At 41.3% G+C, this 227779-nt stretch overlaps 2 protein-coding genes and 1 pseudogene across 5 annotated transcripts; 1 reads left to right on the top strand and 2 right to left on the bottom strand.

Annotated features, from left to right (window-relative positions):
• The first annotated feature begins 8910 nt into the window (after positions 1 to 8910).
• On the top strand, positions 8911 to 20844 carry LOC103182712 (annotated as a pseudogene).
• Positions 20845 to 22305: 1461 nt separating this feature from the next.
• On the bottom strand, positions 22306 to 81117 carry LOC103182679 (xanthine dehydrogenase). Its single transcript, XM_042334557.1, has 30 exons — positions 81044 to 81117; positions 72182 to 72316; positions 70543 to 70709; positions 68679 to 68848; positions 63253 to 63329; positions 61759 to 61841; positions 59685 to 59901; positions 57834 to 58051; positions 56001 to 56168; positions 54034 to 54111; positions 51499 to 51676; positions 50647 to 50750; positions 47179 to 47337; positions 46234 to 46377; positions 45124 to 45247; positions 43951 to 44180; positions 42739 to 42848; positions 41932 to 42036; positions 41698 to 41776; positions 41084 to 41198; positions 39824 to 39904; positions 38588 to 38752; positions 37742 to 37879; positions 36084 to 36166; positions 33981 to 34109; positions 30065 to 30198; positions 28832 to 28969; positions 27126 to 27273; positions 25769 to 25949; positions 22306 to 22874 (listed from the first exon to the last, which is right to left on the bottom strand). Exons 1-30 carry the CDS (start codon positions 81099 to 81101, stop codon positions 22807 to 22809), a joined length of 3984 nt encoding a protein of 1327 aa, XP_042190491.1. The 5' UTR covers positions 81102 to 81117; the 3' UTR covers positions 22306 to 22806.
• A 13836-nt stretch (positions 81118 to 94953) lies between these two features.
• On the bottom strand, positions 94954 to 219904 carry atg10 (ATG10 autophagy related 10 homolog (S. cerevisiae)). Of its 4 annotated transcripts, none has more exons than XM_007899760.2 (9): positions 219845 to 219904; positions 217921 to 217990; positions 190926 to 191057; positions 187568 to 187696; positions 124473 to 124602; positions 122616 to 122713; positions 111242 to 111339; positions 97118 to 97233; positions 94954 to 95939 (listed from the first exon to the last, which is right to left on the bottom strand). In XM_007899760.2, exons 3-8 carry the CDS (start codon positions 191046 to 191048, stop codon positions 97134 to 97136), a joined length of 678 nt encoding a protein of 225 aa, XP_007897951.1. In that variant the 5' UTR covers positions 191049 to 191057; positions 217921 to 217990; positions 219845 to 219904; the 3' UTR covers positions 94954 to 95939; positions 97118 to 97133. The 4 variants fall into 4 exon arrangements, with proteins under 4 accessions (XP_007897951.1, XP_042190484.1, XP_007897949.1 ...); XM_042334550.1 differs by lacking the exon at positions 219845 to 219904 and adding an exon at positions 219422 to 219466; XM_007899758.2 differs by lacking the exon at positions 219845 to 219904 and adding an exon at positions 218874 to 218977.
• Positions 219905 to 227779: the final 7875 nt, after the last annotated feature.

The following is a 227779-nucleotide window of genomic DNA, read 5'->3' as shown; positions in this document are numbered from 1 at the left end:
CCTCTCAGCTGGACTATTCAAACACCCTCCTCGCCGGCCTCCCCTCCACTACCATCCATAAAATCCAGATCATTCAAAACTCTGCCGCCTGCATTCTCACCCGCACCAAACTCCGCTCCCCGATCACCCCAGTCTTTGCCAGACTGCACTGGCTGCCTGTCCCAGAGAGGATCGACTTCAAGATCCTCACCCTTCTATTCAAATCCCTCCACTCCTCTGCACCCCCCTACCTCTCTGACCTCCTCTCTCCTCAAAACAGTACCCGTTGCCGTCGTTCCACTGGGTCTAGCCTCCTTCTTGTCCCCCGAATCCTCTACTCCACCCTTGGCGGCCGTGCCTTCAGCCACTATGCCCCGAGGCTCTGGAATTCCTTTCCTCACTCCCTTCGCCTCGCCCCCTCTCTTCCTATTTTCAGGTCCCTGCTGAAGATCTTTCTCTTCGACCGCATCTTTGGTCACCTTCCTCCCCCTCCCCCCGGCTCAGCCCCGGGATCCATTACTGTGAAGTGCTCTGAGACGCCGTCCGGCGTGGAGGACACTATATAAATCCAAGTGGTTGTTACCAAGTTGGTCATTTTGGAGCCAGCTTAGTGCCCCCTGGGAGATATTCATGGATGGTGGGGACGTACTGATGTAACGTGATGTTTCAGATTTGACCTGCTGCTATCTTTTTTGCACCATTGTGCAATAGCAGAAAACCCCAGTTTAACAAACAGGGTCACTTTTAATGCATTAATATTATCCTCTTGTGGATCTGTTTATCTGCCTAACAGATAGCTGATAGAGAAATGCTTCAGTGGACTTAAGAGCATAATTCCTCTCTTCAATGGCAGGTGAAAATTCTTTGTGGACATTTTATATATTGCCTCAAGACTTCTTTGCCTATGACTGGATTTTAAGTCATGGATGAAATGGCTCACAGAGCTGAGGAAGGAAACCAGAGAGATCCCCAATTAATTTTATAAAAGCCAGTGTACCAAGGCACTTTTGTCACACGGTATATGGTTTGCAGTTTACAGACCATGCTGCTGTTACACTCTCTTGCTGTTATGGTAATGAGGTCCTGTCTTTCAGTATTTCTCACAACCGGACGATCCATGTATGTAATGTGCTCTCTCAATATGTTCTATCTATTATGCTCTTTCCTCTTTATTGCTGATGGTTCCAGCAAGAACAAATGTCTGTGTCCTGATTAAGCTTACCTATGCTTTTCACAAAATGTCTCTCAGTTACACTCTAAGCACCCACAACATTTGTATGCTACATATTGCTCTCTGAGCAAAATAAATTTATATTTTGCAAGCTTTCTCCTCCAGATGGCACTATACTATAAGATATGACGAGCAGAATAGAACAATATTGGTGTCTATTGTCGCATGTAGGGTTATGTCTTGTTGGAATGTTATGTTAATTATAGTCACTAAGAATATTCCCTCAATTAAAGATGGATAGAATAATGAGTTAGGGTAAAATAGAGAATTTTGCACAAATAAGGGTGAACCAGCCACAGTCAGGAGGAGCTGGGCTGTGTCATACATTGTCACAAATAATTACATGATCTTATGTTTCTAGCTGTGGTGTGTCATTTGTAAAAGTGAATAACATAAACCAGTTTTAATTGCATTAAATTGTTATTGATAAAGATTGAAAAATGAAGAAAGGTGGGATGATGGACAAAAACGATAATGTGAAAAGGTTGATTTCTTCCAAAATATATCAAGGTTATCAAATTGCAATAATGCAGTCAGCCTGTGCTGTAGCTGAACATTGACAATTCATTAAAAAATGAGACAAGTTCTGCCATGAGGCAAGGTCACTGCTTAAACTGTAGCGTAGTGCTTGTTTGTGCAATTTAATAACCTCTAAATACATAGTCTGAGATAATAATATTATTAAAGCAAAAAATATATTGAATCAAAACCTGGAAAGAAAGTGGAAACAACCAGGAAACAATTTTCTTATTTAAAAAAACTAATGTTTTCTTCTATTTATAAAGATAGAAGGCAAGTCATTAAGGTGATAGCCTAGGTCTCTAACACATCTCATTAAGATTAGGAAGTCAGTGGTTTAACCCTTATTAAGTTTATGCATCAGGCATATGCTGATATCTGGTCTATATGCTCTATCTACTCAATGTGGACATACACGAGAATATGACCTTGTTTGCTGGGAAATATATAGATCATGGTCACTCTGGAACTCATCGGTGGAATGTACCTTTACCAATAGGTGATCCTCGGGGAACCAAAGGTTTTAAAAGGGTGGGATACACATGGAACTGTGATTGGCTTAACATGATTTGTGGTTCTTAACCTGTGCTTTTGTACACTTGTCCACATGTGTGGGAAATATTAGGATTCTAAATTGCTTCTTTTCAAAAAGTGTTTCCATCACTGGGCTGAGCATTAAATGGTGTTTAAAACAATCGACACATCCCTGAAAACAACACAGACCCAGGCATCACTGGTACCCAAGCTTGTTTTGACCTCACAAGTGTGAGTGACTGCATGATGCTTGAGCACCACAGCCACAGGTAAGCTGGTGGGGTTTTCAGAGTACTGTGAGCCACTCAACCACTGACTGGGCAGACATGTAGTGTAACTCTCCACATCGCTACCAAGAATTAGATTGGTGATGCATTTAGATCTGCAGCCAAAAGTCCAACCCAAAGAGTATTCATTGACTACGCGCTGACTTATACTGTTCATCTCTGGCTGCTTAACCTTGTTCTCATCCAAGGACAGATTTGCTAAACATATGCTTTCAGTACTATATGTGGAAATAGGATTGCTCTGCCCAGTCACCTGCAATCCTGTCCTTTTAAAACTATTTTATCACTGCACACAATCTGTGTCTTTTCACAGTGGATGAGCAACATAGTTGACTCAGCTTCAGCTCCGAGGTCAGAAAGTTACCCCAATGCTCTACTAAACATCAGTTTTTGCAAAACCTGCGACAGTTAGAGGATCAGTTATGCTGTTTTAATGTAACTACAGTATAGTCACAGAACTATGGCATGTTAATTTAGTTTATCAGAGAGGTGCATAATTGGAATGAATTTGCTGCACAATGTTCTCATAAGAAAAATAATTTTGTCTGTGGAATCATTCAGGGAATTTGTAGGAAACAGCGAATTTGTTGGTGAACCTGTAGTTCAATCAACGTTTCAAAGGCTCTTGTAACATGGCATTTTTCTTTCCAATATATAGTTAGAAATCGCACCAAGGTCTATATTTACTCTATTGGAGTCCTGTAGCTCAGTGATTATAGCACTCGCCTTGCAAGCGAGACACCTGGGTTCGATTCCCACTTGGGTAAATTTCCTTACTCTCCACATACCTGATAATAATCCCTCCAAAACAAACAAAAAAAAATTGGTCATTTTCAATCCAGGACTGTTTGTGGGACACTGCTGTGCGCAATTGGCTGCCGCGTTTCGCCCACAAATATACAGTCAATTCACCTTACAGTATATTCTGTGAAGCGCTTTGAGACGTCTAGAAGACGTGAAAAACACTATATCAAATGCAAGGATCGTTATTATTAATGTAGCATTTCAGAGCATCAATAATTTGACAGATGTTGAGTTCAGTCTTAACTTATGAATTCAGCTTCCTATAGTTAGGTTCAAAATTAAAGACTGCATTGTTTTTCTGTGACAAATGCTGCACACTCTGAAACGTTACATTAATAGAATAAATATAGATCCTGGTGGAATTTCCACCCGTTAGCACAAGTATCTACAACAACAACAACAACAAGATTCCATTTTTAGAGCGCCGTTCACGCCGGAAGGCGTCCCAAGGCGCTGTACAGTTGGGTCAGGACCCGAGCAGGGGGGAAATGGTCAGGGTGAGGGGAGGGAAGGGAGGGAGCGAGGAGGGGTTAGAGAGTCGAGAGGGGAGCTGAAGGCTCGGTCAAAGAGAAAGGTCTTGAGACCGGCCTTGAAGGAGGAAAGGGAGGAGGCAAGGCGAAGGCACTGGGGGATAGAGTTCCAGAGCCTCGGGGCTGAGAGGCTGAAGGCCCGGCCACCGATGGTAGGGCGGTTGGGACGGGGGATGTGGAGCAGACCGGAGCCAGAGGAACGGAGGGTACGGGCGGGTAGGTAGGGGAATAGTAGGTCGGAGAGGTAGGAGGGAGCAAGGCCGTGAATGGCCTTGTAGGTGAGGATGAGGATCGATCCTCTGGGGGATGGGGAGCCAGTGGAGGCGAGCGAGGGTGGGAGTGATGTGGTCCCGAAGCCTGGTGCGGGACAGTACACGAGCTGCAGAGTTCTGAATGACCTGCAGCTTGTGGAGGGAGGTGCCGGGAAGGCCGACGAGGAGAGAGTTCCCATAGTCCAGCCTTGAGGTGATAAAGGCGTGGACCAGAGTTTCAGCAGCGTGAGGGGTGAGGTAATGCCGTAGTCTGGCGACATTCCGGAGGTGATGGAAGGCGGTGCCAGTTGTGGCGCGGATATGAGGGAGAAAGGACAGCTCAGGGTCGAACAGAACCCCGAGGTTCCTGACTGGCTTTGAGAGGTGGAGAGTGCAGCTTTGGATGCTGATGCTGTCGGTGGTCGTGGAGGTGAGGGTAGAGGAGGAAAGGTAGAGTTGGGTGTCATCCGCATACATGTGGAAGTTAACCCCATGTCTGCGGATGATGTCACCAAGGGGGAGCATATAGAGGGTGAAGAGGAGGGGACCGAGGACAGAGCCTTGTTAGAAATGTGATCTAGTTAGAAATCTAGTTAGAAATGTGAGAAATAATGAACAACCACTGTGATAAAGTTATAAATTTTATGATGCAATTTCTTTTTAACCAATACTTAACATGCACAGACAGGAGCTGTCATTGCAATCCATAAGACAGACCTTTGTTGTGAAACAGAAGTATGCTCTTGAGCTGAATTTCACTGGCGCCTGACTGAGTGTATATTCAAACCCATAGTATTAACATTACAGAAGGCAAAACATAGCATGTGTGCATTAAATTATGTACATACTGACCAAATATAGTAACAATAATAGTGCCTTATCAACAACAACAACTTGCATTTATATCGTGCCCTTCAGGCGGGGTAGCTTCTCAGAGTGCTTATCACGTTGTTTAGACGTCTCAAAAAACACAGAATATATATTGTAAAGTGGATTGACTGGGTATTTGTGGGTGAAATGCAGAAACCAATTGCACATGGCATTGTCCCACAAACAGTCATGGATTGAGTAACCAATGTTTGGGGGGAGGGATGATTACTCCAGAAAACGATTAAATATAATCACATATAATTTTGAATATGAAATTTTAAATTATAGGCTTCTAACTATTATAAATGACAACCTCACATTTTCAATAACATTGTAGCATTTTGTTTTGAAGTATACATAATATTTGAATTAACGTTCTTTGCAACAATATCTAGGATTCCATCAAGTTCCTCAACCAGAAACCCTGGGATTTGTGATTAATTCCCTGCCTGCAGACTAGATCCTTAAGCAAGCTGTAAAGCATGTTTTAGATCATTTTCTTTGCAAAAGCAATGGGGAGGTGGGGGGTTATATAAAACAACAGTTGACTCAAAAGGACAGTATCTTCGCCATATGGACAATATATTGATCAACAACAACTTAAAAATATATTTTTTTCCATGTATCACCCATTCTCAATGTTACTGCTCCACGACCATTTTTTAAAATATCAGTCAAGATCATACAGTAAATAAATTACTAGGAGATGAGCCCAGGCAAGGACACCAAATCCAGCATTATATCTATTAAGTCCTTTCTTGGCTAGCCTAACATTTTTGCATTGTCATTGTCACCTTGACAAAATTAAAATGCCTAACCACAAAGATATTTCTTGATTCACTTTGTCCAGATTATTTATATATTCTTATAAAGTTTCCTTGCAACAATATCAACTGCCTCCAGTCATTTCAGCAGGGACTGTTTTTTTTGTTAGAACAAGGCTTGTTTAAAGAAAAAAAAGTTTTGCAAATCAGTTGTAAATTCTGTGCTACGTTTTGGAAAGTTGGCATATCTTTGTTCCTTAGGATATATAAGCTTGATTATTCCTTGAAATCAAATTATTCATAGGATCAAAATGAAGACATATTTAGCTAATTTCAAAATCATGAGAGGTTCAGAAGAAGAAGGCCCTTCAAACTCTCTAAGAAGTGATTTGAGATCTCTCAGTGGTAACACCAAAGGTTGTTAAATATCTAAAATCTTGTGACTATCAAGATATACACAGTACCTGGATGTTTAAAATACAATGAACAATATCTGGAATTATTTCCAGATATTGTTAATTGTAGCAAACACTGTGTCTGAGGAAGGTAAAAAATCTAAAAATATGGTAAAATTGCAAATAGCAGTTTTATTTTAATATTATAATTAATTCTTAAGCATGTTAGCTGTTAGATGATGTTAATCTAAAAATGGCAGGATGTTGCAGACCTCTGCTCACAAGAGGATTTCTCAAAGTCAATGAGACAATTAAATGCCTTCATTAGACCCCAGGGAACGGAAGATCCAAACGTATTCCATGTCTAATAATACCACTAGACATATAGCAACGTTTCAGCCTAATGTAGCACAGTCCCAGTCGGTAACTGCAATAACTTTTGATAAAGTGAAGTACATTGTTTGTGCTGCAGAGCAGAAACTGTATACCACATCCCTCCTCTATGCTCCAGCTGATGTGTTGATGTGTGCTGATAGAATGAGCGTTCCAAAACAGAGGGGTCAAAAATGCTAATAGTGATATTAAACTTTATTTTATGGAAACATCTCAAAATCCTTCACAGAATCCTTTTTTTTGTGATGTGTAGTGACTGTGCGGCAGCAAATTTGCCCACAGTAACGTTCAAGCAAACAGCCATGGAGTGAATGATTATTTTTTATTCTGTGTGATTGTTGGCCAGTACACAGAGAGAAATTCTCTTTTTTCAATAGTGCCATGGGATCTTTAACATCCACCTGTCCACAGGCAGACAGGATTTCAGTTTAACGTCACATTTAAAAGCAGCACCTCCGACAATGCAACACATCCCAGCACTGCAGCTGGAGTGTCAGCCTAGTTTATGATCTAGCACCAATGAAAATAATGACAAGTGGATTCTATACACTATTTCACTGGTCAGGTCTTTCTTCAGTTTGACCTGTGTTTTCCAGCAGACCTCAATCTCAGCAAACACCAGCCTACATCCTGTCCCATGCCCTATCCACCCCACCATCAGATAGCGGGCTTTCAGACATTTTGTTCCTCTTCTCTGAAACTCCATCCTGGAGTCTCTTTGACCCTTCCTCCGCTTGTTCAAGGCTTTCTCAAAACCTATCTTTTAGACCACACTTTTGGTTATTTTCTCCTCCCCACCCCCTGGGCTCCTACTCCTAGCTCGAGTGCCCATCCAGCATTGTCAATCACTTTGAGATATCATCCCAATATGAAAGGAGCTATATAAATGTAAATTGTATTGTATTGTAAAAATGGCGTCTGCTAGATCAGTCATGAAAATACCCAGTTCTGTGCTGAGATGAAACGATTGTCAATAATGTGTTTTTTTCTACGCTCCGGCCTTGGTTGCAGGCTTCAGAGCAGTTAATAAATTGTGTGCAAATGGAGCAGAGCTCTAACGAGCTTAAGGATGAATGACCGACATCGGTTTGTGGAACTACTCGTGAACCGAAAGAAGGATATCACAAATGCCACAGCAATGCCATTGAAGTGAAATCCGCTGTTACTTTTAGCAGCCCCTGCAATGACTGATAGCACTAAGCTGGTTTGAAAAGACAGCACAGGGGGAAGAGATATTACCGATTGCCCAGCTGTGGAATCTGCTTCGCAGTCAGTGAGTTAAGTTAAGAAGGAAGTCAAATACAACCACCATCCCTTGTAATCCTAAACATTTATTTAAAATAAATATATACTGCAAATCCTCAATGTAAAATTATATTTGGATCATATTTTTGGACACTGCTATGCGTAATTGGCTGCCGCATTTTGCCCACAAACTACACAGTCACTACACTTTACAGTATATTCTGTGAAGTGCTTTGGGATGTCTTGAAGACGTGATAAGGCGCTATATTAAATGCAAGGATTATTATTATTATATACAGTATATGGATTTTATTTGTTGGATAAGTAATGATAAAATAATAAATAATTTGGGGAGAAATTACATCTGGATCTAGATTTACTCAATTTTCCTAGTATTTCAGAGCATCTCAAATTTCTGTAGTTCTTAAAAGAGCTTAGACAAAACCAGTTTCAAAATTAAGGCTGAATTTCAGAATCTGTCAAATTCTGGACTCAACAACAACAACAACAACAAAATTACATTTATAGAGCACCTTTCAGGTTGGGAGGATGTCCAAAAGCGCTGAGTAAACCTGTAGATCCAGGTGGAATTTTTATGTGGCAATGTATCAAGTTAGGCTTAATCTTAATTCTTTGCCTTTCCATCTCCTCGCCAGGAAGGAGATTTTTTCACCAAGGCAACATCTTCCCTGCTGGGGAGGGCGGACTTGATTACTTTTAACCCCATCACCGGACTCAAGGTCTACCACGGGTTTGTATCACCAGAATCACAAGCCAGTATGATTAGAACTGAAATACTCTGACTGATTCATTTCAGTACGGGAGCTTGGTAGAACATTCTGCTTTTGAAATGAATGCCTCGTCTCTGCCAGGAAATGGCAATTGACACCAATATATTTCAACACCTTCAGGAGAGTCGAGAAAACTAGAGTGGGAAATATAACAACAATTAAGAATGAAATGTTAGAAATAAATCTAAGCTTTTCTACCTTAAGTAGATCCAGCTACGGATAGGATGGAAGCACATTCTGTCAGATACTGAGCAGCCGTAAGACCACAATGCTGCTAGCAGCAGTGGGGACTGGGGTACTAACCACTGGCTAATGTCATGGAGAGATTTCAGTGTGACAACCTTTCAGAGGTAGATGATGTATCCTCCAAGGTATCCAACACCAGAGCATAATGCCTAACCCAGAGCTGTGTGGTGCTTTGCGTTACATCTAGTTTACAAAGGGCAGGGATCACAAGACTCAAAAATCAATTGACACTGTCACAATTCACAGCAGTTCTGGTCATGAGTATTTGGATAGCATAATAATAAGCCATCCAAATACTCACAAGACATTATAATCCTCATGTACTTAATCGTGTATCTGTCTAAAATAAATAGTTTTCTAATAATAATCCTTACATTTGATATAATATTCTTCGGGAGCACCTCTGAAAGCACTTCACAGGATTTTACTGTACAGTATGTATTTGTATGGATGAATGAGACAGACAAATTTCACATAGAAATATAGCTTTACAGTTGTATGTGGCATTCTCTGTGAATGCTTGATAAATATGCATTTTAGTTTAAAATAGAGATTGAGGGAAGTAACCTCTCCTAATCTTGCTAACTGTTATAAGTCATCCAACGTGATCAAAATTGGAGTTGAGGTACAGATCAGCCATGATCTAGTAGAATGGCAGAACAGGCTCGAGGAGCTGAATGGCCTACTCCTGTTCTGATGTTCCTACATGTAGGTGCAGTTAGGGTGGATGAATAGGAAGGGGGAAATTAGTGAGAAAATAGGAGGACTCTTGTAATAAACTGATTATGGATACTGATTACGTTAAATTCAAATTTCTTGAACCTTTTTGCTCTCTTTTGTAATTAGGCCAGTGGAGTGCAGATGCAGTTCAATGTTGATATGTATATATATATATAATTAGCACAGGAACAAAGAACCAAAATGTGTTGAATGGAACAGTCGTACATTGTGTTTATCAGAAAATATCTTATAGATATAATATAGATGTGTTTCTATTATTATAGATTTTAATAGATAGATCTTAGGATATTCTATATAGATATAGATCATTTACTCAGTACTTTGGTGCAATAAAGAAAACCAATGGAAGTAAAATACTGGTTTGCTTCAGCAGAAGGATAGAGTATAAATCAAAGATTTGGGAGTAGTGTCTGGTGTCACCACCAACAATCTCTCAAATATAATTGACCATTCACTTCACGGCAGTTTGTGAGACATTGCTGTGTGCAAATGGACTGCCTTGTTTGCCTACAAGTATACATTAGTTACACTTTATAGTACATCCTGCGAAGCACTTTTACAACTCAGACCAGCATCAGAGTGTTCTGCCTCTGGCACATTTAATTGATAAATAACACACAAACTGCAAATATCACCCCTTATGCTATGTTGGAGGGATATAACATATGTTATACATGATTAATATAAGGGATTACAGTTAAATGAATGAACAATGTTCACTAACAATTTAATAAAAAAATTAAAATATATTTTCATTGGAATGCAGGTTTTTGCTGAGCTTTTCAACAAGGTTACTAAGGAGAGGCACAATGGCTATATCCCAAATGTCACGTGGCTTTACACAAATCTGGAAACCTCAAAGGTAGGTCTAAGCTAAGTAAAAAGAACAGATCAAGCTGGGGAAGAAGAGAGAGATTTAAGCCTTTATGGTGGTTCTGATGTTAAATCACATAACGTTATAGTATGTATTTTCTTTTTCGAATTTCACCAACAACATGTACTCTATTTCCTGTTTGCATTTTTCAGAAAGTTTCATTAATTGACTCGAAACCTTTGCTAAGTATCAATATCTTTTTGAATTGGGATAAATATGGTTCAATACTGACTGCATTTTTTTCTTTTTCTTTCCATTGCTGATTTAATCTGGATCAGTATTGAATTTGTGACTTTTAGTAAAAATGTCACCCTTCCTTTGGCCAAGAGACTGTGGAGTTCTGCATGATTACGAGCAATGATTCTCTACGAGCATAGGAAAAGGAACTTTTGAGTCAAGTTGACCTGACAGTTCATCATTATCTCTTGCCATTGGAAACTTTTTTTTTGAAAAATCAAAGATATTAAGATGTGTTTTATTCTCACAAACTTCCTCCTGTGTTTAACCTGTGTATTTCACTCCAGCTGTATTAAGACCCACCATTCCTCTTGTGCTGTCTGTAGTTCAGTTCAGGTTCCAAGTCACAATTCTATTTTATGACTTTCACAGATCACACAGGGGAACTTTGATGAACGTAATGTCCTATCAACCCTTGTCCATACTGGATGGAACTGGCAATTATTGTTTGTGGCTAATATTCTCTCTGTGACGACTATCTATATTTCCCGGAAACAACTATTCATATCTTCTTAGATGTTTGGTGTTGACACTGTTGACACTATTAATGACGTGGTAATGAAAAAGCCATGGTGACAATGAACACAAGGACCTTATATTGTGTACCAGTGTATGGTTAACGTTTTGCCCTTTCCTAATACTGCGAGTTAGGACCACTTTCTGTTTAATAAACCAATCTCTCGTCTGCTAGTTTCTTTTGGTTTGGTCAGAGATTGACCAGATGCTTGTGGAATTTGGTTCTCAGTTCTCATTAAAATAGAAAAAATGCACTGCCTATGTACATCCTTTCATTCTGAATGTCAGCCACTATTGTCTCAATGTTCAACGAGGTGCGAAATGGATTTTTTGGGGTCAGTCGGGTGTCTGACACATGCAGAAAATCCATCACCATGCTTAAGGGTATCCAAACCAAACTGAGAGCTCCATGCATCCCAGAAATATTTGCTGGAATGGAAGCTGAGTTCTCTCCCTGCAGGGGCATGTTCTGCTTACCTAATTCCAGAGAGCATTAGGCGCAGGTTGACAAGAGCCAAGTTTGGGGACTCCAGAGTGTGCATTGGAGTATTGCTGGAGTCTAACCAGCTTTTTCACTGATTATCCAGCTAGGACCAACGTACCCATTAAGGTTTTGACTATATAAACAATGCTATAGGAATGCAAGTTATTATTTTAAGTGCTCTGAGATGCTACCCTGTGTGGAGGGCGCCAAATAAGTGCAAGTTGTTGTTGTTGTTGTTGTTGTTGTATAAAGATATGATTACATCTTTAGTTCAATACAGTGTGCACATTTACCAGGCCTAAAACCTTAGGACAAGGAATCATTTCCACGTGTAGGGAATGGTAGTTGACAGCTAGATAATAATAATAAACCTTACATTTGATATAGAGTCCTATCACATTATTAATGCCTCTTGAAGCACTTCACAATACCTGCCCTAGCCAACAATTCACCAGATTAATTGGCCATTCAATTAATTGCCCCAAGACGAATGCAGGATATTTAGCCAGAGCTATCCACTAGAGGGAAGCATCTTATCACTGTAGCATAAACCCAAATAATAATAATAATAATAATCCTTGCATTTTGATATAACGCTTTTCATGTCTTCTCGACGTCTCAAAGCGCTTCACAGAATAGACTGTAAAGTGAATTAACTGTATATTTGTGGGCGAAACGCGGCAGCCAATTGCGCACAGCAGAGTCCCACAAACAGTTGTGGATTGAAAATGACCAATTTATTATTGTTTTGTTTTAGAGGGATTATTATTAGGCACGTGGAGTAAGAAAACTTGCCCAAGGTTTCGCCCTGCCTGGAATAGCAAGATCATTTCAGTTGATCTATTTTCACATTGGTAATGCTTGGAACTAATAGTGCATATCTTTTTGAGATTATTGCTCCTCTATTTGTTTAATTTTGAATAATGTGCTGTCAACAGGCATTAACATACAATAGGTATTGTTCATCTACAAATACACAGACACTACACTGTATAGTAAGTCTTGTGAAGTGCTTGTTGATGATGTGATAATGCTCTATATCAAATGCAAGGATGATTATTATTATTACCATCTCGCTTTCAACTAGCATTCCTTACACATGCAAATGTTTCCCTGTCCTAAGGTGTCGGGACTGGTACATGTGCACACTGTACTGAACTAAAGATGTAATCATATCTTTATATATATTTTCTTATAACAGTTTCAGAACATTTGAAAGTTTATTTTGTTGTTTAAGGATGTGAATAGTTACACCAATTATTCAGTAAAATGCTTCACTACATTTACAGATACAACACTAATACTTCCTGTTGTGGTTTGAATTGTAAAGGCACTGACTAGTATGGAACAGAATCATTGTGACCCAGAAAGCCTGGTTTAATGCCATTCTGTGCTAGATCTGAGTTCCTAGCGCAGAGAGGCCTATTTGCAATGTCCAAGATCAATAATAATAATAATCCTTGTATTTGATATAGTGCCTTATCACATTGTTTAGACATCTCAAAGCGTTAGTTACACAGTGAAGTGAATTGACTGTGTGTTTTGTGGGCGAAACGCGGCAGTTGTGGATTGAGAGACCAAATTATTATTATTATTATTTTTGAAGGGATTATTATCCCCGGAAGAATGAGATGGGAAACACAGGAAGCAAATGCAGGAAAGGAGGGCTCTCGCCTACACTGTTCTGTTGCTGATCACTGTGGAGGCAGAGTTAGCTTCACAACAATCACGTTTATTTGATGAAGATGCTCACATGAGAACCTAGATTAAGCAGTGATGCCAAATGCTCTAATGGATAGGGTGGTCCTAGCTGGAGAACAGTGAGAAAGCTTGGCCAACAGTGCTTCTAATGGAAAGCTATGTGGTTTTGGATGTTTAGACTCCAGCAGTATCCCAACACACATTCTGGGCTTCTCAAGCCTTGGCTCTTGCCAACCTACACCTAAAACTCTCTGGAATTATGTAAGCAGGGTATGCCCTCCAAAGAAAGTATGCTTTCCATTTCAACAAATACCTGTGGAAATTCCATGTATAAGTGGGATGGAAAGAACTCTGGTTTGGTACGATGATGGGTTTCAGCAAGTGTCAGACACCAGGCTGACCAAAAAAAAACCTAACTTGAACAGTCAGCCTTTTTTGATTTTAACAAAGATAAAGTTGATTTTCCATAATGTGGGGCCAGCAATGGAAAAACAACATTGTTACCTCCAACCGCCTTTGAAAAAAAAACCTTCTTCTCCTTATTACGCAGAGAAACAATTCACTTGTTAGTCCCTAAGCTATTTTCTTCAGTGAAGCACCAGGAATTACCTTGGATCTTTTAATAGTACTTGTAGCCATTCCATTTATCTGCTTCAAGAAGGCTAACAATTGCTATCTCTTTGCTGACCTTATCAAAGGTATCTAATATCTGTGATGTGGTATCAGATTATCACTAAGTTAGACCTGGTTTAGACCTAATGTTTATGACCTATAGAGTATATGTTTGGAGTAATTCTGGTCTACTTCACTAAATCAGCTGCTGTATATCATTAAACAGGATAACTCTTGGCTTTTATAGATTGTCGATATATTCTGAGTCACCTATTTCTCTTTTCCAATGAAGCATTGAAACAGATCTTTGCAAACTAATATCTGTTGTAAATTAAGGTTTGCACACGGCTATGTTTTGTAGCTACAAGTTGGTGACATCATCCGCAGACATGGGGTTAACTTCCACATGTATGCGGAAGACACCCAACTCTACCTTTCCTCCTCTACCCTCAACTCCACGATCACCGATGTCCTGACAGCTGCCTGTCCGACATCGAGTCCTGGACGAGAGACAACTTTCTTCAGCTCAACGTGCGCAAAACTGAGGCCCTCCTGATTGGCTCACGTCAGCGCCTCCGCACCTCAGGGGCTGACAGCATCAGCATCCAAGGCTGCACTCTCCACCTCTCAAAGCAGTCAGGAACCTCGGGGTTCTGTTCGACCCTGAGCTGTCCTTTCTCCCTCATATCCGCACCACAACTGGCACCGCCTTCCATCACCTCCGGAACATCGCCAGACTACGGCACTACCTCACCCCTCACGCTGCTGAAACTCTGGTCCACGCCTTTATCACCTCAAGGCTGTACTATGGGAACTCTCTCCTCGCCGGCCTTCCCGGCACCTCCCTCCACAAGCTGCAGGTCATTCAGAACTCTGCAGCTCGTGTACTGTCCCGCACCAGGCTTCGCGACCACATCACTCCCACCCTCGCTCGCCTCCACTGGCTCCCCATCCCCCAGAGGATCAATTTCAAGATCCTCATCTTCACCTACAAGGCCATTCACGGCCTTGCTCCCTCCTACCTCTCCAACCTACTATCCCCCTACTTACCTGCCCGTACCCTCCGTTCCTCTGGCTCCGGTCTACTCCACATCCCCCGCCCCAACCGCCCTACCATCAGTGGCCGTGCCTTCAGCCTCTCAGCCCCCAGGCTCTGGAACTCTATCCCCCAGTGCCTTTGCCTTGCTTCCTCCCTTTCCTCCTTCAAGGCCGGTCTCAAGACCTTTCTCTTTGACCGTGCCTTCAGCTCCCCTCTCGACTCTCTACCCCCTCCTCGCTCCCTCCCTTCCCTCACCCTGACCATTTCCCCCCTTCTCGGGTCCTGACCCAACTGTACAGCACCTTGGGACGTCCTCCCGACGTGAAAGGCGCTCTATAAATGGAATCTTGTTGTTGTTGTTGTAGACATACACTGCCAGGCATTCTGTCAACTGGAAAACTCAAGCAATCATTTCTTACAGGAAACATTCAGAATTAATGTTTGCATTCATAATTTCTCAAATTTTTTGACATTAATAAAAACAGTTCCAATATTCTGCCACTTCACTCAGAATGCAGCTTTCATTCAGCCCTGAGGCACTTACACAGTTATGCTTATCATAGAGGAATATCTGTCCTCTGGGAGTTTGGTTTAGTCAAACCCAGTTACACTGATGTTAACAACTACAGAAAACTGACTTGAAAGGTAAAACTGAATTAATCAATTTGTCAAATTCTGGTTATTCTAAAATGCTACATAGAGTAAATCAAAGACCCAGGTGGAATTTCTCCCCTTTTGAACATGTGGAGTTAGAACTAAGAACAAGAGCAAAATGGGTTCTGTGAATCCAATGTATTTTGTCCATTGAATTATATTTTATGAATGTTTTATGATAGGGACAACTCCGATAAGACATTCTTGATATGGATCAATGAGGAAGATCATTTGCACATTATCTCTATGGAGAACATGAGGCGAGTATTTGGCAGATTTTGTCGAGGACTGAAGGAAGTAATTCAACCAATTGCATGGAACAACCTCCGTTATAGATGTCGATCAGAGATCCTCGGGAACAGTGTGACCACAGAAATTGACCTGGTGGCAATTGACAACATTGAGTACTATTATTCCACTGCTGTGACCACTTCCCCTTCCGTCCTGATTATGGCACAATGGTCAGGCCCAAAGCCTTACATTTGGTGAGCGCTTTCATATTGGGAGGACGTCCGAAAGCGCTTCACAGGATGCACTGTAAGTCAGAGGGACTGTGTGTGATTTGAGGGTGAATTCAGCAGACAATTTGAGCACAGCAAAGTCCCTCAAACAGCCATGAAGTGAATGGTCAATTATGCCTGTATCTCATGAAGCGGATTTAAAGTCAGCATTTCACAACTGGCAGCAACAAGGATGTTTGTTAGATACTTAAGCAACAATGACAATGGCGCCAAAATCTCCAGACTGGCTTCAACTCCAACTATTGTATCAAAATTAAAGAAAGGTGTGGATTGTGGAGGATTAATACTCATGGCCACTTTTCAGTTATTGACTGGGAATATTAGTGTTTCTTACAATTCAATAAGACATCGAATCAGTTAAGCTGCATCACAATTTTTCACATTTAACAAGTTACAAACACTGCCACATTTCAAAGAAATAAAGCCCTCTCTTTCCTTACAGGTTGAAAACATGATCCATGACTAACGCTGGGAGTTCATGTGGAATGAACATTTAGGATATATCCTCAACTGCCCTTCCAACCTGGGTACTGGGTTACTTGCAGGAATGCACGTCAGGCTTCCTAACCTCAGTAAGGTAAGTGATCTGTATGCGATTTCAGTATCATAACACAATACATTTTATAGGCATTAATAATAATAATAATCCTTCCATTTTATACAGCGCTTTTCATGTTGGAAAAACACCTCAATGCACTTCACAGGATCTACTCTAAAATGCAGTGAAGATATATTTTGATGACAATCATGACAGCCAATTAACATATAGCAATGTTCCAATGAAATAAGCGATATAGTCTTCATGAAAGATTGTTTGTTGATCTCTTTGAATCAAAGGCCTGAAATTCCACCTGGTATAACTGTTTATTCTAAGAATTTAAGATTTTCCTGAATGGTGAAACAATTGAAATTCAGTCCTGATTCGAAAGCCGGTCTTTTATAAGGACTACAGAAAAGAGCTTGCATATTGAGACTGAATTGAACAATTTCCTACAAATCTGCACAATCTTAAATTTTAGAGGTTAAGATGAGGTGGAAATTCGATCCTTAGGAGGAACCATGTATGACTTTGCTCTGACATTGTAAGAAATTGATACAGTAGAACCTTACCTAGTCGGCATCTCACTATTCAGGCCACTTCTTCAGTCTCTATTTAGGGAAATGGGGAAAGACCTGGGAAGGTGGTCCAACTGGTGGCCCATGGGCCAACTTCACCTGCACCACCCCCCCACCCCGCCACATTCGCAGGGAATCCATGAATTAACCCATGAATGCTATGTTATGTTTCTGGAAGGAAAACACAAAAATATTGCTTATGCGGCTTACGGACCTTTCTCAAATAGGTTTCCAAATGTTTTATTATAAGCCCCATTCTTGGTTCTGTTGTTAAGTCTGGACACTGCCAGTGAAAGCTGGCACATCCCATTGTATTTGGAGAATTACGAGACAGTCACTATATTTATTCAGGACTCTCGCTTTTCAAAGTCCTGGATAATCTGCGACTGCAGAAATGTGGTACTGGTGGTGCGGACACTGCTGCTGTCAGAGACATTTATGATATTTCTAACCTGGACCGCATTGATCGTTCAGAGGTGAGATTTAAGAGCTATTGCCATCAATGTTGTAATAAAAAATAATAGTCCTTGCATTTGATATAGCGCTTTTCACGTCTTCTCAACGTCTCAAAGCGCTTCACAGAATAGACTGTAAAGTGAATTGACTGTATATTTGTGGGCGAAATGCAGGAGCCAATTGCGCACAGCAGCGTCCCACAAACAGTCGTGGATGGAAAATGACCAATTTATTATTGTTTTGTTTTGGAGGGATTATTATTAGGCGTGTGGAGTAAGGAAACTTGCCCAAGGTTTCGCCCTGCCTGGAATTGAACCCAGGTGTCTCGCTTGCAAGGCGAGTGCTATAACCACTGAGCTACAGGACTCCACAAATGTTCAGTACTACCCATTAATTAGGGCTTCGTCTTTCATGAATAGGAAATGAGTGGGATGATTCCTTGCCACCATTGACTGGTTTGCCCCTGCGAGTCCTGCTGATGAGCCAGGCTGGCTGTGCTGCCATCAGCAGTTCCCTGGAATACTGCAGACCCACCTGGGTCAGGAACTGGACCATCGAGATCACCACAGAGGGTTGACTCAATTCTAACATTCCATTGTTATCACATCACCTTGGCCCAGCTACAAGAAGGCTCCACTTTGCTCTTCCCCCCTCCCACGGTAATGAATCATATTGGAGTTCGGCCTTGTGGTGGGACACCACACAATTTTTTTTTACATTGGCCCCAAAATTACAATTAAACATTTTTGTACGATTTACAAAGATTTACAGTTATAAAGATAAACTCCTTACTCTCTCTCATACCCTTCTATTCCCCTCTCCCCCATGTGAGGGTCTAACTTTCTCTTGAATGCATCTACACCATCTGTTTCAACCACCATTTCAGGCAGTGAGTTCCACAATCTCACTATACTCTGGGTGAAGTAGTTCCTCTGAATGTTGATGAAGTAATGCTAAACAAAGGGTACGGTTTTATTTATAGAAAATAACGATGCAGCAAGCACAACCCTTACTTATGCTGCACAGATTTTGTAGAAAATCAAGTCCAGGACATATTAAAGACATTAATGGGACTTTCTTCAATATTCCCTTGTTGTCAAATGAAGCTCTAATTATTCAATATAGCGTATTGCATGCTGTTCACATCATGATCTCTTCCATTCACTATCATCAAAGTGATTACAAATTGGTCAATGCATTGGACCAGAGGGAGGACAAAAGAATCCATGGAATCTTTTATTAAAACATTAATAATAAAATACTTTTAGTCTGAAGCGGTTTACTGTAAAGCAAGAATCTCGCGAGGCTAAGAGCTGCAGGGCATAAATTGTTTTTAAAAAGAAGCTCCTTACTGTTTTCTAACCTCTTCCACTCCCAAAGAGGTATGAGCACATTTCAGTGGACACATTGCTCATACTATATTAATGATTTGATGCCCTTCTGATGACTCCTTTGCCACAGCAGGAAGTGAATGGGTCACAAGGTTGGACTGTACCTACATGAGAAGATGTTTGGGCTGGAAACAATGAGATGTTTTTTTCGTGGGGATGACTTCTTGTAAAAGTGTATGTCTTAAACACGTATCAATTTAATAAAAATGCCAGTGTATCACCCTGACAATAAACAAATGTCTTTAAATTGTGGCAATATCTTATCTTTTTACAAGAAGTGTTTCCAGCAATCCAAGAGTTTAGGGATGAGAATCTGATCCCTCTCTGTAGGCTTGTGCGTTATCTGACTCAGAACACAGCAATGGACAAACTAGACCTAACTATCATTGGGAGACACAACAGGTTAAATAGATTGCAGCAGTCAAAAAGGGGAACCTCGCATTTATTTGAACCATTTATTATATTGAAATATTTAACAATTTGACATAGATTATCAAGAGTCTAAGATCATTGTTGGCCAAGTTTCCTTACTCCACACGCCTGTTTACCTAGCAGTACGTAGGAACCCGGTTGTTAGTCGATTAGTTGACTGCTTTTCCGGGGATAATAATCCTTCAAAAAACCCAATAATAACTTGGTCACTCAATCCACGACTGTTTATGGGACACTGCTGTGTGCAATTGGCTGCCTCATTTCGTCCACAAGTATGCAGTCAATTCACTTTACAGTATTTTCTGTAAAGCGCTTTCAGACGTCTAGAAGACGTGAAAAGCGCTACATCAAATACGAGGATTATTATTATTATCATACACCCACACATACAGTTGAGAAATTATTTGTTGAAAATACAGTAATAAGAAATTCTTACATTTTCAACTCAGGAGGACATCTCAAAGTGGGTTGTTGTATTTCTTTGTGTAGCTAATTTCAAGCATTTTGGCAAATAGGAGCCGTCAGTGCTTCCATATAGTAAATTCACCCATCACATGCCTGATGATATCATTGCTCACATGCTCAAAAGTTGGCTGTGTTTCTTATGCACATTGTCATGTTTCAAATCACGTCATTGTGTTTCTTGTGCTCTTGTGTTTCAAAACAAGCCAGATTTTGATGATGTGTTTTAACACAAAAAGCAACAGGATTTGATGCACACCAGCCATCTTTCTGTGCACTTTTTGGACGTGATTGGTAAGTAAATGTTGGGGTCCACAACCCAATAGGTGAATCTGTGTTGTAATGAAGCAGGTTATAACAGGGTTCTACTGTACTACACATATTATATAATCTGTGGTAAGTTTTTATTTAATGTAAACTAACAATCTGAACAGCGAATAAAGTTTACAAGACCTGTCAGTCAGCATACTTGAGTGGTTTTAGAGAGTAAGAGGCATCCAAAGGCTTTGAGACCAATTCTAAAATGACTTCAAATTTGCTAGTTGACAGTACCCATCACCTTCAAATCGATTAACATTGTTGCAGTTAATTTGAAGATTTAAACTGTGAAATGACATATGACCTATAGAATGTTAATTCCGATTAGGCAACTTAGCGGGTTTGATCTGGCAGTTTAATGGCTATTGGATCACTCTTGTCAAATGCTGTTTTTACAGCATTGGAATGTCAACTGAGAGACGACACGAGTTCCAAGTCCATCGCGATGTAAGGCTTCAACCCACAAACTTTGGGAAATTTTTCTCTAAAGTGCTTTTTTTGCTCAAAGTACCTCTGTTAGATATGAAAACAATTCATTGTTACAATTCCATTCATGGACTATTCAGCATTGGTTGTGGCATGTCCTGTGGGTACATTTTTCAAACCACAATGTACTGTTCCCAATGACTGTGCAGATTATCAAGCTGATACGTTCTTGTGACAGAATTTGCAGGGTAAAAGGAGACGTAGACAGGGAGCATGGCTTCTAAAAACAATAGAGCTTGCCTAGACTTTACTAGATCACTAGTTACTGTCCTCTGACCTTGGGTGAATGCTCCCGACTATCCACACTACATGGGTGTTTGTGGGACAATTGTGTGAAAATTGGATGCTGTATTCACCTACAAAATAGTCACTAGTTTACAGTAAATCATGTGAAGCGTTTTGTGACACCTTCTTGACGTGAAAGGTACTATATTAATTGTGAGGATTATTATCATTGCATTGGTTGCGAGGCAACGGAAGATAAACTAAGTAATTAGGAAGTCAGAGGGCTTTACACATACCAGGCTGTGATCGACTGCACTGCTTCCCACTTGAAGAAGTGTTTATAATAATAATCCTTACATTTGATATAGCGCCTTTCATATTGGGAGGACGTCTCAAAGCGCTTCATAGGATTTCCTGCAAAGTATAGTGATTCTTAACCCAAAATATACAGTCAATTCACTTTACAGTTTATTCTGTGAGGCGCTCCAAACCTTGCTAAGGCGCTACATCAAATGCAAGGATTATTATTATTATTATTATTATAACTTAGCTCCTGCTATACTATACTTCTGAAACTGGCTTATGTTATAGTGAAATAAACTGTGCTCACTTAAAAGGAAGTATAAAGTTATCTAATTTCTAAAATATTGAATGTGATGAAGAACGCATTATTCACCTTCGTGACAATTTGCTTTCAGTGTTGTCTGATCATGGAAGTCTGGTTTTAAGCAATTATTTTGCTATTCCCATCTAATGCATGTCATGGGAGTCTGCTATAGGAAGGCCATTTTTGTGGAGTGCAGTGACTATATTTGTATAGTCCGTACTTGTATTGTATGACATGGAAACCAATTAGCACACAGCAATATCCTATAAATAGCCACAAAGTTAAATAACCAATTTTATCTGGAGAATTGTTGGCCAGGATACCAGGAGAAATGCTCCCCCCACCCCCTTTAAATTAGTGTCACTGGATTTTTTTAACAGCCACCATAACAGATAGACATGAGCTCAGTTAAAGTCAATTAGTAGAGTGGGTTTGTGATGCAATAGACTGAGCCAGGGAGTGGTACAACACAGGAAATACGGGTCAGGTTAGAGGGGCTGAATGACCTTGTTCCGTCAGTATGTTCTCATGGACTAATGTAAAACTGGAAAAATAAGCAAAGTGCAAAATCAGAAATAATTACAAAACTATACATTGCAGGAGTGAACTGAACATTTAATTTGATCAGAGAAAATCATTAAGAGTTATATCAGTTATTTTTTTAAAAATCAAAATGTTCCATTGCTGAAGTAATTAACAGGATTACAAAAGAATCAATACATTCAAACATTAAAAGAACTAGCTGGCACCTGCACCCTCCACTCAACTCCCACCCCCAGCCCCAACTATGTGATCCCAATGGTTGAAAAACACTAACTGGAGTTATTTCCTTTAAACTAGCGAGTTACATTTTATGTTGAATCAGAACCAAATACAATGTACCTAACTATACACTCAACCACAGTGTGAATATTGAAACAATATCTTGAATAAGCCAACAGTCTCATGCAATTGCATATTTTTTCTTTTTACATTCATAAGCATTGTATTGAATGCTTGCCGTGGATACATTAGTGCAGATCGCAGTACGACTGTATATTAAAGAGCTAGCTCTTGTGTATGTTCAGTACATTGGCACAAATTAGTGGCTTGATTTCAGATTGAAAACTGCTTGTAGTCTACAAGGCAGTTTGTCTGGACGATATCAACTGTTGCAGGTCCATCTGTGGAAAAACATCAGAGTGACAAAAGTTTAGACAAGAACCATTGCTTTAATGTATTAACCATCTTTCCCTGCTCTTCAATGTCATTGAATTTTTTAAAAAAATCCTTTCACAGTGTCTGATTGAGTGCATTGCTAAATTCCGCAGTCACTTTTGTAATATCTCTTATTCTCTGGAGAGAATTACAAATATCCTGGTGTTTCATTAAACCACATTTTAGAACGTGTCCTCACAATACAGTGAACTGCCAGCGAGCAGTGAAATTAGCTTTCAAATTGATTTTGTTCCACCATTTAAAAAAACCCATATGTACTTAATTTGTCTAATCTAATAATAACTAGAGATATGTATTGTGCCATAAGCACCAGTGTAACATCACCACTGCTACCAAATACTTTAACCTCCGGAAAATGCCATATACAGACCGTTATGAGATCCTGACTGTACCAGATGTTTTGGAAAAACAATGTTCAAATTCGCTCAATCAGCAAACTAGGTCTGGATGAGTCCTGGATGAGAACCAACTTTCTCCAGCTGAATGTCAGCAAAACCGAGGTCTGCCTGATTGGCTCGCGCCAGCGCCTCCGCACCTCAGATCCTGGCAGCATCAGAGTCTACGGATGCACACTCCACTTTACTAAACCAGCCAGGAACCTGGGCGTCTTGTTCGACCCTCAACTGTCCTTTCTCCCCTCGTGCCATGACCCACTCTGTCTTCCTCCACCTCCGCAACATTGCCCGACTCTGCCACTGCCTCACCCCTCAGGCCGCAGAATCCCTCATACACGCATTCGTCACCTCAAGACTCGATTATGGAAACTCCCTCCTTGTTACCCTCCCCAACTCTTCCCTCCACAAGCTGCAGATCATCCAGAATTCTGCTGCTTGTGTCCTCTCCCGCACCAGGCTCCGTGACCCCACCACCCCCATCCTCGCCTGGCTCCACTGGCTCTCCATCCCTCAGAGGATAGAATTCAAAATCCTTGTCCTCACTTTCAAGGCCCTCCATGGGCTTGGCCCTTCCTACATCTCTGACCCTATCAACCTGTCCGCTTCCTCCGCTCAGCAGGCTCCAGCCTGCTCCAGGTCTCCTGCCCAACCCGCCCAACCAGCCTCTTTGCCCCCACCCTTTGACATTCCATCCCACAATCCCTTTTCCTTGCTCCCTCTCGTGCCTCCTTCAAGTAATGACTCCAGGCCCTCCTTTCTCAGCTGCCCTCCTACCTCTCTGCCCTCCCTCATCCTAACCCTGCCCCCCACGCTTGGGTCCTGATCCCTGGCTGTTCAGCGCCTTGGAACGTCTTCCCAACATGAAAGGTACTTTACAAATGTAATTTTGTTATTGGTGTTGTTGTTGTAGATGAATCATAGAATTTTTTCAGGAAATATCAATGAACAAGATTAATTCAAGGTCAACATTAAAAGCACAAAATTAAATTAGTTTCAAATACCTCGTGCTTCACAAGGTTAGTCAAGTAAAAAGGTATTACTTGGGCAGGAATCATTTCCTTTGTTCTATTTTAATCTCTGTTGCTGACTTCCTGACACTGCTTTCCTTCAGCCAAGATTAATTCTCTTTTGGATGAGGTATTTCTAGAATAAGTGAATATAATAATAATAATCCTTGCATTTGATATAGGGCTTTTCATATCTTCTCGACATCTCAAAGCGCTTCACAGAATATACTGTAAAGTGAATTGACTGTAAATTTGTGTGTGAAACGCGGCAGCCAATTGTGCACAGCAGTGTCCCACAAACAGTCGTGGATTGAGTGACCAAATTGTTATTTTATTTATTTCCTTGAGGGATTAGTATCAGGTGTGTGGAGTAAGGAAACTTGCCTAAGGTTTCACCCTGCTGGGAATCGAGCCCAGGTCTCTTGCTTGCAAGGTGAGTGCTCTAACCACTGAGCTTCAGGACTCCACAATATAGGTCTTTATAATGGGTGGTGAAGTACAATTGTAACTATATATTTACTACCTTCTGTCTTTCTGCATTCTACCACTAAAAACCTGATCATTATAGTAGCAATCAATCTGATGCTATATATATCTTCAAGTATGGCCCTATCCTGATCCTATTGCTTATGCCAATCATGAGCTGTATTCCCCACTGGTTAGAAAAGAATGACAGAAATAATGAACACAGGCTAATTAATAAATATAAATACCAGATATTTACATATTAGAATAAAATGATAGCACTCGGCAATGCAAGCGCATAAAGAATGTTTCTTATTCAAATGCTCTTGTCCATCAATCTCGTGGATTATGAGTGACTTTATTCAAAAACTTCCTTAAGACATTATTACATTATAATTCAGACTCCCTCTATATATTAAGGAGTTCAACAAACTGGAGAAAGAGATGGGAAGTTTATATATTTTCTGCACTAATAACAATTTCAGTGTGAGGCTCAGCTTAAGTGGTTTCAAATCTAAGGGTGGTTTAAGAATTATCTGTTTGCTGTGCAGAGCAACAGCCACATTTCATGGCTTCGATATCTTATCTCATAACGTAAGGGTGATTTAACCAAACTTATTTAACACCATAGTCAGCATTACCTGAATGTTTATCACGAATGGTTTGTATTCCCAGTGAGCATAACAACAACAGCAACTTGCATTTACAACAACAGCAACAAAATGACATTTATAGAGCACCTTTCACGTCGGGAGGACGTCTCAAAGCGGTGAACAGTCAGGTGTCGGGGCCCGAGCATGGGGGAGGGGTGGTGTAGGGGTGAGGGAAGGCAGAGAGGTGGGAGGGAGACTAAAGGCACTGTCGAAGAGAAGGGTCTTGAGACTGGCCTTGAAGGAGGCAAGGGAAGAAGCGCCTCCCTTTATATAGCGCCCTTCACGTGGGGTAGGGTCCTGAAGCCCGGAGCACACTCACGTAGTGGAAAGTAGGACTTGTCCCCGACGTCCTCACGGGCTGCCTCAATGGCACGTTTCACAGCGAATAAGGTTGAACAGGACATGCACTGGGGAGGCTCACCAGAAGCCTTGGAGCGGAGGACACCCAGTGGGTTGGGAGCATCGGTAAGAAACTCTATGTTAAATCTGATAGGTATATCCTGACAGACAAAACACACACAAAACAAACACGATTTGCTACAAGTTCCATTCACATTTACACCATACAAATTCTGAGTACAACATTTTCTATCTGTCTGAAATTAATGTTGCAGCCTTGTTATTTTAAATGTTGACCTGGCTTATTAAATGTACTTCCCACCTGAACAAGTAAGCAGTCAACTCAAGAATATCAAAAAGGCAACAGAGAATTTGCCACGGCATCTGAATTGAATTTTTGCTCTATGTTATTTCAGATCACAAGAAGTTACAGCATGGATCACAATTACTTTGTTTTTCTAAGTGTACAAGTACACTAAATCCAATGTTAAGTGATATTTTCGAGCAGTTAGTAGCACTTGTACCCATCACCAAAACTTTGGTCACTATAAGAAGCTTATAATAATAATCCTTGCATTTGATACAGTGCCTTATTACATTTGACACATCTCAAATCACTTTAAATGATATACTGTAAAATGGTGTGATTGTGTGTATTTTGTATATGACTACTGCAGCTATTTTGCTAGAGCAATGTCCCACAAACAGCCCTGAAGGAGGAGTGGAGGGCAGGGAGGGTAGGAGTAGGAGGGTGGCCGCAGGCACGGTCGAAAAGAAAAGTTTTGAGACGTGCCCTGAAGGAGGCAAGGGAGGGAGCAACGTAAATGGACTGTGGGATGGAGTTCCAAAGGGTGGGGGCAGAGAGGCTGCAGGCCCGACCGCCGTTGGTGGGGTGGGCTGGATGGGGAACGTGGAGTAGGGCAGAGCCTGCTGAGCGGAGGGAACAAACAGGTTGATATGGCATTGTAATCAATTTTATTTGGGGGATTGTTGGCTGGAACACCAGGGTAAACTCCATTTGCTTTTCAAATAATGTCATGGGATCTTGAATGTCCACCTGAACAGGCAGACAGGACCTTGGTTTAATGTCTCATCTGTAGGACAGCATTTTTGATAATGCATTATATCCCCATTGGAGTGTCAATATATATGACTATATGGTTCCAAGACCCGACGTGGGGTTTGAACCGACAACCTTCTAACTCAGAGGCGACAGTGCTACCAACTGAGCCAAATTGACACACACTTGTTAACAAATCAAAAATATATATTTTTTTCAAAGTCCTCTAAACTACACCTCAAATATTTTTCCTGGTATACAAACATTCTAAGCTTACCTTGCTGAAGGGTGGTTTATATTCCCATGTCCCCGGATTCAGCACAGACCCAGTCTTGGGGTCGTAGACCATCTTCTCAGTCAGCCAGTAGCCCATGCCCATGATGAAGGCTCCTTCTACTTGTCCAATATCAATGTCAGGGTTCATACTGCAGGTCAGGAGGAAAGATGAATCTCTGTTAATTTTTCAGCACAGGCTGAGATGCCAATCCCACAGTAGGAGGTCACACAAACCCTGATCATTACTCACACCGAAACCAAGGTCTGTTTCTGACACACATTGACACACACTGCTCCTTCCACTCAACCATTGCTTCTTCAGAACATGCTTAAATTAAGACACCAACTTAGTGCAGTCCTGTAGCTTAGAGCACTCACCTCACAAGTGAGAGGACCTGGGTTCGATTCCTGGGCAGGGAGAAATGTTGGGCAAATTTCCTTACGCCACATGCCTTTATTTACCTCTCAGTAAGTAGGAACCCAGTTGTTAGTTGATTGGCAGAATGCTTTTCCGTGGGCAATCATATATTTACTGGCTGAGTCGTTTTTACATGGATTGAACACTATCCTGTAATGAATTTCTGCAGCACAAATATTCTTGAAATGTGGTAGACTTTATTGAGCCAATAAAGCATTTAATACACAGAGCAGGTGCTGCTCTTTGCAAATTGCCAAATGTGAAAATGCGATGTTAAAGATCCCATGGCACTATTCAGAAAGAGAAGGTCATTTAATAAATAATAATAATAATCCTTGCATTTGATATAGCATTATTAGCACAAAATACAGTCAATTCACTTTACAGTCTATTCTGTGAAGCGCTTTGAGACGTCTAGAAGATGTGAAAAGCGCTATATCAAATGCAAGGATTATTATTATTATAGTGCCTTATCACATCTTTGAATCATCTCAAATCGCTTCACAGAATATACTGTAAAGTGAATTGACTGTATATTTTGTGGGCGAAATGCAGCAGCCAATTGCACAACAGTGTCCCACAAACAGTCTTGGATTGAGTAACCAAATTATTATTATTTTTTATGAAGGAATTATTACCCACGGAAAAGCGATCTGCCAATTGACTAACAACTGGGTTCCTACTTACTGCTAGGTAAACAGAGGTGTCTGGAGTAAGGAAACTTGCCCAACATTTTGCCCTGCCCAGGAATTGAACTCAGATCCTCTCACTTGCAAGGTGAGAGCTCTAACCACTGAGCTACAGGATTCCAAAATTATACAATTATAGATATATATATAATTTAAAAAATAATGCATACATGAAGGAGCAGGGAATAGAGGGTATAGGAGAGGGGAGTAGGAGGGGTTGGGGCTCGTGTGGAGTATAAACACCAGCGTGGATTAGTTGGGAGGAATGGCCTGTTTCCGTGGCCATAATCACTCTATGGTGGTAACTCTATGTAATCCACTGTTTAAAAAACAAAGTAAGCTCTGAGTAAAATGTAAAGCTAAGATTATTTCTTCTGCTACTTCATTTATTAAATAAGACACTTAAAACGTATACTTTTGTTTACAAATCTGAAGATAAACATCATTTTGTACACCTTGGAAGGTACCAGCAGATTAAACTGCCTCGAAGCAGACCCCAATTTCTGATATTGATGAGAATTCTGAAGGACTGAGGCACGTCATCCACAACCTAGTTTGTACTAATACATTGACACATTTCAACCATTCTTTCTCTTTTACCTTTCTCCACAGTCAAAGAGGATATCCACTTGGACAATTTGGTTCTCTCCAGTGAGGACATCGAGTTCAGCCTCTGCCACAGTCACGCCATATGAGTTATACTGAGGGCCATTGTCAGGTTGTTCGTCAGGCCACACCCTACATAAGCAACACACCATTATTTAAAAAAAGAAACACTCAAGAGCCTTGAACAATGATAAAGCTATCAATATTATTCACAATGTTGAAAACAATGTAGCTCATTTTTAGTGTGGAGAGAATTATGTCTGTCTAGCGCTCCAAGACCCTATCTTGTTTGAAGAGTGCTAGCGAGAAGAGAGTGTTAGCTATAGAGTGCTGTAATGCAAGTTATTGATGCTGATATTGACTGTCCATCGAAGGGAACACCATACATTCCCAGCGCCTTGGGACGTCCTCCCGACATGAAAGGCGCTATACAAATGTAATCTTGTTGTTGTTGTTTTACTACTTCACATCAGATGATAGTGATGTAAATTATCTCCAATAATCAATAATTGGCCGAGTAGTCTGATAATCTCTGATCTTGGAACATCATTAGGCTGAGAAACCGTGATGAGACAAGTTTTTTTTATCTCAACCGGGCTTCTCTGTGAGAGGCAGTGAGTGGAGAGGAGTACAGGACAGATTTCGGTTTGAAAGAATCCCAAGCTGAAGCCTGAAACACCAGGCCTTTGGAATTAAAACAAAATGGAAATCTGAACTTTTGCTGATAATTGCTTTAGCCTTTAGAGGAGAATATCTTAAGTCAGTAGTTACTGCGCATATAAAAAGTAATATTGGTTTGATCATAACCCCAATAATTGCAGGAGCCAAGAGGCCATTCCTGTCTGGGCCAAAGACCTTCACAGGTGCTGATGATGCCACATTGTGACTGTCCAACCATGGCAAGCTCTGCCTTCATGGGTTTATGTGGCTGAGAACTGAGGAAACACAATCTCTACTGTGACATGGTTACTGACATGAATTGTAATGGCCCCATTGACATCCCAGCTGAGATCAGTTCACCTTGCCCCTTCTAACACCAATGACTGCTCAAAACAGTGGAGTTGAAATGGTACACTCTCCTATGGACTTGGTGGCAATCCTCCACATTGTCCCCAAAAAGTTGCTTGCTTTTAAGAGCAGCACATCTTACACCAATTCAAATAAAACAAATCTCAACCTTTGATAGTCAGGTTCAGGCAAGATTAAACAATCTATTTAAATACTCACCAGTCTTGTGCAGTTAAATTCACTTTAGCATTAAAACAGGCTGCAACAAGATCTTTCCAAGATGTATCTGGTGGAAGCTTATCCTTCACTGGCTTCATGCGTTCCTTGAGCTTCTCACAGCAGTGCAGCACTCCCTGCAAAGAAGCGAGATTTACCAATCTTTACTCAGAGCAAATGCACTATCTTGCAAAGAGGTAGTGCTCAACTATGAAGGAAAGTTTCTCTAATCCTTTAGATGTGCTTGGGTTTGCTTCAAACAGATCACTGACGGCCATGATCAGATGCTGACCAGGAGCAGACTACTAGGGAAGGAATTTCTATTGTTAAAGGAAGAGTATTTTATGACTCCGTTTGTAAGGAGCCAACAAGGGGAAATAACATGTTGGATTTGGTTATGAGTAACAGGGACGGTCAAATCTCCAACACAAAGGTGGTTGAGGGATTAAGCAACAGTGATCATAATGTTATCACATTTGGTATTACATGGATTGGTGAGCTTATAAAAACAAAAACAAAGTTACCAAATTTTAAGAAGACCAATTTTATGTGATTGAGAAGTCTCATCAGAGCAGGCCTGGCAGGTTTAAACATAACTAAGGGAGCAGAGGAACCATGGAGCTCATTCAATGAGGTGATTCGGAATGCAATGGTACCAAGCAAATGTACCAAGCTTTAAAGATACTCACTCCTATCTGGGTGGACGGCCACAAAACAACTTATAAAGAGGAGAAAAAAAAGGCATTTAAGGCCATGAAGGAAAATAGCACAGAGGAAAGACGTACTCAATACCAGAAGCATGCCAGGATTGCAAGAAAGGTATCTGAATGGCAAAGAAAATGTTTTAACTGAACATGGCAAGAGATGTGAAGGACAACAATAAAAAGTTTTTCAGTTACATTAAGAGAAAGAGAAAAAGAGAAAGGAGGGATGGAATAGGGCCATTAAAGATGGAATCGGGTGAGGATTTGACAAATGATGCTACACAGGCTTGCAGAAGTATTAAATTAAGTTTTTTGCCTCAGTTTTTGTAAAGAGGAGATGGGAAATTTATTGGATCTGTAAAGAGAACACAGTGGTGTTGCAGAGGCAAGTTGTGACACTCTACATATCACTACCAGCATGGTTGCCAAACAACTGTGCAAACTTAAGGTAAGCAAATCTCAGGGGCCAGATAAATTGCATCTGAGGATCCTTAAGGAACTAAGGGAGGAAATTGCAGGAACTCTGGCACAAATCTTTCAGAAATCACTGGAGAGGTACCTGGGGACTGGAGAAAGGCAGATGTTACTCCTATTTTTAAAAAAGGTAACAAAAATGACCAAAAAAACTACAGACCAGTGAGTTTGACGAACATTGTGGGTAATGTTACGGAGATACTTGTTAAAAATAAGATCATGGAGCATCTGGACAGTAATAAAATGATAAAAGATAACCAATGTGGGTTTATGAAGTGGAGATCCCGCTAAACTAATTTACTGTTTTTTTTTGACTGTGTGACAAAGGAGCTTGACAAGGGTATGGCAGTGGATGTTGTATATTTTGATTCAGTAAGGCCTTTGATACAGTTCCTCATGAAAGGCTAGTACTGAAAATAAAGAAAGTGGGAATTAGAGGCAGTATCTTGCAATGGATTCATCATTGACCAATAGAACCCAGAAGATGGTGGTTCATGGAATGTCATCAGGCTGGGAGAATGTTACCAGAGGAGTAACATTTTATTTAACATCTTCATAAATAATCTGGAGCTAGGAGTCACAAGCACAGTGGCTAAATTTGCAGATAACAAGCTAATGAACAACAACAAGAAAATTACATTTATAGAGCACCTTTCACGTCGGGAGGATGTCCCAAAGCACTGAATAGTTAGGTGTCGGGGCCCGAGCATGGGGGAGGGTGGTGCAGGGGTGGGGAAGGCAGAGAGGTAGGAGGGCGACCAAAGACACGGTCGAAGAGAAGGGTCTTGAGACCAGCCTTGAAGGAGGCAAGGGAGGAAGTGAGGTGAAGGGACCGTGGGATGGAGTTCCAGAGTGTGGGGGCAGAGAGGCTGAAAGCCCGGCCACCGATGGTAGGGCGGGTCGGCGGAAGACATGGAGTAAACCGGAGCCCGCTGAAAGGAGAGCGCGGGCAGGTTGATAGGGAGTCAGCAGGTCAGAGAAGTAGGAGGGGGCAAGGTCATGGATGGTCTTAAAGGTGAGAACAGAGGTCTTGAACTCGATCCTCTGGAGGCTGGAGAGCCAGTGGAGTCGGGCGAGGGTGGGAGTGATGGGGTCACGGAGCCTGGTACATGAGAGTACCTGAGCTGCAGAGTTTTGGATGATCTGCAGCTTGTGAAGGGAAGCTGTGAAGGCCATTGTGATGGCCGATGAGGAGGGAGTTCCCGTAATCAAGGTGAACGCCGTAATCCCATAATGAAGCTGTTAGACTGCAAAGATGAATAGGATAGGTTACAGGAGGACTTGAACATTCTTGGGATTTAGGCAGATCGATGGCAGATGAAATTTAATGTAGAGAAATGCAAGGTGGTTCACAATGAGAAAAAAAGTCCAGGAAGGGACTATTATTTAAATGGTAAGAAAATAATCTGTATGGAAAATGAAAAGGACCTGGGCCTCCTGATTGATAATAAAATGAAGGTATCCCAACAGTGTTCGGTAGCAGTGAGTAAGGCAAACCAGATGCTGGGTTGTATTGAAAGGGTAATATTAAGCCAATTGACGGGGGCAACCAAAATGATTGAGGGATGGCGGGAATGGACTACAAGGGGTGATTAGATAAACTGGGCATGTTCCCAGTGGAGAAGAGTAAGTTGAGGGGCAATATGATTACGGTCTTTAAAGATCCTGAAAGGAATAGATAATATAGACCATGACAAGCTGTTGTGTCTTGTACTGAACAGTAGAACCAGAAGACACCACCTAGGACTGAAGAGGTGTAATTTCAGAACAAAGTGGAAAGATTACTTCAGCGAGAGAGTACAAAACTTAAGGAACAGGCTCCCCAGGGATACAGTGGAGCAGAAAATGTAATTTGCTTCAAGAACAAATTAGATAGATTTCTGCTAGAAAATAATATCTCGGGATTCAGTGTAAAGTTTGGGACACGACATATCAAGTGACTGCCAGAATGGTGGAAGGTGAACTAGATGGACCTTGTTCTTCTTTCGCCTAGCAAATTCTTATGTTTTTAAGCAGTACCACAATGCACTCTAGGGTCCACAAGGTTCTTGCCAACCTGAGCCTATTAATAATAATCCTTGCATTTGATATAGGGCCTTATCAGGTCTTCTAGACGTCTCAAAGCGCTTCACAGAATATACTGTAAAGTGAATTGACTGTATATTTGTGGGTGAAACGTGGCAGTCAATTGCGCACAACAGTGTCCCACAAACAGTCATGGATTAAGTAACCAAATTTTTTTTTTTTTAGGGCTTATTATCCTCGGAAAAGCGATTCGACAATCGACTAACTGGGTTCCTACTTAATGCTAGGTAAACAGAGGTGTGTGGAGTAAGGAAACTTGCCTAACATTTCGCCCTGCCAGGAATCGAACCCAGGTCTTTAGCTTGCGAGGCGAATGCTCTAACCACTGAGCTACAGGATTCCATACAATATTCTCTGGAATTAGGTAATCAGGGTATGTCCCTCCAGGGAGAGAATGTGCATTCCACTCAGGACACAGCAAAATTTCTGTGTTGTAAGCAGCATAGGGCATGGCATTAGGATTAAAATATCTGCCAAGATCTACTAAACTGGCAGAGCAGACTTGATGGGTTGAACGATCTCCTGTTTCTTGCTTTACTATGTTCCTGACATAAAAAGGCACTGTAAAAATACAAGTTTCTTTTTTCGATACAGCTGTAAAATGTTAACAGACACATTTTTGATGAATAGTTAATGAGAATAATACCAAATTTTACCATGCAATTCAGTTCACTGGTGATGCTGCCGCCAGTTGGAGCGGAATTGGGGCTGCTCACAGTGGTGGTTTTCTTGATGGAGATGTACTCAATGGGAATTCCCAGTGAATAGGCACACACTTGAGCAACCTGATTTACAAAAGGAAATAGAAATAGACAATTTAAATAAAACAGTGCAATTTAGCAACAAAGTAGAAACGGTAAAACATAATACAATACTGACCACAACTTTCTATATATTTAGACTTGTTCAACAATATATTGCAATTCATCAGAAATTTATATTAATACTGTAATAATCCTTGCATTTGATATAGTGCCTTATCACATTGTCGAGTCGTCTCAAAGTATTTCACAGGATATACCGTAAAGTGGTTTGACTGTGTATTTTGTGGACAAAACATCACAATATAGGTCAGAGGTTTACAGGACCACGATCCTTCTGGCTTTTGGGGTTTTAAGCAGGAGATGTCAGAAAAGTTAGCACAGGGATAACTGGCTTGTGGTGGCCAAGGATTCATACCAACAATGCTTTCTGATCCTTTGAAGTCGACTCTTCTTACCATATAAGATACTCCAGATGGCTCAGTTTATCTAGCAGTAAGTAGGAACCTGATTGTTAGTCAATTAGCGGATCGTTTTCTGGGGGTAATAATCCCTCCCCCAAAAATAATAATTTGGTCACTCAATTTACGAATGTTTGTGATCACAGTCAATATATTTACAATACTTTACAATATATTGTGTGAAGAACTTTGAGACGTCTCAACGATGTGATAAGGCGCAATATCAAATGCAAGGATTATTATTATAACTGTGAAGTAGAATTAAGTATTGGATTGTTCACCCATTAACAGAGAATGTGAGCTGAATTGAGACTACCGTGAGAGAGGTTAGCTTTACCCTACAGGTGATGTGTTGGTTGTAATCCATCGAATTGAATCTGTATTCATTCAGTAAACTGATCTCTGCTAGGACAGCAGTTGGGGCACAAAAATTGTACCCAGCATCTCTGCGTTAGAACAGGGAAAATCATCCAGTTGTTCCCATTCTTCATCACTATCCCAAGACCTCCGCTGGAGCTTCGTGTGAATTTGATGCCCATTGCCAACAAATAACCAGTCAACACTCAATGCCACGGCTCACAAATGCTGTAAATACATGAACCAGAGGGGTGCTAGTGCCTATGGAGTTGTATCCCAGGAGAAGGAAATAAAGACCCTTGAGGAAAAAAGAACGTTTTTATTTTAAAAATTGCATTTCCAGTATAGTGGCACGACAGTTTCTAATCTGTATCATCATCACACTTTACATCTGCTTCCAATCTGTTTTCTAATTAAACTAGCTGACAAAACAGCAGAGGTATGAGGTACAGTGAGAGCAGATCTATGTGCTACCTATGTGTTTAGATACGTGAGCAAAACTGATTTTAGCTTGAGCTACCATGTCAGTAAATGTGATACATTTGTGACCCTGCACTTCAGAACCTTATTATGGTTTCCTTTTAGACTATTGTGGACCACAATTAAGCTTTCTCCTTTGCAAATATCTCAATAATAATGATCAAAGCATTTGATATAGCACCTTAACATGTAGTCCAAAGGTCTCAAAGGACTTTATTGTAAAGACTGTGTTTTTGGAGTGAACGTGGCAACAATTAGAGCACAGCAATCTCCCACAAACAGCCATGAAGCGCAAATTTATCTGGAGAACTGTTGGTTTGAACACCGGGAGAAACTTCCTTCTCTTTCCAAATAGTGCACACTTTAATATCTGCCTGAAAGGCACAGGGATAACATGCCGTCTGAAGGACAACACCTGACCACAACTGCACTGGAATGTCATGAGTGTCACAAGCCCAAAGTGAGGCATGAACCCAACTGAGGCAGTGAGCCAAGCTGACAACTACCGAGCAATGGTGAATGGGATTGTACCATGTGGCCCACTTCTGTGACATGAGAGCAAGAGATTACAGGGAAAGGAAAAAGATTAACTGGCAATAGTGATACAATGATAGAAAGGGGTGCGAAACAAAGAGAGAATAAAAGAGAAACCTAAAACAGTGAAGGAATAATCTATTATTTCACAAATACTGTAGCTTGCCTTGGTATTGAGGCCTTGACCAGATTCAATTCCACCATGCGTTATGATAAGCGTTGCATCGGAGGCGAATATTGAAACTGTGCCTGAAATGAATAAATTACTGTTAGAAAAAGCTCTAGAACAACCCCCGTATGATAGGTACACAGATATAATGTAGGACAAGCAAAGGTACAAATAATTATACTTTATCTAAAAATACAGTAATAATAATCCTTACATTTGGATTAGTGGCTTTCATGTCAGTAAGATGTCTCGAATCCCTTCACAGGGATACCCTGTAAAGCGCATTGACTGTTTTTTGTGGGAGAAATATACATTGGCTAAAGACATTGCAGGACTGGAGCAGATACAAGATAAGTGTTTACTGCCATGATGTAAAGTGATGTGATTAAAGCGTATTTAGGAAAGCCCAGTGAGATGGTGGATCTTATGGACTGCTAAGGCTGGGACAGCTATGAAAATTTGATCCAGCTACATCTCACTGCCACCTTTAAGTCACATTACAGCACCTTTTGTTGCCTCCCGGGATAAGGATACAGAGCTCAGCTGTACATCTCTGACTGTACTGTGTCCCACACATTAAATATTCAATCTCCAGCTGGATCAAACCCATGTACTTCATTCACTATCGCGCCTGGAATACTTCATTTTGCAGACAGGTGGTGCTCCTGACACATGTGAAACACTGCAGCAAAAATGTGAGGATTTCTAACAGGATGCTTTAGAATTCCTGCGAGTTTTGTGCAGCCTGTCTGACACATATGCAAACCAAGCTTAAGAGTATCTAAACCTGACTGAAAGTTTCACATATGCCTGCAACCAACAACTGGAAATTTCCTTTTGTCTGGGACAGAACTTGCACTCTCTCCCCTGAGACACACAATCTGTTTACCTAATTCTGAAAAGTATTAGTCACAAGTTGGCGAGAGCCAAGGTTTGTGGAGTTTGTACTTTTTTTTAAGGTAAGTTTTTGAAAACCTAGTAGCTTTACATCTCTGACTATACTGTGTCCCAAACATTAAATATTCAATCGGCAGCAGGATCAAACCCAGATATTTTCATCACAAGTGAGCTCAGCACCAGCTGGTGGTATGAATACCTGCTCAGTGCTTTTTCACGACCACATCTGGATTACTTACTTCACTCTGAAGACAGGTGGCGCTCCTAACACATGTAAAACATGTCAAGTGTTTATTTGGTGTCCAGTGTTGTCTTTGTGAAGTACTTTGAAACTATACGTGAAATGTATAAAATGCTACTTGTTCTTGTTGGGGTACCCCGGGAGATTTTCCAGCTTAACCACATTGAGAGTACTGTGTCACAAGCTTTCTGCTGCTTGAACAGCCAGAACCACCTATTGGAGCTTCATTAAAAATACGGCAGGAATTATCTCCCCTATGGAGCAGCGAGTCAGTATTTCACTATTGAAATACAGAAAAGATACAAAAAAAACAAAAAATTTCAGAAAAGTAGGAGAGCTATGAACATCCCTTAGATCGCACTGCTGCCTGACAATATGTCCATTAAACAGCATGTTCTATAAAGCTATTGAAAACAATCGTCTTCACATAATTACATCTCTATTCTCCCCTCGCGAGCATTCCTAGGATTCACTATAAAGCAGCTACGTCGGTATCGTGCTTCCTCACAGAACTCACAGAGGTAGTATCCAGAGCTCCAGTTTAAGCCATATTTCAGAGGCACAATTCCTAATCCTTTCTTCTTCCAACGATTTTCAGCATTAAACTGGTTAATTGCTTGCATACGTCCCTCCACGTCCACCTTTGTCAACTGAGCTGAAGAGAGTAACACCAGCAAATACGGTTAGTACTCCAAAACAATAATAATGCCTAAGTAGATTAAGTACCTAAAAGAGTTCAAACATTTTGCAGATTGCATTGATGAATGATGAAATCTAGGTATATGGTTCTCTGGAATGGTCTCTTAGAACCCATTTGTCCCAGTTATTTCTCCTCTTACATTACAGTGTGCAAACCTTACCACTCTGCCCTCTCCTTCCGCTCGGCAGGCACTGACCTGCTCCATGTTCCTGCCCGCCCCACCATCGGTGGTCTGGCCTTCAGTTTTTCTACCCCCACCCTCTGGAACCAAGGTCGGTCTCAAGACCTTCCGCTTTCACTGTACCTTTGGTCATCCTTCCATCTCCACCCACTTCGCCTCTCACCCCTCTTGATTCCAGCCCCCACCCCTCAATGTCCAATGCCTTGGGTCATCCTCCCGACTTGAACGGTGATAGATAAATATTTGTTGCTGTTGTTGTGTGTTGGAGTGACCCGTTAACAAACCGTTGGACTCCGAGTACACTTTAAAGCTTTTTCAGCTTTTTTGTTGGTACAAAATGTTTTATGATTCTCAAAAGCGTGAATTACAAACGGGAAATTGCAACTAATGCATTACATCTGATGTGCGAATGTGGGGTTTTAGACTCCTACATTTTGGTAGTCACTAAAATCAAAATGTCTGAGGGAGAGTCCGGTACTCACATGAATAGAGCTCCTGAATACTGCAGTAGGGCAGAGCGAAACCCAAAGGAGTGATGTCTCCTTGTGCATACAAATTCCTCTGCTTCACTATAAGTGGGTCCATTGACAGAGCCTTGGCCACGTGTTCAAGAATTGTCTCCATAAAAAAAATGTTTGGTTTTGAGCCTGAGTATAGAGAAAGATTTCACCATCATACGTGCAAGACAAGAAGACCATCAAAGAAGTTAAATACATCAACCCATTCTGATGATTTGCCTATTTTAATGATAATGAGAATTTTAAGAAGGCCATACAATCCTAACAAGCATGTACACAACTAGTATACACACTATATAGACCTTGGGGTAAAAATTCCTTTCAGCTTTACGCTTAGTACCTTTCATATTGTGTGACTATAGTGGGCAGTTAAAATACAAAAGAATGGCTGACTACTTGGGTCTCCAGGTTACCCCTGAGAATACTGTGCATAAGCCTCGCTGACATCTCTTCCTTCAAGAAGTAACATTGGCAATACTTCCTGTCCATAGCGCAGGAAATGATGTTTGTGGCAAGCATCTATCTGTATTCAGCAACATTTTTAGTGTGGGAAGCCTGCTTGTCAACAACAGAATTCGGGTGAGCCGCACTTTGTCAGTGTGAGTCCATAGGACACCAGCGCTAAAGGAGAGGCAGCACTATATAGACCTTTGGCAAGATCATGTTACTGATTTTCTTTTTAAAAGTCATATGCCACAGAGTTTAAAATCAAGACTACTTCAACTTTGAGTTTAGTGATAAACATCTTAGCTATTTCTCCAAAGATTGGAACGAGTTATGAGATCAGAGGGAGATCCAAACGGGCAGAATCTGTTTGTAGTGGTCCGTGGATATCCATGAGAATAAACTTATTGACAGCCTGAAGCAAGTTACAAACTGTGCACAACATTAAATACACAAGAAACCACTGCTGATATTGATCAGTTTGTTCTCCTATTTCTTAATCGCTGGTCAAGAGGCTGGCAAGAAAGTTGACACTGTGATTCCACAATACGATGTGAAAGAGCTGCATCTACACCCAGAACTCCTTCACTTTCTACTTTTCCTCGTTTCCTCGAGGCTAGGCTCTTACTTCCTTCACAGGGATGTGATGGGATCAGGAACTCATTGAGTCATTTCCTTTTAATGCAAGCTACTAGTCTGTGGGTGCCCTTATCTATTCAGTCCACACAGACTGAAACACACAGAGGTTGCTCTTACCTGGAGCTCTACACCAAGTGTGAGCGGCACGATTTGTCTTAAGAGACACAGCATTCAACTGCCAGTTTTCACACTTGTATGCTGTAAGAAACAGAGGGTGTTCACACATCTGAGAAAGAAATAAAGGCACCAGCTACAACATTTGAGCAATGCACAAAATCTCTGCCGGCAATGTATTGTTTCACTTGAATGTCAAAACTAAACCAGTATTTTAAATCTTCAGTGTAAATTTGTTTACTTTTATATTCAAACACGTCTATATCAAACCTTTCATGCAAGAATGAGGAGGGGAGGGAAGAGATCTACTCAATTAATTTGTTATAATTATAATTTCAGGTGATAGCAAACATATGAGGCTTTACTGACAGTATATAGGTAATTTCAAGAGTTCCGGGACCTACCCTGTTTGAAGGGCGATATATCAATGCAAGTTGTTGTTGTTGTTGACTAAGGCATATTAGGAAGGACTCAAGTTCAAACCTTCATCTGTTTAAAGTTATCTGACCTCAAAACTGAAGGTTACGTGGGCAAACAATCAGCCTCATTGCCCCTTAAACTAAATAAGGCAAAATCAGTCAGGGTTCCCTCTCCTGATCACTACTCAGTGAACTGTTTCAAAAAGGACACACACTTAAGATAATCACTCAATGTAACATTGTATGATTCTTGCGTGGGCATTGAGTAAGGAAAGCATTGACCTCAGTTGTGGTACACTCCACAGTTGAATAACTTGCTGACATTCATTGTCTACTTTCAAGAATGAAGTAAGATATCAGTTCCCACTGTAAGTGACAAACTAAAGTATTCGAGAAACTATACCCAGTCTGAATCACCAACAACTTGCCTTTATATAGTGCTCTTCACATAGGATAATGTCTTGTAGCACTTTAAAATGACGAGGTTAGACCATGAGCAAGCGAGAAAGGAGAGGGGGAAGGTGGGGTGACCATAGGTGGAGTTGAAAAGTTACACTTTAAGGTGGGATTTAAAGACAGATAAAGAGGGGTGAGGTGAAGGGATAGAGGAAAGGTGTTCCAGAGATTAGGGACTGACGACTCAGCAGAAGGTTTGGGTGACATCCAGCAGGCCCGAGTTAGCTGAGCAGAGGGGCGGGATATCAGAAAAATAGGGATATTCTTTGGGAGAGGAGGAGAAAGAGAAGCAAGTAACATTGGTCCGAGCTAACCCACTCCAGACTTCAGAGCTCATTTCACATCTTAGTTTGCAGTCTTGCTAGGAAACTCAAGTGAGATACTCTACCATTGTCAGAAAACATGATGCATTCTGTAACCTCTTTATCATTTGCGCTACATCCACTGTCACAGTAGTACGTCATGATAATTCCATTTAAGGTACCATCCTCATTAAACCCAACCTGCAACATGGCGAACGAAAAAAGAAACTTTTAGAAAGTGCTACGTTGGGTGGATAATGCAGAGTTTGTGGTTATTTTCTAAACTACTAGACAGAACTGTACAAATGAGAAAAATAGAGAAAAAAAACAGATTCAGAGTTCATCAGTCTAACTATTAACATCCTAAATACCATGATAAATCAGAATGAATTCTATAGTGACGTCAGCTTATTGACAAATACCAGCTCTATACCGAGTTATAGAAAGATCTCCTAAAGTCATTGTGTCATAGAATCATAGAATTATACAGCACAGAAGGAGGCCATTTGGCCCATTGTATCTGTGTTGGCTCTTTGAAAAGAGCTATCCAATTCAATCCCACTCCCCGCTCTCTCCCTTTAACCCCGCAAACTTGTCCTCTCCAAATATTTATCTAATCCATGATCAACCCATCAGACTTAGCTGCTGTTGGGAGTGAGAAGACTCAAAAATAAAGAGAGACCCTTAACGATTTTCTTACCTTATACTTGGTAATGTAGCTGTGTCGCTTGCCAATTGCTTTCATATTGGTACTCAGATCCATCATGCACCGCACAGGTCTATAAGGCGCATAATTTCTGTTATACAGTGCTCAGCAACTCAGATTACAACCTCTTGCTCTTGCATCACTCAACAATAGAAACCCTGGAGTATAGCAATGTCCAACGCTAAATAGGTCAACAGCATCTATGTACAGAAATCAGTTGAAACCCACCTGCGAAGCACTGTAGCAGCCACGGCCGATGCACAGGCTATTAAGTTAGATCGCGAGGCTTTGCCTCCATAAGCTCCACCCAAACGTTTGACAGACATGTTAATGCTGTGGGAACAAAACGTGACCGTTAACTAAACTGTAAAAAAAAAGTTAATTTAACACTAGAATAAAGTAAGACTGTGCTGGACAATATCACATTGTACTTCAATAGCTCAGGCGCCGCACAGATCAGCAGCAATTTGGTAAAGAAAATCTTAAAAGTATGTTTAGAGCCTTATGAAACGATCTCAAAGAGTATCATTCCTTCCTCTTTGACTGCGAACTAAGTGATACTTTTGAGGTAAGTGGGTTTGGATCTTATTTTTGTTTTTTGAGTTTCCACTAGTTTTACTATCCAACAGAGAAAGAAAACCACCAATAATCCAATCTAATCAAACAGAAGATATTGCACCCTTCATGTAGAATAAAACCTCCAAATGCTTTACAACCATCACAGGTAAAGTGGACATTAATCCTAATCAAGTAACTGAATCATGCGAATCATGCGAGAAGACATCAGGTCTACATTATAATAATCCTTGCATTTGATATAGCGCCTTATCACATCGTTGAGACATCTAAAACGCTTCACAGAATTCACTGTATGTCATTTCTTCATGAGATTTCTTAATAAGAAAATTATGCAAATAGTAACTGGAAGTTTGTCACATCATCAACCACCTCTGACATTCTTTTTCCCAAATGGGTTAACAGAAGCCTTATTACAGAAATCCCATTGAGATACACCATACATTAGTCCCCACTTACTCTTTGGCTTGTAATCCAACAGCTCCTGCAATGGCATTCTGGGTGAAGTCCAACCACTGACTTGCTGGCTGGACTTCCAGACCATCCTCAGTGGGCACACACCGACAAATCTGTCAAAATACAAACAAAAAAAGTCATCTCAAGAAACTGATCTATGATCAACTATCCCAGTTATATATGTGCTGATCACCGAGACATATTAACAGCAATGATAACGTGTCCATTTACTGGGTGACACTGGCTCACCAGACTTGGGACGTCCTCCCGACGTGAAAGGCGCTCTATAAATGGAATCTTGTTGTTGTTGTTGTTGTTGTTGAACAAGGTGGTTAGTGATCACTGCTAAAGGTGGTACTTTGGCTCCAAACAAACATTGAAATTTTATTCAAGGGATATGGCAACCATCTTGGGGATTATATATTCCCAGAAGGGGACTATATTAGAAAGATAAAATAGAAGCCTCCCGAGGTAGAACAGAACATGAAAATTCACCCCTACATAGCCTGCTCCTTTGGTCCATTAAACGCTCTCATGTTTCACTCGCAGCTTCATAAACAAATCATCACCCCACAAGTCTGTTCTCTTTTTATCTAACTTTCTTCCTTACTCCTACAAAATATATGCTCGCCTACAAAATACAGTCACGACAATTTACAGTTAATCCTGCAAAGCACTTTGAGACATCCTCTCAACGTGAAAGGCGCTATACCAAATGCAAGGATTATTATTATTATTGGTAATTTCCTAATTTGAACATCAAATGTTATTTAAATGGAGGACCAACTTATACACAGGCACAATTAATGTTGTTACTTCACCTTCAAACATAAAATTGGAGGACAATGTTCAACCAGAGAGAACCAGAGTAATTACTAATGAAATAGTCACATTTACATTAATAGTTTGGATGAAGATGGCCCATTGGCCCATCTGATCTCATTCCTCCAGAATACCCACCCTAGTGTTCCCCCTTCAAGCGAGTTCAGTGTCCTAGTGTCAACCACCCTTCCTGGCAACTTGTCCCAGTCATTAGTTACCCTCTGGGTAAAGAAAAACACCCTGGTATATGTCCTGAAATTGTCCTTTGCAATTCTAAACTCATGTACTCTTGTTCTGCTCTTTCTGCATCTAAAAGGATTGTTCAGGATTTACTTTTCAATCCCAGTTAAAATGTTATACACCTTCCCATCTCTCAAGTGCTAGAAAAGTTACCTGAGTCTCCATATGAAGATGGTACTGCTCACCGGCCCGGATTTCTCCTTCAATCTTGTGAGGAGAGGATGAAACAGCAGTTTCAGCATCTCCAACATGCAACACTTCCCCGGAAGATGGGAAGAAGGACTTCTTTTCAATGGCATCATCAAGGCTCACTATTGGTGGCATTTCATCTTTGTAAGTGACCTTCACTGCTTGCACCATCTTGAGGGCAAGTTCATTTGAATCTTAGTATAACAAAAGAAAAGGTTAGATGGTATAAATATGGTGCAAGTGCATGCTATTAGTTAGTGGTAGCAACAGCTGTGAAGATAACATTTTTATTTCTGCCATGAAAAAAAATTATAACTTAAACGCAAGCAGGAGTACAAGAGTGAACAGTCAGCATAGTTTTGGTCTTCCAATGTTTGTTGGGTTGTATTCAGTCTCTACATACATTTAGGATTCACCTTCATTCACAGGGAAGTACATCTTAATATTGTCTCTTTAGGAGAAAGGTTTTGAAAGCAGCAAGCAGGCTATGAGGTGGAGGGATTTAAGGAGAGAATATTTTATTCAGTATGGAATTGAAATTGGAGTTGTGGCACAGGTCAGACATGATATTATAGACTGGCAGAACAGGCTCGAGGGGCTGAACTCCTGTTCCTATATTCCTATGAGAGCTCCAGAGACCGGGTGAAATGACAGAATTTGCCCACTTAAAGTGGGACGGAGAGGGCGGTGGACTTGAAGCAGGTCTGAGTTAGCAGAGCAGAGGGAGTGATCAGGGGAGTATGACTGCCGGAGATCCACAGAATTGGAGCAATGGAAAGGGGGCATTTGAAACAATAATAATTTTTAAAGTTAATTGTCTGAGGAATAGGGAGCCAGGGGAGCCCGAAAAGGATTTGGGTTTTGGGCTCCAGGAACTTAGTGCAGGAAAGGATATCGACAAAAGAATTCTGGGTGATCTGTAGCTTGTGGTGGGAAGAACTGGGGCAACCGGCAAGGAGAGCATTGCACAAATCAAGTCGGGAAATTCCCAGGTGGATGATGGTTTTAGTTGCATTGGGAGTGGGGTAATTGCAAGGATTTTATGGATCCCAAGGACTGTATTATAACAGGGCTTGACTGTATTTTAATATCAATAAAACCGGACTGAGACTTAAGCTAATTTCTTTGTTATTTTACCTGCAACACACAAGGCAACTGACTGCCCAGCGTAAAGGAGGGGACCACTGCTGAAAATCTCTTCTTCATCATTGGGTGCAGGCATAAAGGTGTTAGATCCTGGAATGTCTTTTGCTGTTAGAACCTACAACAAAAATGAATAATAATAATCCTTACGCCTCTATTAGAGCTTTATCGCATCAGGAGGATGTCTCAAAGCATTTCACAGGATGTAAAGCAGAAACACAGCAGCAGGTTTGCATATATCAATGTCCCACAACTAGCTATGAAATGAATGACCAATTTTATTTGGTGGCTTCTTGCCCAGGACGCTGGGAGAAACTCTTCTCTTTTTGAGTACTGCCATGGGATCTTTAACATTCATCTGGCCTAACAGTATCCTGGTCAGTGATACCAGTGTCTGTTTGCGGGAATTTACATACAATGACAAGGCACGGAAAAAGGCCATCAGCCTAACCAGCTTTATTTCGACTATTCGGTGCAAACATATATTTGGTGCTAACATATATTTGGTGCTATATAATAAATAATAATAATAATCCTTGCATTTCATATAGCGCTTTTCACGTCTTCTAGACATCTCAAAGCGCTTCACAGAATATACTGTAAAGTGAAGTGACTGTATATTTGTGGGCGAAATGCAGGAGCCAATTGAGCACAGCAGTGTCCCACAAACAGTCGTGGATTGAAGTGACCAATTTTAATATTTTTTTTCTTGAGGAATTATTATCAGGTGTGTGGAGTAAGAGAACTTACCCAAGGTTTTGCCCTGCCTAGAATCAAACCCAGGTCTCTCGCTAGCGAAACAAGTGCTCTAACCACTGAGCTACAGGACTCTATATTTGCACATTCTACAGGATGAGTAATTACTGTGACACATTTTGAGATACTTAATGCTAACAAAAATGTAAGTTTTTCTTTTCTCCTTTCTCGTTGATTCGATAAGACTCTGTATATATAATAATCTTTACACCTGTAGCGACTTTCACGCCAGGAGGACAAGTCAAAGTGCTTCACAGAGTTTTACTGTAATCTAGTCAGTGACGGTGTATTTTGAACAAATAATATGCAGAAAGGAATTCATGTACCTCTGTGGTATTTTGTACTTACTGCAGCAGCACCAGGTATACTCAAGGCTTCTGTGCTGTTAATGCCAGCAAGGGTTGCGTTTCCTTTTGTGCTGAGGACAAGTGCTCCAAACAGCTCATTTGGAAGGGGTAGAGTGTCATCTATGAAACAGGCTTCACCTGAAGTCTGGAAAGAAGAAACACAAAACCTGCTATTCAAGTTTTTTATAACTTTCAAAATCTACTGAAAATACTTTGTCCCAAACAAATGAGAAAGACTTAGTAATGGGGCCCCTTCAAAATATTTCGCCCACAAATATACAGTCAATTCACTTTAAAGTCTATTCTGTGAGCGCTTTGAGATGTCTAGAAAATGTGAAAAGCGCTATATCAAATGCAAGGATTATTATTACTATTATTATGAAGTTCACTGCTCAACTAACTCTTCAGTCGCTAACAGGGATGAGTTTTACCCCGATACCCAAAACAGTATAAATGGCACTTTATTTAAATCTGTTCAGAGACTTGTCAAGGTTAGGTTTGAGTCAGACTAGGGATTTAACGGACAGCTGCAAATGTAATGATCCAAACCACAATTTGCTGCTATAATAACCCCTGCACTGGATATAGTACCCTGTCACATCATCAAAATGTATCAAAACACTTCACAGGATTTACTGTAAAGTGACAACACAGTTGTAAGCAGCAGGAGCCAATTTGAGCAATTTAATCTGGGGATTGTTGGCTAGGATACCAGGAGAAACTCCCTTCTCTCTTAGAGTAGTAGAGAAAATGTGTTTAGCACCACAAACTTTGGGGATGACAAAATCTCACAAGAAAGCTCTGAATTCCTGATTCAGATTCCTTGTATGTGAGCTTTGAATAACTGCAGTCTCTTTAACTTGGCACTCCTGCTATTTTCTAGGTTATACATGTCTGTTTCTCTTGCACCAAGGGTAACCAAATCTAGAACAAATCCAATGCTTACCTGGAAGTAAGCGCTGAGCTTTGGCATAGGTTTTGTCAACGGGTATTCTTCTGGTTTGCTTTTGAACACTTGCTTCCCTGTAGATACAGGACGAGTCAATGTGGCTGGAGCACTCCGGTTTTGAGGTGAAACAACATTTTCATTCAACAGCAGGATGAACTGTGCAAAGAAAGGTTTGGGAAAACTATGAAGGATTTATTCTTCGAAAAACAGGATAAAGATTGAGAATCAAAGCAAAAATGAATGCATACAATGCATGATATGTAACAGTATAACACTGATCTGTGCAAATTTATTATCCTGAATTGTTTCAGCTCAGAAACAGGTCATTGAGCCCATCTAGTATTTTTCTGCACACGGTCCACCTAGTATTCAAAAAACAATGTCAGCCCCGCTTCTCCTGAAGGCAGTGATCCATTCTGAGGTTTAGTTCCATCCACCCACTGATAGCTCAGTCAAGTTTGCTATTCTTCCAGTATGAACAGATGCCAGCCAGCATTGGTCAGCAGGTTATTACACAACCAGGCATGATCCTCCGCATCCCCAACTACACCCACATTCCCCTGCAAACAGTGAAAAGCTTTTCATGTGGTGGATACCAGGATACACCATACAAGGGTCTAATATGCGGGGGTTCATAAAAGGATTCGTAAGTACAGAATCCTGAAAGTTCCCAGAAGCAACTTGTAGGAAATCTGCTCAAACCCGTCCCACTCGACTTCCATGATGTCGTAATGCGGCCATATAGATTGCTCCTGGCAACTGAGGCAACCCAGTAGAAGATCATTCAGCCCATTATTTTGATGACAAGTTTGTTCCTCTAAGACACCATCTAGAGCTACAAGAGCTGCAGTGGAGTCCTGTAGTTCAGTGGTTAGAGCACTTGCTTTGCAAGTGAGAGGACCTGGGTTTGATTTCCAGCAGTACGAAATGTTAGGCAAGTTTCCTTATTCCACATGCCTCTGTTTACCTAGCAGGAAGTAGGAACCCGGTTGTTAGTCGATTGGCGGATTGCTTTTCCGGGGGTAATAATTCCTTCAAAAAAAATAATGAATTGGTCACTTCAATCCGCGACTATTTGTGGGACACTGCTGTACGCAATTTGCTGCCGCATTTCACCAACAAAATATACAGTCAATTCACTTTACAGTATATTCTGTGAAGCGCTTTGAGGTGCCTCAAAGATGTGATGAAGTGCTATATCAAATGCAAGGATTATTATTATTATTATCCCAATTTCCCACTCCTTCTCCGTACTCTCCAATACCCTTCCTTTGCATGTGCTTTTCCAATGTTTGTTTAAATAATAATAATCCTTGCATTTGATATAGTGCCTTATCACATCTTTGAGATGTCTAAAAACACTTCACAGAATATACTGTAAAGTGAATTGACTGTTGATATTTTGTGGGCGAAATGCAGCAGACAATTTGCACACAGTAGAGTCCCACAAATAGCTGTAGATTGAAGTGACCAATTTTTTTTTAAGGAATTATGCTCCAATGACCACCAATGGCAAATCATTCATTACCCTGACCAGCCTCGGATTGAGGAAGTTGTTCTGAACTTCTCCTTTTACTCCCCTAGTCATAAACTTGAATTTATGCACTGGTCTTCTCGAATCCTCTACTAGCAGAAAGGGTTTTACCCAATCAACTCTCTTAAATTTAGTAATAATAATTTTGCATTTGATTTAGCACCTTATCACATCGCTGAGATGATGTGATAAGATGCTAAATTAAATGCAAACATTTTATTTAGGGTGCTGTTGGCCAGGACATTGGGAGAAACTCCCATCTCTTTTGGAATAGTGCCATGGGATCTTTAGCATCCTCCCGAACAGGTAAATGGGACCTTGATTTAACACTGCTCAGCATGAACCATAGAAGTTAACAGTATTGAAGAAGGCTATCCAGTCCATTGCGCCTAAGAAAGGAGACCAAGGTGAATATGTTAGATTTTGTACTCCGTTATCTTTGGAATTACCTATAAGTGTATAATAGTAATAATAATCCTTCCATTTGACATAGCAGCTTTACGTTGGGATGCTGTCTCAAAGTGCATCACAGGATTTTATTGTATAGTTGATTGGGTATTTTGTTGGTGAATACAACAGACAATCTGTGTACAGCAATGTCCCACAAAAATGTGAAGTGAATGACTAATTTTGTCAGGGGAATTTTTGGCCAGGACGCAGGGAGAAACTCCCTCCTTTTTTGAATGGTGCCATTGAATCTTTAATGATCCCAAGACAAGCAGACACAACCTTTGTTTAACATCTCACCTGAAGGACAGCACCTTGAACAATGCAGCCCTGGTACTGGATTGCAGAGTCACCTTAGACTATGTGAATTCAATATCCCATCATGGGGCTTGAACATACAATCTTCTGAACTCAGAGGCAAGAGTGCAGCCAACTAAGCCAGACTGACACTCAAGTATGAATATAATACTTTCCACAAGGAAGTAAGAGCAGGTGAGGTGATGTATATGGTAAAGGTAGGTGTTGTGTGGATTATGGAAGCTTCTACATTCTTCCACAATGACCTTGTGCCATGTTTTGTTGCATTTGTTTCTTCACATAACATATTCACTTTGCCGATTGAGATGTGAAGCATCATATGACCCACTATGCCATTTCCTATTGCATTTAAGTACTTAATAGTTCAGAACTGTTTTATAAAATATTAAAATCCCTTGCCTTTCCAGGAACTATATTACAAGCTGTGCTTTGTGGTAATGTGATTTATGTCAAAAACCCAACAGTACTAGATGTACTGCACCCAATACATGTCATTCAAGCTAGTTATACAACATAATACATGTCATACCAGCTAGTTGTACAATATAATACAAGGCATACAAACTACTCAATTCAAGAGAGCAGTGAAATACCGTTCCAATCCGTGGTGCTGACAATCATGATTCAGTTAATAGTATTTTTGACAAGACAACAATGTTATATCAGTGTGACAATCCAATATAGCAGCAATTTAATACTGCCTCCATATCTGAAGTTCCCCTGCTAACATCTCTCTTACATTGCTAAACGGTGATCATTCCTTCACCTCCAATTTCTCACTCTCTCTCCCTATTGCAGCCTCTCTTTATTTTAGCAATATTTCTGATGTCATGACTGATTTGAAATTACCTCTTGTTTCTCCCAAGGTGCAAAAATGCCATTGTACTTGCTTCTCCTAGTGTGGAAATCTAACTCATTGTACTCTCTGCTAACCCATTCTCTCTGAAGTCTTTAAGATTGTGGAACTCCTCACACACCTCGCTCTTTCCTCTTCTGACCATCTCTAGGCTTTTTTAAATCCACTCCTTAAATAAGGAACGGAATGCCAAGAACTACACTCAGTGTGAGCCTTGGCTTTTTACCTAAGTTTCTCAATTTAAAGTAAACATTGCATTGAGATGGCCTAACAATTACAAACATTGAGTACAATTTTAAGAGTCACTCACCTTATAAAAAAGGTTAAGGGCAAGATTCTTTCTGTATTCAACACTGGCGAGAAGTGCATCATCCCCATCTGGCACAATTTCCTCCGCAAGTACAGCCAAGGCACCTGTAACAAACTCAGAGATCAAACAACGGGATAACCTTTCTGCTAGTTCACTTTCAGCATGGGTTGGGGTCGGGGGAGGGAGCAGAGGAAATAATGCAACATAATTTACATTTATAGTGTTTTTCATGTCGGGAGGAGATCACAAAGCACTTAATCAGCAATAAAATCCTCAGTATGATTTTAAGATCATTAATGGGGGTGTCATGCTGGAACTGATTCGACTGGTTGAACGCATTCCGTTCCTTATTTAAGGAGTGTTCAATGACTATCAGCAAGCCATGCCAGTCAGATGGTTTCTTCCTCTCAGGTTCCCAACGTTCTAGCACTGCCATTTTGCTTGTCTCATTTAAAAAAATATTATAGGCTCTATATTTGGTTCGAAGTAATGCTTTTATTGTGCCAAATATTGCTTTAACAGAATCCAATCTGTCAAGGAGGACCAAAATATTGGTTAAAAAGTAATCTTTTAGTTATCAACCTGCCAGCTTCAGGTCTAGCTAAAAGAAAATTTTGACTGAGAAGATTTGGGTCCACATTGGGAAATAACTATTTAACAAAAAACAGCTGAGCCCAAAAGTGCTCACTTCAGTGTCAAACAAAATGATGCTTTTAGCCCTGCAGTGCGGTGCACCACCTGCTAGTATTCATTGAACATTTTTTAAAAGAGGGAAAGATGGCTCTTATCCACTGCAAATTGTACCCCATTATTGTTACCTCCTGTGGAAGCGAACACGGAATGACTGCTTACCTTGTAAAGTGTCATTAGAGGTGATATCTTTGTATTGAAGGTACTGCTCTGTGGCAAAAGCGTGAATGAAGTCCTTGTTTATTCCATTGTACACCAGAGAGATGGATTCCACTGTTCGGTTTTCATCCCAAACCGTTAGCCTTGCACGGAATCCTCCAGTCACATAAGTGTGGGCATTCTAAGGATAGAAATATAGCAACAGCATCACACTGACCAGAGGTAAGCTGCACTGTATTTCTTAAATATGAAACATCGTGAGGAATGCTGCCATCCTCCTACTTACAACTCAGACTCTTATTCCTATCCATTGAGTGATAATTCCACTAGTTGTCAGTGCAGACCTTCAGCAGAAGCTGCTTATCTCTCCACATATCAATGAAGATGGATATCAAGCACTGGATATATAAATGTATGTTCATTATATTTTCTGCCAATGTGATAATTAATACATCACATCCTCATATTTCTCCTACATTGAACAGAGAAACTGTGCCACACTTCACCCTTTTGCTTTCATTTATATAAGTAGGAATGCGATCTGTGCTGAATTCAACACTTAAAGCGAGCGATCAGATTGATCTATATATAACAGCAAATCACTCACCAGTAAGTTTGTGTATAAATGAACTTTTAAATTCAACACAACATTTGGATTTTATATCACTTCACTGTTCACTCATGCTTCTTAGCTTGGTATGAAACCTCTCTGAATGCAGACTGAAAAGGCCTTTAGTAATAAACTTAATGTTCACACACATTAAGAACGTATAAGGGATATAAAGAAAAGGCAAGGGAATGGATTAGACTTAACAAAGCAGGATCGAGGAACAACATGGCCAATCCCCGTTTCTATGACATTATAACTAAGAAAAATCAGACTATGCAAAACTGAGTTTGAATAATTTCCATACAAATGGAAATCGCGTAGAAATTTAATTGAAGTTTGAAGTAATGTGTGAACTTGCGAGGCTGGCTAGGGCTGGGTATCTATATGTATAATCCATATTCTTTGGATATATATCAGCAAGTGCGTAACAGATAGCAGAGAGGAATATATCCATATTCCCTGGCAGTCTGGATAGATGCACATGGGTTCACTTTTCCTGCTTCACAAATCCCCAAATGTTAAAACAGCTGAATTCAAAGACAAAGATTTCTCAAAGAAATTTAAAGTGGCATCCCTCAATACAGACTGCTCACCAGCAATGTGTTTCTAAATGCACTGGTTCCTTTCTGAGCTGACTCATTGATAGTTTGTACAATTTTATTTGTATAACTTAATTTCATTCCTTCAAGACTGAGGGGGATAGATTTTTGTTAGGTAAGGGTATCAAGGGATATGGGGCATGGGTGGGTAATTGGAGTTGAGGTACAGATCATCCATGATCTAATAGAATGGCAGAACAGGCTCAAGGGGCTGAGTGGCCGTTCCCCTTTTCCTATGTTTCTATGTTCCATTCTGATGCAGTATATTTTGGGGGAGGTATCAGTATTGTAACCAGCTTGTGACTGGTTGCTGTGAAATAAAATGTCCCAGAGAATTTAGGGTCCAGATAAAACAGACGTTTAATATATGACATGAGAGAGGAGGTTTCTCTAGAAAGGATGCCGTGACAGCTGTGGAACTGGTGATTAAGTTCATGTTTCAGCAGCAAAATCGCTCAAGGTTTAGGCTCATAGTTTAGGTTAACATTTGTGCTCTTGGCAACTATCTTACAAATCACTCTGGTGTCCAGGGCAACAATCCTGCAGATTAATTGCTCAAGCACTTCATGGTTGTTTGTGGGACCTTGCTGTACAAGTAACTGCTGTGTCTGCCTACAAGCATTCTATACACTTGACAGTAATTACCTGTGAAGCACTTCGAGACGCTTCAACATAATAAGGCACTATATCAAATGTAAGGATTACGATCCATTCTATGTGAAGCCTTGGGAGTGGCTCCTGTGCTCTCTTACTTCACTCAAACATGTTGTGCTTGCTGTGTTGTGATTCCCAGTGCCGTGGGACGTCCTCCTGACATGAAAGGCGCTATACAAATGTAATTTGCTGTTATTGTTAATGCAGGTCATTTGTAACAGGACAGAGAACTCCTGGACTTCACTGGGGGAAACAAAGCAAATCCAATAAAAAATGTGTGCAATGGCACTAACATGCTGCTAGGGATACTGGGTAACTGAAAGCACCAGCATATTTAAGAGGACTGTCTTTTATACATGGCTCAGCCACATAGGTCCTCACATCTCCTGGGACAACTTCATTGATACTACGATGCTATCCTGTTGTCGTGTAAGTGGCAGCATGAGGGTGAAGGGAGATACCACACCCATGATGGAAAGAAAAGGCACCATCGGGTTCAGTGGGCTATTGTTTTTACTCAGTCAGTGATGGTTTCTTTTGATCTATGTGTGAATAAACATTCCATTGCGTTCCTAAAAGCGGCTTCACTGGTTGATTTGTGGCCTTGAGCACCACAGTCTCTCACACCATTCATCAGAAAAGTAAGCATTTTACAAAAAATGAAATCTTATTTACCTGCACTCGAGGCATAACCTTGTAGATCCGCATTATTTCACTCTCTGGATGCTTCGGGATCTCCAGATACAACAGCACCTAGTAGGAGAAGTAATGGAATAAGAGTCACAATCATTCAGTGAGTGACTGAATGAAAGAGAATCTCTAATGCAGAGCATTGATACGACACCACTTCTCTCCCCAATCTAGCAAAATCCTTTAACAAAGACAATTATAAGGAAAAACAAAGGTTCACAATGTCATGGACTCATGTATCTGCTCCCATCTCCAGGGACAACTATGTTGATATTATGATGCTATTTATTCTGTGGGTACAGGATATCTGGTCATATCCTGCAAGTATGGGGATTCCAGGACTTATTCTGGGAACACAGGGACATTGCCTAGTTTCATTCCAGTTTCCTCTTTTGCTTGGTTTGGGATATCCTACCTGAGGGCCATGTGTCCATTTTTCAGCAAGTTTCTAGCCTGAGAGCCAGATTTTCCAACTCGTCTCGAGCCCATTGGGGAGGGAGGAGGTTAATGATACACAGTGAAAATTTATCATCTGCACAGAGAAAGATTCAGCCAGCCTGTACCATGTGTTAGCTTGGCTCAGTGGTAGTCAGAAGACTCTCACCTCTGAGTCAGAAAGCTGGGGATTCAAATCCCATGCCGGGACTTGAACTCACATAGTCTAAGATGACATTCCAATGCAGTGTTGGGGGTGTAGCATTGTCTGAGGTGGTGTCTTTCGGATGAGACGTTAAACTGAGGTCACGTCCGCTTGTTCAGTTGGACATTAAAGATCCCATGGCATTATTCGAAAAGAGAGGGAATTTTTCCCGGTCGCCTAGCAAATAATCCTCAAATAAAATTGGCTACTCGTTTTATGGTTATTTGTGGCACGTTGTGGCGTGCAATTGTGCTGCCACATTTGCCTACAAATATATAGTCACTCCAGTAAATCATGTGAAGCGCTTTGAGATGTCCTTCCGTCATAAAAGGCGATGTACCAAATGCAAGCATTATTATTATTATTATTATATTATTATTATTATAACTGGTGAGGGGCGGGGGAATGGAGCAAACCTCAAAAGTCCCTCATTGGAAGAGAAATAGATGGGAAGATTAAACTTTTGTGTGCTTTTAGTTTTAGTGACTGCAACACCATGCTTAAGAGTTTCCAAACCAGACTAAGAGCTCCACCCAAAACAAAAGTACACCGCCTATACATGGAAATTTCTGTGTATCTAGGATAAAAGTGCAATCCAGTAAAATCCTTTAACAAAGACAATAATGAGGAAATTCAACAAATGTTCCATCTCCCAGGACAATTATTTATCATATAAGTATGGAGATATTCTGGGGACACATGTAAATTGCCTAGTTTGATATCCCTGGAGTATGCATCCCATTTACTTAATTCCAGAGAGCATAATGCACAGGCTGGCGAGAACCAAGGCGTAGAGGGCCCAAGACGTAGAGAGTGTGTTGGAATAACTGCTGGAGTTTAATCAGCTAAAAGTGCATATTTTGTCATTGAAAGCACTTCATAGAATTATACAGCACAGGACCATTTTGACCACAAAATCCTGCTGATAAGCTCAACTGGCTGGTCTGTCACCAGCAGTGCCCTGGAATACTGTAGACCAGTCTAACTCAGGAACTGGACTTCTAAGCCAACTACAGAGGGTTACTTGTTTCTGAGTTTCCGTTGCCAAGTCTGTCACCTTGAAGCCAACTCAGTACCAAGGCCTAATTTTCATGTGCTTACTATCTAAATCAGAGAGAGGAGGGGTATTGGATTTGATTAACCTTTATACTAAAGTGGAAGAGAAGCTTCTTTTATCACTATTATGTTAAGTGAGGGGTAGTTTGGCACTCAGAGAATGAGGGGATCACCCGGTGGTTTCAAGATCAACATAGAAAAATACATAAAACGTACAAATGTAATCAAAATTTTTGAATAGAGCATGAAAACATACCTTTCCTTTCATGTCGACATGAAGAAACTCCAGTAGCGTGTACTGCTTAATTTCACTAATATGCGCCACAATCACTCGAGTGCCAGCGGCTTCAAGGGCCACAAACACATCAGATGGAAACTCACGGTGCTTCCACTTCATCATCAGATTTCCAGCCCAGCCAGCAGCCTATCGAGACACGGTGTAAAACATACACAAAATTACATACACAGCAGCGAGTTCATCAACAGCATTAGTCCACATTCAATCCAACTCCCAAGTGAGTTTGCTCTGCAGATTGTTAAATAAAACAAACTCAAGGTCACTTTCTCAAAACCTGTGCTTGCTCTGGGATGTTAAATCTTGGGATTTCCCAGCCAGAACAACAATCAATAAAGAGGATCTAAATTTTCAGGCAGTAAAGTACTGACCTACTGTTTGGAGCACATTTCTTGCTAATCCTTCACAGAGGAGTATTATACTCATTAACGGCAAACAAACATATTACAATGTAATTCTGAAAGGATCGTAAAGTATACAGGATAGAATAACAAAACAAACTCAGAGCCTAAACAACTGCTTGGGATCAACTGCAAGATCACTTAAAATGTACCTCCAATCAATCGCCAATGCGTCATTAATGCCCGTCTCATTAAATAAATTATTACTTTACTAAGAAATTACATTTGATATATCGCCTTTCACGAGAGGTGGTCATCTCAAAGTGCTTTACAGGAAATACCGTAAAGTGTAGTGACCGTGTATTTTCTAGATGGATCTCATGAATAAGGATAAAATAGGCCAGTCTATTGACTGTTCTTAACACACAGAGAAGGGGTAGTTCGGCACTCAGAGAAAGAGAGGATGGAAGCACCCTCATTCTCTGAGTGCTGAACAAGCCCTTTTTGCGTTTAGACAAATCAGCACAGACCTGATGGGCCAAATGGCCTATTACCTTGCCATAACATTCTAAGATTCTACATGGGATGCTCTCTGAGGGGAAACAATAATAATAATAATAATGAGACAGAGGGACAAATAGAAGACAACTACATTTTGAAAAACAATGTGAAAGTTTGCCAAGGTAAAGGGAACAGAAATTAGGAGAGATTTGCTGGGAAAACAAGAACACAAATTTACATTTGTTTACTACCTTTCACATTGGAAGAACGTCCCAAGGCACTGGACAGTCTAGGATCTGCAGCTGAACTGAGGGTGGGTGCCAAGAGTGGTGGGGTGAGGGGAGGGGGGAAAGATGACCAAAGGCGCAGTCAACGAGAGAAGTCTTGAGTGGACCTTGAAGCAAGGGAAGGGACAACTCATAGGGACGCCACGATGGAGTTCCAGAGAATGGGGGCACATAGGTTGAAATCCTGACCTCCATTGGATGGGGCAGGTCAAGCGAGGGATGTGAAGCAGGCCAGTACCTGCTGAGCAGAGGAACAGATGGGGTATAAGGCTTGAGAAGGTATCCGAGTGGAGTAAGACCATGGAAGGGTTTAAAATTAAGGATGAGCATTTTGAATTTGATCTGCTGCAGATGGGTGGTAAATCAATAATAATTATAGTAATAATCCTTGCATTTGATATTGTGCCTTATCACGTCGTTGAGACGTCTCAAAGCGCTCCCCAGAATATATTGTAAAGTGGATTGACTGTTTATTTTGTGGACAAAACGCCCACAAAATTTGTTTTGGGTAGCATAAGCCCACAATCAAAGAAAAGTCAGAATAGCACTGTAAATAGAGATTTAAACAGAAAGCCCTCAGCGGCAAAATTTAACAACATAACTGTAAAACTGGGAAGGGTTTCTTTTTACAATACAAGGTGGAGAAAACTACAGACTGAACTTACATTTCTCACAGGTTCGTTAGCAACCTTGAGCAAGAGATTAGCTATAGTACTGTAGCATGGTGACTCATTGGAAAACTTTTTCAGAGAACCAATGAGTGTACTGAGGCTGACATTTGAGTAGACTTTTAAGCCATGTTCTTCCATAGTGACTGTGTAAAGTTCTGAGATTCCTTTCACATCGATCAGGATATTATAAGGTCCATCTTGCTTGTAGACTCCTGTGACAAAGATAGTGAATAGAGGAAACATGTTTATTTCTTAATGGTCAGAGACAGTTAGATTTCTGAGAACAAATGTTCCAATTAACAATGTCTACAAAAAATCTAAACCAGAAAGTGAATAAGTAATACTTCTCCTGCCTGTGTCTGATTCATTTAATGATCGGCATCTCGCCCACAAAATGCAGTCAATCCATTTTACAGTATATTCTGTGAAGCGCTTTGAGACATCTCAACGACGTGACACAATACAATATAACATTACATTTGTAAAGTGCCTTTCACGTTGGGAGGATGTCCCAAGGCGCAGTCAGAGATTAGGACCCAAGCGGGGGGTGAGGGTTGGGATCAGGGAGGGTGGAGGGCAGGGAGGGTGGGGGTAGGAGGGTGGCCAAAAATACGGTCGAAGAGGAGGGTCTTGAAGCGTGCCTTGAAGGAGGCAAGGGAGGGAGCAAGGCAAAGGGAATGTGGGTGTAGTTCCAGAGGGTGGGGGTATAGAGGCTGAAGGCCTGACCACCCATGGTGGGGTGGGCCGGGCGGGGGCCATGGAGCAGCCTGGAGCCTGCTAAGCGGAGGGAGCGGACAGGTTGATAAGTGGTTAGCAGGTCAGAGAGGTAGGAGGGGTCAAGGCCATGGTGGCCTTGAAGATGAGGATAAGAATTTTGAACTCAATCCTCTGGGGGATGGGGAGTCAGTGGAGCCGAGTGAGGGTGGGTTTGATGAGGTCCCGGTGCCTGGTGCTGTAGAAGGTACGAGCTGCAGAGTTCTGGATGATCTACAGCTTGTGGAGGCAAGAGTTGGGAAGGTCAATAAGCAGGGAGTTTGTAGTTGAGCCTGGTTGTAATGAAGGCGTGTATGAGGATTTCGGCAGCCTGAGGGAATGGCAGAGTCGGGTAATGTTGCGGAGGTGGGGGAAGGCAGAGCGGGTCATGGCAGGGATGCGGAGGAGAAAGAACAGTTGAGGGTCGAACAAGACGCCTAGGTTCCTGACTGGCTTGGTGAGGTCAGGAACCCTGATGATATGGTGCTATATTAAATGCAAGGAATATTATTATTTCTAATAACTTAGCAGCAAGCTTGCTACAGAGAATTACTCTACAAGGTGATCAAGGGAAAGGGGGAGTTCAATATCATAGATAAAGTCGACACTTCTGAGGTAAAAATAGAACGATTTGGGGCTCTAAGTTATGAAATAAGGCTTGCAGACTACAATAATAATTCACTTCAATCCATGACTGTTTGTGGGACACTGCTGTGCGCAATTGGCTGCTGCATTTCGTCCACAAAATAAACAGCCAATTCACTTTACAGTATATTCTGTGAAGCACTTTGAGACGTCTTGAAAACGTAATAAGGCGCTATATCAAATGCAACAATTGTGGGAGGAAGAAGGGGTTTTTGTTCCATTATGTTTCTGCAGGCGCCTGTTGTCACTTTAAATTGTGTAGCATCTGTGGGATTGCGCAGTATACATGGCTTATTGAAAGGACTGCTGCACTGGATTGCACACAGCAGTTCCACCTGTATATTCCACCTGAAAGACACTTTTCCCCACAATGCAGGAATTGCCACTTCAGCTTTAAAGCAAACAATGTAGGAAATGAAAAAGTTGACCAACAAAGACATAAGGTACCTTTTGCAGTGTCTCCGTGTACAAGTTTGACAGCCTTAGTGACATGCTCGTGCACTAACAAATACAGCTCAGTCAGTGTCGTAGGTTGGAACCATTCAGTGTCATTCTTTGAGAAAAGCGCCTTTTTGGTGTTCTTCACGTGACAAACGCAACTTAATTCTTTTGGCAAATAGGTCTGATTGAAAGCCTGTTTCGTCCTGGGACAAGTTTGCAAATCCTTTGAACACATATCAAAAAAAAGCACAAGCAAGTACAGATAAGAATAAGGTCTGCATTTAATATAGTAATGTAGTGCATTTCATGCCAGGAAGATGATAAAAAGAGCTTTGCAGCATTTTACTGTATAGGACTGTGTATTTCATAGGCAAATGTGGCAGCCAATTTGCATATCTACAAACAGACAAGAAGTGAGTAACCAATTTTATCTGTGGAATTTTTGGCCAGCCACTGGGAGAAATGCCCTTCTCTTTTCGAATGGCACCATGGGATCTTTAACGCCCACCTGAACAGGGTGATGGGACCTTGGTTTAACATCTCATCCAAAGGTTGGCACCTCCAGCACTGCACTGGAGTGTCAGCCTGGACTATATAAGTTGTAAGTCCCAACGTGAAGCTTGAACCCACAACCTTCTGACTCAGAGATACGAGTTCTACCATTTTAGCCAAGCTGACAGTAAATAAAGGGAAAATGTAATGAAGAGCGAGAAAGCTTTCTCTAAAGTGTGTTTGCTCAAAGGATCCCAATTAGATATGAAAACAATACATTTTTACAATCCCATCTCCAGACTGTTCAGTACTGGCTCGTAAAACGCAAAATAATTAGCAGTACTGCACTTTGTGGGATTAACTCTCAAGGCTTCCCAGTAAACGCAAAGGTGCTAGTCCGGTTACTCCCCAAACCCTGACAACACTCTGAGAAAAGAAGCTCTTTCAAGCCTCTCTTTTTAATACTCTAGTCACAATCTTAAATTCGTGTCCACATGATATTCTTTGTGTAAAATTTCAATTACTCCAATTAGGCAATAATAAAACAGGTGATTTTTTTAATACATAAAAGTGTTCCTTTAAGCAAGAGGAAGAGATGATTCTGAAACAAATCTGGATAAAAACACACTTTTGCATTATTGTTATGTACATGAATCTTCATTTTCGTATAACAACAAAAACAACACGATTACATTTGTATAGCTCCTTTCACGTCGGGAGGACATCCCAAGGCACTGGACAGTGTACAGGATTTCAGACCCGAGCTGGGGTCAGGGGGGCAGAAGGGAGGGGAGGGGAAGGGGGGTGACCAATGGCATGGTTGAAGAGGAGGGTTTTGAGGCGGGACTTGAAGGAGGTTAAGGAGGGGGCGAGGCGGAGTAATTGGGGGATGGAGTTCCAGAGCTTGCGGGCTGAAGGCTCTCCCACCAATGGTGGGGCGGGTTGGTCGGGGGACGTAGAGCAGGCCGGAGCCGGCTGAGTGGAGGGAGCGGGCAGGTTGGTAGGTTGGTAGGCGGGTGGGGTTGGTTGGTAAAACAGTATTTCATGGGATGTTGTTGCTTGCAATTTGTGGTTATTTGTGGAGCTCAGCAATAAACTATTAAACTGGATTTTCGCATACATGACAACAACAAATTGCATTTGTGTAGCACCTTTCTTGTCAGGAAACAGTTTCAAAGCACTGGACAGTTGAGCACCTGCTCTAGGGGTTAGATTTGTGAGCGGTTGGGTCTAGGGGGGGAAGGGAAGATGACTGAAGGCGCGGTCAAAGAGGAAGGTCTTGAGACGGACCTTGAAGAGTAGGAGCGAGGTGAAGGGACTCTGGGATGGAGTTCCAAAGAGTGGGGGCATAAAGGCTAACTCTCCCAAACCATACATAAGCCGAGACAAGGGAAGGTCCCGAGATGAGATAGAAGATGATCGCAAGCAGGAGTGTGACTTTGCATTGGTCGTGGATCTTACAATATTCCCACAACTGTTTATCAAAATGCCATTTCACAGTAGGACAATCCGAATAATACAGACCCCTAATCGGGAAAATAATAAAATGCAATTTAGTACTCAGCTTTAGAGACTGTTTCTGCTTTACCTCAATGTCAATTACAGATTCCTGCTTCTCCACGTCAGTATCCCTGGCAAAAGACTTCATGGCATCGAGGATAGATCGATATCCTACATTTACCAATTAAAGAATATCAAATTATCAAACTGAACTGATACGACATTCTTCACAGTGGCTCAATAGTGAAAGTTCCTCTCATTCTGTTCAACGTATGAAAGGAGTTGCTCTGCTGATGCCTCAGTTGTTGACGTAATTGCTGAGGGAGAGACTCTGCCAAAGAGATCAATGAGATCCCAGGTTCCATCCTTTCTCTGTGCTAAATTAGCCATTATATGCATATACAACAACTTGGATTTATATAGCACCCTCCACGCCGGACGGTGTCTCAGAGGGCTTCACAGTAACGAATCCTGGGACCGAGCCAGGGGGAGGGGTAGGAAGGTGACTAAAGGTGCGGTCGAAAAGAAAGGTCTTCAGCAGGGACCTGAAAGTAGGAAGAGAGGGGGTGAAGGCACGGCCGCCGAGGGTGGAGCGGAGGACTCAGGGGACGAGGAGGAGGCCAGACCCGGAGGATCGAAGGCAACGGGTGGTGTTTTGAGGAGAGGGGAGGTAAGAGAGGTAGGGGATGCAGAGGAGTGGAGGGATTTGAATACAAGGGTGAGGATCTTGAGATCGATCCTCTCTGGGATAGGCAGTCAGTGCAGTCTGGCAAGGACTGGAGTGATCGGGGAGCGGAGTTTGGTGCGAGTGATATATTTGTATATAAATATATATTTGAATCCAAGGCACAGTTTTCTGTATTGTATTTGTAGTTTTTGATTTAAAAAGATCCTCCAAAACGAGCATATGCCTCAGGTTTTAAAAAACAGCTTGATGCTGTTGTAGGGAAATGGTAGGATGGGTGTTCTGGAAGGATGAGATCGGATGCGCTAAAGGCTTAATCCAAACAAGGCTGTGATCTTGTGATTTAGATTCAAGTAAATAAGGTAATCTCAAATAACACAATAGCTGCGGCATTATAATAATTGTCTTCCGTAATTCTGGGTTCAGAGAAAAATTAGCCAAGATTCCCATTTACAATCGCTCTCCTATCACTGAAAATTGTAAAGTTTCCAGCTCTATGGATAATGATCAGGATCAAGTAATATGCCTGATGTGTGGTTTGGATAACCCTATAGAATTTTGTAAGAAACTGGGCAAAATCAAAGTACAAAAATAAAAATCAATAAGAGGATCAGAGACCGAATGGCCTCTTTTTGTGCTGTACGATTCTATGATTCTAAAGATACCCTGCACTAATTGGGGCAGGCTTCATTTCGAATAAGCAAACAGTGTGAATTATTGGATAATCTCGAAAACCTCCATTAGATCATCCACTGCCTTTAGCTTACTCAACTTTCAACTTCTCAAGTCAACAAAACTGTATGAAGAAAAACCTTCAAGTCAGAGCAAACTAGTTCAAAGATACCAAATAAATTATTTATTTCCCTCAAATTCCTGCCTGCTGAAGAACTCACAAACCTGTGCATCTGCAGACATTGCCATCAAAGTTGTCCTCCACTTGTTGAGAGCTGGGAGATGGATTGTTCTTCAGAAACCTGAGGAAGAGAGAGGGAATATTGAAACTATGCACCAGAACCATCAGAATTTGTACTATTTCAGTCAAAAGTCATGCTTCATTCTAAATTGAGAGTTCCGTCATTAAAGTTTTCTGTGATTTATGCAACATCACAGTGATCATTTTAAAACATCCTTTGTGGTAGCAAACAAGCATATATGCAGTTAAACATCAAAGTGTGCTCAAGTATTCAGAGGTCAACTTTTCATTATAAAGTCTCATTCAGCTTTAAAAAAAACATTGCTTTTTCAGTACTGTAACAAAATATCTGCTAAACATTTATAGATTTTTTTGAAATCCTATCTGTGCTTTGCCACATAACAATAAAAAAAACCTTGCGTTTGATATAGCACCTTATCAAGTTGTCAAAACATCTCAAAGCACTTCATTGGATTTATTGCAAACTGCAGTGACTGAAGTGATTTGCAGGCGAATAACAACAACAACAACAACAACAACAACAACAACAACAACAACAAGATTCCATTTATAGAGCGCCTTTCACGTCAGGAGGACGTCCCAAGGCGCTGCACAGTTGGGTCATGACCCGAGCAGGGGGGAAATGGTCAGGGTGAGGGGAGGGAAGGGAGGGAGAGAGGAGGGGGGAAATGGTCAGGGGAGGGGAGGGAGCGAGGAGGGGGGAAATGGTCAGGGTGAGGGGAGGGAAGGGAGGGAGCGAGGAGGAGGAAGAGAGTCGAGAGCTGAAGGCACGGTCAAAGAGAAAGGTTTTGAGACCGGCCTTGAAGGAGGAAAGGGAGGAAGCAAGGCGAAGGCACTGGGGGATGGAGTTCCAGAGCCTCGGGGCTGAGAGGCTGAAGGCCCGACCACCGATAGTAGGGCGGTTGGGGCGGGGGACGTGGAGCAGACCGGAGCCAGAGGAACGGAGGTTACGGGCAGGTAGGTAGGGGGATAGTAGGTTGGAGAGGTAGGAGGGAGCAAGGCCGTGAATGGCCTTGTAGGTGAGGATGAGGATCTTGAAATCAATCCTCTGGGGGATGGGAGCCAGTGGAGACGAGCGAGGGTAGGAGTGATGTGGTCCCGAAGCCTGGTGCGGGACAGTACACGAGCTGCAGAGTTCTGAATGACCTGCAGCTTGTGGAGGGAGGTGCCGGAAGGCCGGCGAGGAGAGAGTTCCCATAGTCCAGCCTTGAGGTGACAAAGGCGTGAACCAGGGTTTCAGCAGCGTGAGGGGTGAGGTAGTGCCGTAATCTGGCGATATTCCGGAGGTGATGGAAGGCGGTGCCAGTTGTGGTGCGGATGTGAGGGAGAAAGGACAGCTCAGAATAATAGATATTATATAAAATCATATTTGATAAAATGTTTTGCAAAAAAAAGCAACAGAAACCCCAAGCAGCAAATGTATAAATTGAACACAAATACTCTCTTCTGACTCCATGAGTTTTTTTTAACCCAATGACGTTTCGTAACATGCATACCTATTCATTAGTCAAAATGATGTGAAATTAGGGTACATTATAGTGCAACTCATAGAGATGTCATCTTGCCCAGAACTGAAAGGAGGGACACCTGAGATAAACTAGCAAAAGCAATGCAGTATTGAAACCAAATCCTTCACAATACCATAGAATGGCTTACGACACTTAGAAAAACACTATATTTAAGAATTTAAGTTAACTGGTATCCTATCGAGTGAACAGACCTGTGACTGGACTAATTTAGGTTTGTTTAACCATTGATCAATTTTGCTGGATTAGGGAGTCAGTCTGCTTACATTGACTTTCTGCTGAAGTTAATGTTTTCCTGATGGTGAGCATCTTTGGTACATGCCCACTTAAATCGCTGATTTTTTGGGGGACAGCCAGGTGTCTGACACATGGGGAAACCCATCACCATGCTTAAGAATATCCAAACCATGCTGAGAATTCTACATGTGTACAGAAGTTTCTCTTTGTTTGAAATGGAATGAGCACGCTCTCCCCTGAGGGGCGCACACTGCTCACTTAATCCTGGAAAGCATTAGACACATACTGCATGAATTAATGCTTAGGGATGTTTGTTAATCTGCAGTCAGTCATCTGATGGCAAACAATGGAACTCGCTCCTTGGCAGATAATGTGTTGATTTCGCTTTGGCAAACATTTCAACACTTTCTTGCCTAAATTTTGAAGCACCAATATTTAAATTAAACATTTTGCCAGGAGGTCAAATGCTACACTGTAGGTATCCTTCAGATAGTCACTTTTTTTCCTTGAGCATTAACTTCCTTCAGCCTCAACTTCCTTCAGCTGAACATCAACAAAATTGAAACCATCCATTTTTGCTCTCACCAGTAGTTTTCTGGCCTCGGACTCAATTCAATCAGCCTTCCTGAGAGCTTGCTCCAGCTAGCTAAACCAGTATGTAACCCTGGGTATTCGTTTGACTCTCAGCTCTGTTTCAAACCTACTTACGGTTCTTACACAGATCGCCATCTTCCATTTCTGAAACATTGCCTGTTTGCATGTCTGTCCCACTAGCAACCACAACTGAAACCTTCATCTTGCTTTCTGTTAATTTGAGGCTTCATTTCTCATCATCTCTCCTCTCTGGCTTCAGTAGCTCCACTCTCCATCAGTTGCATCTCATACAAATCTCCACTGCCCATGTTCTCTCCCACACCAGGATCAACAAGCCCATTAACCCCATCCATTCTCAGCTCTATAGGCTCCCACTACCTCAGCAAATCAACTTCAAGATAATCATTCTGTCGTTCAAATTCATGTCCTTCCACCTGCTACAATCTCCTTCGGCCTCTGCTGTTCTGACTCTAGTCCATGACTTGTTCCTTATTCCCTCCAACCTATCAAGGGTCAAAGCTTCACAATTCTCTACACATTCTCTGGACAAATTCCCATTGCCTTGTGCAAAAGAAGATGGTTTCAGCTCACATGGGAACCTAACCGGTTCTCAATACATGAGACTCTGCAAAGGCCAGTGAACGGCCTAAGGATTTAACCCTCAAACTCACACAGAATCCAGAAGAAAGAAATCAGGCTATCGTGTCCCCCAGCCTATAAGGTCTACTATTGGTGGGCAGGCTTTCTGGCACCCGACAACCGCTCTCTGGAACTCCATCCCAGAGTTCCTCCAATTCACTCTCTCACCAGTAGCCTTCTGGCCTCCCCTTTTTCAAGGCACACCAACTTCAGCCTGGACACTGTCCTGAAGGATTATGCTGAGAAGGGGTGAAGTACACTCTGGTCATGCCCATTTCTCTTCAAGGAAGCAAAGGTCACAATGCAGGTCAAACTTGAGGCATACAAGACCTGTGTGCAAACAGTCCTCCATTACAGATCTGATCTCCTGGGGATGCCTGTTGTAATCATCTGAACTCTAGATATTTGCCTTGCTCCCCCCTATCTCTGCGATCTCCTAACTCTCTACCAACCTGCCCGCTCCCTCCGCTCAGCGAGATCCGGGCTGCTTCATGTCCCCTGACTCACCTGCTACACCACTGGCGGGCGAGCCTTCAGCCACTCTGCCCCCACCCTCTGGAACACCTTCCCGCAGTCCCTCAAAAATCTAAGGAAAACACATCTAGCCATGTTACCTAGTCAAAGGCTCTGGTTGAAAACATTTGAACACTTTAAACGTATTCTTTCAGTTTTTCCTTACTACTCATTAAAATCAGCCACCTGCTTTCATGACTAAAGTAAGAAGGACCTCCAACCAGTTTGTTCCTCACAAACTGCTCGTGCAATCATATGGCGATTCAGACTGAACTTAACGTTTACAGATCCACAAAACCCTGATGACCTTTGTTCACTTGGAGAGACGGTCTTGTTAGACCACTTTGAACAATACTCTACCTCCATCTTCTGACCAGAAAGTTAACTACATCAGCTACATCTGCATTGCTCCAACACTTGAGATACTTAGTTAAATCCAAACCACATAGGAGAAGAATGCTATATAGACCATGGAGGAACTGACAAGTCTTGAAATAATGGTTAACTAACATCACCCACAGGACCCAAGTATATACATCAGGTCAAAATGTGTTTGGCAAAGCCATCTAAAATTAATTTAATACTTACAGATGTATTCTGCTAGAATTACAATAATACTAATCCTTGGATTTGGTAATAGGGCCTTATCATATCACTGAAACGTCTCAAAGCTCTTCACAGAATTTACTCCAAAATATAATGAGTGTGCATTTGTAGGTAAATACTGTAGCCAACTTGCACATAGGAATATCCCACACACAGCCATGAAATGAATAACCAATTTTATCTGCTCAGAACATCAAAGGAAATTCCCTTCACTTTTCAAATAGTACCACGAGATCTTTAACATCCACCTAAACAGGCAGACGGGAGCTCAGTATAATGCCTCGTTTGAAGACCAACTTCTCTGATAATCCAGTACTCCACCAGCACCTCATTGGAATGTCAACACCAACAATAACTTACATTTGTAAACTGCCTTTCATGTCGGGAGGACGTCCCAAGGCACTGGACAGTTAGGGATTTGGACCCGATCAGGGGGTTGGGATCGATGGGAAGTGGAAGGCAGGGAGGGTGGCCGAATGCGCGGTCAAAGAGGAGGTCTTGATACATGCTTTGAAGGAGACAAGGGAGGGAGCAACGTGAAGGGACTGTGGGATGGAGTTCCAAAAGGTGGGGGCAGAGAAGCTGAAGGCCCGATGGTGCGGTGAAGCCGGGCAGGAGATGTGGAACAGGCCGAAGCTATGTTTAGATTATGAGCTCAAAGTTCTGATCTAGGGCTTGAACCCATAACTTTCTGACTCAGTAGTTTGATTGCTACCCAACTGAGCCAGCCTGACATTAGTCCCAAAGTTGGCGTTAACTAGGCAGTCTTATTTTTGTAACATCTCCATCTAGCATGAGACTAGCAAGATGGTAGAAGGCAGACTAGATGAACTTTGTTTTTTTTGTCTATATTACTATGTGCCAAATATAAATTATATGACAGGGGAGTTATTTCTAGGAAGTAGCAGAGAAATAAAAATATATATTTTTTGAAAAAGTAAAACAAGCAATACTCTGAGGAGAAATAAGAACTAAAAATTGATTTATTTGAAAAAAATGGTCGGAGATTACAAATCATTGGCAAATAATGAAGGCAAATCTTAAAATCATATATATTCAAAAATGGAAAAGCACATTTCCATCAGATAATTATTTGGGGAGGACAAGTTTGCACAGCTAATGGGAGAGAGCGGGAGAGTGGGATTGACTTGGATAGCTCTTTTTCAACGAGCCGGCACAGACATGATGGGCCGAATGGCCTCCTTCTATGCTGCATAATTCTATGATTCTACGATTTCAGGAACCATCAAGCACATGTATTTTTCTGTACTTACCCATACATCTGCATGACAAAGCCTGGACTGCAGTACCCACACTGGCTTCCATTGTAATCTGCCAGGCGCTGTTGAATGGGGTGTAAACCCTTCTTTACTGACCCCAATGCCTCCACTGTTATCACCTGATGGTTCTTCATTGACAATAGGGAGCCAATTGGACATAAACACTGCAAAATACGAACATATAAGAACCATTAAGGTTACATAAAGTTACACAGAGAGATCCGACATGGAAACAGGCCAACTAGTCTGTGCTGGTGCTTATAATCCACTCAAACAACCACGCTCTCCTATAATCCTCTATTCCTTTCTCCCTCATGTATGCATCAAGTTCTCTTACACACATTAATGTGTTCTGCTTCAACCATAGTGGNTTTTTGGTCAGCCGGGTGTCTGACACATGCCAAAACCCATCAGAGCAGATTGTGGACATGTGCTAAAACTGCAACTTCCATTTAAATAGCAAGGATAGTGTCTCGGAGCACTATTAATGCAGCATACCATATATCTCAATGATGCCTTCACAACGGAATATTATGAAAGGATAATCTGTTACTTTGGCAAATATTTTGGAGATGAAGAAACATAGTAATAAATATTTAAGTTGAATTTTCCTGTGTTTATGAAGTTTATCAAGAATATCCTATGAAGCACTTTGAGATGGCTCAATGAATTGATAAGGTGCTATATCAAATGCAAGAATTATTAGTATTATTGTATTTTGTCGATAGACAAGATAGAGATGTGAAAAGTTGCCATCTGCCTCTATTATAACCATATATAGAGATTCTTTGTAGATACTGTCCGGAATTCTCACTTGCTTCACCGTTTCTCTGGATTTCTCACCTCTATCTCTTTTCTTATATGTTTTCTCACTATACATAGTTTTCTGATTTAAATTGTGTCTCACAAATGCACTCAACGACAATCTAAGATTCTCTGAGTCCCAGACATGCAATGTTACAAAAATAATAAGGTGGGCATAATTGAAAGACCTCAAACCTGAGTTAAGCTAAGGATCAATGCGTTGATAGGCAAGAATAGCAGTGCTACTATTGCACCTCATAATGTTATGATAGTTCATGGATTCTGGGTGTTCAATCAGCTTTCCATGTTTGACGGGAGACAACAAAATGCAAAGTTCACCAAACTATGTTATCAGCAGGTCCTGCGTGTGCTGTGGCAGTTAATAACATTATTCCACTCCCAATTTTACATTCAAATTTATTTGGATGGGAAAATCATCTTTGAAGAGCTGTAGCCATGAAAGATCCACAAGTAAGAACTACAATGCAGGAATAAAATGAAGAAACACAAATACTGGAAACCCACAGCAGATCAATGAGCAGCTGATAAAAAATAAATAGGCCGAAGGGACACACCAGAAATGTTGACCTATTTTTCTTTTTATATCTCTATCTTTTTCTTTCATATTATTATTATATATTATTATTATTATTATAGGGAACCTCGCTACAACACAGTGCCCTGAGTCCAACAACTCAAAGGCTATGTTATAAGCGATGGGCTAAAATGGCCAACTTCTGGGATGTCACTGATATCACTTCCTGCGTATTACACTCTACGTGTACTATATCCCTGGGCATTATATAATGCTCTCCATTTCAAAAATAGAGTGTAGGAATAGGAGGCGCCATTCAGCCCATCGAGCCTATTCCACCAGTTTATTACATCATGACAGATCATATAACCCTATTTCCTCACACTTAATAGTGTTACCCTTGCTTCCCAAGTATTGATTTATCTCCCTTTTAAAGAATAAATTGGGTTTTAGTTGTAGTAAATCACGCTGAACCCCAGCTATGAAAACCAGGACATTATTGACTAGTTGTGGCCTTACCGAATTGATTGCCTTGACAACTCTTCCAGGCATTATTGGGTTGTCGCATTCAACCACCACAATACAGCTCCCACAGCCACCTTCATGGCACATGGTCTTGGTTCCACGAAGCTGGAGGACGGAGCGCAGGTATTCACTGAGAGGCATCTGCGGGTCCTCATCTTTGACTGTTTTAAAGATTGGCAGAAAATACAAAACAGGTCTGAATAATGACAAGAAACCATGAAGGGAAATAATAATTAATTCCTGCATTTGGTACAGCCCCTTTCACATCAGGAGGACGTCTAAAGCGCTTCACAAAATGACTGTGAAGTGACTGCGTACTTTGTAGGTGAATGCGGCAGCCAATTCGCTCCAGCAATAACAACAATAATAATTAGCAATGTCCCAAAATGAAGTGAATGACCAACTTTAATTGGCGGATTGTTGTCCAGGACACGGTTAACGGTGAGATTTCAAAATGATAATGTCATTGTTAAACACAAACAACTATAAAGACACTTTTTTCTGCATTTTATAAACTCAGAAAAGAGAAATTGCTGAATACTAAGCACCGACTGCAAAACATTCCATTAACGTCATAGGCAGCAATCAATACTTTGTACAATCTTGACAATAAAAAGGAGACCATGCAAAAAATTGTTTTTGCATGTGTGTCATGTTGTCTCGAGAGAAATGTTCTGTTTACAGGGAAAACCCTCTAGGCAATATGAACTTTATATCATGAGGCCGCCTGGTCAGTTGGTAGCATTCTCACCGCTGAACCAGCAAATCGAGGCTTGAATCCCCACACTGGGATTTTAAGTTTAGGCTGAATTTAGTTTAGGCTGATACTCCAATACAGTGCTGGGGAGCGCTACATTGTTGGAAATGCCGCCTTCAAGTGAGATGTTAAACCAAGGTCCCATCTATCTGTTAACAATCCTATGGCATTATTTGAAAAGAGAAGGGAGTTTCTCCCAGCATCTTGGCCAATAATCCCTTAGATAAAATTGGTCATTCACTTCATGGCTGTTTGTGGGACACTGCTGTGTCCAAATTGGCTGTCACTTTCACCTACAAAATAGTCATTACACTTTACAATAAATCAAGTGAAGCACTTTCAGACGTCTTCCCGACATGAAACTCAACGCCGTTCACAAAAGCCTTCACAGAGACAGTGCCGGAAACCGAGCAAAAACAGTGGCGGAGCATGACACTAAGAGTGCCAGGTGCCAGGGCATGCAGGGATTTGAAAATGATGTGAGGATCTTGAAATCTATCCATTTGTTCGGCGATAGGGAGCCAGTGGAGTCTGGCTAGAACTGTTGTGACAGGGGTATGGAGTTTAATACAAAATATGCTGTAAAGTGAATTGACTGTATATGCTGTATAGTACGGGTGAGTAGGACTCTATCACCCCCATCTCGACCCTCCTCTTCGACCGTGCTTTCGATCACCCCGCTTCCCTCCTTGCCATCCACCCTCCCCAATTCCCAGCTCGGGTCCGAAACACTGACTGTCTAGCGCCTTGGGACATCCTCCCAATGTGAAAGGGGCTATACAAATGTAATTTTGTTGTTATTATTGTCATAGGAGGGGAGTGGGAAGTGACCGTAGCCACAGTCAGAGAGATAGATTTTCCAAAAGCTGTCTTTACCGTTATAGAAAACTCCATTCACTCGAAGGTTAAATTGTTGTGGATTCTCTGCTTCTTCTGCCGGGTTGACAATTTCTGACCGGCTAGCGTTTTCTGCCTGGAGCGGTTCTGTTTCAATGTTATTTGTGAGTCGAGCTAAAGCAATGAAATGCGCCACTGGTTAGAGAACAAAGTATGACTGTTGAATCAATAAACCTTGGCTAAAGTTCAATTACTGAAAAGATAATATTATAACACATATTGTAAGTTCAGACAAAACCGCTATGAAATTGGATAGCATAACTGTTTAAAAATAATCAGTTAACTGAGGATTTCAACCATTAAACCTAAGGCAACAAAAACAAAATAAGAAACAGAACCTCTTTAAAACCATTACGTGCCATCTCTGGAACTGTGCACAGGCATCAGTTACTTTAATAATAATAATAATCCTTGCATTTGATATAGCACCTTGTCACGTCTTTGAGACGTCTCAAAGTGCTTCACAGCATATATTGTAAAGTGAATTGACTGTATGTTTTGTGGGCAAAGTGTTGGTTGTATAGAGCACATATTGTGTCAAAGATATCTAATAAATATCTCAGAAAATGTGCTCGAGTCAGAAAAAGAGCTGCAGATTTTAGTGACATGACCACCCAGCATGACTGTCACACTGTTTCTGGAACTCCCAGATGGAGGTGGGAGGGGGGGAAAGAGGGAGAATGAGATGATAGCTGAGGATGAGAGAGGGAGGGTAAATATGAGACAGAAGTGAGAATGAGACCTGGGTGTGAGTGACCGAATGGTGTGAACCTTGGCCGTGTCTGTCCGCAGGCCACTTGACTGGTTGAAATATTGCAAAACGAAGAAACAGACCAGAAGGAAAACAAAGTGGATGAGACTTCAAACTATGAGTAAAGATTCCACCCCCCCACCAAAAAAAAATGAAATCTTTGTTCAGGGTTGAGCGGTAGAAAATGAAATTTTGAATCAACCTACTCACAGCTGTTTTACAAGGCAAGTTAAGTTAATGTTCTATTTCTACATGATCAAATCAATCGTATTTAACATTTCGCATGTTTGATTATTTCATCTAATTCTCTCTCCCCGTTCACCCACTCATGGTTCCTGGTCTGAGCTCGCTTGAGTGCGGTTCCAAGGGCTCTGGTTGCTCTCTGGTACAAGTTCCCAAGTTGACATGGTTCACAATTCAGCATTGTCATTTGTTTATGAGCGTCAACCCACAACACTGGTACATTAAGTACCTCCTATATTCTGAACTCACAACAGTCCAGTCTTGCCCCACTGCCTTTCCAGAATCCCTTTATTTTCATTAGCTCTTTCTTAAAGAGATTTCTTAAAGAAATCTTGTACATCTTCCCTCCTCTAGTCTTTTTTCCCTCTCTGGTCTAGTTCCACAACTTTCTGATTTAGTTTGCTTCCAGATTCATTTCTTCTTCTTTAAACTCGTTCCATTTCTCTTTTTATTTCAAGACACATTGCTCTTTTTCTGGTTATTTCTTCTATTTTGTTCTGCAATATTCCTCATGATGACATTCCCCATTTTTCAAACTTTGATCTTAAGTTCTTTATTTTATTAGACCCAGTTTATTTCAGCTTTATTAACTATTCCTACTCTGAACTCAAAACCTTGGTACTCACATGAATTGGATCCTGTCAAACTGGAAATGGAAAACAAAGAATTTGAATCGAATTGATAGAAAAGGGGAGAGCCCCTTTCGATTCAAATTCTTGGTTTGAATTTGGGGCTCTCCCCTTTTCTGTCAATTCGATTCAACTTCTTGGTTTTCCATTTCTAGTTTGACAGGATGCATTTCATCCCTTGGAAAGTTAGCGTCCTATACAGGTCACCCCTGCCCTAGAATCTGAACTCTTCCCTCCTGCCTTATCACGTCATTGAGACATCTCAAAGCGCTTCACAGAATACACTGTAAAGTGAATTGACTGTATATTTTGTGGGCAAAACGCGGCAGCCAATTGCCCAACAAACAATCGTGGAATGAGTGACCTAATTAATTTTTTTTCAGGGATTTATTAACCGCTTAGGTATACTGTATATATTATAATAATAAGGAAAAATAAATCAGCATTGATCGAGCGACAGCAATAGGCTGTCTTGTGGGACAGGTCTTCAAAACCCAAGACGTACAAATATTAAGGGATTATGGGGAAAGAGCTGGCAAGTGGCATTAGTAAAATAAATGGGTGATACAGAAAAACAAGCAGCAGTTATATAAATTATGGGCTGAAAAGTTGGTTCTGTGCTGAAAATTTCTGTGTCCATGTAAAGCTCTCCTCGTACACAACGCTAGAATCAGCGAGAGCTCACTGTTGCCTGCTAAAATTGTCTGTTGAAGATTTAGAATTTAATAGCTGTGTAATTGAGTGCAGATGCAATCTCACTAATTGATTTTTTTAAAATTCACATTGTCTTAGGCCAGTGTGCTGGGAGCTAAGTGTGAATATTCTCACTGGGAACCTTTCAATAGAGTGCTCTATGTGATATTGACTTTCCCTGATCCTCGGAAAGATTATGTGTGGATACTGTAGGTTAGCAACTAAATCATGTAGGACACAAAGGAAAGACAAATGTTAAGAATATTGAAGACAGGTGGATAAGTGCGTCAATATTATATTTCTTGCATCCAATGATCTGGCCACTAATCCCCCGCAGGGGAAAAAAATATGATCATTCAGTTTGTGACTGTTTGTGGGACACTCCTGTGCACAAATTGGCTGTTCACCTACAAGTACACAGTCTTTAAGCTTTATAGAAAATCTTGAGATGTTTGATGTAACCAAGTGCTTTATCAAATGCAAAGATTATTATTATTTGGCTCAGTAGGTAAATCCTCTTCACCTCTAGGTTCAAGCCCAAAGTGAAAACTTGGAGGTGGACGGTTACTGGACTTATGAAAGAGCTACTTTAGCAGATACAGTGTAAAACCCTTCACTGATCGAAGGGCTGCTGGCATGGTAGAGTATACTTTGTCTCAAAAAAAACACAAAAACATTTCCTATACTTAGAAGCTTTCTGTGGCATAACTGCCGATATCTATTATCAGTCTAAACATTTCACTCTCTCAGAGATCTCATTCTACAGTAATCCCAAATTCGACTTTTTTTTCTCTTCTGTTAATGATGGAAAGATACAAAAGATAAACACATGTATTCAAAATATGATTCTAGTCTATATTTGAGCGCTGTCCACAGCAACTTATCCAGATAGACATAACAACAACAACAAATAACAACTTGCATCTATATAGCGCCCTTCACGCATGGTAGCGTCTTGGAGCACTTAAATGCCAGCATGAAATAAAATTTTCATGGAAACAGCCTTCACATTATACCAAGTAATATAATACAGCCAGACAAGCTTGTCAATCAGCTTGCGGTTGCAAGATGCCCAAACTATTTATCCTTTTGATCCCTGTTTAAGTGATCATTCAGCCAGTTAAAAAGGTATTAATTACCCTATAATATGCTTCTAAGATGAGACTGTTTTTAATCCAATTTTTTAAAATTTGTTCAGTAATGAAACTACTGGTCATCCAATAAAGTGTCCATAGCTTCTAAAACAATAACTTGCATTTGCATACCAACTTTACATAGCATAACATCTGAGTGCTTTACAAAGACGGGTTTGGACAGCGAGGAGAGGAGAGAATGGCTAAAAGACTGATAAGGGTGGGAGGCGAGACAGAGGGGTAGAGGGAAGGAATTGAAGGTGTAGAGGGTAGGGAGACATGCAGCCAGGAGGTAACCGAGGAGAGGGCGAGCGGAGGAGTGTCTAAACCGAGGAAAAGACATAAAATGTTCCTATTCAGTACTGCACTCTGGCAAGGGTTTCACTTATTTCAAATGTCTCCAATTTCCAAGGCATATCTGTAAAAAAAAACACAGCAAAATAAAAGTGGTTTGGTGACCCCAAAAACACATCTGTGGCTCCTCAGGATTGCCTTGACTTCTGACATTTTAGCATGATTAATCCAGGATTTTCCCTAAAATTTACCATGACAGCATTGCAACTCTAGTGCGGAGCTCTGCAGAGTGATTAGAGAAACTATCTTTACAGCCTGAAACTAGGGTTAAAGGGGAACTTCACAAAAGTATATAAAATATTACAATTATAGATAAGTCCAACTCAGACGCTAGTCCCATAGCAAGCCAAGAAAGTACAAACGGTGGATTTGAATGGAAAATAGTGAAAAGTACCTAGATATCAGGAAAACACTTCATAATGTTTAAATGTGGAATAATCTGCCAAGCAAAGCGATAAAAGTAAAATATTGAGGTTATTAAAAGCACAATTATAGGTAAATACTGTGCACTCACCCACAAAAATAGGTGGGTTGTGGTTGCTATTCGAGAAAATAAAAGGCTCTTACCATAGATGTACATCTTAGAAACAGCGCTACATATTACCCGTATTTCACACTACAAACCGCTTAATGTGAGTGTTTTGCACCAGGATTTGAACACCTGTGAAACAACAGTGCAGCCTGATAAATGTATTCCACCCATTTGGAGCTTTCTATCAAAATCGCAAAAGGAATTAACTGTGTCAAGAGAACTGTGCAGAAACATCAGTTTACAACCCGCAGAAAACCTCAATTTGTATTCCAAGGCGTTCTGTCTGCTTCATTCAGGCTTTTTCTGTAAGTCGCCAAGTCTTATAATTGGCATATAAATTCAATATTTACTACACACACAGAAACATTTGATCTTTCTCCCTTCCCACCCCCGCCTCTGCAGCATGGCAAGAAATAATGAAGCCAGAGGTGAAATTTCAGTGAAATATTGAAAAATAACTTGACTGAAAATTAAAAGAAAAAGTGTTGGTCTCTTTATGACTTGCTTGGTCATGGGAAATCTTATGTTATTTAAATGGAACCGGTACAAGGAAAGTATCACCATGTCCATCAATACAGGAGAACTTCTTAAAGTGTGCTCCTTTCTGAACGTATAATAATTGTCACATCTCTGAGCGCTTTACAAAAATGAGGACCACTGAGCAGGTGTGAAGGAAGGGCTTGAGATCACAGACCAAAAACTCTCTTGGCGGACTCGGTAGGCCAGTTCCTAAGCTAAGTGTGTCTAGGACACTGCTGATGACCTCCGGGAAGGCAAAGGCACTCTCTCTCTCTCTCTCAATAAACTTCTCTCTCTCTCTGAAACGCTCTCAATAACACGGACACACTCTGTAACACGTACACACACACTCCGTAACGCACTCACCCTTTCTCTCAGTAACACACACACTCTCCTCAAGAACAAACGCACGCCGTAACACACACTCTCAATACGTAACTGTCAGAAACACATGCACATTCTTTCGGGAACACACTCTCATTAAGTAACTGCCTCTGTCTCTTTGTAACACACACACTCGATGTGTTACACACTCCCCCTCTCTCTCTGTGTTACACACTCCCCCCCTCTCTCTGTGTTACACACTCCCCCCTCTCTCTGTGTGTTACACACTCGCCCCCTGTGTGTGTTACACACTCCCCCCCTCTCTGTGTTACACACTCCCCCCTCTCTCTCTGTGTTACACACTCCCCCCTCTGTGTGTTACACACTCGCCCCTCTCTGTGTTACACACTTCCACCCCCTCTCTCTGTGTGTGTTACACACTCCCCCCTCTCTCTGTGTTACACAACCCCCCCCTCCCTCTCTGTTACACACTCTCCCCCCTCTCTCAATATGTTACACACTCCCCTCTCTTTCTCTCTATTACTCCCCCCTTCTCTTTCTGTGTTACACACTCCCCCCTCTGTGTGTTACACTCCCCCCCTCTCTTATGTGTTACACACTCCCCCCTCTGTGTGTGTTACACAATCCCACCCCTCTCTCTCTGTGTCTTACACTCTCCCCCCCCCCCCCGTTACACACTCCCCCTCTCTCTGTGTTACACACTCCCCCCTCTCTCTCTCTGTGTTACACACTCCCCCCCCCTCTGTTACACACTCCCCCCTCTCTCTCTCTCCGTGTTACACACTCCCCCCCTCTCTCTCTGTTACACACTCCCCCCCTCTGTTACACACTCCCCCTCTCTCTCTCCGTGTTACACACTCCCACTCCCTCTCTGTGTGTTACACACTCCCCCCTCTCTCTCTGTTACACACTCCCCCCCCTCTCTCTGTGTTACACACTCCCCTCTCTCTCTCCGTGTTACACACTCCCACTCCCTCTCTGTGTGTTGCACACTCCTACCCCCTCTCTCTCTCTGTTACACACTCCCCCTCTCTCTCTCCGTGTTACACACTCCCACTCCCTCTCTGTGTGTTACACACTCCCCCCCTCTCTCTCTGTTACACACTCCCCCCCCCCTCTGTTACACACTCCCCCTCTCTCTCTCCATGTTACACACTCCCACTCCCTCTCTGTGTGTTGCACACTCCTACCCCCTCTCTCTCTGTGTTACACACTCCCCCCCTCTCTCTGTGTTACACACTCCCCTCTCTCTCTCTGTGTTACACACTCCCCCCCCTCTCTCTGTGTTACACACTCCCCTCTCTCTCTGTGTTACACACTCCCACTCCCTCTCTGTGTGTTGCACACTCCTACCCCCTCTCTCTGTGTTACACACTCCCCCCCTCTCTCTGTTACACACTCCCCCCTCTCTCTCTGTGTTACACACTCCCCTCTCTCTGTGTTACACACTCCCCCTCTCTCCGTGTTACACACTCCCACCCTCTCTGTTACACACTCCCCCCTCTCTCTCTCCGTGTTACACACTCCCACCCTCTCTCTCTCCGTGTTACACACTCCCACCCCCTCTAATAATAATAATAATAATCCTTGCATTTGATATAGCGCTTTTCACGTCAGGAGGACGTCCCAAAGCGCTTCACAGAACACACTGTAAAGTGAATTGACTGTATATTTGTGGGCGAACGCGGCAGCCAATTGCGCACAGCAATGTCCCACAAACAGTCGTAGATTGAAAATGACCAATTTATCTCTCTCTCTGTTACACACTCCCCCCTCTCTCTGTGTTACACACTCCCCTCTCTGTGTTACACACTCCCCCTCTCTCTCTGTGTTACACACTCCCCTCTCTGTGTTACACACTCCCCCTCTCTCTCTGTGTTACACACTCCCCTCTCTGTGTTACACACTCCCCCCTCTCTCTCTGTTACACACTCCCCCTCTCTCTCTGTGTTACACACTCCCCCCCTCTCTCTCTCCGTGTTACACACTCCCACCCCCTCTCTCTGTGTTACACACTCCCCCCTCTCTCTGTTACACACTCCCCCCTCTCTCTCTGTGTTACACACTCCCCCCTCTCTCTGTTACACACTCCCCCCTCTCTCTCTGTGTTACACACTCCCCTCTCTGTTACACACTCCCCCCTCTCTCTCTGTGTTACACACTCCCCCCTCTCTCTGTTACACACTCCCCCCTCTCTCTCTCTGTTACACACTCCCCTCTCTGTTACACACTCCCCCCCTCTCTCTGTGTGTTACACACTCCCCCCCTCTCTCTGTGTGTGTTACACACTCCCCCCCCTGTGTGTGTTACACACTCCCCCCTCTCTCTCTCTGTGTGTTACACACTCCCCCCTCTCTCTCTGTGTTACACACTCCCCTCTCTCTGTGTGTTACACACTAACCCTCTCTGTTACACACTCCCCTCTCTCTGTGTGTTACACACTAACCCTCTCTCTGTGTTACACACTCCCCTTCTCTCTGTGTGTTACACACTCCCCCTCTCTCTGTGTTACACACTCCCCCCCTGTGTGTGTTACACACTCCCCCTCTGTGTGTGTGTTACACACTCCCCCTGTGTGTGTGTTACACACTCCCCCTCTGTGTGTGTGTTACACACTCCCCCTGTGTGTGTGTTACACACTCCCCCTCTGTGTGTGTGTTACACACTCCCCCTGTGTGTGTGTTACACACTCCCCCTCTGTGTGTGTGTTACACACTCCCCCTCTGTGTGTGTGTTACACACTCCCCCTGTGTGTGTGTTACACACTCCCCTTCTCTCTGTGTGTTACACACTCCCCCTCTCTCTGTGTTACACACTCCCCCTCTGTGTGTGTGTTACACACTCCCCCTCTGTGTGTGTTACACACTCCCCCTCTGTGTGTGTGTTACACACTCCCCCTCTGTGTGTGTGTTACACACTCCCCCTCTGTGTGTGTGTTACACACTCCCCCTCTGTGTGTGTGTTACACACTCCCCCCCTCTCTCTCTCCCCCTCCCGTGTTGTTGGCTCCCGGTGCCGAGGCCGCGGACCGGGGGTGCGGGTACAGAGAGCGGCCCGGGCCCCCCTCCCTGCCCCCGGGGCCCCTCTCCCGGGCCCCCCCTCCCTCCCTGCCCCCGGGCCCCCCTCCCCCCCGGCCCCCCCTCCCTGCCCCCCCGGGCCCCCCCTCCCTGCCCCCCCGGGCCCTCCCTCCCTGCCCCCCCGGGCCCCCCTCCCCCCCGGCCCCCCCTCCCCCCCGGCCCCCCCCTCCCTGCCCCCGCGGGCCCCCCTTCCCTGCCCCCCTCCCTCCCTGCCCCCCGGGCCCCCCCTCCCCCCCGGCCCCCCCTCCCTGCCCCCCCGGGCCCCCCTCCCTGCCCCCCGGGCCCCCCGGGCCCCCCTCCCTGCCCCCCGGGCCCCCCCTCCCCCCCGGGCCCCCCCTCCCCCCCGGGCCCCCCCTCCCTGCCCCCCGGGCCCCCCCGGGCCCCCCCTCCCTGCCCCCCGGGCCCCCCTCCCCCCCGGGCCCCCCCTCCCCCCGGCCCCCCCTCCCTGCCCCCCCGGGCCCCCCCTCCCTGCCCCCCGGGCCCCCCTCCCTGCCCCCCGGGCCCCCCCTCCCTGCCCCCCCGGGCCCCCCCTCCCTGCCCCCGGGGTCGGGCCGCCGCCACTCACTGAAATGCCAGGAGCCGCAGGAGCACCGACCACAGTCACTGTCCTCCATGTCTGCCATCCCGCCCCGGCCTGACAACCACAGCGCCTCCTGCTGGGCCCCGAGAGACCTGCACCCACAGGGCAGTGTGGGCACAGGGCACAGGCACAGGGCAGTGTGGGCACAGGGCAGTGGGCACAGGGCAGTGGGCACAGGGCAGTGTGGGCACAGGGCAGTGTGGGCACAGGGCAGTGTGGGCACAGGGCACAGGCACAGGGCAGTGTGGGCACAGGGCAGTGTGGACACAGGGCAGTGTGGGCACAGGGCAGTGTGGGCACAGGGCACAGGCACAGGGCAGTGTGGGCACAGGGCAGTGGGCACAGGGCAGTGTGGGCACAGGCACAGGGCAGTGTGGGCACAGGGCAGTGTGGGCACGGGGCAGTGTGGGCACAGGGCAGTGTGGGCACAGGGCAGTGTGGACACAGGGCAGTGTGGGCACAGGGCACAGGCACAGGGCACAGGCACAGGGCAGTGTGGGCACAGGGCAGTGTGGGCACAGGGCAGTGTGGGCACAGGCACAGGGCAGTGTGGACACAGGGCAGTGTGGGCACAGGGCAGTGTGGGCACAGGGCAGTGTGGGCACAGGGCAGTGTGGGCACAGGGCAGTGTGGGCACAGGGCAGTGTGGGCACAGGGCAGTGTGGGCACAGGGCAGTGTGGGCACAGGGCAGTGTGGGCACAGGCACAGGGCAGTGTGGGCACAGGGCAGTGGGCACGGGGCAGTGTGGGCACAGGGCAGTGTGGGCACAGGGCAGTGTGGGCACAGGCACAGGGCAGTGTGGGCACAGGCACAGGGCAGTGTGGGCACAGGGCAGTGTGGGCACAGACACAGGGCAGTGTGGGCACAGGGCAGTGTGGGCACAGGGCAGTGGGCACGGGGCAGTGTGGGCACAGGGCAGTGGGCACAGGCACAGGGCAGTGTGGGCACAGGGCAGTGTGGGCACAGGGCAGTGTGGGCACAGGGCAGTGTGGGCACAGGGCAGTGTGGGCACAGACACAGGGCAGTGTGGGCACAGGGCAGTGTGGGTACGGGGCAGTGTGGGCACAGGGCAGTGTGGGCACAGGGCAGTGTGGGCACAGGGCAGTGTGGGCACAGGCACAGGGCAGTGTGGGCACAGGGCAGTGGGCACGGGGCAGTGTGGGCACAGGGCAGTGTGGGCACAGGCACAGGGCAGTGTGGGCACAGGGCAGTGGGCACGGGGCAGTGTAGGCACAGGGCAGTGTGGGTACGGGGCAGTGTGGGCACAGGGCAGTGTGGGCACGGGGCAGTGTGGGCACGGGGCAGTGTGGGCACGGGGCAGTGTGGGCACGGGGCAGTGTGGGCACAGGGCAGTGGGCACGGGGCAGTGTGGGCACAGGGCAGTGTGGGTACGGGGAAGTGGGCAGGGGCAGTGTGGGCACAGGGCAGTGTGGGCACAGGGCAGTGTGGGCACAGGGCAGTGGGCACGGGGCAGTGTGGGCACAGGGCAGTGGGCACGGGGCAGTGTGGGCACAGGGCAGTGTGGGCACAGGGCAGTGTGGGCACAGGGCAGTGGGCACAGGGCAGTGGGCACGGGGCAGTGTGGGCACAGGGCAGTGGGCACGGGGCAGTGTGGGCACAGGGCAGTGTGGGCACAGGGCAGTGGGCACAGGGCAGGCCATCTATTGATACAATGACCATCACAACTGACCTGTGCCTGGGTTGGTAATGAACGCTCGGTGCATTGCTTCACAACAAACCCTCAGATTATTCAGTGGTATTTCTGTACGAGTGCAGAATCGCAGTCAAACAAAACGACAGTTTGATGTGCTGATCTGCACAGATGTCGGCTATCTGTGTGTCACTGGGACACTGTATGTTGCCAACCAGGAGACCATTAGACATTCCACAGCAGTGGAAAACCAATTTTTATCCTCAGACCTGAATGATTGAAGGAGGTCAGCAATTCAGCGCTTCCTGTTTTGTTGGCTCTGTTCCGAAATACTGAGAAGACTTTTGTAAAAGGTCAGCAAAGCTCTTCAGTTATGTAAGTTTTGAAACACAGTTGGATTGATGACAGCTCAAGAAACCAAGGGAACGTCCGAGGAACCATTTTAAGTCTTAAGTAGAAAACACAATGTCAGAAAAGGCAAATTCTTTGGTACTTGCCAAAACAGTGTCAGTTCTCTCTATTTACAATAGGAGGTCAGTGCAGTTGGTGAACTGTGCAGTTTTTCTTTCAAAATGGAAATAAATCAATGAAGACAAGGATACTCTCCCAAAAAATGAAAACTTGTCCCCAGATAGTCTTCAAAATAGAATTTTACAATTCTACAAATTTACAACTGCTTACAGTGTGTGCTCTGGCAATTTTACAAAATGTGATGAAGCAGTTCAATTTGTTATAATAATAATAATAATCCTCCCATTTGGTACAGCGCCTTGTGTCGCTGAAACATTTCAAAACGCTTTGCGGAATATACTGTAAAGTATATTTTGTAGGCGAAAAGTGGCGGCCAAGTGCGCACAGCAGTGTCCCACAAACAGTTGTGGATTGTTACACAAAATTAATAAAAGCCATTGTATCCATTCAACTCCAAAATACACAGCCACTGCATTTAACAGTAAATCTTGTGAAGCGCTTTGAGACGTTCTCCTAATGTGGAAGGCACTATGTGAGATGGAAGGATTATTTATTAGTGTGGCCTCTATATAAACATGAAAAACATCCTTCAGCTTCAAAAGCAACTCAAGAAAAAGTTACCTCAAAGGTAGGACTGGTAAAAGTGCAATCGTTTGTAATGAAGCAGAGAAAGAATCTTTCACTGACACATAAGGAAAGGAAGTACCCAAGGAAGAAAAATAATCCTTGGGTCTCTATAGTCTGTTGAAGGTCTACATGAAGGTCACAAACTGAAAACACTGTCAGCATGGTTCCAACCTTGAACAAACCTATTCCTATTCAGAAAGGCAACACAGCTAAATTGTTCAGTTGGTCTGGAGAGAATTATTATCTGCACAGAAAAAGGGTGATCTACGAAGTCTGAGCAATCAATTGTATTAGGTGTTAATACCATGGCTCTCTTAATTAGATATCCTTAGATTTGACACAGCACCCATAAACGTCAAAATGCTTCACAAGGGAATTGCTGTCAAGTGCAGTGTAGGCATAGCAGCAGTCATTTTGCACACAGCTAGGTTCATCAAACAGTCATGAATTGAATGACCAATTTATCTGAAGCATTGTTGGTGAGGACACCGGTAGAAACTCCTTCCTCTTTACGAACAGAGTCATATGATCTTTAATAGTCCACCCAGAACAAGGACTACTGTTCCGAAGGACAGCATTTAACTCTGTACTGTACTTGCCAGTCTATGAGCTCATAAGGCTTGAACCCAGAAACTTCTGAATCCAAAGGCTGAAAGACAGGATAACCCACTCAAGACAGATCTATTGAGAGTCACTCACCTGCTTTTTCTTTGTATCCTTTTAGAGCTTAATTCTTTCATATATTTGTCTAATTGCCTTTTAAAAGCTATTGTGGATTCTGCTTCAGCCATTGTTTGTGGCAGAGCATTCCATATCAGGTCTAACTCAGTCAGTAGCACTTGCCCCTCTAAGTGCTCTAAGTCACTACCCCATGTGAAAAGCGCTATATACTGCAAAATGCAAACAAAATTGTTGTTCAATCAGAAAATTGTGATTTCAAGCCCCACATCGGGACTCAGAATCCATAAGCTGACACTCACAGAGTATTTAAGGGAAAGCTAGATAGGTACATGAGGGAGAAAGGAATAGAAGGTTATGCTTGAAGGCTTAGTTGAGGAAAGGCAGGAGGAGGCTCATGTGGAGCATAAACACCGGCATAGACCAGTTGGGCCGAATGGCCCGTTTCCGTGCTGTATATTCTAATGTGTTCTATCCCCAGTTTCTCCAGTCTCTTCTTATAGAGTCTTCTTATGGAGTCCTGTAGCTCAGGGGTTAGAGCACTCGCTTTGCAAGTGAGAGACCTGAGTTCAATTCCAGGCACAGGGCGAAACCTTGGGCAAGTTTCCTTACTCCACACGCTTAATAATAATCCTTCCAAAACCAAAAACAATAATAAATTGGTCATTTTCAATCTATGACTGTTTGTGGGACATTGCTGTGCGCAATTGGCTGCCGCGTTCGCCCACAAATATACAGTCAATTCACTTTACAGTGTGTTCTGTGAAGCGCTTTGGGACGTCCTCCCGATGTGAAAAGTGCTATATCAAATGTAAAGGATTATTATTATTATATTATTATTATAAGTAAAGGTTCTCATCCCTGGTATCAACCTAGTCAATCTCTTCTGTACGCTTTCATAACCTTAACATCATAACTTTGAGGTCTTGGATATCTAACAGTCATTTTGTAGGTCATTCTGAAGTGCACTGTGATATTGATTTGAAAGAGATCAGATACCTTTATACCTGCTCATCATGTGGCCACATTTCTAGGTAAATTGTGAGATGCTGATCTTTGTCAAATCACATCTCTTTGTGCATCACAGAATTTATATAGTATAAAAGGAAGCCACATAGTCCGTCATGCCTGTGCTAGTGCTAGCTCCCTCACTGGATCCAGCTATTCTAATTCCATTCCTCTGCACTTTCTCAATACCTTTTAATGGGTGAAAATTGCAGCCCCTGAAGTGGTAATTATCACCACTGAGAGTTATCACATTGTTGATGAATAATGTACAGTCAACGTGATCAGTCGATAACTGAATACACTGATTCCATTAGCACCATTGAGCCCAAAACCAGAGGTTAACAATTCTTCTAACCTCCATTCTTCTTCTGGTGATATTTTGCTTAGTTTATTCTCAATTTATGCTCTCTTGATACCCACTCACTAATCAGTGTAAATAGCCTTGATTTACTCTGTCAAAACCATTTATGGTTTTAAGGAAAATCAGTGACAGTGATGTATTAAACAATGTTCTCTGAAAGAAGCTTTTGATATTCCTGACAAACTGTTTCATCTTGCCTGATATGGGGAATCTAGTAAATCCCTGGATATAAATGACTATGTTCCTTGGAGAAATAGTTGAAAAATGTCCACAGATAGATGTCCTTTTTAAGAAACCAATGGCAGATAATTGTCAGTGTGGTTGAAAACATGCTGAAGTGGTGTAACCACTGCATAACAACAACAACTTGCAATTGTATAGCTTATTTCATGCCGGATAATGTCTAAGAGTGCTGAGACATTGGGAAGAGCTCCCCATAACATGAATGTTTTTCTCCAGGTTTCCCCACATCTGTCAATGGCAATGTATGAGATTTCAGCTCTGAGACAATCTTGGGTCAGACTCAACGTCTCACAATGTACATGTGGTATACAGCACCTGGTGAATGGTACCATTTAATGCATAGCAGTAAATCTCAATTAAATGCAAAATTGAATCCTATTTAACTATTAACTAGATAATATGTTTCACTTTGACACACAGTGGCAAATACACAAAGCATTCAACGGATGAAGGCAAACAGTTGTAAAAGTTAACTGGAAGAGAGCAAATGTCTCAAAACTAAGCAATATCTCACTGTATCCCAGTAGGTACTCTATCTCAAACAGCATCAAACGTTTAGACATCAACGATTGGCTGGAGAAATGGTCCGGAAAAGAAGGTTTCCGTTTTCTGGACAATTGGGACCACTACTGGGGGAGGTGGGATCTTTACCTTGAGGATGGGTGACACTTAAGCAAGGCAGGGGTGAGCTTCCTTGCCAAGAGATTATCAAATGCTATAGGGGTGGATTTAAACCAGTGTCGAGGGGGGATGGGTATCCAAGGATAAACAATGGATTAGAGATTAGAGGAAAAAGACAAGTGGGAAGTGTAGAGCAGGTACAAGCGGACAATTTCCTCAAATGCATGTACCTAAATGCACGTAGCTTAGGGAATAAGGTTGATGAGCTGCAGGTACAACTGGCCGTAGGGGGTTACCATGTAGTGGCAGTAACCGAGACATGGCTCAAGCCAGGACAGGAATGGGAGTTAAATATTCCAGGATATAATGTGTTCAGGAAGGATAGAGAAGGTAGAAAAGGAGGAGGGGTGGCAATATTAGTTAAGGATACAATTATAGCTGTAGAAAGGAACAAGGCTCTGGAGGGCCCGACAACAGAATCCATCTGGTTAGAGATAAGAAATAAGAAAGGAGTGGTTACACTGATAATAATAATAATAATAATCCTTGCATTTGATATAGCGCTTTTCACGTCAGGAGGACGTCCCAAAGCGCTTCACAGAACATACTGTAAAGTGAATTGACTGTATATTTGTGGGCGAACGCGGCAGCCAATTGCGCACAGCAATGTCCCACAAACAGTCGTAGATTGAAAATGACCAATTTATTATTGTTTTGTTTTTTTGGAGGGATTATTATCAGGCATGTGGAGTAAGGAAACTTGCTCAAGGTTTCGCCCTGCCTGGAATTGAACTCAGGTCTCTCACTTGCAAAGCGAGTGCTCTAACCACTGAGCTACTAGACTCCACAAATAGGGGTTTACTATAGACCAAAAGACAGCAGGAAGGAGATAGAGGAGCAGATCTGCAACCAGATCGCGGATAGATGTAAGGCGAACAGAGTTGTGATAATGGGGGATTTCAATTATTCCAATATAGACTGGCAAAATAGCAGAGCTAAGGGCAAGGCAGGAGAAAGATTCATAAACTGTGTGCAGGAAAATTTTCTTGAGCAGTATATCTCCAGTCCTACGAGGAAGGAAGCATTGCTGGATCTAGTCCTCGGGAATGAAATAGGTCAGGTTGAAGAGGTTTCGTTAGGGGAGCATCTAGGTAACAGTGACCATAATATTATTAGATTTAGATTACTCATGAACAGGGACAAAGTAGAGTCAAGGGTGAAAATGCTTGACTGGAAAAGGACTAATTTTGATGGGTTAAAAAGGGCTTTAGAGTTGGTGGACTGGCAAGTAAGACTAGCAGGTAAAACGACTCATGAGCAATGGGAGATCTTCAAAGATATGATAGCTCAAGGTCTAAATAGATATATTCCCATAAAAGGGAAATGTGCGACAACCAAGCCAGCCTGGATGACCAGGGATATTCTGTCTAGGATGAAAAAGAAGAAGATGGCGTACGACAATCGGAAGCCGCAAGATACTGAGGATAGCAAAGCGCATTATAGAGAATACAGGAGTGATCTTAAAAGAGTGATAAGACAGATGAAAAGATCGCATGAGAAGAGGTTAGCGGGTAACATAAAGGGGAATCCTAAAATATTTTACAAGCACATAAAGGAAAAAAGGTTAGTTAAAGGTAGGGTGGGGCCAATCAAAGACAATGACGGCAATCTTGTTGTGGAGGCAGAGGGCATGGCTGATGTACTGAACGAGTACTTTGCATCTGTCTTCACAACGGAAATGGATGCCCCAAATGCCGCAGTATTGGATGAGAGGGTAGAGGAAATAGATCAGATTACTATAGACAGAGAGGAAGTTCTGAAAAGATTGACTGGGCTCAAAATTGATAAGTCACCAGGACCAGATGGGTTTCACCCAAGGTTGCTGTGGGAGATACGGGTTCAAATAGCGGAGGCTTTGGCCATTATATTTCAATCTTCATTGGACACAGGAGTGGTGCCAAGAGACTGGAGAGTGGCTAATGTTACCCCCTCTACAAAAAGGGGCAGAAAGACAAACCCGGAAATTACAGGCCAGTCAGCCTAACTTCGGTAATAGGAAAACTACTGGAGACCATAATCCGGGACAGAATAAATCTCTACTTAGAGGAACATGAGGTAATTAGAGACAGCCAACATGGATTTGTTAAAGGCAAATCTTGCCTAACAAATCTAATAGAATTTTTTGAAGAGGTGACTGCGAGGGTTGATGAGGGAAATGCGGTGGATGTTATTTACATGGATTTCAAAAAGGCTTTTGACACAGTACCGCATAAGAGATTAATAAAAAATTAGAGGCCCACGGTATTAAGGGGACAGTGGCAGTTTGGATTAAGAACTGGCTGAGTGACAGAAAGCAGAGGGTGGTGGTTAATGGGTGTTTCTCGAAATGGAAGGAGGTGTGCAGCGGTGTCCCCCAGGGATCGGTATTGGGACCACTGCTCTTTCTAATATATATTAATGATCTGGACTTGGGCATAGAGAGCACTATTTCCAAGTTTGCAGATGATACAAAGTTAGGTAGGGTAGTAAATAGTGAGGAGGACTGTAACCAACTGCAAGCAGACATACACAGAATGGTGGAATGGGCTGACATGTGGCAGATGGATTTCAATGTGGATAAGTGTGAGGTGATACACTTAGGTAGGAAAAATGATAGGAGGCAATATAGACTTGGTAGCTCAATCTTAAGGGGGGTGAACGTACAGAGAGATCTGGGTGTTCAAGTAAGCAAATCATTAAAGGTAGCGGGGCAGGTAGATAAGGCAGTAAAAAAGGCATTTGGTGTACTGAGCTTTATTAGTAGGGGCATAGAGTATAAGAGTAGGGAGGTTATGGTTAATCTATACAAAACACTGGTTAGGCCTCAGCTGGAGTACTGCGTCCAGTTCTGGGCACCTTACTTCAGGAAGGACATTAAGGCACTGGAAAGGGTGCAGAGGAGATTCACGAGAATGATACCAGGAATGGGGAACCTTAGCTATGAGGACAGGCTGGAGAAGTTAGGACTTTTCCCATTAGAGCAGAGAAGGTTACGCAGGGACCTGATAGAGGTCTTCAAGATCATGAAAGGTTTCGACAGGCTAGATAAGGAAAAGCTGTTTCCGCTGGTAGGTGTGTCTGTGACCTGTGGTCACAGTCTTAAGATATCTACCAAAAGAGGCAGAGGGAAGGTTAGAAGAATTTTTTTCACTCAGCGAGATGTTCGAATTTGGAATGATCTGCCTGAAAGGGTAATGAAGTCTGATTCAATAACGGCTTTTAAGAGAGAACTGGATAGGTATCTGGGGAAGACAGGTTTGCAGGGTTATGGGGAGAAAGCTTAGTGAAAGTGACTTGCTCTGTCAAAGAGCCGGCACAGACTCGGTGGGCCGAATGGCCTCCTTCTGTGCCGCAACATTTTATGAATCTATAAAATTTTCATGTACAGAATAATGAATGACCAATTGGCAGTAATAGCAAGGTCATAAACATCTTATTTTGGGACTCAGGTGATTTCATAAATCGCAAGAATTAAATTTGAATAGGTTATAAAACGTTTACCTGAACAAGCAATTTAATGGTTGAAATGATGACAGGGTATCAGCTTTTAGATACCGTTAGAATGTACATAAGGTCTTTATGTGCCGGCAGCAGATGTCATATCAAGTGTTTATGTTATGGGTGGTCCGCCTGTGATATCTGAGTAGCCCCCGCGAAAAGATTAAAATTAAGATTAAAAAGTTTCTGTTGCTTCATAATCACATCCAGTTTATTGACTGGTGACCAATTAATGATCACTGGGAAATAGCAAAAACAATGTATGTTTATTTTGCAATAAGGTACATGAGTCTTGTCTGTGAGAGGCAAAACATAACTGGCCAATTTTGTTATTGTGAATTAATAATCAACTTATTAACTTGGCTGTTAGTTTCAAGAATTCAAAGTTTGCAGAGAGTTTAAAGCAAGGTGGTGACAGTGATTTGAATTATAAATCTTGGTGCTCACGATTTTAGTGTCCGTTTCTGTTGACATGAAGCACTCTGAGCTTTATCTTACACAAATAATCCTTCCATTTGATATAGTGCCTTATCATGTCTTTGAGATGTCTCAAAACATTTCACAGAATATACTGTAGAGTGAATTGACGGTATATTTTGTGGACGAAACGCGGCAGCCAATTGCGTACAGCAGCGTCCCACAAACAGTCGTGGATTGAAGTGACCAATTTAAAGGATGTTATATAATCAAAAGTTGTTGCTGTAATGTTTGTTAAACAATAAGGACCTGTCCTTGACTTATTCCAAAACCTCTGGTTGGCTGGTGGCAATGCAGGTTTATCCAACCACTGGCTGTTATTCCCAAGTATAATTGTATAAATATCAGAGATCTGCCATTCAGATGAGGCATTAAGTTGAGGCCACCTCTGCCTTTCAAGTGGATGGTAAAGATCCCATGGTACTACTTGAAAGGGAGTTTCTCCCGTTGCCATGTAAATTGATTATTCATGTCATGGCTATTTGTGGGACATTCCTGTACACAGATTGGCTATTATGTTTGCCTACAAAATACAGTCACTACACTTAATATGACTCAATGACGTGTTAAAACATTGTATCAAACTAACATTGTATTCAAGGATTATTATTATAATACAATTACTCAAATATGATAGTATGGGTTGTAGATTTGGATTACTACCCTAGGGTTTTGCTCTAATATCTCTATGGATGATAAATGTTAACATTTTATAGTTCTTTTATCTTCTTGAAGATGTTGCTTGTCAATGCTAATTTTGAGTGGGCTGAACAGAGAACATGAAGTAGTAAGTTGTTCACGTTTTCTGCAGGGATCAGGCTCAATTCTCAAACTGACTTTTCATGTTTCAATCTTTATGTTCTTCTCAGTTTGGTTTGGAGACTCTAAAGTATGGTCATGGGTTCCCACGTGGGTCAGATACCTGGCTGGCCTCCAAAAATATAAGGATGTTCCTGGATCATTTGCATATGGAGTTTTTAAGACCTTAATCTGCTGTATTCAGTAAACAGCAAACTGTGCAGTTTAAGCTTAAGCAATGCACACTCTGTGGTCCCCAAGCCTTGGTTCCTGCCAACCTGCGTCTGATACTTTCCGGGATTAGGTGAGCAAGGTGAATCACACCAGGGAGAAAGTGTGCACTCCATTCCAAACAAACAGATTTCCATGCATACGTGGAGCTCTCAGCAATTTTGTTTGGATACCATTAAGCACGGAGCTGGGTACTCATGTGTGTCAGACACCTGGCTGACCAAATAAAAAAGATTCAATCTCAAGCAGTCTGAGACCAGTTCCCAGAACACTGTTTTTGGAATTTAAAGTTTCAGAATTTTAAGATTGAGGGAGAAAAACTATACCTTGGATGGTAAGAACCTAAGAGGGGTAAAGGAACAAAGAAATCTTCAGATTCACAGGACTGTAAAACTAGCAGCAAAGGTGAACACGATTATAAAGAATGCAAATAAAGTCCTTGGCTTTATGGTTGGAGGAATAGAGTATATGGTAGGGAAGTCATGTTATATAAAACCTTGGTTAGGTCATATTTGGAGGACTGTACAGTGTTCTGCCTCAATCCCTCCACCTTGCCCGTCTTCAAATTACATCTGAAGAGCCTCCTCTTTGGCTATGCCGACAGTCATCTCCCGTCTCCCAGTTCGGCATCAAGCTCTGTCGCTGTTAAGCGCTACAAGAAGCTATCCCGCATGAATAGCACTATACAAATGCAAGAAGTCTTCGTGCTCTGGATTCATTTAAGAAATAATTTTGACATCAAATGGTCTGAAGGGTTTTCTTCCTCTGAACGTATTTCATACTACTTTTAACTTGTAGATTGTCAATACCAGATGTCATGAAATGTATACTGTGGAAAATGTTTGAAAAGGTTTGTAAATTGGATAAAGTGTGATCAAGGCGAAAATAAACCACTTAACAGCTAGTTAAACATGGGTGGATCCTTTGAAAACAGGAACACAGGACGGTATAGAATGGAAGTGACGATTGCTATCCACTGGGCTGATAATAAACTCAGATGTTACACTACCCTATTGCTCCTGTGAATTTTACCCCAAATTTGTACCTAATTCTCTCCTCAATCTGATGAAACAATTTGCCTTCAAATCCCCAATCTACAAATTCACCACCAATAATTATCAAATCTAAGCTGACCATTTATCTTCCATCTTCTGAAATGCAATGTTGAAATATAACATGTGTCAGCTTGGCTCTGTTGGTAACAGTATCACATCAGAGTCAGAGATCGTGGGTTCAAGTCCCACGTCAGTCGGCTTGACACTCAGTGCAACTATGGAAGAGACATTTACTGAGGTTTAGTCTGTTTGTTCGGGTAGGAAATCACTATCATATTTACAAATATACAATAACTATACCTGACAGAAAATACTTGTCAAGCAGTTTGAGATGTTTGAACGTTATAATAATAATAATCCTTGTATTTGATATAGCGCTTTTCACGTTTTCTAGACGTCTCAAAGCGCTTCACAGAATATACTGTAAAGTGAATTGACTGTATATTTGTGGGCGAAATGCGGCAGCCAATTGCGCACAGCAGTGTCACACAAACAGTTGTGGATTGAAGTGACCAATTTATTATTGTTTTTTTCTTGAGGTATTATTATTAGGTGTGTAGAGTAAGGAAATTTGTCTATGGTTTTGCCCTGCCGGGAATCGAACCCAGGTCTCTCGCTTGCAAGATGATTGGTCTAACCACTGAAATTCAGAAATCCATGTGGCACATTAGGTGCTACATTAAATGCAAGGATTACTATCAGGGCTCAGTTTATCCACATTTTGAAAATATCAACCAGGTCTTCAGTGTGAACATTCCCAGGGTCTGTGGCCCCTTGTAAATCAGGTACCTAATTCCAGCTATGAATCTATAGCTGCCCTTTACTGTATTCTCATTAATGCCAAAATACTTTGTACTTATTGTTCCGATGGAAGAATTGAACAGCTAATGTTAAAAGGGCATGGATGATCATTGTAACAATGAATTCAGAATAGTGCAGCAACACTGATCAGATATTACAATTAAAGGTCCAAACAAGAGAGAGTGGAAGTTGTCATTTAGTAACCATATTTTCACTGTGACACTTTCAGAAACTATGGGTGATGGAGTTGAAAGGAGTTAGTCTCGTGTCTTTGCGGAGCCTTTAAGTAACAGAGAAATTATTGATTTGTGGCACAAGTTTGAGATAGGAAGCCTGTACAGTCACTCAATTATTTTTCTGTTGTCATGTGTACGAGTAACACTTGGCCTAGCTGACAACCGAGTTAAATTATGTTCATAGTGGCTCTTTTTTTTTGTGCACATAGTATGTACTGCATAGATATTTTTGTGAATAATGCATGGCACGAGTAATTTGTTGGTTACTTCTGTCCTCTGGATCTATCTTCCCAAATATTTTGCCTTCCTTCCTCTTGGAATGCCTTTGTGTAAAACATGTCTTTTGATTGAGCTTTTGGTCCATCCTTACCTCTCCCTTTTTCCTTGCTTGGTGTTTTATTATATCTGCTAAGCGCCTTCTGATGTTCATCAATGTGAAAGTTAATGTTGCATTGTTGCAAAAAGCTTGCGGAAAAGATAAGGCGCAAATAGCTAAAAGGAACACTTTTGTAGGATTTTAAACATTTGTACATTGAATAAGGAATTCATTGTCTTTTAGTATTTAATAGGTTTCTTTAACAGTGTTTTTTTAATAAAGGAAGTCAATTTAGACTTGCTGTACAAAGATACATCCTTGACCTATTTATACTTTATTGAAGTGGTATAATTATAGCGGTGACATTAACCAGGCAGCTAGCTGCCAATGATGGAATGCTTCAACAAAATTCCAACAAAGTAAACAAAAATAATTAAATAATTCAAAAGCGCTTCACAGGATTTATTGTGAAATGGAGTGATTGTTTGTAGCAGCATAATTGTACACACACACAGCCATGAAACGAGTGACCAATTTTATTTGGTGGATTGTTGGCCAAGACACCAGGAGACACTCCCTTCTCTTTTTGAAAAGTGCCACAGGATCTTTAATGTCCACCTGAACAGGCAGAGGGCACCTTGGTTTAACGTCTCATCTGAACATTGGCACCACCAACACTGCATTGGTGTCAGCTTAGAATATGTGAGTTCAAACTCGAAGGTGAGATATGAACCCACAACCTTCTGACTCAGAGGCAAAAGTGCTACCACTGAGCCAAACTGACACAAATGTGTGGAAATACTGAGTATTGAAACAAAACAAATAATTTGGAGAATATTCCCACTGAATATTTCAGTCAAAGGCAATAATTTTGTTAAATGTCCCATACTGCAATTATAGCATTGAATACACTTACATACTTCAATTTAAAAAAAAGTGCTGGCGTTCCCGCTAACAAGCTGATTTGACCTGAAGAGGGCTCCCTTGTATAGCCATTCTGATTTCTGGCTTACAGCAAAGGCTTTTATGGTATGGCAGAGTTTACCATGTATACCTTTTGTATAGTCTCTGCCTGAACATTAAAAGATTTGCAGGCACCGTGACAACACTTCAAAATCAAACCCTAACAAATCTAGAACTACGTATCCTTAGCAACGTTCACATCTGTCCAAGTGTACGAGTTTTTTTTTGAGAACTGTACAAGCAGAGGAAAGTTTGTTTCTATGGTTACATCTTGCCATTATTCAATTGACTACAAACAAACACAGTATGTTGTCGTCAACTTTATATTCAAACGATCAAATTAATATCATGCCAATTTTTATTTTTATCCCTTATCAGGAGGGTGTGCTAGCCATTTTCTGGTTCATTTCGGGGGGAAAAAAATGTGTGCTCTTACTTTTCATTCTTCTGCATTCTAGCTCACATGTTGAGTAATGGCTGCATGAGCTTGCACTGCCATACTGTCTGAACAACATATCTTACAGCTGAGACACCATTGATTTTTTTAACATTTTAAAACAATACAGTAATACATCACACGACACAGATACATTTTCTTTGCTAACACGGAAAGAGACGACCACAAAGTGAGGAGTACTGAGCACAAGCAGCTAATGCTGAGAGCTATGCTCGACAGCACCTATTTCTTCATTTGCTTAATGGATGCCGCATAGTCAAAGATTGATACGCTTCTGATAATTCGGTGATGACTGTGGCTGAGCAACAAACACCTACTGGATTCTGCATCTCTCCATTTTCTCCATTCGCTACAATAGAACACAAAAGAGGAACATTTCTTGAATTTTTTTCTTCCATTATGTGATTATTCCTGTTGTAATGACACAGGATAAACGATCGTGCAAAATGCGAGTTACGCTAATATTGTGAAGAATGCAAGATATGGTATATTTGAAATGAATATGAATTTTGCTTAAGCTAATCCAGCCATAATATACATCAAAAAACAATTTAAAAAAAATGCTTTTAATCGAAGGTTTGGCAAAGCACGAGTAGATATAATGTGTGTTAATGTTTAAATAAAATGAGGGGTTATTAACACATGCACTATTGGTTTATCTAATCATCCATTAATTTCAGACAATCCCTGCTAAGTATTAGAATACATTAATATCTTGCATAATGTTGCTATATTCTCACATATCCACCACATTTGCCTTTCTAGAGTTGCTGCCACTTCCCTCCCACTTCCTTCTCTGGTGCAGCCACAACCCTTCCTGTCCTTTATGTATAAATACTGTCATAATTCATAAAACCATATCAACTACAGCATAGGAGCTCAGGGCTCAAGTTTATCCATATTTTGGAAACGCCAACAAGGTCTCCACTGTGACATTCCCAGTGTCCGTGGCCTCTCGTAAATCAGGTGCCTATTTCCAGCTATGAATCTAGTTGCCCTTCACAGTATCCTTGTCAATACCAAGGTGCACTTACATTTTGCTTACTATTGTAATGGAGGATTGAACAGCTAATGCACATTGAGGATGGATGATCATCGGAACAATTATTTCGGAATAGTGGTATAACGCTAATTAGCCATTCCGAATAAAGGTCCACAGAAGAAAAAGAGAGGTGAAATTGTCATTCAGGTACAGTGTTTATTCTGTAATTAAACTGTATTTGTTAGAGGAGGCCATTCAGCCCATCAAGCCTAGACTGGTGCTAGTAGAACGTAGATAACTGAAATACCCAATTCTTTGGTTTCTTTCCAGACATTGGGGTCTAAGTGTGCTCTATCTCCAACATGGCATATCTTTCTCTATGGAAACCCCTGTACAATGTGCAGATCCACCAAACCATCTCACCAACCCCAGATCTCATCAGTCCCACACACTCGCACTAGTAGAGAGCTTTTCAGACTCCGTTGTTAAACTGAAAATATATTGTGGAAAATAGACATAGTAAGATAATGTGCAGACCTACTCACTTTTCAAGTCAGGACCTCAGATGCACTGTGACATGGCTGTAGCATAGCTAGTTGGCAAATCCAGTCCCACCACTGGCCCCACCATGCTGAGCCAGCTTGTGATGTAGTTTACATCTCTGAAGAGAAGAAAAATAAAATATAAGTTGGGCCTTTTTTTCAATGTCACTATCTATGTACATTATGTTATTATAGCCCAAAGTCCAATCTCCAGTTTGGAACACATCTGTCATTGGTTTTAATTACTTTAAAACAAAACAGTACCATATATATTTTAAAAATGAAATAAAATGCAACATGAATGTATTTTGTATGACCATTGAGAACTGATGTAGGTATTATATAAATAAAACAGCTTCAAAGGCAATTGCAATAAATTACAAAAGATTAGCCTGCACAGCTGTACAGTTCCTACAGCCTGAGGTATTCTGAATCTCTAAAAGTTAGTGACTCAGAATTGTTTTCTAACCGGCACGAAGGCAGCTGGATTTTCAAGTCTTAAAAAATAGAGAATTTGAATGCAGAAACTGTGCTTTTCCTGATTGTGTTCCTAACCTTCCCACCCACTAGTTCCAAACTCATTAGGAGTTAGTGTAAATCCAACACTGGTATTATAAATGCAATAGCCCAGTACTTGTACCCCTTAATTCCTGACAAATATTCTTTCAGCCATTTCTCTCTGAAAGGCTCTTTAACCACATAACCTACAGCTTGCTGAATGGCACTACTGAAAGGCTAATTCATTTGTATACATCTGAAGCAGGCTATATATTACAAGCCAGGATTCAAGCCAGGAAATATATGGAAGTACAGAGAATTTCTAATTCAATAGTATTTGTTTAAAACATTTTTTAAAAAATTGTTGATAAAAAAAATTGCCCTTTAGTTTTCCCATCCATTAAAATTGTTCTTCTTATCCACTACTGAACCAATAGGACAGACAAGTAACTGTTTCCAGAGTTCACTCAATACCATCCTGTACCCAGTGCTCTAAGGAGCATGATACAACAACAACAATTTACATTTATTTAACGTCTTTCACGTTGGGACAAAATCTCAAAGTGCTTTACGTAGTTGACTGGGCACCCGGTGGTGGGGGGGGAAGGAATAGACGGATGGGAAATGACAACAAGAGCACAGATAGACTTTCTCTGGTATTTGCTCTCTCCCTTTGTGCCTGCTTGTCAGATTTCCATCCCTTTCTGACCGTGACTAAATAAATGACTGTATGTAGAATCACTGATATAAACCTTCACCCTGCTTCGATGTGAAATCAATCCATCAATGAACTTATCAATTCATTTTTGTAAACAAACCTTGAGGTCCCAGAGAGCTCACTATTGCAAGAATCAATTCTGGGTGTATGAATTCTTCTACCCTTTGTTAATTTCTGTCATGTCAGATCTGCCTCAGTCATGTGTCCCCCCCATATACGTTTCAATATACCATAATGATCAATAGCAGTTTTATAACAAATGGCATGGTGCAATATTACTGCTTCCAATACAGGATATCTCATCTCTTTATGGTGGTAATCAGCCAATTATGGTATAACTCCAGGACAACAGTGGCTCACAGGAATCAATGGCTAATTCACAATCCATTACATCAGAAACAAAGCTGTCCTCCCTTTCCAGCTAATGGGCAAGAAAGAATGCATGCCTGTCATACAACTGTGCTGCCTAGAAATATAATGGCAAAACATCTGTCGACAGTGGTTTCACTCTTGACATGCATTTATTACAGTAATTAGCCATAATTTCTTGTTTTGCTACAGGATGGTTAAATTGACTTTCATTTTACTTCCACTTTATTGTAAGAGCTCCTAATTCTCCAAGTTAAGGTGCACAATTTCAGGATCTTCACTGCACACAATCTGGCCACATAATGACATTTGAATAGTGCCCCGATTTGACTCTGCAGCGATTTGCAATTTTTAAAAGATTCAGAAAAGTAAAAGGGCGACCTTCAGTTTGAACGTCCCTCCACACACATTAGAAAATGCCTGTTTTGAAATGAGCAAGGCTCACAGGAGCAGAGTATTTTAAAAATGTAACTCACTACACATCTAAAGATCTGCAAGATACTGGCTACTACTACTGGCCATTCTTTGTGAATTCAGTGATACAGATCAGTCGTTCCTCAGTGCTTTCAATAATAAATAATAATCCTTGTATTTGATATAGTACCTTTCACATCAGGAGAATGTCTCAAGGCATTCACAGGATTTATTGTAAAGCATAGTGATTGTTTTATAGGCGAACACAACAGACAATTTACGTACAAAGAGCTACGAAGTGAATGACTAATTTTATTTGGGGGATTGGCCAGGACTCTGGGAGAGACTCCCTTCTATTTTGTTGAGTAGTGCGAAGGGATCTTTAATGTACATAATCAGGCAGATGGGACATCCGTTTAACATCTTATTTGAAGTATGGCCTGTCGTGCAATGGAGTGCACCTCCAACATTTCATTGAAGTGTTAGCTAGACTATGTGTGTTCAAAGTGTTGACACGAGGCTTGAACCCACAATCTTCTAAGACAGAGGCGAGAGTGTTGCCAACTGAGTTTGGCAGACACTGCAGTGGAAACAGACTGCAAAGAGAAAAACAGACTTTCATAGAAATTAAAATATTTGTGAAAGAGTAAATAATCTGCATATGTGGCAACAATGGGGAAAGACAATGGGTTGAGGCAAAATAAATTCAAAGAAATATAACCTTCCTTGTAAATTACAATTTGCCACAGCCACACAAATAATAATACAATAATTTGCTTGCATTTGATAGAGACTTTTTACATTGTCGAGACATCCCAAAGTACTTCACAGGATATACTGTGAATTGGATTGACTGTGTGTTTTGGGAGGGAAGCTGCTTCAATTTGGTTTTAAAGAGAAAGTCTTCATGCAAATACTTTTTAGTGAGGCAGAGAACTGTAACTTTTGTTACACTAGCTGTGTTTGTTTTATTTTTAAGATTCTCTATAATTATCGGTCTTTAAGGATTCACTGTCTTTGTGAACAAGATGTGTTACTTTCTTTACTAGGAATTAATGATATGAAATGTGGAATAAATCAATTTCCAAATTAAGACTGCACTTTAGAAATTTCCAAAATTCTGCAGAATCTTAAATTTAAAGGCAATGGTCTTAAACCTACGGTCATGAGAAATTTCAACCTCTGGGCTGCAAAATGAACTGAAAGTTGACAGATATCTATTTATAGCAGGTCTAAGGATCAAGCCATCATCAGTGGAGCCACTGTCACTCTGCAATCATTTTCAGAATCAGGTGTGGAGGTAACAAGTAATAAATTGTCCTTTTCTTGGAGTAGACAACTTTACCAGGCTCTTCAGCGTCTATACATTCAAAAAGGCTGGGAGAGGATCCAGGGCATTTCGTCATTTTTGAGAAATGTACAAAGGCTGTGCTTCAAAGATGCATTATCTGTTTTTTAAAATAACTGCATTATAGATTAGAAAAGCCCCAAAGGTCTGAAAATTGGCTACCTCCTCTGTGAAAAGTTGTGTGTGATTAAAAAAAAGTAGGAGTTGAGGCAAACATTTAGGACTTATCCCCTTTCAGAGGATAAGATATGAGGCGGTGGTTAGTCTGAGTTGATTGTTCCTGATAAAGAGAAAATTCAGCAGGTTACGAGGCCATGATAATGTTGTACTCATCCTGCCCAAACTGGATGTTTGGTTTTTAATGGTTTTAATTTTACTGTGAAATATTGTGATGCCAGACGGTTATGTATGGAACTTGCAATAAGCAACAAAGATGAGAAGCTGAAAGTTAAAATGTTTTTGTACCTACTAGACACTAGACATCAGTTCAGAGAGTTATGTAAGCACTGTGAAGTTTGCCTATCACCCCATCCTCCACTGGCTTCCCATCACAGAGGACACAATTCAAGATCCTGGTCCTCACCTTCAAAGCCCTCCATGATCTTGCTCCCCCTACCTCTGCGACCTCCTAACCACCTACCAGCCTGCCCACTGCCTCCGCTCAATGGGCTCCGGCCTGAGTCATGTCCCCCACCTCGCCTGCTTGACCATTGGCGGGCGGGCCTTCTGCCCCTCTGCCCCCACCCTCTGGAACTCCATCCTGCAGTTCCTCAGCCTCGCCCCCTCTCTTGCCTCCTTCAAGACCCATCTCAAGACCTTCCTCTTTGACCATGCTTCCGATCTCCCTGCTTCCCCCCCGCCCTCCATCCTCCTCATTCCCGATCCCCAGCTCGGGTCCGAAACTCTGTCCAGCACCTTGGGTTATCCTCCCGATGTGAAAGGTCCTATACAAATGTAATTTTGTTGTTGTTGTTTGTCAGAGGCATGGAAGAACACAACCAGAAGAAGTAATGTAGACATTTGCAACTAGTAATTACTAAGTTTTTATATCCACAACCATGAACAACTGGAGAGCTGAATATTTTAGTAACGACTTGCAATTTTGGGGAATTTCGTGAATCATGGATCAGATTCAACAACATGTGAAATTCGAAACAGACGTGGGGAGAGGCTCCTTACTGAAGCAAACTTAAGCTTAGCATAATGCAAGCAAGTTTTGGTCAGCCATCAGAACTCTATAGAGAAAACGCAAAATACTGCAGATGCTGGAAATCTGAAACAAAAACTGAAGTCGCTGGGAACACTCAGCAGGTCAGACAGCATCTATGGAGAAAGGAAATGAGTCAACATTTCAGGTCTACGACCCTTCGTCAGAATTCTATAGAGAACTCATTAGAGCCATGGAGAACTCAGATCACACCTCAGATTTGAAAGCATTTGGTGAGATTGCCTAAATATCCATCAGAACCAGCTCAGCAGTCCTGTGAGCAAAAATGTGAACAATAGAAAGAAAATGGCCCTATTTGTAATTAACTGTGAAGAAGTTGTATATGGTCTTTTGTATCTGCAGAACACCAGAGCAATTTCAGCCTGGGCAGCATCAAGCAATAGAAGAAATGGCAGGAGTAAAGACATCTGCGGATGATGTACTGGTATATGGGAAAAGAAGCAGCTGAAGAAACTTCAAGAAGAAGCTCAGCAGCCATTGAATGGTCATCGAAATATTGAGGTCAATATTGTGTTATTCTTACATATTACATTCCATTCCTCATTTAAGGAATGAGGCTAAAATGTTATGAATTTACGATTCTCTGTCTTGCTGCTGTGTTTTGCCCATAAAATATAGTCAATTCACTTTACAGCATATTCCGTGAAGCGCTCAAAGACGTGATAAGGCGCTATACCAAATGCAAGGATTATTATTATCTCTTATTGAATGACTACACTAACACCTTTCTCGGTTACTGCAAATTTCAGCTGTACCTGGCTTCGGTCTCGCCGAGTTTATTCTGCCTTGTACACTGATTATATAGATGCACAAGATCAAGCTCAGACTAACCCGGACCACCAATAAAACACCAGGAAATTGCGCGTCAGTCTTCACAAAATAAGAATGGAAATATATTAGCAATCATGCCAGCTTTTTCCAATTAACAAATAAGCTTTTAATTCCAAACATATAAGCAAATATTATTAATTTTTATATATATATGACATACACAGACTTCAAAAGTAGAAAGTAAAAGAATTAAACAAAATAGATAATTCTATTCTGCTTTGTAAAAAACGGTACACAGAACTGTCAAATAATCATAAACATTTGATATTTTTTCAGGATCTTTCCACAGAGGCATCACAACACTCCTGACACCGTGTTTCACCTCTCTAGCATGTTCAATCACTTAGAGAAGCCAGGCTTTATACCAAATGAACTGTTTATTTAGAAAAGCCTTTGTTGGGTCAGTCACTACTAGTCTCTGACCCACTCACTGTTCTCTAGTTTCTACAATAGCTGCCACAAAATACATGATCAAAGGTAATTCCTCAGCTTGTACACTGCATGGCTCTGTCCTAATACTTTATCTAAACTGTGTATTAGCTGCTTCATCACAAGAATGCACCTCACTGGATAACTGACTCCCAAGAGAAATGTGCTCTATCTCAGTTTTGTGTAACTAACCATTTGGGAACTGACTGTCCCTTAGGGGTTATTCCTACAACAGTTTGTTTGCTAGTGTTTTGTAAAACAGTGAAGCATTTTTTAAGCCAATCCTTTTCATACAGCAGATCTTACACTCAAGGGTAGGTCCCCACCACCCCCCACAAAGGCTTTGTCGATGTTCCTAGAATTAAATCCAGCAGAACAGACAGCTGAGAGTATTCCAAATGCAAGAGTAAGTGAAAAGGTTTTGCGATTGGCATATATCTACCAGCATTCCCTGAAGAAAGGTATCAGTCATAGGAGTTTGGCCCTGTTGATGACTACCAGGCTTTGAACCACTTGCAGGTGAGTACCTTTGACTCACCAAGCCATTAATAGGCTATAATCATTATGCAGTTACAGTGTAAAATTAATTACCTGACGTAATAGAGCAGAGCCACTGTCACCTCCTCCCACCAAACCCCAACACACACCCCATGTGTAGAACTGACATTGGCAGATAATCAATGTTTTACTCTACAGGTACTGGGTGGAAATATTCAGAATAAACTCCTTGAAATGCTTGAGAGATGGGCTGTGGTCATTACTTATAAATCGGAATGTGGTAGTCCTCTCCATTAGATCTGCATTACAGGTGTCTTCACTTTGGGATTTCCTAGAAGAAATCTGCAGTATGATACTTCTGTTACTTTTATATGTACTCGGGTTTTAACACAGGAGGAATATACAACAAGGAGGTAAAGGAAGCCTTGCCTGTCAGTGCTAATTGGGATATTCGATTTGTCATCTCTGGCCTGAACTCAAGAAAATTAATTTGGGTAATTCCAACTCAAATGAACGAAAGGAGGAAAGGAAAAGAGGTCATTTCATGGACAAAAGTAACTTCAACACATGGATTTGTGACAGTGATAACAGTTGAAGATACACCCAAAGTGGATGCTATTCAGGTATTTTGCAAGATCTCCCTTGGGGAATGTTGAAGTCTTGCAAAGGAGCTATACCCTCTCAGGGGTTTGGTTCACCCACTCTTATGCCTGGGGCTGTGTTTTTGCTTGCATCGGATATTTGGGCGATCAAAAACAATTTAGCGAAGATTGATACTTAGCAGAATTTTGGAAGACAAATACATTTATAAATCTCCTAAATAATTTCTACAATGTCCTCATGTGTTAAACATTCTTCTCTGACCTTGAGGCTTTGTACCTTTTCTAGATATTGACTTTCAAAAGCTGAAAAGCAATAACTGTAGACATGAAGTGCAAAGTTATTTCTACCAACCAAAACAGAGCAAATTATATTGCACTGTGAGAGAATAAATAGTCTTGGTGATATTCATTTGCTGGAAAGATTTCATATTTGCACCTGATGCATGTGTGGTCTTTGGGACTTATTTTATATGGCACAATACTGTTTCAAGAACAAAAAATGTCTAGTATGGAAATTTTGCATGTTCTCTGCAACTTTCAATTGCTTTGAATTGCCCAGAAAATATACCATCAATTCACTTTACAGTATATTCTGTGAAGTGATTTGAGCCATCTCAATGATCTGATAACATAGGAACAGGATTGGGCCATTCAACCCTTGGAGCCTGTTCCACCATTTAGTTAGATCATGGCTGATCTGTACCTCAACTAATCTTTTCAATTCCAATTTCTCGCTTTCTCCCCATATCCCTTAATATCCTCACCTACCAAAAATCTATCAACCTCACTCTTTGAAGGTGTGGATGGATTTGGGGGGAGAGAATTTCAGATTTCTACCATCCTTTGAGTGAAAAAATGCTTCCTGATTTCACTCTTAATTGGCCTGGTTCTAATTTTAAGACTACGCCCCCTTGTTTTGGATTCCCCCACCAGAGGAAATAGCTTCTCTGTATCCACCCTATCGAATCCCTTTATCATCTTAAATACCTTAATCAAATCACCTGTCAACCTTCTAAACTCAAGAGAATACAATACAAGTTTGTATTTTCCTCGTAACTGAATCCTTTTAGGCCTGGTAACATTCTGGTGAACCTGCGCTGCACCCCCTCTAGGGCCAATATAACTTTCCTCAGATGCCCAAAACTGAACGCAGTACTCCAGATGGGGTCTGACTAACGCTCTATACAGCTGAAGCATCATTTCTTCCCCTCTGTATTCCAGGTCTCTTGAGATAAAGACCAACATTCCATTCACCTTTTTGATTACTTTTTGCACCTGGAAACTATACCTAAGCTGCTATATCAAATGCAAGGATTATTATTATTATTTTTATAAATATGCATCAAAGCCAAAAAGTCTCCAAAAATCCAAGATGGTGATGGCATTAAAGCTACAAGTTAGAAAAGATTGACTGAGCATTGTTCCTTGAAGAAGCGAAAGTGAGTCACTGGGAACAACAACGGGATAAAACTAACTTACGGTTAGATTCTGCACATTCTCTGCACCTTTCTAGTGCTTTGACGTTCTGCCTGCAGCAACAAAAATGCTGCTTGTTTTACTTGAAGAGTCTGCAATGACAGTTTCCAGTTCTTCGGTGAAGCAACCTCAATCTTCCCATTTCTCTTGTCATGAGGGTTAGACTATTCCAACAATGAAAAATGAACAGAAGTACAGCAGTTCTAGTAGAGAGATTTCACCATTGCTAGGAATTCTAAAATGCTACTCTCTCACTGGAAGAAGGAAAGCAGCAAATAGACACACTAAAATCCTATAGCAAGACACGTTGTAAAGATCTAGATTAAAAAAAGGGGCGAGGCAAATAAAGCAACACATCAATGTTGCTGATAGACTGCACCAAAGGATATAATAATGTAATATAGCCTGTTTTTACATTGATACAAGACAAGGGACTTGTTTTTACTCCTTGTTTGGAACGTTGTGAAATTGAAGAAGGGCAGAGCTTCTGCGGGAATTGCAGCTCACAGCCTCTCAGGCCTGTAGCTCACTGCCTCCCACTGTCCGTGTGATTTCTGATGGTTGAAAATGCTGAAAAGATTTCTAAATTGATAATAAGTGGATGACTCATAAGTCATTTTCGCCCGACTCCATTGGCTCCCTCTCCTTCAAAAGATCCAGTTCAAAATCCTGGTCCTCACTTGCAAAGCCCTCAATTGCCTCGCCCCACCCTATCTCTGTGACCTCCTAACCCCCTACCAACCCGCCTGTTCCCTCTGCTCAGCCGGCTCTGGCCTGCTCCACATCCCCCAACCCACCCGCCCCACCATTGACAGGAGAGACTTCAGCCACTTTGCCCCCAACCTCTGGAACTCCATCCCCCAATCACTCCGCCTCGCCCCCTCCTTAGCCTCCTTCAAATCCTGCCTCAAGACCCTCCTCTTCGACCATGCCACTGGCCACCCCCCTTCCCCACCCCTCCCCTCTCCCCCCCTGACCCCAGCTCGGGTCTGAAATGCTGTACACTGTCCAGCGCCTTGGTACATCCTCCCGACGTGAAAGGCGCCATACAAATGTAATCTTTTCGTTGGTGATGGTGGTGGTGGTAAAATAAACCATCTTTCGTCTCTGAGTTAGAAGGTTGTCGATTCAAGCACACTTCGGGGCTTTGAATTAGTATAGCCTAACCTGACATTCCAACGCAGTGCTGGGATGTTCTGCATTATTGGAGATGCCATCCTTCGGTTGAAATATTAAATCGAGGCCCTATCTGCCTGTTCAGTTGGATGTTAAAGAACCCAGGTCAAAGAGAATGGAGTTTCTCCCCATGTCCCGGCCAACAATCCCCCAAATAAATGTTCCACTTCCACCCTCGATTCTAGGCCTACTGATGTTCTGTCAGTCTGTCTGTTGGTCATCAAAGACTGCAAGATCCTCAATATTTTGCATCTGTAACATGAACACGATGAAAGCCTTTTGTTTCAGCCTATCCAAACATCTCCTAATTTCCAATTCTGACCTCACCCTCACTGGCTTCTCATTCAAACCACTGTGCAATCTACGTATTTGGTTCAATCCCCAGCCCTCCTTCCTTCCTTCCCTCCCAGCGAGCGCCGTGGGACATCCTCCCGACGTGAAAGGTGCCATATAAATGTAATTTTGTTGTTGTTGTTGTTTCTCACATTTTGTCCCTGACCAAGCCCACTTATCTTCTCCTTCACCACATTGTGCAACTCCATTTCTATCTCAACCAAAATGCTGATGAAATCCTCATTTCCAACTCTTCCTTTCACTAGCTGCAGATCATCCAAAACTCTGCAGCTCGTGTATTCTCACAAACCAGGCTCTGTGACGCCATCACTCCCACCCTCGCCCGACTCCACTGTCTCCCCATCCCCTAGAGGATCAAATTCAAGATCCTCGTCCGCACCTTTAAGGCCATCCATGGCCTTGCCCCCTCCTACCTCTCTGACCTGCTGTCTCCCGCCCAACCCGCCCTACCATCGGTGGCCGGGCTTTCAGCCTCTCTTCCCCCACACTCTGGAACTCCATCCCATGGTTCCTTCACCTCGTTTCCTCCCTTGCCTCCTTCAAGGCCAGTCTCAAGACCCTTCTTCTTCGACCGTGCCTTTGTTCGCCCTCCCACCTCTCTGCCTTCCCTCACCCCTACACCACTCCTCCCCCACGCTTGGGCCCTGACACCTGACTGTTCAGTGCTTTGGGACATCCTCCCAACGTGAAAGGTGCTCTATAAATGTAATTTTGTTGTTGTTGTCATTCACTCCTTTGTTATCTCACAATTGAACTTCTATAATGCACCTCTCACTGGTATCCTGAGTTCTACCATTCACAAACTCCAACATATAAAACAACTACCCACTTACTCATCTGCATTCTCACCCAAACCAGCCTTCTTATACCAGGCTCCCCTTCTCCCAATTGATGGATTTCAAAGTCCTCATCCTCACTTGTATATTCCATCATGCCCTAGCACCTCCCTATGTCTGTGATCTTTTCCTACCTCACTCTTTTGCTCACCACCACCACTCAGCAAACTCGGGTCTACTGCTCGTCCCCACCTCTTCCACCACACCATCAGTGGCCAAACCTTAAACAGCTACACCCTCTCAGGAACTCCTTCCCTCTACCTCTCTACCTTGCTCTCTCTCTCTCTTTAAATCCGGCCAAATAACCTACCTCTTTGACTGTGACTACAAACACCTCCCACTCTTGCTCGGCATCGGAACAAGAGGGGAGGTGTTTGCAGTGAATTGTTCTCAGTTGTTATGCTTTATGAAGGGCACTATATAAATGTAAGTTGTTGTTAAATAATGGGCTATCCTAAAGCAAGTGAAGGACAAACAAATGAGAAGGTCCAATAATTTTGCTAAAATTTGTAGACTTTTGCTAGCACCATTAAGTCTTGCAGTGTATTGGTTAGCGTGCTTGCCCAAAATGTTGTAGAATTATGTAAAATTCTTAAATTAATTTGGAAGCTTTTTTTAAGAACTGTAGAAAATCAGAAACCAAATTAAGACTGAAATGATAAATTTTCCACAAATCAGTGTGATCTGATAAAGCTAAGACCAGGTGGGGCCTTTGTAGGCTGGTTGAAGATTACTTACTACGCAAGAATCCAAGATCAAGGGAATTCGCTCCGCGGTCACTTCCCCTCCAACATCCACCAACCCCCCACCCCCTCACTCCCACACTCCGACTGCTACCCATCCTCCCCTACTCACTTTTGTACCCGTTTCCCCACCCTCTGTCACCAAACTCATCCTATCCCTAAAACCAACCACCTGCTCCCTTGACCCCATCCCCACTCCACTCCTTATCTCCCAGCTCCACTTTCTTGCCCCACATATCACCGACATCATCAACCTGTCCCTCTCCTCTGGCTCTGTCCCCATTCCCTTAAAAACTGCCACCATCACGCCCACCCTGAAAAAACCCTCCCTTGATGCGTCGCAGCTATCAAGCTACCGGCCCATCTCCAACCTCCCCTTTCTCTCCAAGGTCTTGGAAAGAGTTGTCGCCTCCCAACTGCGCTCTTTCCTTTCCACCCATTCACTTTTCGAACCCCTTCAGTCAGGTTTCCGTGCTGCCCATAGCACAGAAACTGCCCTGGTCAAGGTCACCAATGATATCCTGACCATCTGTGACCAGGGCTCCCTCTGCCTCCTCGTCCTCCTCGACCTATCGGCAGCATTCGATACGGTCGACCACGCTATCCTACTCCACCGCTTGTCCTCCCACCTCAACCTTCAAGGCACTGTCCTTGAGTGGTTTAGGTCGTACCTTTCTCACCGTCTTCACTTTGTCTCAACGAATGGCTTCTCCTCCACCCCCCGCACTGTCTCATGTGGTGTCCCTCAGGGCTCTGTCCTCGGTCCCCTCCTCTTCACCCTCTACATGCTCCCCCTTGGTGACATCATCCGCAGACATGGGGTTAACTTCCACATGTATGCGGATGACACCCAACTCTACCTTTCCTCCTCTACTCTCAACTCCACGACCACCGATGTCCTGACAGCTGCCTGTCCGACATCGAGTCCTGGACGAGAGACAACTTTCTTCAGCTCAACGTGCGAAAAACCGAGGCCCTCCTGATTGGCTCACGTCAGCGCCTCCGCACCTCAGGCGCCGACACCATCAGCATCCAAGGCTGCACTCTCCACCTCTCAAAGCCAGTCAGGAACCTCGGCGTTTTGAGCTGTCCTTTCTCCCTCACATCCGCACCACAACTGGCACCGCCTTCCATCACCTCCGGAACATCGCCAGACTACGGCACTACCTCACCCCTCACGCTGCTGAAACCCTGGTTCACGCCTTTGTCACCTCAAGGCTGGACTATGGGAACTCTCTCCTCGCCGGCCTTCCCGCCACCTCCCTCCACAAGCTGCAGGTCATTCAGAACTCTGCAGCTCGTGTACTGTCCCGCACCAGGCTTCGGGACCACATCACTCCCACCCTCGCTCGCCTCCACTGGCTCCCCATCCCCCAGAGGATTGATTTCAAGATCCTCATCCTCACCTACAAGGCCATTCACGGCCTTGCTCTCTCCTACCTCTCCAACCTACTATCCCCCTACCTACCTGCCCGTACCCTCCGTTCCTCCGGCTCCGGTCTGCTCCACATCCCCCGCCCCAATTGCCCTACCATCGGTGGCCGGGCCTTCAGCCTCTCAGCCCCGAGGCTCTGGAACTCTATCCCCCAGTGCCTTCGCCTTGCTTCATCCCTCTCCTCCTTCAAGGCCGGTCTCAAAACCTTTCTCTTTGACCGAGCCTTCAGCTCCCCTCTCGACTCTCTTCCCCATCCTCGCTCCCTCCCTCCCTTCCCTCCCCTCACCCTGACCATTTCCCCCCTCCTCGCTCCCTCCCTTCCCTCCCCTCACCCTGACCATTTCCCCCCTCCTCGCTCCCTCCCTTCCCTCCCCTCACCCTGACCATTTCCCCCCTGCTCGGGTCATGACCCAACTGTGCAGCGCCTTGGGACGTCCTGACGTGAAAGGCGCTTTATAAAAGGAATCTTGTTGTTGTTGTTGTTGTACGCCCAATCTTTGAGCTTTCAAAGCATTTTGTGTCTTGTGTTGCATAATTACTTCAGGATGTTTTAGCCTGTTACTCTGTTAAAGCTAATGACGATAAAAGGTATTCTTCCAGAAGGAATACTGCTTGAGCAATTCTTGAAAGGAAAGACAACATTAAAATCATGTCATTTTTTTTGAAGAAACATTGAGAGTCAATGAATGCAAGATGGTACACACTCCGATTGGGGAGATTACAGGTAATTCAATCATTCTAAATAATCTATTTAACCCAGTGTGTCATGTTTTAAAAAAAAACTTTTCATTTTGACTAAATAATATAATTAACAAAATGTTTGTTGGGCTTTATTCTTTGCAACTATTAGCATCATTTATTTTCCATTCACCATTTCTCTAAATACTCAATGATGAATGATAGGCTCAGGTTCTACAAAATGATAGAAATAATTGTATTCAATGGTTTAATTGTCCTCTTTTATCCTTATTATTTTACCTCTCTTTATCAAGTTACAAGAACTGAAAATCCATTACCTTTTGTCTGCACTACAGATCTAATTGCTTAAAATAAAAGGCTTACACCCATTCTGAATGTTTTAATAGAAATTCAATGTATTTTAATTTACCTGCACTCAATTGGCACCAATTTAAAGATGTAACAGCTCATAAGGCTCTGTTAAGATTCCTTACCTCTTCTCCTGCCTGGCACCAGCCATTATTGGTGTCATTAGTTCAGATGTTCGACAGGGATGGAGGATGAAAAATGGTTGGCCAAGTAAATGGTGCTCCTAAAATCACACACATAAAATACATTTCAGACATAGCAACCATATTTCATTTGCTGAGTTTCTTGGATTTCATTTCTAACAATACAGGCTTGGTAAATGTATCTAAGAAGTTTTTTTTTAAGTGTAGGAGTTTACAATAACACAGGAGAAGTTTTTTTAAGTACAGCAAGAAACAGGACAAAGATCATGTTTTCCATCCAGATCCACAACAACAACAACTTGGATTTATATAGCGCCCTCCACGCCAGATGGCGTCTCAGAGCGTTTCACAGTAACGGATTCTGGGACCAAGCCAGGGGGAGGCAGAGGGGGAGGAAGGTGACCAAAGGCTCGGGCGAAAAAAAAGGTCTTCAGCCGAGACCTGAAAATAGGAAGAGAGGGGGCAAGGCGAAGGGAGTGGGGAAGGGAGTTCCAGAGCCTCGGGGAGTAGTGGCGCCGAGGGTGGAGCGGAGGACTCGGGGGATGAGGAGGAGGCCTGTCCCCGTGGAACAAAGGCAACAGGCACTGTTGTGAGGAGAGAGGAGGTCAGAGAGGTAGGGGGGTGCAGAGGAGTGGAGGGATTTGAAGACAAGGATGAGGATCTTGAAGTCGATCCTCTCTGGGACAGGCAGCCAGTGCAGTCTGGCAAGGACTGGGCTAATTGGGCGTCAGTGTTTTTATAATGTGGATTTTATGGATGGTAGTGGAGGGGAGGCTGGCGAGGAGGGTGTTTGAGTAGTCCAGCTGAGAGGTGACAAAGGGACCAGGGTTTCAGCAGATACGTCGGAGCAGTGCTGGTGAGGGACCGGATGTGGGGGAGGAAGGATAATTTGATAATCCACAGCAAAGCAGCCAACAGAAAGTATCATTGATGCTACCTGAGAAGTACAAAAGTTATGGGGAATAGAAGTGAAAATAATCATACACAATCCAAATTTATACTAATAAAGACGTAATGTCTGTGTATCCGCTAAGAACTCAATAACCGATTGACGTAGAGACGTGATTTATACCTCATCGGAAAGGTCTTGCAATTGAGAGTGTCATGGGCATATTTTTTGGGGAGGATCTCCTACTGTTGATGAGCTATGACCTAAACAAGCTCATCATACACGTATGACAGTTTTGCTTAAGGTGTAACATAGCGCTGCAGTTACATCTGGTGGCTGCATCAACTCCCAGTGGTGTTGTGGCATTGTGGTTCACAGAACATGTACATATGTACACATGCATGGACTCAGACAAAGCCAAGTGGCGGGAACAAGATGGCGGTGGTGAGGTGGAATTTGCCTTGAGCGGCATTGCCGTTCGGCTACTTTTCCTGCTGCTCTTGGGAGGCCTCGGGCTGGGCAGTGCCATGTTGGAGTTGGGCCGGTGGTGGGTGACAGTTGTCTCAGTAAGGCTGCAGGGTTTCCGGCTTCCTCCATGCCACGGCTTAGCAGTGACTAGCCGGGGATGGTGAAGCCTCTGGCTCGAGTTGGGGCCTCACCCGAGGCTAGGGTTTACCCCTCCCCCTCTGGAGTTTAGCCCCTTCCCCTCTCCCTCCTCTTATGTATATAATTCAAATGGATCCAACAGATGACTAAATTGAGACCAAAGGTTGTGGGACTATTGTACAAGATATAGCAGAGCTCAAAAACAAAGTTTTCCTGAACCTCGGCCATAACTACACAAATCTACATTCCATATTGGATCCTTTAGTTACAAGTGTAGCTGCAAAGGGTCAGGACAGCTGTACTTTATAACAAACGTCAAAAGAATATTCCAGGGCACTTGACAGTCCTACCAAGCTGAGGGTGGGAACCGAGGGGATGGGGTGGGGAAAGCTATGATCAAAGAGAAAAGTCTTGAGACCAACCTTGAAAGAGATGAGGTAGAGGACAAGTCAGAGGGAGTCTGAAATGAAGTTCCAGAAAATCGGGGCAGATTGTGGGGCGGATAGACAGGAGGCAGGCAGATGCCTCCCGAGCGAAGGGAACGGGTGGGTTGGTATTAGATCCTAATATGAAGAATGAAATACATGTTTGGGAAATGAACACACCTACACTGTGTCATATGGGGAATTAATTACCTGAGCACTGTTGAAAAACACTGCATTAGATTGGACAGCAGACTGTAGCATTTTAAAGGTTACTGCATTCTTCACAAACACAATTATTGATCAAATAAAGATGATACCTTGTGTTGCATTATTAAATCAACATTTTATTCTGCATTAAATCTCCAAACCTCCAATTTCTTCATTAAAACTAAAAGTGTAAAGACCAAAATTGGCTTTATGACATAAAGCAGATTTTGGAATAAATAGAATACAGCTTCAAGGAAATCTTGCAATGTGCAAGCCATTCAAAAGGCAACCCTAAAAGCACCCAAGAAGTAAAGAACATTAATGGATAGTAGGAAAGAGCTGGAAAGCAACATTAATACAAAAAAGTGATCTTAAAAGTGGTGTCAATGTCTCGGACACATGTGCTCAATGGCAGCATTCTGTACTGAAAATGTGTATGTTTTTATGTTTGAAGACCAAAACCTTCAGTCACTGTAAAACAGGGAAAATGAGGCCAAGACTTTTCCATGAAATTGTAGCAAAGAAATACAGATGTGTTTTTCCATTTAGCTGGGCAGAAGTCCAAAAGTCTTGACAGTGATGGAAAAGAAAGAATTCAGGGAATAGGCTAGGGCCAGGATTTATATGTAATACAGGAAGCAACAGTCCCATGATGGATGTCATTATATAAAAATGTCTTAAAGGGACAATGTTCCTATGATTTTCTTCCATAACTAAGTTAAGCTGTCGAAAACTACAGATCTTTAGAGTTTCTTCGTAATAGCAAATATTGCTTTTGATTTTCACTTGCACAGCTAGTTGATACGTAATTCATTGGTTAAGAGGATTACCTTCATCAAACCCAATTCACAGAACAGGGATCTGACTTTTTACCAGTTGCGTTGAGACCAGTGTCGACCATAATTCATCATTTTGTTTTTGCCATTCTTTTCATCTCTACCTCTAGGGATGGTTTGGACTCTTGCTAGGATTTAGTTGTGAAGTGCCCAACTGTGGTGGCATCACAACCATATCATCACCTGATGTTCTTCCCCATCCCCCCTCCCAATACACTCACACACAATTATTTTCCAGGGATCCAAGATTCCTCCTCCCTAATCCAGCAGTACTGAGACCAATTGTATCGCCCTAATTGCTGCTCACCTTAGATCAACTCACTTGGTGGAGACAATGATTGAAACCTGCCACCTTCTGCTCTGTATGGCCTTCACCAACAAGACTATGAGGCATTGTTTCTTTTCAAAATCGTTTTTTCACTCAAACTGAATGACAATTCTGACTGAAAAAAGATGTAGGCGATGAGAAAATGGAACATTTCTACAGCAATTGAGCTACAAAAGAGAAGACAAACAGTTTTTTAGCCACCATGGACCAATGTGTCATGTAGCTGAGACAGATTGTCTTTTAATGCAACAATCCACAATGTAAAAGCACAGCAGTACATTTCCTCTGCTTCCTGCATGGGTAGAGCAGCTATAAAGAGGAATGACCTATTGGAAACTAGGTGTATGGGGAAACAAAAGAGTCTTTATATATTGATAATTTTAACAAAGGTTATAATAATAATCCTTGCATTTTATATAGCTCCTTAGCACATTGTTGAAATGTCTCAAAGCTTTTCACAGGATAGACTGCAAAGTAATCTGACTGTGTGTAGTTTTTTGTGGGTTCTCTGATGACAATGAATTAGAATAAATTCTTTGTGTAAATACCTGTCCACTGACATTAAGGGGACTGACATTAAAGGGACTTAATAGCAGGCCGCTGATATTAAAGGGACATTAATATCAGTGGTCTGTTTCATGTCCCTAACCACCCCACCATTATCGGGTGGCTTTTAGCCATTCTGCCCGCCTCCTCCCCTCTTTCAATGCCTGTCCCAAAATGTACCTCTTTGACCGCTCTTTCGGTCATCTTTCCCTCCTACCCACGCTCGGCTGTCACCCCCAGCTCAGTTGCCCATCCAGCGCTATGAAATGCTTTGAGACTTCCTCTCAATGTGGAAGTCGCAGTATAAATGTAAATTGTATTTTATAGTATTTTATAGAAAGCAGTAATATCTGAAATGATGGGCAGCATAAACTGATAAAAGACCTGGTTAAATTTACAGAATTTCTCTTCCCTTTATCCTTATGTTCTCTTAGATTATTGTTATTCTTTCCTGAATGGTGCTGTTGTGTAGTTTCCTGGCTGCCAGATTGTCTACAGTTCTTCACCCAAAGTGACCACTGTATATAAGTGTTGTCAGGTGATATACCAATGAATTGGGGTGGGAGGGATAGGAGCTCACAATCAAACCAATGCTTTGTTCATCCAACATTGACCTATACACCGCAGCAAGGGTGACTGACCAGCAATCAAGAAAGGAACCTTATCTGATATTTGTCCTCCTTACATCAAGGGCGTCCCAACCTTATATACAGCACCTCTACAGCTGGTGAAGTACAGCTGAATCAGCACAGGACTGTATTGGGGATATTTTGTTCCAAGTGCAGTGTACGTGGATAACATTACCCAACAGAAATGTAAGCATTTTGTAAATAGAGAAATTATTTGAAGGATTAAGCCACAGATCATACAATTATAGAAATCATAGCACCAGACAAGGCTGATCATCAATCTGTCTTTTTACATGTTGAAAGGTCGTTACAATATCCTTTCAGTTCATTAATTTCTAACAAATAATGTGAAACTGATCAAGGTGTAGTTCAGTTTTCATGTCTTAATTTTTTTAATCCACATGTTGAAACATAGTAAAAGTACATCCCATATTATTGTTCCTAATTTAAAAATGCTCAAAAATAACACCAAAATCCTTGGCAAGAAATCAAAATTATATTGATATATTGCACTCCCAATGGCCAGCTTGTCTACATTTTCCAGCTCTTGAGAACTGCAACAAGTCTGAACTATAACGTGATTAGATAGGAGAGAAAGCATTACATTGTATTTCAGATCAGCACTAAAGTCAACAAGCTTAAAGTCATGCCACGGGGCACTCTTAGATCATCTTGTATTATTTTTGCATGCCAGAACTGTCTCACGATGAATATAGCAAGTTTTACATATTGCATAGCATTTCCCTGTAAATCTGAAAACTTCTCTTAAAAATACAGTAAATCATTTGGGCTATTGGAAGGCAGATTAATCTGAACAAAGGAAAATTCAACAGAGGATTGAAACATCGATCGTTGAGACAACAGCAGTGTAAATGGCCCTCTGGCCTAAGACAAAGCATCTCAGGACGTAAGGTGAGCCTCCTCCAGAGAATCTGGGTATGTCACGCCAACGCACGAAAATTCGGCGACAACCTGAGAGGTGCCTCAGAGCCCAGGTCTTGAGGGTTGATGTGATAGTGATGGGGTTCTCTGGAGCGTAATCTTAATCTTTACATTTGTTATAGTGCCTTTCACATTGGGAGGATGTCTCAAAGCGCTTCACAGGATCTACAGTAAAGTGTAGTTTCTGTGTATTTTGTGGCAGAAAATTTGCCCACGGCAATGTCTCACAAACAGCCATGAAGTGATTGGCCAATTTTATCTAGGGTATCATTGACCAGAATACCAGGAGAAACTGTTCAAATAGTGTCATGGAATCTTTAATCTTTACAAGCGCACCGGCACATTACCCCATGTGAACAGGGCTATATAAATGTAAGTTGTTGTTGTTGAATGTCCACCTAAACAGGCAGACAGTACCTCAGTTTAAAGTCTCACCCGAAGGATGGCACCTCCAACAATGCAGCACACACTCAACACTATACTTGGGAGTGTCAGCCTAGATTGTTAGATCAAATTCCCGTCATGGGGCTTGAACCCATAACATTCTGATTCAGAAGAAGCTATATTTTCACATGAGGGAGAGGGGAAGAAAACAACAACAACAACAAGATTCCATTTATAGAGTGCCTTTCACGTCAGGAGGACGTCCCAAGGCGCTGTACAGTTGGGTCAGGACCCGAGCAGGGGGGAAATGGTCAGGGTGAGGGAGGGAGGGAGCGAGGAGGGGATAGAGAGTCGAGAGGGGAGCTGAAGGCACGGTCAAAGAGAAAGGTCTTGAGACCGGCCTTGAAGGAGGAAAGGGAGGAAGCAAGGCCAAGGCACTGGGGGATAGAGTTCCAGAGCCTCGGGGCTGAGAGGCTGAAGGCCCGGCCACCGATGGTAGGGTGGTTGGGGCGGGGGATGTGGAACAGACTGGAGCCAGAGAAACGGAGGGTACGGGCAGGTAAGTAGGGGGATAGTAGGTCAGAGAGGTTAGGGGAGGGAGCAAGGAGTAAGGAAGTAAACTCATGTGGAGTATAAACATCAGCACAAACTGGTTGAGTTGAGTGGGCTGTTTCCGTGCTGTACATTCTTTGTAAATCCTGTGTAGAGGTGAGAGTGCTATCAACTGAGCCACACTGAGATGCTTTTCCAGGGTCAAAGCCCCAGTTACACAGCCATCTTCCTGATGACCATGTTTTCAACCCCAACACAAAGTTATTATGGATTTTTTTTTTTTTTAAGATGGCCATATTTCTAAGTATTATCATGTGCCAGAAACAGTGCATGAGAACTTCCATTGTATTGTTACCTTAAGCAATACCAAACAAGCTTAATGTGAACATATCAATGTGAAAGAGTGAGTCAAGCCATTGTAGTGTTGTTACTTTTAGCAGCAATAAAACAAAGGATGCAGCATTTAAATGAAAACAAAACAATAAACACTGTCGGAGATAAGAGTAAAAGTTATTTGTGGTGCTGAGTATAGCGACTTTTTAACCACATGCACTAGCAACAACAACAACTTGCATTTAGATAGCGCCCTTCGTGCCGACGGCATCTCGTAGCGCTTAACAGTGACAGAGTCCGATGCCGAGCCAGGGGGAGTGGAAAGGTGACCGTAGGCACGGTCGAAGAGGAATGGGGAGAGAGGGGTCAAGGCGAAGGGATTGATGGAGAGGGTTGCAGAGCTTTGGCTTGTAGCAGCTGAACAATCTGCAATTCTGCACAACCCAACTAATGTAGTAATGGCATTTCACCATGTTTTAAAACCCAGTGAAGGATGCCTTTTGCTGTCATACAGCATCTGTAATACCAATGTGGCTTTTAACTGTATTTCTACATCACACTTGTAATGGAAATAATTCACATTTGTTCCGCATTAGCAAAGCCACTCAGAGGTGAGTTACAAAATTGCAAGTGGACTTACACTGCATGTGAGGTAGACGGAAACATAAATCCTATTTCCACACTAGTGATTATCAAGGACAAAATTTAAGGTTAATCTGGGTTTAGGCTTCAGATTTAGATGATCCAAAAATGTAAAAATGTGATACAAAGGTCAAAATACCAAATGTCCTCATCAATGCTCCTTTGCTACAGTACCCATGTTATTTCGATTTGAATACAATAAACCTGACGGATACACAATGCTGCCTCATTGACCCCTGCCATGATGGCCCACCATCAGTGGTCACATTTTCAGCCTATTTGGCCTCACTTTCTGGAACTCCATGTAGGAGTCCTTTTCCTTGCCTCTTTCAAGATATGTCTCAAGACCTTCCTCTTTGACCGTGCCTTCAGTTAACTTCCCCCCACAGTCCCTTGATCCCATCTCTTGAATACAATCCCCAGCTCAGGTGCAAATCCTCAACTGTCAAGGCCCTTGGAGAGACTCCCAACATGAAAGGCGCTATATATGGATGCAATTTTCTTGTTTGTTTGTTGTATACAGTCACTACACTTTTGCAATAAATCTTGTGAAGCACATTGAGACGGGCTCCTGATGTGAGAGGCGCTTTACGAGATGCACTATATGAAATGCAAGGATTATACATTATTTATCAAGTTGCAGGGAAGGTAGGAGAGTAATTTAGCACATCAAATCTGGTTTGCAAATAAGATCTCATTGTTGGCTGTGATGCACACTGACTGTACTATAACTGCAGCAGCACCTTTTCATGTGGTTTAGGTGCTATTTATTTCACACTGTATAGTACAAAGGATTATGTATTACCACCAAACGTAGGTCTTCTCTCCCACAGGAAATGTTAAAACATACTATATCCTGTAAACTGATTCCTAAATTCAATTATATTGGTACTTGCAATCCATTAATTTATATGTCATGATTTATAGTGTTAGTATTTCCTTACAAACTAAAGGATCTAAAATCTTTAAAGAAAAATAATAATAGTGCAACTTGGTTACTTTTAATCTGGAAATTGTGCTGAAAGCCTCAAGGGGTTAACAGTTTAAAAATTGTGCCTTTCAGTGTGAGCAGATCATACCAGGTGTGGTAAATTGGTGTCATTATGAACCATCAGGAAATGCCCACAGAGATCTCTGGTAACATTGCAGAAATTTCATTAAACAGCTGCGTGTTGTAATTGTTTTACAGTATTTAAAGAGATGGCAGCTTAAACAAGTTACTGGATGTTGGTGCACATAAAATGTATGAATGAATGACGACTCTAGGGAGATTCCCGCTGAGACAAAAGCCAACTGAAAGCACATCAGTTGGTCCATCAAGAATACAGTAAGTGCCATTAATTTTCTCATATGTCTTGCTATTAATGTAATTGCAGTGCTAGAAAATATACAAAAGTGGAAGTACCTTTTGCTCTTGTAGATATTACTTAAATTTACACTTTAAAAAATTATACTTTAGTTTAATAACATAAATTACCTTTAAAAGATTTTATAGACTGATTTATTTCGTAGGTAAAGAGCACATTCTAAATTAGTGATCCCTGGTACATGTAATTCAAATACAAATATTTATATGCACCTTATTCATCAAAATGATAAATCCGCCAAATGTTAAAATCTTTGCATTTGATAAAGCATTTCTTCGGAAAGTCTCAAAGTGTTTCACAAGATTTATTGTAAAAATCAGTGACGACATGTCTGTTAACAGAATTGTCTGTTAAATGCTTCTGAAATAATTTTTGGTACTGTGACTAAGAAAGTGACTTTCTGTTTTAGACATATCAGTTTGAAAGAGGACAATGCTAAAGTATATAAAATAAAGTAATCTTGACAGAGACTCCATTAAGACTAAATCTCCAAAATGAGCACATTTTTTTTCATTGCCCAGGTAATCAAACAAACACACGAAAATTACATTTGTATAGCGCTTTTCACATAGGGAGGATGTTCCAAGACATTGGACAATCAGTGTTTCGAACCGAGTTGGGGGTCAAGATCGGAGGACAGGGGAGGAAGGAGGGTAACCGAAGGCACGGTCAAAGAGGAAGGTCTTGAGATGGGTCTTGAATGTACAACTAAACTGCAATCGAATTAAGGCTTAGCAAAATGGAAACAATTCAATGCTTCATAGCATTTCAAGAATAACAACAAATTACGTGGATGTCCCAAAGCACTGGACTAACACTAAACACTAACATATTTCAACACTAAATCAGCAGACCTTTGAGTAAAATTACAGGACCAGCATGCAGAAATGCCATTATCTTCTCTACAAATTATACTCCAAACAATCATTGCAATAGGGTCTGGGAACCTTAAATATTTCCTTGCAGAACTGCTGAAATCAGAATACGCCTATGACCATTCAGGTTTCCCATTTTTTAGGCTTTTTATCCTCACAGACTGCAGAACTGTAGGACCAACATTCTTTTCCATGGAACAAATTGAGAGGAAAGTATGTTTAAAATGAAATTACACCAGATCCTAGCATTTCTTACTGCCTAGTGTGTGAAGTGTAATTTATTTAGTATTAACAAAAAACAGAGCAGCCGTTGCTCCTGAAATAGGAACATTTCACGCTTTTGGAGCAGCTAATATCCACTCAACCCAAATAAAATTTAAAAATCCGTGATTACAACTGTGGCATGTAGAATTGCAGGCAAAAGTGGCAAAACAACAATACATTGTCGCATTTTCACATATATCCTTGTGTGCCCTTATGGATTTAAGAGTGACACCAGCATATTCTTGGCGGGGGATAGCAGTTCCCACAGCATATAAAGGAGATCCAAGTGGCAATACATGATGAGCTGCATAATAAATATGAATGTAGAAGCTCTGCAAATTACAATGAACATAACACAATGCATATCTGCCTAACATGTGGCAATCTTGCCAGAGACTCGACACGTGTATGATTTTTTCAGCACTCTGGGAAAACAAGTAATCTCCATGGAACACAGGAGATTCCTCGAAATCAGATGGGATGCAACACAGAAACAGGAACAGAAAAATTCCTACACTACCCTGTACTCACAGTAATAATAATAATAATAATCCTTGCATTTGATATAGCGCTTTTCACGTCGGGAGGACGTCCCAAAGCGCTTCACAGAACACACTGTAAAGTGAATTGACTGTATATTTGTGGGCGAACGCGGCAGCCAATTGCGCACAGCAATGTCCCACAAACAGTCTTAGATTGAAAATGACCAATTTATTATTGTTTTTGGTTTTGGAGGGATTATTATTAGGCGTGTGGAGTAAGGAAACTTGCCCAAGGTTTCGCCCTGACTGGAATTGAACTCAGGTCTCTCACTTGCAAAGCGAGTGCTCTAACCACTGAGCTACAGGGCTCCATAGATAGATCGTGTGATTACTGGCTAGTGTAGAGTTTTTTCGGTTTGTGCCTGGATTACTGCTGGATCCTAACCATTTGGATAAGATTATCCAAATCAGATAAGAGTTCCATGCCACCTACACTTGGAAATGTCTCTGGAATGGAATGCACTATCTCTCCCTGGAGGGATGCACCCAGCTTACCTAATTCTAGAGAGTAATAGACTCAGACACCCCAGAGTTTAGGTGACATGGAACTCTATCTGGTTTGGGTTTGGATAGTCTTAAACAGTGACAGGTTTCCATATGTGTCAGATACTCATTTGTTCATGTTCATTTGGAGTCCCCCCACACTCACAACTCCACCTGCTGCCATCAAGTAGTCCTTTCCACGAAAGACTTAGGTAAATATCTGATTAGGGTATTGGATGACTTAGGGCTACACACAGAATGAGATGAGTTGAACAAATATATCCCAGGTTACAATAGTTTCTCTGCTGTTGAGCCTGGGAAAGTAGTGTTGTCGAGAGCGAAGGAGCCCGGCAAATGATTAGCATCCAGCAGGTTGAACTCAACCAGCTAAAACTTATTGATGGTACAATAGTCAGAAACATTCCGAGTTTTTATTCCTAAACTACGCTGATAGACAAATAGAACTGATGAGACTATCTTGCCGTTGGATTAATAGGGCTAATTACCTGTTGTGTAATAGTCTCCCAGGGTCCTTGCAAAAGACGCTCTTTGTAACAATCATGCACGTTCTCCCAAATCTCTTCCAGTGTAAGTGGCCTGCCATCTAGGGGGAAAAAAACACAAAGTACAGTAACAATTATATTAAATGGATTGTATATTGGAGAAAAAAATCACAATCAAAAAATCACAGCAAGTACAACTGTAGCACCACATTCTTTCTTTGAGGTCTTTTTCTGCTGCTCCACTTTCTCCTTCAAAGCCCCCCCAAAGATATCTGCTCCTATCGACAGAAAAAATTAAGTGTATTTTATACGAAAGATATATTTGCTGTTCCACGTTACAAATGATACCAGATGCCTCTTGGTGAATTTAAGCCCCTAATCCAATCTCAGGGTTTATTTTACAAAAATAAACTGCTTGAACTTCACTCACATGTGGAATGACGTCAGCTAAACCCCTCATTTTGATTTCTATCTTGCAACTCCCTGAGCAGTATCTGGTATCCTTCAGTACATTACAGTAGTAATTCAATCTTGTTTAATTTGATTTCCTTACATCACCCCATTAAATGTTGAATGCATTCCTAATATCAGCTGTTTTGTTGGGGAAGGATGGAACCAGGGTAGGGGGTGGCACAGATATAAAGTGAAGAGAGGGAGGAGTTATTGTGGTTCACTCTCAAATGCCTGAGTGAGTATCTACAGACCTTATAGCTAGATATTTGCCTGAACCTGCTAGTTGAAGAAAATAAATGAAAATGGAAGAAAGGAAAGGAAGGACACACCGCCTATTCTCTGAATCGAATAATCAAAGAGGAGACACATCAGTAAATACGTTGATGTAACTTTGATAAGGCTGATAGTTTCACCAGGCAAAATTGAAAGGATTCGTTCTAGCTGTGTCTGATTTCCACTGGTTATTACCTGTATCCTACAACCATGTCAATGATAAAGCTTCTGCTGCTATAAATATATTTTTACATAATATAACTCTTCACAAAGCCTAAACACCTGTTAATGATGGTAACAACTTACATTTATATAGTGCTCTACAGCTAAATGCTTCAAATGTTGGGGCAGTCTCAAATGGGTGAGCCTGGCTGAAGGCTGGACGGAGGACTGGAAACACACTGCATCATCTCAAACTGACCTAATAACTGCATACAAAAACAGAAGTCGCTGGGAACACTCAGCAGGGCAGACAGCATCTATGGAGAAAGGAAAGTAAGTCAACGTTTCGGGTTCCACAACCCTTCGTTTGAAGGGTCGTGTTCTGACGAAGGGTCGTGGACCCAAAACGTTGACTCATTCTCCTTTCTCATTAGAAGCTGCCTGACCTACTGAGTGTTCCCAGTGACTTCTGTTTTTGTTTCAGATTTCCAGCATCTGCAGTATTTTGCGTTTTGCTAATAACTGCATAGTTTATTCTGAAAGGAAATGTTTTTGAAAAATTTGCAAACTGCAGCAGAGTTAACATTACTGTAGCTACCAACCTTATATAAAATGCACAATTATGTTCTTCTGTGGCTCAATGAGAAATAGTTCACGTACTATTTGACCAATAAGCACTAAAAAGAACCCTAGCAAAAAATCCTTGCTCTGCCTTGCCCCCTCCTTGCTTGTTTTCAGATAATATCTGAAAATCTGCCTTCTCGACCGTGCTTATGGTCACCTCGCCTCACTCCCTGGCTCAGCATCAAGCTCTGCCACCGTTAAGCGCTCTGATACGTTTACCCTACGTGAAGGGCAAGGACGCTATATAAATGCAAGTTATTGTAAATTATAGGCAGTTTGTCCTTGCATGCAAACTAGGTTTCCCATAGTACAAAGGTTTCAATGTTAATTATGTTCAGTTTGACATACCTGAAAAACAAGCTTTGAAGTACAGCACAGGTACCTGGTAGCTGCAGGAGTAGACAACATGGTACTCATACTGAATTAGTTCTAACGTTGTTACCGGAGCTTCCTCTTTGTCAATGCCAATATTCTCTGCCTAAAATCAAGAGAAAAGATTGTACAACTTTATACAAGGTCAATAGGACTCTAAACTGCAGGAGTCAAAAAAGGATTCATGCCGAGCAGATCCCATATGTGTTGCAGGTCATTCTCTCACACAAATTAAACCTCATTTTTTGCATTGTAGGTTTGGTTAATGCCAAATGTCAAAGTAAGATACGTTGATGAACAGGTAGACCAAATGGTTTGTCCTTAAGTTTCATTCTTGAGGGAGAAGGAAATAAACGGTGTTGTAGGGGTGTAAGCTTACGTGGAATATAAACACCGGTATGGACGAGATGGATCAAATAGCTTGTTTCGGTGCTGTACAGTCTATGTAATACTATGAAATTCCATGTAAGTTAAAGTTGGTAAATGCTTACAAAATATCCAATGTAGGTGCTTCACAAGTCAAGTTGAGAAATACAGGTCATAACTCAGCCAATGAAGATTGAATTGCATTGTCCTTAGTGGTGCTTGATGTTGTCAGATTTATCATGCATCAAGAAGGACTGTCAAACAAGATTTTAAAACTCATCCCTGAAAGTTGGTTCTTTAAAATCATGCATATATGATTTAACAATCATCAGTAAATCATACAAATGGCTTTACAAGTTTCAAGAAAAGAAACTTTCAAACTTTTTAACATGCAAATGTATCTCCTCTACATGGCTTCTGCGATTTGGAAACGGACAGAAAAAAATCTACTGGTTAATTACCGCTTTTGATAGATATCAATAGTTTGTTATGCACTTAGCAACCGTACAGAAAACTGCATGAGTTGCTTGAATGAGAAACATCTGTTGATACAAAAAAAATGCCCAAATGGCAATGGGTTTTAAGCACAGCACGAATTTGTACTTGTGGAATCCAAAAGTAGCAAATGAAGACCAGACAATTTGCTAGCTTTTATGGAAAATAGTGTGATAATTATTTTAATTATCATCCTTTTTTTCCTTTTACAGCCCTCCAGTGACAGACAATTCCTCAAAAACTGAAGCTGGTTACAGATGTGAAAGTAAAAGAAAAATCAATATAAGCAAAAGCTGTAGAGGTTTGCTTAAATGGTTTCATCGGGTTATATGCTGCCTTATGTAATACCATCTGGTATCATTATTGAGAATACAGTGGGTGAAATAAACCTGAACACTCAGTTTTGTTTTAATAATAATACTAATAATCCTTGCATTTGATATAGCGCTTTTCACGTCGGGAGGACGTCCCAAAGCGCTTCACAGAATATACTGTAAAGTGAGTTGACTGTATATTTGTGGGCGAACGCGGCAGCCAATTGCGCACAGCAATGTCCCACAAACAGTCATAGATTGAAAATGACCAATTTAATTATTGTTTTTGGTTTTGGAGGGATTATTATTAGGCGTGTGGAGTAAGGAAACTTGCCCAAGGTTTCGCCCTGCCTGGAATTGAACTCAGGTCTCTCGCTTGCAAAGCGAGTGCTCTAACCACTGAGCTACAGGACTCCACGTTTTATTCTGTAATTACTATTAAATACTATTATCCATGCCATTTTAGGATGCACAAAATAGTCGCCAAATAATCATCCAAGTCTCTCGATGAAAAACATTCTGCTTCAATGTTTTTAATCGAGAAAGTTAGATGAAGGGTCAAGGCCCATATTGTGGGACACCGTTAAATGCTCCAAAGAGTAGGAGGGAGAACCAGATACATTTGTTTAACAAAATACTGGTTATGGAGATCCAAGTTTGTGTTTCAAAAACTTGGAAAATGAACAAAAGACACAAAAGTACTTTTAGTTTAATTCTATGGTAACCTCTGCACTCTTAACTAGGCTCCCACACATTCAGAAAGGTGACTCTTGTCCATTTTCTTCTCCATAACAAAACACACACTATATCAAAAAATTCAGGCTTGCAATATAAGCCAAATCAGGAGTATTAAACATAGCAGCTGATAAGACACCATTCTTGCATTTTCAATAGTATCTACACACAATTTGTCATTAATCTCAGACTTTTGAAGCTGTCCTAAAATTGTAGCTTTTACTAAAATATAACACACGTGTGCACGTTTGTCACTATCTCTGTAACTCAGAAGCTCTATGCACAGGAATTTCTGGTTTGCAACTCATTACTTCCTCTCAAAGCAGGGGGTCCTTCCTTTTAACAAATGCCAGTGCTTCAGACAGGGAATATGCTGATTTTCCAGTGTATATTCTTTTTTCCTAGAAGCGAACTGCATAAAAGTTAACTCTTACGTTTCTGGTGTCTAAGGAGCGATACTGCAGCTCCTAACGTACACATAGTCTTGTAAATATTATCATATCATAGAATCATAGAATTATAGAGCACAGAAGGAGGCCATTTGGCCCTATGTGGCTGTGCTGGTTCTTTGAAAAGAGCTATCCAAATCAATCCCACTCCCCCACTCTTTCCCCATAGCCCTGCAAACTTGTCCTCCCCAAATAATTATCTACTTCTCTCTTAAAAGTTGTCATCGAATCAGCTTCCACCACCCTTTCAGGCAATGCATTCCAGATCCAAACAACTTGCTGTGTGAAAACATTTCTTCTCACCTCCCTTGTTTCTTTTAACAGCTATTTTAAATCGGTGCCCTCGGGTTACCAACCCACTCACCAGTGGAAATCGTTTCTCTTTGTTCATCCTATCAAATCTCCTATAATTTTGAAAATTTCTATTAAGTCTCCTCTTAACCTTCTCTGCTCCAAGGAGAATAATCCTATCTTCTCTAGCCTCTCCTCATAACTGAAGTCCCTCATTCCCGGTACCATTCTGGTAAATCTCCTTTGCACCCTCTCCAATTCCTTGACATCTTTCCTAAAGTATGGCGCCCAGAACTGAACACAGTACTCTATCTGAGGCCTAACCAGTGTTTTATAAAGGTTCATCATAACTTCCTGACTTTTTTATTATACGCCACTATTTATAAAGCCTAGTATCCGTATGCTTTATTAACAGCTTTATCTACTTGTCCTGTCACTTTCAGAGATTTATTTATATGAACCCCCAGGTCTCTCTGTTCCTTCACCCCCTTTTAAGATTGTACCATCAGCTTATATTGCCTCTCCTCATTCTTCCTCCCAAAATACATCACTTCGTATTTCTCCACGTTAAACTTCATCTGCCACGTGTCTACCCATTTTATCAATCTGTCTATGTCCTCTTGAAGTCTGCTACTATCCTTCTCACTGTTTAATACTTTTCCTAGCTTAGTATCATCTACAAACTTGGAAATTGTACTCCCTATACCCAAGTCCAGGTCATTTATACAGATCAAAAACAGCACTGGTCCCAATACCGAGCCCTAGGGGACACCACTGCACACTTCCCTCCAGTCAGAAAAACAACCATTCACCACAACTCTCTGCTTTCTGTCTCCCAGCCAGTTCTGTATCCATGCTGCCACTGTCCCTTTAATACCGTGGGCTTCTATTTTGCTTGCAAGTATCTTATGTGGCGCTTTATCAAACGCCTGTTGAAAATCCACATAAACTACGTCAACTGTACTACCTTCATCCACCCTCTCTGTTACGTCATCAAAAAACTATCAGGTTTGTTAGATACGATTTGCCTTTAACAAATCCATGTTGGCTGTGCTTTACTAACCCATATTTTTCTAAGTGAAAATTTATTTTGCCCTGGACTATAGTCTCTAGAAGTTTCTCCACTACTGATGTTAGGCTGACTGTCCTGTAGTTCTTGGGTTTATCCTTCTGCCCCAGGGGAGTAATATTTGCAACCCTTCAGTCCTCTGGCACCCCCCCTGGTGTCGAAAGAGGATTGAAAGATTGTGGCCAGAGCCTCCATTATTTTCACCCTTACTTCCCTCAGTAACCTTGGATGCATCCCGTGGGGACCGGGTGACTTATCTACCTTGAGTACCTCGTCTCAGTTTATTCTTATCTTATCCAATATCTCTACCCTCTCCTCCGATACTGTGGCATTGGCTGCATCCTCTTCTTTTGTGACAACAGATGCAAAATACTCATTCAGTATATCAGCTATGTCCTCTGCCTCCAAAGAAGATTTCCTCTTCGGTCCCTTATTGGACCCACCCTACCTTTGACTAATCTTTTATTCTTTATATGCTTATAAAATATGTTACCCGCTAATCTGCTCTTAGACATTCTCCTTGCTCCTCTTATTTCGTTTTTCACTTCTCCTATGTACTTTCTATATTCTATTTGATCATTTTCTGTGTATTGGATCTGACATTTATCATAAGCCTCCTTTTTCTGTTTTATTTTAATCCCAACTTCCTTAGCCATCCAGACAGCTTTGGACGCTCTACCTTTCTCCTTTGTGGGAATGTATTTGTTCTCTCCTCAAACTATCTCTACATTGAAGGCTTCCCATTGCTGTTAGCTGTTTTACCTGCCAGCCTTTCTTTCCAGTCCACCTTGGCTAGGTCCCGTTTTAACTCTCTGAAATTAGTCCTCTTCCAGTTGAATATCTTCATATTTGATTGTTTCTTGTCTTTTTCTAATAATTACTCTAAACCTAATGGTGTTGTGATCACTGTTGTTCAGATGCTCTCCCACTGAAACCTGCTCCACTTGCCCCACTTCACTCCCCAGAACCAGATCCAGCACTGCTTCCTTCCTCATTGGGCTGGAAACATACTGATCCAGAAAGTTATCCTGCACACATTCAAGGAGTCCTTCCCCCTCATTGCCCTTTACACTGTTATTTTGCCAGTCTATGTTAAGATAATTGAAGTTCCCCATTGTCACCACTCTATTGGTTTTACATCTTTCTGAAATCTGCTTGCAGATTTGCTCGTGTATCTCCTTCCCACTATTTGGTGGTCCATAGTATACACCTAACAAAGTAACAGCTACTTTTCTGCTGCTTAACTCTAACCAAATAGATTCTGTTTTTGGACTCTCCAGCATATCGTCCCTTTCCAGGGCCAGAACCATGTCTTTAATCAATATTGCCACCGCCCCAACCCCACTCCCAACACATTTTTCCATTTCCCTATCCCTCCTGAATCCACTGTAACCAGGAATATTCAACAAATGTTTCTATGACTGCAGTTCAGATCCCCTCAGTGCAGCAATATTCCTTAAAAACATTCAAAACCCAAGTTTTCTACTGAGGTGATATAAAATGACCATTTTACTCCTGTTTGGTCATTTATATCACCTCAGTGGAAAACTTAAGTTTTGAACATATAGCACCCCATAGTCTGATGAACCCTCAGTTTCCCACATTCTCCTAAGTACATCTATTTCAGCCTTCATCCAAATTCTTATTGCATCTATCAATAGCCCATTCATAAAATTAGACAACTAATCTGCAGTATTTAGTTTTTGTCACATTGACTTTACATCAAATCTTTCAGCTGATTACACTTTTTAAGCTAAGCTATAAAATGATTACTTATTGATATGATCTAGTGGAATGTGTCTTTTTCATTCTGAGAAGCACGTGAGAGAGTAAGTGTAGTGAGGACCAATCGGGTAGAGGGACCAGAACACAAGGCCCTACAGACCAAAAAGATAAAGGTTTGTGCTGAGTTAGCTGATCTCAGCTTGAGCAACAGTTGGGGGGTGGTGGGAGTTCTACAATTGGCCTCAGCGACCCAGCTCAGTAGGTAACATTCTCGCCTCGGAGTCAGAAGTTTGTGGGTTCAAAACCTCACATCAGGACATGGTAGCCATATTCAATGCTGACACTCCAATGCCATGCTGGGGGCATTGGATGACATTAAACCAAGGTCCTGTCTTCCTGTTTAGGTGGATGTTAAAAATCCCATGGAACTATTCGAAAAGAGAAGAGTTTATTCTGGTGACCTGGCCAACAACGCCCCAAATTAGTCATTCACTCCATGGCTGTTGTGGACATTGTTGTGTGCAATTTGCTGTCTCATTTGCCCACAAATATAGTCACTATGCTTTACAGTATATATTGTGAAACGCTTTGAGACGTCTTTATAATGTGATAAGGCACTCTATTAAATGCAAGGATATTGAAATCCAAGAACCATAGAAATTACAGCACAGAAGATGGCCATTGACCCCATTGTGACTGTGTAGCCTCTTTGAAAGTGCAATACATTCAGTCCAATTTCTCTACCTTTCCTCATACTCTTGAAAATTACTCCTGTTTAATTATCTATCTAGTTTCCCCTTGAAAGCTAATATGGATTCTGCCTTGACCGCTGCACAGGGAGGAAAATTCACATCCCAACAATTCTTGTTTATTTTTTTAAAACCATTATAGAGAACATTTACAAGTAACAATAGACAAATGTAATAATATAATAATAGTTGCATTTGATATAGCTCCTTATGTCATTTGTGAATTTCAAAGCAGTAAAGTGTGACCGTGACTAGGAGAACATGGCAACCAATTTGCGCACAATGTCCCACAATTTTTATTTATGTCCCACAAACAATCATAACCAATTTTATTTGGGGGATTGTTGGCCAGGACACCTGGAGAAACACCCTTCTTTTTTTGAGTAGTGTAATGGGATCTTCAACATCCACCTGGACAGACGGACGGGACCTTGGTTTAATGTCTCATCCGAAAGACAGCATTCCAACAATGCAATGCACCTCAGCATTGCACTGGAGTCCGATTTAACTTTTTGCAAAAGTTGTGTCTTTTTCACTTGCACATTTGCCAAGAGGTACTGAACTTCACTTAAGAAGATTACTTGTTTATGGAGCCAGAACATTCTGCTCATTTTCATATTGTCTGTCTTTTTGTACAATAGGAAAAGGTACTTACTTCCATTTAGCCAAATCACATTGTATCTTTCCCATCAGTTGTTACTGCTATCCAGTTCAGAGCCAATGCCACATTAATTCCCAGACAGACTAGCTCTGTAGGGGGTCACTTGAAAGAAAAGTCTGTGACTGCCAAGTAAAAGAACCTACAGTTCAGGAGAATTTTGTCTGATTTTCCCATTTCCCCTCCATTAAAATCAATAACCTCATTTTTAGCATTATTAATGCATCATTTATGGATTATTTCTCCCCCTTCCCTCCATTAATACTAAATGCAAAAGCTTTGGATGAGTAGATTGGATGAAATAGTAATTGCCACTGGTTCTGGTGCCGGTGCATTCATAATATTGGAGACAGTGAAACATCTGCTTTTAATTCTTATTTTAAGTAGAAAAGACACTGAAATTAAGGCATTCACAGTGACCAATGTAAAGTCACAAAAGCATTATGTGAAGCACAAGATTTTAATCCACTGAATAAAATCCGGAGTTAAAACCTAAGGTTTACTCTATACACATTCAGGTTCTTTTAAAATCAGAATTCAGAATAGCACCATTGCCAGAATACCAATTTATATCTTCATTCCTATATGCGCTGCCATTAGTTTGCAAGCATATGAGTGGGTAATAAAAATGCAACTTGCCCCAGGCAAGGTAGTTTTCATGTGCGCTCATGCACTCTGTTTTTAATGGGGGAGGGGAAGAAACTGAAGCCACCCCTTTGACCTAATCAGTTGACCAATAATGCTGTTTGTACCCAGAAATAAATAAGAAATGAACAAACAAAAATTCACAATTCTCTGTACAAAATATCCAACAGAACACATTATAAAAATACTAACAGATGTAGTTTGGTACTTTGCATTGCTTGGTCCTAATGCCCACAATCCTCTTTCGATCTCCAAATGAAATCTCGCTCAGCGATCGAATATCAACACAAACCACGACAAAGAAAATAAATACAAAATTTGCTCTGGTGTGATCTGATACCGTGCATATATTAAATAGCACTGTGCGACTTGACTCTTAATTTTATGCTTTTTTCCTATGGTGGAACTGTTGATCCCTTCAACAAAACACCAAATATCATTCCATAAACAGCTAGAACAACATATAGTTTTGATGAAGTAAATCATTAGCTTCACTTTAAGGTGCACAAGATTTCACTAACTGAAATCTACATTTTCAGCCATGAATTCAACAAAGCATTGCTGTTTCTTAAATTGCAAAATAAAACCATCAGTTTAGGACATCCAGTCTGAAACAGGAGAAGTTTGATTAGTTGTAGTTTAGAAAAAAGAACATGAACTAGGACCAGAGTACTGGCAAGTAACCCTGGCTATAAATGGAAAGTCCTTTTGGCTGCTGATCCTTTGAATCCATTAGACTCTGCATCTGTGTTGAATTATTAGATTCACACATGTACTCTGGGTGACAGCCCTCATAGTTTTGCAATCATGCTTTCAATCTGAAGGGAAAAAAGCAGTTCAACGGCATATCATGTCAAGAATGGGAGGTACAGGAGATTCAAAGAAAACACTAGTAGTTTGGTGTTAAAATTCTAATAATCATAAATAATATTGAGTTTTAAAAAATCTATCTTGTGTGTGTTTAGAACAAAATGGAAGCACGAAAGTTTTCAGATCTCTGCTGGCTTTTGGCATTCACTACTGGAATTACATGAAACTTAATGTAATTTAATCTCTTTCATTCTCTGACTCACTCTTTGAATTAATCTAACCCTGTACAGTACATGTATCAGATCGGTGAATGACCAAACTCTACCTCACCCTTCATGGTTCAAAGATGCACTCCCAATGCTAGTTACAATGCATGTGTGTGTAAGCATGAGACATTTTAGCACTAATTTACTGGTGCCTATCCTTCTTGGAAATAAGTGAACGTGAGGTTTTCTGCAAACAAATATATGATGCTCTATTGGATTTATATTTAATGCACATTACAATTTATTCTGTCTCGGAATAATATTAATTCTCTAGTAGCAATTTCACATAGAAGCAGACAATAGAAGTGTATTGAGAGCATTGGGCAGGAGATGGAATGGGGAAATGATTGCAGGACTGATAATGGGCCTCTATTCAATGCATGTGGAGTCCTGTAGCTCAGTGGTTAGAGCACTCGCTTTGCAAGTGAGAGACCTGGGTTCAATTCCAGGCAGGGCGAAACCCTGGGCAAGTTTCCTTACTCCACATTCCTAATAATAATCCCTCCAAAACAAAACAATAATAAATTGGTCATTTTCAATCCACGACTGTTTGTGGGACATTGCTGTGCGCAATTGGCTGCCACGTTCGCCCACAAAAATATACAGTCAATTCACTTTACAGTGTGTTCTGTGAAGCGCTTTGGGATGTCCTCCCGACGTGAAAAGCGCTACATCAAATGCAAGGATTATTATGTACTTGTGCAGACCATTTGTCTATCTAGTCCATCCATTGAGTTTACCACAGAATTCCTTCAATATATCTTTCGCTTAATCTAATGTCCATGAATCCTTTTAGTTGACTGGAATATGTTTAGTTCCTTTTTGAAACCTTTATAGTTTTCGTATTCCACAAATTTTAGTCGGTTTGACATGTCTCACATGATGGATTCCTTTCTGTTTTGATAAGATCCCTTGTTCTTGAATTCTGTAAAAGGCAAAACCCAACAGAAATATGGCATTTAATAGAATGTCTGGCTTTCACATAGCAAAGATGGCTTCACAGGATTACTGTAAAGTGTAGTGACTTTGTATTTCGTAGGCAATGCAGTAGCCAAAAATGTGCATAGAAATATCCCACGAACAGCCACAAAGTGGATAATTAACTTTACTTGAAGAATCTCTGGCCAGGAAACTGGGAGAAGCTCCCTTCTCTGTTCAAAAAGTGCCATGTGATCTTTAAAATCTATCTAAACAGGCAGAGAGTAACTCATTTTAACATCTCAACCTTAGGACAGCACTGCGCTGGAGTATCAGCCCAGACTTCCAAAGTGGAGCTTGAACCCACAACCCAGAGGTGCGAATGCTACTGTCTGATTCAGACTCACCATTTCTGTACAGTTTAGGTTATCTGAATCTAATGTTCAAAACCCTTCAAAATCTTAAATACCTTTGTGAAGGCTCCCCTTCAGTGTTCTCCATCAAGAAGATAAAACCCTTAGAGTAGTCTACCTTTTCTTATAACTCTATCCTGTACGTTTTGTATAAAATGTTTATCTTCTTTTTTGCACTCCCTCTAAAAATTGAATATACTGTATTTTGTTAAATACTGTTGATTAAAATTACACTCCAGTTGCAGTCTAACCAAGGCACAATGGAATTTCAAAACTCAATTTTTATTTTCCATCCTTTGCTACACCTCTCAACAAACTCTGAGGAATATTGGTAAAATTGGTCATTCACTGCATGGCTTTTTGTGGGACATTGCTGTGCGCAAATTGGTTGCTATGTTAATCCACAAGGTACACAGTCATTTCATTTTACAGTAGTTCCTGTGAAACGCTTTGGGACGTCCTCTCAAAATGAAAGGCGCTATGCTATTGAACAATATAGATTAGTGTAGATTAAGGATTATTAATTAATATACTTAAAGGCTTTTTGAATCTTATATTTTCAGCTAACGTTTCTTCAGAGTTGCCGTTTGAGGTTCTTGTTAATATTTTACAATTCTTCAGTCCAACATTACAGATCTTCTTATTGTGTTTTGTTCATTTTTAAACTACTAATGTTTTCTCTTTCTTCCTTTAAATAATTGTCCTATTCAGTCTTGTTACTTGAACCCCTCTATCCTCCTCTCTTAATTTATTTCAGGGCTTTGAGACATCTCGAAGACGTGATAAGGCACTATATCAAAATGCAAGGATTATTATTATAGGGATACAATTTTTATCTTAAAAACTCCATTTAAAACTTTCCTCGCTATCCACATTCATTCCTTTTAACATCTCCTCCCAATTTAATATCTTCATATGTTCTCTCATACCCTCAAAGTAAACTTGTCTAAAATTGAGTTTATTATAGGCTTCATCTCTCCTCTGAAAATAACATTATGATCACTGGACACAGATGTTCCTTTACTTCTATATCTATCACCCACTCATTGTTAGTTAAAACCAGATCCAGCATTGCACTTTCTCACATGCTGTTTTAGAAACAACTTCAATAAATTCTTGCTCACACATGGACTGTCCCCATTGTAAATCCTAAATTATGTTCGGGGAAATTGAAAGCCCCCCAAATCACTACAGAGGACCTAACATTCATCTATTTTATGACCTCCCACAGCAATACATCTACTTCTTCTGATTGTTTGGCAGCTTGGAAGGTATTTTAATCACTTACTTTTTCTTCTTACTGTCTTTTAATTCTAACCAAAGGGACTCAGGTACATTTCCAGCAACCTTTTTATCAATTACAATTAATTTCCTGTCCTTTGGATGAAACATCAAACTGAGGTCCCATCTGCTTATTCGGGTGAATGTTAAATGTCTCATAGCACTGTTCAAAAAAGAGAAGGGTTTTTGCCTGGTGTCCTGGCCATCAAATTGATCACACACTTCATGGCTATTTGAGGGACATTGCTGTGTGGAAATTGGCTGCCACGTTCACCTACAACTACAGAATCACTAAAGTAAATACTGTGAAGAGCTTTGAAATCTTTCATCTCTATGATCAAGCATTATGTCAAATGCAAGAATTATTACTATTACAGTATACATCAGAGTTTGTTCTGATCTTAATCATCCAGTACAATTCATCTTCCCTTTATATCATTCTGTGATGCTGAGAATTACCACCTTAAATAATTAAGTAACTCAAAGAGCATCCCAGGTCCAAATCCATTAAAACATTTCAGCTTCATACTGGGCATCATCTGACTATCCTGCTGGGGGTGGGGTGGGAGGTAAGCGGGGTCTCCTTGGAGCTGAACTGGCTCCAAGGTGACATGTTTGGCAACAAACCAGCCCTCTGTGGCGGTCTCGGTAGTCCAGTTCCTAAGCCAGGTGGGTCCGTAGTATTCCAGGGCACTGCTGATGACAGCACAGACAACCTGTCTTATTGACAGGAACTGGAAGGGCAGCCCAGTGACTGGAGGCAGGGAATATCCCACTCAGCTCCTGCTAACCCTGCAAGCCCAAACCCTAATGGGTAGGGTGGTCCTATCTGTACAAAAGCGCTCTGTGGTTTTACCTGGTTAGACTCCAGCAATACCCAAATGCACACTCTGGTGTCCCCAATCCTTAGCTCTTGCCAAACTGCACTTAATACATTCCAAAATGAGGTGAACAGGATGCATCCCTGCAAGGAGAGAGTGTGCATACCATTCCAACAATCTATCTCTGCAATTTCCAAGTGTAGGTGGGATGCATGGAACTCTCAGTTTGGTTTGGATACTCTTAAACATGGTGATGGATTTCCTCATCTCAGACTGATTCACAGTTCGACTGGTAGGAAGGAAAATTACGAAGAAAGGTTGTCCTAACTATATATCTCTTTCCAAATACTGAGTCACTGTTCAATAGTGAGACGATTATCAGCATATATTGGAACCCGCCCCATTGCAGATAACCAAACAGTGCAAATAGTGGTTCAACATGCAAACTACAAAATGGCTACACTCACTGAAAAAAAATCCATTAAGAGCTATGCTGTGACTGTGGTACTACACTGGGCCAAGGTTCCCCTCTCTCTTGTCAATTTCTTTCTGACTTTCTCTATTGCGGAGTCCTGTAGCTTAGTGGTTAGAGCACTCGCCTCACAAGCGAGAGGACCGGGGTTCGATTCCTGAGCAGGCAAAATGTTAAGCAAGTTTCATTACTCTACAAGCCTCTGTTTACCCAGCAGTAAGTCAGAAACCGGTTGTTAGTCAATTGGCGGATCACTTTTCCGGGGATAATAATCCCTTCAGAAAATAAATACATTTGTGTCACTCAATCCACGACTGTTTGTGGGACACTGTTGTGTGCAATTGGCTGTCGCATTTCGCCCACAAAATATACAGTCAATTCACTTTACAGTGTATTCTGTGAAGCGCGTTGAGAACGTTTCGGAGACGTAAGGCGCTATATCAAATGCAAGGATTATTATTAGTGAAGTAGTCTCATAATAAGTTGCAAGATTCTTCTTCCAGACGTATCATTTTCTATTTACTCGTCTTCAAAGCTGCATTCCATAGAGAATAATGGCAGTCAAGTCACCTTCAGTGTTGTTTGTTCTCTCTGATACTTTGGTCACTTTCCCCACTTCAAGCAACTTGAACTTTGCATTTTCAGGTTTTGAAATCTAACCAGAAACCTGCTCAAACAATCATTTTTAACAATTTTTTTTTGGAATCCACAACAGAATTGATATTCTGTGGAAGTTAAGAGACAGCAGCTGTGATTCTTACAGGGGAGGTATGCACTTGACGCACACAAAATATTTTTTTTTGTAGAAACTAGCAGAACTATACAAAGTCTAAATCCAGTATCCATAGGTCAGAACTGACATGGCACTGCACAGAAAATAATACTTATTCACACTGCAAAAATAGCTTAAATACAATTGATGCCAATGGCAAGAAGGAAAATGGGATGGAGTACTTTATAAGATCATGGAATAAAAGATCATATATATTGAGATAGTCTAAAGTCTTTCCCTCTGGGTACAGGCATCATACCATCATGGCTGCCGTGTTTCGCCCACAAATATACGGTCAATTCACTTTACAGTCTATTCTGTGAAGCGCTTTGAGACGTCGAGAAGACGTGAGAAGCGCTATATCAAATGCAAGGATTATTATTATTATTATCCATGAAATAAGGAATGATAACTGTGTAGCTTACCTTTACAAAGCTTTTGTTTGCAGCGTTGAGAGCATGTTTACAGCTCAAAGAATCTTTGTTGAGACAGACAGTTGGTCAACATCAACGAGGCCATAGATTTGTATGGACTTTCCTGGCTTCTAATAGTTGTAGGTCTTCTGAATCAGCTCAAACCCAGGAAGGATTTTTTTGAAATGGTAATCATTTATTTGATCTTGAACACCAAAGTTGGGATTTAAACCTTAGGAAAACAGGGGCATCCCTCTGGGAAGAAGGATGCCCTCTATTCCAGATGCAGGGAAAATTCCATGCATAGATGACATGCATATGTGGAAATCTCAGTCAGGTTAGGATACTATACAGCACATTGATGGGTTTCTGTGGGTGTCAAACATTTGTCTGAAACTGATGTTTAAATAATAATAATCATAATACAATAGAATCCCATTTTAAAGTGGATTCACTTATGAGATGAGTGTCTTATGGATCCAGCTTATTGACTGGTTAGCTTCCAATGCTCTAAACAAATAGTCAACTTCCAGATTGTTAGGTTGCCACCATTTGGCACACTCACAAAACATCTCAAGGAGCTTCAAAGTTTGCTGTAAAATTTAGTGACAGTATATTTGGAGGCAAACACTGCTGCCTCACCTCATGCTCACTCGTATTAATCTCCATACCCCCATCACACCAGTTTTAGCCAGGCTCCACTGGCTCCCTATCGCTGAATGGATCAATTTCAAGATCCCCACACTCGTTTTCAAATCCCTTCATGCTCTGGGACCTCCCTATCTCACTGACCTGCTTACCCCCCAACCCACAACCCGCTGCCTCTGCTCAACTAGCTTCGGCCTTCTGCATGTCCCTTGTGTCCTCCGTTCCACCATTGGTGGCCAAGCTTTCTGCCACTATGCCCCAAAACTCTGGAACACTCTTTCTCTATCCATTCACCTTGCCCCTTCCTTCCCAATCTTCAGATCACACCTGAAGATCTTCCTATTCGATCGTGCCTACAGTCACTCCACCCTCCCCTGGCGCAGCATCATGCTCCACCACTGCCAATCGCTCTGGGACACTACTCCGCGTGAGGGGCGCTATATAAATGCAAGTTGTTGTTGCCGATTTGCACCAGAAATATCCCACAAATTGCTGTGAATGACCAAGTTTTTATTTAGGGAGGGTTGTTGGCCAGGACACAGGGAGAATTTGCTTGTCTTAATTTTATTTTTCTCTCACTCTTTCTTCAAATAGTTCTTTGACTTTTACTTCAACAGGTTGACAGCACTTCACTGCAAATGAAATGTCAGTCTCGGCTACCCAGAGTCTTGATATGGGACTTGAATCACCAATGATTTGACACGGAGAATCATTGTAAATTCAAACTACAATGAGATTTTCAAAGCCAATTTAGTTAACTGGTTACACTTCTACTTTATATGGCAGCAATACTTGTCCTTTATATTAATCATTAGTCTTTCACAGCAGAAGAGAAGATGTTAAGCAGCATCCAGTAATATGACTATCTCAGGATACACCTATTTTATGCTTAGGCAATGAGATTTCCAGTTTTACTTTTCTGAATCCAACTTTTTGTTGGCTTCAATAAACAAAAGGCAAAATACTCCAGATGCTGGAAATCTGAAATCAAAACAGAAGTCACTGGGTCAACAATGATTCTCCATGTTAACATTTCAGGTTAATGATGTTCAGGTCTGAAACGTTCTGACGAAAGGTCATTGACCTGAAATGTTCTGACAAAAGGTAATTGACCTAAAACCTCACTTTCCTCTCTCCATAGATGCTGCCTGACCTGCTGAGTGTTCCCAACGACTTCTGTTTTTATTTTATGTTGGCTTCATTTGACACAAATAATAACACTGTAGAATATGAGCAATAACCAATTCATAATGTTTTGTTACTGTTATCAGTTCAGCTTTGCAAATTTTTTGTTATCAGTTCAGCTTTGCAAATTTATTTCATGTTTACTTGTTATTGTCTGAATATTTGCACAGGGCTTATGCAGCATTGATTTCTTTTAAGCTTTCACAGTTGGCAAGCTTTAATTCTTGGGGTTTTCCCCACTGGCACCTCATTTAAATCGAAAGACAAATTCATTATAGAGTCCTCAATCATTGAGTAGGTGTAGGTTACAAAATTAAATATGAATACACAAAAGACAATAAAACATAAGTAACCTCTGTTACACAATTCATTTCTGGAACTGTGAACTGCATGCTCAGCCCAAACATCATCCAGCAAAAACGAAAATGACCAAAGCAAAACCAACTTGAGGAAAGATTCACTGCACCCACAGTAGAAGTGAAGTAGGCCTGGGCAACTAACATAAAACCAGGTCTCCCATGTATGCAAATAGATGGAATCCTGTTACAAAGCTGTCAATTGAGACCAATGTTTCAGCGCTCTGACAACACTACACAAGTGAAGAGTGCTATATCCATACAAGTTGTTGTTGACTATAGTATATGTGAAATGGCCAATTTCCCAATTGTTAAATAGCCATTCATTTCCTTTACGTTGCAGGCATGTACACTATGTGTTACACACAACAACAAATTGCATTTATATAATGCTTTTCACATCAGGAGGACATCCCAAGCTGCTGGACAGTCAAAGGTTTGCACCCAAGCTAGGGTTTGGAATCACAAGGGGTGGAGGTGGGAGGTTACTGAGAAACAATGTTGATGTTTTTCAATGTTGAAAAGGAGAAACTATTTCCTCTGGTGGGTGGGTCGGTAACCAGAGAACACAGATTTAAGATAATTGACAAAAGAATCAGCGGGGAGACTTTTTACCCAGAGAGATGTTACGATCTGGAATGCACTGCCTGAAAAGGTGGTGGATGCAGATTCGATAGTAGCTTTCAAAAGGGAATTTAATATGTACTTGAAAAGAGGGAGTAGGACTAGTTGGACAACTCTTTCAAAGAGCTAGCATAGGCATGATGGGTCGAATGGCCTCCTTCTGTGTTGTAAAATTCTATGATGTCACTTCCTTTGCAAACGAATGTCAATGGTACTTTCTGCAATTAGTGCAGATGCACAGCACATGGGATGCAACACCAGGATTGGCAACCTGATGACTTGGCTACTTTTTAGCAAGGGTTTATCAGTTTGTGTGGATCCACAGGAGACCTACATTCTAAGCAAGTCAGCGCATGTTATTCCTCAATAAAGGAGGAAACCAAACCACTCAGTTCGCCCCATCGTTCAGGATAGTAATCTAAAGCAATGCTGATGAAACCATGGAAAAACTATCACAGAAAACCTAATAAAATCATATTGACTAAAAATGCAGAAGAATATATAGAGGTCAATAAAAGGTGGTGCAAGTTTCACAGTACTATTGTGGCTCAGATGCATGCTTTTATATTGCTGTAGTTGCAGACAATTTGGATTATGGTACACATCCAAAACATACAAACTACATTTCTAAATAGTTTTAGTCTGTTCTCAGCTGGGTTGTTGTAGAAGTTAAAGTTTCTTAGTTTTCAAGAAGCGATGTAAAATCTCACTAACAGAAAACAAAGCCTTTTGCTGCTTAAGTAGATAGAGTAAAACAAGGGTCTCTGATCAGTCGATCACTGCTAGGTGGCGCTCTCATGCACGATTAAAAAGAAGAGGTCGGAGCAGTAGAACTGTGTGGTCATTTAGTCCATCTGAAAATGAAGCCAGATGCACAAGGTGTTGCATGCTTCTTGAAATAAAAATATAAACTTTATTGTTTAAACTGCGGTAAATATTGCTCCTGCCTCTTGTCTCTATTGAGTATGTGCGGTCGACCGATTGGAGACCGCTGAAGTAAAGCCAGACATTACAGAAGATATCACCTTACAACAAAAAATCCAAGGTCCATCCAGCTCGCCTTCCACCATCCTAGCATGACATGTCATCTTCCAAACTATATATTATATCCCAAGATATTATTTCCCAACAGAAATCTATCTAAGCTGTTCTTGAATGAATCAACACTTTAAGGGTGACAGACGAAGAGATGGTGTGTCACATCACTTAGCCCCATAATGTGCTATTTATTGAACAATTATAAAGCAGTATTGATAGTAAACATGGCTGACTTGTTAAATAAATACTTTGCTAACGTTTTTACAGTAGAGGATGAGGACAAAATACCAGCCATACAGGGGAACCTAAAAATAAGTCAAAGAGAAATGCTTAAAATTAATATAATTAAAAAATGGTAATGGAGAAAATAATGAGACTTAAGATAGACAAATCTCCAGGACCTGATAGTTTCCACCCCAGGGTGTTAAAGAAAATAGGACAGCAAATTGCAGATGCAAATTCGTCATAAATTTACAAAGCTCACTAGATTTGGGAATTGTGCCCTTACATTGGAGAATTGCGAATGTCACCCCTTTATTTAAGAAGGGAGGGAGGGAGAAACCAGGAAACTACAGACCTGTCAGCTTAACATCAGTTGTAGGGAAAATACTGGAATCTATCACTAGGGACACTTGGACAGGTATGGGCTAGTCAGAGAGTCAGCATGAGTTTGTGAAGGGTAGGTCGTGTCTAACTAATCTAGTTGAATTTTTTGAGGAGGTCACTAAAATGTTGGACAAGAGAGTGTCTATGGATGTTGTTTACATGGACTTTCAGAAGGCATTTGATAAAGTTCCACACAAAAGATTAGCAAAAATGGAAGGGCATGGAGTTGGAAGTAACCTTGTGACGTGGCTTGGTAATTGGTCGGGAAGCAGGAAACAGAGGGTGGAGATAAAGGGAATGTTCTCTGATTGGCGGGACGTGATGTCCCCTTGGGGTTTGTACTGGGACCCCAGCTATTCACCATATATACAAATGACTTGGATGAAGGACAAGAAAGTTTTACATCCAAGTTTGCAGACAACACTAAGCTAGGAGGCTCAGTAAGTTGTGCAGATGGGAGTAGGAAGTTACAAAGGGCCTTAGACAGATTAAGTGAGTGGGCAAAACTGTGGCGGATGGAGTTCAATGTAGGGAAGTAGGGAAGTGTGAGGTCATCCACTATGGACTGAAAAAAGATGAAGCAGAGAAATTAGGAACTGTGGAGGAGCAAAGAGATTTGGGTGTCCATATCCACAAATCACTAAAAACTAGTTTCCAGGTGCAAAAAGTAATGAAAAAGGTGAATGGAATGTTGGTCTTTATCTCAAGAGACCTGGAATACAGAGGGGAAGAAATGATGCTTCAGCTGTATAGAGAGTTAGTCAGACCCCATCTGGAGTACTGCGTTCAGTTTTGGGCACCACACCTCAGGAAAGATGTATTGTCCCTGGAGGGGGTACAGTGCAGGTTTACCAGAATGTTACCAGGCCTAAAAGGGTTAAGTTATGGGGAAAGGCTGCATACACTTGGATTGCATTTCCTTGAGTTTAGAAGGTTGAAGAATGATTTAATTGAGGTATTTAAGATGATAAAGGGATTTGATAGGGTGAATACAGAGAAGTTATTTCCTCTGGTGGGGAATCCAAAACAAGGGGGCATAGTCTTAAAATTAGAACCAGGCCATTTAAGAGTGAAATCAGGAACCATTTTCTCACTCAAAGGGTGGTAGAAATCTGAAATTCTCTCCCCCAAAAGGCCGTGGATGCTGGATCCAACCATACCTTCAAGAGTGAGGTTGATAGATTTTTGGTAGGTCAGGGTATTAAGGGATATGGGGAGAAAGCGGGAAATTGGAACTGAAAAGATTAGTTGAAGTACAGATCAACCATGATCTAATTAAATGGCGGAACAAGCTTGAAGGGCTGAATGGCCTCCTCCTGTTTCTATGTTGCTAAGTTCGCTCCACTCCTCTAAGCACAACAAGATGGCGAGCAGTTCTTATAGAGAGCCAGAAAAGTAGTCACAGCAGAAGAGATTTAGTGCTTTACGTTATTGTGTAAAAATGAACTGCAATGAATACATGTAAAATTTTGAAGAAGAGATTAATAGCATGAGGAAATCCTACAGAAAGTTTTTAATATACTGAATGCTAACATTTTCTTTGCACATCACATGGCACAAATGGTTTTCATTATATAAGATGAAATTCCATAAATTACAGTTTTGTATTTGCAACTTTAAACCCAAGTAAATTCAGAAAAAAATTGTAATCACTTTCACATTTCTGGAGGTGGTACAAAAAGTAATAGGTTTGACTGGCTTTCAGTTTACCATTTTCCCCTACAAAAACCCTTTGCTTGCTGGTATCCTACCTGCAGGGCATCATTGTAAAACACAGTGCAATAATTATGAGCAGACATACAGAAACAACCGAACTATGAAACATTTAAAAATCTATCCCCAAACATTAAAACTTATAAAGTTTTAAAATCTTATGAACGTGCACAGATTTGCAGCATTCATTGCACATTCAAATGACATGCTGTTAGAGCTTCTTCAACATTGTTGTGCGTTAATGTTTCGAGTCCAAAACTGTGCTGGAGTTCTATAATTTCCTCACTTATTAAACAGGTCAAAGGTTGACAACTGGAAATATTTACCATTTACTTTCCTTGATGTAGATGTCTGCCATTTGAAGATCTTTTGTTACAAACAAAACAGTGCAACAAGACACGGAAAACTACGACATAAGAACAAACTCAGATAAAAATATAAAAGTTGAAAACAATGTCTGTCTGTCCTAACATTTGGTGGCACAGCACATTGTGTTAATCATCACTTGGGTTTGCTAGCCTACCTTGGATAAATGTAGCAGTGCACTAAATGTATTGGCGACGATGCATTTATTTCAATTTCAATAATTTTTGAACAGCCAATTTACAGCAATCAAAATAAGAAATGTATGCTTTATAAATACACAAAGGGCAAGTTTGACACTCTTCTTCTTTTAAAAAAAGGATAGAACAAATGGTTCCCTATTGCTCCTTCACTGCATTTTCCTTGAATGGTTCAGCAAGACAACCCTCCCCATTAAAATCTTTGTGTCTATGCTACGATTAATTGGATGTCAGGAACATATTCCAAAGTTTTGATATGTGACTAGAAGCTGGGCAGTAGCACAACACAGCAATAACAACCATTTTGTGTTTATATAGCATCTCTCACCTCAGGAGGACATCTCAAAACCCTTCACAGAGCCACTAAAGGATTCTATAGATTTATGCATGGGAGTGGAAACTTGTTATTAGACCATCTAGTAACAATCCTCCTTGGGGCTGAGCTGGCTCTGAGCTGACATGATTGGCAATGGAACATCAGAATTGAGTTGCTCCTGTATGATGGTTTAGGTAGTGAGGTTCCTGAGCAAAGCGGGTCTGCAATAAAGGCATTGTTGATGTTAAGACAGTCAGCCTGGCTCATCAGCAGAACTTGAAGGGACAGGGACTCTTCCTACTCGACTTCTGTTAATCCTGTGTAAGACAAAGCCTTACCAGGTTGGGTAGTCCAAGCTAGACAAGCCACAGAAAATTTGCCCGTAAATATTTGTAATGGCAAGCTATCCTATTTTTGTTGCTTGTATTCTAGAGGGACCCAAACACTTGATACTGGGGACCCCAAACATTATCTCTCTCCAAAGTGCAACTAATACTTCCCTGAACACAAAATACTGTAGATGCTGGAAATCTGAAATAAAAACAGAAGTCGCTGGGAATACTCAGCAGGTCAGGCAGCATCTATGGAGAAAGGAAAGTGAGTCAACGATTCAGGTCCAAGACCCTTCGTTAGAACACAAAGTTCCATTCCAGACAGAGGGATATTTCCAATATGTAGGTATTATGCATGTGTGGAATCCTCAGTCTGGTCTGGATACTCTTAAGCATGGCGATGCGTTTCTACGTGTCTCAGACACCCTCTGATCAAAAATAAAAGAGAGGGAAACAGGAAAAGCATAATACAGAGCAGACAGTTTGTAGAACAAACACTATCAGTACCAGACTCTTCGTCCCACTCTGGATTGGCGCACTCTGCTAGTTACTAGGGTTTTTTTTGTATTTGTTTGCACATACCAACTCATTACATTCTGCATACATCGATAAGAATTATATATAAAACAGATTGGCACCTGGCATACAGTTGTGGTTAGAACACATATGACATAGCAGCTTTTTTCTTGCAGTGGTTCAGAAAGGCATTTTTATGTGGATGTTTTTCAACCCTTTTTGCATGCCTCTGTGGCCTTCTTTCAGTTGGGTGGATTCCACGTACTTTTCTGACGTAATGTTTGTAATTATAGGGGTAATGTTGCCGGTGTAGTTATCTAATGTTGGCAATAGACCAGAATTGAACACCAAGCCCTGAAAAGCTTTTCTAGCGAGAAAGAAAAAGGAGTTGTGGACAAATGGGGTGTGTGGAATAACCAGCAAAGACAGTGAAAGAGGGGAAAATCATCAAATAACAACTTGCATTTATATAATAACAATACTGACTAATCACGTCTTCGAGATGTTTTAAAGCATTTCACAGAATATACTGTAAAAGTAATTGACTGTATATTTTGTGGGCGAAATGCGGCAGCCAATTGTGCACAATAGTATCCCACAAACAGTCACGGATTGAGTGACCAAATTATTTTTATCTATCTTGAAGGAAGTATTACCCCCAGAAAAGTGATCTGATAATCGACTAACAATGGGTTCCTACTTACTTCTAGGTAAACAGAGCAGGGTGTGGAGAAAGGAAATCTGCCCAACATTTTGCCCTGCCGGGAATCAAACCCAGGTCCTCTTGCTTGTGAGGCGAGTGCTCTAACCACTAAGCTACAGGACTCCATGAGAGGATGATAGAAAAAGAGAGGATGATAGAAAATATCACAGAATGAGGTGAAATGGAAAAAAATATATCTTAAGAGAAATTCTGTGTTCTCGAGAATACATGAAAGAATAGAAACAAAAAGAGATCTATTAGCAGAGAAATGACTGTAAAATGCAGATGCAAGGTAATATGGTTAATTTCATCACTTCAATAAGCCTGAGGAAGAATCACCTCAAAACCTCAGAATAGACATAAAATTTAGCAGCAGTGTGTTAAACTCAGGAGGGTATTTTAAAAACAATAAACTGGAATCTGTGAAAGCGACAGTGGGTGGACGATCAAATAATTCATCTAAGTCTCTCAATTATAATGTGGCAAACAATTTGGAATGTCTTCTCTAAGTTTCTCAACTTCACTTCAGACATGTTCCAACCTATTGGAAGAGACATCTGTGACACACTGGTCTCAGTGACCCTGGACTAGAGAAACAAAATTAGCCTGAGTTCTCATTCCTGATCGATGTCTAGTGATCTCTGTTAGAAGTGTGTATGTGGGAACAATGTCTGTCCTGAATCAAGGACAGATTCAGGCTTAGTTGCCTCATCTACCAATGGATGAACAGCCCACTGATGTTCAGTGTTTAGGGTCACATGTGAAAAATTGTCACCTGAGTTAGGTACTCAAGAGCTGCTGATTCCCACGAGACTTTGCTCAGCATTGACTCACTGCCTTCAGGAGAAAAGTTATTGCATCAAGATATTGTTTAACACAGTTTAGAGAGCTGACTGAAACATGATCTGAATCACAATGCAGCTCAGCTACTGTGCCAGCAGAAAAAGAAACCAGAAATATCAGGCAGAGAGGCATTTTAGGCAAATGAATCTGGAGAAAACTGCTGGGAAATGAGACTGGGGACAGGAATCGTTAAATAAGATCTGGCATGATTAAATGGCAGAAATGCACTTTGAAAAACAGAAATTTGGGGAGATAAACTCTGATAACCTCAAATGTTCTTGTCCAAATTAGAGAGACTGAACCTGAGAAAAAATATATAATTTCACAACTTTGTTGTTGGAATACACACAGAAGGAATAAGAAAAATTGTATCAATAGAAATCAAATTACAATTAGCATTGCCAATGGGTGCATAAGGCCAGAGCAGAAGCTCAAGGGTTAGAGATAATCATGATCGGTCTTTTCAACTGGATTCCAGATTGCACATCCGGGCTTCGAGGAGAAGAAAATAGAGATAAAGCGCATGAAAGGAAAACAAACAATATTGTTCCAAGACCCATGGTTAATGCCATGAAAAGGAACAGTGATTTACAGGGAAATAAACTAGATTGATACTGGCTCTAAAATTCGCAAGCACCACAAGTCTGAGTGATTTATAGGCCCAACTCATAATTTGGTTCATGCCCTGTAAATATCGATTCTAAGTTGTGTGTCCTATTTATACCCCAAGACTGAATTTCAATACAGACTAAAATTTGATTTCTGACTTGTTAATTTGTTTTTTATAACCAGTTTGATTTGAAGAGGTAAGACCTTGCTGCAATAAGCATAAGGATGTAGTTAGTGACTTGTGAAGTATAATCAGACCTTCACCAGTTTCACGATACTGTACTCCATTGTTCGCATTAAATGGAAAGAGAGATGGGTGGGACTGGTCAAGAGACAAGATTAGGTAATCAGCTAAAAATATGTTCTCATTCGAGAAAGAAGGAATAAGCAAAGTGGTTTGTTATGGAATTCAACTACTGATTTTGTTCAATTTAAAACTTGAACTTAAAACTCCCAGGGTTTTCCCACATAGAAAATTCAATGCCAGCTGGCTATTATAATAATAATAATCCTTGCATTTGATATAGCGCCTTATTTCGTCGTTGAGACGTCTCAAAGGGCTTCACTGAATATATTGTAAAGTGAATTGATTGTATATTTTGTTACATACTTGAATATTGTTAATTACTTAGCAGCAATTAACCTACCCGGATTTGGGAATCAACTTGGGTTTGATATTCTACCTTGTCTTAGCCTTACCATCACTGTTCTAAAATTAAAGATTGTGTGGCGAATTCTAGAGAACATTTTCAATTTGGAAGGTAGTTTTCCTTAGTTCTTATAAAAATAAACATAGAATCGTAGAAGGTTACAGCACAGAAGAAGGCCATTTGGGCCATCGTGTCTCTGCTATTTATTTGAAATAGTAATCCATTCAGTCCCATTTATCTACCTTTTCTCCATAATCCTGCAGTTATTAGTGTTCGGATATCTATCTAGTTCCCTCTTGAAAACTAATATGGATCCTGTCTTGTTCTCCCCCGGAACAACATTCCACATCCTAACAACTCGATTGTAAAAAAAACCTCTCTCTTTACAACCTTTGCTAACTATCTTAAATTGATGCTCTCCAATCACTGACTCGCCAACCAGTGAAATAATCTCCCTATATATGATTAAACCCCTCAAGATTTTAAAGACCTCCATCAGATCTCGCCTTGACTCTCTCTGTTGCAAATGAAAAAGGCCCAGGTCCTCCAGTCTCTGCTGACAGGTTCCGACTTACTGCTTAAACAGAAGCGTGTGGAGTAAGGAAACTTGCCCAACAGTTCGCCTTGCTGGGAATCGAACCGAGGTCTCTCGCTTATCAGGCGAGTGCTCTAACTACTGAGCTACAGGATTCCACAGTCCTGTAGCTCCACAATCCTCTACCATGATTAGGTGGCAAGCAGGCTGGTTCGGATACTCTTTAGCACGGTGATAGGTTTTCACATGTATCAGACACTCAGTTGACCAGAAAGAAATATCCGTCATCCAGAGCAACCGTTGTTTAGGAGGCCACAGATCCCAGATAGTGTGTTCAAGTGACAATTACTTATTTAGGATAAAGAATTATTTAAACGTTTTTAATAAAAAGCGTTTTTTATTCTGTTTCCACAAGGAGTACTTTCAATAAAACGAATTGTACTTCCTCCAGACTTCAGTTCCCCTTTAACAACCTGGTTTTGGTCGCATGGCAGATCGCTTTTCCGGGAGTAATAATTCCTTCAAAAAAACAATAATAATAAATTGGTCACTTCAATCCACGACTGTTTGTGGGACAATGCTGTGCGCAAATGGCTGCCACATTTCGCCCACAAAATATACAGTCAATTCAGTTTAAAGTATATTCTGTGAAGCGCTTTGAGACGTCTTGAAGATGTGATAAAATGCTATATTAAATGGAAGGATTATTATTATTATTATTATTAAGGCACCATTATTGAGGCAAAGGGGCAGAAGTTTTGCTTTGTATCTGGTCCAGGGTGTAATGCCACATTCTCAGGATCACAAATGACCTCCTCCTTGCAGCCTCCCTCCCTGTTTTTAAAAGCTTTCTAAAAATCTACATGCCATCAGACACCTTCCTCCCCTACCTTCTTCTTGCTGATCTACTCTGCTCCTGCACAGTACTATTCGATGGCGCATCTTAAAACCAAATTATAGTTGTTATACAGCTCTTTCATTCTCCAGTGGGATCTCTTTCACGGATGAGATGGAGGATGATTGGGTGCACAGGATTCTTATTCTGTCAACCAACTGTACTATAGTTGGAGGGCAGAAGAGGCTTCTATGGAGAGAGAACAATGGAATCCTCCTTCCCCCAATGTAGTGACGGTTGTCTAATCTCACAGTGAGGGTAGATTACTCCCTCCCTCCTGTTTCCAAGAGGATATTTCAAATGTGTTTAAGAAAGTGACATAAACTTGGTCTTTCGGAATGCGGGCAATGTGCTCCATTGCTAGAGCTACCTGCCCATCCAAACATATCTACGTTTACATTTTAAACCAATCAACACACTAAATGGGGGGTAAGAGTGTTTTTGTTCACAGTATGACCCACTATAGTAATATCCTACTTGTGCCACACATTAATGTCTAACACATGTGGAATATCATTTCTTTACATCCGAACAGTGTATTTATTTTCATCATGGGAGACAAACTATTTTGCTACGCTGCAAGCTGTAAAGGAAATAAATGATATTTACTGAAAATGCTGCAATTTTTCCTACGTATTGATTAAAGCCCCAACAGCTATTGGAGAGCAGACGACTGCCAAGTTAATGAGAAGAAAAACACTGCAGACCTATAATTTGGAAATACCCCTCCCCACCCTGCTCTGCCTTTTGGAAAACATTAATCCCAACGGTTTTTCATTCACTTTATTTGTTTTCTATAGGAAGTTTCATGTCAAAAAAAGGAAGGAAAAATGTCACCACCATAAATTTTAAGCAAAAATCCTTTGTAGTGGACAAGCTAGCAAAGACAAGTGAATGAGTTTTGTGCAAAGAAAAATCAATGCCATGTGTTAAGATACATAGGCACCTTTTCCACCAAACCGCTTGTTTTAGGAGCTTAAGACCATGTTTGTGCACCCAAATTAACAACAATTTAAATGTGATTCACACACATCTTCACCTACAAAATACGCCATCGCTACATTTTACAGTAAACCCTGTGAAGCCTTTTGAGACATTTCAATGGTGTGAAAAGGTGTTATATCAAATGCAAGGATTCTTAGCTTTTCGCTTCACACCAATATGTTGACAAGATCTATCATTGATAAAAATAGTCAAAATGTTGCACAAAAATGTAAATAGAAGCAAACGAGTATTGCTTTCAAACGGTTGTTTTACTTGGATTTTGTTTTTAAAGGGTCTACTAACTGTTTAAAATGCTACAAGGGTACATCAAATCCTTCACACTGGTGAGCTCCTTATCTCAATCTTGTCGGTGTAAGAATCACACCAAGCAATGTCAAATCCTTACATAAAGGAAAACAGTAAGCAAAACTGTTTCTATTTTCATTCTCTCGCATCTCTACCCGGTAGACATCATTCCAGGAAGGGTGGAGGTCTGGTGACAGACACCTTGACTGACTTCCCTGGCGGCATCTGCATGGCTCAAGTGGGACAAACTAACTGGACAGAAAATAAGCCCTGAAAGGGTTTGCAAAGGAAGTGCACCAGTTAAGCTGGATGAAACAACAACAAAACTTGTATCGTGCTTTTCGCTTAGGGAGGACGTCTTAATGTCCTTCACAACACTGAGGAGCATGAGCTGGGAGGGAGCCAGATGGTGGTGTGCGCGTGTGGCTGAAATGCAGTCAAAAAGATAGGTAGGATTTGAAAGCAGAGGGGTGAGGAGGGAGTCAGAGGAATTTCAGGAGAGAGTTGTAGAGGGAGGGACAAGATGACTGAAGGCTTATCTGCCAACAGTGGGGCACAGCAGGTGTGGGGGGGGTGGGGAGGGGGGGGGGGGTTGGGAGCAGGCCCAGAGCAAAGAGAGTGGCTAAATGAGCACATTCACACAAGATCTCAGAGATAGGGTGGTGCAATGTCATGGAGACATTTGAAGGTGGAGATGAGGACTGTCAAATTGATCCACTGGAGGATGGGTGTTATTTGAAGATAAATGATATGAGGGGAGGGTAGAGGTTAGGAAATGATGAGTCAAAATTGACAAGGAAGAAAGTCTCAATTAAAGCAAATAAGTAATTTGTCTTGTGAGGGAGATTCGAAAAAAGCCTACAGCAGCACAGACAGTGTATTTTGTAAAGAATAATTGTCTAAACATTGACAAATATAGTTTATGAAGCTCCTCAAGCATTACACAGTGAGCTTGAATCTTGATAAACAATTTGCCAAGAAATGATATGCATGATGTTTGACTGTAAACTGTAGATAAAAATAGCCAATTTGGAAAACCTTTGACCCAAAGCTTATTTAATTTCTTGAACAAATGACTTAATATAAACTAAAATAGAACACACAAATATACCGACACAAAAACGTGTTGCTGCCTATAGCTGAAAGTTTTACGTAATAATAAGTCCTGCTATTTGATATAGCGCCTTATCACATCATCAAGACTTCTCAAAGCGGTTTACAGAATACACTGTAAAGTGAATTGACTGTGTAATTTGTGGGTTAAAATACTGTATACAAGTGTCTCTCTACTTAACAATACAACAATAATCCTTACATTTGGTTTAGTGCTGATAACATCAAAGTATATCAAAGTGCTTCACAGGGAATTTCTTTGAAGTGTCGTGACTGTGTATTTGTGAGCAAACGTAACAGCCAATTTGTGCCCAGCAATACCCTACACACAGCTATGAATTGACCAATTTTATCTGGAGGATTATTGGCCAGGACACCAAGAGAAACTCTCTTCTCTTTTCGAATAGTGCCATGAGATCTTTAACGTCCAGCTGAACTGGCAGATGGAGCCTCAGTTTACACCTCACACAAAGGACAGCGTGGTAAAATAAAGGGAACAACTCCCTTTTCTTTTCCCATAGGAACTCTCTGTTATAGGAACTTTAACATACACCTGACTAGGCATACAGGACCTCATTCCAATGTCTCATCTGAATTTTGGCACCTCCAACACTGCAGTGAAGTGGCAATTTCAACTACGAACTCAAAGTCCAGAAGTGAAGCTTGAACCTGCAGCCTTTTTTTTGGTGAACTGGATGTCTGATGTCTGAATGCATCCTGCTTACCTAATTTTGGAAAGTATTAGGCACAGGTTGGCAAGAGCTAAGGCTCGGGGACCCCAGAGTGCGCATTAGGGTACTGCTGGAGTCTAACCAGCTCTGACACAGTCACGGCTATGCCTCTGACACAGAGGCAAATAAGTACTTTTACTTGTCTACAAAACTGCCAACTTTAGCAGGTGAGCATGTCTTGTTCTCTGTTGGTTGGTATATTTAAAAGTTTTGGCGATGTGCAAAAAATGAACAAAAATAAGACTGTGGCCAAGATCAGGAAATTTACTTATAATGCCCCACAGAGTTTTATTGGGTTGCTGGAGATCCTCTTTAATGTCAGTTGCAATTTTAATCCCTTCCCAATTTTGCCTCAATCTATCCTCTTTCCACAACATCCCCCCCCACCCCCACCAAAAAGAATCAAATCCAAGACAAAATGAATAGGCTGTAATGGCACTGTTAAGGTCATTTGTGCCTTAATTCAGCCCTAGAATTAAAACAGCCTGTCCTGTTATATTTCATACTCCTGCCTTTTGCTTTGTTCTGCTTACCTTACTTCTCTTTTTACAGTGCTGAGCAGAATTTTTGAACTAATCAACCTGGCAATCACCAGGCTGGAGAACACTATTATCCAGCTGCAAAATAAAACCCCTCGGCTCTGTTCCAATAATGAGCTTTAGTTTAATTCTATCCTTAAAACAGCACTCATCAATGTGAACCTCTCCATTAGCTGCAAGTCACCCTATAAGCCTTTTTGTCCACAATTCAGGATTAATTGGTTGTGCTGTCAGAACGACACAATAGGGATGAGCATCAGTGGCCAAATGACCTTTTTCTATCTCAACTTCTCAATTTAAGCTGGATTTAAACTAAGATCCCAGATTTGAAAGGATACTGTTCCAACCTGCTATACCATTCGGTTCTTATTTTCCTCAGTTTTATTGTTCATTAGTATGCCTTTGCTCCATATAGCATTCAGAAACACAAAGCCCTATAACAGAACAATTTTAACAGCATTGGCCACTCCAAGCAATGCACCTCTGAATCTCTCAGCCAGAGACAGATCACAGAGTGAAACAATGCCAACAGTAGCCACAACGAGAATGAAGGCAGACAAGGAAAGAAGAGAATACAAGGGAAGGGAGGTTCCCAAGAAATCATTTTAATGGTACAAAACAGAAGCAAAAATCTTACATTTTAGAGAGGTGGGGGAGGAGAAAGACTGAATTTTCAAGCACTATAAAAAACATAAAACATAGCTTCATTTTGAGACTATTTTGAGTGTTAATTTTACAAATGGAAAATTGGAAGACTATATATTTTGTATGGAAGTGTTCTGTTTGGATCAGAAATTTCATACAAAAACAGTGAATGGAAGCAATTTAATACATTAGAATTTCATGCTTAACCTTTTACGTGATTATCTGGGCATCAGCTGGGTCTTTTATTTTATATGAAATAGCCTATCCTTGTCATCAAGAATAGGATAATTGCCAAGAAAAGCAAAATAAAAGCACTCCTTGTAACAGGCTTACAAATATCAATAATGCATATCTGGAGGAAAATGTTGATGGCTTTTATTGAGATTATTCTTCCACTCTTCCCAGCAGAGGGCGATGCCTCATGCCTCTTTTAAATTCAACTGAAACATTAACATCTTCCGTGTAAGTAGCAGCTATGTTGCTTTTTTTTAAGTGACCACTGATGAATCGTAGAAAAAAAGCAATGCCCAAAAGAAAGACCCTAAATTGATCTATTCCTATCGTGTTCACGTTTAAAATGGAATGGAAGAGATTCCTATTTCAGCAGAATGTAGGAATAAAGCTTCAGGCAGAAGGAAAATGTAAAATGATCTGTGGTAGGTCTTGAAAGGTTCTAAAATAATGGGGGTGGGGAAGGGAGGGATGGAGGGAGAAAGAGATGAACTCATCTGAGTACTTCATCTGAATAAAATACTTTTTCATAAATACTTTGGAATCAAGACCAAATTGTTGGATAATTAAAAAAGATCAAAAGTCCGCAAAATTGATCAACATTTCTGTTACTAGTTTGGACTTACGCTAAACATAACTTGGACTAAGCTTTATCCGAAGTTAAACTGGAACAGAAGTGTCTGAAGAGAATGGTATTATAACTTTCTTAGCTGAAGTGTGTTAAACCTTTATACAAATGCAGAAAATGGGAATATTTGAAAACTAAACACTTTCTTTCAAACCTGCTGACAGACATATTCTTTACTTTTAGAACAAGTAGCACTTGTAGTCCCAAACAGATAAGCCGCATGCACACATTTACCCACTTCCTATAACCGCAATTTCATATCATGTTAAACTGAAAAATTACTGCTCTCAATCGAACAAGTTTCATGACCATTTATAGCAAGACTTTTTGAAGGCTAATCAACAACTGAACTGGGTTCCCAGAAAATGTGGTAGAGATCAGAACACTGAAAGCATTTGCAAAACAGCTCAATACTGCAATGGAAAGGAGGTAGTGTATGAATTCTAGAAGAATGAGTTCAAATTGGTCAAAGGGCCCTCCATATTACTCTCATGAAGTCGAGGAGGGCAAAGGTAATCTTCAGGGTAGTGTTAAGAACATATTACCCTTGCACATATACATGCACATGGCCACATACAAGGGGCGTTCTTGTATATCTTAAAATATAAGGATGAGAAAATAAAAAGAATTAGCAAAATATTACACAGCTTGTAGCATTATCTTCGTCATTCAAATGAAATATCCTCCATCTTGATCAATATAAGGTCACCACAATAAGCATATCATCCTGGGATGGGGTGAAGGATTTGCTATCTACTGACTATAAGAATAGCTACAATGCATAACTATTTATCCCATTTAGCTGTGCTTAGAAAAGCAAACAGCAATACTACAGTAATGAGAATTTTTCCAGATGGCAGCTTCACAGACTCTCTCCAAATTATTTTTTTGGAGGCTAGCTAAAGATATGGTTGTCAACAAGATCAAATGATCATTAACATTTCCTGAATGTTTCCTTGTTACAAAAATCATACACTTAACACTTAGAAAAGCCTCTATTTATAATAAATATTTATATTTGCAGGAGATTGGGTTGCAGACATTTGTGGCTTTAGAGAAAACAAATAACCACTTGCCTTTACAAAGTAACCCAATCTATTGTCAAAAATCACAACAAAATCATCATGTCTGATACCTATGAAATAGATGCCATGTTGAGTTTGACATATGAAAATGAAACTCAAGCTAAAATAAGAATAAATCAATATTATAATCCTTGCGTTGATATGGTGTCTTATCATGTTGTCGAGACGTGTGACTGTGTATTTTGTGGATGAACAAAATTATCTTGTAAGAGAAGAAATTTGGGAATTACCTTTAGAAGAAATATTGGATGAAGTCTATGAACATCTATACTATCATTCCAGATAAGATACGTTTGATTTACTACTACAGAGGTCACTTATTTTTCTGTTTGAAGCTAGAGAACCAATCAAACTATTTTTCATGAAAGAAATTTTAGACCACAAGTTTCCAACATCTTTCAAGAAAGGTGCATAAGCTTGAGAAGGACGAGATTCAAATTCCCACCAGCACCCCATGTTTCATTATCGAGTTTATTATTATTATTATAAAGTAGGAAATGAAGGAAGTAACACAATGGAATATACTAAAGCTGAAATGATAGGTATATGAATAAGCATGGAGCTAGGTTTCAAATCCTTTATCAGTGATAGAGCATGTTACACAACCAGTGGTATCACATATAATTTAGGATTAATACATTTGATCTGGCTAACCAAAAGATAGCTTATGCTTCTCTCACCCAAACATCTGCTGTAATTTTTTATTGGTCTGTAAAGATTCATAAGTTGTACCATTCCCTCGACCATTGTTGTGGGTACTAAGAATGGGATTTGAAGACGTGAGTTATTAGTGGGAGGAAGATGTGGGTCTTCTGGCAGAAATCTTCTCAAAAACGTCCTTCTGATTTCCAAAGTTTTAAGTATTTTAGTCCTCTTGAAGGCTTGCATTCATGAAAAATAACATATAGATAATAAAAAAAACTTGCATTTGGTATAGCGTCAGGAAGATATCCCAAAATACTTCACAGATATTTTTCTTTGGAGTGATTGTGTCTTTGTGGGTGAAACCCAGTGGGCTACTCCTTTAAACCCACACAAACACCACAAGGAAGCAGCGTTGGAATTTTATTGATTTATTTTGTAAAGCTCCAGCACTTCCTCTGTTCTCCAGGGTAGCTATGGTAAAGGGAATTTCAAGCATTTTTTGTTTTGGAGATCTACAGGAAGATCAGAAATACACAGCCAACAATATGACAGTGTGAGTCTATGGTTTATGTTCCCATGTAAGCAACATCAGTTGCACATTATACAATAAATAAAAATAATCCTTGCATTTGATATACAGCCTTCTCACATCTTTGAGACGTCTCAAATCACTTCACAGAATGTACTCTAAAGTGAATTGACTTTTGTGAGAAAAATGCAGCAGCCAATTGCTCACAACAGTGTTCTACAAATAGTCGTGGATTGACCAAATTATTGTTATGTGACCAAATTATTATTTTTATTTATTTTGAAGGAACTATTACCCCCGGAAAAGCGATCCACCAATTGACTAACAACTGGGTTCCTTCTTACTGCTAAATAAACAGAGTGTGGAGTAAGGAAACTTGCCCAACATTCCCTGCTGGCAATCAAACCCATGTCCTCTCGCTTGCAAGACGAGTGATCTAACTACTAAGCTACAGAACTCCATGTTGCTTCTGAACTTAGGTAGGTCACAGAAAATCCCAGCAAATAATAATAGAAATAATAACAATAATAAATACATCCTTGCATTTGATATAAGGCCTTTCATGTTGGGAGGAGATCTCAAAGCGCTTCATGTAATACACTGTAAAGTGTAATGACTGTGTATTTTGTAGACACAATTTGAAGTACGTGCATGAAGTGAATGACTAAATTTATCTGGGGACTCAGACACCAAGAGAAACTCGGTTCTCTTTCCAAATAGGAAATCTGTGCAGCCAGTGTGGCGGATTTGCTTCTCAGGATTGCTTATACTTGCTCCTATAGTTTTGTGGTAATGGTATTTCAATGCTGTTGGCTGGTTCTAAAGAATCAGAGCCAAACAGTTGTACTGAGTAAATGTTCCTGTCACAGAAAGTGGCAGAGATAAAGGTACTGATAACCTTCCATTGTTAATAAGCCTTTGAGCAAACCTTTGGTGAAATATAATCAAGCAAATGATCATGTTGATGAAACACATAAAGCTTTGTGACCTGCCTTCAGTTACTGAAATTCTTCACCAAAATTTTTAATGCATCAACTTGGCTCAGTTGGCAGAATTTTCACTTTTGGGTCAAAGGTTTATGGGCTCAAGTCCCACATTCGTGACATTGAGTTCACAAACTAGGCTGACATCTCAGTGCAATATTGGGGGAAGTGCTACATTGGTGATGGTGCTGCCCTTTGGATGAGATGTTAAACAGAGCTCCATCTGCTTGTTCAGGTAGGCTTAGAGGTACTATTCGAAAAGGAAGTTGCTCCCAGTGTTCTGGCCAGCTAAATTGTTATTCACCTCCTGGCTGTTTGTGGGGCATTGTTATAAGAAAATTGTCTGCCTCGGTTTTCTACAAATAGTCACAAGACTTTACAAAAATCTCGGTGCAGAGCTTTGAAATGCTTTGACATAATAAGGTGCTATGTCAAATGCAATGATGATTATAAGTGTAAAATTCTGAATAAAACAAAACATTGAGATTACTTATGAATGTGAAAGAGCTACAAAGCAGAAGCCAAGAGAAACTGTTTTGAATTTTTTGTGCATGGGGCACATCACAACATTGATATCTTAAAAAGGGCAAAAGTGAAGCAATTGGAACCAGATAGAACCATTGAAATTTACAGCACTGAAAGAGGTCATTTAGACTTCTGTCTACTCGCTCTCTGGAAGAGCTACCTATTTAGTCCCATTCTCCTACCTTTGACCATATCCTTTTATATTTTTCTTGTTCTCTTTTAAAAGCTAATATAGATTCTGCTGCAACCACTATACAAAATAGTGCTATTTCATGTCCTAAAATCCCTTTGCCCTATTAGTAATTACAACAACAACAAATGACATTTATATAGAGCCTTTCATGTCAGGAGGATGTCCCAAAGCACCTGCCTTAAATCTATGCCCTTTATTTTTGACTAACCAACCAGTAGTAATAATTTGTCCCTGCTTACATTATCAACCTCCACTTTGTTTCAATATTTTCTGCCTCAAATTGCAAAACCTTGGATTCCATTAGTTTTTCACCTGTTTTGTCAACTTGTCCTCCTACCTTTAAGACATAATAATTGTGTAGTCCTGTAGCTCAGTGGTTAGAGCACTCGCCTTGCAAGCGAGACATCTGGGTTCAATTCCAGGCAGGGCGAAACCCTGGGCAAGTTTCCTTACTCCACACGCCTAATAATAATCCCTCCAAAAACAAAAAACAATAATAAATTGGTCATTTTCAATCCACGACTATTTGTGGGACACTACTGTGCGCAATTGGCTGCTGCGTTTCACCCACAAATACAGTCAATTCACTTTACAGTCTATTCTGTGAAGCACTTTGAGACGTTGAGAAGATGTGAAAAGCGCTATATCAAATGCAAGGATTATTATTATTATTATTTCCTGTCCTGAAAGATATCATGCTTACTGACTCACTACATTGATTTTGAGCTAAAACCAGTGACAAGCAAATGATGCAGCCACAGTAATTTCATTACTACCCCAATATATACGCTCAACTGAAGTCTATAAGCTAAAAGTCTGTATGAACTACAATAGACCCAACAGTGGTCAGCACTTTGTTTTTAATTTGTGGATATCATTCAGGAATGCTTAGGCTGATTATAGAGCTGAATGATTGTGAAATGCCTCTGTGCAACTTAGAACACCATTCTCCTTGAGGGTACAGCACGTAGCTAGCAATAATTAATTCTCTTAGGTAGATTTTTCATAATTAGTGAGAGAAATAAATAAAAAGAATGGGAGTTGAAGATATACTATGGCTTGAAAGTACAGTATTATTTTCCTTTTAAATGAACATTCAGCATTTGAACATATGAATAGGACTTATCTACTATATGCATGGCTGAAAAGAGGCCATTTTCAAGATGATCACATGAAAAGTGGATATCAATTCTTACACTGTTTAAGATTAGATAAAAAAACTTTTCTAAAGTCACTTAACTGTCACATTACTGTTCAAAGGCAGTGCCATAAAAAAATCTGCCTTCCCCCCACCTCCCATTCTCCTTCTCCTGTCATAGAAAATAGAGTAAAACAGCACGCAAAAGATTTCAGTATAGAAAGGGTTACAACATCCTCACTTTGAAGAGCTGAGACACGCTCTATGTCCTGGAGGCATATTTAATCCAAAACAGGAAGCCACAAAGACAGCAGTTATGTTAATCTTATACAGATCTTTCCAGCATATTTTGTTAAACAATCGTTGAATTAAGCTTTTTAAGTTCTACATGCTGAGGCCTGCAACCTGACATAGTTCTGAAGATATTTTATAGACCTGCTATCACATGCATTATAAACTGCAACATACAAATCAGCTGATTAACAAACAGCACAGCCTCATTATGTGAATAATACTCTAAACTAAATACACAGAGAAACAACCTTACTGGTGCTTATAACAAATCACTAGTTAAGTTCCCATTACTGTCTTTGCAGGAGAGTAAAAGGATGGTTCTTTTAAAACCTTGCAGAATTCATCTGGAATATATTTCACAAACCATTGTTTTCTATTTGTTTCTAATGTTGAATAAGAAAATGTCATCTCAAGCAATTTACAAGAAAAACGAATTGTGCTTATAATGCCTATACACCAACAACAAATTACATTTGTATAGCACCCTTCACGTTGGGAGGACGTCCCAAGGTGCTGAACAGTCAGGGTTTTGGTAAGGAAGGGATGAAAAGGGGGTGATATACACAACTCCTAACATTTTAAAATAAATTCTCAACCAATGTGAACCCATGTGCACTGAAACTATTTGTGCCGTGTGCAATGAATATGATAAAGACACCCCAAGTACAAAGTATAACTGATCTTTTCATGCCCTCCTTTCCAAATTGTGATTTTAGTAGTTGGTCAGGTCTACAGTTAAAGATTCTGGATGACTACACCTCTCAGTGTCATCCATGAGCCACACAGACTGAAAAATTATCATCAATGCCTTTGGTTATTGAAGACTTACCTGACTTTGCCAGGCACATCTCATCTGAGCCCTAGAGATATCCTGCTTACCTTTCACCTCTTCTCCCTGACACGATGATTCTTTTTAGAAATTGGATTTTTTTTTACCTTGAAAGAGTTAAGAGTGGAATTAACCCACCGGTTCAAACACAGAATCTTTCAGTCCTACATCTGTTGTTTGATTGACTGAGGCACTTACTCATTGAACAAGAGTCAAAGGTCTACAACTATGGGCCTGACGTTGTTGTTGACAAAGCAGTCAGGACAAACACCTCCTACACAATGAGGTACATTTGATATGCTAAATATTGCTGAACAACTAAATTGACCCTAATGTTTATTCAGTAAAAATGCTCCAATTTTTCAAATCCCTCAACAGAATTTTAGCTTCTAATACTTGGCATCTTCCAAGTGAGCCTCCACTCTACTCTCTTTATGGCACTTTGTCCTTTCTATTGTGAGGTGCCAAACCTGGACATAATAATTTAACTATGGCATAGCTGGTGTCTTTGGAAATATAAAAGGATACAGGGAAAGGCAGGAGGATGAGATTGGGCAAAAGGAAAGGAGAATGGGATTAAATGGATAGCTGTGTCAGGGAGCCAGCACAGACATGATGGCTGAATGGTCATCTCCTGGTCTGTACATTTCTCTGCTTCTATAGTTCTTTGACAAATTCCAAATAAGCCATCTACCTGTATCACCCCTGTATAGCTACTATCAAACGTGTCTCCAATGCATACATCTTTTTCTTCATACGTGGATATTTTCCTGTGTCTGAAACGGAATGTGCACTATCTCCCTGGAGAGATACATCTCGTTTACCTAAACCCGGAGAGTATTAGGTGCAAGAGGATCCCAGAGTGTGCCTTGGGAGTGCTGCTGGAGTTTAGCCATCTAAAACTACAAAACTTGCCATTGAGATCATTGTCCGGCAAGCTTTCGGCTGCTTGCCAAGCTAGGATCACCCTACTCATTAAGGCTATGGTTTGCAGGGTTTACCAAAACTGAGTGGGAAGTATCCCCGTTCAAAGGCCTACGGATGAATCAGGCTGTCATCAGCAGGGCCTGCTATATGCGGAACCGCCTGGCTTAGGAATTGGAATTCATCGACTGCCACATAGGTGTGACTTGATTTTGACATTCCATTGCCAAGCACATCATCCCAGAGCCAGCTCAGTTGTAAGGAGACCTCACTTATCTCCCCTACAAGGAGGATTGACTCCCACATTTTAAAGACCTACATAAGTGAACTCCTGTGTGATTCTCTCCTCAACCTGCTTATATTGAGGGTAAATTTCCTTTCTTTGCTCTTCTTCCCAAAATGTATCACTTCACATTTATTTACATTTAATACTATTTGTCAGCTCCCTACCTATTCCATTAGCCTGTCTGCATCCTTTTGTGGACCTTTGCCATTCCTTCTCAGTTTGCTATGCCTCCAAATTTGCAACAGTATCAGTAAATTTAGATATCATGCTCTATGCCTGAATCCAGAGCATTTATATATACTACACAAGGTTTGGAAAAGAAAGGGCATTGGTGGAAGTGGTTATTAAATATAGTTGTTAAGCAAATATTAAAAAAACACTCTTACAAATCCAAATTGTTAGCAACTTAATCCTATTTCATTTAGAAAGATTAGTCAATGATAGGATTAACGTACTTAAAAGACAATCCAAAACACAGCAACAATTTTAATAAAGTCCCCACAGGTAAAGTACACATTGCTATAGTTCCTCATAGGTGTGAGAGGCAAATCCAGCTGAAATCACAAAGTAAAAATAAAATAAATTTGCTAACCAGACTAAAATATAAAAAGGTATACATAAATTGGTTTCAAAAAGAATCAAGACACAGAAAACCTGCATATATCACAATCTCATTCGAATAAGTATCAAAATACCTGAATTTGGCACTCTCAGGCCAGGTATAGTACAAATTAGATCAAAGTAAAAGTCTGGGGTTCACAATAATTCCTTGACATCAATCTCACAAAGCACTTCACCCCCCCCCCTTTAACTACCCGCAACACCCATCTTTCAATAAAATTGGTAGTCTATGGGTATTTCTGCACAATGGACTCTAGAAACTGGGTTGAGAAAGAACACAATCTATTCATATTCCGATCCTAAAGGCGAACTAGCTTTAGTTTGTGGCTAGTGTGCACAATCTGAAACTCAGTTTTATATCAAAATCTGATCCATTTGGATCATATTCAAGCTCAGATCCCACAGTAAAAGGTTGATTCCCATTGTATCACATTAACCTCAATCATCACCATTTTCTGATTACATCACTGATCCTTTTCTCTGCGAGGAGTTCCATTTGCTCTCAATGAGCCTGTCAACCAGGGTTTTATAGATCTTAGAGTTCTGATGAAGGCTTATGGACCTAAAATGTTGACTCACTTTCCTTTCTCCATAGATGCTGTCTGACCTGCTGAGTATTCCCAGCGACTTCTGTTTTTGTTTCTTATAGATCTTATATATTTTATCAATGATTTAACAATCCTCTTCTGTAAATTATGACTGAAAAAAATCAGTCCACCCATTAGTTTTGGTCTATCGCCAAAAGTCTCCTGTTTTTCATCCAATAGAGTATTTATGCTGGTTGCCAAAAGGGGCCACGCTTCACTGTTGTTTTCCTGGCTGCAGAAATATATAGCAGTGAACTGCTGTGTTGGGTATGTCAAATTAAAATTAAGTATGAATGCTGCGGAAACATGACTTTAACTAGAGAAATTCTCTACGGCAATGGCTATACATTGATGGGCTAGGCCAAACCTGCCAAGTTGTGCCAATCTATTTTAGTCATATGCTTCCTAAAAGTTAGTAATCCTTGTCTGAAATTAACAATGTACAAAACTCACTATAAATCACAAGATACACGGCTTCAATTTTTTTTATTTGCAAATCATAATTAATGCATTTAAATCTGAATATTTCTTTCCTTTCCAAGCAGAGGGGAGACGATACAGGAACCGAACAGCTTACCTCATGAACATGCCTATCTCTCTCTCACATGCACTCTATTGTCAAGAAACCACTTCCTTTCTCTGAAGCCCCGACAGCTAGTAATCATTGCAACCGCACACGTGCAAACAAAAGTTCCTCTTACGTGTTTAGCTCCTCCAGTGAGGATGCTGTCCCTCTACCACCCACTCCCCACCCCACATGATTGTAAACCATTCAGCAAAATGTTCATTGGGAATACAATGCCCAGTACATCCTGAAACATGCAGTGCTACAGCCACACAGCGCCCATTAACAACCAACCAATCTCCAGTCTCTAACCCACATATACTCCACTGCTACCTGCATCCTTTTGTGCAAACCCAAGACTGGCATGTGAGACTCACCTCCACAACCTGACCGGCTACCCAGCAAGCAGGCAGTGAAGACAGCAACTTAGACTGGGTTTGATGCAGTCTGCACAAGTCCAGCGGAACTTCAGAGAAAGTTGTCAACTTCTCAGCACAATGTTCAGTGATAGAAACAGAGTTAACAGGGAGGAGTGTGAGAAACAGAGACTATTTAGTGGGGCGAGTTGCTGGGTTCCACCTTTGCTGGCTATCCGGAAATTTATCATGAGAATCACTATTTCAAGATGCACATGGTAAAATCAGGAATAGTTGACAGGTCTGACTACAGCGGCAAAGGATTATTCCGTATTGCAATTACAGTACAGTATTGTTGAATAATCAAGGTCATTTTTCAGTACAATGGTTTCCCATTTATAACCCAAAAATTGCAATCAATATTTGTTTTCTTAGACACTTCAGTTAAATGAACTAAAAATTAAGTTTCAACTATGTTCAGTGGTTCGACTTAAGTCACTAACAGTTTGTGTTGTGTGACTTTGGTGGCTGACAGTCATTGCTTGATTACTTGTTGATGTCATTGATTGAAAGCTATAACTTATTGAAATAAATTAGCGCAGAACTGAGCAAACTATTGTCCAACACATGGCTTCTTTTTAGCCAATCGTGGTTAGGATTTCAGCCCAAAGGTACAATAAAACTTTGCGTTAACAAGGACAATATAACATTTCATGCTATAAACATTCTTCAAGTGCTTCAAGCTGTATTACAAGTTGATACTGAAAGACTAAGTTACAGACCTTTTTTTTTTGCAAAACTTTTCTAAGTTTAATTGGTGCAATGTGTGCAAAAGACAAGTCTTGTTATTTAAGCCATCAGCAGTCTGCGCAAACCCCCTACTGAACAAAAAAAGTCTTACCAGGAATGGCATGGGAGAGGGAAAAAAATCAATCATGGAGGCATTTGGATTACTCTGGGATACTAAACAGAGGTCACAGGTAAATCAAACCATCTGCATTGTAGACAGTAAGTTCCAACCATCTGATTTTCTTTTTTCCTTGTAAATAAAATGTCTAAACAAGCCTCATTATTGATTTTATCTAAAATGCTTTAAATTCTGAAACATTGGGTTCTTTTTTGTTTTAAAAAACAGAATTATGAGGAACAGCTTGGTGAGACAGCTGCATTTTCTGGTATGAAACAAGATTGAATTTATGGTGCTTTCTGGGTTTTTTTCGCCCAACTTTTCATCCTACTCTCCATAGCAACTTGATCATTTCAGCAAATCAGGCATACTGATAGCTGATAGGACGTAGCCCACTCAAAAACCTAGATTCATGTTGCTGCTCAGATTAATATATTACAATAACAAACAAGCAAAAACAACATTACATTTGTATAGTACCTTTCACGTTGGGAGGACGTCCCAAGGCGCTGGACAATCAATGTTTCTGACCCGAGCTGGAGGTCGAGATTGGGGAGGAAATTTAGGTCCTGTTCCTAACTTGCAATTAGACATGGCTGTCCTCAATTTTTAGTTGCAGAAAACTGAAGATACCCGACCTGACGCTGATTTCCTGTTAGAAAATTATGTTCTAACCCACTGGTGCTTTCTTGGTGGTGTACCATGAGCTAACACTGTTAAGAGAGCAAGTGGACGATCTGCATTCATGTCTCCCCAATGCTGCTCTGAATTCAGCTTCAACAAATTCATCACAATGACAAGAGCAAATTCATCATATTTTTCTTCTTTCTGGGCAGCTAGATAATGTTCACTCAGGACTTGAGTCGCTCTGCACTACAGCTTGCTCAGATTGGTTATTCAAAGTATTCAAGGTGAACAGAGCAAACTCATCCCCCGCCATTCAATGGCTGCAGGTCCAAATGTGCTCGCTCCATTTTCCTCCTTAATCGCTTGAAACGGCTAACGTAATTAAGTTACTATTGTTACTGAATGTCGATCACATGTAATTTGCTACAGGCAAGTGTTCGTTGATGCATAATAATAATCATTGCATTTGACATTGCGCCTATAACGTAAAATGTCTCAAAGTGCTCCACAGGGAATTTCTTTAAAAATAGTGACTGTCCAGCTTTTATAAAGGGGCAGCCAATCTGTGCACAGCACTGTCCCAAAAAGTCAGGAGGTGGACAACCAATTAATCTGGAGGATTGTTGGTAGGACACCAGGAGAAACTCTCTTCTCCTTTTGAATTGTCACAAGGACCACCTGAATAGGCAGACAGGATCTCAGATTAATGTCTCATCTAAAGGATGACAGCTCAAACAGTGTAATGCTCCCCCAACTCTGTACTGGAGTGTCAGCAGCCTCAACTATGATCTTGAAGTTCCAACATGGTCTTAAACCAACATTTGACTAACAGTTCAAGTGAGCGGGACTGACACCTCATTACTCAGGTGAAGTTGGCAGAAAAAGATTTTAGAATTACCTGGGATACAAACACTACTTCCATCTATACTAATAAAGCCGAAATGTATGTGTGTGTCAGTTTGTTTGTCTGTTCGCCAAGAATGCAATAATCGATTAACGTAGAGACATGATTTATACCTCATCGGAAAGGTCTTGCATGGGGAAGTGTCATGGACATATTTGGGGAGTGGGGTGGGGGGTGATCTCCTATCGTTGATGAGCTATATTAAAAAATGCTTTAATTAAGCCCCAAAATATGAGGTATGCATGGTATTCTGCAACAAAATAGCAACAGAAGAAATCACACACTCTTCTAGAGAGATATATCTATATTAATAAAGACAAAATGTCTGTCTGTGTGTCTGTCTATCCGTCAATAACGTAATAACTGATTACCGTAGAGAAATGATTTATACCTCATCGGAAACGTCTTGCATGGGGGAGTGTCATGGGCATATTTTGGGGGGAGGATCTCCTATTGTTGATGAGCTTAGACCTAAGCAAGCTCATCACACATGTATGGCAGTTTTGCTTAAGGTGTACACAGTTTTTATGGCATGTTAAATGGTTTGTGAGTGGTATCACTGAAATCTACATTCCTTATTGGATCCTTCTTTTTGCAAGCGTAGCTGCAACGGGTACAGCTAGTTGCTTATAACATAAAATTTCTTCTACCACTTTGCCCTCCACCTTCTACCCCACAAAAAACATCATATAAAGCACCACCACAAACCACTCATAAAGTCCTATGGAAGAGAGTTTGAAGCAGGAAGATTTCAAAGGTGTAGCATTTCAGATGATTTCATAAACCACCAAAAGTGAAGCTCCAACAGTTCAACCCCTTGATGTGTTACTGCAGAGCAACACATTCCAGCTCTTACCTCAGCCTACACACATTACATATTCATTACCACCATTTTGATTTAGCCTGACAAGCAGAACAGAAAGTGATTTTTAAAAGATACATTTTGAAAAGCTTTTTCCTCCCCACAGAAAATGTCTTAAAATTAAATGTTGATCGATAAACAGACAACACGAATGATAAAAATGTGCTAAACCCACAAAATGACTTCTCAGTACAGTGCAGAACAATAACAGGTTTAGTTTTCAAATCCATTACTCAAATTTGCTATTTAGTAAACTGTGTAGAGCTCCTATGTTATTTATAACTAATAGACTGCTCTAATACACTCCATACCATGATATGTAAATGCTGGAAAGATAAATTGTGGAGAATTGCATAAAGCTAGACATAACTAAGTATAGTAAATGAAACAGCATTGTGAGGGAAATATATATCCTCTAAGTGCTGTTTATTGTGAAAGCTACACATGGATGTTGAATCTTACACACATTAATCTTTAACAGGATTCACTGTTAGTTGTTTATTTTTAAATCCAGGCATTCTTTAGGGATTTATAAAGTGGGTTGAGAAGGATATCCAATGGTAGTCAGGACTTTGAGCACACATAGTCCAGACTGACACTGCTGGGGAGAGTGCTGTGTTGGCAGAGGCATTGCTGGAGGTACTATTAATCAGATGAAATGTTAATACAAAGTCCCATCTGCCTGTTTAGGTGGATGTTAAAGATTCCATGGCACTACCTGAAAAGAGAGGGAGTTTCTCCAGGTGATGTAGCCAACAATCCCCCAAATAAAATTGTCCATTCACTTCATAGTTGTTTTTAATGGGACTTTGTTATGCGCAAATTACCTGCCACGTTGACCCACCAATACAGTCACTACAGTTTGCAGCAAATCCTGTGAAAGGTTTTGAGATGTGACAATGTGATAAGGCATTTTATCAGATTCAAGGATTATTAATTAGATATTACAAGAAAAAAGATGACCTCTTCCTGAGACAAAAAGTCTTTTTGAGAAAATGTTTCATTTCCTGTCATCTAATTAATGTATTTCTGCTGAAAGTTGAAAGAAAACTTAATGATGAATTTTAGCTCAAGGCACGGAAAATAACGTCAGTGTACTCCAGTCAGCCCACAGAGACCCTCAGCCTACTACAGCCTCATCTAAATAGCATTCCTCAGAACTGAAGCTTTTATGCTAAATTAGTTTTTTGAGCTATTGTATCAGGTGTTGAAAATTATTTTCTTCGTTTCATGCAATTTGTGGCTGGACAACTAAACAGACACACCATTCCTCATGGGCTTCATCTTAAGACCACTGTCTTAAAAATGAAGGCCGTGTAGAATTTTGGAAAATTCTTAAAATATCCATCTCAATTTCAAAGCCAGTATTCAGTATTTTTTTAAAGAACTTCAGAAATGCAGCTTTCAAATTCAACTAAATTTAAGACCTTTAAAACAGCTGTATGATTTTAAATTTAAAGTTAATGGTTTTATGGGTGACAATATGATAAAATAATAATAATAATCCTTGCATTTGATATAGCGCCTTATCACTTCTTTTGGGCGGAGAAATTACAAGGCAGAAGGAGTCCATTCGGCCCCTCGAATCTGCACCGGTTCTCAGAGCAAGCTATTCTTTCAATCCCACTGCCCTGCCCTGTCCCCATAACCCATACGTGCTTCTAACTTTGATATAACTGTTTAGTTCTCTCTTGAAACCCACAAGTCTCTACCACCTTACTTGGGAGGGCATTGTAAATCCCAATAAATCTATGTGAAAACATTTCTCCAAAGTCATTTCACTTTTCTTTTGTTTATATTTTAGCTTCTAATTCCTTAGCACTGGGGCATTAACCTATATTTCTTTGGCTCCACCAGAAGCACTGTATATAGTCTGGTCATGTTATTATAATGAAGCATACTGGCATTGGAGAATATATAGAACACAATTAAACTGATACCAGTCAATACTGATACAGGTCAAGCATATGAGTTACAAGGAGAGGCTATGAAAATTGTTTTTTTACACTGAAGAAAAGACAACTCAGGAGAAATATTATCAAAGTTTTTACAATTTAAAAACAACAACTTGCATGCATATAGTGTCCTTCTCGGGTAGATTCTCGGAATGCTGAAAATAGTGCAGTTTGACACCAAGCAGAGAGAAAGGTGAAGTGACCGTAGGGATTTCATTTGTGAACTGAAGCAAAATGAACTGAACACATAGCAGGACTAGTATAACCTAAAACATTATAACAGGACATACACCCAAGGTGAGAAGAGGAACGGTGAACAGACAACTCAGGTTTGGCTACTGTATTTTACACACAGTAATGAATTTACAGAACACCCTACCCAGAGACACAGGTCCGGGCAAATAATGGGGTCCTTTATGTATCATGTGTAAACCATGTGTAAAGGATTTGGTCACTGGGAATTACAGGAGCACTTAATGTAAATGGACAGTGAGAATTTATTATATAATTAATCACCAATCTATTTCATTGTTTGCTAATTATATAATCACAGGGACCTCTTATTCTGTTTACTCATGACACATAATAAACACGTGTTTACATACGGTTCACATATTTGATATACTAGATAATTAAAAATAATAATCTTTGCATTTGATATCAATCTTTCACATTGGGAGGACATCTCAAAGTGCTTCACAATATGTAATGTAAAGTATAATAACTATTTTGTGGGCAAGTCAATGGCTATTAAAAATCCACGAACTGATCAGTTAATTTTATTTGGAGGATTATTGCCCAGGACATCATGAAAAACTCAAATAGTGCCATGGGATCTTTAACATGCATCTGAACAGGCAGACGGGATCTCGGTTTAATGTTTCTTCTGGATGGAACCTCCGACAATGTGACACACCCCCAGCATTGAATTGGAGTGTCACCTTTGACTACATGAGTTTAAGTCCTAACTTGACATAACCTAATGACTTAGAGACGTGAGTGCTACCAAGTGGGTGAGGCTGCCCCAATAGACCAAAGTTAAGGGTAAATGAAACACACTAATGCATAATTCCTTGCATGGAAATAGCTTAGATGCAAATTGTAAGCATATGCAGATATAACCGAGAGAAAAAAAAACTAATTTGAGACGACATTAGGAACTAACACAATAAGTTATTCTAAGGTTAATTCTGCTTCTAGTTATGTCTGTCACCCTGAAAACTTACAATAATATAATGATACTAACATATCTTGACAAGAGAATAGCAGGGCTGTGATTCTAACTCATTATTTTTGGCAGGGTTGGCTTACCCACAAAAACTGTTAAGCTGGGAGGTGTATGAGCTAATTCAAAATGTTTCTAGCAAGTTTAGAATCAATGCTGCACCAACTTTTTTGGAACCAAAAGAATGGCGCACCTCAATATATCATTCCCACCACCTCTTCAGGACTAACCCACACATACTCATTACCTGCTGGAAGCTCTAGGGGGTTCAACATCTGCTTTTTGCTTCTTGTGGACCTGGCGTCTCCCACTCCAGTCTGATCAGTTTGCATAACCAGAGCATCAATTCCATCATTGGAATCTTGATTGTGCTCAAACCCACTACTTGCAGGCGTTTTAGCTTTCCTTTGGTGTACACTTCAAACCCGAGGATGTACAGTCTATTCAATCTCCTGCTAGTTGTTACATATTGGGTGTATTTTACTGATGGGGTGCCAGATGTCTTCGCTCATATGGATCACAAGCTGTGTAACACAGCCCAGACCTCACCCAACATCTGCACATACACATATCTTCCAACAGCTTTCTCTTGATAGTCAGAAGTGAATACCCTGGCAAAATTTCTCCTCACTTACGCAGGGAAACTGAGGCCAACTGTAGCACCCCAACCCCAACGTCTGCTGAACTTCTGGCTGAAATCAGCCAACTCAGCACAGAGCAAGATTCAATTCAGCAAGTATGATCCAGATGGCCTTGTGCTACACTGACTATTAAAAGTTGATGGCAATGAGCCTTAACCACCTATAGGTGTCAATCAAGATTTGGTAATAAACCAAGTTGCTAATAATACCCACTATGTTATTGGGGGAGCTAACAGTGCATGTGTTTTAAATTACCTGGGCCAATTCATAATTTCTCTGTGGCCAAAAGAATATTTGTTTGTAGCTGGCTCTCCTGAACATATAAAATGTGTTAGAAACAGATCTGTTTACATTCACAATAACCACCGTGGATATTCCCTCCTCATACTTTCAGGTGGCGATAAAAAGCGCAGTCAATATTTACACTAGGTGCTTATACCTCAGATCCCAAAAGCTGCTCCTGATAATTATTACATTTACAAAATAATTTAAATCTTAACATTCATTACTTCTCATCTCTATTTCAATCTTTTATATTTATGGTTACTTTATTTACACTGAATGTTATCTATTACTGAAAAGTCAACGGCAAACATTTACTCTTCCACATTTGCCGAGGTATTAGTCCCGACCAAACTCAATCACACTTTGGATTAATGCCACATACTATGGCTTTGGTCAGCAATTTAGCTCACCATCTCAAAAGCATTGCAACATAAAGATCAATTGATCCATTGGATCTCATACTTCCAGGTAGCAGCATTAAGCTGTTTCTTAAATAAGTCCAGGGCTCTGGCCACAACCATTGTTGGTAAACCATTCCAGTTGCTGTTTACTTTTAATCTGAAGAAATACTTGGGCCTCTGTTTTAACCCTGAACCTGACCTCCATACAATACAAATGTAAATCGCACCTTTCCCTTCAAGAGGACATCCCGAGATGTTTGGCAGTCCAGGGTTTGCACCTGAGCTGGGGTTGGGGGCTGAGTGAGGAGGGGGAAAAGATGGCCAAAAGCACAGTCAAAAAGGGAGATCTTGAGGCAGACCTTGAAGGAAGGAAGGAAGGAAGGAAAGGAGCAAGTTGAAGGAATTCCTAGATGGAGTTCCAGGAATGACAGTAGATACGTTGAAAGCCCAACAGCTGCTGGTGAGACAGGTGGGGTGGGGGATGTGAAGCAGGTTGAGAGGGCATCTGATCTCCCTTATGTCATGGCAACCAGAGCTGTCTGCTGTACTCTAGGAGCTGCCTAACAAGAGCACTGTTCATATTGGGAATTACTTACTGGTTCATTAATAATAATAATCCTTGCATTTGATATAGTGGCTTATCATATCATTGAGACTTCTCAAAGCACTTCACAGAATATACTAGAAAGTGAATTCACTGTATTTTGTAGGCGAAACATTAGCACAAGTTAGGGAACCATTTAGAAATATTTGACCTAATAAAAGGGAACCATGGTACAAACGTGTTCGAACTCTAATTTTCTAAACCATTGCATTAAATCCACACCCTAACATTGCAAGCTGCTCGAATCAACAAGACCATTGAGAAAACCCAAAGCATAATCCATGTACCTCCCTACAGGGGAAGAAATGGTGATATTTATGATTCTCTATATTATTAGGAGAAAATCTTCCCAGTGGCAGATTAAAATAAATGTTTGACATGAAAAGAATAAATCATAGAATCTTAGAATCATAGAATGTTACGGCACAGAAGGAGACCATTCGGCCCATCGAGTCTGTGCCGGCTCTTTGACAGAGCAACTGACTTTTATTAACCCCACTCACCAGCTTTCTCCCCATAACCCTGCAAACCTGTCTTCTCCAGATACCTATCCAGTTCTGTCTTAAAAGCTGTTATCGAATCGGACTTCACTACCCTTTCGGGCAAATCATTCCAAATTCTAACAACTCACTGAGTGAAAACATTTCTTCTAACCTTCCCTCTGCATCTTTTGGTAGATATCTTAAGACTGTGACCACGAGTCACAGACACACCTACCAGCGGAACAGCTTTTCCCTATCTAGCCTGTCGAAACCTTTCATGATCTTGAAGCCCTCTATCAGGTCGTGCATAATTTAATTGAGTCACAAATACAGTTAATTGTGGGCTGCACTGCATGAGTGATAACAAAAATAGGAAGAATAAAATGTACTATGGAAACGACAGGCTAATGTGGGGTGTGGAAAATCAGCCTATCTATCCACGAGAAGGGCCATGGTCACTTTCTTTCCCAGTCTAGTCACTGCCTTATGAAGCAGTTTGAGGGAGGATAAAAAATATTTTCTGAATCTCAAGACCATGGCCACTAAAAAAAAGTCTGACAAGTGTTACACTCTGCTTTCTAAGTCATATTCCTTCTGCTGTAAAATGTGAATATTATACATTAAATTTCCCAACTCTGGTTTCTAAGACAAGATATCAGACTGTAGGCTCAAGGAATACACAGCAGGAGCTTTTCATATTGGCACAGTTTCAAGATGGCAGGAGAGACATAGTGACAAACCTTACTCTTCGTTTTTTTGTTTAAGAAATATGTTTACAATGAATAAAAAACACACCCCAGGCACCACTGTTAACAGAATTCATAGAGTATGATTTGGGCAGAATAGCTGCTTGAAGATTGACCCAGGACCAGTAAATAAAACATAATATTACAGAAATCCTTCAAAACAATATCACATACCATGACAACACTCCCAAGACAAAGTTAATATGAACTGAAACTAGTAGATATAGTATTACATTTTCAGGAATATTACACAAAATTGCTATTAGCTCTGAAATTCAAATTAGCATTTATCTCTGGTGGGGATGTTTAACAGTTAAAGTTCAGTGTTGCGCTTTCAGCCACTGTGCCCTGAAATTCTAGAATACTCTTCCTCTATTTGTCCGCCTTGCTCCTTCCCCATCTTCAGGTCACGCCTGAAGCTCTTCCTCTTTCACTGTGCCTACGGTCATCTCCCCTCCCCCCCCCCCCCCCCCCGGCTTGGAGTTGTGCTCTACTTCTGTCAAACGCTCTGGGACACTACCCTGCATGAGGGGCATTGTACAAATGCAAGTTGTTGTTGCACTATTTAAAAAATAATTTAATTTAACATTTTAATGTAAAAACAATTCAAATTATTGTGTTAAGATCACTTGAATGGAATTCATATTTATACGAAAAAGCATCAAAATACACTTATTTTTCAAGTGGTTTAATGAGCAGTTGAAATTTTGCAATCTACAGTAGTTCCCTGGAATTCTTCTTAAAAGCCTGACGATTCGTAGAATTGTGAAAGCTACAATATGTAAATATAATGAAGTCTTGACTGAGAACACTCTCTCCTGGGTTAGACAAAGATTTTATAAATCTGTGGGCAGTGCAAGTGCAGTGCAGTGCTGGCAGAGACATATTAAAAATAATTGAGGCTGGTATTCCAGTCCCTGATATCAGGTTATTCAAGAGAGAAACAGCTACAGGCCCAGGAAAAAAAAATCTGAAATATTTATAGCTTTCCACAGAAATCTACATAGTTTGCAAATGCTGAAGGACAATAAAAATGCTACAACTATTTGAAGGTGTGTATTATTCCATTTCTGAGATTAACATGATGAATGCTTAAATACAGTTCAGACCACCTAGAACTGAAATAATTAAATTAGTAATTAAAAGCAGCGTTGCATGGAAAATTGACAAGCAGGAATACCTTCCCAGTTGAATTATATTCATAAATATTATGGCAAAATATTAGACCCACTTTCAAAAGAATATATAGAATTTAATGGTACCAAAAAAAAACCTCTGCTTTCAAAACCTGCAAAATATTCAGTACTATAAATAAAAAAAATTTCCACAGTTATCGACAGTGATTTCCTGACTGTCTGCCAATTATAAAAATCTTCGCATCTAGAGCAGAAAACACCTTGACAAAAAGAAAAGACAAAGGAAATATTTTCCTCCCGTCCTGGACAATACAGGAGAATAAAAACCTAACCAGGTTTATGACCATGCATCAACCTGAGGGGTTAGCAATGTCTCCCTGGGGCTCGCTGCCTCCAAGGTGACGTGCTTGGTAACAGAATGTCGGAATCGAGTTATTGCCTCTATGGCAATCTCAGTAGTCCTCAGACAGGCGAGTTCACAGTACTCCAAAGCACTGATGATGACAGAGCAGCCAGTCTGGTTCATTGGCATGACCTGGAGGGGCAGACTACGTTCAAGGATTCTTTCCCCTCAGCTCCTGTTAACCTTGTAAGCCAAAGCCCCACTGGGTTCGGTGGTCCTAGCTGGACAAGCGGATTGGCAGATATTGCGTGCAGAGTAGCTTAGTGGTTAGAGTGCTTGCCTCGCAAGTGAGAGGACTTGGGTTTGATTCCTGGGCAAAACGTTAAGCAAGTTTCCTTACTCCACATGCCTCTGTTTACCTAGCAGTAAGTAGGAACCTGGTTGTTAGTCAATTGGCTGATTGCTTTTCCGGGGGTAATAGAAAAGAAAAAAAGAAAAAATAATAATTTGGTTATTCAATCCACGACTGTTTGCAGGAGACTACTGTGCGCAATTGGCTGCCAGATTCCAGAGGTAGAGGAAGCGCAGCAGGCCTGGAGTTAGCTCAGTGGAGGGGCGAGCAGAAGAATGGGGTAGGAGAAGATGACAGAGATGTGGAGGTTTTAGGGTTTGAAGGGATTTCCAGATAAGCATGACAACCTCGAAATTGATCCATTGGGTACAGGTAGCCAGTGGAGCCTGGTAAGGACTGGGGTGATGGGCATATGAAGTTTAATGTAGGTCAAGAAGCAAGCATCAGGAGTTTTGAATGAGTTGGAATTTGTGGACGGTGGAAGTAGGGAGACTGTTGCTCTAACTAACCTGTACTTAACACTTTATGGAATTAGGTAAGCAAGGTGCATTGCTCTCGGGAGAAGGTGCATATTGCCAGATATAGGAACATCTCCATATGTAGGTGGCATTCATACGTAGAGCTCTCAATTGGTTTTAGATACCCTTAAGCATGGTATGCGGGTATGGTTTCTGCATGCTTGGTTAATCAAAGAAAAACCTGCAGAAAGAAGGAATGGAACCAGAAAAACCTTTGGCCCACCAAGCTTGCTTCTTTCACAAACCAAACTACCCTGGAGTCCACCCATTTGCTCTGCGGGTGAAAGTTCAATCTAACTACTTCCTGGTCACCAAATATAATCAAGCTAAAACCCCAGAATATAGCTTCATCTCCACATCTCTACTTTTAAACCATTGTCAGCTTCCCACACCCCTTTTCCTGGCCCCAACAGCACCAAAATCATTATAGCCCAAGGAGTATTTGTTCATTTCAGTTTGCACTAATGCTTCTAACCTTCCGATACTGTTGCAAAACAGATAATTTTCTATTTTCTTTGAAGAAGTTAATCAACACAGTGCAAACTGATTTCTTGGGAATATGTTACATCTGCTCTTAATCCACTGGTAGTTTACAAATCTTTGGCCTCATTTTAATCTTAGTCCCCCAAAAATAGCCATTTTACATCTGCATTCATGAGGAAATAGAGGGTAAATAGGAAGAGTGGGCCTCATGTGGAGTATAAACACCGGCATGGACTAGTTGGGTCGAATGGTCTGTTTTCTGTGTTGTAACATTACAGCAACTCTACGCAACTCCAATCATATTTTTAGTTAAAACAGGTTCAACTCCAAAAGGGTCTACTCAGAACTAAGAGCTCAAACACCCAGCTTCATATTTGTTCCTCTTCACTCCTCTCCAATGCATCAATATCTTTTTGAAGGTAGGATGCCCCAAACTGCAGGCATCATGTCAACACCATGATCAATTCAAAGCTAGAATAACCCATTTTGACATTGAACAAAATACTCTTGAGATCCAAACTGGAATTTGATAAACTGTGTTGATAACATTGTCCATAACCCTTCAGTGTATGATCAATAATCATATCCAAATATTTTGCGTTTTCCATTTCTACTAACCAACTCTTCCATTTCTTCATGCGTAGATACTTCTCATTTGATTACAACTGGAAAGCGTTACAGATAACAGCATGGAACAGATTTATAATGGTTACAAACTGGATAGCCCAATAATGATACTGGTTTGATGCTAAATACATTTTTGACCAGGGGGTTTACACTGGATTTATTGTCCAAATCCAATTGCTTCAGTCATTACTAATACTGTGTCATCGCTTTTCAGAAATAGTTGAAGTATATTTTTAGCATTTTTATTCTTTTTTATATTTTATTAGCAGTTTTTGCAGTTTATCATGTTATTATATTTTATCACTTGCTGAATTCGAACAACTTAAGTTTAATTATGAAGTGGTCATGGCTATGAAAACAGCAACATGTTGTTGAAAACAAAACAGACTTTACATATAAACTTTACATATATTTACTTCTCAAAACAAATCAAAGATTATTTTACTTAAAGATAAGTGGATCACTGACTAAACCTTGGCTAAATCAGAGGATTTCCACTGCTCACATATTATATTTTTTCCCACTCTCATACTTTTCTTTCGTTTACAGCTTTCAAATGTTGTAATTTCCTTTTATTTCTCTAAAGATGCAAATTTATGGTGCCCAAGCCAATATTGTTTCCTCGCCCAAATTTACCCACTAAAATCTTATTTTAATTGGCTACAATCTTATTATTGTTTCTGTGACATTACTGGCATAGATTGATTGCTGTGACTGCCTGCATAACTGCACAGTGAACTAACTTTGTCAAACACTTTATGATGTTTAGACATACAAGGCAAAAATCTAATTATTACTCTATTACTTTCTCTTTGGATGCTGATCTACCTACCATGGAAACAACTTTCTGAGCTGATTTCACTTTGTGTGCCAGGATATAGAAATATTGAGGGTGTCCTTAATATATTTTCAGGACACCATGAGCATTGTTCTTTTTCTTCACTGCACTGTGCAACAGAGCATCACAATTCAACCAATTTACTCTGAACCCAAATAGCAACCAAATAGCTAGTTCCTGAAGTCTTCATTAGCTCACACAATTAGTAGCATGAATTTGATCCCATCTTGTAAATAGACACAGCTGTAGATTAAGTGACCAAATTTTATTTTTTTGGAGGGATTATTANCCCCTGGAAAAGTGATCCGCCAATCGACTAACAACTGGATTCCTACTTACTGCTGGGTAAACAGAGGAGTGTGGAGTAAGGAAACTTGCGCAATGTTTCGCTGTGCCCGGGAATCAAACCCAGATCCTCTCGCTTGTGAGGCGAGTGCTAGAACCACTAAGCTACAGGATTCTGTGTTGGGGGCAGTGTAAAAAACATTGTAAATGATGTACATTTACAATGTTTTTTACCCCCATTATAAGGTACATAGTTAAAGTCATCAGCATATTGCACAGGCATTGCATGTCCCTCAATATTTGTTGATTTCCAACATAGATTTGGAAACATCTGTTGAGCTATACTGAAATGGCTTGTGCAGCAGAGTAACTGGTTACTCAGTCAGGACTTGATAATTCCAAGAACAGGGTCAGCAGCTTCTCTGAGCTGAAGCTTTTGATGTGATGTTGCATTTTTTGTGGCTAACCTTACTCCAACCTCTGATCTTGGATCAATTCAACAAAGTCAAACATTTCTTCATTTTCTAGAATAATTACTTTTTTTTCCATCTCAAGAGAAGGGACAATAGGATTGGGCCCAATGTTGCAAACACATTTGTCCATATTTAGGCACAATAAACGTCTAAGTAAATTATATTATATTCCCTAGAACTGAGCAGTTAAGGGATGATCTGAATGAGATGTTTAAAATTAATAAGTTAATTGACAAGCTAGACAAGGGGATGAGTCTTCCCTCTGGTAGATTGTCCAAAACATGGGGATATAATCTTAAAATTACAGCTAAGCCGATTACAAAAGAAATCAGAAGACATTCCTTCACCAAAAGGATTGTGAGAATGTGGAATGCATCATCCCAGAAGACTGTAGAAGCAGAATTGAGTTGCACAATAATGAGATAGGTAAGATACTTGTAAGTGTTCAATCTGTCTCAGTGGATAGAATTCTTGCCTCTGAGACAGAAGGTCAGGGTTCAAGCCCCATGTTGCGAGCAACAGGCTGAAGGGAGCTGTCATTCAGATGAGACGTTAAACTCATATGGATGTTAACAATCCCGTGGTTAATTTTGAAAGGAGAAGAGAGTTCCTCCCATTGTCCTGTCCAATAATCTCCCAGATAAAATTGGTCATGTTCTTCATGGCTTTTATTATCATGTTGTGTGCACATATTGGCTGCTGCATTTGCCGAGAAAATACACCGTCACTACACTTTACAGTAAATCCTCTGAAGTGCTCAGGTACGTCCTCCTGACAATATAGTAAAGTAGGCACTATTTCAAATGCAATGATCATTATTATCATTACTTGTGACATTATGAATAATGAGAAATAAACAAAAAAGCAGCAAAATGGGAATAAACCACCTGCTATGCTTCCATAAAATGTTGGAACAGGCTTGATGGTCTTCTCCTGTTCCTTTGTGTCTACATTCCATAATCCCACCCTGTCTGAGAGTCAAGCAGTTTGAAGCAGCGCTTGCTTTTGGAATATGGTTTCCCTATGCTTTGGTAAGCAGTTCTCTTTGATAAGCAGTTCTCTCCTTTCTACCAAAAGATCTTCACTTTTTGGAAATACTGTCTCTCATCTTTTCCTTGCATTAAACCAGTGGCACCTAACTAGCTGTTTAGTAAGCACTGTTAACTCTCCAGCTCTAATATTACTCACTTGGTCTGAACTCAAAATAATATGGATATTTTCAATGGTCGATGAGCTGTCAGTTCAAGTAAACTGTTTGATTGATATTGTTGAATTGATATAATGACGCAGCCAAATCTGGATATCAAAAAACAACTACTTTGGCACAGACCAAGTAGCGGTCAGAAATGCCATTTACTTCTTTGCCATGAGATTGGAGAGTCGGTTGCCGTTACATCTAAGCAATCATAACTCTAGCTATAGAGCGAAGCTGCTAGGTGTAACCTTTAGCAAGTGCAAAGCACTGCACAGCTATAATGGTCTTCCAATATCTAGTTATTCCTTATATTGGCAAATAAAATAATTTATAAGATTGAATGATGTCAAAAGTATTCAATAAGGAAATAAAAACAAATTAGATATACCTGGTAAGCCAGTGCCAAAAGAATCATCCTTTGCTTGAGAAAAACTTCTGTCCAAAGGACTTAAAGTTATTTAATTCCAGATTTGGCTTCAGGAGGTTGGCAATCCATGCTTGGAATACAAGGCCACTCACCACCTATCATGGTACTGCCAAAATAGATGATACCCAGGACTGGATACAGCCTGATTCACTATCTGCTCTCTTAAGACTCATTCAGACACAGATAGCATGTCAGCATTATCAGAAGCTGTAACACCAGCAAGAGATGACAGGCTGGCCCAAAGGCCAAGCACATTTGTAAAATGTAATGTAAATTTATGATCCGTGTGCCTCCTGGCTCTCTCTGTGGGACACGGTGAGATGACTGGCATAGATAACCGTAATAAGACAAGAGAAATGAGGGAATCAGTTGGACAAAGCAAGACAATCCAATCTCTTAGTAAGGCATATCTATTCACTGTTGGATAAGCAAGCATACAATGTCTGCATATTTTCGGTACTCCACTGGAAGTGCTGAATAATTGCTAAACTCATGGATTGGAGGATGTGAAGAAAAAACAAATTTCTGTTAAATGATAAATCAAAGTATGGGCAAATATTTTGCCAAGTAAAGTCTGCTTACCATAAAATGCAGAGAGGGAGGGAGGGAAGGAGAGAGGGAGGGAGAAAATATACACAAAATATACAGTCAATTCACTTCACAGTATATTTTGCAAAGCGCTTTGAGTCCGCTTGATCACATCATGCGCAGACATGCGGTCAACTTCCACGTGTATGCGGATAACACCCAACTCTTCCTCTTGGATATCAAGTCCTCTATGAGAGCTAACTTTCTCCTGTTCAATGTCAACAAGACCGAGACCCTCCTGTTTGGCTCCCGCATTGCCTCCATACCTCGGGCGCTGATAGCATCACCCTTAATGGGTGCACTCTACACGTCACGGAGCCAATACGGAACCTCGGTGTCCTGTTCGACCCTCAACTGTCCTTCATATCCCACATCCATGCCATTACCCGCTCCGCCTTTCCCACCTCTGCAACATTGCTTCGCCACTGTCTCACAACACAGAGTGTCAAGGCCCTTATCCATGTGTTCATCACATCCAGACTCGATTATGCAAACTCCCTGCTTGTCGGCCTCCCCAACTCCTTCCTCCACAGGCCACAGATCATCCAGAACTCTGCAGCCTATGTCCTCTCCCACACCAGCCTCTGTGACCGTATCAAAGCTATCCTCAGCCTAGTCCACTAGCTCCCCATCACTCAGAGGATACAGTTCAAGAATCTGGTCCTCACCTTCAAAGCCCTCCATGGCCTTGCTCCTCCCTACCTCTGTGACCTTCTAACCCCTTACCAACCTGTCCGTTTCTTCTGCTCAGTGGGCTCTGACCTAATTCACATCCCCTGCCTTGCCCGCACCACCATTGGCAGTCGGGCCTTCAGTCTCTCTGCCCCCACCTCTGGAACTTCATCTCACAGTCCCTCTGCCTTGCCCCCTCCCTTGCCTCCTTCAAAACCTGTCCCAAGACCCTCCTCTTTAACTGTACCTTCAGTCACCCTCCTACTCCTACCCCCCCCACTGCCCTCCACCCCTTCTGATCCCAACCATCAGCTCAGGTGCAGATCCATGATTGCCCAGCTCTTTGGAAAGTCCTCTTGATGTGAAAGGCGCTATATAATGTAATTTGTTGTTGTTGTTGAGATGTCTAGAAGATGTGATAAGGCACTATATCAAATGCAAGAATTATACATATATTATATAAATTCTTCACCTTTAAAAAACTTTTCTGACTGAAGTGATCCTCCATTTAATTCAGTGACACCAGTTTCATGACATCCATTACTAAGAAGTGAGTTACTAAGAAGGCTCTGCTGAGCCTTTCCTCTTAAAAAGCCTGATATCATTCTGATATTCGGACTATATTAGCAATTTTTGCCGCTATGCTTTTTGTTTCTATCAGATGATTACTGGTGCAGAAATTAAACTTTTCAAACAGCCGACTGTCAGTGAGGTCAGGCTTCAAGCAGGAAAGCTCAGCAGGTTCCTTCCCCACAAGTTGGTTGCATTGAGTACCATTTCTAAGCTCAGGGCAAATTTCATACCTCTGGGAACAGTGCAACATCAGAAAATGGCGTACGCAGCTGTCATGAATTATCAGTCACTTGGAAACTTTTCATGACATTCAAAGAAAATCAAAACCAGGAGTTGGCAACAACAGGATACAGAGGATGAACTGAATCAAATTTAGCTGCTGCAGTTGCCTCCATTGCTGCATTCACTTCATTTCTAATTAATCTCATTCCGTAGTATGCTTCAAGACATTTATTTTAGGTGAAAGGCGCCAATCACTCACAAAATACACAGTCAATCCCCTTTACAGTATATCCTATGAAACGCTTTGCAATGTCTCACTGTGTAATAAGGCGCTCTATCAAATCCAAGGATTATATATGTTAGTTGTTGTAATCTATCAAAAATGGTGAATAGGAAGGAGTACTTACAGGAACCTGAAATCTCCAATTGACCAACTAACAGGCAAGATTGTTGCAAAAAATGGAACAGAACAGATATAATAATAAATAATATTTACGTTTGATATAGCGCCTTGCAAGTCAGGAGGGCATCTCAAAGCAGTTCACAAGATATACTGTGATATAAAGTGGAATGAAAGCATATTTTGTGAAGAATCTATTTGAAGTAGATCCTATACATAACTGAATGGGACAGTCACTGAATGCATATGATCAAAATTCCTTCAAGTGTTCCTCGGTGACTTTCGCTTTCAAGATATTCATAGATTCATAGAATGTTATGGCACAGAAGGAGGCCATTCGGCCCATCGAGTCTGTGCCGGCTCTTTGACAGAGCAAGTCACTTTCACTAACCCCAATCACCAGCTTTCTCCCCATAACCCTGCAAACCCGTCTTCCCCAGATATCTATCCAGTTCTCTCTTAAAAGCTGTTATCGAATCGGACTTCACTACCCTTTCAGGCAGATCATTCCAAATTCGAACAACTCGCTGAGTGAAAAAAATTCTTCTAACCTCCCCTCTGCTTCTTTTGGTAGATATCTTAAGACTGTGACCACGGGTCACAGACACACCTACCAGCGGAAACAGCTTTTCCTTATCGAGCCTGTCGAAACCTTTCATGATCTTGAAGACCTCTATCAGGTCCCCACGTAATCTTCTCTGCTCTAATGGGAAAAGTCCTAACTTCTCCAGCCTGTCCTCATAGCTAAGGTTCCCCATTCCTGGTATCATTCTCGTGAATCTCCTCTGCACCCTTTCCAGTGCCTTAATGTCCTTCCTGAAGTAAGGTGCCCAGAACTGGACGCAGTACTCCAGCTGAGGCCTAACCAGTGTTTTGTATAGATTAACCATAACCTCCCTACTCTTATACTCTATGCCCCTACTAATAAAGCTCAGTACACCAAATGCCTTTTTTACTGCCTTATCTACCTGCCCCGCTACCTTTAATGATTCGCTTACTTGAACACCCAGATCTCTCTGTACGTTCACCCCCCTTAAGATTGAGCTACCAAGTCTATATTGCCTCCTATCATTTTTCCTACCTAAGTGTATCACCTCACACTTATCCACATTGAAATCCATCTGCCACATGTCAGCCCATTCCACCATTCTGTGTATGTCTGCTTGCAGTTGGTTACAGTCCTCCTCACTATTTACTACCCTACCTAACTTTGTATCATCTGCAAACTTGGAAATAGTGCTCTCTATGCCCAAGTCCAGATCATTAATATATATTAGAAAGAGCAGTGGTCCCAATACCGATCCCTGGGGGACACCGCTGCACACCTCCTTCCATTTCAAGAAACCCCCATTAACCACCACCCTCTGCTTTCTGTCACTCAGCCAGTTCTTAATCCAAACTGCCACTGTCCCCTTAATACTGTGGGCCTCTAATTTTTGTATTAATCTCTTATGCGGTACTGTGTCAAAAGCCTTTTTGAAATCCATGTAAATAACGTCCACCGCATTTCCCTCATCAACCCTCGCAGTCACCTCTTCAAAAAATTCTATTAGATTTGTTAGGCAAGATTTGCCTTTAACAAATCCATGTTGGCTGTCTCTAATTACCTTATGTTCCTCTAAGTAGAGATTTATTCTGTCCCGGATTATGGTCTCCAGTAGTTTTCCTATTACTGAAGTTAGACTGACTGGCCTGTAATTTCCGGGTTTGTCTTTCTGCCCCTTTTTGTAGAGGGGGGTAACATTAGCCACTCTCCAGTCTCTTAACACCACTCCTGTGCCCAATGAAGATTGAAATATAATGGCCAAAGCCTCCGCTATTTGAACCCATATCTCCCACAGCAACCTTGGGTGAAACCCATCTGGTCCTGGTGACTCATCAATTTTGAGCCCAGTCAATCTTTTCAGAACTTCCTCTCTGTCTATAGTAATCTGTATATATTTTAAAATTCTGGCATTTGATATAGCTCCCTTTCATATCATCAAGACACTTCAAAATCCTTCACAGGATTTGCTGTGAAGTGGCGTGACTGTGTATTTGTTGGCAAATGCAGCAGTCAATTTCCGCACAGCAAAGTTCCACAATCAGCCATGAATTGTATGATTAATTGTATCTGACGGATTTTTGGAAGAAACTCCCGTAAATAAAATGTCAAATAATCTGGATCTATTTGGAGACTGATGATTAAAAAAGCAATAAGTGGCTTCAACTAATGACATTCAGTTAAATAAAGTATGTAATGATGAATGAAACTACCTGTTAGAAAGTATACAATAGAATTCTCTTTATAGGAACAACCACACGGCAGGCAAAAATCTTCTCGCACTCATTAATTTTATTGAGGACACACTATGTAATTGATACCTGAGCAAATATTCCTTTATATGTATACCAGCCTTAAAAAGGGCATCCACTGACATGTTTCAATTATGACTCCAATTCTCAGTTCTACTAAGGATGCTTAAATATTGACTGGACAAGGCAGCCAGCATTATACTGTGTGAATACAAGGTCTAGACAATGCTAATAGCACCAAGAATATGAATCTGTTAGGAGGCAGGGGTGGAACTGCTTACAGCAGTAATGGGGAACTTCCAATTTGGCAGAAAAACTAAGTCCTTCAATTATATGGACAAAGCTTTTTTTATGTTTATTGATGTGTTTGGTTTGTGATAGAAGTTTTTACATTTTTCATTTAGGAAGGATTTTTAAGCAACTGAATTGTAGAGCAATGCAACTTTAGTAAGAAATCTAAAGATACAGAAATACAGTTATTCTGTTGGCAACAATTAATTTTTAAAGAATGATGTCCTACAGTGGCTGAACCTTGAAGGCCCTGCTGAAAATAAAAAACAGCCGTATGTGTGGATATAAAATATACATAGACATATATATAATAACCAACACAACAAAAGTTTACCATGAGGTAACTCATCTCCTATCTATAAGCCTTCATGTATATCATACATCTGACACATGACCTACTTCACCTCACATGTTTCCAGAAGTCTCATCCTCCTCAATTTTTAACAATGAACAAATAGAGCGCTAAGTCTTATGGCTAGTTAAGACGCATCGTATTTCTGTATACAGCAGCAACTATGATAGCCCTGATTAAGAATCCAGAAACCTTGTGCTAGAAGTTAAAAAAACATTTTTCACACAAGCTCAAGTTGAAGGCCATTTAGAGGCATCATGAATTGAAGAGGAGTGAGGACAGTGGGACTAGACGAACACCTTGCTCTCAAAGCCAGAGCAGACTTTATGGGCCAATTTGCCTCATTCTGTGCTGTAAAATTCTATGATTTTTTCTTTACATTTATATAACAGGAGCATGTTTCTTGATATTTCTACAGTTTTGAATACAGTGCTAAGTTTGTTCCAGAAACAGATTATCTTTTCAGTTGTGTGCCGCATCTCTTAATAAAGTGTTTAATTTGATCATGTTTCTGGAATTCTTTTATACTTAAGGCTATAGAAGAGGTAATGGCCTCCATTTATTCCGTGTTAGTAGAGCAATTCTTCTGAATGAAGAAAACATACTGTATTTAAAAAAAACTATGTCAGTAATCATGAGTAAACCTGAATGTTTCATATGTTTTCCGAACTATGAGAGGGAAAAAACAGAACTACGCTGACAAATTCATTGTAGAATGGAGTTCATAATTCATTCACTTAGTTACAAAGTTGGCAACTTAAATATGTTGTACACAAAGCAACCTACAAATAACTTTAAACAAATTATAAATTGTTTGTCATTTATTCTCACCTCTCCCTCGGAACATGCCTCTGATTCATGACCTGGAAGACTTGGAAGGCACTGAGAGTCCTCAAAAAAGTTGTTTTTTGTTTTTCTAGACGTCAAATGAACTTTTACCATATATCCCTCATTGGGCCCCTAGAATAAATAAAATTGATGTAATTGTAATCAAATGCGTGGGACTGTTGCAAAGATTACAAGACAGATTCAGATAAAGAAGGTTCTTCAGCCTTTGATCTAAACCTTCCCGAATACCCATCCGACTCTCTTCCCATCAAAACATCAAGCTACAACTTACAGTCTATCACCATCATTTTTGATTTATTCACAGTTGAATACAGTTACACAGCAGGTTACTAAGACATTTTATGCAGTACAACTCAAGCCTCTTGAAGAAAACTACAGGTTCCAATCAATGTATTTAATACACAAAGCACCTAACCAATATCTACTTACCAGATTGAATCTTATGATTTCCCTCAAGAGGATGAACAAGTTGAAAACTAGAGGTTTTCCACTGATGTTTATACTTTGGTCACCAAATAGTGGGATTGAAAAATCACTCAAGCAGAAAACTTCAGTGGAAACGGCATCTCTTACAGAGAAAGCTTGTCAGGATGTAAACAACAACAACTTACATTTATATAGCGTTCTTCATATTGGATAGTGTTTCAGAGTAAAGTATCTCTCCTGCAGGGAGTGCTGTGCAGATATGCTGATTCATGAGAACCCCTGGTCTAACCTGAGATTATCTTGAAGCAGAAATTATACATACATTTCCCTGCTGGAGAGATGCATTTCACATTTCACAACCTGAAGCCTCTTTGTGTGCATAAATTGGCTGCTGTGTTCATGTACAAATAAATAGTCACCAGACTTTACATTGAAATCCTGCAAAGTACTTTGAAAAAGTTTGACGATATAAGGCAGATAGATGATAAATGTGTCACTAAATCAAATGCAAGAATTATTGTTGTTATTATGTCCAAAGGGCCATGCGATTAACATCCAAAATAATATTTCTGCAGCCTGTTTATATCTCAAAGCAGAAGCACAACAAGCAGCTGTGTCTTTCACTCAATGCTCTTAGCAATGCTTTGTAAGTGTAACAGTGTAATCGGATTGCCTGGCATAGGAATATTAAATGAAATGGTTCTCCTCATTTTTAAATCCATAAACACACAAGAGTACAGTACACAACAGACATTAAATCTCTGTGCCAAAATCAGCATCCCTATAAACAAATCATACTTTACATTTTAACAAAAAAAACAAGAGTTTTGCATTAACAAGAAACATATGCAAAATGGATCTGCAAAACAAGAGGCCAATACAAAAGCAAGAAGAATCAAAGAGTTACACAAAATTTGCTGAACTTTAACATTCATTTATTTTGTTGTGTCCCGTTGGTCGTATGTCAGTTTCATGAATACTATTCTTTAAACGACATCAGGTGTACTACAACAATGACAACATTTACAATTTATATAGCACCCTTCACCTGGGGTAGCATCTCAGAGCACTGAACAATGGCACAGTTTGACCTAATGTAAAACTGTCACTTGGATCAACAGAAGGCCCTGAAGAATCCTTGGTTCAATGGTTATATAATTCAACCACTGTACTTCACATCTTTGGATTGTTACCTATTTCAGACCAATCGCCCAATGTTACCAATGGGACTCACAATTCATTCAAACAAACAAGGCAAAAATAGCTGAAGCAAATCAAAACTGATGTAAATATTAATAGGCATTGCAACCGTTTCATTTTTAAAAAGAGTCCCGATGACACGTCTCACTCTTTAAATGCTCATTGACTAAGCCCTAAGGCTTCAATTAAACATTATTATTGGAGCCTGTTGGAATGGATTTTAACTGCTACTCATGAGCTAGAATTTCGAGGTTTGAGAGCCCTCAAGCAGAGTTTTGATTCTGACAGTTCAGGGAAGTGGTTTCAGGTGTGCTCTTGAGCAGCTGCCAGTCAGGTTAAGGAAGGTGGTATTCTTTGTTCTCTGGCTGAACAGGATTATGTGTATCCTCCCCGAGGATGTAGCCAACCATTACCGAGTTAGCAATTTAGTATGTGGGGCCCATCGTGGAAGCCTATCAACCCAAGATCAAAAGATCAGGACTAAACAAAAGGATGTTAAAGTTCAGCATACTTTTTGTAACTTTGTGAATTTTCTTGTACACTTTTGATCCCCTGTTGTTTTGGAGAGCCACTATATCTATTTTCTTGTAGATGTTTTCTTTTAATACAATAGCGATGGAATAAACAGAATGTATCGGTGCAGAGAATAGAGGTAAATTGTCATTTGGTATTTTTAAAGATTTTTGTGCATGTTTAGCAATCTGAATTACAAAAGAACATAATTAGAGAATGCGATTTCACTGGTGGACTTAAAAGTACTACAGAGCAGTGAAAGATACTGTAAGTTATTAAAAGTAAAAGTTTCAACCAGATATAACCGTATTATATCTTTGCAATTTATTAACACCACAAATGTTATTAAAAGCAAAATCTCTCGATTTCTGAACCAGAGTAAATCTTGAAAATATAATCAGATTCAGAAGAAATTGGATCTTTTGGGTAGCTAGCCAAATAGCTGGCAGATGTCATTCAACCTGGATACATGTAAAATATTTAACATATGAGTAGGGAACCAAAATCAGGAGTATTTCATGAATCAGTCTATGGATCACAAAAGTGATCAGAAGTTACTGTGGATGAACTGTCAATGGTTTTCAGCAGTAAAAAAGCAAATATTTTTACTCATAAGACATAGAGCATACTAACCAAAAGACTAAATTTTTTGCTTTATTTCCTCAGACCTCTACCAAATAGTTTTAGTCAATTATTCATGTATTATCATTCTTGAGAGGACACAGAGTAGAGCAACCAAGATGATGCCAGGTCTCAGGAATCTAGGTTACAAGAAATAAATGTTAAGTAAATTGGACATATTTTCTTTGGAAAAGAAGAGACTGAGAGATAACCTGATGGATAATGAAGACATTTGTGAAAGGTAAATTGTTCAATATAGTTAAGTTTTCAAACACCACAGGCTAAAAATTGAGACGTTCCTAATCTCGGCTGTAACATGAAAGCGAATCATTGAGCAGAGGCTAAAGCCTTTCCTCTAGGAGGGCACGGGAGAGAAGAGAAATCACAAATACAAGATAAAGTCACTCCCGACTGATTGCCTCGTACCCTCTGGCAACCAACCTGAAACATCTAAATCATTTAGTTAACAAACTGAATGCAAGACATTGGAAAAGAAGGGAAAAACAAAATTTATATATATTTAAAGGCTTCAAATTATAGGACTCCTTCAATTTAGCTGAAATAGTGAATGTTTGTATACCTGTTTCCTCCATTGCCAACCATCATTGATCTCCTCTGAATGTTTGATAAACAAGTCACAGAACTGCAGAAATTGCTTTTCACCGAGGCAAATATCCTCACTTTGACTGAAGTTATTTGACATCTGCAAGTACTAAAAATACAGAAATAGTAAACCCTTCATTAGTACCTTTACATTGAACCCAAATGAGAATAACTTATAAAATAACCACATTTTGAATGCTAACTATCTTTCTTAGATTTTAATGCACATGAAACATACTATTTCACTGTTATAATTATAATTTTTAATTATATTCTTGCATTGGATATCAGGTAAAATGAGAAGGCCATATGGAATCAAAATCATTCATCAATAACAACTTGCACTCATGTTGTGTCCTTCACGTCTCACAGCATTTCTCCAATAAGCGCCTTATCACATCTTCAAGACATCTCAAAGTGCTTTACAGAATATACTGTAAAGTGAATTGACTGTATATTTTGTCGGCAAAATGCGGCAGCCAATTGTGCAAAGCAGTGTCCCACAAACAATCGTGGATTCAGTGACCAATTTATTATTTACTATAATTTATTATAGATGAACAACAACAACAACTCCACTTGTATAGCACCCTCCACGCAGGGTAGCGTCTCAGAGTGCTTAACAATGGCGGAGCCTGACTCCAACTGGGGGGAGCAGGGAGGTGGCCATAACCACGGTCGAACAGGAAAGTTTTCAGGTGAGACTTGAAAGAGGGGAGAGAGGGGGCAAGGCAGAGGAATTGAGGGAGAGTGTTCCAGAGATTTGGGGCGTAGTGGCTGAAACCATGACCTCCGATGGTGGGGCGGAGGGTGTGAGGGATGAGCAGGAGGCTGGTGCCAATCAAGGGGAGGTGCCAGGGAGTGAATGGATTGGGGAGTGAGGAGGGTGGAGAGATAGGGAGGTGCCAGGGAGTGAATGGAATTGAATACGAGTGTGAGGATCTTGAAATCGATCCGTTCGATGATGGAGAGCCGGTGGAGTCTGGCCAGAACTGGTGAGATGTGTATACGGAGCTTGGTCTGGGTCAGTATGTGGGCGGCAGTGTTTTCAATGAGCTAGATCTTGTGAATGGTGGAGCTGGGGAGACCAGCGAGGAGTGTGTTGGAGTAATCCAAGTGGGAGGTGACAAATGCATGCACGAGGGTTTCAGCTGCATTTGGGGTAAGATATGTTTGCAGGCAATGTGGCGGAGGTGGAAGGCAGTCCTGGTAAGGGACCGGATGTGGGGCAGGAAGGACTGCTGGGGGTCGAACTGGACGCTTAGATTGCGCACTGGTTCGGTGAGTCTGAGGGAGAACCCAGGGAGGTTGTGGCGTTTAGATCCGCAGGAGTGAAGCCGTTGACAGGAGCCAAGAGTATGGCTTCCGTCTTGTCCATATTCAAGAAGTTTACACTCATCCAGGCCTTGATGTCTGCCAGACAAGATGATAGAACATTGGCAGACCTGGAGTCGATGCTGGAGGAGGCAAAGTAGATTTGTGTGTCATCCGCATACATGTGGAAGTTTAGCCCGTGTCTGCGGATGACTTCACCCAGCAGGAGCACATGTAGCATATAAGGAAAAGAAGCGGGCCAAGGATGGAGCCTTGTGTACCCTGCGGGCGGAGGCGGGAGGAGAAACCATTTGCTGAGATGAAATGGAGGTGATTGGTTAAATAGGACTCGAACCATATGACTGCGGTCCCACTAAGGTGGATGAGAGAGGAGAACCAATGGAGGAGGATGGTGTGGTAGACTGTCGAATGTGGCAGAGAGATCCAGAAGGATGAGGAGGCAGAGGGAGCCCTGATCACAGATAGAGAGACTGTCATTTGTGACTTTGACAAGCACTGTCTCCGTGCTGTGGGCAACAACAAGATTACATTTGTATAGTGCCTTTCACGTCGGGAGGACGTCCCAAGGCACGGGACAGAGTACAGCATTTCAGACAGGGCGAAGACCAGACTGCAGGGGCTCGAGGAGGGAGTGAAGGGAGAGTGGAGATGAAGCAGTTCCTCTGGTGATTGACTTCCTTCACTTCCCTTATTTGCAAGTGCGAAGATCTGAATGGGATTCCCTGGACTGCCTTTATATAGTTTAGACTCTAAGATGACATTTCAATGCAGTGCTGAGGGTGTTGCATTGTCTGTGTGTTGTTTTTTGGATGAGACATTAAACCAAGGTGCTGTCTGTCCATTCAGCTGGCCATTAAAAGATCTGATGGCACTGCTTGAAAAAAAAGGAAATTTCTCCTGGTCCAACAAACCCACAAAGAAAATTTGGATTATTATATTATACCTCAGAAATATCAGATTCAAAAAATTAGAAGTATCCAACTTTTGTGCAATTGCTTCATTTTCCACTTTTATTAGCTCAGACTAAGTATCTGCAGATGACAGTGAATTATCCATCTAACATGTACATTGAGCTTTCTTCATCGCTGAAGATTAGTCCAATGCAAATCTACTGCTTCACAATCAAATTAACTCAATCAAGAGATTAGGGGTGAGAGTGTGAGAGTTTGCACTGAGGTATCATCAGACTAAATAACTGCACCATTTACTGCTAATTAACCACAACTGTACAACAAATCCAAACCTGAAGAGATAATTTCCACAGTAACATTCCGTTTAGGGTCACTGGTGTTCACAATATCCAAAAACAATTTGGGAGAAGAATACTTCTTGTAATATTATAAGATTTTCTGAGGATACCAAGCTGCATGGTCAGATAAAAAACATGAGGGAGATACACACCAAAATGGCTTGAATCAATGCAGAAGACAGGGAAGAGCACCGGCAGAGAAATTTTAATGTGGACAAGTTAAACATAAAACAAGAAATAATTAGATTGTCCACAGATGGCCCAGCACAGACACCAAGGGTGAATGGCCTTCTTCTGTGCTATCAATTTCCTTGGTTGTAAAATGGGTTTATTGAATGGGTTGAGAAGGAAAATGATTTGGTGTGATTAATGATTACTCACTGAAGGTTTCTGGTAAAAATTAACAATGTAATTCCTATGTAGCATCTCGGGGATATTTGACTATAAATTGAAAGTAGTGTGTGTTGTTTATCTGTGTGCACATCCTTGTTAATTATTGCATTTGATACAGCGCCTTATCACTTCTTCGAGACATCTCAAAGCGCTTCACAGAATATACTGTAAAGTGATTTGACTGTATATTTTGTTTGCTAAATGCGGCAGCCAATTGCGCACAGCAGTGTCCCACAAACAGTCGTGGATTGAAATAACCAATTTATAATTATTATGAAACTTCTTTAAATTTAAGGAATCATAACCCCCCAGAAAAGCAATCCGCCAATCAACTCACAACTGAGTTCCTACTTACTGCCAGGTAAACAGAGGCATGTGGAGTAAGGATACTTGCCCAACATTTCACCCTGCCAGGAATAGAACCCAGGTCTCTCACTTGTGAGGCGAGTGATCTAACCACTGAGCTACAAGGGCTCCACAATGTTAGAGAAGAGAGTTCTCCCAGTGTTCTGGCCAACAAATCCCCCAAATAAACAATTGATCGCTCAGTCCATGGCTGTTTATGGAACATTGCTGTGCGCAAACTGCCTGCCCCATTTCGCACACAACATTCACAGTCAATTCACTTTACAATACTGTATATCCTGTGAAGCACTTTGAGACGTCTCAACAATGTGATAAGGTGCTATATCAAAGCAAGGATTTAAGATAAAATTTATAGGTGCATGTGATTCTCTGTATGTGCATGTATTGTATGTGAAAATTAGGATAGATGGCTTTTGAGAAAGTAAAGTAAAATAATGGTGCAAATGGCCTCCTACTGTGTGATTCTAAATCATACTAACTTTGTGCAGAATCCTGGTGAGATCACAGTTGGAATACCTTAGAATTTTGGCACCTTAACTTCAAAAGAACATTGAAGAGGGTTTAGAGAAGAGAAACCAGGATAATCCCTGGATTTGTATCTCTATGAGGACACGCTCATGGAGAAGGGTGACCATATTTTGTAAATCAAATCTGGGGACACATATTAAATAAATTGAACTCACCACAAATCCTGATGCTGGAAGTACTAGAGAAGCTTGTTGGATTAATGGCTGTATTTCGCTGATGAGTGTATCTGTTTTAGAATTTTATTGTTCTTGTTCAGTTTGTTGCTGAACTCAAGACGGGGCTAATTTGGCCCCAGGGGCACAATACCTCTTCTGGGGACTGTCCCCGGAAATCAGGAAAGTATTGTCACCCTATTACAGAGTCAAATGTCTTCTCATCACAATAAAGATTAAGGTGTGAAATTGAGAAAAAAATACTGTAATACACCACAGCCTCTATGTAACAAAATGTTTGAATCCATAAAATCCTAAACAGCATTATAGTGAGGTGCGATAGAGGTAATGAAGGTAATGACTGCACACGCACACAACTAGCTGGAGCCAGTTAGTGCCAGTATTAAAAATAACTTCTGCCTGTTGGGTCACCGTAACATCACTTCCTGTTTCCCGTTCATGTGCAAAACTGGTAGTGACATCAGCCGTGATCTGATGACCAGGAAGTTGGCTCTTTTTGGGAAGCTTCCACTTCCATCTGTGACCTAATGAAATGGAAGTTTGCCAGTTGAGACAGCCGGCACTTGAGAAGTGAGCTGGCTAGTTGTGCTCAGGAGTAATGAAGGGTGTCCACAATACAACCACGTTATAAGCAAACTTGCGCGAGAGTAAAACACATTATAGCATGAATATAGTGCATATGATTCAGATCTTTAAAATGATGAGAGGGATAGATGATGTGATGTCAGCAGCCCTTTGACTCAGACAGTAAGAACCGCACTAGGGAGCACAGATTTCAAATTAAAATACCTCAAATGGAACTTGATGTTAGCAGCGCTTAGAGTAGATTTATTTAGTCACAGATGCCATTCTCTCTATCTGTGACTAGGGATCCCTCTGCCTCCTCGTCCTCCTGGATCTCTCTCCAGCGTTCGACACAGTCGACCACGCCATCCTCATCCGTTGGCTCTCCTCCCTCATTCACCTTAGTGGGACCGCACTCGCATGGCTCAAGTCCTACTTAACCAACTGCCATCTTTTCATCTCAGCAAATGGTTTCTCCTCCCACGCCCACCCAGTCACCTGCGGGATACCCCAGGGCTCCATCCTTGGCCCGCTTCTTTTCTTTATCTATATGCTCACTCTGGGCGATGTCATCCACAGACACGGGGTAAACTTCCACGTGTATGCGGATGACACACAAATCTACTTTGCCGCCTCCAGCATCGACTCCAGGTCTGCCAATGTTCACTCATCTAGTCTGGCAGACATCAGGGCCTGGATGAGTGTAAACTTCCTGCAGCTGAATAGGGACAAGACGGGAGTCATACTCCTTGGCTCCCATCAACGGCTTCACTCCTGTGGATCTAAACACCACAACCTCCCTGGTCTCTCCCTCAGACTCACCGAACCAGTGCGCAATCTAAGCATCCAGTTCGACCCCCAGCTATCCTTCCTCCCCCACATTCGGTCCCTGACCATGACCACCTTCTTCCGCCTCCGCCACATTGCCCACCTTCGACCGTATCTTACCCCAAATGCAGCCAAAACCCTCGTGCATGCGTTTGTCACCTCCCCCTTGGATTACTCCAACACACTCCTCGCCAGTCTCCCCAGCACCGTCATTTACAAGATCCAGCTCATTGAAAACTCTGCCGCCCGCATACCGACCCAGACTAAACTCCACACTCACATCTCAACAGTTCTGGTCAGGCTCCACTGGTTCCCCATCACCAAACGGATCAACTTCAAGCTCCTCACACTCATGTTCAAATCCTTTCACTCTCTGGCACCTCCCTACCTCTCCAACCTCCTCACTCCCCAATCCACTGCCTGGCGCCTCCAATCGACTGGCACCAGCCTCCTGCTCGTCCATCGCATCCTCCGCCCCACCACTGTGGGTCGTGCTTTCAGCCAGTACATCCCAAAACTATGCAACACTCTCCCTCAATCCCTCCACCTTGCCCCCTCTCTCCCCTCTTTCAATTCCCACCTGAAGACTTTCCTCTTTAACCGTGCTTACGGCCACCTCCCCACTCCCCCCGGCTTGGAGTCAGGCTCCGCCACTGTTAGGTGCTAAGATGCGCCTGGGTGGAGGGTGCTATATAAATGCAAGTTGTTGTTGCTGTTGTATTGATGCAGCATTGTTAAATAGAGCCTTCATTTTTAAAACTTTGCAAATTAATTTAAGCTACATAGGTAACAGAAATCTTGTGGGGAAATTGTAGGACAGATTGATTGATGTTCTTATCCTACCTGACTTTGTTACTACAGTATGTACGTTCTAATAATAAGAATCACCGCAACAAGGTGCAGATCAGATTCCTAAACAATGCATGCAAGGTCTATAATGAGTTAGACTAACCACTAAGTGAACAAGCAATATTAAACACACTAGAATATGATCACATTTTTTGTCCACGTTCAATGAGGTTCAATCAATTGAGAATATTCTCAAGAAGTTTTATCATTGAATATTCCTACATCGTTTTGATCTTTAAAACAATTTAATACACTAGTTTTATTAAAACAGCTTATTTTGCTGCATTGAATTAAGTGAATGAAAGATGGAAGTTTTTTTTTGCAGTATACTGTACCGAAAACTCTTGCGGTTGCAGATCAAATCACAATAGCTTTGGTACAGTATACTGTATTTGGTACAGTATACTGTACCAAAATCCCTGACTGTCCAATGCTTTGGGACGTCCTCCTGATATGAAATATGCCATAAAAATGTAATTTGTTGTTGTTGTTGCACACATTCTGCTTGACTTTGAAAAACATAGATTCAAAACATATTATTTAAACTTTTTTTTAATTTATCTCTTCCAATTCCAAATGCAATGCTGAAACTATAAAGTCCCAAACTAAATCTATATCTTAAGCAGGCAATGTGTGCAACTATATTTTAGGCACATCATCCTAGAAATTTAAAAATAACTAGACTTGTTTTGTGCACAAGCAACGCTGCTTTCTGTTAATAATGCTTCTGTAACCCACTTAGCATTATCAAGCACATATTTCTAAATGTTTACACCTAAGAATGCTATAATGTTAAACAGAGTAAGCAAGCCATACAAGTGAAAAGGCAACACATCAAGAGTGTCTTATCAACATGATTTGTTTCTTAAAGCACGATTGCAACCACCGAGCAGTACTGACGTGCTGACCTACTTTCCTGGCACATATTGATGCAGAGGGATATTCCTGCATTGCTCTACACTTTAATTATTAAAACGGAAGAGAAATCACAGACCTTTTATTAACCTAATTTTTTTAGTAAATGAACTTGTTTTGCCATGACACTGTATTCGTCAAATTTAGGATACTGAGTCTTTTTAAACAATGCACTTTTTTAAAAATACTTTAATTAGTATTTACTAGACGGACATGACAAAATTTCCATTTGTAGGTGGCACTCTGTCTGATTTGGATATTCTTAAGCATAGTGATGGGTTTCTGCATAATCTGAATACTTTGAAGCATTGGACTTCATAGAAAGACAAAACAATTCAGAAGAGCGGGTCCTTTAATCTTTGGTCCACGGAGGAGGTGGCAACAAAACAAAGCAATCAATCAAACACAGTCTCTTGACCAAATACTGCAGATCATGCAAGAAATCAACATTTCTTATAGTTATATTTTATTCCTCTTTTCCTGAAAGCACCAACTCTTGCTGCAACTGCTGTTCTACCTGCACCTGCAACCCTCTTGTGAGCCAGCCCTCGGTAGTCCAGTTCCCGAGCCCCTTGGGTCCTCAGTATTCCAGGGCTCTGCTGCTGACAGCACAGCCAGCCTGGCTCATTGGCAGGACTTGGAAGGGCAGACCAATCATGGGGGCAGGGAATCATACCACTCAGCTCCTGTTAACTTGCAAGCCAAAGCCCTAATGGGTAGGATGGTCCTAGCTGGACAAGCAGTGGGAATGTTTGCCAGATAGCAACATCAATGGCAAGCTAAATGGTTTTAGCCTCCAGCAGTACACATTATGGGGTCCCCGAGCCTTGGCACTTGCCAAATTGTGCCTAATACTTTCCAGAATTAGGAAAGCAGGATGCATTCCTCCAGGGAGGGACATTCTATCTCAGGGATTTCCATGTGTAGTTGGGAGGCATGGAATTCTCAGTTTCGTTTGGATATTCTTGTTTAAAGTTGTTTGGTTGTGGGTCAGCCGGGTGTCTGGCACACATGGAAACCCACGTGTGTCAGACACCCGGCTGACCCCCCCCAAAATAATTAGTGCCAACAGGCTATTCAACTATATGTTACCTTACAGTAGATCTTGGACTGGCTACATACACCATATCACACACCTTTCAGCAGGAGTCACTGGATACCAATAACTCTGACAAATTATTTCCTCTACACCACAGAGCATGGAAGTCAAACAGAAATAGGCATTCTGCAGCAGATATCAGCTAATTTGTCAGGGAGCTCATAAGGGTCAGATCCCTTTTCGACTTAGTCCTTGTCAGTGATCCAGGCACTGTGGAAGCGGTAGAAGTAGTTGACCCACCAGGTGACAGTAACCATACTCAATAACATTGAATTGACTATGGAAGTGGCATAATCCTACAACCAAACAACTTTAAACAAGCTGACATTAGGGTTATGAGGGCTGAGCTAAATGATATATAGCCTAAAGTTCCAGGAGCCAAAATGTTGAAAGAGTTAATGTCAGTTTAAGAAAACAAAACACTCCAAAAACGCTCAAATATTCCAAAAGAGGCGGACGTTTTCCCTAGAAACTTCCGGCAAAGGGGAAGCAGCACAGCCAATCACATCCTGGTTATGTGTTGGGGGCCTCCAACTACCAAGTTAGTGAGATTAACCAGCTCCCGTCACTTAGCAACCAAGCAACAGGGAGGTTACCCAAGGCTGGAGCACTTAGTCTTTCTACTCGACCTGTAACCAGTGAATGAGTGGAATCTGAACATGCTCTGTTACCTTCCAAAGCCATGCTAACTGTCTGTGTCTCCTTTTCCTTGTGTTTTGAGTCATGAGAACAATCAATCTCCTGCATAATACAAAGTAATCTGAAAAATGTACACATGTCATTGGGTAAATTGATCAATAATTAAAATTCTGATGATCATAATGATCTATAAAGGCAGTTTGGCAAATGCAAAAAATGAAAAATACACAATTATTAGCAGATAGACAAGACTTGCCCGCATAAATATATAATAAATATTAAATATTTATCAAAGTCTCTTCCGCATACGAAAGGACATTAAACATGAACAATTATTCTATACTACAAATTCCATACTGGTGCGAAGATTCTAGACTACAAAGCTATTACTTAGAATAGTATATTGTTGCTTAATAGAAAGTAGAGTAATATATCCACATCATTTATAAGGTATAACCCAGTGCGTACAAGTTAAACAAGTACAGATATAGAAATAGGGACATGACCCAAAAAATGAACACAAATATATAATGAATTATAAGAACAGTAGCCTTACAATAATACTAATCCTTGTATTTGATATTGCGTCTTATCACATCTTCAAGACGTCCCAAAGCGCTTCACAGAATATACTATAAAGTGAATTCCCTACCAACCTGCCCACTCCCTCCGTTCATCGGGTTCCGGCCTGCTCCATGTGGAGTCCTGTAGCTCAGTGGTTAGAGCACTCGCCTTGCAAGTGAGACACCTGGGTTCAATTCCAGGCAGGTCAGGACGAAACCTTGGGCAAGTTTCCTTACTCCACACGCCTAATAATAATCCCTCCAAAATAAAACAATAATAAATTGGTCATTTTCAATCCACGACTGTTTGTGGGACACTGCTGTATGCAATTGGCTGCCACATTTCACCCACAAATATACAGTCAATTCACTTTACAACATATTCTGTGAAGCGCTTTGAGACGTCTACAAGACGTGAAAAGCGCTATACCAAATGCAAGGATTATTATTGTTACTATTATTATATCTCCCGCCCGACCTACCCTACCATCGGTGGCCAGGCTTTCAGCCTCTCTGCCCCCACACTCTGGAACTCCATCCCACGGTCCCTTCGCCTCGTTTCTTCCCTTGCCTCCTTCAAGGCTGGTCTCAAGACCCTTCTCTTCGACCGTGTCGTTGGTCTCCCTCCCACCTCTCTGCCTTCCCTCACCCCTACACCACCCCTCCCCCATGCTCGGGCCTCGATACCTGACTGTTCAGCACTGATTGTTCAGTCCTCCCAACATGAAAGGCGCTCTATAAATTTAATTTTGTTGTAGTTGACTGTAAATTATGTGAGCAAAACACAACACTCTCACTGGCAACCACAAAAAATATACATATCTATAGACTGCAAATCTGCAGCAGTCCCTTGAAAGGGTTTGATCATCTTCATCTGGAACAAATGAGGGATGATTATTTCAGTTCTAACAGTCAAAAAGTTATGACCAATTATCTGAACTCTGAAAGAGCTGAGTAACTTGAGTCAGAGATGATAGCCATGTGTAGCGTGCTCCGTTGAGGTAGATTATCCTGCTGGCCACCTTCAGATTGTAACGTGAATTTTATGAAGATGGAGAAAGTTTGTTTCTGCAAACCTTTGCCTAAAACATAGCGATGTATCCCATAGTCTCCTCCATGCCATTGATTCACTCTGGCTGCATGGGAAAATGTAACCTTGTGTTCAGCTGAATTTTTTTATTATTAATAATAATCTTTGCATTTGAAAAAGCACCTTATCATATCACTGAGACATCTACAAGTGCTTCACAGGATTTTACTGTGAAGTGTAGTGACTGTAATTTACAGGTGTAATCTTGCAGCCCAATAGTGTTCCACTGTTAGTCATACTTAGTCCACAATTATAAGATGAGTAGAAATTTTGAAGCCGCTAATTTGGGAGGGTGGGGGGGAATTCACCTTATATTCAAAGCAATCTGGCTTGTTCAGTTAAACATAATCAAGATAGCACAATTGATAAACCTGTTTCCTCTGTGAAAACAGAAAATCCTGGGTTCAGATCTGGGCTATGCTTATTTGATTGCAATAACAATTTACCTCAGCATCCCTAGACTAGACAGGGATAGAAAATAAATCAGCCCAAGGTTTCTACTCCAAAATGTTATTGAATTATCAATATTGGAAAGTGCATGTATGTGAATGTCAGATAACTAATAATCCTTGCATTTGATACAGCGCCTTATCACATTGTTGAGACGTCTCAAAAGATTTTACAGGATTTTACAGTGAATTGTAGTGATGGTGTATTTGTAGGCATATGCGGCAGCTGATTTGTATGCAGCAATGCCCCACAGGCACCAAATGAATGACCAATTTTATGAAGAGGTTTGCTGACAAGGAAAACGGGAGAAATCCCATTCTCTTTTCAAAACGTGCCATGGGATTCAAGGTAGAGAGGATTGGGCTCAACTAAGATACCAAATAGCCTGCTAAAATTAAATGTTTAGTGTTACACTTAAAGAATATTTTCAGGAGTGGTCAATACCTTTCGGAGAAAGTTAAAATCCGGAGAAGAACATTTGATTCAGCTGATGAGAAAGCAATGCCGAAGTCTTGAAGTGAAAGGATATGAGTGTGTTCTCAAAGAAACAAAGAATCTAGTAATAATGGGACTGCATTGTTCAGGAGTTGAACAAACAACAATGACAAATTTACATTTAGATAGCACCTTTCACACTGGGAGGACGTACCAAGGCGCTGGACAGACTAGGGTTGGCAAAGGAAACAAAACAACATAGCCACGATTCTTTTTTAAAACTGTTGCTGACTGGGCCAATTTTTATTCCCTGTCCATTGTTGCCATAAAAAACTTCAGAGGGCATTTTAAGAGTCTTCCCAATATGAAATTTGAGAGCATTTTAATGTCATTCTTACTTTGTCCAGACTGCTTAAACAACAACAAAATTACATTTGTGTCACGCCTTTCGTGCCGGGAGGACTTCCTAAGGTGTTGGACAGTCAACGATTCACACCCGAGCTGGGGGTTGGAGTCAGGTGGGGTGAAGGCAGGGAGGTAGAGGGTAGGAGGGTTAGATTAGATTAGATTCCAATGAAATTCTAATCCCACACATGGCCATGTAAACATGGCATATTGAAGGACATTAAGGAGCCAGATGTTTTTTTTTGACAATCCAGCAGCATCACTGCCTTTTTTTTGTTGCCACCAATTTCTTTTGCATTGAAAGTCTATTAAAAGGATTCAAGCTCATGACCTCTGGCATCCGAGTGCAGCACCATTACTGTTACACCACATCCAAACCAGGAATCCAGCACTACTACATCAAACATTATGATAATAAATCACAGTACATATTTCAAAATCTTAAATCAGTGCTCATTCTTTTGAGACCACAGAAACTGAACTTAATAGAGAATAATGCACCAGACAGATTATATCTTTCTCCAGGTACAATGCCAGATATAACCTGGTGCTTTAATATTACTTCCTTGTTTACCACAGGTCTCAACACTGCCAGTGGAAAAGTCACGTCATCTAATCATGTACACTTATCCTTGAAATTAAGCTGATAGCTACCATAGCTTATCAGCCTTAGTGCAGCCTAAACATCAGTGTTGCTAAAGTATAGTAAATTCCAGTGATTCATGAAAGAAACCAAATTATTATTTTAAGCAGATCTAGATTCCCTTGTTGGTAATATTATGCGAGTCGAATAGATACCTAACATGACGATCGGTCATTAACTGCACTTCTTGTCTGAATAAAAAATGAATATTAATAAACAGAGCCCAAGATAAGGAATTCTTGAAGCAAGGACAATGATTATAAAACGAGCTGGCCAGAATAGCCTCAAAAAACCCATGTATCAGAACAAATCATTGTTATGAGTTTAATTTAATGGACAATTATGATTAAATTTGGCTGATTTTAATAATTAAGATCATATGAAACTATGATGGAAGACATGGGTCATGTAAACTGGTTGCTGAACTGCTATTTCAATACTGTTTGAAGATTTGTGCTCACGAGATTAGGGACAGGAAGCATTCCATATTGAAATAGGTCGAAGTATTTTGGAGAACAGAGGCTGGTGTCCAGACAACTAGGATTGAAAACAGAACTTTTAGTAAATTTGTAACACCATCGTGCTGGGCCATTTAATTAAATTAACAATGACCTAGACTCGGTACTCACACTGGGAGAAATACCTTTTATACCCTGCTGAGCCCTTCCCATCACACACCTATGATGTGTGCTGCATCAGGAGACCATTTGTTCACTGTGCACACTGACTTCACCTTTGCCAGTCTCACCCTCAAGACTCTGCCACTACTGCTCCGCTCAGCTCCATGATTTCTGACTCAAAGATGCGATCTCCATGCTTCCTATCAGATGGTTGCAATCTCAGCCAACCCAGTCCAGCACTCATTGGGATCCACGTTTCACCATTCAAAACATGAATAGCCAAATGCTAGTCAAAGTCTTAACAGGTGGGTTAGTCCGAGCTGGACAAGCAGTGGAAAGTTTGCCATACAGTCTCTCAATGGAAACCCATTCTGTTTTAGATGGCCAACAATCCCCCAAATAAAATTGGTCCTTCATTTTTTTTAAACTTCAAGGCTCTTTTTGGGATGTTGCTGTGCACAAAATTGACTTCTGAGTTTGCCTGAAAAATAGTTACTAAACTTCACAGTAAATCCTTGTAATGCACTTTGAGATGTCTCGGTCATGTAATAAGGCATTATATCAAATGTAAGGATTATTATTATAATCAAACAGAAATATAATTTGATCAGAAAAAGAGATACCACAGAAGTGAGAGAATTTTATTTTGTTGTATCAGCAATACAAATGATACCTGTGCAAGGTATCAATGATACCCTTGTGCACAAAGACTTGCATAGAACAGTCCAGCTTTAGGACTGCACAAGACTGGCAGTGAATTCACTTAAATGTTAAACTAGCAGGATCTTCCCTCAGGGGACACTTACTTCAGAGAAGTGCTGACTTGCTGTGTACTGCTGTATTAAGGACAAAATAGAAGCTCTTTATTACCAAGCAGCACAACAGCAAGGCAGACACTGCAGACAGAGAAAACAAATAATACACTCACTCCCCAGCATCAGTGAGCCCCAGAATTGAGCTTTATAATAGTCATATGTGTATTTTTTCAGGCACAGATCTGCTATTTGACATTCCCATTCAGTTTTTAAATGGGAGCTGCATTTCATTTGATTAGGTTTTATACAACTGGCCCTTTTATTTTAGGCACAGTCAGAACTTAAGATGTGCAAGGCTGCTCATGTTTCATGTACGCATCTGCATTTGTTCTTAACGTGTGGTGATAGTCTCTCCACTCGTTATGTAGAATGGCACAAAGCCACGCTATACACGCAATTGAAACTGTGGGTAAGGCGAAAAACTTCAATCGGTGCCAGAGTGCTCTAGTGCTATCAGTGTTGTGGACTCATGCTATCAGATACACAGGGAGGAACTTTACCTGGGTCAAGATTTATTTATGAAGCAGTTAGTATCCAAAATTTGGCAAATTGTTGAATTCATTCTTAACATTGAAGTTGGTTTTCTGTAATTCTTAAAAGTACAGAATCCCAGCTTCAACATTAAGATGGAATTTAAGAATCTGCCAAATTATGGTCGCTAAAATGCTGCATAAACAGAACAAATGTAGACCCAGGTGGAATTACTCCCATATAGTGTCTGGTCAGTTAGCCAAAGCTGTCTGATGGCACAAAGTATCCTGTTGCAAGTTCACTGCATATAGTTTTGGTCACTGCAATACAAGAGAGTTGCTCAGGCCTAAAGGGGATACAGAGAAGAGCAATGAGGATCATCCCCAGCCACAAGCTACTAGCCCACCATACCCCTGCCCATGTCGTTCCCCCCACCACTCCCCTATCAGTGACCCTGTTCGAACTGTCTTCCAAAATGTCTACTCCCTTTCAAGCAAAGCTCTCACTATCCATAATCTCATCCTGGATGTGCATCAATCTCCTTGTTTTGAAGCATTCCAAGACACTTGGAAGGGCATTATATAAATCCATGTTGTTGTTGATATTCCTAGGAAGCACTCTGGTAGCTTGATGCAACAACATCTTGCATTTATTTAGCACCCCTCGCGCAGGGTAGCGGTTTATAAAAATAAGATATTGCTTCTAGAGGATCTCATGCTTTGTCTACTTTTTGAGTCAAAAGACTTTTTTTTAAAAATTTTAAAGAATGAAACAAGTTTCTTCATTTTACCCCAACTTTCCTCATGGTTTTCTGTTATTTCATTCACCTGTTACTTTTAAGCTTGCACTATGGGTGCTGTCAGATACACAGGGGAACTTTAATAGGGTACATTGTTTTCATTAATGATTAGACACCCAGGTGATGTTCTCCCAAGCATCTAAAGATCATTCTACTAATGACCACTAGGAGGGATGCAAGAGCAACCCAAGTTGACTTCACTTCCTCTCCCTCCCTTCCTCTCTATGTGAATCAATTCACGTCAAATATGTACATACCTAAACTTTTACATCAGTTAAAATAACTGAGTTTGATTCTGTATCTCACTATAAAACAAGAGCAAACATTTTCTTTCTCTCTCTCACACACACACACACACACACCAGCATTGTGCCATGTGAGGTCATCCACTGTGGATCCAAAAATAGCAAAGCATCTTCATTCACATTCTGTTCACATCTTCAAGACTGAGGTGGATAAATAGCTATTTGTTAGGTCGCAGTATTCAGGGATACGGGACAAGGGCGGGTAATTGAATTTGAGGTGCAGATCGGCCATGATCATATAGAATGACAGAAATGGCTCAAGTTGGCTGAATGGCCTACTCCTGTTTCTATGTTTCTAATCCCAAAATGTACTTTTCACTATGTGTATTTTTATACACTTAGAAATGTTTATTTGATCCTACATTGCATACGCTTCTCACCATCTAACACTTTTAAGGTGGACATTAATTAGGTGTTTCGACTTGCTGGTGAGTCCAAAACGAGGGGGAATAAATATAAAATAGCCAGCACCAGATAGATAAAGAACTTCTTTATGCATTGGATGGTGAAAATGTGGAACTCAATATTGGAAGCTCTGGTTGAAGCAAAAAGCATCAATGTATTTAAGAGGAGACATGATGTGTAAATGAGGGAGAAGGGAATGGAGGGGATATAAGAGAGGGGATTGGGAGGGGAAGAGAATAAACACAAGTACAGGGTAATTGGGCCTTGGCCTGTTTCCACATTTTAATGTTCTAGGTAATTCTAGTGATCCTCAGTTTTTAAATTTCCAAGACCATTCCAAATGAAGTTCTGCAGGTTTATATTATACACATAAAAAGTGATCATTCAGAAATTTAAATTCATTTTTGACCTTGAAGGTTGTAGATGACAATAGTTTGAGAGTCTGGTATGGCTAGAACATCACATCCTGAAATGTCTACTGCTTCACCCCACTCCACCATCCTACATTTGTAAATCACCCAGTGACCAATCTTAGCTAAGTAACTTTCAATATATAAAGGAACATCAATGCTGAAGATATTCCAGTATTTCAGAAGAGGATAGAAGAAATAAGTTCACCCAATTCCAAGCTTTGTAAAATTTCAAGGTAAATGCAAGTTGAATTTTCATCTGCCCACCCAGTAAGATCAGGCTCCTTTCAGATTCATAATGTTCAAATAGATTAAGGAACCTTGCAAGCTGGACAGAATAAAGGGAGAAGTAGCTTGAGTGAAATGGAACTCAGAGACTATTTTAGGAGAAACTTCAGATGTGGTTTCTGTATAAAGTAGTTCTATTCTCACACCAAATGAGATAAGGACCTTCAGCCGTTAATCCCTGGAAACCAAGTATTTCTGGCTGAAACTACAACAACCTTCAGGATTAAAAACAATTTAACACGTGTGTGAAAAAGGTTCAATAGGGTGAAGATGTAAACTTACTGAGTATTCAATTCAAATCCTACATTAAGACAGAAGAATTCATATTTTCCTACTCCAAACTTCATGCAGAAAATTCAATTTACAAAAGCACGAAATTACTGATTGCTCATTAATAGGTAAAATAGAAGAAATAACTGAAATCCAAAGTCTTACAAAAGACTTACAAAATGTGGTTTCATTCAAAATTGATGTAATCTTGTTGTTGTTGCTGATAGCTGTTGTATTGTCAGTCCATACCCACACTGCTCCACCCTGCATTACAGCTCAAAATGGAATTGCCATTTGTTTATATGCAATCTTGTAAGTCAAACATCTATCACTGGGTGAGAGCTAGTGGTGGAATTCTTAAGAATATGGGCTGATTATTGTAAAGCAAGGCAAAAGCCTCCCTCACTGTTACCATGTAGGACAAAGGTAACTAACTGAGATGTTACTAAATAGTACAAACTGAAACGTTCCTTTCAAGTTCATTTAAGAAACAACTTGATTCTGTAATGGGAAGATGGTTCAGTGGATTCTGGAAGGATGTGATCTCAGAAATACTGACGGCTATGTATAGGACAATAATTCACACCCACCATCATTTAAGACTTGCCAAGGAGTTATTCTTTACACCACTTTACATATTAAGTATGTGTAAACTAAGTTCAAGATGGCTTGTCATAAGGCCCAGAAAATATATACTCCATGCTGCCTCAAGTCTAACAGCAGAAACACACCTTAGTCCTCCGAGATAATACTTTGAAACAACCATATTTTGAATTATGGTAAAGGTAACTGCGGTGTTACACCCAATTAAGTGTTCCAAGATAGTGTGGGCAGTTCATATTTTCCTACAGTTCTGGAAAGTGGGTACAAGGGTCAAAAATATAATGATTGCCTTATTAGCATGTGCCAATATGACACCAGTATAGTAACTCAAAATAGTTCCGATTGCCCAGTTGATACTACAGCTGCAGTTTTGCACTGGTTGTGAATCTGTGCAGGAAACATGCTCAGTGATCACATGTAAATGGAAAATAGCTAGTTACTCTATTTCACAGTTCAATTTTTTTGTTTTAAAAAAAATCCTGAAAGTACAATTAACTGGGCTCCAAAGCAGCAGATTCATTAACAGAGGGGAGGGGAGAAAGAGAAAAAAAAATCAACTTTTACATGCAAAACAAAAACGCACCCTAATTATGCGCATGTAAACTGGGTGGAAGATGGCTTGTCATAAGTCCCAGAAGATACATACTCCATGTAGCCTCAAGCACCCACTCTAGTCCAATAAACCCGAATGCTGTAAATCTCAGAGCTGGCTAACAGACTCACTCTATTATGATTTCCCCATTGTACATCATTTGATGTTGAATTTGCACAAAACCTTTGGCGTACTGTGTCCAGTTCTGGTCTCCACACTACAAGAAGGATATAGCAGCAATGGAAAGAGTACAGCAAAGGTTTACAAGGATGATACCAGGACTGGCAGGTTATGCTACCAGGATAGATTGGCCTTTTTTCACTAGAGAAGAGACATTTAAGGGGGGAACATATTAGAAGCATTTAAAAGTATGAAAGGGGTTGATACGTTTAGCATAAATAAGCTGTTTCCACAGTTTGGGGAATCCATAACCAGGAGACCCAAGTATAAGATAACAACAACAAAATTACATTTGTAAAGGGCCTTTCACGTCAGGAGGATCAGGACCCGAGCGTGGGGAGGAGGGGGCAGTGTTGGGATGAGGGAGGGCTGACAGATAGGAGGGCGGCTACACTATCACTGCAAAGATGGTGATCTAATAGAGAATTTAGGAGGAACTACGTCATGCAGAGAGTAGTGAGATTGTGGTGGGGTTGAATCAGATAGTATAGACACATTCAAGATGAAGCTCGACCTTCACATGAGGGAAAGGGCAATAAATAGAAGGGTATGGAGGGAACAGAGTGGATGTAGACTACTGTACAGTATAAACGCTGTTACAAGCTGGTTAGGCCACGTGATGTACATTCTTTGTAATTTATTGAAGACATCTAGATTGAAACCGCTAGGCCCACAGAACAGAGGTAGTCCTCGTCAAAGTCACAAATTATGTCCTCTCTCTCTTTCTGTGCACAGAGCTCCTTCTGCATCCTTGTCCTCCTGCGCCTTTCTACTGTTTTCGATACAATTGATCATGCCATCCTCCTCCACCGCTTCTCCTTCCTCAGCCACCTGAGTAGGACCTCACTCTCTGGTTCAAGTCCTACTTAACCAAACTCCATCACTTTGTCCCCACAAACATTTTTTCCTCTGCCCCCCCTGCATAGTCACCTGTGGGGTACCCCGAGGCTCCATCATTGGCCCCATTTGTTTACTTGTTGGCCTGCTCCATGTCTCTCGCCCGACCTATCTTACCATCGGCGGCCAGGCTATCAGCCTCTCTGCCCCCACCTTTTTGAACCCCATTCCACAATCCCTTCACCTTGCTCCCTCCCTTCAAGGCATGACTCAAGACTCTCCTTTTCGACTGCACCTTCAGCCGCCCTTCTACCTCTCTGCCCTCCTCATCCCACACTTACCCCACGCTCGGGTCCTGTTCCCCAACTGTTCAGCGCCTTGGAACATCCTCCTGACTTGAAAGGTGCTTTACAAATGTAATTTTGTTCTTGTTGTTGTTTACACGCTACCACTCGGCAACTGCAAACATGGGGTCAACTTCCACATGTATACAGATGATGCGCAAATCTACTTCTACTCGAGCTGCGACTCTAGAACCTCTGATATTCTGTCACCTTGCTTGTTAGACATCAGGGCCTGCATGATGGTAAACTTTCTGCAGCTGTATGTTGACAAGATGGAAGCCATACTCCTTGACTACTCTCAACGTCTTCTCTCCTGCGGCTCTGACCTCCTCAACCTCCCTGGCCTATCCCTCAGATTTACTGAACCTGTGTGTAATCTCGGTCTCAGATTTGATCCCAGCTATCCTTCCAATCCCACACCTGGTTTCCGCTTTCCCCCACCTCTACCACATTGCCCGCCTCCGACTGTATCGCAAACCCAACGCAGCCGAAACTTTCACCCACGCTTTCATCACCTCCCTCCTCGATTATTCCAATGCCCTGCTCGGCTGTCTCCCAGCTCCACTGTCCACAAAATACAACAAATTCAAAACTCCACTGCCCATATATTCACCTGCACAAAACTCCGTACCCCCATCACATCAGGCCTTGCTAGGTTCCACTGGCTCCATATTACAGAACAAATCGACTTCATGATCTTGACATTCATCTACAAATCACTTCACGTCCTGGCATCTCCCTATCTCTCTGAGCAGCTTTCTCCCCACTCCACGTTCTGAAGATGCTACCCTGAGTGAAGGGCACTGTATAAATTCAAGTTGTTGTTGCAAACACAAGGCATTTAAGAATAATAGGGCCCCACCATACATTTCTGAGATATGCTTCCCTCACAAATCACCCCCAAATAACTGTCCTTTTTCCATCCCTGCTTTAATTGGTTTGGTTACTGATGCATGTTTTATTCTTGATTCCAAATGACATATTTGTCCTTCTCCTTGGGGGGTGGGGGAGGCAAGCAGAAACAATGTCTTCTTGGAGCTGAACTGATTCCAAGATGTCACGCTTGCCAACAGAATGTCAGAATCAAATCAATCCGCTGTGGCAGTCTCAGTAATCAGGCTCCTGAGCCGAGTCCACAGTACTCCGAAGCTATGCAGTTTAGTTGGTTAGACTTCAGCAGTACCCAAACTCACACTCTTGGGTCCCCAAGCCTTGGGCTCTTGCCAAACTGTGCCAAATACTTTACAGAATTAGGTAAGCCGGATGCATCCCTCCAGAGATAGTGCTCATTCCAACAATCTATACAATACAAAATTACATTTGTATAACGCCTTTCACATTGGGAGGATGTCCCAAGGTGCCGGATAGTCAGGGATTTGGACACAAGTGGGTGTGGGGGGCGTTGGTATAAGGAGGGAGGGTGGAGGGCAGGGAAGGTAGGAGGGTGGCTGAAGGCACAGAATTTCTGTGGATTTCTATCTCTGAAATTTCCATGCGTAGGTGGAACTCTCAGTTTGGTTTGGATGCCCTCAAGCCTGGTGGTGGGTTTCCGCATGTGTCATCCACCCAGCTGAGAAAAAAATACAGTACTCCAGAGCACTGCTGATGACAGCCTGGCTCATTGGTCTGAATTGGAAGGGCAGACCAATCAATGGGGACAGGGATTCTTCGCACTTCACTCCTATTAACCCTGCAGACAAAGCTCTAACAGGTAGAGTGGTCCAAGCTGGACAAACAGTGGGAAGGTTGCCAGACAGTGCTTTCAATGGCAAGCTATGAGGTTTTAGCTGGTTAAACTTCAGCAGTACCCCAACTCACACTCTGGATCCTCAAGTCTTAGTTCTTGCCAACCTGCGCTTAATACCAATCAGAATTAGGTAAGCAAGATGCTTCTCTCCAGGGAGAGAGTCCACAGTTCACTCCAGATACAGGAATTTCCATGTCTATGCAGAACTCTCAGTCTGGTTTCAATACTTTTTAGCAAGATGATGGTTTTCTGCATGTGTCAGACACCAAGGTGACCAAAAACAAATCTAACACATATGTAAAGCATTTTCTTGTGCCTTTGTCGAAGGTCTTTAGAAGACAAGCCATTCTATATATGACTTGCCAACAACAACAACAAATTGCATTTATGTAATGTCTGTCACGTTGGGAGGACACCCAAGGCCCTGGACAGTTAAATGTTTGCACCAGAGCAGGGGGTCAGATTCAAGAGGTGTGGGGGTGTAAAAATGACCAAAGGTGCAGTTAAAGAAGAAGGTCCTGAGATGGACCTTGAAGAAAGGGAGGGAAGGGGCAAAGAGAAGGGACTCTGGGATAGAGCTGCAGAGAGTGAGGCAGAAAAGCTAAAATCCTGATCCCCGAAGGCAGGGTGGACAGTGCAGGGGACTTGCAGGGCGGGTTGGTAAGGTTTTAGAGGGTCACAGAGGTAGGGTGGGGTAAGACCGTGGAGAGTTTTAAAAGTGAGGATAAGAATCTTGAATTCGATCCTCTGGTGGACAGGAAGTCAGCGTAGCTGGGTGAAGGTGGGGGAGATAGGCTCAAGGGGCCTGGTGCAGGAGTGGACACTATTAGTGAGTTTTGAATAGTCTACAGCTTGTGGGGCGAAGAGTTGGGAAGAGAGTTTAAGCAAAGAGTTAGTCTACTCAATGCTGGATGTGATAAGGGCATAGATAAGAGTCTCAGCAACCCAAGGGCAAAGGCAGGCAATGTTGCAGAGATGGGAAAAGCTGAATGGGTCAAGCCACAAATGTGGTGTTTAAAGGACAGTTGAGAGTCGAACAACACACAGATTCCGTACTGGCTCAGTGAGGTGGAGGCGCAGCCATGTATAGTGATTACATCAGCACCTGAGGTGAGAAGTTACTGGCGGGAGCCAATCAGGAGAGCCTCTATCTTGTCGACATTCAATTGGAAAAAGTTAGCTCTCATCCAGGAACTGATGTCAGGACAGCAGTAATCTTGGAATCAACAGTGGAAGAAGAAAGATAGAGCTGGGTGTCATCTACATGCACGTGGAATTTAACCTCATGCCTGCGGATAACATGATTAAGCCAAAGCATGTAAACATTAGAGAGGAAAGACCAAGGATAGAGCCCCAAGGAATGCAATTTGTTGTTGTTGTTGTTGTTGTTGCTGCGAAGTCATATCATATAGAGTGGCTTGTCTTCCAAAGATCTTCCACAAAGGCACAAGAAAATGCTTTACATGTATGACGGTGCGGGGGTGGGAGGAGAGCCGTTGGCAGGTACAAAGTGGAGACGCTGGGATAGGAAAGAATGAAGCCAGGTAAGGACAGAACTGTGAAGGAGGAGCAGAGAGGAAGGGCAATGGGGAAGAACGGAATGGTCGACGGTGTCGAAGGCACCAGAAAGCTCACGTAAGACAAGGAGGCACTATCAACGTGGAATGTCATCTCCTCACTGAGGTTGGTGAGGTAATTTGAAGCCAATTATTCAAGAGAGAAACTTAAAATGCTATTCAGAACATTGATTAATAAAACAAAGGAAAAATTAATAACCTCCAAAGCGAAGAGATAACTATAATTTGAAAAAATTGGAAAACACAATATGCATGCAAGAAATAATACATTTTGAAATTCCTTCACAAGGAATTTTTATTTCAAAATGCTCAGGGTTCAATGATATGGTCATTATGCAATCATATTATCACTCAATCCATATCCCACACACGGAGCGATATGTCATCAGTGCACAAGTCACCTATGATTGCCACCAAGACTTGCAGACCCAGTATAAACACACGGTCAATGTCTGTTTATAAATACTATAACTAAATGATTACAACTTCAAATTGGAACAGATTTGAATTAAAACAGTTTTCACCCTTCAGAGGGCCTCAAGATTTTGGAAAGCATTTTACGATAAAAATTGTGTGTGAAAGAAGTTGTAATGTTCTACTTTGTTGAACAAGAAACTAAAAAGATGAGCAAGGCAAGCAAGAGTTGGAGATGCACTACAGTATGTTTGTGTTTCTTAAAGCCTACACACACTTTCTTTGCAATCTACATTCTGATGTTAAAACTCGTGGCTGAATAACTTCGAAATCCCTTTTGATTTGACAATGGCTATATCTGCACATTTGAAAAGTCTCCAAAATTTAGTACATACAAGACCTTAAATGTTAACCTTTATCCAGCGATGGGAATGTTTTTAGCTTAATTTAGCAAGTTATACTTAAATAAGATAATTTTTTTAATGATGAATCCTCCAGAAACGCTTGATGTGGTGGAATCTGACTATAATGCACGCAGATTCATTTCAACTTTTTAAACATAATTTTGAATGACCACCTGGCTTGAAGCTATAACCACAAGCAAAAGAAAAAAAAGAATTTGCATAATCCTTCTGTGAGTTTAAGGCGTTTCACCCACCAGGTCAAATATATACCTTATTTTTCCAAATATAAAGCAACCTTGATCATAAGATGACCCCTAATTTTCATAGATATGGTTGTTGAAGCAAAAAGTGTAATTATGGTAAACATAGAACAGTCAAAAATCATACACATCATACATTTTATAATGTTATATTATAATTACGTGTATAATAGTGACAACCTGTTTTACAAATTTTAAAATACTGGTAATTTGGAGTATTCTCTATGTCTATCATAACATCACATTGCACCACCCCTTGCTCATCAGGTTCTCTTCACCATAAACCAATGCACACATCATTGCACTATGTACTATTGCCTGAATCCATTTCCCTGCTTCCTTGATATATCCTTTAATATTTCTACTTCAAGTGTCTATCCATCTCCCTCAATCAATTTCTCATCTCAGGTAATCTGAGGCAGGTACATTTTAATCACTCACTGCATGAAGAAACACACTTTTGCCTCAGTCATAATCCATTTGTCTTAATTCTAAAGGCCGAGTCCTCTTGTAATTGATTGGCCCACTAAGGGCCAATTCTATTTGTCCATTTCCTTCATAATTTTGAACATTTCAATTAAATTGCCCCTTAACATCATCAACTATAGGGAACACAGGTCCCAGGCTAACACTGTAGTTCCACCCCTCACCATTATCTTTGTCAATCCATGCTAGATTCTCACTAAAACCAAACGCTTCCTCCAAGAATCCCAATAGCCTTGTTCAGCCTCAATAGAAGAACACTGCATTTAAATACCATCTCAAGACCCTCCTCTTCGATTACACCTTCGGTCACCCTCCTACCCTTACCCTCGCTACCCTCCACCCTTCCTGATCCCAACCCGCTGCTCGGGTACAAATCCCTGACTGTCTATACAAATGTAATGTGTCATTGTTTTGTTACATTTGTATTCTATGCCTCTTGGTATGAAATCTAGTTTCCCGTTAACATTGGAAATGGGTCTCTGCGTCTGTGAACTAGCTTTTAGTGATTATTTACCCAAATGCCCAAGACCCTATGTTCTTCAACTCCTCACAACTTTTAGATGTTCTGGGAGGTTTAATCCTACACTATTTTTCTCAAATGCACAATATCTTCCTTGGATAACAGGTTGGGGGCCGTCCAGTTCACATACCCAAGGTAATTCTTAGAAATAATTAGATAGGGGCGCTTCAATTTTGAAAAGGAACGAAGGCGTTACAGAAATATACAAGATGCTACACTGGATTGAGAAAAGTAAATACCGAGTGACATGCCAACACAAAAGCACAAGAAGAAGAGGGTACAGACGAAGAGCAATTTCAGGACAGGCACCAGAAAGTTTTATTTTACACACAATAAATTATGACAAGTAACAACTGGAACAATGGTGGAAGCCAGGATGCTGGACATGTTTAAGAAATGGTTTGATGCCATAATAGGAAAACGATAAGGTGCGTATTGTGATCAGCTAAGACCATATGAATCTTCAACATTCATAGAGCTGCAGAGATGAATGACAAAATAGGAAGCTCATTTTGTGGGGTCAGTGTTTACTGCTCCAAGAAGCCATTCATCCTTGGAACCATTCCCCGCTCTTTCCCTGGTCTGTATTCCCTTGAGTTTAGAAGGTTAAGGGGTGATCTGATTGAGGTGTTTGAAATGAGAAAGAGATTCGATAGGGTAGCTATAAAGAAACTATTTCCTCTGGCGAGGGAATCCAGAACAAGGGGGCATAATCTTAAAATTAGAGCTAGGCCATTTAGGGGTGAAATCAGGAAACATTTTATCACGCATATGGTTGTGGATCTCTCTCCCCCAAAGGGCTGTGGGTGCTGGATCAATTTCAAGACTGATGTGGATAGATTTTTGTTCAGTAAGGGGATCAAAGGATATGGGGCAAGGATGGGTAATTGGACTTCAGGAACAGATCAGCTATGATCTAATAGAATGGAAGAACAGGCATGAGCGGCTGAATGGCCTGTTCCTTTTCCCTTGTTCCTTCGAGTATTCTGCCTGTGCATATATTTCTCCAATTCTTTTTTTAAACGCTCCAATTGACTCTGTTCTAACAGCCACCCCTGGCAAATCATTCCGTACTTCAACAACCCTCTGGGAGAAGAACCTCTCCTGTTACTCCCGGAGTCACAATCTTGAATTCATTCATCTGTACATCTCTTGTGATCGTTTTCCTTGGAGGCTCGCTTATTCTCCAGCCGTTTGATTTTCCCCATCTCACAGACAAATTTCAATTTGTCTCTCTGATTTGGGAAGCAAGAATAAAAATTTCATAGACGGCTGCTACTTGAATTCAGGCCTCCCAAATAATAATATTTCTAGTGTTGAGAACTAACCAGTTTGATTAATTAAAGGATCCCAATTGTTTTTCTTTCACTTTTATGCATAATGATTTTGCTATTATTAACCCCAGCCAAACTCACGTCTTCCTACACCATCAGGAAACCGGACCATCTCTTGGTGCTGTAACCCTGTCTTGTCTCTTGCTAACTAATCACAGAGCAAGTAAGTCATGAATAGATGTTGTGTCCCAATCCCTCCCAGCTAGAGGAAACTGCATGGGTGCTCATGCCCTGAAGGAAGTATGCGGGCAGAACAAACCAAAAACTAGATGATCGCATTATCCAGGGGGACCACAACCCAAACACACTGGTTTCTATCTCTGTGACTATTCTGGAGAACAAATAGCAAATTTTTCTAAAAGGGCTCACTAAAATAATATTTTTCTCCAGCAATCACTGAGATACTGCTAAGATTTCTATGCCCTGTATTTCACAGCCCAACACAATTGTTTTTTGTTTGCATTTCCAAATTGATACATTATAAACATCAACACACACCAGAGGCTTACATTGCTGTGCTGAAAAAACATCTGAGGATAGTCATTCATAGTCTTTGTTGCTCAAAATGTATGTAAACACAATTTCCAAAGAAACTTTGGAAAGCTCATTGCTTAGAATTTGCAGGTCAGACTACAATACATAATAGTAGCGGTCTGAGCTGGAACATATTATCAACTATGCAAGTCAGTGCATATTGATAATAAACAAAACAAAGTGTACAAATATTTTACTAAAACTGGTTACATGAGCATATTATATAGTCTCACCTTTATAAACACCAAGTCTTAGACAGCAATCAGAGGCACAAGAGATGCAATGTGATACCAAAGTAGTCATCTATCAAGAACAAAATAGTTAAATAAGCCATATTGGACTCCAAAAATATAAGAAACAGAATACAATTCTTGCAGTTTTCACTGTAAACACAATGGTAGCTTCTTAAGCAGAAAGGGAGGGGAGATGTGTGACTCATTTTGTTAATCATTGTTCGGAAATGAAAGGCATTACCTTTTGTGACCTACAGTAATTCAGTTAACATAACAGCATCCAAAATTATACACACACAGATCAGATGCAGTCAGGTTTTAGAAGAAACACTCATACAGTAAGGGACAAGTCAGAAGCTCTGGTAAACTAATTATTTTCAACCACATCAGATGCATCCCTTCTCCCCTCTAACTGCACATGTCAGCACAGTGCCACATGTCCAGTCTGTTTTAATGCTCATCATTTTTTTTTGGGGGGGGGGGGAGAATTTTAATATTTTTGCTGTATATTTTTTAAACGATTAGCTCTGCAACTCGTGACGACAAACGAAAATGCAAAATAGTGGGTGGGTGGGGTATAAGGAGAGTGAGTGAGTGAGGGGGTGGGGGGTGAAGAGTGGGGGGGGAGGGGTGATGGGGGAGGAGTGGGGGGGGGGGGGGAAGGGGCAATAAGCAGTTTTGCAACATAAAACTACGGGTTTTTATCATCAGGTTTCTTCCCTCCTTCTCCCTCTCCCTCTCCACCTCACAGCCATCCCCATAACAATAATGGTTACAAAAACACACCCTCAAACCCTAAATGCTGCTCAGTTTATACCCATATATATATTTATATATATGCATAGATATACACACACACACATATATATATATACACATAAAATAAACAGCCAAGCGCTGGTGGGGGGGAGGGGGTGGGGGTCGCATTAGATAAAGAGAGTTCGAGCACATACCCGAAATGCAAACACACACAAAAAAAATAGCAAGTGTCGAGAGAAAGTTTGGCGAGAGAGCAGCGTAAAGGGCTAAACTTCCGGGGTTTATATATATATATATAAATATATATATATCTGTGTGTGTGTGAGAGAGAGAGAGAGAGGGAGGGAGGGAGGGAGGAGGGCTGAGGGAAGAGTAAATGCTATTCAGCAGCGGTTTCAAGTCGCCCTCTGACTGGGGAATTACTGGAGTCTGTGTCGGACTCCCTCCAACTGCACTCGGCCGACGGGGGAAAACGCGCCGTGTAAACACACAGCCGGTCCCCCATCCCCACCAACCCCACCCCGGGCCCCGGCCCCGGGCCTCCCCCGCCCCGGGCCTCCCGCCACCCCAGCCCCGGGGGCCGGGCCGGGCCGGGCCTGACCCGCACCGCACCGCACCCCGGCCCCGCCCCACCCTCCCACCCTCGCGGGCCGGGGCTCGGGTCTCGGGCCTCGGGCTCGGGCTGATCCCCCGCGGGCGGGTAAATGGGACACTCCAGAAATTTATTCTCGGGAAGACTGACAGTCGGGGTCAAGAAACAGCTGTTGCAGTGACTGCTTCTCCCTCCCTCCCTCCCTCCCGCTGTCTGACAGCGCAGTGACTCGCCACAGCAAAGTTGGCCGCCAGCAGCGCGTTTGAAAAGACTCATGGTTTTTTTCATTGCAAAAATGTTCTTCTTCTTCTTTTTTTTTGGTGGGTGGGGGGCAAAAAAAAACACGCAAACGTTTTTAAAAAAAAAAAAAAATTTGTAGTGGGGGGGTGGGGGGACGACCCCCCAAAAAATTTTTTTGCCCCCCCCCCCCCCAAAAAAAATATTTCTCCCCTCCCCACCGCCGCCGCTGATCTGGTGCAAGTTGTGCACACCGACCCACGACGCGCGCGGAAAAAATAAAAATATATATATGTATATGCAGCGTTTTTTGAGGTGGCTGCGGGGAAATCATACCTGGAGCCGTCTCCCAACTGCATGTTGCTCACACGCGCGCACACACCACACACACACCGCACACACACCACACACACACGCACATACACATATATATATTTATAGGTCTCTATCCAGCCACAAGATTTTGGTCAGACGATTTTAAGTTCTGCGCCGGTGGCGAGATTAGTCTGGAAAGGGGACCGACCCGAAACGTTGCTGAACGTTACAGATAAATCAGGAGGTCAATAAATAAATGGGCAAGTTGTGAAGGTGGAGTCATCCCGATTTTCTCCCCTCTTGTGAAGACGGCTCCTTTTCCAGAGCTGCTGGTTCAGCTGTATCTTGGCTCAAGTGGGTATTTTCTCCTGTGTGACTCCCTCCCGACAGTGAGCATTATTTAGATGCCGAGCCCAGAAATTCTGAAATCCATCAAAACGCCACAAGAATGTGACAATAATTATAATAATAATAATAATCCTTGCATTTGATATGGCGCTTATCACGTCTTCGAGACGCCTCAAAGCGCTTCACAGAATGTACTGTAAAGTGAATTGACTGTATTGTGGAGTTCTGTAGCTCAGTGGTTAGAGCACTCGCTTTGCACGCGAGAGACCTGGGTTCGATTCCCGGCAGGGCAAAACCTTGGGCAAGTTTCCTTACTCCACACGCCTAATAATAATCCCTTAAGAAAAAAAAATCGGTTATTTTCAATCCACGACTGTTTGTGGGACACTGCTGTGCGCAATTGGCTACCGCATTTCGCCCACAAATATATAGTCAATTTACTTTGCAGTCTATTCTGACGTGAAAAGCTCTATATCAAATGCAAGGATTATTATTATTATTATTATATTTGTGGGCAAAATGCAGCAGCCAATTGCACACAGCAGTGTCCCACAAACAGCCCTGGATTGAAGTGACCAATTTATTATTGTTTTTTTTTCTTGAGGGATTACTATCAGGTGTATGGAGTAAGGAAACTTGCCCAAGGTTTTGCCCTGCCGGGAATCAAACCCAGGTCTCTTGCTTATGATGCGATTGCTCTAATCACTGAGCTACAGGAATCCACAATAGCCACCCCTAACACACCCTAGGCATCCAAACTGAACTGTTCATGGTCAACAAATTGAGCAGTGAATATACTAAACTATTTGGGAGCAGGACAAAGGTTTAATTTGGTGGAGGGGGGGGGGGTCAACCGAGTGTCCGCCTGCTTTGGAAGCCCATCACTATGCTTAAGAGTATCCAAACTGGATTGTTCTTAATCAATGAGCTGTGAATTTACTGATCTATTTTGAAGCTGGACAAAGGTTTAACTTTATGAATATTGGACTCTCACTTTTTTAAATATACCCCCCTTTCAGTTGATTTCACCCATCTTTCAGACATGCTGCTGCAAACATCAATTTCAGTCAGAGTGCTCTGGTGAACTGAAAGCAGACATTTGAAGCTATGTGAAAACAATGATTATCCTTCTTCCCAATGGAGAGGCATCTGTATCTCCCCAATGTCCTGGCCAAGATCAGAAACTCACTGTGTGATACTTGAAAGGATTGAATTACATCCTACAAATCCTTGACCCAGTCAATCCCTGACTCAATGTGGCAACATAATTTATAACCTAAAAGATTCATCAAATGCTGACACTTAGGACAAGTCATAAACTTTTTACTCTAATTTTCATATTTCAATATGGGTCTTTTATGCCAAACGAATCAATGGATGTCTGTGGTGCCATGGTTTAGAAATAAACTCTTCTTTATTTGTGTGTTAACATAAAGGTTCACAAGGTAATGAGGCCTCAAAGTTCTTGCCATTGTTTTTGTAATGTCAGTGTGCACACCACTTGGCTTTGTGAGGAAAGCTTACTACACACTTTAATGGTCCCAGTGTAGCACTTGAAATTGCAGCACATAATTGGCATGTGTTATTTTCACCCATGTGCAATATCGCTGCTAAGGGTGGTGAAAATAACAGTGGTTGATACTTAAAGACAAGCTTAATTAGGAGTTTCAAATTTCAGGATTGGCTAACATTCAGAGACTCAGTATTGCAAGTTTGGGTTTGAGATTTTCAAATTATTTGTTTATAGGAACACAAGTGAATTAGATGATAATACTTGGGTCTAATTTAGTATATCCGTAACACGAAAGTGATCCAATAACTGTTACTTTCCAAACATCATTTACTTTTCAATATTCACAATTACGAAGTCCAAAAGCCGACAAAGTATGAAAAAAAGGCTGGAGACAAAGACACCATCATTCTGTTTTGCTCCTCTGCTTTTTTAAACATTGATGCCTTTCATAAATTGCAATTAGTCATTTTGCAAATATTAAAGATAAGACTTTTCAAAGTCATAAATAATAATAATCCTTACATTTGATATAGCGGCTTTCACATCAGGAGGGCAACTCAAAGCGTTTTGCAGGATTTATTGTAAAGTGATTATACTTTGTGGGTGAATACAGCAACCAATTTTTGTGCAATGCTTATGAATGGAGCTGAACTTACTATTTTTCATCCCTTTTCTTCCTCATTATCTCAGAATTTTCACTCTAATTCCTTTTGTCTGCATGGTCTCCACAATTTGTTCAGCCGAATAACCTTGCAATTTGGTATTGATTCCAGGTCCACTGATGTTCTGTCCGCCTCCCTGTCAAACATTAAGGCTTGGATGAGCCACAATTTCCTGCAACTTGATATGGCCAAGATGGAAGCCATCCTTCTCCTTGGCTCCTGCGAGTGACTCCTCACTTCCTCCTCTGACCTGTTCACCCTCCCGGCCTTCTCTCTCAAACTCAACCAACCATTACACAACTTTGCTGTCTGTTTCAAACCTCAGCTCTATTTTCTCCTTCCTGACCAAGTCCTGACCAAGACTGCTTTTCTGTATCTCCGCCCAAACACCCACCGCCACCTCTATTTCACACCAAATGCTATCAAAACCCTTATCCATTAACCTTTAACCTTTGTTGCTTCCCGTCTGGACTATCAAATGCATTCCTCTTTCCACTATCCATAAACTTCAATTTATTTAAAATTCTTTCACCTACACCAAACTTTGCACACTCATCAGCCCTGCTCCTGATATTCTGCTATCCTCTTACCCCACTCCTCCGCTCACTCCCTCTACTCAGTTAACTCTAGTTACTAAGCAAGCTCTATCCTCTCTTTGCTGCCATTGGGGGCTGAGATTTAAAATTCTACACTCCTAATGCCTGGAGTTTTCTCTCTCCACCGCTGCGTCTCACCCGCTCTCTATCTGTGTTTACATCTTAAGGCCTACCTCTTTGCCCACGCCTATGGTCACTTCCCCCAACCCCCTCTTCTCAGTGTGTCATGGCTTGGTTTCTGACCCCATCTTAGCAAAGCGCATTACACTTAATAATAATAATAATAATTCTTGCATTTGATATAGCACCTTATCACGTCGTTGAGACATCTCAAAGCGCTTCATTGAATATACTGTAAAGTGAATTGACTGTATATTTGTGGACGAAATGCGGTAGCAAATTGCGCCAGCTGTGTCCCACAAACAGTCGTGGAATGAGTGACCGCATTTTTTTTATTTATATATTTTTTTGAGGGTATTGTTACCCCCAGAAAGCGATCTGCCAATTGACTAACAACCAGGTTCCTACTTACTGCTAGGTAAACAGATGTGTGTGGGCTAAGGAAACTTGCCTTAGGTTTCGCTCTGCCCAGGAATCAAACCAGGATCCTCTCGCTTGCACGGCAAGTATTCTAACTAATAAGCCACAGGACTCCACATATGCTGCAGGGGTCCACAAATATATGTACAAATGTGTAATGACATTATGCTTGCAAATGGCACTACATAAATGCAAGTTGTTGTTGTAAGGCCCTTTCCAATGTCTGCAATTGGATACTTGGAGATGTACTACAGCAGACCTGAAAAAATGCCTCACCTCCCTCCCCTAAGTGAGACAATTCCTTGGAAAACAACCTGATTGAAAAGAGAAGACAGATAAGTGTCTTCCTCTTCTACTCCACAGGTTTATTTTTTATTCAAAGTAAATATCGCTGATAATGCTCTGCATTTGCATCAAGATATAACCTACCTCATTGTCCTCTCAGCTGGAAAAGGCATCATAAAGTTAATAGTCCCTGGTAGAAGAAGCAGAGTGTAATAATTTAGCTTCAAGAATATTCTTCAATGGAATAAATAACCCACAAAGCCTAGTTTATACTTTTAGTGATGGTGCAGAATTAGCTTTTGTTGGAAAAAATAGGTTAACACACAAACAAAACTTAACTTTTCACAGAAGCACTGAAATTTCTGGAACACTTTGAGTGAAAACCCTTTAAATCTAAGGTATGGCACTAAAATGTATTCACATGTACAGTTTCTGTGGTTAGACCCATTCTCTTCATTAGCACTCCCCCCACCCCCATTGCTTTTTTTTCCATTTTATTTATTTTTATTTCTTCCCCCCACCCTCCCTCATATGTACCCTCCTCAATTCTCTATTCCCACCACTCTCCACAACCATCACTCTCTGCTCCCTTTCCTCCCTCCAGCAAACCCACCCGCAATTCCTTCCAAAATGTCCGTTCCCTCTCAAACAAATCCCTCACCATCCACGACCTCATCCTGGATGAGCACCTTGACTTGGGCTCACCGAAACCTGGCTCTCCCAATGACCCCATTCCCCTAGTTGAAGCCTCCCCTCCAGGCTACACCTTCCACACACCCCCCACCCCATCCAAACCAGCATGGCAGCAGGGTGGCCTTCATTTCCAAAGCCTCCCTTGGTCTTACCCCCTACTTCTCTGGCTGCTTCCCCTTCTTCGAACAGCTCACCCTCTTCCACCTCTCTCTCCCATTGAAAATCCTCCTTGTCTACTGCCCCACTAAGCCCCCCGGCTCCTTCCACACAGACATCTCTACTCTCTTCCCTATCCCTCTGCTCCGAATGCCTGCTCATAATGGGCGATTTCAACCTCCACCTAAACTCCCCTTGCACTACTTCTGCCAACTTCACTGCCCTCCTCTCCTCCCTAAACCTCTCCCTTCACATAAATGCACCCACCCACAGCCGTGGTCATGCCCTTACCGCCCACAGCCTTGACATTTCTGACCCTAGCATAGTGGACAAGGCCATCTCGGACCACTTCCTCATCTCCTTCTCCTCTCACATCCCTCTCTCCTTCACCAAGCCTTCAACCATCCTCTACCGCCCTGGGAAACGGCTACCCCCTGAGACCCTCACAAAGGCCCTTGCATCATCAAAAATCCTATCCCTCTGGCCTTCCACCCACGTCCAGCTGCTCCATGATTGCCTCTCCTCCACCTTCAACTCCCTTGTCCCCCTGAAATCCAGGACCATCTTCAAACTCACCCGATCCCCCTGGTACAACATCCATCTCCACCGCCTAAAAACCCAAACCCGGCTGCTCGAGCACAGATGGCGGAAAACTGGTCTGACAGTTCACCGCCAACTGTGGCTTGAGCATCTCCACAGCTACTGCCCCCCCTCAAAACTGCTGTCATCAACCCCTCCTCAAAAAACCTTCCCTAGATTTCTCAAACCCCAGCCACTACAAACGACATCCTCTCTATCTGTGACCAGGGCTCCCTCTGCCTCCTTGTCCTCCTGGACCTCTCCACCGCGTTTGACACAGTCGATCACGCCATCCTCCTCCACCGCCTTTCCTCTGTCATCTACCTCAGTGGGACCTCACTCGCCTGGTTCGAGTCCTACCTCACAAACCACCAGCAGTACATCTGCACAAACATCTTCTTTTCCCGCTCTCACCCGGTTACCTGTGGGATACCCCAAGGATCCATCCTTGACCTTCCCGGCACCTCCCTCCACAAGCTGCAGGTCATTTAGAACTCTGCAGCTCGTGTACTGTCCCGCACCAGGCTTTGGGACCACATCACTCCCACCCTCGCTCGCCTCCACTGGCTCCCCATCCCCCAGAGGATCGAATTCAAGATCCTCATCCTCACCTGCAAGGCCATCCACGGCCTTGCTCCCTCCTACCTCTCTGACCTACTATCCCCCTACTTACCCGCCCGTACCCTCCGTTCCTCTGGCTCTGGCCTGCTCCACAACCCCCACCCTAACCGCCCTACCATCGGTGGCCGGGCTTTCAGCTTCTCAGCCCCTAGGCTCTGGAACTCCATCCCCCAGAGCCTTCGCCTTGCTTCCTCCCTTTCCTCTTTTAAGGCCGGTCTCAAGACCTTTCTCTTCAACTGTGCCTTCACCTCCCCCCTCAACTCTCTACCCCCTCCATGCTTCCTCCCTTCCCTCATCCTGACCATTTCCCCCCTGCTCGAGTCCCGACCCAACTTGGGACATCCTCCCAACGTAAAAAGGGCTCTATAAATGCAATCTTGTTGTTGTTGTTGGCCCCCTCCTCTTTCTGATCTACATGCTCCTCTTGGGGATGTCATCCGCAGACATGGGGTACATTTCCACATGTATGAGGACGACACACAACTCTATTTTTCCACCTCTCTTTGCGACCCCCAGTCCCCTGATGTTCTGTCAGCCTGCCTGTCAGACCTCAGGGGCTGGATGAGGGTAAATTTCCTTCAGCTGAATGTTGACAAGATAGAAGCGATACATTTTGTCTCTCGTCAATGTCTAAAATCTCATGGTTCTCACCTCCTCCACCTACCGGGCCTCCCCCTAAAACTCCTTGAACCCATACGCAACCTAGGCGTCAGGTTCGACCCCCAATTATCCTTCCTCCTCCACATCCGGTCCCTCACCAACACCGCTTTCTTCGTTCTTCTGGGTCTGGCCTCCTCCTCATCCCCCGAGTCCTCCGCTCCACCCTCGGTGGCCGTGCCTTCAGCCACTACGCCCCGAGGCTCTGGAACTCCTTCCCTCTTCCTATTTCAGGTCCCTGCTGAAGACCTTTCTTTTCGACCGCGCCTTTGGTAATCTTCCTCCCCCTCCCCCTGGCTCGGCCCCGGGATCCGTTACTGTGAAGTGCTCTGATACACCGTCCAGCGTGGAGGGCGCTATATAAATCCAAGTTGTTATTGTTTTTGTATTTAAGAACCCACTAAGATCTCTTTTGTCCATTGTAGTGTGTGCTTCACTACTCCTAAAATGTTATGCCTCTGTCATGAAAGCTCCATTATTATGTTGTTCATGAAGCTATGTCCCATTTGGCACTATTGTGAACTCTGGAGATACGTTGTACTAAATTTAAAACACGTACTTTGCTGCCTAGGTTTGCATTGGCTGCTATCTACATTTACTGCTTCGTATTTTCCTTTTGTTTTGAAACAGCTGCATTCGTAGCTTATTTGCTGAAAAAATACCTATCTTAAGTAGGTTTTGTCCTTCCTGTGATGCACATATATGAATGTTGGTTGTTCAAGGATGATTTCTGGCCATAGCCCATCAACGTACAATTAAATTAATGCCTTTCATATTCTTTCTGTTGGGCTTTGACTCCCTTTAGATTTTCATACTGTTTTCGACAGGGTAAGGAATGAGTTACGCTTGGTGTGATTCTTCTCACCTGCACCATCACATGCACCTGATTGACTCCTTGTTTCAAGGTCAAGCAATTTTTTAAAAACTTTTTTCAATTTGCTTCATGTATTGAGTATCACATGACCTAACTGATGTTTTACTCAGTGAAGAATAGTGTTCATGTTTAAAATATACAATATATTAATGGGTGTGTCGTGACTCGTGGCATTGACTTACTATTCTCAGAATAGTAGATTTATCCTCATGTGATTAACACTAGATTTTGGCTGTGTCATTGAACAAACTGTCCAGAAATGACAGACCCATCCCCACCAGAGAGGAGGGAAAAAAGTTAACCCAGGCTACTCTCAGATATCTTCATTATTTCTACAGCAAGAGTAACAGTAATGTCAGATGAACGGCTTGCTGTCCCTAAAGGGGTTATTTTGGATATTATTATGAGGAACATACAATATGGCTAATGCAT

Source organism: Callorhinchus milii, unplaced genomic scaffold (assembly GCF_018977255.1).
Source record: "Callorhinchus milii isolate IMCB2004 unplaced genomic scaffold, IMCB_Cmil_1.0 Scaffold1, whole genome shotgun sequence".
NCBI classification, from domain to species: domain Eukaryota; kingdom Metazoa; phylum Chordata; class Chondrichthyes; order Chimaeriformes; family Callorhinchidae; genus Callorhinchus; species Callorhinchus milii.
Note: the sequence above shows the minus strand (reverse complement) of the source record. Positions and strands in the feature narration are given on the sequence as shown.

What these genes read in the sequence shown, in the direction of transcription:
- LOC103182679 (XM_042334557.1), bottom strand. Translation starts at nt 81,101, where the DNA reads ATGGCAGACATGGAGGACAGTGACTGTGGTCGGTGCTCCTGCGGCTCC. An exon ending in GCTGCTACAGTGCTTCGCAG is followed by an intron (nt 41,777 to 41,931) that starts GTGGGTTTCAAC and finishes TGCGCCTTATAG; the next exon opens with ACCTGTGCGGTGCATGATGG. An exon ending in CCAGTGAACTGAATTGCATG is followed by an intron (nt 30,199 to 33,980) that starts GTAAAATTTGGT and finishes GCTTCTTTGCAG; the next exon opens with GGAGTGCTGCACTGCTGTGA.
- atg10 (XM_007899760.2), bottom strand. Translation starts at nt 191,048, where the DNA reads ATGTCAAATAACTTCAGTCAAAGTGAGGATATTTGCCTCGGTGAAAAG. An exon ending in GGGAGACTATTACACAACAG is followed by an intron (nt 111,340 to 122,615) that starts GTAATTAGCCCT and finishes GTGTGATTTTAG; the next exon opens with GAGCACCATTTACTTGGCCA. An exon ending in GGTGCCAGGCAGGAGAAGAG is followed by an intron (nt 97,234 to 111,241) that starts GTAAGGAATCTT and finishes TCTTCTCTTCAG; the next exon opens with AGATGTAAACTACATCACAA.